At 30.1% G+C, this 288,358-nt stretch overlaps 2 protein-coding genes and 1 non-coding gene across 3 annotated transcripts in view; 1 reads left to right on the top strand and 2 right to left on the bottom strand.

The window, feature by feature from the left end:
- Positions 1 to 76,041, bottom strand: part of mdu (mitotic spindle positioning protein meduse) — a 93,540-nt gene extending 17,499 nt beyond the window's left edge. The window contains exon 1 of the mRNA XM_075299194.1: positions 75,509 to 76,041. Within this exon, the coding sequence (XP_075155309.1) occupies positions 75,509 to 75,532 (24 nt within the window). The 5' untranslated portion in view covers positions 75,533 to 76,041. The remainder of the gene's footprint in view (positions 1 to 75,508) is intronic.
- Positions 76,042 to 79,600: 3,559 nt separating this feature from the next.
- TRNAL-CAG (transfer RNA leucine (anticodon CAG)) lies at positions 79,601 to 79,683 on the top strand. Its single transcript has one exon. It is a non-coding gene; the product is annotated as a tRNA-Leu (tRNA).
- Positions 79,684 to 125,096: 45,413 nt separating this feature from the next.
- On the bottom strand, positions 125,097 to 242,170 carry LOC142228311 (activating transcription factor 3-like). Its single transcript, XM_075298703.1, has 5 exons — positions 240,231 to 242,170; positions 180,565 to 180,585; positions 147,409 to 147,929; positions 147,210 to 147,299; positions 125,097 to 134,858 (listed from the first exon to the last, which is right to left on the bottom strand). Exons 3-5 carry the CDS (start codon positions 147,610 to 147,612, stop codon positions 133,380 to 133,382), a joined length of 1,773 nt encoding a protein of 590 aa, XP_075154818.1. The 5' UTR covers positions 147,613 to 147,929; positions 180,565 to 180,585; positions 240,231 to 242,170; the 3' UTR covers positions 125,097 to 133,379.
- Between the last annotated feature and the right edge of the window lie 46,188 nt (positions 242,171 to 288,358).

The raw sequence follows: 288,358 nt of genomic DNA, 5'->3' as shown, positions 1-288,358 counted from the left end.
ATAAAATGTTGCCAAAATCTTATTTCTATAAAAAACGTTTACTAAAGTTTTATTTCTATATTAAATGTTGCCTAAATTTCAATTCCATAGAAAAGTTTGTCAAAATTTTTTCTATAAAAAATTTTTATCAAAATTTTATTTTTATATAAAGTTTTGACAAAATTTTATTTCTATAGAAAACTTTGTCAAAATTTTATTTCTATATAAAAGTTTGTCAAATTTTTATTCCTATAAAAATATTTGTCAAAATTTTATTTCTATAGAAAATGTTATCAACATTTTATTTTGATAAAAAATAAAATTTTGCCAAAATCTTATTTTTATAAAAATTTTTACCAAAGTTTTATTTCTGTATAGAATTTTGCCAAAAGTTCATTTCTATAGAAAATTTTGTCAAAATTTGTTCTATAGAAAATTTTGTCCAAATTTTTTCTATATAAAATTTTGCCAAAATTTCCTTTCTATAGAAAATTTTGTCAAAATTTTTTCTATATAAACTTTTGCCAAAATTTCATTTTTATATAAAATTTTGCCAAAATTTCATTTCTATAGAAAATTTTGTCAAAATTTTATTTCTATAGAAAATTTTGTCAAAATTTTTTCAATATAAAATTTGTGAAGTACCTCTTAGTTCGAGAGGAATATTTTGCAAAATCTACCAAAACATCAATAATTCTACCAATGTACCAAACAGTAAAAATTCTACCATTTTTTGTAGAATTCTATAGAAAATTTTGTCAAAACTTGTTATATAGAAAATTTTGTCAAAATTTGTTCTATATAAAATTTTACCAAAATTTCATTTCCAATAGAAAATAATTAATCAAGCTTGAGATCGTTTTTTGTATGTATTGGTTTCTTTATTTTTCAATATTTCGCAATTACATTGAATTGCTTCATCAGGAGTCGATCTATAATAAAAGTGGTTTGATAATTTTTAATCATGTAAAATTCTTTCTCAAAATTGTTTTTAAAAACAAATAATTTTAGTGGTAATAACAGCTATTGGTTTTAGTTTACAAATTTTTTATAAATAATTAAAGATTTTAATACTTTTTTTTTAATACTAAAACCAATAGCTGTTATTACCACTAAAATTATTTGTTTTTAAAAACAATTTTGAGAAAGAATTTTACATGATTAAAAATTATCAAACCACTTTTATTATAGATCGACTCCTGATGAAGCAATTCAATGTAATTGCGAAATATTGAAAAATAAAGAAACCAATACATACAAAAAACGATCTCAAGCTTGATTAATTATTTTCTATTGGAAAAAAGAAAGATCGAATAAAATCAAAATTTCTAATTAAAATTTCATTTCTATATAACATTTTGCCAAAATTTCGTTTCTATAGAAAACTTTGTCAAGATTTTTTCTATATAAAATTTTGCCAAAATTTCATTTCTACAGAAAATTTTGTCATAATTTTATTTCTTTAACAATTTGTGAAGTACCTCTTAGTTGGAGAGGAATATTTTGCAAAATCTACCAATACATCAAGAATTCTGCCAATGTACCAAACAGTAAAAATTCTACCATTTTTTGTAGAATTCTATTAACCCCAGCGTACTTCTTCCATTTGGAAATTTTTACTTAAAGTCCTCCCATCTCAAGAAAAAAGAAGAAATATTTTAAAATGTTAATTCACCCTACCTTTGACTCAAAATTTTCCAATTTACCCGAATATTTGTTTTACTCCAATTAGTATCCGATTTCACACAAATTTTAATGATGGAATACCATCCACCATTATAGACTCCAAACTGTCACAATTACATTTTTAAATACGATTTGAGCTAGTTAAATTTTTTCTGCAGTAAAGCCTAAAGGTTGTGTTACATACCATGCATTAAGGCGTCAGTTGATAGAAGAGTTGCATTTTCTCTTTGAAAGCAAAGGTTTTGTTAGAGTGCTTTAAACTGAAAAAAATCAACCCTTCCATCAACGCACGGATTAACGCATGATATGTAACCCAACCTTAATAATTTAAATTCAACCTTAATAATTTAAATCCATTATTTAAGAAAATCCTAGTACAATTAAAGAAATTTTCAAAATATTTTTTTTTCTAATATTCAACAGCAAAGTAGCGGCTACATCTAGTCGCTGTAAACCCTCTCATTACACTTATTTCATTATTCACGTTATTTAGCCATGATTTGCAAATTTCTGGGCTGATGAGAAAAACAAAAAACAAAACAACATGTGCTACAGAAATATGCTAACAAAAGATTTCTTTTCTGTTTTCGGGTCAGTGAGTGCAGGAAAAAAAACGAACATTAGATAGAATATATGGAGCTATAAATTATCAACAGTACACAAAAGAAAAATAAAGAAAATAAATTGAAGACATAATGGTTCACCGCTAAGAACTTAAAAAAAAATAAATTGGAATTAAAAAAGTAATAAAATGAAAAGAATAAAAATAAAAATAGAACGATCTATAAACGAAATCATTAGCCAGTTGCTAATATGAATAGTAACACTTCAAGGTAAAAACAAAAGATAAATTGTAAATAACCACATTGATGGAGAGAAGGAGATATGAATAAAGAATTATTTCAAAGACCATAAATTCTTCGCCGACAATGCTTGATGGCTTCAAAATAAAATCTAAAGCAATTTTCCGGCATTTATCTTAGCCTCAAAACTGTGTCAATCACATGCGGTTAGAGTTTAGTGGTTTCCGATACTTAAAACAAACGACAACTATGATATTAAAGGGGGCCACCACCTAGGTGACATAATAATAAGAGTATTTGTTTCATTGAGATGTCTGCTAATGCAACAATATCGTATTCATCATTATAAATACTCACAATACTGAACTAACGATGTCGTTTGTTGTCCTACTAAACCGTTTTGTGTGGTGCGTAGTAAACCACATGATGGTGAGTGAGTAAATGAATAACAATTTTAAAGCGGCCATGTTTTGTATACAGATCACTTTGTAGTGAAACAATTGTTTTTGTAACAAAACCAGCAAAAAATCTTTATAGTGTGTCTATATTTTTATTGTAAATAATACGTGTTGAAAATTTTTAATTAACACCCCGACAAAATACCTCTTTATCGAATAGAAAAACAACAAAAGATTTTTGCTTTAAATATGCCTATTTGATTTTTTGAAGGTTGCTAAAAGCCAAAAATTTCATAATCTCTACTCTTTTTCCCATCAAAGAGCCATTAAGGATTTTTTTAATACACAAGTTTTAATTCTAAGCAAATCATTCATTTGTGGTAATCCCTACAAAGTGGTCATAGGTGGTGTTTGGGTCTTAAGTCTTTTGTTTTTTTTTTTGGATGCCTAACACTCATTGGTGTTTGGGTCTTAAGTCTTTTGGATTTTCATTTGAAAATTTGTGTTAGATGCTTAACCAATCTAATTAACAAGCCATAATAAATCTCTAATGATCATTAACACTTACTTATGAATTATGGGCTATTTCGGTGAACCATAATAATTCATTTCTCCAAGTTTTGTATGAATATTTGCTTACACATGTGTTGGCTAAGACAAAATAAAATGCGATTTAATATTCGTCCGTCCATATGTCTGCTGTCTGTTCTCCAACTGTAACATTTTTATGGGTCATAATAACCAGCTGGGCTTTTATAAATTTCAAAATACATTTTTTACGCCCACCCATGAAAGATATTTTGTTTCAATTTCCTCTGTTAAAATATAAGAACATATGTACGTATGTATGTGTGTATGTTGATAGCCACCCTTATTAGCTCACAATAAACAGTTCTGCAACATCACGTGCTAAACAACATGAAAGAGGATATTTGGTATTACATTTTTTACGCAAGTTACCGATATATGACATACTTTCCTTGGGTATTTTATATATTTTTGCAAATTCCTTTTTTTTTCTAAATGTTAACCAACCATGGTTGCCACTCGTTCCAAACATCATCTAATTAAATTTGAGGAAAATTTTAACAAACATCTACCAAATTTTGTCAAAATTTTATTTCTACAGAAAAATTTGTCAAAATTTCATTGCTATAGAAAATTTTGTCACAATTTTCTTTCTATAGAAAAATTTGTCAAAATTTTATTTCTATCAAAAGTTTTGTCAAAATTTTATTTCCATTGAAAATTTTGTCAAAATTTTATTTTTATCCAAATTTTTGTCAAAATTTTATTTTTATACAAAATTTTATCAAAATTTTATTGGAATAGAAAATTTTGTCAAAATTTTATTTCTATCGAAAATTTTGTCAAAATTGTATTTCTATCCAAATTTTTGTCAAAATTTTATTTTTATATAAACTTTTATCAAAATTTCATTGCTACAAAAAAATTTTTAACATTTTATTTTTATATAAAATTTTGTCAGAATAATATTATTATTTTTTCAAAATTTTTTTTCTATAGAAAATTTTGTCAAAATTTTATTTCTATAGAAAATTTTGTCAAAATTGTACTTCCATGGAAAATTTTATCAAAATTTTATTTCTATCCAAAATTTTGTCAAAATTTTGTTTCTATAGCAAATTTTGTCAAAATTTTGTTTCTATAGCAAATTTTGTCAAAATTTTATTTCTATAGAAAATTTTGTCAAAATTTTATTTCTATAGAAAATTTTGTCAAAATTTTATTTCTATAGAAAATTTTGTCAAAATTGTATTTCCATGGATATTTTGTGAAATATATTATTTGTATAAAAAAATTTTTGTCAAAATTTTATTTCTATAGAAAATTTTTCCAAATTTTATTTCTGTGGAAAATTTGGCAAAATTTTATTTCTATGGAAAATTTTGTCAAAATTTTATTTCTATATAATGACATTTTTGTCAAAATGTCATTGCTATAGAAAATTTTGTCAAAATTGCATTTCCATAAAATATTTTGTCAAAGTTTTATTTCCATAGAAAATTTGTCAAAATTTATTTCTATGGAAAATTTTGTCAAAATGTTATTTCTATAGAAAATATTTGTCAAAATTTTATTTCCATGGAAAATGTTGTCAAGATTTTATTCCTATAGAAAATAATGTCAAAATTTTATTTTTTATTTAAATTGGAGGAAAAATTTAACAAATATCTACCAAATTTAAAAAGAAATCTGATTTTCAAGTTTTTGTAAAAAATTAAAATTTATTTTTATAGAAAATTTAGTTAAAATTTTATTACTATAGAAAATTTGTCAAAATTTTATTTGTATAAAAAATTTTGTCAAAATTTTATTTCTATAGAAAATTTTGTCAAAATTTTATTTCTATAGAAAAATTTGTCAAAATTTCATTGCTATAGAAAATTTTGTCAAAATTTGTATTTCCATAAAATATTTTGTCAAAGTTTTATTTCATAGAAAATTTTGCCAAAATTTTATTTTTATGGAAAATTTTGTCAAAATTTATTTCTATAGAAAATTTTGTCAAAATTGTATTTTCATGGAAATTTTGTGAAATATACTTTATTTCTATAGAACATTTGTCAGAATTTTATTTCTATAGAAAATTTTGTCCAAATTTTATTTCTATGGAAGATTTTGGTCAAAATTTTATTTCTATAGAAATTTTGTCAAAATTTCATTGCTAGAGAAATTTTGTCAAATTTCATTGCTATAGAAAATTTTGTCAAAATTGTATTTCCATAGAAAATTTTGTCAAATTTTGTTTCTATGGAAAATTGTGTCAAAATTTTATCCTATAGAAAATAATGTCAAAATTTTATTTTTTATTTAATTTTGCCAAAATTTATTTTATAGAAAATTTTGGCAAATTTGATTTCTGTAGAATGTTTTGTCAAAATTTCATTGCTATAGATTTTTTTAGTTTTATTTCTATAAACATTTTGTCAAAATTGTATTTCCATAAAATATTTTGTCAAAATTTTATTTCGATGGAAATTTTGTCAAAATTTTATTTCTAAAGAAATAATGTCAAAATTTAATTTTTTATTTAATTTTGTCAAAATGTTATTTTTTATATAATTTTGTCAAAATTTTATTTTTTATTTAATTTTTGTCAAAATTTTATTTTTTATTTAATTTTGTCAAAAATTTATTTCCATCCAACTGTGGCAACCATGAAACCAACCCGAGAAATTGATCTCTTAAAGGGAAACCCAAACCCGCATTTGTTGGACTACATTAATAACCTAACAAAGTCTTATGTCTTCCTGTTTGCAATTTTTGTTCTCGTTTTTCTTTTTTTTTTTGTTTTGGTAATTTATTACATACAACAGTTCTGTTTAAAGTCTGTCCAAACATTCCGTTCAAAATTGTCTGCTTTGGAGGAGGGGTGAAAGATTAAAATGTCTTGTTATCTCGCCTTACATGTAGGGGGTTTACAATAATGTTTCTTATGTTTATGTATGGCAAATTGTAAACATAATGACACCCAAACAACACAGACAGCACGAGGTAACAAATGACACCAACATGGCATGCTGGAACCTTTTAACCAAAACAGACTACGAAGACAAGGAAATAAGGAAAGAATGAGAAACTTTAAGTTAAGTCTTAGTTGGAAGCATAAGAAACTTTGGTAACCAAGTAAGCGTGTCTTTACGAGGATTCAAAAATCATCCAGAACAACAAATGCATGAAATATGAAATGCTGGAAAAAATTTAAACCACAACGTTTGAAAATTGATCTCTGAAACCGTGGCCTATATAAAAGTAATGGCGCCCGTGATGAACTAAAAATTGATCAGTTAAGAATGATTTCAATAACCAATCAGCCGTAATGATTAATTTATTTTAGGGCAAATAAACACGAATTTATGATAAGTAACTCAACGATTGTCTTTACATTTTATTTGCTTTGAAGATTTTTTGTTTTAAGCGTTAAGGAAAATTTCGCTTTGTCTGAAATTTTATTCCTCAGAAAAGAAAACTCTTCTTTAGTGTAAGGAATTGTATGGCAAACGGGCCTACTCAAAATTTTATCGTGGCGCATCTTTTCTTCAACAAAATGGAAAAGTCCTTTACCAAAATAAAAAATGTGCCTTTGGCTTAAAAAAAAAGTCCTTCTTCGAAGCGAATTCAGTAGAATTCTCAGACACAGATTTCATATTTCAATAATAATTTTTCATAATCTTTTTATCTTAAGGTAGCAAGGTAGCTATTTGAACAAAATCTATGTAATCACCTTATATTAAATTTTGTAATTGAAAGAAATCAAATTTTTATCAATCCATATAATCATTGTTTTCCAAAAACCATGGCCTGGGGGTGTGTAAATATATTCCTCCGAAAAAAAAACCTATCAAAACAATTTTCATATTATGCCAAAAATTATTGACACAATTTTCAATTTTGCAAAATACACAAAACTTGCAATTCACGCTTAATAGCCCAAATGACCCAAAAGAAAGGAAACAAACCCCCTAAAAAATTAGGCAAGTCTATCGCAAGACAAGTTAACGTTCGTTTTGTTTAGCTAAATGATTTTAATGAAAGTTAAAACGTCTATCCACCAATATCGCCAACAAACGAACAATTAACGCCAAATTTTGTAATGGTTTGTTTTGTTTGGTGATTTTTTGTTTTTTTTCACCAATTTTTGCTGACCACTTTGAAGGTAAAATGAAATGAGGAAAATCCATCGTAAATTAGGCGATAAGGCGTTGTCTTTGATTATTTTTTTTCGAATTATTATTATAGCTGACCACAAAAGCTTTGAAGTAGGGAAACATTCTAAATGGTGGGGTCACTGGGTGAATGGTGATTGAAGTTAAGAGGTTCTCTTTTTGTGAAACCTTCATAGATTAAAGTAAAAATGTTTGGGCAAATGTTAACTTGACCTTAATAAATTTAATGGATCCCACCAAACAGAATTATCAAGAAAGTAAACATAAACATTGTGTTGAAATTGAAAGGAAAGTAAACAAAGTAAACTTCTAAGTAATTTGAAGATCAGAGTAAACACCATTAATGGTCTGTATAAAAACTATAAGTTTTAATATTAAAATTGGAATTTTAAATTTTACCTAACATACGAGTATTTAATCATTTGTCATTATCTTATCATTCGGTTTTCATCCATCAATTTTCAATAATCATCTATAGAAATGAGTCATTTAGTAAGCAGACGGTAGCTCTTTCGTTTATCAAGTGAATATTAGAGTGTGAAACAAAATTCGAACATTAATAAAATAGAAATAGCTAAATTCAAGTAGATAAAATGATACCATACATCAAAGCTCCATAAAAAAATGAAATATTTAAGAAATAATACAAAACAGTTGAAGAAGTCTACATGGGTCATAAGATACGATCCTGTTTATCCGATTGTAATGAGAACATTTTAACTATTATGTAGTGGTGGCGCCCGATCATAGATACTGCTATTCTAATTACTCAATAAATCCCTGGGTTCCTGATGAAGATGTCTATTAGGGTAATATTGGTGACAATCATAAGATACGAGCCTGGACACCAGATAAATGCTTAGAATCTTTATACTCCAAATATCTCCTGCCTGGGTTCCTGATGAATACGTATATGAGTATAATATTGGAGAAAATAAAAAATTGTTAACAACTACAAAAAAAACAACAAATAATTGTTAACAATTAAAAATTGTTAACAATTTTTGTCAAAATTTTAATTCTATAGAAAATTTTGTCAAAATTTTATTTCTAAGCTGAGATCAAAAACAACAATAACGATTGAAGAGAAGCCAACAATAACAAACAAAACGAATAGAAAATTTTGTAAAAATTTTATTTCTATAGAAAATTTTGTAAAAATTTTATTTCTATAGAAAATGTTGTCAAAATTTTATTTTTATAGAAAATTTTGTCAAAATTTTATTTCTATAGAAAATTTTGTAAAAATTTTATTTCTATAGAAAATTTTGTCAAAATTTTATTTCTATAGAAAATGTTGTCAAAATTTTATTTTTATAGAAAATTTTGTCAAAATTTTATTTCTACAGAAAATTTTTTCAAAATTTTTGTTTTAGTAGAAAATTTTGTCAAAATTTTATTTCTATAGAAAATTTTGTCAAAATTTTATTTCTATAGAAAATTTTGTCAAAATTTTATTTGTGTAGAAAATTTTGTCAAAATTTTATTTCTATAGAAAATTTTTTCAAAATTTTTGTTTTAGTAGAAAATTTTTGTCAAAATTTTATTTCTATAGAAAATTTTGTCAAAATTTTATTTCTATAGAAAATTTTGTCAAAATTTTATTTCTATAGAAAATTTTGTCAAAATTTTATTTCTATATAAAATTTTGTCAAAATTTTATTTCTTAGAAAATTTTGACAAAATTTTATTTCTTAGAAAATTTTGGCAAAATTTTATTTCTATGAAAAATTTTGTCAAAATTTTATTTCTATAGAAAATGTTGTCAAAATTTTATTTCTATAGAAAATTTTGTCAAAATTTTATTTCTATAGAAAATTTTGTCAAAATTTTATTTCTACAGAAAATGTTGTCAAAATTTTTGTTTTTATAGAAAATTTTGTCAAAATTTTATTTCTATAGAAAATTGTGGCAAAATTTTATTTCTATAGAAAATGTTGTCATAATTTTATTTCTATAGAAAATTTTGTCAAATTTTATTTCTATAGAAAATTTTGTCAAGATTTTATTTCTATAGAAAATTTTGTCAAAATTTTATTTCTATAGAAAATTTTGTCAAAATTTTATTTCTATAGAAAATATTGTCACAATTTTATTTCTACAGAAAATTGTGTCAAAATTTTTGTTTTTATAGAAAATGTTGTCAAAATTTTATTTCTATAGAAAATTTTGTCAAAATTTTATTTCTATAGAAAATTTTATCAACATTTTATTTCTATAGAAAATTTTGTCAAAATTTTATTTCTGTAGAAAATGTTGTCAAAATTTTATTTCTATAGAAAATTTTATCAAAATTTTATTTCTATAGAAAATTTTGTCAAAATTTTATTTCTATAGAAAATTTTATTCCAATAGAAAATTTTGTCAAAATTTTATTTCAGTAAAAAATGTTGTCAAAACTTTATTTCTATAGAAAATGTTGTCAAAATTTTATTTCTCTAGAAAATTTTGTAAAAATTTTATTTCTATAGAAAATTTTGTCAAAATTTTTGTTTTTATAGAAAATTTTGTAAAAATTTTATTTCTATAGATAATTTTGTATTTTGTAAAATCACCCAACACATCAAAAATTCTACCAATCTACCAAAGACTAAAAAATCTACCGTGTTCCTGATGCAGATGTCTATAAGACATCGACTTTGCAAGGCGAACATATTAAGTATTATACAGTGGTGGCGCCCGAGCAAGAATACTCACATTCTAGCTACTGACTGGGTTCCTAACAAAGCATTCACACACCAATATAAAAGAAAGCTGTACATTGAAAGTCTTTCGCAGGAAGGATGACAAAATCAAAGAAGTGGCTTCTTTCTTGTCCAAGGCCGTCGTTTTTAACATGGATTGGCGAAGTTCAAACAGAGATACGTAAGAAACAAAGACTAGGAAAACTTAGAGGTGTAGGTTAGGTTATGTGGCAGCCCGATGATCAGGCTCACTTAGACTATTCAGTCCATTGTGATACCACAGTGGTGAACTTTCCTCTTATCACTGAGTGCTGCCCGATTCCATGTTAAGCTCAATGACAAGGGACCTCCTTTTTATAGCCGAGTCCGAACGGCGTTCCACATTCCAGTGAAACCACTTAGAGAAGCTTTGAAACCCTTAGAAATGTCACCAGCATTACTGAGGTGGGATAATCCACCGCTGAAAAACTTTTTGGTGTTCGGTCGTAGCAGGAATCGAACCCACGACCTTGTGTATGCAAGGCGGGCATGCTAACCATTGCACCACGGTGGCTCCCACCCCACGACCTTACGGTGGCTCCCACCCCACGACCTTACGGTGGCTCCCACCCCACGACCTTATGAGGTGTAGGAGTCAACATAGGAAAAGTCAACATAGGAAAAGTGTTTCAGAAAAAGTGCTTAACATTTTCCAGGAGGCTTATCTGTTGTAGGAGGAAAGTTCGCTGCCAAATAAATAAATCCACAATCTAATTCCCAAAGTCGCAGTCATGGGCGGGATCGTCAGACTGTGGTGTGGAATCTAAAAATGGTTTTCATTCTCCAGTTAAAACTTATATTCATTTATAAAGTTGAGCTTTCACTTCATAATCCATATATAATAGCTATGAATACTTCGAGAGCGAATATTTATGCTGGAGCAGCAATGAAAAAAATGATTTATATTAATAATCTTCAATTTGGGTTTTCTTCGACATGAGTACAGTATGATCTGGTTCCTGATCTGATTGCACTAACAGTCACGATCACCAGATTCTGGTGTGTAATGTCAAAATGGTTGCCTTTCTCAAGTTAAATTTTATTTTCATTTATAAATGTGCATGTTCACTTCAAAATTTATTAAAATCTTGATTTAATAGCTATGAATACTTCAAGTGACAATGTTTATGATCGGGCGCCAACGAAAATAATTATCAATTTAAAGAATTTTTTTTAATTTTGGAATTTTCTTTTGCGATTATTAGGCACATTTTAACTATATCCACATCCCTATTGGGAGAACTTATTTTTCCCTTAAAACATATATTTTTTTATAAGTATAAAAAAAGAGTAAAACTTAATATATTGTGATCAGTGTTCATGACACTTATCCTAAACAAACATACAAAAAACAACCATTCAAATAATGTAGAAAAGTTAGTGCTTACGTACTTTCCGACTTTAGCTGCTTTACGTAGTAGAGGGAAAAACTATAAACAAAAGCTTCTCAAGATAAAGAAAACCCAACAAAAAAAAACTAAACAGATCATTAACTAGACTATGATGAACATAATGTTAAATATTGTCAAGATTAACTAGATGATAATGACGATAGTATACAATAGACTACAAGTTCATAATGAGAATATCCGATCATAATTATCAATATGATGATCACCGAGAAAAGTATTTGCCACTCTAAGTGACATCTGAAAATTCTAGTTGCGTGTTCTATGTACATATTTGTCTGTCAGTCTATCTGTCTATCAGTCCATAGTTTAAACATTTTATGGTGCAGTTCTAGTCTCAGATTTTCTTGTTGTTAGTCAACATATCTGTAAAGTTGTAATTGTATATATCACATATTTAAAGAAAAACGGTCTTCACATTGTTAGTAGATCTACGTGATGCACTGGAAAATATTTAAGATTCTAGTTAAATTGAAAAAAAAAATTGCGTAGTAAATGGACCATTTTTTAAGAGAGGTTTAATCAAGAGGATTTGACAGAGGAAATTCAATAAATATACCTTTACAGAAAGATTATAAATCCTACAATTATTGAAACTTCAATGTCGACTTAAGGTTTCTCACAAACTGTTTATGTGGAACATGGATTACACAAATCCATGTTTACGGCAATCATTGTAAGTATGGTATCGAATGTATTTTAATTAATTTTAACTTTGTTTTCTCGTTTTCTTAAAGCCTCTATATTAACATCACTTTAGTTTTTTTTCGCTTCAACGATTCGAGGTTGCTCCCAAACTAACAACATAGAACTTCATTTTTCCCAAACGAAATTAAAGCATAACTAGTTTATCGTTTGTCTTGAATAAATTTCTATTGGCTTATAGATAGTTTGTATTTACAGTAATCATATTAAATATGGCCTCCAACTAGTTCTAGTCGAACCTTTTTAATAAAGAAGAGAAAAGCAATTAACATAACAAAGGTTTTTGGTTTCGGCAACTTAAGGTCGCTACCAAATAGAAAATAAGAGGATTTATCGTTTACCTCAAACGAGATTAAAGCCTAGTTACTTTCTCGTTTGTCATAAAGAATTTTCTATTGATCTAGAAATATTGTTTATTTACGGCAACCATAGTAACTGATAACTGTGGCATCCAACATGTTTTATTTGCCTTACCCCCATTTTCATAAAGCTCCGTTAGTGTTCCGTTAACTAACCAACTTTTAAACCGTATTATGGACGAAGCTGTCATCTTCCATATATATTCCATTTGCCAGTTAGGAACTTAACTGACGAAAAAATTTCAGTTAAAGTTAACTGGAGAGAAGATATTTGCAATTTACTTTCTGTTAACTGACAGTTAAAGCCTAACGGAACTACATGAAAATGGCCGTTAATAGGTTTTGAGAAAAAACAAACAATTTTTTCCTGAATATTTTCAAAAGAAATTAATGAAAAATATTTTCTGCGGTTATTTACATATGAAATATTTGTCACAAAGAATTTTCTATTGGGCTAAAAATAGTTAGTATGTACGGCGACTATAATAAATGTGGTTTCCAACAAGTTTTATTTGTCTTAATAGGTTTTTTGTTTGGGAGACAAAAAAAAACAAAAATGTTCCTGAATCTATTCCAAACGTATAAATAAACAAGTATAAATGGCCGGACAGGCCGAATCTTATGTACCCTCCACCATGGATTGCGTAGAAACTTCTACGAAAGACTGTCATCCACAATCGAATTACTTAGGTTGTGGTATCTTAAACCGTTTTCTAAATTGTGAGTTAGTCCATACGTGGTATATATTAGACGAAAAAGGTATGTGTAGGTAAGTCTACAAATAATTACAAATCGATATGGACTTTTGCATGGTACGTAGGGAGCCAGAATTGTAGACGAAATTATTCGATTGTATACATTTTTTTAATTTTACCTTTCGCCTGGACGGAGAATCGAACCGCGGACCCTGCAATTTGTAAGCCAGCACACTATCCACTGGGCTACGTAGCTGTTATTGTCATCAATAGATAATTATCCATATAAGTTATATTAATATAGCATAGCTTGCGGCGCCCACGAGCCGATTAAACAAACTTTATTTAACAGAAACATACATTAAGTTTGGGCACCATGGAGCAGTGGTTGCTACGTCCGCCTTGCATGCCGAGGGTCGTGAGTTCGAGCCCTGCTTCGACCGAACTTTTTTTTACATATATTTCAGATATGTTCGGAAAATTACGAAAAGATGTTCAACATTACATTCTACTATATTAAATTTTTACTATGAACTCTAAAATGTGTCTTATTAAAGACTTAAGGTTAGAAAAGAACAGTGATTGACTTAAACGAAATGGACTGTGTTGTTGGTTCAAAAATATTTTTTTTTATTGAATAAATAAAAATTTTGTAACAAACGAATTTTTTTGGTGATAAAAGTTTAAAATTTTCGAAGTACTTCAAAAAACTCTAACAAAAGAAAAACGTTTTCGGTACACGTTTTCCAAGCGTTTTTTTTTTTCTTTGTGTGTATGGACCAATTTTTGTGTGATTGGGGATCGATTTATCTGAGGGCTATATATAACTATAGATCGATATGGATAGTTAGTTAACGGCCATATACTAGCACAATGTACCAAATTTCAACTGCCTCGGATGAAATTTGCTCCTCCAAGAGGCTCCAAAACCAAATCTCGGGATCGGTTTATATGGGGGCTATATATGATTATGGACTAATATGGACCACTTTTGGCATGGTTGTTAAATATCATATACTACCACCACGTATCAAATTTCAACCAGATCGGATGAATTTTGTTTGTTAGAGACCATATACTAACACCATGTACCAAATTTCAATCGGATCGGATGAAATTTTCTGCTCTTAGAGGCTCCGCATGCCAAATCGGGGGATCGGTTTATATGGGGGCTAGATATAATTATGGACCGATGTGGACCAATTTTTGCGTGGTTGTTAAAGACCATATACTAACACCATGTACCAAATTTCAGCCGGATCGGATGAAATTTGCTTCTCTTAGAGGGCGTGCAAGCCAAATTTGGGGGTCCGTTTATATGGGGGCTATACGTAAAAGTGGACCGATATGGACCAATTTTTGCATGGTTGTTAGAGACCATATACTAACACCATGTACCAAATTTCAGTCGGATCGGATGAAATTTGCTTCTCTTAGAGCAATCGCAAGCCAAATTTGGGGGTCCGTTTATATGGGGGCTATACGTAAAAGTGGACCGATATGGACCAATTTTTGCATGGTTGTTAGAGACCATATACTAACACCATGTACTGAATTTCAGCCGGATCGGATGAAATTTTCTTCTCTTAGAGGCCTCACAAACCAAATTTGGGGGACCGTTTATATGAGGGCTATACGTAAAAGTGGACCGATATGGTCCATTTGCAATACCATCCGACCTACATCAATAACAACTACTTGTGCCAAGTTTCAAGTCGATAGCTTGTTTCGTTCGGAAGTTAGCGTGATTTCAACAGACGGACGGACGGACGGACATGCTCAGATCGACTCAGAATTTCACCACGACCCCGAACATATATACTTTATGGGGTCTTAGAGCAATATTTCGATGTGTTACAAACGGAATGACAAAGTTAATATACCCCCCAACCTATGGTGGAGGGTATAAAAACAGTTTCTGCGATATGTGAATCTGTTGTCATAAAGAATTTTCTATGGGACTAACATTAGTTTTTATTTACGGCAACTATAATAACTGTGGTTTTAATAAAACAAATTTCAGTTAGTTTTGATATATGAATCTTTTGTCGTAAAGAATATTTTGTTGGGCTAGGTTAGGTGGCAGCCCAATGTATCAGGCTCACTTAGACTATTCAGTCCATTGTGACACCATATTGGTGTACTTCTCTCTTATCACTGAGTGCTGCGCGGTTCCATGTTAAGCTCATTGACAAGGGACCTCCTTTTTTTATAGCCGAGTCCGAACGGCGTTTCATATTGCAGTGAAACCACTTAGAGAAGCTTTGAAACCCTCAGAAATGTCACCAGCATTACTGAGGTGGGATAATCCACCGCTGAAAAACGTTTTGGTGTTCGGTCGAAGCAGGAATCGAACCCACGACCTTGTGTATGTAAGGCGGGCATGCAAACCATTGCACCACGGGGCTAAAAATAGCTTGTATTTACGGCAACTATAATAACTTTGGCCAAGTTTTACTTGCCTTTATATGCTTTTCGTTTCGGACAAAAAAGATGTTCCTGATTTTTTTTTTTCGAACAAATTAACGAAAAATATTTTATACGATTATTTATATATGAATCGTTTGACATAAAGAATTTTCTATTAGGCTAATATTAGTTTGTATTTACAGCAACTATAATAATTGTGGCCTCCACCAAATTGTATATGCCTTTAATTATGATTTTCGTTTCGGAGAAAAAAATCAAAATGTTCATCAATATTTTCCAAAAAAATAATGAAAAATATTTCCTGCGTTTAATAGCTGATGGCCTTTTCTTTCTTTTCTTTTTTTTATCATATATTTATGTTACTGTATGATTAAATTAAACAATAAATAAATAATATTTCCTACGATTATTTGTATATGAATTTGTTCTATGTTGCTAACAATAGTTTGTATTTACGGTAACCATAAAATACAGCTCCGAACAAGTTTTATTTGTCTTTAACTATGTTTTTCGTTTCAGAGGGAAAAAAAGCAAATAAGTTATTGAATCTTTTGCAAACATATTAAAGAAATATAGTTTTGCTTTTATTTATGTATTTGAATAGTAGGTATGTCAGCCAAGGTAAAGCACCCGAAATAACATCGCAAGCGATTTTTCGTTACTGATAAAAGAATTTTAAATTTTGTTTTAGAAGCAAATAAAGCAAGAACTTAAAGCAAACATATAGCAATAATCCCAACTTAGAGTTATTAGTTCTCTTTTTTTGTTTGTCCAAAATTGGACTAAAAATAGTTTGTATATACGCAACCATAGTATATATGGCCTCCAACAAGTTTTATTTGACATTACTTAATTTTTTCGTTTCGGCAAGAAAAAGGCAAAAATATACCTGTACCTTTTCCAAACACATTCATGAAAAGTATCTTCTGCTATTATTTTTATATGAATAGAAAGTATGTAAGCCTAAATAGAAGCAAATAAAATAACATCACAACCATTTTTCCGAAATGAATTTTTTAACAAACAAAATTTGCACTACGATCAATTGAACCAAGAACTTAAAGCAAACTTAGCAGGCATTATCTACAACTAAACTTATTTGGTTATAACTTTGTTTATGTGAAATTTATTTTGAGAGAAAAAAAAACTATTGTCAACGCAACTATACTCCAACATAATTGCCATGAAAATATTTTAAGCTTTTCATAACTTGTTTTTTATTATTATTTTCTTTCTATCACACTTAGTTACAACGATTAAAATTATTATTATTATTATTATTTTTTTTTTTCGATTTTATATCTTCCTATACCTTCCTCAGAAACCTTATTTATTCTCTATGTGTAAAATCAGTTTCCTTGTCTTATGGAATTAGAAGAAAAACTTAAATGCATTTACTCTAGAGTGAGAGAAGATTGAAAAACTTAGATATATTTAATGCCTGGTACATTACATAAATAGCATTTGCAGTTCATTAACCTTATGGCGAACAAACGCCCCTACAAGCAAACAAACACTTACAGTTGCTCGCTCCAGTCTCATAAAAACAAGCTGAGATTCATTTGTGATGATAATCAGAAACAGAAAAAAAAACAAACAGATTCTCATAAGAACGTTGATGGAATGATGGAACTAGAGTTGGAAGTTCTCACATTTGTCAATTAAAAACAAAGGCTTAATTTAGACTAATTTTATTTAAAATATTTAAATAAAGCTTAGATTTAGATTAAGGCCACCGCCACTAAATGTGCTATTTGCTTGTCATCAGCACAACAAGATCTTGTGAGATTTTCAATTTAGTGCGGATTTGAGTTCAATTTAAACAAAGCATTTGATTCATTGCTTTTGCAACTATGAGAAATGCGGAAAGATTGCCTAGGAAGATTTGAGACCAGATAACCACATGGTGGTATCAATATATTCATTATCATGTACATAAAGCCAGAGCCCGTTTCATCCATTAGGCTACCTTATTGGGAGTTGGCTTTGAAATTCGAAAAAAAAAAACACAGAAAACAACAAAACAATTCCAACCAGATGATGATTACATACTCAATTGCCTGTAATTTATGTAGTAAGGTGCACATGGCCATGTCTGATTACCAGATCGTGAGTACGCAGGTGCTGCCTGCAAGTGCATTATGGTGGTTCGCCCGTGTATGGTTTTGCCTATAACCAAATAAGAGTAGTGAAATAAAATTTTTACATCCGAGAGGAGTTAACCATGGAAGACAGTTACTCTGATTTAGACCTAGTGAAGATAAATGAGCATCCAACATTGGTGGGTGAATGACAATAAAATGTCTTCATTTTTTCGGTTTGGTTTTTTAGGCCTCATTAAATTTTAATGAGCTCTACAGCAATGGCTGTGGAAAAAAATTTAAGTAATTGAGCCAGATTTTTTTTGGATTTTTTGTAAGATAACAGTTAACAAACCCAATTAACAAATTTCAAATACAGTTGAAATGTTGTTGATGATGGAAGAAGAAATTATGTAGCCAAGAGATGATGAAAGATGCAACATTGTTGAAAATAAAAAAAAAAACATTAAAAACAAAAATATGAACTTATGCTCGGGCGTCCAGCTAACCCCATAAATGCTTATAATGACCCAGAGAACCTTTAGCGGATTAGATTAGGTTAGATATAATGGCAGCCTGATATTCTAGGATCACTTGAACTCTTCAGTTCATTGTGATACCAAAAGTGGTGAACTTTTCTCTTATCAAATAATGCTGTCCGTATTTTCGTAAAGAACCAAGGGACCTTCTTCTTATAGGCGAGCCCTACCGGCGTTTCTTATTACGGTAAAACCTCTTGAAGAAATTGTTACCAGTATAACTGAGTGGTGAAACAAGTATATACGGCCGTAATTTCGGCCAGGCCGAAGCTTATGTACCATCCACCATGGATTGGGTAGAAACTTCTACTGAAGACTATCATCCACAATCGAATTACTTGGGTAAATACGTATATATTTAAGTTTGACAAAATTTTCTATAGAAATAAAATTTGGACAACATTTTCTATAGAAGTAAAATTTGGACAAAATTTTCTATAGAAATACGATTTTAACAAAATTTTCTATAGAAATAACATTTTGACAAAATTTTCTATAGAAACAAAATTTTGACAAAAATTTCAAAAGATTTAAAATTTTTACAACATTCTCTATAGAATTAAAATTTTGACAACATTTTCTATAGGAATAAAATTTTGACACAATTTCTATGAAATAAAATTTTGCTAGATTATTTTTGACTCGAATGGCAACCATGATTATGAACCGATATGGACCAATTTTTGTGTGATGGGGGATCGGCTATATATAACTATAGACCGATATGGACCAATTTTGGCATGGTTATTAGCGGCCATATACTAACACCACGTTGCAAATTTGAACCGGATCGGATGAATTTTGCTCCTCCAAGAGGCTCCGGAGTTCAAATCTGGGGATAGGTTTATATGGGGGCTATATATAATTATGGACTGATATGGACAAATTTTTTAATGGTTGTTAGAGACTATATACTAATACCATGTACCAAATTTCAGCCGGATCGGATGAAATTTGCTTCTCTTTGAGGCTCCGCAAGCCAAATCTGGGGATAGGTTTATATGGGGGCTATATATAATTATGGACTGATATGGACAAATTTTTTAATGGTTGTTAGAGACTATATACTAACACCATGTACCAAATTTCAGCCGGATCGGATGAAATTTGCTTCTCTTAGAGGCTCCGCAAGCCAAATCGGGGGATCGGTTTATATTTAAAGTTTATTGGAATAAAACAATCTAGCCCAAACTTGGCACGGGCGCCAAATTTTGAGACTTGTAACTAGTTTTGTGCATAGTACAAATATTTAATTCAATATGATGAAAATGAAAGTAGAAAAATAATTGAACCTAATCAAATAACTTTATTGTCAATTGAAGGTCTGCACAGGTAGTCTTGCACAGAATTTTTCTTTAAGAAAAAATCTAAACAAAGTTCAGCACGGGCGCAAAAAATATACTAGTATGAGATTATAGAACGCGCAATGCAATGATACCAAATTTCAGAAAATGGATACTTAATGCATCGAAGAACAATGATGTGTTGGAAAGGCAAAAATTATTTTATATTAGCAAGGCTATCTTAAGCAAGCTCTGCACGGGCGCCAAATCTGACATACGCCAGTAGATATTAATATTTCAAAAGCCAATAGAATCAAACCAGCTAAAAAATATGAATATAGAAAAGGCATTTAGGAATAGTAGAATGAGATGATAACCAGATGGACATATACCGATTGAAATTCCCAACAAAACTGAGGGAACAACAGAGAGCGAATCGGATAAAGTGAATCAATACCTTGGAACCTTGGAAGTAAGAGAAGAATAATGTAGTATGGCAAAGATCTTGTTGTGTCGACCTAGTAGTTGTACCAAATTTGGTAACATACAGCGTTTTTTTTTTTTTTTTTTTTTTTTGGCACAAGGACGAATGCTTTTGAATTTCGGAAAAATGGATCAAATTTCGGCAAAGCCCCGTATTATGTATCACCCGATTTCAACAAATGTGGCTTATTTACCAATCGTCTTCAAATTTGGCAGGAAGTAATTTTTAAGTATCCTTTAAGTCTGCAAAATATCATAGAAATCTGTTTAGGTTTAGATATAATCCAAATTTGACCATAAACCCTAATTTTTAACCGATCTCGCTCAATCTCAATCTTCTATAGTACCAACTACACCTGCAATAAATCATTAATATCGGATTTTTCAGATTTTAGATACAGGGCTCAATACGGACATAGAATAGAAGTGCGTAGCATCAACTGATTTTACCATACGGCAAATTGGTGCAAATTGCTACTGATGGACCTATCGCAGAACTGGTACCGGAGCTCCAGTTAGTTGCTATAGTTGTATTTATTGATTCTTGTACTCGCTTGATATTAAAATCTTATTGGATCTACACATTTAGTAAAATAAAATTATCAGAAAAACCTATTTTTCAACATATTTCAAGAGTTTTTTTTTTCATTTCGAATGCTATTCGAATGCCCAAAATGAAACAGATTTCTTAGAGTTTATCCGAGCGTGGTTCCTGAGGACCTGTCTATGGAATGATCCTGCTAAATTGTCCCAGGGCATGTCCTTTGGATTGAGTCCAAGACGTGTCCTAAAGTGTAAATTTACCCCGCCAATGCCAAACCCATGTTAAAGTGACCGGTCCCTTTCATACGTTTTGACCAGAACTGGGACTGGTTCATACACACCAGGGATTAGCCCATAATAGTCCCTAAATGCTTAGATTTACTAATTCAGTAGAGGTGTTTTAGAGTATGATATAGTCGTCCCCACCCGTCTTTCAACTTTACTCATTTCTTTTCGTATTAAAGTTCTTGTATTCTTTATTAGGGTCATCTTTGTGCTCGGGCGCCAAAAAACGATTATGCTAAATAAGTAGACTTGTTTTTGCAGTTACTCTCATTTATTGGTCTAAACTGATAATCATATAGTGTTCTCTGATATGAAAGAATAATACCACCTCTTTCTGATTGCATCAAAACGGACTGATAGGTTTACCGTGGTGCAATGGTTAGCATGCCCGCCTTGCATACATAAGGTCGTGGGTTCAATTCCTGCTTCGACCGAACACCAAAAAGTTTTTCAGCGGTCGATTATCCCACCTCAGTAATGCTGGTGACATTTCTGAGGTTTCAAAGTTTCTCTACGTGGTTTCACTGCAATGTGGAACGCCGTTCGGACTCGGCTATAAAAAGTAGATCCCTTGTCATTGAGCTTAACATGGAATCGGGCAGCACTCAGTGATAAGAGAGAAGTTCACTAATGTGGTATCACAATGGACTGAATAGTATAAGTGAGCCTGATACATCGGGCTGCCACCTTACCTACACACAAAAAAATTTCACGAAATTTTTTCCAATTAAAATTTTAATTGAGTTTTAAAAAAATATTCAATTAAAAATTTAATTGATTCAACAAAATTTTTAATTGAAACAAAAATCAATCACAAAACTAATAGTATCAATTATTTTTTAATTGGATCAATTAACTTTTTAATTGACCTTCAATTAATTTTTTAATTGATACTATCATTTCTGTGATTGAAAACATTTCAATTAAAAATTAATTGGATCAATTAATTTCGTGATTGAATCAGAAAAATTTTTTTGGTGTGTAACCTAGGTTCATAGTCTAGCGGTGCGGTCACACTGGGCAAACAAATAAGCCATTACCAGAGTCAAACCAGCATACATTTTTAGCTCATATATGTTATATATCCAATATGAGCTTAAAATGTTTGCTGGAATGTTTTCCAAAAAAATCCTATCCAGATATTCCCAAAATGTTCCTGGAAAAAAGTTTGACGGTCATTTTGGTCAAATATTTGCCTTGTGTGACCATACCCTAATTAAGTGTGTATCAACATTACAACGAAATATTTTTACAAAACAAAAAATTTTAACTTTTTCTAGTCCCGCTAATTTACACTCACTAAAATCTGCCAAAATTTTTGATGAATGGATAGTACTACCGACTTATATTGTAAAATGATAGGTTAGGTTAGGTTAGGTTATGTGGCAGCCCGATGTATCAGGCTCACTTAGACTATTCAGTCCATTGTGATACCACAGTGGTGAACTTTCCTCTTATCACTGAGTGCTGCCCGATTCCATGTTAAGCTCAATGACAAGGGACCTCCTTTTTATAGCCGAGTCCGAACGGCGTTCCACATTCCAGTGAAACCACTTAGAGAAGCTTTGAAACCCTTAGAAATGTCACCAGCATTACTGAGGTGGGATAATCCACCGCTGAAAAACTTTTTGGTGTTCGGTCGTAGCAGGAATCGAACCCACGATCTTGTGTATGCAAGGCGGGCATGCTAACCATTGCACCACGGTGGCTCCCATCCCACGACCTTATGTATGAAAGGCGGGCATGCTAACCATTCCACCACGGTGGCTCCCTGAGGTGTAGGAGTCAACATAGGAAAAGTCAACATAGGAAAAGTGTTTCAGAAAAAGTGCTTAACATTTTCCAGGAGGCTAATCTGTTGTAGGAGGAAAGTTCGCTGCCAAATAAATAAATCCACAATCTAATTCCCAAAGTTGCAGTCATGGGCGGGATCGTCAGACTCTGGTGTGGAATCTAAAAATGGTTTTCATTCTCCAGTTAAAACTTATATTCATTAATAAAGTTGAATTTTCACTCCATAATCCATATATTAGCTATACATACTTCGAGCGGGAATGTTTATGCTGGAGCAGCAATGAAAAAACTGATTTGTATTAATAATCTTCAATTTGGGTTTTGTTCGACATGAGTACAGTATGATCTGGTTCCTGATCTGATTGCAGTAACAGTCACGATCATCAGATTCTGGTGTGTAATGTCAAAATGGTTGCCTTTCTCAAGTTAAATTTTATTTTCATTTATAAATGTGCATGTTCACTTCAAAATTTATTAAAATCTTGATTTAATAGCAATGAATACTTTTGCTCTTAAAACAAGTTTGAGGTTATTATAATGAAATGTTGTCTCTTTCAAAATATGAATATTCGACTTTGCGACTTCTTTCGACTTTGAAGAACTAGATGTTATTTTGATACCCTCCACCATAGGATGGGGGTAGGTTAGGTTAGGTGGCAGCCCGATGTTTCAGGCTCACTTAGACTATTCAGTCCATTGTGATAACACATTGGTGAACTTCTCTCTTATCACTGAGTGCTGCCCGATTCCATGTTAGGCTCAATGACAAGGGACCTCCTTTTTATAGTGGTTGCAGTGAAACCACTTAGAGAAGCTTTGAAACCCTCAGAAATGTCACCAGCATTACTGAGGTGGGATAATCCACCGCTGAAAAACTTTTTGGTGTTCGGTCGTAGCAGGAATCGAACCCACGACCTTGTGTATGCAAGGCGGGCATGCTAACCATTGCACCACGGTGGCTCCCACGGTGTAAAATGATCGGTACCCTTCGGCCAACCAATCATGGAGCATGACATGAACTCCTTATTATTAAAAAACAAGCTTTCAACTTACCACTACTTTTTTGAAAATTGTTCTAAACTAAATATTCTTGAAGTCTTACCTAAAAAGAAAAATTTAAAAAAATAAATTAAAATGAGTAAAAATTAAATTAACTTAAAAAAATTACAATTCAACATTAACCAAATAAGAGATATTCAGGACTATTTAGAGCGATAATACAGTACAGTGCCTGTCGCAAGGGATATATAAGGCCATAATACTTAAAATTTCTACATTATTTTCAGAAAATTATATTACTTCCTTTTAATATCCACATACTAATGATTTATATCCATGCTCGGTCGCCTTAATATTGATTATTACCACAAAACATTTTTTCAGGTATTTTTTTTCCAAATTTTTTAACACATTATGTATTTATGACCATTGGTTACACATTTTTTTATTATTACATTATCTTAGTGTTAATAATTTAAATTAAAAATACCTTACATCTGTGTAAAAAATAAACTCTAAAACGACCTTGTTTCCTTTTAAAAATTTTCTATATGAATCATTTGAGTTGGAAGTGAATAGATCCCAATTGAATTTGGCATATTTACCCAATTGTTTTCAATTTGTTTTGGTTCACATATTCCCCTAGAAGAAATTTAATTTAACGAACTTGTATTTGTTTCGTTTGTTTTTTCATCAAAACTTGGCTTATTGTTTATGTTTTTCTATTTTTTTTTTTCAAGATCATACCAAACGAATGATCGAAGAAACGGTTCTACTCTGGCCGTTTGAAACTCATTAAAATAACAGTTGCAAGATTCCCCCTAAGGCGCATTGAGGTTCTCTGTGGTGTTTTTTTTAACATTTTTTCTTAATTATATTTTTTGTTCATTTGTTTTTTTTTTTTTTCTTCTTCACTTCAACATTTTGCCGGTATCTTTGCTGTTGTTTTGTGTTTTTTTTTCTAGTCTGTGAGTATAGGCTTTGGTGTGTCTCTTCTAAGAATTGTTATCTGCACGTTATTGTTTTTTAGTTGTTTTTGTTTTCTGCTAAATATGAAATTCGAAATAAACTTCAAATGTTAGTTTTCTAGCAAACAATCTTTCTCTGACTGTTGAAAACATTCTAAATGGCATAACATGGAAAATTTACTTGTCTTCATAAATAATAAATGAGAAGAATATTTTAGAGGGGAATTGTTAATAACTGGGAAATTGTGCATAAAAGGTCTTTGAAGCATTACTAGAATTAGCCGAGAGACAACTGGTGAAATGTTTGTATAGTTTGAGGTTTAGGGAAATTTGATAGGCTTTCAAAGTTTGCCGATTTTATATTTAAGGGAAACTTATATGCATAAAAAAATAATCATGCTATAGCCTTCAATAATTGAGCTATCGTACAAAAATTTTGCACAATCTCGTCTATTTTATGCAGGCAGACCAAAATCTAGGATCGACTACATTGCTCCATGTTTCGATATAGCACCCATATAGACAGCTCTCGCAATTTTCATCCGGCTGGAAATCCAGAGAAATTTTAAATTCATAAATACCTCTACCATATCTGTCCATATTTTGATATAGCCCCCATATATAAATATATTCTTTCATAACTTTAGGCTGTGGATCGTGGTTTTCATCGGATTTATATAAAATCTTGTGATCCAAGAAATTCATTTAAACCGACTGTTTTAAGGGTGGAATAAGTTTCATCAAATTGCCTCTAAATTCTAATACAATATTAAATTTATGACCTTAAGTGTCCATAACAAATCCCAAAGTATTTAAAGTCTTCCACAATCCCATTTCTACCACGGTTGCTGCAGTTGGTAGGTTAGGTTAGGTGGCAGCCCGATGTATCAGGCTCACTTAGACTATTCAGTGCATTGTGATACCACATTGGTGAACTTCTCTCTTATCACTGAGTGCTGTCCGATTCCATGTTCCGCTCAATGACAAGGGACCTCCTTTTTTATAGCCGAGTCCGAACGGCGTTCCACATTGCAGTGAAACCACTTAGAGAAGCTTTGAAACCCTCAGAAATGTCACCAGCATTACTGAGGTGGGATAATCCACCGCTGGAAAACTTTTTGGTGTTCGGTCGAAGCAGGAATCGAACCCACGACCTTGTGTATGCAAGGCGGGCATGCTAACCATTGCACCACCGTGGCTCCCGTGGTGCAGTTGGTAGAATTCTATCAAAAATGGTAGATATCTTACAGTTTGCTAGATTGGTAGAATTCTTGATTCATTGAATAAAATGTTGACAACATTTTCTATAGAAATAAAATTTTAACAAAATATTCATTAGAAATAAAATTTTGACGCAAGTTTTATATAGTAACAATATTTTGATAAAATTTTATATAGAAATAAAATTTTGAAAAACTTTATATAGCAATATCATTTTGTCAACATTTTGACAAAATTTTCTATAGAAATAAAATTTTATCAAAATTTTCAACAGAAACAAAATTGTGACAAAATTTTCTATACAAATAAAATTTTTACACGATTTTCATTAGAGATAAAATGTTTACAAAATTTTTTATATAAATAAAATTTTGACAAAATTTTCCACAAAGAAAAAATTAAAAAAATTTTCCATACAACAAAATTTTAACAAAATTTTCTGTACAATAAAATCTTGACAAAGTTTTGTACAGAAATAAAATTTTGATAAAATTTTCTATAGAAATAAAATTTTGACAAAATTTTCTATACAAATAATATTTTGACACAATTTCCATTAGAGATAACATTTTTAAATTTTTTTTATATAAATAAAATTTGACAATATTTTCCACAAAAATAAAAATTTTAGCAAAATTTTCATTCGAAATAAAATTTTGAGAAAATTTTCGTAAGAAATAAAATTTTGCTTTTCTACAGAAACAAAATTGTGACAAAATTTTCTATACAAATAAAATTTGTTCACGATTTTCATTAGTGATAAAATGTTTACAAAATTTTTTATATAAATAAAATTTTGACTAAATTTTCCACAAAGAAAAAATTAACAAAATTTTCCATACAATACAATTTTAACAAAATTTTCTATACAATAAAATCTTGACAAAGTTTTATACAGAAATACAATTTTGATAAAATTTTCTATAGAAATAAAATTTTGACAAAATTTTCTATACAAATAATATTTTGACACAATTTCCATTAGAGATAACATTTTTAAAATTTTTTTATATAAATAAAATTTGAAAATATTTTCCACAAAAATAAAAATTTTAGCAAAATTTTCATTCGAAATAAAATTTTGAGAAAATTTTCATAAGAAATAAAATTTTGAGAAAATTTTCATAAGAAATAAAATTTTGATTTTCTACAGAAACAAAATTGTGACAAAATTTTCTATACAAATAAAATTTGTTCACGATTTTCATTAGTGATAAAATGTTTACAAAATTTTGTATATAAATAAAATTTTGACTAAATTTTCCACAAAAAAAAAATTAACAAAATTTTCCATACAATACAATTTTAACAAAATTTTCTATACAATAAAATCTTGACAAAGTTTTATACAGAAATAAAATTTTGATAAAATTTTCTATAGAAATAAAATTTTGACAAAGTTTTCTATACAAATAATATTTTGACACAATTTCCATTAGAGATAACATTTTTACACTTTTTGTTATATAAATAAAATTTGACAATATTTTCCACAAAAATAAAAATTTTAGCAAAATTTTCATTCGAAATAAAATTTTGATTTTCTACAGAAACAAAATTGTCACAAAATTTTCTATACAAATACAATTTGTTCACGATTTTCATTAGAGATAAAATGTTTACAAAATTTTTTATATAAATAAAATTTTGACAAAATTTTCCACAAAGTAAAAATTAATAAAATTTTCCATACAACAAAATTTTCTATACAATAAAATCTTGACAACGTTTTAAACAGAAATAAAATTTTGATAAAATTTTGTATAGAAATAAAATTTTGACAAAATTTTCATTCGAAATAAAATTTTGACGAAATTTTCATTAGAAATAAAATTTTGACAATATCTTCCACAATAAAAACTCTTAACAAAATTTTCTATAAAAATAAATTTTTGAAAAAGTTTTATATAGAAATCAAATTTTGATAAAAATTTTCTATAGAAATAAAATTTTGACAATATTTTCCACAAAAATAAAAATTTTTACAAAAATTTCTATACAAATAAAATTTTGACTAACTTTTATATAGAAATAAAATATTGATAAAATTTTCTGTAGAAATAAAATTTTAACAAAATTTTCTGTAGAAATAAAATTTTGACACGATTTTCATTAGAGATAAAATTTTGACAACATTTTCTAAAGAACTAAAATTTTCTATACAAATAAAATTTTGATAAAATTTTCTACAGAAATAAAATGTTGTAGAAATTTTCTACAGAAACAAAATTGTTAAAAATTTTTCTGTACAAATAAAATTTTGACACGATTTTCATTAGAGAAAAAATGTTTACAAAATTTGTTTATATAAATAAAATTTTCCACAAAAATAAAACTTTTAACAAAATTTTCATAAGAAATAAAATTTTGGCAAATTTTCCTATAGAAATAAAATTTTGACAAAATTTTCTATACAAATAAAATTTTGACACAATTTTCATTAGGGATAAAATTTTTACAAAATAAATTCAATGTTGACTATATTTTCCACAAAACTAAAAATTTTAACAAAATATGCTATACAAATAAAATGTTGACTAAGTGTAATAAAGTAAAACAAAAATTATAAAATTTTCTGCAGAAATAAATTTTTGACAAAATTTAAATTTTAAATTTAAATAAAATGTTGACAATATTTTCCACAAAAATAAACATTTTAACAAAATTTTCTACACAAATAAAATTTTGACTAAGTTTTATATAGAAAAAAAATTATAAAATGTTCTGTAGAAATAAAATTTTGACAAAATTTTCTATAGAAATAAAATTTGGTCAAAATTTTCTATAGAAACAAAATTGTGACAAAATTTTCTATACAAATAAAATTTTGACACAACTTTCAGTAGGGGTAAATTTTTTACAAAATTTTTTATATAAATAAAATGTTGACAATATTTTCCACAAAAATAAAAATGTTAACAAAATTTTCAGTAGAATTAAAATTTTGACAATATCTTCTACAAAAATAAAAATTTTAATAATTTTACATCTATACAAATAAAATATTGACAAAGTTTTTTATAGAAATACAATTTTGATAAAATTTTCTATAGAAATTAAATTTTGACAAAATTTTCTATACAAATAAAATTTTGACACGATTTTTATTAGTTATAAATTTTTTACTACATTTTCTATAGAAATAAAATTTTGATAAAATTTTCTATACAAATAAAATTTTGATAAAATTTTCTATAGAAAAAAATTTGAAAAAAAATTCCATAGAAATAAAATTTTGTCAAAATTTTCTACAGAAACAATATTGTGACAAAATTTTCTATACAAATAAAATTTTGACACGATTTTCATAAGAAATAAAATGTTTACAAAATTTTTTATATAAATAAAATTTTTCACAAAAACAATAAAATATATTCTATACAATAAAATCTTAACAAAGTTTTATATAGAAATAAAATTTTGACACAATTTTCATTAGAGATAAAATTTTTACAAAATTTTTTATATAAACAATATGTTGACAATATTTTCCACAAAAATAAAAATTTTAACAAAATTTTCATTAGAAATAAAAATTTGACAAAATTTTTATTAGACATAAAATTTTGGCAAAATTTTCATTAAAAATAAAATTTTGACAAAATTTTCTATAGAAATAAAGTTGTGACAATATCTTCCAAAAAAATAAAATTTTTAACAAAATTTTCTATACAAATAAAATTTTACTAAGTTTTATATAGAACAAAAAATATAATATTTTCTGTAAAAATAAAATTTTGACAAAATTTTCTATAGAAATAAAATTTTGTCAAAATAAAATTGTGGCAAAATTTTCTATACAAATAAAATTTTGACACGATTTTCATTACACTGTTAGAAAAATATGTTTTTCATATGTTCCGATATAAACAAAATGTGTTTCGGGCAAAATTTTAAAACACAATATATTTAAGTGCAAACATGTGATGTTCCTAAACTAACACTAAATGTTTGGGACATCTATGTTAATATGTTAGAATAAATTATGTTTGGGGCATGAATGTTCATAAAAATCATATGTGTGAATGCAAACATATATAAATTTACAAATTTCGACTAAACATACATATGTTGTGATATTTTATTCAAAGCGATAGAGAGAGTATAGAGAAAGAAATAGAGATGGAAACCGAGAGAGTTGACGAAAGATATCAACATTACAAAGCGAAAGAATCAAAAGAGAAAAATTTCTGTGAAACCGCTTGTATGTTGTTTCGGAAAACTGTTTTTTGATAAGGCCAAAAATTTGATATGTTTAAGTCTAAATATTATTTAATTTGAATAAAGAGAATAGACATTCGGAACCAAGAGAATAGACATTTGAAAACCAACCAGCATATGTTTTCGCCTGAGAGCAGCATTTTATGTATGTGTGGACACGTGTTTTGTTTATCATTTTGGCATTATGGGCACAATTTTTTTTCTTGGTTCGTTAAAAGAAATCAAGGGTCTTCATAAAAATAACGAAAGGGTACTATACTCTTTTTAGAGTTGGGACAGTAAAACGAAAAAAGGAGGAAATAGCGAAAAATTACACAGTAAAATGTATAAAAACAAAGTTTAGTTCCTCTTTATTAATAAGTAGTCCACGAGGAGTTGACGGACACCTTCAAATATAAAAGCGGGCATTAAGTTCGAGTTTTGCAGCTAAAACAATTGAAAAAGTTTATTTTCTTTAAAATAAATTATTAAAGAAAAATAAGAGGCATTTTAGAGCGATGGTGTTCAATGCTAGTAAAAAACTGTTCACGCCTAAATAAATTTATGTTTATATTATAAAATTATTTATGTATGTTTATACTCGACTCCACGTTCTTCTTTTGTTAGTTTTTGAATTCTTTCCAAATTTTAAAGTTTTGTACCAAAAACAGTTTTTTGTTACAAAATTGTTATTTTTGCAATAAAAAATAATATTTTATCCAAAAATCAGTCAATTACGTTTATATCAAGCACTGTTACTGACTATAAATCTTTAATAACCCACATTTCAAAGTTTCATTATAAAAATTTAATATAGTATAAATATAAATGTGTAAATTAAAAAAAAAAAGTGTTCGGTCGGAGCAGGGATTGAACCCACGACCCTTTGCATGCAAGGCAGACATGCTAACCACTGCTCCACGTGGCAAACAAATGTATGTTTCTGTTAAATAATGTTATGTTTGCATGGGCTTGTGGGCGCTGCAAACTATGCTATATAAATGTAACTTATAACGATAATTATCTACTGGTGACTATAACAGCTACGTAGCCCAGTGGATAGTGTGTGTGTATGGTCCTCGGTTCGATTCTCCGTGCAGGCGAAAGGTAAAATTTAAAAAAATTATAAAAGTGAATAATTTCTTCAACATTATTTGTATTACAGAAAAAGGTGCCAAGAACTAAAATATTTCGTGGAAGTGAAAATTGCGAGTATGTTAGGGTATGCGCACAATCGTCTTTGGGAAAAATTCTTCCAAGCATATAATATTTTTGGGCTCAAAATGCTTCCAAACAAATAATATGTTCACATAAAACAAACATATTAATGTTTCGGCAGTATCCAATAATATATGTGCTTCCTGCAAAATATGTTTGGAACATATGTTAAAGAAGCGATTTTTTTGAGGGTGTAGAGATAAAATTTTTACAAAATCTTCTATAGAAATAAAATTTTGACAATATCTTCCACAAAAATAAAAATTTTAACACAATTTTCTTAGAAATAAAATGTTGACAAAATTTTATATAGAAATTAAATGTTTATAAAATTTTCTATAGAAATAAAATCTTGACAAAACTTTCTACAAAAATAAAAATTTGACAAGATTTTCCAAAAAAATAAAAATTTTAACAAATTTTTCGTTTAAAGAAAAATTGACAAAATTTACTACAAAAATAAAATTTTGACAAAATTTTCTATAAATTTAATTTCTTAAAAAAATTAATTTTCTTGTACGTGTTTGTCAAAGTCCATTGTAAGGAAATTCTCATTTTTTGTAAAAGTTGTTGGTGCAAACAAAAATCGTTAGAACATTTAAAATTGGACACATTTACAATTCAAGGGATATTTATACACCCAAAAAATTTGCGTTAATAGGAGATATCATTCATTCATTCGAAGAAAATAATTTTTTCATACAAACCACAAAAATTTGATCAAAAACTTTAAAATATGTTTTTTTTTATCTGGTAGTTGTGGTAAAATTCTCTTTAAATGGAGATAGATTATTTTTGGCACGAGGGGCAACCGTGGTTTCTGCCCATGTTCTTACTAAAATCATAGGATTTTCTCTGCCAATTTTTTTTGTATTGATCATTGTGTGAAAATAATATATGATTATCGTGAAAATATTTTTTCTGATATGATCACGATAATCATATTTTTTCTACGCATATAAAAAATATACAACCTATATTCCTCATTCGTATTATCTGTCATGTCTAGATCTTACTACCATGTCATTGTTCTTTGTCTATTATGTAGATTATTTTGTCATCATTTCTAATATTTCTTTTCTCCAGCTTCCTTACATCATAGACTAATGATATGATCAAGCCTGGAGCAATATAATTCTCATGTTTTTTTTTTTTTTTTGTTCAAAGAAAAACATAATAAAATAATTTTGCTTAGGTCACATTACCCAAAAGGCCAAAAGCCATATTGACATATGGTTCATTGGCCTTTATTTTTTCCAAGCCAATAAAACCAAAGAAATTGCTAATTAGGAAATTTCAAGAGACATGCAAAAGTTCAGTAACTGGAGGATCTAAAAAAGCCCCTAATAAGAAATTTCATTTATTTTAAAATTACATCATTTACTATAAAATAGAATTGAATATTTATAATTGAAACAAAAAAAATATTACAATAGAAAAAAAAGAAAGTGAAACTTTGGCCATATATGATCATTGAACTAGAAAATCATTTGTTAATATTTCCCATTATTATTTCCTCTAGTTTAACAAAAAAATATATCAAATCAAATTTGCAAACAATATACCATTATTACCAGTTTTCCCTTAATTCGTAGCTGTCACAATAGATGAAAATATTTCGACAAAATAATAACAATCCCACTTGGAGAGTACTTGAAGCGAAAATAATGAAATCATAACTGCATTTATTTTAGAAAACAAATTTAATGAACACCTATGCATTCCAACATCAACATTGTCTGCATATTACCCTGGAAATTTTGTTACCATTAAGGTTCGACGAGTGCTACCCCCAGTCACTCTGAAGTAACAATCACTTGATGACTTAAAAGAAATCGCAAGCACTTCAAAAGTAAGAGTTAGGCATGCGCAATGACTTTTCGTGTGGGGGCTGTATAACGGCGGCTACTGCTGCTGATGATTTTTCTTTCATTTCTTGGGCTAGTGGAGTTTAAAAGACCATCATCCCACCTACCATGATGATTCGCATCAAACTACTGCTATCACTTTTTGATGAAGGTGAGAGCTTGTCTAACATTGATCTGCTATGATGACAAAGAAAAAAAAACACACAAAACTTCATATGCTTACATCTCAGCCCAATGTCTGAATTTCTGTCACATTGTATTGTCATTATCATTTGACGTATGATTGAATTTGAACAATAATTCAAAAAAGTCGTTTTTCTATTATTTTTATATTATGAAAATCTTTTGTCTCCTCTGGGTCTTTTATTTTTATTTAAACAAAATGAAAGCAAAAGTGTCTGTCCCTTTAGTAAGCCGTGATGTTGTCATCACGGACGAGAAAAAAAAAACAAAAAAAAACTTCCAATGACCATGCAAAGATGATTGCTACAAAACAGCTTACAGCAAAAATAAACGTTTAGTGTGAAAACTTTATAAATGAAATTTATATGATCTTTCTTTTATTATTCTGTAAAAAATTTTTTTCAGATAGTGATAATTAAGGCAGCTGATGGGTGACAGAGAAAATTAATTTCTGCAAACATCTTCGCATAAATGACAACGCACATTACACGCTCTTGTAAAAATAAGGCTAAGCATGCAAAAAATTTTGTTGAATTAAAGTTTTAACACAGAAATTTCACTAAAATCTGTCAAATTAAAGTGACAACTGTTTGCTCACAACTCCCGGGCACCTTTGAGTGGAATGTGAGAAAAAGAAAGTAATCTGCTTTGTAAGATTACATGCCACTGCTGGAGGAGATGAATAAACTTTAAATTACCAAAAGAATTTTAATCTCTCAACAAGTTTATATTATTTTATTTTGTATTTAATAAAAATGGAATGTCATGTAAAGTTAATTGATTTTTTAAATATTTTGTTTTATTCAACGAAAGCAAAGTCATTGAACTCAAAGGTAATTTAAATATTTTAATACGTAAAGACGACAAATAAAAAATTGCAAAGAATTCGAATTCGAAAAAAATCAATAAAATTAATCTAACGAAAAAATTTCATAAATACAGTGAAATTATTCATTATCGTTACGAATTTTTCTATTCAATAATGATGAAACAGCTTTTCATGGTCCTAATGAATGTTATGTCAATGCAAAAATTACATTCTCTGAATTTTTCGTAATATTAACAAAATTTTTCATTAAAATTGAATCTACGAAACAATTTTATAAATATAATGAAAATGATCGTTATATTTAAAGAAAAATTTAACATTTAATTTATAGTCTGAAGAAAATTACCACGTTTTTAGAATAACTTTGCCACGTTTATTTCCAGTGACACTTTTGTGTCATTTTTTAGAAAATCTGAACGTTAACGTTGACGGCAAGTGGGACTTCCCCTAAACTATTGGAGATAATCCCTTAAGGATGGGGAAAAAATCTTATTTACAAAAAATATTTATTTCCATAGAAAATTTTATTTCTTGTTGTTGTTTTTGATTTCAGCTTAAAACCATGCATTGACTAAACTACAAGTGTAGCTTAACCAATAGAGGAAAATAATGTTTGTCTAATTTATTTGGGCAAAGCCCTATAGACTGCAAGATGGTTGGTTGGACGCAAGTTTCGGAATTACCACATTCCTCATCAGCATCTTCTACTTGCAGCAAAACTATCAACCAATTATCAGAATAAATTCAGGCAGTTCACTAAACCCAAAAGTGAACCACACATGAACCTTCCGAAAAAAGGGTTTATACGATAAACAAAAAAACGATAAATAAAACGATAAACAAAAACAAATTAAAAACAACAACAATGATTAAAGAAAAAAACAACAATACAAATAACAAAACGAATGAAAAAAATTATTTCCATAGAAAATTTTGTCAAAATTTTATTTCTAAAGAAAAATTTGTAAAAAAATTATTTCTATAGAAAATTGTGTCAAAATTATATATCTATAACAAATTTTGTCAAAATTTTATATCTATAGAAAATTGTGTCAAAATTATATATCTATAAAAAATTTTGTAAAAATTTTATTTTCATAGAAAATTTTGTCAAAATTTTATTTCCATAGAAAATTTTGTCAAAATTTTATTTCCATAGAAAATTTTGTCAAAATTTTATTTCCATAGAAAATTTTGTCAAAATTTTATTTCCATAGAAAATTCTGTCAAAATTTTATTTCCATAGAAAATTTTGTAAAAGTTTTATTTCTATACAAAAAACTATGTGAAAATTTTATTTCTATAGAAAATTGTGTTAAAATTTTATTTCTACAAAAAATTTGTGAAGTACCTCTTATGCGCTTTACTGACTATCAGTTATTTCGGACGGAATTTCGGTGTTTGTAAAGAATCTTACAATGTGTCGGATCGATACGACTTGTCGGCGATGACTAAATAATCGGTAAATGTGTTATCGATCCCATAAACATGCAGCTTATAATTTGCACAATATATGTGATATGTTCGACAAGAGCACTGTCGTCCGGAATAACTGACAGTCTGTCAAGCGCATTAGATGGAGAGGAATGTTTTGCAAAATCTACCAAAAACTCAAGGATTCCACCAATCTACCAAATAGTAAAAAGTCTACCAGTTTTGGTAGAATTCTACGAAATGTGGCAACCGTGATTCCATATCCTCAGTAAATTGGAAATATGCACTGCAAATGTGCACATATGCACTGTGTCGGCTAAACAGAAAAACTCCTTAAAGTAGGCGTAGGGATTTCTTATAGCTGGCAATTAATAACGACCTACCGATGGGACCCCAACCTCTATGAGCTAGCAAAGAGAGGCCATTATATCAGGTAATCCGCGTAGAGTATTGTTCCAACTTCCAAATGTTGTGACACAAAGCATGCAGGCTTGGGCGCCATGTCTCTGACGCTTGAAAGGTTTCCTGGTTCAAAACATTAACATAAAGACGGTGGTTAGTTTTGAAGGCAATTAAAGGAAAATGAGCCCCATAAAATCCCAAGTGGCACAGAGTCCCAAATGAGAGGTGACGTCCTTGAAAATGACACCAAAAACCCAAATGACAATGAGCCCTAAATGTGGAGCGGAGATGTGAAAAAAGTCCCCAGGAAGAGGAGTCCCAAAAAACTCCAAGTGCCACAGAGTCCGAAATGTGGGGCGATGTCCATGAAAATGAGACCAAAAATCCAAATGACAATGGGATCCAACAATATGTAACAAAAGCATTAAAATCGACTCCAAAACTATATTGGTAACCATTTGAAATGTTGATTTAATACCAATGGAATGATTGGATTCATTGGCCAAGCACGAAGGAAACCAATCTGATTTAATACACTGCTATACGGAACAATAAAAGGATATACGACAATGGGTCCCAGGAAAATAAACCCCAAACACATTGGCCACACATGTGGGGCAACGCTTTATAAGTAATATGAGCCCCAACAAAATATAACCGTGGCATAGAAATGGACCCCAAAATAAAATTAACGATCGTTTTCACTTTTGATTTAAAAGACCGTTTGAAAATGAACCTTAACTGATGGAAAAAAATATGAAGTTTTACGAAAAGTTAAATATGTGTTACTCAGTATGAATCTTTTTGGAATCGCGCTAATTAACTGTGGACTCTGTCCATAGGAAAAAATCTTAAACCACGGTCGAAGGCGAAAATAGGCCCACTTGTAAACGAAATACAATTCCAAAGCTAAATGAGGGTTTATTTTCAATATTGGGGTTTATTTTCATAATGCCAAGGGGCTCCAAACAAAAATGTATTTACTTCCCAAAATAATAAAAAAATTGGTGTTGTAGTTTTCCATAAATTTCAAATCCCGGAAAGCCCAAATAGGACCCACTCGAGACTAACAATTGCAATAAGGACATTTGGGTTAATTTTTCTTTGCAATATTGGGGTGCATTTTCATAATTTCAGGTCCCCAAAAATATAATGAAGCTATTCTCCAAAAACACGTCAACAAATGGTTTTGTTGTTAAACATATCATTTTTGGGGACCTACCTCATTTGGGTTTTGGGTCTATTGTTTATGGGGCCCATATTCACACAACCCTTTAATGGTAATCACTGAAGTTTGATCTTCCGGGCGCAAACTAAGAGTCCATGCAAGGTTACCTGTAAACCCATCTCTACCAGAATCTATATTCAGTAGACTGAGAAAATGTAACGGAGAACTTCCATTTCTTGAGTAGAAGATTGATCCGTTGAATGAGATGTCTATGAGTACACCAATATGGAATGCGGTGTTTAGTCTAAGTTCTCAGTAACACCTATTAATTTATATCTTTTATTAAGGTATCATATAGTCGGGTTCACACGACCTTTTCTATCTTGTTTTTATGACCAAATGAGCTATCAGTCCTTAGAAGCGGGTTATTAATAAACCATTTTCCAAATATGAGCTAAACTTTCCAGAATTAGGGAATTTACATGAATTTGAATTTTGTTTCTATTCGAATATCGTCATGAATCATGTGAAAATAATTTTAAACATCCAACCTCTGGTAAGGGGTAAAATTGCCCACATATAGCCTATTTTCTATTGTATTTTGATAGCAGAAAAAAATAAATAATTTATAGTCTGCCACTCTGTTATCGATAGAGATTGCAAAAAGAAAAAAAAAACACATCCAAAAGACTAGATAAGATATTGCTATGCTAGTCCTTTCTATACCCCTGCACTTATATAGATTTTTTTTCTATATATCACCATAAATAAAATTTTAACATATGACTAAAATAAAAACCAACAACAGAAGATAACAAACAATTTATCAAAAAAAAAAAAAAAAACACAACAACAATTAATTGAAAATGTAAATGTTAGGCATTTCCAATAATGCCAAGTAAATCGCTACAGGTGAAAAATAAACCAAGACAACGATCAATTTATGGTTTTAGGGGACAGCATAAAGTTAAAACAAAAAATTATGGTTTGGTCAATGGAAGTGCATTAATTTGAAAACCTTGACTTTGTACTAAGGAACATAGTCTAAATTCCGGTAAATATAAATAATAAAATCACCTGGGGAATACTTGAAGAATTTCAAAAAAAATTTATTATGAAAGGAAAAGTTCATTTCGAAGCAGAGAATTTTTTGAGCTAAAAATTAAGTCCAGCAATATTATTCTGTATGAAAGAAGTTCACCACCGATGTTTTAGTGTTAGAAAAAGCTTCGCAATATTAACGAAATTTGTAATTGAAATTGATCCAATGAAACAATTTCCTATTTTGTTACGATTTTTCTATTAACTAATGAAACATTTCATATTATTAATGAACATTTTCATTGTATCAATGAAAAGGTTTCGTTATGCCTTTAATGGAAAAAGGACATAGCTCAAAGTAAGATTCCTAAACCATTTCTCAGTAACACATATTTAATTTTTTCTTAAAACTTTATATTTTCCCATCACTTAAAGTTCATTTTTACGCTGTTCTTTAATTCAATAGTGAAAATGATCCCGAATTTTATTTTGGGGTCGATTTTCATGCACCAGTTACATTCAGTAATGGGGCTCGTAATCATTATGAAGCGTAGCCCCATATTTGTGGTCGTGCTTGATTTGGGTTTGGGGCTTATTTTCCTGGGCCCATTTTCATACTGCTTCTTCTATATTCCACTTCAGCGCCATCTACTGACAAATGGTTTGTTATCAGTCTTTATAATACCAACAAATTTACACATAATAAAAAAAATCATATCCTCAAAAATAAAATATATTTTTTAGAGACTACACATTTCTTTATAATTTTGATTATTTAATAGACAAAAAAGTAAAAAAATTATTATACGATATAAATTCTATTTTATATATTTTTTTTTCAAAAACCTTTCTTAGTTTTCTTACATATATACCCACACATATTTTTTACAGAAAATTATTATTGGCTATAAAGTAATATTTTCTTATCAATAATGGTTGACAATAAAAATGATGGTGATGTGGCTGACAGCAACACCGCCTCATTAAAAGTTCCATAAATTAAAGTGAAGAGCGTCATCTGTGAATTTCTCAGACAAATATAACAGAAAAATCATTATTAGCTTTGTTTTTTTTTTCTATGTTATCTATCGGTAACTAGGCAAAGAGTCCCACCTACAACAATCGAAATACGAACAAATATACATGCCATTAATTAATAATTTTCGCAATTTGTTTGTTACCATTTTTCCTTACTTGTTGACGTTAGGTGCAGAGGTATATTTGAAAGTCCGGGTTTTTTTTATAATTATCACAAAGAGATAAGAAATTATTGGTATGGAAAAAGAACAACAAGTGCAGAAGCGACAAAAAAATTAAAACACAATATTTTAATTGAAATGATTGTGATGCGAAGGTCTATTATTGATTAAAGTTTTGCATAGGTTTATTTAAAGACTATTTTCTGTTTTGGGGGAAAATGACTCAATTCTAATTTACGTCAATGGGAGAAGCACAAAACTACTTTTAAAGTCCCAGGGAAAAAGGTTAATAAATATTTTATAGACAATTTGTTATAATTTTCTTTGTCGGTATCTAAAAATTTATAAAAATATGTCGCTATCTAAAAATTTTTAAACTTTTTTTGTGGTATTATTATAGGAAAGAAAGAAGATCTTTTATAAAATTCGTTTTAAAAAAATTTTAACGAAATTTTTCTCCCAGAGAAAACTATATAGAATTTTCCGTTAGAGAAAATTTTGTACACATGTTTTCCAAGGACAGAATTTGATAGAATATCTTTTATTTGGGAAAGTCTCATAAAAAAACTTCTCATCATAAAAAAATTTATAGAAATTTTGAATTGGAAATCATAAAAAATTTCATATAACATTTTATAGAAATTTTGTTTTTTAGGAAAAAATTATGGATTTTTTTTCTCCCAGAAAAACCTCTATAAAACTCTTCGTTAGAGAAAATTTTGTACACATTTTTTCCAAGGACAAAATTTGATAGAAAATCTTTCATTAGAGAAAATTTCATAGAAAATTTTATAGAAATTTTGTTTTTTTAGGAAAAACAAGTATATACGGTTGTAAGTTCGGCCAGGCCGAGTCTTATGTATCCTCCACCATGAAGTGCGTAGAAACTTCTACGAAAGACTGTCATCCACAATCGAATTACTTGGGTCGTGGTATCTTAAAACTTCTTAACATCGTTTTCTAAATTGTGAGTTAGTCCATACGTGGTATATATTAGACAAACAAGTTATGTATAGGTAAGTCCATGGCTGAACAAGAAGGTTAAATCATGGGTCCATATGATTACAATTTTTTTATTTCGACAAAATTTTAAGATGTCAAAATCATATGTTTATGGTGATTGCAGCTCTCAAAATGACACTGCATAGCAAATGTATCTCAAACAAACTCGCGCATTCATAGCTGGAGAATTGTTCAAAGATGACTTGAGTATCTTGATAACATATTCCAGACCCAAAATACCACGCACATAAGTTTAAACTGCATGATAAACTGCTTTTGTTAATAGATGGCGAAGATCCATTTGACTGACTTCCATTCTTAACTTTTGTGGGTATAATAGTCTTATTTGTCTCATATCGGCGTTCCTCGGATGAATTATCCACTTTCGATGTGTTGCACTCATAGGTGACACAATTAAATTTGAACCTTTATTTTTCTCTGGATTTTAATTATTTTTTCAGGACAATTGAAAGAATAAATAATTGCCACTTTTACCAATGCCATACGATTCTTTTATCAGCTGATTTTGACTTCTTAAAATTGTAAACAACATATTGAAATTTGTTGTTATTGTTATCGTGATTCAACCTCCTTATTCAGCCATGGGTAAGTCTACAAATAATTACGAATCGACATGGACTTTTGCACGGTACGTAGAGAGCCAGAATTGAAATATGGGAGTCGCTTATATGGGGGCTATTTACAATTATGAACTTGATATGGACCAATTTTTGTGTGATTGGGGATCGATTTATCTGAGGGCTATAGATAACTTTAGACCAATATGGACCTAGTTTGACATTGTTGTTAACGGCCATATACTAGCACAATGTACCAAATTTCAACTGACTCGGATGAAATTTGCTCCTTTAAGAGGCTCCCAAACCAAATCTCGGGATCGGTTTATATGGGGGCTATATATGCACAGAAAAAAATTTCACGAAAAATTTTCCAATTTAAATTTTAATAGAATTTTAAAAAAATATTCAATGAAAACTTTAATTAAATCAACAAATTTTTTAATTGAAACAAAAATCAATCACAAAAATTAATAGTATCAATTAATTTTTTAATTGGATCAATTAATTTTTTAATTGACATTCAATTAATTTTTAATTGATACTATCATTTCTGTGATTGAAGACATTTCAATTAAAAAATTAATTTGATCAATTAATTTCGTGATTGAATCAGAAAAAAAATTTGTTTGTGTGTGATTATGGACTGATATGAACCAATTCCTGCATGGTTGGTGGATACCATATACAAACATCACGTACCAAATTTCAACTGAATCGGATGAATTTTGCTCTTCCAAGGGACTCCGGAGGTCAAATCTGGGGATCGGTTTATATGGGGGCTATATATAATTATGGACTGATATGGACCACTTTTGGCATGGTTGTTAAATATCATATACTACCACCACGTACCAAATTTCAACCAGATCGGATGAATTTTACTCTTCCAAGGGGCTCCGGAGGTCAAATCTGGGGATAGGTTTATATGGGGCTTATATATAATTATTGACCGATTTTGACCAATTTTGCACGGGTGTTTGATGCCTTATATTAACACCACGTACCAAATTTCAATTGAATCAGATCAATTTTGGTCTTCCAAGAGGCTACGGAGGTCAAATCTGGTGATATGGTTTATATGGGAGTTATATATAATTATTGACCGATGTGAAAAAATTTTTTCATGGTTGTTAGAGACCATATACTAACACCATGTACCAAATTTTAGCCGGATCGGATGAAATTTGCTTCTCTTAGAGACTCCGCAAGCCAAATCTGGGGATCGGTTTATATAGGGGCTATATAATTATGGACCGGTGTAGACCACTTTTTGCATGGTTGTTAGAGACCATATAGTAACACCATGTGCCAAATTTTAGCCGGATCGGATGAAATTTGCTTCTCTTAGAGGCATCGTAAGCCAAATTTGGGGGTCCGTTTATATGGGGGCTATACGTAAAAGTGGACCGATATGGCCCATTTGCAATACCGTCCGACCTTGTTTCGTTCGGAAGTTAGCGTGATTTCAACAGACGGACGGTCGGAAGGACGGACATGCTCAGATCGACTCAGAATTTCACCACGACCCAGAATATATATACTTTATGGGGTCTTAGAGCAATATTTCGATGTGTTACAAACGGAATGACAAAGTTAATATGCCCCCCATCCTATGGTGTAGGGTATAAAAATGAAAAAATCATAAAAATTATATAAATATAATATAAAATTTTTCGTTAGAGAAAACTTTGTACACATTTTTTCTAAGGACAGAATTTGATAGAAAATCTTTCATTAGGGAAAATTTCATAAAAAAAAATTGATAGAAAATTTTAAAGAAATGTTGTGTTTTTAGGAAAAAGAATCATAAAAAAATGAAAAAAATCATAAAAATTATATAAATATAATATAAAATTTTTCGTTAGAGAAAACTTTGTACACATTTTTTCTAAGGACAGAATTTGATAGAAAATCTTTCATAGAGAAAATTTCATAAAAAATTTTGATAGAAAATTTTATAGAAATTTTGTTTTTTAGGAAAAAAAAAATCATAGAAAAATGAAAAAAAAAATTATATAAATATAATAGAAAATTTTTCGTTAGAGAAAACTTTGTACACATTTTTTCTAAGGACAGAATTTGATAGAAAATCTTTCATAGAGAAAATTTCATAAAAAATTTTGATAGAAAATTTTATAGAAATTTTGTTTTTTTAGGAAAAAAAAATCATAAAAAAATGAAAAAAATCATAAAAATTATATAAATATAATAGAAAATTTTTCGTTAGAGAAAACTTTGTACACATTTTTTCTAAGGACAGAATTTGATAGAAAATCTTTCATAGAGAAAATTTCATAAAAAATTTTGATAGAAAATTTTATAGAAATTTTGTTTTTTTAGGAAAAAAATCATAAAAAAATTAAGAAAAAAATCATAAAAAATTATATAGAATTTTATTGTTGTTGTATTGCTTTTATTTTACAGTCTTTGTGTATTAAGTGTTCTTTAGAAAAAAATCACGGACATTTTTTCTTTAGAGAAAACTTAATGGAAGTTTCTGCTTTTTTCCTTACAGAAAAAATTTTGGATATGTTTTCATTAGAGAAATTTTTGATGGAAAATTTTTCGTTAGACACAATTTTATAAATTTTTTCCTTTGAAGAAGAATTCATTCACATTTTTCTGTAAGAAATTTTCTATAAGGACATTGTTTAAAGAACATTTTATGGAAATGTGTCCTTTAGAGAACTTTTGAAGGCAAGTTTTTCATGGAAATTTTTTATTTACAGAAAATTTTCATAAAATATGTTTCTTTAAAGAAAATTGTATAGAAACTTAATCGTAAATATTTCCTTAGAGATTAATTTGGGGACATGTGTTTATTATAGAAAATTTCATGGAAATCCTTTTCCTTAAAAAAAAATGTCATGGACATTTTTGCTTTACATAAAAATTAATAGAAATTTGTTCCTTAGAGAAAATAAAAATTTCTTACTAAGTGAAAAATTTATTGAAATTTCTTATGTAGGGAACATTTTACCAAAATTTTCCTTATAATATTTTATATAAAATTTTCTTGGTTTTTTTTTTTTTTTTTTTTTTGAGAAATTATTGTTTTAATAAAACACATTTCTATCAATAAGGAAATTTTTTCAAACAAAAAATATACATATATAGTTTTATAAAATTATTAGGTGAGAAACCCCTATTCCTCCAAATATTTGTGAAGTTATTATTGAATATTTCAATTACACTGCATGTGATTATGAAATAGGCCCTTGAAGCATGTTACTTTAACATCAATAACTGCATTATCTGTTCAATTTTTTTCATTAGACCTTAGATCCCAAAAATAAATAAATTATCAAATATATGAAAGATTTGTAATCATCTCATATTTCTAAAAACAGCCTGGGGAAATACTGGAAGCCATCATGCCTACACACCATGACTCCAAACGTATCTAAGTCGTCATAGTTTAATCCCCAAAAATATGATTGCACTGATAACCATAACTAACTTTTAGTACAAATATGTTCATCTTTCTTTCTCCATATGGTTGGGTTTTATTTTTGTAATTTTCAATATTTTATCTAAAGAAAAAAGGTGTTAATTTTCTTGTATTTCTTTTTCGAATTCATTCGTCTTTTTAGAGAACTTTGACAGGTTTTCCGATTGTTTGTTGGGCAACGGTATATGCCTTGGGTTTTGGTTTTCATTTTTGAAAATTTAACACCTTTAACGAACATTTCTGGTAATTATCACACCTTTAATGATGGTGCGCACGTGCTAAGGCTCATTAGTAACACTGGAGGGATAATGTTAATGGTTGCATTAAAACCCAAAAAAACACTGCAGGGGGTAAACACCCACAAAGTCAAAATTTTTAGTGAAAACATTGGAAAACAAAATTTTAAAAAATTTTAAATGTCTAAAAACAAAAATTCTCATTACGAACGATAAGTTGTGTGATTGTCATTCTTTTAATTTAAGCCGATCGATTTTGTCGGGCATATTTTAAAGAAATATTTGAGTTCGAGGAGGAAAAAAGAGTATGAGAAAATTCAATGCTGTGTTTCGTACACAGAAAAAATTTAAATATTTACTAAAACAACTTTCCATCTATCCATGGTTCAAATGATAAAGATCCCCAGTTTTTATGTATATCGTAGACAGAATAAAATTTAAAAATGTTCTCAAACAACTGTCCGTCCATCTGACTTCATACAAAAACACTATTTCTGGAGATCTTCATTTGCAAGGCATAGAAAAGATTTTCAGTATATGATTTTTTTTTTTTTTAAATGAAAAAAGATCAATTTTATATATGTTATAATTTTCTATATGTTTTTGTTAATAAAGAAAGTATAAATTGTCTATATATTATAACACGAGAAAATCATGTAATTTCCCATCACCCTTCTCTAATCCATGGCATGGAGAAAATTTTTTTTTCTACATTTTCTTTTAATTGTCCAAATTACAGTAAAAAAAAATCCACTTCAAATGCTGGTATTCTCTTTTGGCAATTGTATGAGAAATGTATGACATAAGACCAATTTGCTGAGTTGTAAACAATCTGTAGTGTCCAACAGATTACTGACTCTGCTATATTATGCTTTTCAAAATAAATTCGAACACCATAGTGAGATACAGAAAGAAATATTTCTGTAATTACACATAATTGCTAATTAAAGGAAACACTTGATTAAAATGATTAACATAGCTAAGTAAATTCATATGTTACATTTTTTGCCGTAGTCATAGAGGAAAAATTAAAAACATTGTGTGATTGTTACACTATTATGCTTATAAGCTATATTTTATGAGATTTATTTTCAGCCCCCTCTAATCCCCTTTTTATATAAAACAATAAAAAGGGGATTATAACACTATAGTGACCATATAGACAAACATTATTGTCAAAGCAGATCTATTATGGGCCCAGAAAAAAAATCATATATCAACGTTTCGTCAATTGTCATTTACACATTTACTTTAGCTTATTTTCAAAAGTAAAAAGGGTCGATGAAGCTTCATTGTTAACTTTGATATATTTTTGTGAGTGTCCTCTATATTCCCTTCTCGGATAAGAAACTAAAATTCCTAATTCTACTGCCTCAAATTTGAGAATAATTGTGGTTACCCTTATATTAAAATTAATCATACGTACCCCTGGCCTCATAGGAAAATTAAGTTTTGAAAAGGAAGAAGTCATGCTAGAGCTTAACTATCAATGAGAGATTAACTAATCTAAGTGTCATCTACATTTTATTCTTTGATTGGAAAAGCCAACAGTTACAATTTTTTCTTCAAATCTAGAAATATGTAAAGGTATCTTTAAATTGAAAATACTCATACTCAATTAGAAAGTCTTTTGTATGTATGTTCAGGCCTTAAATAGTATAACTACTTAAGCCCTGGGCAATAGATGCAATACCACATTAAGAACATATGCATGTATGCGGAAATGTTATAAGAACGAAGATTCATTGAAATTTCTTCTATTACTTTATATGGGAATATTTGAAAATCTTTTACTAACTAATAGAAGAAATTTAAATGGGGAACAATTTTTATATAAAACAATAAAAAGGGGATTATAACACTATAGTGACAATATAGACAAACATTATTATCAAAGCAGATCTATTTATGGGACCAGAAAAAAAAATCATGTGTCACCGTTTCGTCAATTGTCATTTACTCATTTACTTTAGCCTATTTTCAAAAGGAAAAAGGGTCGATGGAGCTTTATTGTTAACTTTGATATATTTTTTTGAGTGTCCTCTATATTATCTTCTCAGATGAGAAATTAAAATTCCTAATTCTACTGCCCCAAATTTGAGAATAATTGTTGTTACCCTTATATTAAAATTAATCATACGTACCCCTGGCCTCATAGAAAAATTAAGTTTTGAAAAGGAAGAAGTCATGCTAGAGCTTAACTATCAATGAGAGATGAACTAATCTAAGTGTCATCTACATTTTATTCTTTGATGAGAAAAGTCTACAGTTAAAATTTTTTCTTCAAATCTAGAAATATGTAAAAGTATCTTTAAATTCAAAATACTCATACGCTCCTTTAAACCCCTGTTAAGAGTATGTTTCAAAATTTTAGATTTTCACATTCATAAAGGAATATCTCTGGTGCAAGGGTTAGTATTCCAGCCTTGCTTACAAAGGATCTTGGATTTAATCCCCTATTCGGTCAGATGACCAAAAATCATTACTCCGAAATGTCACCTCCATATCCCTACCATTTCATATCACATTCTAGTCAATACATTTATTACATATCACCCATAGTTAGTCCATTTGTGTTTATCCTCTCTGGTGAATGAAAGGGAAATTTCTTGTCTGAGTTTAGTTTCATTGGATATCTTGCAATCATAGTTTTTTTTTTGCATATACTTGGACTGCATAATAACTACCGGCTATTGATGACCGAAAATTTGCTTGGCAATTTGTTTTTATTTTCTATGAAGTTGGCAAGAAATGTGGACACACAATATTAACCGGTTCTAGTGGTCAATAACTAGCCAAACTAGCCTAGACAATAGAGCGGCATTTAAACCCCCTTGTACAAGAGTGTGCACATGCGCATTTAGCTTTAGTACAAAATTAAATTACATTCCAAGACTCCATACACATCTGGGAAAATGAGACATGTGCTTACTTTACCACTTACATTCGAAGGTGGAGAGGTGGTGTAATGTCTCCTCAATTATAACCAGTTGTTGTAAACAAAAAAAAACGGCTAGAGATTTTTAAACAAAAAAAAAGAAAAAGTCCGGAGAAATTTTTCATTGCTAAGAAATTTTAAAAGCTGTCTCACTGACTGACAACACATGATCTGTCTTTACTGAAGATGCTAATACCAAAAGCTAAGTGCTTTCCATGAGCCATACTGGAAATGGTAAATAGAGAATGCCTATGGTAAATATTTGGAAATAGTAACAATGCTTGCTTGGATTTGAACAAACAAAATAGGGAAATGAATCTTCAATGATTTTAATTAGTAACCTCACGTTACTGAAGTTAATGTTTTGGGAAAACTAAGGCTTACGATTTGGGTGATTTTTTTTTTTTTTTGAGGAAATCGTTTGGGTCACGATTGCTGAAAGAAAATGTTTAAAATTATTTGGAAGTTACAAAAAGGTAAATAAATAAATTTTGCAACCTCAACTATTCACATGTGAAGCTGGAGTTTTGTTAAATTGATTTCTTGGGAGCTTCATTTGGTTCAAGGAAGATGGTCTTCAAGAAAATCTTCCCAAGGGAGAAAGGGTATATATAACATCGGTAACAATGAAAAAGGGTTCATGTTAACAAATTAGTTGAATGGAATTCTTACGTCTATTAGCACCTACTATTTTCGGACATTGGCTCGCAAATAATACCAAAATTTTTAGGCTAAGGTTAAAATCGTTGGATACAACTAAACGTTTTTTAGTGTATATACAATTCCTCAATAGTTGCCTATAGACTCCTCAGCCATTTTCCAATTCAACTTTCTTTAGAAATAGCATTCACTTTCTTCCATCATAATCATGGCCAAGATTCTTTATAAAAAAAATCCATGCATTTTAGTTGACAATCTCCATCACCAATCCATCCATCCATCCATCCATCTATTGACTCAGTAGTTCCCGTTAAAATACCATAATTTATTCTTCTCCAACTCCATAGATCTCATCAATTATTGATGCTACCATGGAAAGTTATGACAGAGCTTGGCAAATTGATGCCTCCTCTCATCGATCAAACAATGGCAACAAAAGATCCAATTATGCCAAAATGCCAAAGATAAAACAAATAAATACTTTATTTTTAAAGATTTTAATAAATACTTGAAAGACATTTAGGGTTTAATAAACGCATAATGAGTTGATTAATAGCCGAACGTTTAAATTCTTATTTGATAGCGGGAAGAGAGAGAGGAGATTAAAATTGAAATAAAAGAATGAAGAAAAAGTATTTATGTTTTGTTTTCAAAGTAGGTTAAATATTCGCTTTTATTTATTGCAAAAAACGAGAGCTTTTATTTGACAAAATAAAAAAATGAAAAATTTTCTTTTTAATCTATAACACAGAGAATTGGGAGTGGTATCTTTTACAAGAAAAAGAAAACGAAATTGCCGACAATTAACCTGCTATTAAAATTTTTGTGACCTTAAGTTTAAGATAAAAGATTTATTGTATTCCTATATATTCGGTAGTTTTTTTTGTCTTTTGTAGTCTTTGTAGTCTATCTACTTAAGCCCTGGACGATAGATGCAATACCACATTAAGAGCATATGCATGTATGCGGAAATGTTATAAGAGCGAAAATTCATTAAAATTTCTTCAACTACTTGATATTGGAATACTTAAAAATCTTTTACAAAATAATAGAAGAAATCGAAATGGGGAGCAATTAGAAAGTCCTGAACAGGATTCAGAAGGATACTATAGCTGAAGTGGTGAGAAGCTAAAAGGTTAATCCTGTTTTCGGAGTTCGACCAACGGCCATAGAACCGGAGGAAAGAGACCTCTCACAACTTTTGGCTCAACTAAGATCAGACAAGTGCACCAGCCTCAATTCCTACCTATCAGTGTGTCCCAACTGCAACCAAGGGTCACATAGGTTAGGTTAGGTGGCAGCCCGATGTATCAGGCTCACTTAGACTATTCCGTCCATTGTGATACCACATTGATGAACTTGTCTCTTATCACTGAGTGCTGCCCGATTCCATGTTAAGCTCAATGACACGGGACCTCCTTTTTATAGCCGAGTCCGAACGGCATTACTGAGGTGGGATAATCCACCGCTGAAAAACTTTTTGGTGTTTGGTCGAAGCAGGAATCGAACCCACGACCTTGTGTATGCAAGGCGGGCATGCTAACCATTGCACCACGGTGGCTCCCTCACATAACACGCGTCACCTTTTTGCTTGACCAGCCAAAATTACCCCACTCATCATCAGATCACTCTAGACATATCCCATTTTAGTCGCGGAGTTCTTCGATCTGGATACAAGCTGATGTACCAGATCGCAACAACACGATAACATAACAAATTGTTAGAAACCACCGACCTCGGTTTTTTACAAAATCTCATTTCCGATGGACCGGTAGAACTTGTGCCTGGGTTTCGGTTTTTTGTTATTTCAATAAAACTGCCAATCTAATGCCAAGTGTAGGCAATTAGAACCGGTTATATCTAATTGCCTACATTTGACATTAAATAGGCAGTTTTACATTGAAATTACAAAAACCGGTTTTCAAGGTACGAGTTCTACCGGTGCACCGGTATTGGAAACATCGGTTCTATGAGTCCACCGCAAATTAGATTTTCTAGAAAACCAACAATCGGTGACAGTGTCGCCAACATTGCCGATTTTTTTCACAAATTGGGGATATATCTTCATAGATGGCGACGAAATTTTTGAGTTGAGGACTTGGAGATTTGGTTTTCAAGGTACGAGTTCTACCGGTGCACCGGCATTGGAAACACCGGTTCTATGAGTCCACCGCAAATTAGATTTTCTAGAAAACCAACAATCGGTGGCAGTGTGACCAGCATTGGGGATTTTTTTCCACAAATTGGGGATATATCTTCGTAGATGGCGACGAAAGTTTTGAGTTGAAGACTTGGAGATTTGGTGGGAAATTTCCATAAATTTAGAGATTTTTGCGAAATCGCTGGCTTACAATAATGATTTACATGAAATTCCCATTATTTCTACATTACTTTCCATGGCGTACAATAGGTTGCTAATAGAGCATTTGAACTAGAAACAGGATTTGATTTTTGGGGCCAAAGCGCTAATTTATAAATTTACTCACAAGATATTTTGCTACAATTATGAAACCATTAAGTGAGGCATCGGGCCTAAATATTGTCACCTCATGATCATCACTAATATGGACAGTACGACAGTATGTTCCATAAATATAAAAAAAAGTGAAAATGGTTTACTTTCATATTCATCTACCACCCAATTACTTTAGTATTTATGAGTAAATTTTGGATCAAATTTTAAATTTTCGGTCACCATGTACCGAAAACTCATTTTAGTCACCGGTCTTCTGCTCCCAAAATATTATGACCAACATTTTTTGAATTTTTAAATTATTACAGATTTTCTACAGTAGAGCCTATTTCTATGTTATTTTTCATAAAAACTTTTCACAAATGTATTGGGGATTTTTGTGGGGAATTTTAATTGAAATTGGGTATTTTTGGGGACGAAGCACGGTTGCCACAGTCGGTAGAATTCTACCAGAAATTGTCGATTTTTTACTGTTTGGTAGATTGGTAGAATTCTTCATATTTTGGTAGATTTCGCAAATTATTCCTCTCCAACATAGAGGTACAAAATTTTCTATATAAATAAAATGTTGACAAAATTTTCCATAGAAATAAAATGTTGGCAAAATTTTCTATACACTGAAAAAACAGTGAACCCACCAGGAAGAAAACTTTTGATTAATTTTAGAAAATTTTGAATATTTTTAGAAATTTTTAACTAAACAGTATTACAAGTGCTGACATCGCGTCGATATCACAAAAATAAGTAAATATTTTTCGACAAATTTTCTTAAAATTTTCTTGAAATTTATTAGACATAAATAATTTTTTTCACTTTTTAAAGAAAATTTTGTAGTTTGAAGGAAAAAATTGGAGTTCAAAATTGCAAGAATGTCTTTAGTGACATACGAAGTTCATGATGGACGCTTTTGTAGTCAAATTTACAAATTTGAAGAAATAATGAACTATTTTATGACAAATACGAATTTAGTAAGTCTCTATCCTTAACTTGTGTATAATTTTTTCCCGTCTTTTAGTTCATTTAACTAACGTACGCAAAAAATTATTAGAGTAAATGAAACTTTCACCAAATATAATAAGTTCATGAACTAAAATATAGTTAAAGTGGCTTTAGGGAAAAAGTGAGCTCACTTTTTTTTGAGTGTAGATATAAAATTTTCACAAAATTTTCTATAGAAATGCTCTTTTGAAAAAATTTTCTACAGAAATACAATTTCGACAAAATTTTCCATAGAAATACAATTTTCTATAGAAATAAAATGTTGACAAAATTTCCTACAGAAATAAAATGTTGACAAAATTTTCTATAGAAATGCAATTTTGAAAAAATTTTCTATAGAAAATTTTATATAAAATAAAATTTTGAAAAAATTTTACATAAAAATAAAATTTTGGAAAAATTTTACATAAAAATAAAATTTTGAAAAAATTGTACATAAAAATAAAATGTTGGCAAAATTTTCTATAAAAACCAAAAATGTTCCATAAAAATAAAATTTTGACAAAATTTTCTATATAAATACAATTTTGACAAAATTTTGTATAGAAATACAATTTCGAAATACAATTTTGACAAAATTTTCTATACAAATAAAGATTTAAAAAAACTTTTATATATAAATAAAATTTTGACAAAAATCTCTTTACAAAATTTTATATAAAATAAAATTTTGGAAAAAGTAAAATTTTGACAAAATCTCTATAAAAACCAACAATTTTCAATAAAAATAAAATTTTGACAAAATTTTCTGCAAAAATAAAATTTTGACAAAATCTTATATAGAAATAAAAGTTTGAGAAAATTTACACTAGAAATAAGATTAGGACTTAAATTTCTATAGAAAAAAAATACTGACAAAATTTTTATAGAAATAAAATTATGCCAAAATAAAAATTTTTTGTTTGGTAGTTCTTTCGTAAAATTTGCTCCAAATTTTGCTAGATTATTTTTGGCTCGAGTGGCCAGAAAATTACTGGCAAAACTGATCGGTGGTGTTGTAATAAACTACAATAAAAACACAAGATTAATTTTTTTATAGTGTTGATTTTTGGTAACTGCCCAGCAAAAAAATTTGGAAGTTATTCTCAGGGCACAACTTTAAAAGAACTTCCAAAAATGCCCCCCCAAAGATGATCTTTATTTTAACTGCTCAGGAAGTTCATTTGAGTAAATTTTTTATAACTCGCTTTTTTCATATTTTTAATGGGAAATTTATTTGATATTTGTTTCAAATAGGTTAAAAACTGGTTAAGAATTAATAAAATGGTACAAATTATTAAAATTTTGCCAAAAAATCTAAATCCTTTTTAGAAAAATTGCGAATTTTTGAAAACATTTGAGAAGCAATCATTTCAGACAAGCGTTAATGCGTTAAAAATCATAAAAAAAAATTAAATTATTTATTTGTCAAAATATCACAAAATTTCTTACTTCATATTTTTGAAAACATTTGATGACAAACGTTTAGACAAGCGCTAATGCGTTAAAAATCATAAAAAAAAATTTAAAAATTATTTATTTGTCAAAATATCACAAAATTTCTTACTTCACATCCTAAACACTCAATTCGCCTCACACTTTAAGTGATGCAAATTCAGTCAGCGGCTGTTGAAATGGTGGACATCCGTCCTATGACAAGCCCATGTTAAATTCATCGCTTCTGCGGGAATCTGGTACCACTTCCGGATCCAAAAAGAACATTTTTATACCCACCACCATAGAATGGTGACGGGGGTATAATAAGTTTGTCATTCCGTTTGTAACGCATCGAAATATCGATTTCCGACTATATAAAGTATATATATTCTTGATCAGGGAGAAATTCTAAGACGATATAACGATGTCCGTCTGTCCGTCTGTCTGTCTGTCTGTCTGTCTGTCTGTCTGTTGTAATCACGCTACAGACTTCAATAATGAAGCAATCGTGCTGAAATTTTGCACAAGCTCGTCTTTTGTCTGCAGGCAGGTCAAGTTCGAAGATGGGCTATATCGGTCCAGGTTTTGATATAGTCCCCATATAAACCGACCTCCCGATTTGGGGTCTTGGGCTTATAGAAGTCGTAGTTTTTATCCAATTTGCCTGAAATTTGAAATCTGAAGGTATTTTATGCCCATAAAGAGATGTGCCAAAAATGGTGAGTATCGGTCCACGTTTTGGTATAGCCCCCATATAGACCGATCTCCCGATTTTACTTCTTGGGCTTATAGAAACCGCAGTTTTTATTCAATTTACCTGAAATTTGAAATCTAGAGGTATTGTAGGACCACAAATACGTGTGCCAAAAATTGTGAGTATCGGTCCATATTTTGGTATAGCCCCCATATAGACCGATCTCCCGATTTTACTTCTTGGGCTTATAGAAAACGCAGTTTTTATTCAATTTACCTGAAATTGGAAATCTAGAGGTATTGTAGGACCACAAATACGTGTGCCAAAAATTGTGAGTATCGGTCCATATTTTGGTATAGCCCCCATATAGACCGATCTCCCGATTTTACTTCTTGGGTTTATAGAAACCGCAGTTTTTATTCAATTTATCTGAAATTGGAAATCTAGAAGTATTGTAGGACCACAAATATGTGTGCCAAAAATTGTGAGTATCGGTCCGTATTTTGGTATAGCCCCCATATAGACCGATCTCCCGATTTTACTTCTTGGGCGTATAGAAACCGCAGTTTTTATTCAATTTACCTGAAATTGGAAATCTAGAGGTATTGTAGGACCACAAATACGTGTGCCAAAAATTGTGAGTATCGGTCCATATTTTGGGAGAGCCCCCATATAGACCGATCTCCCGATTTGGGGTCTTGGGCTTATAGAAACCGTAGTTTTTATCCAATTTGTCTGAAATTGGAAATCTAGAGGTATTTTAGGACCATAAAGAGGTGTGCCGAAAATGGTGAGTATCGATCCATATTTTGGTATAGCCCCCATATAGACCGATTTCCCAATTTTACTTCTTGGGCTTCTAGAATCCGAAGTTTTTATCCTTTTTGCCTGAAATTGGAAATCTAGACGTATTTTCGGGTCACAAAGAGGTGTGCCAAAAATGGTAAGTATCGGTCCATATTTTAGTATAGCCCCCATAAGAACGATCTCCCGATTTAACTCCTTGGGTTTATAGAAACCGTAGTTTTTATCTGATATGCCTGAAATTGTAAATATTCTGGTATTTTAGGCTCACAAAAACGTGTATCGGATTAAGTTTTTATCGGTCCATTTGGTAATGCCTCCATATAGACCGACTTCACTTCTTGAGGGTGTAGAAGGCGCACTGATCATGAAAATTGTTTGAAACTCAATGTAAAATTTCCAGATTTTACTTCTACAGATTTAAGATTTCAAATCAAGACGTTATTTTATAATTTTCTTGCACACTTACAAGAGATGTTAATGATTCCTCTAAACCTCAAACAAAAATGGTTCTTATAAATCCAGAATCTGATATAGTCCTCATAGGTGAAATCTTTAAATTTATCTTCGGGTTGTGTCCTCAAGTCCTCAAGCCCTCCTGAAATTTCAAAGGAAACCCTAATATTTGGTTCATGGTGGTGGGTATTTAAGATTCGGCCCGGCCGAACTTACTGCTGTATATACTTGTTACTACTTTTTTTGCTGGGTGGTTGAACCAGTTATGCCGGTTATTTGTTAGAAAACATACCCTGTTCATCGATTTTAGAAAATAGTTCGGATTTTAAAAACGATGAAAACCGGGATTTTGAAAACCTGCAACGTTATTGTTAGACTGAAAATAATATCACCATAAATATGCCAAACCATCGATGAATACTTGTCAAATTTTGTTTATGTGTCAAATGGGAATGATTTGCAACACTTTTTGCTCCATTATTTCTTAGCGTTTCGTTTTCTATTTTTGGTTTACATTAAACTCGCTTTACGCTAAACTTGAACTTGAGTTGTTGTAGTTGTGATATTTTACTTCACATTCACCTACCAATTAAAGTTCACCGGAAAAAAAAGTTAACATTGAATGTAATCAAGTTTTTTTTGCAATAAATTTTGTTGTAGTTATTGCAGAAGCAATAGCGCATCTGGTTTGTTTACATTGGTGATGGAACATGGGGAATTCATTTTAGCTCTAATACACTGAACAAAAATATTAAACAGATTTAAGTAGAAATATGCCACGGGCAGGGAGGGGTTTTTCCACCAAACTTACTAGCATGTGATACCAAAATTATGCAAATTTTTTATAATATTCTCATAGCCATGTTATCATACTTTCCTGATATTGAAGCTCATAATATTTTCAGTGTATTGTAAAACTATTATTTTCATTCAAAAACCCGGCGGTAAAAACTTAAATTGTTTCATACTTTCTAAAGAAAATCAAAACAATGTGTATCAACAAACAACAATCAAGCCAGAAAATATGGTAACATTTTTGTTGCTAACATAGTGCAGCAAGGCCGCAGCAATAAACCAGGAGATAACAATCACTGAATGTGCAGCAGCAGCGGCAACAGCAACAGCAAATACCATAATCATCGTTCACCATCTTGGTTATAGTTGGCCTAGCCATTTGTCAGTAATGGGGATCAATCAAAAACAGATTTCTTCTTTTAACTTCTCTGCTCTATAAAACGTAAATGATACTGACGAAAAATTTAGAGGAAAAAAATCTGGAGGAGATTTCCATATTCATGGACCATTAAAATTAGGGCTTAAACTGACCTAAACTTCATAGATAATGACCATAAATAATATGGCCACAGCAGTTGGTTATCAAGCCATTACTTTGAAAACTTAATGCCTTGTTAACCGTTAAACTAAGATTCAAATCTTCAAACATCTTTTGACAGATATTTGATTATTGTTGCTGAACCAACATCAATGGGTTGGTGTGAATGTGTGAAATAGAAAAAAGATTGCATGCGCATATCAAAATGCCCTGGGAAGTTTAACAGTTCCATTCAAATGCTAATCAAATAAAACTCAACAATTTGCCCATTGAAGAATTCATCATGGAATCATGGAATCTAACAACATGGATAAGAGGTTGATGTTGAAGCTGCTGTTGGTGATGTTGTTAATTTTTTCAATGCTTAAACCAAGACCGTTAGTTTGATTATTACCTGCCTTCTCTTTTTTTTGGTTTTTGATTGGGCAGGGGGTGATTAATGCAGTTTTAATAACTCCATCCTAAGGCCTTGTGATGCTATCCATTTCTTTTGTTTTATTATTTTCCATCACAATCATCTGAAGATTTATCAGCCTTAAGCTATGACCAGGAAATCTTTTCAAGTGATAAGATTAAAGTCAACACTTGTCTCTTTGATATGAATGTAGACAAAAATAGGTTGGCACAAATTGTATTACTTATGTTTAGTGGTCATTTTTTTCTTTTTTTTGTTAGAGTAGATTTTAACTTTCAAAAACCATGATAATAATATTTTATGCACAAATTTAAAATTGCTTAGTTTTCAATGTCAAGTTAGAAATGAGGAATGGATTTTAGAAGTGCATTAAATAAAAATGAATTTAAGTTGAACTCAAGCCTGGCATCTTAGATAGAAAAATTAAAATAATAGGTTCATATTTCCCTATAATTAGCTAGATACCATGGAAAAAATATTGTTACAAAAAATTGTTTAACTGAATTGGGTTCCACTTATAATTTAAAAATAATCCTGATATTGACGTGTTAATAAAAAATTAAAATAAAAATTAAAATAAAAAATTTATTTCTATAGAAAAATAAATTTTCTATAGAAATAAAATTTTGACAAAATTGTCTATTGAAATAGAATTTTCATATAGAAATTTCATATAGAAATAAAATGTTGTTAAAAAAGTTTAAACCGATTTTCCCCACAAAAATGCCAAAATTTATGGAAATTCGCCACCAAATCCCCAAGTCGCCAACTCAGAAATTTCGTCCCCAATCACGAAAAAATATCCCCAATTTTGGGAAAATCTATACTATATCAATCGACTCTAGGTCGATCACATAACACACACACGCTATAAGGCAACAAATCGTACCAATAATAGGTCTATAGTTTTTGAAAAATAAACTCATCTTAATAATAAATATATCCAGCATAAAATTCAAGACAATTCAATTCAAGACATTTTTTATATATTTCCTGACAACATTAGGTATAAAAAGTAAAAACTCCGATCTGATATTGTTTTTATACCCTCCACCATAGGATGGGGGTATATTAACTTGGTCATTCCGTTTGTAACACATCGAAATATTGCTATAAGACCCCATAAGGTATATATATTCTGAGTCGTGGTTAAATTCTAAGTCGATCTGAGCATGTCCGTCCGTCCGTCTGTTGAAATCACGCTAACTTCCGAACGAAACAAGCTATCGACTTGCAACTTGGCACAAGTAGTTGTTATTGATTTAGGTCGGATGGTATTGCAAATGGGCCATATCGGTCCACTTTTACGTATAGCCCCCATATAAAGGGACCCTCAGATTTGGCTTGTGGAGCCTCGAACAGAAGCATATTTCATCCGATCCGGCTGAAATTTGGTACATGGTGTTGGTATATGGTCTCTAACAACCATGCAAAAATTGGTCCACATCGGTCCATAATTATATATAGCCCCCATATAAACCGATCCCCAGATTTGGCTTGCAGACCCTCTAAGAGAAGCAAATTTCATACGATCTTGCTGAAATTTGGTACATGGTGTTGGTATATGGTCTCTAACAACCATGCAAAAATTGGTCCACATCGGTCCATAATTATATATAGCCACCATATAAACCGATCCCCAGATTTGGCTTGCGGAGCCTCAAAGAGAAGCAAATTTCATCAGATCCGGCTGAAATTTGGTACATGGTGTTGGTATATGGTCTCTAACAACCATGCAAAAATTTGTCCACATCGGTCCATAATTATATATAGCCACCATATAAACCGATCCCCAGATTTGGCTTGTGGAGCCTCTAACAGAAGCATATTTCATCCGATCCGGCTGAAAATTGGTACATGGTGTTGGTATATGGTCTCTAACAACCATGCAAAAATTGGTCCATATCGGTCTATAGTTATATATAGCCGATCTCCAATCACACAAAAATTGGTCCATATCGGTTCATAATCATGATTGCCACTCGAGTCAAAAATAATTTACCAAAATTTTATTTCTATAGAAAATTGGTCAAAATTTTATTTCTACAGAAAATTTTGTCAAAATTTTATTTCAATAGAAAATTTTGTTAAAATTTTATTTGGTTCATAATCAAATTTTCATCATTGTCAAAATTTTATTTCTATAGAAAATTTTGCTAAAATTTTATTCGGTTCATAATCAGGTTGCCACTCGAGCAAAAAATAATCTACCAAAATTTTATTTCTATAGAAAATTTTGTCAAAATTTTATTTCTATAGAAAATTTTTGTTAAAGTTTTATTTCTATAGAAAATTTTGTCAACATTTTATTTCTATACAAAATTCTGTTAAAATTTTATTTCCATAGAAAGGTTTGTTAAAATTTTATTTCTGTAGAAAATTTTGTCAAAATTTTCTTTCTATAGAATATTTCATTTCTATAGAAAATTTTGTTAAAATTTTATTTCTATAGAAAAATTTGTCAAAATTTTATGTCTATAGAAAATTTTGTCAAACTGAATTATATACGCATTTGATCGATCTTTTTTTATTAAATATAACCACGTATGGACCTACATACAATTTAGAAGACGGTGTTAAGAGGTTTTAAGATACCTTGCCATCGGCAAGCGTTACCGCAACTTAAGTAATTCGATTGTGGATGGCAGTGTTTAGAAGAAGTTTCTACGCAATCCATGGTGGAGGGTACATAAGCTTCGGCCTGGCCGAACTTACGGCCGTACATACTTGTTTCCTCTTAAATGCATTCTCCGCCTTTACAACATTTTGGGGCAAATATTTTGTATACGCCTGATTGATTGAAATTTATCCTACTAAATTTTCCCTTGCTCTATTTACTTTTCATCATGATTTTCGTTATCAATCGTCTATCAATATTAATGTCTCAATAACCGATTATTAAATTTTCAAATACAAAAGACCTGGTATAGTTGCGATTTGTAAGTAATATATGATTATCTTGAAAGATATACCCCTAAATGTATAAAGGTATGTTAAAATAATTATTTCAGTAATTATATCATAGTTTCACATACAGCCAGCAATGGTGTTGGTTTTGATTTTCAATTTTTGTTTTTAACAAACCTACTATTACTGCATACATTTTTGGATGGCTAATTTTCATGGATTTATCAATTTTTCTTCAATTCCCGCAGCCATCCCAAAATCTAAAGAAACAAAAAAGAAAAAATATGCGTAACGTACCGTTGGCTTCCGGTTTAATTTCATATAGAAAAAACTTTTCGTCTATTGCGCATGCGTGTTGTCTTTAGAGCAACTGCCCCACACCAAAAGGCCGAGACGTTAGCTACCACATCTTCTGTTGATGATGATTTTCCATTATCAGGCACCCGCTTTTTTCACTTTTCTTTATAACAGGTTAGCTCGGCTAATATTGCTGATGGTTGTTTGTTTCAAGCTTCGAGTCTCTTACTTTTCGGTGCGGAGTGGAAATTGTTATTAAATTTTTGTTGTTGTTAATGTACATGGCTTTTTGTTTATATTTTTCTTGGGATTATTTCGATTTTCGAAAGAGTCTACTCGTGCAGTAATGGCTTACTATTAAACACCATGGCGGCGGGAAAGAGAAAAAAGAAAAAGTTTTTCTTTACTAATGACAGCTCTGACAGCAAAGAAAAAAAAATTTTTTTTGGTTCCCTAATAACTTGGTTTGCACCAAGATTACTCTAGGTCGTAATCATGGTCCAAACCAAGATGAAAAGAATCAGCCATTGTTCGTTTTATTTGTGAGATATAAAAGCTAAGAGCCTCTTGTCCATGGCTTCAAACCCAACCATGACCCATAAAATAGATAAATTTAAACCCTCAATGGAGTTGGTGTTTTTTTCCTTTATTTTAGGAAGTTCTTAAGATGATTAATTGCCAAAATGGGAGGATGGAGTTTATTCACAAACTGGAAGTATTGTAAGATACACGATTATCTCGAATGTTTGGCAATTAAATCTCTTTTTTGGACTAAGTTAAAAACAATGAAATATTTAACCGTTATGGTAATCAAGAAAAAAGGAAGGAAATCTATTAATTGCCAACAATAGTGAATGCTTGAGGAAAATTTAAATTAAAAATTTTAACTTCCGAAAAAAAAAATCAGAAAAATTAAAAATAAATTCAAAGTCATAGAAATTTTAATTCTTAAAAGATGAACATTTTCATTGTTTCTTTGCACATTTATGGGAAATATTAAAATAATATATATATATATATTTTTAATATTGAGTATTCATTGTTGTCAAAATCATTCACAATAAACAGTTATTGTGACCATAGAAATAAAATTTTGACACAATTTTCTATAGAAATAAAATTTCTACATAATTTTCTATAGAAATGAAATTTTGAAAAAATTTCCCAAAGAAATAAAATTTTAATAAAATTTTGCAATATGTTGCAAAATTTTTTACAGAAATAAAATTTTGAAAATATTTTCTATAGAAATTAATTTTTGCAAAATTTTATACAGAAACAAAATTTTCTATAGAAATAAAATGTTTACAAAATTTTCTACAGAAATACAAATTTGAAAATAATTTCTATAGAAAAATTAAATTTTGACAAAATTTTCTATAGAAATAAAATTTTGACAAAATTTTCTATAGAAATAAAATTTTGACAAAATTTTCTATAGAAATAAAATTTTGACAAAATTTTCTATAGAAATAAAATTTTGACAAAATTTTCTATAGAAATAAAATTTTGACAAAATTTTCTATAGAAATAACATTTCTACATAATTTTCTATAGAAATGAAATTTTGAAAAAATTTCCCAAGGAAATAAAATTTTGCAATATGTTGCAAAATTTTTTACAGAAATAAAATTTTGAAAATATTTTCTATAGAAATTAATTTTTGCAAAATTTTATACAGAAACAAAATTTTCTATAGAAATAAAATGTTTACAAAAATTTCTATAGAAAAATTAAATTTTGACAAAATTTTCTATAGAAATAAAATTTTGACAAAATTTTCTATAGAAATAAAATTTTGACAAAATTTTCTATAGAAATAAAATTTTGACAAAATTTTCTATAGAAATAAAATTTTGACAAAATTTTCTATAGAAAGAATATTTTGACAAATTTTTCTATGGAAATAACATTTTTGCAAAATTTTCTATAGAAATAACTTTTTTACAAAATTTGCGGTAGAAATAAAATTTTGACAAAATTTTCTATTGAAATAAAATTTTGACAAAATTTTCTATAGAAATAAAATTTTGATAAAATTTTCTATCGAAGTAAAATGTTGGAAAATTTTTAACTTTTAAATGATATTAATTTTATTTGGAAAATGGTCAGCTGGTACGAATTTAGGTCCAATTTTAGAAAAATCTTTGTCCAAAATAAAAATTCATTGTGGCAACGCTGATTGTGACTATGAAAATTAGTTTTCCCCATTTGCAAATATTTTTGCACTCAAGGCAAACATTTCTTCCTGAACTTAGGAATCATTATAATATTCTTCTTCTATCAGTTTTTCTTATTTGAGAACCTAAATTATCCATCTCTTTGCCATTATAAAGTTCTACTCTAATAACACTTGCAGAAAATTATTATTTAAAAAAAAAAAATAATTTTTCACTTAATAATGCTGATCTTGCATTTTGTTTACTTTAACCATCTTTGACTTAATAATATATTCTTCTACAAAAAAAAATAAAATTATATTTAATGATAGCAAAATAACTATGCCGAGATAGAATATAACAACTTGCCAAATTTAGGCTACAATCAACAAAGAAATCAGCTTAAATAATGACAAGAAAGAGTATAATAAAATTTAAATGCATTGACATAAAAAGAAAACTTCGAGTATGACAATATTTTTATACCCACCACCATAGAATGGTGACGGGGGTATAATAAGTTTGTCATTCCGTTTGTAACGCATCGAAATATCGATTTCCGACTATATAAAGTATATATATTCTTGATCAGGGAGAAATACTAAGACGATATAACGATGTCCGTCTGTCCGTCTGTCTGTCTGTCTGTCTGTCTGTCTGTCTGTTGTAATCACGCTACAGACTTCAATAATGAAGCAATCGTGCTGAAATTTTGCACAAGCTCGTCTTTTGTCTGCAGGCAGGTCAAGTTCGAAGATGGGCTATATCGGTCCAGGTTTTGATATAGTCCCCATATAAACCGACCTCCCGATTTGGGGTCTTGGGCTTATAGAAGTCGTAGTTTTTATCCAATTTGCCTGAAATTTGAAATCTGGAGGTATTTTATGCCCATAAAGAGATGTGCCAAAAATGGTGAGTATCGGTCCACGTTTTGGTATAGCCCCCATATAGACCGATCTCCCGATTTTACTTCTTGGGCTTATAGAAACCGCAGTTTTTATTCAATTTACCTGAAATTTGAAATCTAGAGGTATTGTAGGACCACAAATACGTGTGCCAAAAATTGTGAGTATCGGTCCATATTTTGGTATAGCCCCCATATAGACCGATCTCCCGATTTTACTTCTTGGGCTTATAGAAAACGCAGTTTTTATTCAATTTACCTGAAATTGGAAATCTAGAGGTATTGTAGGACCACAAATACGTGTGCCAAAAATTGTGAGTATCGGTCCATATTTTGGTATAGCCCCCATATAGACCGATCTCCCGATTTTACTTCTTGGGTTTATAGAAACCGCAGTTTTTATTCAATTTATCTGAAATTGGAAATCTAGAAGTATTGTAGGACCACAAATATGTGTGCCAAAAATTGTGAGTATCGGTCCGTATTTTGGTATAGCCCCCATATAGACCGATCTCCCGATTTTACTTCTTGGGCGTATAGAAACCGCAGTTTTTATTCAATTTACCTGAAATTGGAAATCTAGAGGTATTGTAGGACCACAAATACGTGTGCCAAAAATTGTGAGTATCGGTCCATATTTTGGGAGAGCCCCCATATAGACCGATCTCCCGATTTGGGGTCTTGGGCTTATAGAAACCGTAGTTTTTATCCAATTTGTCTGAAATTGGAAATCTAGAGGTATTTTAGGACCATAAAGAGGTGTGCCGAAAATGGTGAGTATCGATCCATATTTTGGTATAGCCCCCATATAGACCGATTTCCCAATTTTACTTCTTGGGCTTCTAGAATCCGAAGTTTTTATCCTTTTTGCCTGAAATTGGAAATCTAGACGTATTTTCGGGTCACAAAGAGGTGTGCCAAAAATGGTAAGTATCGGTCCATATTTTAGTATAGCCCCCATAAGAACGATCTCCCGATTTAACTCCTTGGGTTTATAGAAACCGTAGTTTTTATCTGATATGCCTGAAATTGTAAATATTCTGGTATTTTAGGCTCACAAAAACGTGTATCGGATTAAGTTTTTATCGGTCCATTTGGTAATGCCTCCATATAGACCGACTTCACTTCTTGAGGGTGTAGAAGGCGCACTGATCATGAAAATTGTTTGAAACTCAATGTAAAATTTCCAGATTTTACTTCTACAGATTTAAGATTTCAAATCAAGACGTTATTTTATAATTTTCTTGCACACTTACAAGAGATGTTAATGATTCCTCTAAACCTCAAACAAAAATGGTTCTTATAAATCCAGAATCTGATATAGTCCTCATAGGTGAAATCTTTAAATTTATCTTCGGGTTGTGTCCTCAAGTCCTCAAGCCCTCCTGAAATTTCAAAGGAAACCCTAATATTTGGTTCATGGTGGTGGGTATTTAAGATTCGGCCCGGCCGAACTTACTGCTGTATATACTTGTTTTTTTTTTCAAAAGGCAAATCAAGTCAATAGCTGATATTAAAAAGTGGAGAAAAAAATTTTTACGGGGCTATGAACAGTTAAGAACAAAAGTATGAATATAAGGAAATTGATAATAAAAAATATAAAAATATTTTGCTAGAATATTTAAAGATTACAGCAAAATGATGAAGTAGCATTAGGAAGTTGGAAGTTTGTTTCTTGTTTTATAGTTTTTATCACCTCATACACTACAAGCAATCTAACAAAAAATGCAATCATTTTATAAATAATTACGAAATCTTATACTTTCGTGTGCCAAAACAAATTATGGGGTAAAACTTTATTTATTGTCTCAATTAAAGGCTTTTGTTGATTTTTTTGATTACCGGTAATGCATATAATGTTTATTGTTTTAAAAATCTCAATGAATAGCAGATACATATATTAAATTAATAAATTAAAAATAAATTATATATAGATAATAATTTATTTTTAATTTATATATGCTATTCATTGAGAGTTCTAAAACAATAAACATTATATACATTACCAGTAATCAGAAACATCAACAAAAGCCTATAATTGAGACAATAACTAAAATATTACCCCATATTTTTTTGGCACACAAAACCCTAAGATATTCTTATAATAAATTCATTGCAAACTCAGGCCGAGGCAAGATACAAAGAAAATTGTATACACTCAAAAAAACTGAAACCTCTAGGTCACTAAAGCCAATTTAACTCTATTTTAGTTCATGCAATTATTGTTTTAAGAAAGTTTCCTTCATTTTAACAAATTGTTGGTGTACGTTCGATAAATTTAAGTACAGAAGCAAAAAAATATACACAAATGAAGTATAGGGGTATTAAATTAAATTCTTGCAATTTACGATTCCGAATATCGGAAACTGGGGGATAGAGGTTTACTAAATTCCCACAAAATAGTTCAAAATTTCTTAAAAATTTCACCATACGCAGAGACAAACGAATTTTTGAAAACACTTAAACACGAATTAATGACAAACGATTCAACAATTGTCTCGAAACATTTTTACTTTTTTTTTAGAGTCAAAGGACATTTATGCTTGTCTAAATTTTTTTCCTTGAAAAGGAAACCTTTTCTGGTACACCGAAAAAAAATGAACTGTTTTATGGAAAGAATGAATTAGCTCGCACGAAACTTGAACTAAATTTTGCTCCACATTTTGAAATTTCCACAAAGCGTTGTTAAAACCAGGAAAATTTAATGCCCTGTTGTACTTTTTAACTGCAGTTCACGATAAAATTACATCCTCTCATAGAAGAAAAAATGAACTAAAAATAAAGAAGAAAATCATTGGCGCCAAATCATCACCATTTTAACCATACAGTAGTCCCTTCTTTCTATTTTTGGGAATAATACGAAAATCTTCGTTTCGGTTAGTTCATATTGAACTTATGTGTTCCGGGGGATTGAGCTTTATACCCACCTTTAGTTCATAACATTTTTGAGACATACATAAAAAAAGTAAGATTTCATTAAGCTGTAGAAAATTTCGAAAAAAATAATAAAATTTAACTATTAGCAAATATTTTTTTTTTTTTTCAATAGAAATAAGTTAAATTTAGCGTTAGTTTAACTACGGAAATTTTTTTTCAGTGTAGTGTAAAGAAGACTCACGAATCGATAGTTTCCTAACTGACCACAAATCCCATACACCAGTATTTTTTATTGCTACTTTGGAGATGTATTTCATGTTGAGTGGTTACCCCATACATTACTTGTAATGAAAGAGGTAAATAGAGTATTTCAAAACTTTAAAAATCGTATTGCTTCCACTTATTACATAAAAAAATCTTAAGAAATTTAAGAAACCTAAACTTCTTAATTAAAATTTAACTCTACCCCACTACTTATTGCACTACCTTTCGCCAATAGTTTCTATAGTAGCACAAAATAGTTTTCAGAAACCATGTATCTTATTTCATTAGGAAAACCCAAAACCGTCACAAGAATTGAAGCCAATCATTCATTGAACTCTATACCACCAGAGAAACACCAGAAAACAATTACGAAATGAAAACTTCAATCAACAGGTGCGTGATGAAATACAATTCTCCCATAATACAGCATTTTATCGGTTGCTTTCCTCTTGGATTTCATGTTGACTGACGTATACTTTCGTGATGTTTTATTATCTCAACTCTGGCACTAACTGACTGGTGTTGTTCTTCTCAACCAAATGTATTCCGACATAAGTATGTATATCATTTAAATATGAGCTCAACCTCGATATGGGTTGAAGTTAACAATAACAGAAATAAAACATAAACAACACAAAAAAAGAAACATAACAATACAACAAAACAAAAAAGAGTGTAATAACACCACCTGTGCAATGTATAAAACAAAACTAGCAAACAATTGTGGCGGCAATCTCTCTGCAGCTAAACAAAAGAAATTTTACACTTTTAACATAAAATCAAAATGCTAAACAAACACAAAGTCATTTGGTCTAAAAATCAGTCAGTCGTGGAAAGAGAAGCAACGACCATTGCCGGTGGTTTCTTGGTTGTATGAAATGGCTATGAAAAAAAATATGCCCTTTAAAAGTGGACCATAACTAAAGAAGAATCGCATTAAAAAAGGGGAATAATTAGTGGTCATTGACTTTAATGGAAATAGATCGTCGATGGATGTAATAAATCTTCCTTATTTCAAGAATACAAGGGCATAACATTTTATATGGCACATTAAAAACACATGAAATTATTTTTCAAATATTTATCATATTTCCCATAAATCTCTTTGAATTGCCCAGTGTGTTGGAAAATATTATCTTCAAAACGAACTATTTTAAATATTTTTAATGTACTTAATTGAGTTATGTAGCTTTCTCTACTACATCAATTTTTCGACATACTTGTTTCAAAATAAGCTGGGGAATTAAAGAGATTTTAATATTTTCGGGAAAAGTTACAAGGGGAAGTCATAAAAATGTGTTCTTAATAAAGAATAAAATATTGCCCCTTTTTTCAATGACTTTGATATATACACTTGGGCCAAAGTTCTACACTGGTTGAAAAAGTTTCGTAATATTACCAAAATTTGTCATTAGAATAGAGTCAATGAAACAATCTCAGACATATAATGAAATTTTTCGTTATTATAAAGAATTTTCTATTTAACAACTAAACATTTAATATTATTAATATTACGAAGGTGTTTGTAACCTCAATAAATATTCTTAAATATTCGCCCTGTGTGATCGTACCATAAGATATTTACATCAATAACACTGCTTGCCCTAGGGAGCCACCGTGGTGCAATGGTTAGCATGCCCGCCTTGCATACACAAGGTCGTGGGTTTAATTCCTGCTTCGACCGAACACCAAAAAGTTTTTCAGCGGTGGATTATCCCACCTCAGAAATGATGGTGACATTTCTGAGGGTTTCAAAGCTTATCTAAGTGGTTTCACTGCAATGTGGAACGCCGTTCGGACTCGGCTATAAAAAGGAGGTCCCTTGTCATTGAGCTTAAAATGGAATCGGGCAGCACTCAGTGATAAGAGAGAAGTTCACCAATATGGTATCACAATGGACTGAATAATCTAAGTGAGCCTGATACATCAGGCTGCCACCCAACCTAACCTAACAAGTATATGCGGTCAAATTGCATACAAAAATGTATGGTCCTACGTACACGGACGAAAAAGACTGTTTTTCATATGTTTGGGTGTAAAAATTATATGCTTGGAACTCAAGTTTTTTAACAAAATATCTTTAAGTGCAAGCATATAATGTTCATAAACTAGCATATTTGGGACATATATGTTAATATGTTAAGGCCGGTACTCTGTTCGGTTTTCGCGTTGAAACTCCATACAAAACCAAAAAATGCGAAAAATTTGCGAAATTTTTTCCATTTGTGATACTTTGTTTTTTCGTGTTGAAAAACTGACGTTTATAGCACGGCGCCATTTGCAATGTGAATTAAGAAATAATTTATTTATTAAAAACTATTTGTGCGGGTTTATAAATCAAACACGGACCATATTTTTGTTCCGAAACTATACAAAGGATCAAAGGAATAGCAGATCAATTGCCCAAGGAAAAATAAAATGTTATTTTGTAAAAACAAGCAACAACCACCAACTTAATCCAATATCGCTCCCTGTAAAATAGCGCTCCAAGCTACCTAAAAAAACGCCGCTTTCTATGTGCGAAATAATGGTTCCCATAAATTTTTTTCGCAAGAATGAACATAGTACCGGCCTTTAGAACATATTATGTTTGGGGCATAAAATGTTTGTAAACATAATGTGCTTAGATGCAAACATATATTAATTTGGAAATAGCCTATAAACATATATGTGTTTAGAAAGAGAGACCTAGATAGTATGCTGCAAGTAAAATAATGGAAGTAACCAATTGGCGCCTTAAAAATATATCCACACAAAGAAAATGTCATTAAAATTTTTTACTACCAGTGTATGCCCTAAGGTAAAACATTATATGTTTGAACAATACAAACAATATTTTGTTTGGACCAATCCTGAAAATATATATGCTTGAAGCAAAATGTGTTTGGGGTATATGCTACAGAAGCATTTTTTTTTTTTTTTTGAGGGTGTAGTAAATATCTAAAATGACGACTTTTGTTGCGGATAAACAATAGTGGAAATTCGCTCACGAAGTGATATCAGAAGATCGGTCTTAAGGGAGCTATATCAAAAAATGGACTGATATATACCAAATTTGGCACAGCTCTTTATGAACCTAAAATACCTCTGGATTTCAAATGTCAAGCAAATCTTATGAAAATTTGCAGCTTCCGTGCTCTCAAAAAGTCAAATAGGGAGTTCGGTCTTTATGGGGGCTATATCAAAATATGGACTGAAAATCTAGCGCAGCTAAAATACCTCTGGATTTCCAAAAATTCAAGCCAATCGAATGAAAATTGCAGCTTTCATGCTCTCCAGAAGTCAAATCGGCAGATCGATCTATATAGGGGTTATATCAAAACATGGTCCAATATAGAACAAATTTATACCAAATTTGGCACAGCTCTTTATGAACCTAAAATACCTCTAGATTTCAAATTTCAAGCAAATCTTATGAAAATTTGCAGCTTCCGTGCCTTCAAAAAGTCAGGAGATCGGTCTTTATGGGGGGCCTATATCAAAACATGGACAGAGAATTTAGTGCAGCCTTTTATAAAGCTAAAATACCTCTGGTTTTCCAAAATTCAAGCCAATCGAATGAAAATTGCAGCTTTCATGCTGTCCAGAAGTCAAATCGGGGGATCGGTCTATATAGGGGTCATATCAAAACATGGTCCAATATAGAACAAATTTATAGCGCAGCCTTTTATAAAGCAAAAATACCTCTGGATTTCCAAAATTCAAGCCAATCGAATGAAAATTGCAGCTTTCACGCTCTCCAGAAGTCAAATCGGGGGATCGATCTATATAGGGGTTATATCAAAACATGGTCCAATATAGAACAAATTTATATCAAATTTGGCACAGCTCTTTATGAACCTAAAATACCTCTGGATTTCAAATTTCAAGCGTATCGTAAGAAAATTGCGGCTTCCGTGCCCTTAAAAAGTCAAATAGGGAGATCGGTCTTTATGGGAAGCTAAATCAAAACATGGACAGAGAATTTAGCGCAGCCTTTTATAAAGCTAAGATACCTCTGGATTTCTGAAAATTCAAGCCAATCGGATGAAAATTGCAGATTTCATGCTCTTCAGAAGTCAAATCGGGGGATCCGTCTATATAGGGGTTATATCAAAACATGGTCCAATATAGAACAAATTTATCTAAGCTCTTAGCTGACTTAAAATAAATTTCTAGGGAATCGAATGAACATTATAGTATCCAAGAGATCAACTCGGGAGATCGGTCTTTATGGAAGCTATATAAAAACATGGATCGGTACATACTATATTTATCGCAGCTCTTTATGGACCTAAAATACCTCTAGATTTCAAATTTCAAGCAAACTGGATAAAAATTGCAGCTTCTATCTCTCCACAAGTCAAATCGGGGGATCGGTCTATATAGGGGCTATATCAAAACATGGACCAATATAGACCAAATTTAGCGCAGCTTTTTATATACCGAAAATACCTCTGGAGCTCAAATTTCTAGCAAACCGGATGAAAATGTGTGTTTCTATGCCCTCAAGAGGTCAATATTGGGGCTATATCGAAACATGGGCCTGTATAGCCCATCATCGAACTTAACCTACCTGAATACAAAAGTCAATTTTGTGCAAAAGTTCAGAACGATAACAGACAGGCGGACGGACGGACATCGTTATATCGTCTTAAAATTTCTCCCTGATCAAGAATATATATAGTCGGAAATCTTTCGATGAATGATTGACAGATTTATTATATCCCCTACATACTCCTATGGAGGTGGATATAAAAACTTTACATCTAACCACTAGTGAAGAATTCTTCAAGTAGGCATAATTTGAGGATCCCGGGGCGGACATTTCCAGAAAAAAAATAAGAATTTGGTTTAGTAAATTAACTCAATATTACACTGTTAGAAAAATATGTTTTTCATATGTTCCGATATAAACAAAATGTGTTTCGGGCACAATTTTAAAACACAATATATTTAAGTGCAAACATGTAATGTTCCTAAACTAACACTAAATGTTTGGGACATCTATGTTAATATGTTAGAATATATTATGTTTGGGGCATGAATGTTTCACGAAAATCATACGTGTGAATGCAAACATATATAAATTTACAAATTTCGACTAAACATACATATGTTGTGATATTTTATTCAAAGCGACAGAGAGAGTATAGAGAAAGAAATAAAGATGGAAACCGGGAGAGTTGACGAAAGATATCAACATTACACAGCGAAAGAATCAAAAGAGGACAATTTCTGTGAAACCGCTTTTGTTTCGGAAAACTGATTTATGATAAGGCCAAAAATTTGATATGCTTAAGTCTAAATATTATTTAATTTGAATAAAGAGAATAGACATTCGGAACCAAGAGAATAGACATTCGGAACCAAGAGAATAGACATTTGAAAAACAAACAGCATATGTTTTCGCCTTGAGAGCAGCATTTTAGTGTGGACATGAGTTTCGTTTATTATTTTGGCATTATGGGCACAATTTTTTTCTTGGTTCGTTAAAAGAAATCAGGGGTCTTCATAAAAATAACGAAAGGGCACTATACTCTTTTTAGAGTTGGGACAGTAAAATGAAATAAGGAGGAAATAGTGAAAAATTACATAGTAAAATTTATAAAAACAAGTCCACGAGGAGTTGACGGACACCTTCAAATATAAAAGCGGGCATTAAGTTCGAGTTTTGCAACTAAAACAATTCAAAAAGTTTATTTTCTTTAAAATGAATTATTAAAGAAAAATAAAAGGCATTTTAGAGCGATGGTGTTAAATGCTAGTAAAAAACTGTTCACGCCTAAATAAATTTATGTTTATATTATAAAATTATTTATGTGTGTTTCTACTCGACTCCACGTTTTTCTTTTGTTAGAGTTTTTAAATTCCATCCAAATTTTAAAGTTTTGTGCCAAAAACAGTTTTTTGTTACAAAATTGTTATTTTTGCAATAAAAAAAATAATATTTTATCAAAAAATCAGTCAATTTCGTTTATATCAAGCACTGCTACTGACTATAAATCTTTAATAACCCACATTTCGAAGTTTCATTATAAAAATTTAATATAGTATAAATATAAATGTGTAAATTAAAAAAAAAAGTGTTCGGTCGGAGCAGGGATTGAACCCACGACCCTTTGCATGCAAGGCAGACATGCTAACCACTGCTCCACGTGGCAAACAAATGTATGTTTCTGTTAAATAATGTTATGTTTGCATGGGCTCGTGGGCGCTGTAAACTATGCTATATAAATGTAACTTATAACGATAATTATCTACTGGTGACTATAACAGCTACGTAGCCCAGTGGTAGTGTGTCGGCTTACAAACTGTATGGTCCTCGGTTCGATTCTCCGTGCAGGCGAAAGGTAAAATTTAAAAAATTTATAAAAGTGAATAATTTCTTCAACATTATTTGTATTACAGAAAAAGGTGCCAAGAACTAAAATATTTCGTGGAAGTGAAAATTACGAGTATGTTAGGCAATAAGTACAATCGTCTTTGGGAAAAATTCTTCCAAGCATATATTTTTTGGGCTCAAAATGCTTCCAAACATATAATAGTTCACATAAAACAAACATATTAATATTTCGGTAGTATCCAATAATATATGTGCTTCCTGCAAAATATGTTTGGAACATATGTTAAAGAAGCGATTTTTTTTGAGGGTGTAGATGGAAAATCAAAGACTTTAGCAATATAGTCGAAGAGGTACATGGACAGTGAAACCACCAGTCTTTATTAGTTACATATTTCTGAGGTTATTAAAACATGAACTAGTTAATTCGATTCGCATTTTCGGAAGAAACATCGCATAGGGAAATTAAAGGCCGTTTGCAACTGGTAAATCAAGGAGTTTTACTAGGCCAAAAAATTTAACCTCCTAGCAAAAAAAGCGTTGCATCACTTCTTTAAGTGTGATCCGCATTCAATGTTTTGGATGTAAATTAAAAAATTCTGTGATATTTTGTCAAATAAACAATTTTTATAAATTTTTAATGGATTCTAATGCTTGTCGGAAACGTTTGACCTCAAATATATTCAAAAATTCAAAATTTTTTCAGAGTGGAGTTAGTATCTTTTTCAACAAAATTTAAATGGTTTGTACCATTTTATGTATTCTTACTCTATTTTTAACCAATTTGAAACAAAAAAGTTAAAATTACCCATTAAAAATATGAAAAAAGCAAGTTATAAAAAATTGAATTAAAAGAACTTCCTGGGTAGTTAAAATAAAGAACATCGTTGGGAGTGCATCTTCTGGAAGTGCGTTTAAAGTTGTGCCTTTGGAAGAACTTCCAAATTTTTTTGCTGAGCTATTCCACGCTGCACTGAAGAACAAAGGGCCATTTGGCGAACCCTGGATGATTTACCCGACTCAGTCTCACAATGGCCTATATAGGTAGATGTTTTAATGTAGATACCCCGGATTTTCTTTTTCAATTTGTGGATCCAAAAAAATATATTCCTAAAGTACACTGAAAACAATATTTACCTAATATGAAAGATTATGCATCCTGTATTATAGAACACACTATTTCATCCATTATTCTACTTTTAAGAAGTCAATATCGATTAACACATTTTTAACAATTTTACTGTGTATGCGGAAATATATTCACCACTATAGAAATATTTTCACCATCACTCTCCCTCTCAGCTTAGAGTATTGTTATTGTCTATTTTCATTTTTTTGCAAAATAAATTTAACTATTTCCGTCAAAACTCATTCAAGAGTATGGCATATATGATGCAAACTATGTGAGGGCATGGCATAAAGCCCAGCCACAACTATTTTATGGAAAATACTATGGTATATGTTAGCTTATTGGACCCATAGAATGAGAGCAAATATTTAAAAATTAGTCACTGGAACGAATAAAAAACTGCCAACTCTATAAAGGCCGTATAGAAAAAAATTTATAAGGGATCTCTAACCAACCAACCAAACCAAACAACTTTTAATAATAATGCTATTGCGGCTCTTGTTGACCAAATGAAATGTCTGCGATCCATAAAGGCGACAATGAGGGTGGTAATCGTGATCAGATGATGATGGTGGCAAAGGAAGGTGAATAAGCAACAGCTGGTCATGGTAGTTTGTTAGGGAATAGGAGAAAAAAATGAAAAGGGTTAGTAAACAGAGGATATACGTATATACACAAACCCGTTTATGCTCTCGGCGTTCAGTATACCCGCTTTTGAATTTTTTTATGTAACACCATTAATGGATGCTCCTACCAAACGGAAATTGTTCCAAAAACAGGGAGTGAGAATTTCCTTGCCAAACCGGAAATTAAATGTAATTGTATACCTTTTCCATTAAGGTGAGGGAGGATAGAAGCTTAAAAGATACTAACAACGAGTGTTATGGTGGCAAAGGCGTCATATGAGCTATCCTAACTTCGTTATTCGGTCATCAGTGAGATATTACAGCCCTATATGTTTGCTAAATGTGTATTGTTTTTCTATTAGGTAAAGTTTTTGTTTTTTTCAATGTGTTCGGTATTTTTATTTGTTTTATCAAACACCAACCGATTTTCAAGGTTTTCTTGATAACACCTAAAAAATAATGAATAACACCCAGCCAACCAACCACAAAACACAAACAATTCGAGCATTCTGCTGCCATCATTATAGCTCATATGTCAATTGTAAAGGTATCATTAAAGACAACAGCAACAACAACACCTCCACCATCAACTACACAAACACCAAAAAGAAGAGCACTAATGACAACAACAGGTGGTGTCGGTGCAATAACGGTAACCGAACCAAAGAACAACAATAACATAATAGCAAGTGTTCATTAGTTTGATTTAAGATAGATGATATGTGAGGGAGGTAGAGAGAGAGAAAGAGAGGGATACCTCATATAAGAGAAGAACATCATTAAAACCTCATAACAAGGCATCATTAAAAGCAAAATATCTTCTTCTTTGGCTACTGATGGAGTTCGCCACTTTATCATTTCTAGTTCGATTGATCATTTCCTTTTTGCTTTACATTTTCATTCACCATACCTAATTGAATTTCCTTGAAGAAGAAAATATGTAACTCACCTCGTTAGCTGCAGTTTGTCGCATTGTTGCAATTGTTGTTGTTTGGTTTGCGCCTTAAACGAATGCAGTAGTGCAGATTTTTGCTATTGAAACTGGAATGTAGCCTTGAAAGGTTTTATGTGTAGCTCTGCCTGTAACTTGTTGTAATCCAATTGGAAAGAGTTGGAGTTTAAATGATTATTCTCTCAATATGCTCACTTTAATACCAAAAAAAAAAAACAAATTCACCAGAACAGGATTTTTATATTTTGATGTAATTTTCGTTGTTGTTTGTTTTAATATAAAGGAGTTTTATAAAATCTTTCTATTTTTCCGTATTTTTATCCTTTATCTCTTAACACTTTATTATTTATTTTCCCAATAAATAAATTCACGATCTTTTATTAAACCGCATAAACCACTCTCAAAAGCTTTAAATTCCAAATACACCAAGTATCGTTTGTCGTTATTGAAAACAAAAAAAAGCGCAACTTTAACGTCTGACTGTTTCCCGTCGACTGTTGTTGTTTGAATGACTGTTACTGTTAAACTGTCCAACGAATAAAATGAGCAACGAAACAAACCGAACAACTGTTTGCCTAACATAAAGCATTATGAACCTCAACATGGGATAAGACAAAATGACTCGAGTGATGGAGTTGGAGAGAAGCTAATAACAATACCCTATAGTACTCTGAGATAATTATTGAAGACCTATATGTAATACTCTCACCATACAGTAGTGGCATATATTATTAAGACATCATTAAATAGAGAATGGATTTATAATAAATTTTTAGGGTGTTTTCTTTTGTGAAAAAAAAAAATGGTTTGTGATTACGCAGTACACAATTTTTAAATTTTACCAATAATCGCAAAAAGTACTGTCAGCTTTAATGGGGAAAAAATTATACAAAGATGTAAGCACGTTAGGGTTACCTTTGAGAATTTCTGAAAAGTGGCACAAACAGTGTCACTAGCAATAATAGGTGTTACATAATTTTAAAAAAAGTGCCGCAAAAAGTGTAACATGTTGTTATAAATAAACAAGTATATACAGCACTAAGTTCGGCCGGGCCCAAATATTAGGGTTTCCTTTGAAATTTCAGGAGGGCTTGAGGACTTGAGGACACTTCCCGAAGATAAATTTAAAGATTTCACCTATGAGGACTATATCAGATTCTGGATTTATAAGAACCATTTTTGTTTGAGTTTTAGAGGAATCATTAACATCTCTTGCAAGTGTGCAAGAAAGTTATAAAATAACGTGTTGATTTGAAATCTTAAATCTGTAGAAGTAAAATCTAGAAATTTTACATTGAGCTTCAAGCAATTTTCATAATCAGTGCGCCTTCTACACCCTCAAGAAGTGAAGTCGGTCTATATGGAGGCATTACCAAATGGACCGATAAAAACTTAATCCGATACACGTTTTTGTGAGGCTAAAATACCAGAATATTTACACTTTCAGGCAAATTGGATAAAAACTACGGTTTCTAGAAACCAAAGGAGTTACATCGGGAGATCGTTCTATGGGGGCTATACTAAAATATGGACTGATACTCACCGTTTTCGGCACACCTCTTTATGAACCGAAAATACCTTTAGATTTCCAATTTCAGGCAAATAGGATACAAACTTCGGATTCTAGAAGTCCAAGAAGTAAAATCGGGAAATCGGTCTATATGGGGTCTATACCAAAATATGGACCGATACTCACCATTTTCGTCACACCTCTTTATGGTCCTATGGTACCTCTAGATTTCCAATTTCAGACAAATTGGATAAAAACTACGGTTTCTATAAGCCCAAGACCCCAAATCGGGAGGTCCTTTTTTATGTGGACACTACCAAAACATGGACCGATACTCACAATTTTTGGCACACGTATTTGAGGCCCTACAATACCTCTAGATTTTCAATTTCAGGTAAATTGTATAAAAACTGCGGTTTCTATAAGCCCAAGAAGTAAAATCGGGAGATTGGTCTATATGGGGGCTATACCAAAACATGGACCGATACTCACCATTTTTAGCACACCTCTTTATGGTCATAAAATACCTCTAGATTTCAAATTTCAGACAAATTGGATAAAAACTACGATTTCTATAAGCCCAAGACCCCAAATCGGGAGGTCGGTTTATATGGGGACTATATCAAAACCTGGACCGATATAGCCCATCTTCGAACTTGACCTGCCTGCAGACAAAAGACGAGTTTGTGCAAAATTTCAGCACGATTGCTTCATTATTGAAGACTGTAGCGTGATTACAACAGACAGACAGACAGACGGACATCGTTATATCGTCTTAGAATTTCTCCCTGATCAATAATATATATACTTTATATAGTCGGAAATCGATATTTCGATGTGTTACAAACGGAATGACAAACTTATTATACCCCCGTCACCATTCTATGGTGACGGGGGTATAATAAAAATATACCCCCGTATAAAAATACGAATTAAATGAACTTTATGAAATTATGAAGTCGCATTCCGTTAGTAACACTTCGAAATATTGGTCTCAGGCCCCATAAAGTATATATGTATTTTGGGTCGTAGTCAAATTCGATCTAGCAATGTCCGTCCGTCCGTCTATTAAAATCACCCTAACATCTGAACGAAACAAGTTATCGACTTGAAACTCGGTACAAGTGGTTATCATTGGTATAGGTCGGATGGTATTGCTAATGGGTCATGTTGAACCACTTTTAGGTTTAACCCCCATATAAACCTATCCATAGATTTGATTTCCGGAACCTCTTGGAGGAGCACATTTCATCCGATTCGGTTGAAATTTGGTACGTGACGTTAGTCCTCGCCCTCTAAAAACCATACAAAAATTGGTCGATATCGGTCCATAATTATATATAGCCCTCATATAAACTGATCCTAAGTTTTTATTTCCAGAGCCTCTTGGAGGAGAACATTTTACCCGATCCAATAAAATTTGGTACATGATTTCTAACAAACCTGCATCGACATCGATTCCTTTTTATATATAACACCCATATACACCAATGCCAAGATTTTACTTTTTGAGCCTCGTGGGGAAGCAATTTTCATCTGATCCTGTTGAATTTTAGTAAGAGATGTCAGTACATTCTTTATAAAAATCATGCAAAAATGTATCCATATCGGTCAATAATTGTAGATAACCTCATAAATAAACCGACCTCCAAACTTTGAGCCTTATGGAGAAAAATTTTCATCTGATTCGATGGAAATTTGCTATTTTAACAAAAACTTCAGCTTTATTTATTGTAAATAAGAGGTTTGGTTGACTTCTCTTCTGTTTCTACTACAAACAATTTAATTAAGTGTCAATACTATTAGAGATGAGTAATACTAAAAGGTGTATTGCATTTGATTTAGGTAATAATATTGTTAATGTTATTTGAAGTCAACTAAATATGCATTTAATCAGCGTGTTATACGTCCAAACTGTGCACAACTTTCATGAATGACATCAGAACGTAGTTTCACTACTTTATTTAGATATAAATATATAATATGACAGTTTGTGTAATGGAATCAACAATCTAAATATATAAACTGTAAATTTGATAATATAGTTCTCTTTAATGAGAAATTCAAACAGGACTGAAGTTCGAGAGGACCTCGATTTTGTCCTTACAAAAAAATCTTCAAATTTTCAATTCCGAATATCCGAACATGGGGGTATAGTATATCGAAGTCGCTATTTATATTTATTATAAAAAGAATGCTATACACAGAATCCTATGCTGGAGGGTATGAAAAGATCAAAATGAAAATTTACGATTTATATTCAACTTCAGTTTTTATGTTATTTTGAAAAACAAATTCTGTCAGTGTACAAAAAATTATCTCTATTACTCGCATTTTAATTTAATGTAACGCTTGAAATAATTTCAACAAAAACGATAAGCATATGATTAACATTTAAACCCATAATCATAACATACCACACTCACTTCACTAACTAGAATAAAACCAACAAACGATACTCGTACGTTTCCATAAGGGTTAAATACTTGGCATGTTCTTTGAAATGATATCAGAACCCACCACCAAATAGAATGGCAACAATAAAAACAAAACGAACATTTGACAGCCCGTCAACAAGTGTCAGGATGGCCGAGTGGTCTAAGGCGCTGCGTTCAGGTCGCAGTCTACTCTGTAGGCGTGGGTTCGAATCCCACTTCTGACAAAGAATATTTTTTCATCCTTTTTTATTTTTTTTTAATTCTGCCTATCAATTGATACGTACTTTAAAACAAAGATGTAGCAACGCCAAATCTCATACAAACAACTGATATAGACGACGAATATACGTATTGATGTGTGTGTGTGTGTGCATGGGGAGAACGCTAAACTCAAAGAGCACAAGTGTAGCCAAACAGAGTAAACAATGAGCTGTTTGGCAATGCAAACAACAAAGATAATAGAGGCAACAATGCGACAACAGCAAACTAAAGATAACCAAAAATAACCATGTACTCGGTAGACAATACATCTACAGAGTTGTATTGGACTCGACATATTTATCGTTCAAATTGGAAATATATGCATTGGCGTCAGAGAATGAAGCCGCCGAGTCGCGCCGCTGATTTCAGTCGCCGCCGATCATTTTTTGCCAGTCGACGCCGCCGCCGAATATGTCGACTCATCTCGACTCAATTTAAGCCGCCAATTAATCAAAAATATCGATTTAAATCTGAAAAATATAATAATAATTGTAGTATTTTTGCCAAAATGTTGAACCTTCCACCCACAATCAATCAATTTCAAACTGCTATAACATTTTTGGAAATATTTAGCTCAGAAATTTTTAACTAAATGTAAATTTGATTATAAGATTTGTTGTACAACTAATCTCATTACCATTCGAATAACTTCAGATTGATTTTATAATGGATGATTGTGCGCCGCCGAATGGACAAATTTATATCGGCTTAGCCGTCAAGCCGCCGCCGCCAGAGGTAAAACTTTAGTGTCAGCCGCCGCCGACAAAAATGGGTCGGCTTCATTCTCTGATTGGCGTTATTTTCAAATAAGCAACCCAACAAAAATTACTTTTCCAATTAAAAATCATGTGAGAATTCATTAAAATACAACTGAACAAGATATTTTGATGTCTCTATGAGACATTTAAAAGAAGAAGCGTAAAAGAAGGAAGCACTTAAAGTTGTATAGGTTTGCTTTTGTGACAAAAAATGTTTGTCGCAGCAGTCTCGTTTTTGGACAATGCTGAAAATGCCCTTAATTTGACACTATGACTAACATAATTTCATTATCAAACCGCTGCCTTATTTATTTCACAAGAAAAGAGAACACCATTAAATTACAAGGAATTTTAAGTATCATATGGAACTGGTTATTCGACAATTTTTTCTGCCACCTGTGGTCCAAATATGCTCCGAAAAAATAGTGAACTCATCAGAAAATTTTAGTTAATTTTAGAAAAATTAAATTAATTTTAGAAAATTTTAACTAAACTGTATTAGAAAATTAACGCCGATTTCACAAAAATAAGTAAATTTTCGCCAAATTCAATTTTCATCCGATCCTGTTGAATTTTAGTACGAGATGTCAGAATATTCTTTATGAAATCATGCAAAAATTGATCCATATCGTTCAATAATTATAGATAACCTCATAAATAAACCCACCTCCTAAATTTGAGCCTTATGGAGAAAAATTTTCATCCGATTCGATCGAAATTTGCTATTTTAACAAAAACTTCAGCTTGATTTCTTGTAATACGGTGTTCTCACCAACCATGTTTTGGGGTTTGAAATGTTTTCCCTTTACAAGCACTTCAAAACGAATCAAATTTCGCCATACTAAAAAACAAGTTCAAACACACAAGTTTTCATCCAAAACACGTCAATTTTACAAAGTGAACCCAACTAATTTGGACCAGCCGTATTTTTTCCAAAATGCGGCCGGTCAGGCAGTTACTGTGAATGGTGTTCGCTATCGTAAGATGATAACGAACTTTTTATGGCCCGAATTGGAAGATATGGATGTGGACGATATGTGGTTTCAGCACGACGGTGCCACTTGCCACACAGCTAACGAAACAATGGCTCTTCTGCGCAACAAATTCAATGGCACGTAATGGCGATGTCAATTGGCCGCCAAGACCATGTGATTTGACACCGTTGGACTTTTTTCTTTGGGGTTATTTGAAAGAAACAGTGTACGTCGATAAGCCAGCAACAATTCAAGAGCTAAAGGATGGGATAATTCGGCACATTAACGGCATAGAACCTCCATTATGCCTCAGCGTCATCGAAAAATTGGACCATCTGATGAAGGTGTGCCACCGAGGTCGCGGCGCCCATTTGGCCGATATTTTCTTCCATACATAATTGAGTATTGATATTACTCATAATAAAATAAAATTACAATAATTTCCTAAATAGTTTGTGTTTTTTTTTTTCAAAATCAACATCGGCCCTTGAAATTTTAACCACCCTTTATTTACTGTGAATAAATTGCACAATAAAGTTGCTTTTGCATAATAATTAATTTCAAAGAATAAAAATTCCCACCTTAGTTTTAATGAGTTTTTAGAAAACATATTTTAATTTCTCACCTTCAAATTATAAAGACTGTTTAATAGCGTCTATCTGTTTGACATTTGACATCTCGTTCCTCGTTATCTGCACTTTGAACTAGTGCCACAATTCACGAACCACCTCAACATTCCAATTACACATTAGCGCCATTTATTAACTTACAATGTTTATTTATTTATTTATTAATTACATTTACAATAAAGTTATAAACAATATACAATTTTATTTTCTCATATACTGAGTTTTTATATGGTTTATTATAGGCTTCCAATTTGAATTTAACAATTGTAACAGCCGTGCATTAGTTATGCGGTTTCTACGTTACCTTACTGGTCACGTTGGTTATTCGATGGAAAGAGAACAACTCTGTGAAAAGTTTATGTATAAAGTGCTACCATTTTTTTTGGAAGATTTTACCCACACATTGAGAAAAAAAAAACAAGAACACAAATCTATTCTGCAGATTGCATTGCACGCTTTATGTGCTAGCATTAATGGTATTTCTGGCATTTATTATATATATTTTTTCTTTTTGAAAAGAATGAAAAATTGCTACAATAATTGTATTGATTTATATTGCCGAATATATAATCTATGCCATATTATAGATAGATATTTTCAACGGTTAGCTGGTTGTTATGATATTGTTTCATTTTGTAGCATATTTTTAGGCTCTTATTTTTTAACTCTATTATGGAGTGTGTCTTTGATAAGTGAACCTTTATCCACATAATGGTTGCTGTATTTGGTGGTTACAATACGGTTTATAAAGCCGTGGCTCAAAGATGAAATTTGTAGTTTAAAAATGTAAAAATTGTTATTTAATGAGATTGGTATTATCCTTTATTCCAAAGTAATTATGATATCTTGTCAAGGAAATAGTTAGAAAACTACTGAAGGAGAAAATGACATGGACATTTTGATCGGGCGACATGACAGCACAATGGGACTGTTGAAAGCTGGATGGTGGAGGGGGTATATGAGGCTATTTTAGAGTACTACCTATGTCATTTTTTATATTTCACGGCACGTAGATTTCCCACAGGGATGAAGGGACTATGCAAAAGCCGGGTCCCATAAGAAATGTACGTAAACAAGTGTTCGAATATCGTTATGGTTATATTTACACACTAACGACTATCGATATGATTGTGTTTATACTGTTACTTAAGTTTTTGAGAAATTTGGCTCCTCCTGCAAACCTAACCCAACATTTTTTTTTTGGCGTAATCACTTGTGACTAAGTTTCGAATTTAGCCTGCAGCCATTACCCTACCCTGCCCATGACAATCAGTAGCTATTAACATTTTATTGGATCAGTCTATCCAATCTAATGTCTAATTAGTTTTTGTTGTCTCTCGAACAGTTATCAATGTATTCCGATATCTGTCTATATGCTAATCGACTTACTGTACTCGATATTCTTATGCAAGTTCATGTTTCCTATGAACTAACCGTTCATCTATTATCTTTGGCGTAATTTGTTGTAACACACATTTATGTCCCATTAATGGGACAGCATCTGTGCTTAGAGTGCTAGAGAATGTCTGGTGTGTCTGTGGGGACAACATGAATGTACGAGTATGCATACATCGTGTAGTTATGATTGTTAATCTATTTTTAGATATTACAAGCACTATTCGCGATTGTCATTTGCACTTGGCACAAGAGGGAGAGAATATTAGTTAAGCCGGTGGCTTTGGCTAATGGTTTGGCTGTTTAAGCTTGACTCGATTTGTCTGCCATGGCGAATCAATCAGTATGGGGGTATCGGGCTAAATCAAGTAGCGGACTCCCCTAGCGGGAATGGAAAATAGCAAATGCATGAATGTTTCATTTGCCAGATAACTGCGCGCTTTTATTTAACAGGGATTTCGCACGCCCCCGAACAAGTTTATTGTTATTCTTACAATTTATTTTATGCATTTTTTATATTTTTTTCTAATTGTGGTTGTTGTTGGTGTTTAGAAAGAATGAATTGTTTTGAATGACTCAAAGCTTCAAGAGCACCACATTAATGAATTATAACAACAACAAAAAATTCATAAAGCAAAAAAATAAAATAAATAAAACACAACTAAAAATAAATTAAAACAAATTAATTTTAATATTAATAATAATATTTGTCATGGTTGAGAGTTTAGCAAAATGTTGGGTGCGATGCTGTATGTGTTATGGGTCACTTTCCAGCGAAGGTGTCCATGCTGATGCTGTTGTTGTTGTTGTTGGGGTATCTATGAAAATATGCATTAAATAGCCAAGGGCTATTCCAACAATTACCGATGTATGAGGCCAATGCTGTGTGATTGATTGATGACTATTTCGAATCGGCCGGACCAAACACAAATCAATTTGCATTAATTGCACTGATTCACAGATGATCGCATGCCCCGAAGACTTAATTCTGCTCATAATATTTTTGTAATTACATATTTAAATTATGCACATTGAAGTTAAACATTTATTTGTGGGATAGTTAATTGCGCTTAATGGTAAAAAAAAAAAAAACAAATACATACGTCAGTAACTTCAGCAGGGAACATAGGTCCCTTTCAAACCCCACCGGCATACCAGGTTACTTATATAGACATGACTCTATATTTTCAATTTCGGACAAATCGAAAAAAAAAAAATTAGAAGTAATGGCGAAATGGTTATCATATCCGCCTTCACCCATAGAAAAAATCATGAACGGCGTTCACGTTTCAAAACGATCCGTTTATGAAAGTGAATCAACACACATGTGGTGTTAAACGGAGAACAGAAGGTGTCGATCTAACAACGATAAAATGGCAATATGTGTTGTCAAAATAACTGCCAGAGTTTATGATCTGAAACAACGTAATGGTTACAAATTTATAGAAAAATCGAATCTGGATTGCCTGCTCTATACGCTTTGACGATACATACCATACCATATTCGGAACATTGTACCATCGACGGAACGTCTAACGAAATATTTTAAGACTTTTCATGGCCAAAGAAAAACGAAAGCCTTTCATGAAATCTCTACGAAACGGTGAACATTCCGTTTTGATTTTTTCGTGAATGTTTCCGTTTCATTTTGTTACCGTCCGTTCACGATTTTCAAAAGTAATTTTTTCTATTAGTGTTACCTCCTAAGGGTTATAGGATCAATTGCAGTTTTTATTGAAGACCCAGAGGTACCACAATGGACTAAATCACGGGCTCTCACTGTGATTAACCTAACCTGCATCCGCAAGAAGTCAAATCGATAGATCACCCTACACACAAAAAAGTGTTTTTTTTTGTCTTCAATCACCAAATTAATTGATCCAACTAATTTTTAAGTGAAATGTCTTCAGTCACAGAAATTATAGTATCAATTAAAAAATTAATTGAAAGTCAATTAAAAAATTAATTGATACTATTAATTTTTGTAATTGATTTTTGTTTCAATTAAAAAATTTGTTGAATCAATAAAATTTTTAACTGAATATTTTTTAAAATTCAATTAAGATTTTAATTCATGAAAATTTTCGTGAAATTTTTTTCTGTGTATATAGGTGCTATATCAGAATGTGGATCGATACTCACAACCACACTGAAAAAAAGCATGCCCGGTTCCAAAGATTTTGTCTTTACTTTAAAAATTTTGGTATTGATTCCGAGCCAAAGAAGCGGAGAATACAAGTAAGGATTCTTTTAAGACCCAATTCTCTTTTAAATTTGGGTTTTGTGTACTTGCATCTAGGAAGCAAATTTTAATTTTTCGCTTTTTCAGCTTTTTTTTCTTTATATGCTATCAAAGCCCTTTAAAAACAAGTTAACGACAACTTTTTTTTCAAATTCAGACGCGACTTCCAGTAGAAATTATGGTATGTTTCAAGTAAAAAACGTCTTTAAAATAAAGTGTTGAAAACATGTCCTATTTTTGAACGATTTTTTGCTTAGTATTCAAGATGCAAAAATACAACAAATTTAAAGACAATTTCATTAAATTTAAAGAATTTTTCTGAATTATTAAAGTCAAGTTGACCTTAGCCCAAACATTTTTTCTTTCATGTTAAGATACCCATTTTTAAGTCAATTTACTTAACTATAACGATAATACGACATCATTGAAAAGTTTATCGACTTTTGGACAAGGAAAAAAGCTTTATATTAGAGAAATGCGTCTTCTATGCTAAGCAAATTTTGCATTCGTATTTTAAAGACATGAAATCTTTGACCTCACGACAATATTTTTTTCAGTGCATATACGACACATCAATTTATGGATTTAAGATATCTCAAGATTTCCAATTTCAGAAAAATGGGATAAAAATTGCGATACATACCATATTTAAGGACCTAAAACATCTCAAGATTTCCAATCTCTGAAAAATCAGATAATTGCTGTGTCTGGGTCAGGGAGTCAAAACGGGGAAAATTTTATATACAGAGTGGCTGATATATATTGCAACCGAATTCAGGTTGCTATCATTTCTAAATTGCTCGTCAGATAGCTGACAGCTTTATTCCATTGACTTTTTATTTTATTGTTTAGAAGATTACAAAACCATTTCGATCTATTGCATTCGTCAATCAAGTTGTTCGTGATGGAATTAGAGCGGGCAGTGTGGTTAGAATATGAATAATTTTTTTTGTTTCTCGTCCCATTCCTCCTTACCGTGATACTGGCAGTAGTGCATTGCACTCAAAAAGTCGACGAAAAAAGCGGTAACAACACCAGAAATAAACTGGAATGTGAAAGCCAGATCGAAATCTACGTTGAAGCAATATTGAAGCACTGGCTACTTGACAGATCTGACATTCATTTGAGTACGCTACTGTACCATAGAAAAAAATTTCACGAAAATTTTTCCAATTAAAATCTTAATTGAGTTTTAAAAATATTCAATTAAAAATTTAATTGATTCAACAACTTTTTTAATTGAAACAAAAATCAATCACACAAATTAATAGAATCAATTAATTTTACAATTAGATCAATTAATTTTTTAATTGATACTAACATTTCTGTGATTGAAGACATTTCAATTAAAAAACAAGTATATACGGCCGTAAGTTCGGCCAGGCCGAATCTTATGTACCCTCCACCATGGATTGTGTAGAAATTTCTACGAAAGACTGTCATCCACAATCGAATTACTTGGGTTGTGTTATCTTAAAACTTCTTAACATCGTTTTCTAAATTGTGAGTTAGTCCATACGTGGTATATATTAGACAAAAAAGGTATGTATAAGTAAGTCTACAAATAATTACGAATCGATATGGACTTTTGCACGGTACGTAGAGAATTGAAATATGGGGGTCGCTTATATGGGAGCTATATAAAATTATGAATTTGATTGGGGATCGATTTATCTGAGGGCTAGGTTAGGTTAGGTGGCAGCCCGATGTATCAGATTCACTGAGACTATTCGGTCCATTGTGATACCACATTGGTGAACTTCTCTCTTATCACTGAGTGCTGCCCGATTCCATGTTAAGCTCAATGACAATGGACCTCCTTTTTATAGCCGAGTCCGAACGGTGTTCCACATTGCAGTGAAACCACTTAGAGAAGTTTCGAAACCCTCAGAAATGTCACCAGCACTACTGAGGTGGGATAATCCACCGTTGAAAAACTTTTTGGTGTTCGGTCGAAGCAGGAATCGAACCCACGACCTTGTGTATGCAAGGCGGGCATGCTAACCATTGCACCACGGTGGCTCCATATCTGAGGGCTACATATAACTATAGACCGATATGGACCTAGTTAGGCATGGTTGTTAACGGCCACATACTAGCACAATGTACCAAATTTCAAATGACTCGGATGAAATTTGCTCCTCCAAGTTGCTCCAAAACCAAATATCGGGATCGGTTTATATGGGGGCTATATATGATTATGGCCTGATATGGACCACTTTTGGCATGGTTGTTAAATATCATATACTACCACCACGTACTAAATTTCAACCAGATCGGATGAATTTTGCTTCTCCAAAAGGCACCGGAGGTAAAATCTGGGGACCGGTTTATATGGGGGCTATATATAATTATGGACTGATATGAACCGAATCGGATGAATTTTGATCTTCCAAGGGGCTCCGGAGGTCAAATCTGGGGATCGGTTTATATGGGGGCTCTATATAATTATGGACCGATTTCGACCAATTTTTGCATGAATGTTTGAGGCCATATATTAACACCACGTACCAAATGTCAACTGAATCAGATGTCAACTGAATCAGATGTCTTCCAAGAGGCTCCGGAGGTCAAATCTGGTGATATGGTTTATATGCATAGTCATTAGAGACCATATACTAACACCATGTACCAAATTTCAGCCGGATCGGATGAAATTTGCTTCTCCTAGAGGCTCCGCAAGTCAAAACGGGGGATCGGTTTATATGGGGGTTATATATAATTATTGACCGATGTGGACCAATTTTTGCATAGGTTCTAGAGATCATGTACTTACACCATGTACCAAATTTCAATCGGATCGGATGAAATTTGCTTCTCTTAGAGGATCCGCAAGCCAAATTTTGGTGTCCGTTTATATGGGGGCTATACGTAAAAGTGGACCGATATGGCCCATTTGCAATACCATCCGACCTACATCAATAACAACTACTTGTGCCATGTTTCAAGTCGATAGCTTGTTTCGTTCGGAAGTTAGCGTGATTTCAACAGACGGACGGACAAGCACAGATCGACTCAGAATTTCACCACGACCCAGAATATATATACTTTATGGGGTCTTAGAGCAATATTTCGATGTGTTACAAACGGAATGACAAAGTTAATATACCCCCATCCTATGGTGGAGGGTATAATTAATTGGATCAATTAATTTCGTGATTGAATCAGATAATTTTTTTTTGTGTGATCTTTACTGCAGTTGGTATGATTTCCAAAGATAATATGTTAGATGTAATATGGCATTAAGGACATTTGTGGTAGGCGTTTCATAAATATGAAACATTGATATTCATTAAATTATACCGAATGACAGCTTTTGTGCAACAGATTGCAGCGGCAACGGTGGTTGGCAGATCTCGTATTCGCTGCTGTATAAAACATTTGGTGTGACAAACTGTTTATCCAAAATTTGTAAATGTACTCGTAATATATACAAGGCGTTAAGGATTTATTTAGTAGGTGTTTTATAAATCTGAAGCATTGAAACTCATTAAATTAATGTTTGATGGTAACTATCGAAGAAGAAGGATTATGATACACACCAAGCAAATGCTCTTTGCGGTATTTACCTTGGAAAAATGGAAATTTAATAACCCATCAAAATACAACGAAACCTCTAAGAAGTATACATAGACTGTTGCTTACATTTTGGCCATAGTGGGCAGGCGTCCTTTTAAGACAAGCTTAATTCAATGTGATAAAATATCTCATAGAAACGCCACAGGAAAATTAGCCACATTTCCAAGGTGTGTCCAAGTTAGAGAGGTTCTACTGTCTCCATGTTTCTAAAATCCGCAGACACTCTAGTTTGTACACGAAGTACAAATAAAAATACTAATTATGAAGATTTATTAAACGATACAGAATTGATCTGGCTATACACTTGTGTTAGCCAAAGCGGCTAAGTACTTAACAAACCACCCTCGTATATTTTGACTTTGTGTGCAAAGTTTTCATATATAATTGATATACATTGTTTTGGTCCCCCCCTAGTGAAATGTTCAATAATTTCCACATTCGCAATGTCTTATTCTTTTAAATGTTAACAAAGTCAACGGAGAGAAAAAAGCAAAAAACTAAAACTTTAATTAATAAAGTAATGCGCATGCACTCAATCCATTAACAATTTTCCCCTTCATGGTAGTCTACTAAATGTCTCAGAAAATGACATCCATCTGTTTCGAGGAGATATTCTAGGTAGCCATACTAGCTCTGGTTTAATTATATTTAATCTCTTCACAATTAAACGCTCGAGAGCTGTTGATTGTTATTTATATAATCATATGTTTGTATGTAAAATTATTAACAATTTGATGATGTTTGATCTTAATCACCCGGTTTTTATCATAACAAAAACAAAACTATCATTGTAAAGTGTTATTTATGACTGACCATTAAAAAAAAACACAGAACGTCTAATAATGTCCACATATTGTAAAGCTAAAACAGACAAACGGGTGGGATGGGAGAGGGGACGTCATAATTATTTATTCAAGTACTTAGGGGGAATATATTGAAAATAATGCAAACATTGAGTACCTATCATAGCTGATATCAATAATTTTCTATTTGTCTTGAGATGTCTAATCACAAAAAAAAAAAATCGAAGAGTATTTGAATTTAAACAGCCAATGGGCATTTGAAAGGGATGTTGTTTCACAATCTACAACAGAGATGAGTTCGCATGGAAATGGCATTTCCGTTACAAGGCAAAAGCTTTCGAAAAATTTTACAGCGCAATAAAGTGTTTTACAATGTCTACCGCGGGAGGCCATTTATATAAGGCTGTATTTTATATTCATTTGTTTGGATTTATTTTGTCTTTTTGCTTATTTACATTTTGCTAATGATTATCGGTTTTCTTTACAGAATTCTTTACACAAATAATATTTATGACTTTAATTACATTTGTTAAAGTTTGACCAGAGATAGGTAAGGTAAGTATTTGTAAAACTAGAACTTGTAGACATAAACCTGTCTCTCTATTGAAGCCAGTAGCCAGACAACATTTATACTTTATGCGATAAAGGTCCCAATCAGTTAGTCTGGCTGGGAGAGTAATTGAAGTGCAATGAAGTGGAAGGCCATAGGTTATTGGTACATACCTTGGACCAGCTTTACCTTTGAGAATTTGTCACTTGTACAAAAAAAGCGTGGTTTCAAAATTTCGGGGACAACTGTGATGCCTGAAAATATGCAAAGAAAATTTTCTGTAATAGGTAACCCGGTTTATGCCATGAACTGTTAATTTCAAGGATTGATTTTCGATGAAGATAAAAAAATTGTTACACACAAAAAATTATTTTCTGATTCAATAACAAAATTAATTGATCCAATTAATTTTTAATTGAAATGTCTTCAATCACAGAAATGATAGTCTCAATTAAAAAATTAATTGAAGGTCAATTAAAAAGTTAATTGATCCAATTAAAAAATTAATTGCTACTATTTTTTTTTGTGATTGATTTTTGTTTCAATTAAAAAATTTGTTGAATCAATTAAATTTTTAATTGAATATTTTTTAAAACTCAATCAAAATTTTAATTGGAAAAATTTCCGTGAAATTTTTTTTGTGTGTATGTGGACTTAGATCTAACTTAAAAAATTGACTTGAAAACTTCAACATATTTTACATATTTTCCTTGTAAGTTTGAAACATGTATATACGGTCGTAAGTTCGGCCAGGCCGAATCTTATGTACCCTCCATCATGTATTGCGTAGAAACTTCTACTAAAGACTGTCATCCACAATCGAATTACCTGGGTTGCGGTAACACTTGTCGATGGCAAGGTATCTTAAAACTTCTTAACACTGTCTTCTAAATTGTAAGTTAGTCCATGCGGCTTATATATTAAACAAAAACAAGGCCGATAAACTACGTATATAATCCAGTCTGACAAAATTTACTATAGAAATAAAATTTTGATAAAATTTTCTATAGAAATAAAATTTTGACAAAATTTTCTATAGAAATAAAATGTTGACAAAATTTTCTATAGAAATAAAATTTTGACAAAAATTTCTATAGAAATAAAATTTTGACAAAATTTTCTATAGAAATAAAATTTTGACAAAATTTTCTATAGAAATAAAATTTTGACAAAATTTTCTATGGAAATAAAATTTTGACAAAATTATCTATAGAAATAAAATTTTGACAAAAATTTCTATAGAAATAAAATTCTGGGGATCGGTTTATATGGGGGCTATATATAATTATGGACGATATGGTCCAAGTTTTGCATGGTTGTTAGGTTAGGTTAGGTTAGGATCCGAAAACCAAATCTAGGGGTCGGTTTATATGGGGCTATACGTAAAAGTGGTCCGATATGGTCCATTTGCAATACCATCCGACCTACATCAATAGCAACTACTTATGCCAAGTTTCAAGTCGACATCTTGTTTCGTTCGGAAGTTAGCGTAATTTCAACAGACGGACGGAAGGACATGCTTAGATCGACTCAGAATTCCACCACGACCCAGGATATATACTTTATGGGGTCTTAGAGCAATATTTCGATTTGTTACAAACGGAATAACAAAGTTAATACATCCTATGGTGGAGGGTATAAAAAGTGGCACTCATAGAAAAAAATACAATCCACTTATTTCATATATTTTTTATACCCTTCACCACTATTGTGGTACAGGGTATAATAAGTTTGTGCATTTGTATGTAACGCCAAGAAATAGTGGTCATAGACCCATCTTTTAGTATACCGATCTGCTTAGAATTAAATTCTGAGTCGATTTAGCGATGTCCGTCTGTCTGTCTATCTGTCCGTCCGTCTGAGGCCAAAGTTTACTACCGATCTTCGTGAAATTTTGCATAGAGGGTAGAATTGACATTCTACCAATGCTTGGTAAATTTGATTGAAATCGGTTCAAATTTAGATATAGCTCCCATATATATATTTGGTCCAATTTGAACTAATATGGCCATAAAAGCCAGATTTTTGCCGCGATTTGCTTCAAATTTTGCACAAGGGATACGTTTAATAGTATCGTTAAGTGTGTCAAATTTTGCTAAAATCGGTTCAGATTTAGATATAGCTCACATATATATCTTTCGCCCGATTTTGACTTTTATGTTCTCAAAAGCCAGAGTTTTGCCCTGACTTACTTCAAATTTTGTACAAGCGGTACTTTTAACGATACTATTGTATGTGCCAAATATGGTCAAAATCGATTCAGATTTAGATATAGCTCCTATATATATCTTTCGTCCGATTTGAACTTATATGGCCTCAAAATCCAGGGTTTTGCCGTGATTTGCTTCAAATTTCGCACAAGGAGTACGTTTAGTAGTATCGGTAATTGTGCCAAATTTGGTTGAAATCGATGCAGATTTAGATATGGCTCCCATATATATCTTCAGTCCGATTTGCACTCATTTGACCAGGGGGGCCAAAGTTATACTCCCATTTACGTTAAATTTCGCATAGATAGCAGAATTATTGCTCTAACTATACATGTCAAATTTAGTCAAATTCGGTTCAGATTATATATAGCTCCCATATATACGTACACCAGAGTTGGGGAAATATGGTAGACTGTTACACATTTTAGACCCATTTTCAATGGAAGTTTCCTCGAATTAACTGGATAGCGTTAGCCGATTTAAATTTTAATTCTAGAAATTTTGTAGAAGTAAAAAAATTGTCTCCTTTATATAGCTTCCAGCAAATGTGAAATAGTTGAGATGGTAACCCAAATTTTGGCCTACATAGGGGTGAAGGGTATAATATAGTAGGCCCCGCCCGACTTTAGACTTTACTTTACTTGTTTCTTTAAAAAAAAGTGTTTAAACAAAGTGGCCATCATACGCTGCACGAATGTGGTACTGTAGTATTTTAGCCGATTCTCTACGTCTAGAGATGATCTACAATACTTACTCCTTACAACCTTACTCTCTAATAAAAAAAATGCACCAGACGCAAAAGCCCAACATCCGGATTAAGCCATTTTTGGTCGCTGCATGCTGAGTGCGATGGTGATGAGTCCTATTGAAATATCCATGGACTGTGGCCGAAATATTTGTCTCCTCTTTAGGACATTTTCCTGATAATATTCGGCATTCACGAGTGTTACCTATTACGTCAGTTTTTTTTTTTTTATTTTTTTTTTTAATAAAATATTTTAAACACAATTGTGGTACTGTAGTATTTTGGCCCATTTTTTAGAGATGATCAACACTTTGGTATTTTTTTACTCTCTAATAAAATGCACCAGACGCAAATGCCCAACGTCCGAATTAAGATCCGCAGATTTTGGTGGTCAGGAAGCTCCATTTTAAGCCATTTTTGTTGCTACATGCTGAGTGCGAAGGTGATGAGTCCTATTGAAATATCCATAGGCTGTGGCCGAAATATTTGTCTCGTCTTTAGGACATTTTCCTGATAATATTCGGCATTCACGAGTGTTAGCTATTACGCCAGTTTTTTTTAATAAAATATTTTAAACACAGTTGTTGTACTGTAGTATTTTGGCCCATTTTTTTAGAGATGATCGACACTTTTTACTCTCTAATAAAATGCGCCAGGCGCAAATGCCCAACGCCCGGATTAAGATCCGAAAATTTTGGTGGCCAGGAAGCTCCATTTTAAGCCATTTTTGGTTGCTGCATGCTGAGTGCGATGGTGATGAGTCCTGTTGAAATATCCATGGGCTGTGGCCGAAATATTTGCTTCCTCTTTAAGACATTTTCTTGATAATATTCGCCATTCATTTTGACCCTGCTGTCGATGAGTACGAGTGACAAGCGATTATCGGCCGTTACGGCGGCCCTTGAGTTGTGGTGGCCAATCGAAGATGTAAATTTTCAACTGGCCTCTTTGGCAAGCAAATCCGATTATGTAAAAAATTATCCCATACTGTTCAATTTGGAATAGCTCCTCATCGCAAAAAAAAAAATTAATTCGGTAAGTTGCCGCTTTCGTGCAAGCGAAGCAATTCCTTGATTCTTTCCAGTCTAACTTTTCGGTGAGCTCTTGCCCTCTTTGGAACCTTAATGGATTTAGTCAATGCTGAGTTTTCACTATGTGTTGCATCCGTTCTCGCGATATGTTCAGCTCACGAGCAAGTTTTCTACCACTGTGGCTGGGATTTCTATTAAACCTGGCTTTCACTTTCCTCATCATTTCTGGACAACCGTTTCCAACGTCCACTTTTTGGACGCAACACCACCAGTATCCCGGTAACGAGCAACAAAAAATATTTATTCACTTTTCAATATTGGAGAGCTCTAACCATGGTTAGGTTATGTGGCAACCCGATGTATCAGGCTGACTTAGACTATTCAGTCCATTGTGATACCACTGTGGTGAACTTCTCTCTTATCACTGAGTGCTGCCCGATTCCATGTTAAGCTCAATGACAAGGTACCTCCTTTTCATAGCCGAGTCCGAACGACGTTACACATTGCAGTGAAAACACTTAGACAAGCTTTGAAACCCTCAGAAATGTCACCAGCATTACTGAGGTGGGATAATCCACCGCTGAAAAACTTTTTGGTGTTCGGTCGAAGCAGTAATCGAACCCACGACCTTGTGTATGCAAGTCGGGCATGCTAACCATTGCATCACGGTGGCTCCCAGAACTCTAACCATAGTCATTTGTGGTTTTCTAGCCAAATATAAAGCAATTGCACTATCACGCTTGAATGCCACCACGAGTAACTTTGTAAACAATAAAATAAAATGTCACTGGAATAAATCTATCAGCTGTCAGACAAGTGGTTTAGCATTCAAAATAACTTGAAGCTGGTTGCAATACATATCAGCAATACTAGTGTCATAAGGATCCAAGTTCGACAGCTGGTTTTTATTTCATTAAAATTTTTCTAGGCTTTCTAGAAGAACTCGAACATGACGCAAACCTTTGTCGGATTTTCAGTAACAGTTTCCCAGTTATTTCCTCGCCTTCTACTCGTTCAGAGTTCTTACTACATAGTCCAATGTGCGATAAACTGTAATACCTAGAAAATTAATAATCACCAGGCTACAATATTAAAAATATCTTCCGGTTTTACTATTATTAGAAAAAGGTTGGTATTAACCCTCAAATATCTGCCTTCAAACTGGCTGTTCTTAGCAAATAACCTTGCTGGTCCCATATAGGATACTTTGAAGACATTTTGGTAAACATATCGATTAAGGTATTGCTAGTGGTTGACATTTGTATGAATTATCATTGCTTATTACCATATTTCCCCTAAAGCAGGATCTTGTTACTCAAAATTTGGGTTATTTTAGATTTTTTTTGTCCCCATTACCAAACACCTATGACTTTTACTTTCAACCATTCACAATTTTTTGATATTAGTGAATCATCTAAGATTCACATCGAAATACGTTTTGCATAAAAACTCAATCCTTGATTACAAATTTTGTTATTCTCGACCTAACACAAAAAGTAAAAAAAATCTCTATTGTTTTTTTTTTTGAAAACCACACTTAATTAATTCTTTATATATGAAATTATGAATCATGCAGATTGTGTTGTACTTTTTGGGTTAGAAGTCCCCAACAACTGTCTTTAAATGAATACTGCTAGATTTAGCCAATGAAAAATCATCCATGTTGACAAAGATTGGAATTAACCAACAAATGTATGTCATGTTCCGAAATATTCATTTAAATGGGATTAATAAAATCCCAAGACGCCAGACTATGAATATGCCCATTGGCTGGAATATTAATTAATTCTATAGATAAATAATAAAAAGGGAGATATTACACGTAGAAGAAATGTTGTTAAGAGAATAAGAAAAAATTGTGAAATATATTATATAGAATACTGGATTCCAGGACATCCAATAGAACACATCGACTGGACTTTTTCGAGTTTTGCCAACATTATGAATAATATCCTGATATATTTCCAATCCATTATCGCCGCAAACAACAGTTAAGTAATTGTGGTGAAAATGGGTCATTAGAACGGGACACGTTACAAGAAGTCCGCTAGGGAAGATGGACGAGAATGAAATGCCAAACATCGTGGAAATTTTATTCCGAAGACATGAGATCAGAGAAGACGAGAGCGAAAAAGAAATGCTCACAAACATCCCAGTTTTTACAATAGAGGTACTGCAAAATGTTGCCTAAGCATTTTGTAAACGATCCTGACGGCATACCCGACCCGCCTGCCTAATAGATGACTCTTCCCTAAGGTGTGGAAACGATCAAAGAGTAGTTCTGATCAGCAAGCGACCAAGCGTCGACATACGGACATTTATGCATGCTGCACACAGAGGGAAACCTATACGAATGGCTCATCAGAACAAGATTTGACGAGGATATCAGAACAGTTGGGGATCTCTCCGCCAGACAATATGGATTCAGACCTGGCAAATCAACACTAGGAACCCTCAGGAGGTATTAGATGCTGAAAGAATATCATAAACCAACGACCATATCACGCTGAGTACATCGATTCTCGTACCATCACCGAAATTAAGCAGCGTCAGTCGTCGGTTAGTACTTAGATGGAGGATCGCTTGGAAACGCCGCGTGCTGTTGGCATCGACCAAAATTTTGTCGAAGAAAAATATCTTAAAAACCAAGTTTTTATATAAGACGCTATAAAGGGCCCAAGAAGAATGGAAGTAACCTGAAGAGCCGTACAAGGCTCAATCCTTGGATTAGATTTCTGGAAAACAACATACGACGAAAAATTGAATTGAATATATAGTACGCAACGGGTTCAACATTGAAGGGTCTCCTCTAACCAGAAGAAGGGTATTCATAGAGAGAGTACGAGTATACTCCTCTACGGATGTGGGATGAGGGACTTTACAGAGACTAACTAGATCGAACAAGCTGCTCTCAGTACAAGAACAGTGGCTCTAAGGATCAATTTAGCATACTGAACAGTATCAGGTGAGTCCACATTACTGACAGCAGGATAGAACTTCAGGCAATTGAGCAGTACTCGAACATCCAAAAAGGGACCAGGACATTCAACAAGAAACAAGATAAAGTGTGTGTTTACTCGAAAACCGAACCGAAGTACCGGTACACTACGTTTTCCATGATTGTCCTCCAGCTAAAACTTAAGCTTCCAGGAAATGCTGCCCCTCAGGACCTGGAGAGCCACCGTGGTGCAATGGTTAGCGTACTTGATTTGCAAAAGGGCCATATGGCTCTAACCTTCTCTAAGTGGTTTCACGGCAATGTGAAACGCCTATGGGACTCGACTATATGAGTTACATTTAGAATCGGGCAGCTCTTGATTTAATAGAAGCTCACCACTGTGTATCACAATAAACTGAATAGTCTAAATGAGCCTGAGATATCCGGTTACCACTATACCTAACCTAACCCGTCCTTCTCAACCTTATGGTAACGTCATCTTCTTGGTATTATCATTTCCAGGAATTGCGTTTCTTCATCCTACTCAATGTTTCGCTGCAGCATCTACTTTTGCGTAGAATAAATTCCAGGAGTTGCGTTTCTCCGAGACGATGAGAAGTCTCGGTGACGCTATATACTTGTCCGAAGCTCAACTTCCTGGTATTGGGTTTCGCCTACCTTCTCAACGTTTCGGTAGCGCCATCAATAGTCCACAGAATAAATTCCGGAAACTGTATTTCGAGTCTTTCTCAATATTTCGGATCCAGAAAAACGTTCAGGAACTGTGATTCGCCTTCCTACTCAATAGTACGATAACGCCAGCTATCTGTCTACGCAAGTTCCTGTTTTGCTTCATTCTCGAAAGGTCTTACAAGTGCCACCGTTATCGTTTCTTCTATTTTATTAATTACTATAAAAGCGTTCAGCCGAAGGATACTTAATTTAAGGAAACTTTATTGTTGGAAAGGTTAGTAAAGTACCAGAGGATATGCACATGCAACTCTTTTTTCCTTTTATTTTGTAATGAGAGCACGATGTTTGATCCAGAACCAGATGGCGTTGTGTGGGTTTAATCATCAACATAGCGAAGTTAAGTCAGGTTTGTAGATTCGCTTAAATATATAAAAAAGAGAAAGACGGCTATGATCAATTTTAGTCAGGCAATCTTAGCCAAATAGGAATGAGGCGGAGAAGATCGGACTCGAAATCGTTAGACTCTTTGATCCTTACCTTGCACAGCTTTAACCTCTCAACAAGATGGCTGAGCAGTTCAGGGATCATTGAATTAAATGGCCTAACCAGAGCGAAATAGCCGGGAAATTCAAAGCAGATGTATAAGTAGAACTCTGAACTATCTTAAATCTTCAAATCTGGGAGTGAAATTCATTAGATCGACTTCGAATTTCCGTACAATCAATCTATCTTTGCGATATGCTCAACTATTCAGATTCTATTTCTCCTCAACATATAAGTGCCTGCTCATACTCGATTCCTCATCTCCGAATCATAATCTATGACTCCAATTATCTCCATCTTTCATGTAGACAATCTTCCGCTTGATTCTATCGGCATGACCTCTTTTTGATCATTTTCTTACAGTGCAACATGGCTTAACAAGTATCAAATGTCTAAACTTGGGGAGTTCAGGGTTCTCACTTTGTATGGTTCTATGGTCTTCGATTGCTGCTGCTGGATTCGTCATTTAGCATTGGAACCAATTTGGGGTTGCGTTCGTCTGTGACATGATTAATCCTTAGTTATGGTGTTGTTTTTTTTTTATTTTTTTGCCAGTCTGTGGTCTTGATCACAGTCTTTTGGAGTTTTCGCGTCGTGGTCTCTTGTCAAACGACAAGATCACGATTATTTTCAGAATTATTGACAATTCAAGTGAAATAAAGCGTACAAAAATCAACACCACATAAAAAACCAAAACTTTGCAGACCACGATGTAGACTTCCAAGGAGGAAGAGGGAATAGTAGGAGGATCTATGTAGTAGCCAAAGTCGAGTATATACCCTCCAACAAAATATGGCACTTGGCAATGGTGTCGTATATCCCACAAACACGACAGGCCAAAAAAAAAAAGCAAAACCGTCTTAATTCCCCCTAGCCACTGAGCATGTGGCACATGGTGGCCAGCAGAGTTCGTTAGAGTATTTAGGGGGCAGAAATCAAACTGCCGGCGATCTCTTCAATGATTGCCAGCCACTCTATGTTTTATTGCAAATCTAAGAAAGCCATAAAGCTACATTGATATTTGCCCATAAACAAAACATTATCCATCCATTGAATGGCTCGGTTTGATTGGTCACCAATGGATCTTTTTGTTCATTTGGATGTTATGCCGTATTCTCCATGCTGCTACTTTTGGTGGCTGCTGTTTTACTTGTGATCTTGGAATCACTTGCCTCTTGCATGGGATTTTTGCTGAGAAGCATACAGTTCTTGAAAGTGTTAAGCCAAGTGTGCTTTTTTTAGGTTTCACTTGAAGTATTATGGCGCATGCCAAACATCAATAAAACAACGATCTACGATCAATGATCAAGTGCTGGGATCGTATATTTCTTGTGACATCATATGCCACAGGCTAACAGTTTAACAGTGATTTGTGAAGGTATGCAAACACCAAGAATAGCTGCTGTGTTTGTAGGGACAGTGTACCACGTTGGAAGTGATGGTGAATGAACGAAGGAACCCATTCGCCACCGCTAGAGGGTTCTCGCGTGTGTTTGCAGATTGCTAGGGGCATGTTAACATATCCTTTGGCATATGTAAATAAGGAAGATGATAATCTTTCTAACTGTTCGTGGTAATTTCGTGGAATCTTGGCTAGTTCTGTGATTCCAGCCTTCTCCTAATTTGTCGTCTCGAACTCTGTTTTAAGGTTCTTTCTGTCCTCCAGGTTTGGCATCCTTTCTCCTTCCAAATGACGTCAGCTGTATGTTGTGAAACTGAGCTGTAAGAGAATTCAGGTTTGGCATCCTTTCTCCTCCCAAATGAAGTCAACTGTATGATGTGAAGTAGGGCTGTGAGAGATTAGTCGCTTTAAGGTTTTGTTGTGTTCCGCGTAAGTTAGTCCGTGCCTCCTAGTATCGTCTGTTAGCTAATTTCTGATTGTCGTTCTATTCTCCTTCTGTAGTTCGCTGTTGCAAATCTCGTTGGGGGTCCTTTATAGAGTTCTTAGGTCTCTTGGGCTCTATTGATCATGTGCTCTCTAAATATATCTCATGTAAACCTCTGATCCGTACCGCCACGCTATTGAGATTTTTTCCTTCTGAAGTTGACAGACAGACATCTAGGTCAGAGTTTGGCTTTTTCTCCACTTTCCGTTTTCGCCGAATTTGTCTAATGAACTATGCCTCCTAGACGTTTTCTTTAAGGGCTCTCCAGCCCGCCATGTTCGGCATCCTTTCTCCTCCCAAATAAAGTGAGCTGTATCTTGTGAAGCAGGACAGTGTTCGCAGATTTTATCTTCTTCGCCGGATGACCTCCATAAGCTGACGTCTGTAGGTCGTGCACCCAAAATATTCATCCTATTCTCGTTCTGTAGTTCCCTGGTGCTAATCTCGTTTGGTTTCCTTAATAGTGTTCTCAAGCCGCGTGGGCTATATTGATCTTGTGCTCTCTATATGTCCCTTATATAACACTCTGACTCTTGAGATCTTCTCCATCTCATGTCAGTAGACAAACATATAAGCCAGCATTCGACTTGTTCGGTTCTTTCCGTCTTAAGAACTTTGCCTCCTCGATGACTCCTTTAAGATTTCTTCAATCCTCCAGTTTCGATATCTTTTCTCCTCTGAAGGCGATGAGGTTTTCCCAGACTCGCTCGTTTTTGGGGTTTTGAAATGACAACCACTGCTAAATCCTAAGAATCTTGGCGTGACGTCTGCGGAATTTGTTCCCAGAAACTTTAGAGGGAAATAATCTCGTTGGGGCATGAAGGCATTGACTGGCAGTATAACTTTTTCTGCTAAATATCTTTCTTGTGAAATTGCATTCTCTCTCTCCGTAGCTTCATCCAGACTATGTTAATGGATTGTGTGTGGGGTTCCCGAACATCTTTTTTAGTCTGCGTACAGACTTTCGCATTGATTTCTCAAATTACTTTGACCTTGTTAAACTTTTTCTTGCGAAGAACAGTTTCACTCTCTCTCTCTCTCTGTCTCCTAGAGTATCTTTCGGATTATGTTTGTCATTCCATCGTAGAAAGGAGTTTGCATTACTTCTAGGTTTGCTCCTTTTTGGGTTCCCGAATATCTTGTTTCAGTTTAGTTAGTGACTCTCCCTTTCATGTCTCAGATTGCTTTGGCCATGCAAAGCTGTTTCAGGCGAAGAACATTTTCACTCTCTCTCTCCTGGAATATCTTCTCGAAAATGTAGGGAGCCACCGTGGTGCATTGGTTTGCATGCCCGCCTTGCATACACAAGGTCGTGGGTTCGATTCCTGCTTCGACCGAACACCAAAAAGTTTTTCAGCGGTGGATTATCCCACCTCAGTAATGCTGGTGACATTTCTGAGGGTTTCAAAGCTTCTCTAAGTTGTTTCACTGTAATGTGGAGCGCCGTTCGGACTCGGCTAAAAAAGGGTGGTCCCTTGTCATTGAGCTTAACTTGGAATCGGGCAGTACTCAGTGATAAGAGAGAAGTTCACCAATGTGGTATCACAATGAACTGAATAGTCTAAGTGAGTCTGATACATCGGGTTGCCACCTAACCTAACCTAGCTGGGGTGTGATTCCACCGTGGAACGGAGTTTTCAGTCTGTGTACAGACTCTAGCTTTCATTTCTCAGATTGCTTTGCCCATGTAAATCTCTCTCGTAACTTCTCTCGGAGTTTGCATTACTTCTAGATGGACCCCTTTTGGTGTTCCGGAACATAGCTTTCATTTCTCAAGTCAAGCTTTTTCTTGCGAAGAACAGTTTCTCTATCTCCGAAACATCTTGTGGACTATGTTACTGGTTTGTGATTGCACATCGGAAAAATTTTATATTACACTTGGTTGGACACCAGTTCAGGTTTCCCAACTTCTTTTTTCAGTCTGGAAAGTTTCCATCTCTCTCTGACTGAAGGTGACTTTCCTAATATCCTTCTCAAAGTACCTCCCCCGTTCTGCCAAACGCCCACATCAAAAGAAAGTATGCCAGGAATTATCTGCGGTTTATTCGTATACGTATTTGTAGGTAATTGCTCTACATTTCCCCCAGAGCTAGAGATTATTTTTTATTGACTGTTACTTCCTTCGTTCTTGCCACTTTTCCAAAGCCGTTGGTTGGATTATTACTTCAATGTTTATGTTTGGAGCTTATATTTCTTGTATACTTTTTCCCCCAATATAGAGTAATTGTGATCGAAAAGCAGATTCCTAAAGAGATAATGGATTTCGGGTTTAGGTATCAATCGAATTAAAAAAAAAAAAACAACAACAATTTGTTAAAAAATTTTGAATTGGGGGATCTTATCTCGGATATTTGCGGAGTTTCCTTCTTACAACGCCATCTATTGGAAGTGGCGAAGTTTTTATCCTAAAGGGTGATTTGTTAAGAGCTTGATAACTTTTTTTTAAAAAAAAACGCATAAAATTTGTAAAATCTCATCGGTTCTTTATTTGAAACGTTAGATTGGTCCATGACATTTACTTTTTGAAGATAATTTCATTTAAATGTTGACCGCGGCTGCGTCTTAGGTGGTCCATTCGGAAAGTCCAATTTTGGGCAACTTTTTCGAGCATTTCGGCCGGAATAGCCCGAATTTCTTCGGAAATGTTGTCTTCCAAAGCTGGAATAGTTGCTGGCTTATTTCTGTAGACTTTAGACTTGACGTAGCCCCACAAAAAATAGTCTAAAGGCGTCAAATCGCATGATCTTGGTGGCCAACTTACCGGTCCATTTCTTGAGATGAATTGTTCTCCGAAGTTTTCCCTCAAAATGGCCATAGAATCGCGAGCTGTGTGGCATGTAGCGCCATCTTGTTGAAACCACATGTCAACCAAGTTCAGTTCTTCCATTTTTGGCAACAAAAAGTTTGTTAGCATCGAACGATAGCGATCGCCATTCACCGTAACGTTGCGTCCAACAGCATCTTTGAAAAAATACGGTCCAATGATTCCACCAGCGTACAAACCACACCAAACAGTGCATTTTTCGGGATGCATGGGCAGTTCTTGAACGGCTTCTGGTTGCTCTTCACTCCAAACGCGGCAATTTTGCTTATTTACGTAGCCATTCAACCAGAAATGAGCCTCATCGCTGAACAAAATTTGTCGATAAAAAAGCGGATTTTCTGCCAACTTTTCTAGGGCCCATTCACTGAAAATTCGACGTTGTGGCAGATCGTAAGTCTATTCATGATGAAATGTCAAAGCATACTGAGCATCTTTCTCTTTGACACCATGTCTGAAATCCCACGTGATCTGTCAAATACTAATGCATGAAAATCCTAACCTCAAAAGAATCACCCTTTATATTAGTGTCATAATATATTTTAGTTCAATGTAGGATCTCTTACATATATATGAGTAGCTACGAATAGAAAAATCTATCGGCTTTACGGAGTGATCATTTTTTGTATTCCTTGGAGTTTTGGTTTCAATCCAGAGCCTTTGGCATGTAAGGCATCTTAGTAATCTGACCATAAACTCCAATGTAAACCATTGTTAACTTTTAAATGTATCTTTCCTTTCCTGTTTAATCAAGTATCCATACTTTTCTCCTCAACTGTATAAACCCATAGAATACCAGGTAGCCATGTTATTCGAGGGAAGAGTTATGTCGTATTTACTCCAGGCCATATTACAAATAAAAAGAAACAATGCAATGCAAATTTCAAAAACAAAAAAATAAATCAGAATTTGAAATTTCCTCGGAATCATTGCAATGCTTGGAATGATGCATGGAGGCGTTCTGTTCATGAATGTTGTATTGATTATACCTGGACCTAATTTGTTCAGTAATTAGTCTCGAATGGTGATTTATCACATGAAGTGTATCACACGACATTATTTGATGGCTTCAGCGAGCTTCCAGCGTTTAGTAACAAATACTTGATGGAGGCCAACGAGTCATTAATTCTAGTGGATTTGTCGCCAATCTCCCTCGAGTTTGTTTCTCTGAGGTGATTTTCAGTTTAAGCTTTCACATTCCAGCTATGACATCCTAGCTAAGGTCATTTGGTCAGCCTACCTTGGCTGGGTCTTGGCAATTTTTCATTTGCTAAAATTTAATTAACAATAGCTTAACAAATTTATTGGCTGCTAATTTTTTTTGTTGCCTCTGTGGTGGCGGCGGCCTGTGTTGGTCTATGTCTTTTGCTTACTGGAGAAAAGGGAATGCAAGTAAACACGCGATTATGATTATGTCCGAAACCTAATCGGATTGTTAAAATCTAAGCTAGTAGCCTATTGGAGGTGGTAACTGGAATGGCATAGATGAATGGCGGTTTTTTTCGGATACATTTTGGTTGTCCCCCATCGTGTTTTGCTAGATTCTTGGCCATATTTTCTTGGGCCTTTTGTATTTAAGTCTTTTTCTTTTTTGGATGTGTGGGTCAGGGTAATTGCAATGTTGTTATTAATGATATTCCCCAGAAAATGGATGTGTCATTCGCCCCCAAAAAGTGGGTCCCCCTCGAAAATAAGTCAAACACCCAAAACTAGCACAAAAAAGACGAAGAAAGAGAAAAAACCACAAAATCACTTAATAATTTTATTAATTACATTAAAAAGCCGTTTTCCAGGGTCTCTCACCATCCAATGGTAAAGGCGCGTTTTGATGTGTCCCCTATGATATGGATGATATGTTGTCTTGGTGGCTGGTTTATAGGTGTTAAATATGTACGATAGCATGGCTCATTAAACCGCAACAGGGTTGCCGGTGATAGAGAAGGGACATGAGTAATGTGGACGGGCTATTACAATTGAATGACTTCACTAATAGAAAAAGTTTTGTTATATTAACGAAATGTGTCATTAAGTGAGCCAATGAAACAAATTCGTTAATACAATGAAATTTTTCATTATTATGATGAATTTTCTGTTAATCAAAGTAACGTTTCGTACTAATTACGAATATTTTCATTGGCTCAATTTTAATGAAATTTTCTTTGTGTGTTGGCTCGGAGAAATAGAGTTAAACAAGGAAGTTTTTAGAGGTGATAAACAATCGAATTACAAAGATTTGATGGATCATAGTGTCTCAGATCATCATTTCATTTTGGCGGTATTTGGAAATTTTCATGAAAATTGCGTTAATGACATTTTTTCATTGACATTATGGGAAATATTCATTAATAAAATGAAAATGTTCGTAAATACTATGAAATGTTTCATTATTTATCAGAAAATCTTTACAATAATGAAAAATTTCAAGGAAATTTTTTTGAGCTCATGTACAATCGAATTGGAAAGATTTGAAGGTCATAGTTTCTCAGATTAGAACCACACAATTTTATTTTTGTGGTATTCACACAGAATTAAAATTTCATGAAAGCTGGATCAAATAAATTTTTTCATTGATATTATGAGAACTGTTAATTAAAATGACGAAAATGTTCATTAAAACTATGAAATGTTTCGTTATTTATCAGAAAATATTTACAACAATGAAAAGTTTCATTATATTTACGATGGTTTACGTGGTGAAAATTTTTAGAACTTGCAAATAACCGCATGACAAAGATATGAAGGATCGTCGTTTCTCAGATCATCATTAAAACAATGAAAGGTTTCCTTGTACTTGTGTACTCGAGGAAAATTTTTGAAGCTTACATCAATTTCACTTTTGCAGTTTTTACACAGAAAGAAAATCTCATTAACATTATGCCAACGAAATCTTTCCATTAACATAATGGAAAATGTCTATTAATAGAATGAAAATGTTCATAAATATTATGAAATGTTTCGATATTTGTTATAAAAATCATTAAAACAATGAAAATTTTCCTTGGGTTTATGAAAGTTTACGCAGGTAAAATTTCTGGTTGATTTGAAGGATTGTACACACAAAGAAAATTTCATTAAAATTGAGCCAACGAAAATTTTTCATTGATACAACGACACATTTTCATTAAGAGAATGAAAATGTTCGTTAATAGTACGAAAGGTTTCGTTGACTAACAGAAAATTCGTTATAATAACAAAAAATTTCGTTATATCAATGAAATTGCTTCATTGGCTCAATTTTAATGACACATTTCATTAATATAACGAAACTTTTTCTACCAGTGTAGTTTCGTTGATCATCATCACATCAATTTCAGTTTTGCCATTTTTACACAGAAAGAAAATTTCATGAAAATTGAGTCAACAAAATCTTTTCCTTGATATAATTAAAAATGTCCATTAAGATTATGACAAAGTTAATTAAAATAATGAAAATTTATTTATTATTAATATTCGTGACCATTACGAATATAAATAATGACAGGAATTAGGGTACTAACAATAGTGGAAATGTTCATAAATACTATGAAATGTTTCGTTTTTTATCAGAATCTTGGTTGGCCTTCTAATGCAAATAACACATTTCCTTAATATTACGAAGCTTTTTTAACAGTGTGGTAAGAAAGTTCACCTCTTGGTAAAATATGGGAAAATCTAACAGGAATAGATAGTGGAGTTTATTCATCAAGATATAGTGAACAACCACACCTAATATCAGAATCAATTTTTCATAATTTAGCTCAAAAATTATAATATTATTTTCTGTGTTAACAAAAAAAAAAAAAAACAAGTATATACGGGGGCTACAATTATGAACTTGATATGGACCAATTTTTGTGTGATTGGCGATCGATTTATCTGAGGGCTGTATATAACTATAGACCGATATGGACCTAGTTAGGCAATGTACCAAATTTCAACTGACTCTGATGAAATTTGCTCCTCCAAGAGGCCTCAAAACCAAATCTCGGAATCGGTTTATATCGGGGCTATATATGATTATGGACTGATATGGACCACTTTTGCAATGGTTGTTAAATATCCAAATTTCAACCAGATCGGATGAATTTTGCTTCTCCAAAAGGCACCGGATATTAAATCTGGGGATCGGTTTATATGGGAGCTATATATAATTATGGACTGATAGGAACCAATTCCTGTATTCATGTTGGATACCATATACTAACATCATGTACCAAATTTCAACCGAATGGGAAGAATTTTGCTCTTCCAAGGGGCTCCGGAGGTCAAATCTGGGGATCGGTTTATATGGGGCCTATATATAATTATGGGACTATATCGACCAATTTTTGCATGGGAGTTTGAGGCCATATATTAAGACCACGTACCAAATTTTAAATGAATCAGATGAATTTTGGTCTTCCAAGAGGATCCGGAGGTCAAATCTGGTGAGCGGTTTATATGGGGGCTATATATAATTATGGACCGATGTGAACCAATTTTTGCATGGTTGTTAGAGACCATATACTAACACCATGTACCAAATTTCAGCCGGATCGGATGAAATTTGCTTCTCTTAGAGGCCTCGCAAGCCAAATTTGGGGGTCCGTTTATATGGGGGCTATACGTAAAAGTGGACCGATATGGCCCATTTGCAATACCATCCGACCTACATCAATAACAACTACTTGTGCCAAGATTCAAGTCGATAGGTTGTTTCGTTCGGAAGTTAGCGTGATTTCAACAGACGGACGGACGGACATGCTCAGATCGACTCTGAATTTCACCACGACCCAGAATATATATACTTTATGGGGTCTTAGAGCAACATTACGATGTGTTACAAACGGAATGACAAAGTTAATATACCCCCCATCCCATGGTGGGGGGTATACAAATTTAGCCAATTTTAATTTAATAACATTTGGCAACTCTATGCGATTATTTATGTTTCTGTGTATTCCGCACACGTATGGAAGCCTCTTCACAGGAGTGTCTCCTTGATATAAATGAACGTGGAACATGTTACATAATTACCACAACAATAAAAACAAACACTATTATTACAATAAATGTGACAGCGGGGGAATTTTGGCAAAAAAAAATTGTTGCTCAATTTGGGAAAAAGAGAGACAATAACTTTATTGTGGAGAAATTTCGCCAAAATTTAATTGAAAATAAATAAATGAAGTGAAAAGCAAATTTAATAGTCATGAAATGGCGATTACTGGTCTACTAAGATCAGGAAAAAAGATTACAAAAATCATAAAAAAATAGGAACTTTTCTCAAGCTACCAATTATTTCTGGATTCACTGAAAAAATATTGCCTGAATATGAAAGATTGGATACAAGGTATGGAAAATTTACTCAATATTAAGTATAAATTTCTGAAATATAAAATAATAATAATAATAATATATATATAAATATAAATATAAATATAAATATAAATATAAATATAAATATAAATATAAATATAAATATAAATATAAATATAAATATAAATATAAATATAAATATAAATATAAATATAAATATAAATATAAATATAAATATAAATAAATTTCTTAAAATTAAAAAAAAATAATTGAAGTTCCTAAATATTGTTTTAAAATTGTTTCCCATTATATATAGGATTCGAAACATTAAGAATTACGTCCCTCCATTTAACTCTCATGTCATTGAAGTAAGGAAAATTTGAATAAATGCTAAAATCTTGAATAGTTTGATCATAAATAAAAGCAAATATATACGGTCAAGTATATCCGTCCGTCCGTCCGTCCGTCCGTCAGTCTGTTGAAATCACGCTAACTTCCGAACGAAACAAGCTATCGACTTGAAACTTGGCACAATTAGTTGTTATTGATGTAGGTCGGATGGTATTGCAAATGGGCCATATCGGTCCACTTTTTCGTATAGCCCCCATATAAACGGACCCCCAAATTTGGCTTGCGAGCCCTCTAAGAAAAGCAAATTTCATCCGATCCGGCTGAAATTTGGTACATGGTGTAAGTATATGGTCTCTAACAACCATGAAAAAATGGGTCCATATCGGTCAATAATTATATATAGCCCCCATATAAACCGATTCCCCGATTTGGCTTGCGGAGCCTCTAAGAGAAGCAAATTTCATCCGATCCGGCTGAAATTTGGTACATGGTGTTAGTATAGAGTCTCTAAAAACCATTCAAAAATTGGTTCACATCGGTCCATAATTTTATATAGCCCCCATATAAACCGATCCCCCCGATTTGGCTTGCAGAGCCTCTAAGAGAAGCAAATTTCATCCGGTCCGGCTGAAATTTGGTAAATGGTGTTAGTATAGAGTCTCTAAAAGCCATGCAAAAATTGGTTCACATCGGTCCATAATTATATATAGCCCCATATAAACCTATCACCAGATTTGACATCCGAGGCCTCTTGGAAGACCAAAATTCATCTGATTAAGTTGAAATTTGGTACGTGATGTTAATATATGGCCTCAAATACCCATGCAAAAATTGGTCCATATCGGTCCATAATTATATAGGCCCCATATAAACCGATCCCCAGATTTGACATCCGGAGCACCTTGGAGGAGCAAAATTCTTCCCATTCGGTTGAAATTTGGTACGTGATGTTAGTATAGGGTATCCAACAACCATGCAGGAATTGGTTCCTATAAGTCGATAATAATATATAGCTCCCATAGAAACCGATCCCCAGATTTGACCTCCGGTGCCTTCTGAAGGAGCAAAATTCATCCGATCTGGTTGAAATTTGGTACGTGGTTGTAGTATATGATATTTAAGTCTTTAGTCTTTCGTAGAATTTTCTACGCAATCCATGGTGGAGGGTACATAAGATTCGGCCTGGCCGAACTTACGGCCGTATTTACTTGTTTATATTAAATCTAAAGATGCAATATTTCAGTTAATTTAAGGACGATTTCTTTAAATCAAAAATTTATTTCTTTATTTTAAGGAATTTTTTTTTAGTTCAAAGACATGCGACTTTAAAGGAGGAACACGAATTTATAAAATTTGTGTCTTAAATTTAATGGGGAAATTTTTTGAAGTAAAGATTATAAACTTTGTTTTAATCAAAATGTCATTATTTTAAAGAAATTTGTCCTTAAAATTTTGTAAATTAAGAATCCTAAAAATTTAGGTTGCATAATATTTACTATCATGTAAATATTTTTTTCAGTGCATGTAAGTTTTGATATCCTTAAATAATTAGTAATTCTTCATAATTTTCTTAAATTTATTTTTGAAATTTAAAAAGTGCTAAGCCCAAAAGTTGAAATGTAATATTCGTTAAAAAATTTAAAAAATAATAATTAACCCTTTTATGAGACCTAGCCAACGGTTTTGCATCAATGACTCTCGCATAGAATCTTTTTGAATAATTTCATGCCCAAAATCAATAAATTATGTTTATAAGCCCTTAAGTATCATTCAAAGTTATATCGGGTAACTCTTTGATCTTCAGGCTAAAGCAACAAACTCATCACAATTTAAAGTTAAACCGGCACGTATTTCAATTCCCACAAAAAAAAACCAAAAGCTCAGAATAAAATTTTTGCTCGTAATAAGCTTCTCAATTATTACAATTCCCAAAAAAAAAATAAATTAAACACAAAAAAACCTAACATGATTAATGAATGGATTATCAATAACATTTGGTTGAAGGGTTCCCTGGGAATGAGGGAGAGCCAGGTAAATTAGCTGATATTTGCAAGGGAAGGAAACAAATTACCTATGTCCAAAAACAAGAAAGCGTTGTTGTTTTTTTTAAATCACGTATTTTGTTGTTATGCTAATTAGTTATAATAATTATGTTTTATTTTGAATACTTAATTAATTTGCTAGCTACAAAACAATAATGTCCAGCTGAGAATGAGACGCAATGAGAAACGCCCTTATATGGCTACTATGCTAAATATGCTAAACTGGAGTTTTTAATATTTTTGGTTTAGGAATCTCAATTAGATAGAAGTGTTTAATTTTAAATTTAAGTATGGAAGTTATAAAATAAAAAAGTAAGGAACAAAGATTATCGAATGTGGACATCGGTAGTCAAAGGGTTAATATTATTGGAAACGTCTTAAAATTCTATGACTTTTTGTAGAATACAAAGCTAAGGTCTGTGAGTCTTTAAAAATATATTTGTCATGATAGATTTTCTTATTCAAAGACAATTGCAATGTTATTTTTTTTTTGAATTTCAGTTTTGTGTTGGAAATCTATAAAAAAATCCAAAAATCCTAACATTTGCTCTTTTTTGATCTCTCCCCAAAGACCCCATTTCACCATCTTCACAATATGGTGTTGGAAATGGGCAATAAATATTTTGCTTCTACAATGAATAGACAACCATCTTTACAATTGTTCATTAAATGATTAATAGAAATAAAATTTCTAAATGATTTTTTACCATAGAAGATTGCCAGCCACATATATTATGGGGTAGTTTTATGGCCATAATAACAGAATGATAAGTGTCATTGTTGCTCTATGAAAAGAATCTCATTAAATTTTATGGCAGAGGAAACACTCTTCTAATATTTTTTTGTGTTTTATTTTTTTTTTTTTAATATTTACGAAAGGCAATTTTTTCCCCTGTGGTGTTTTGAAAAGTCAAAATTTGAAAAGTCATTTGAAATAACAACAAAGTAGTGAATGAACGCCATATAGGAATTGTATGCGAAAACAACAACAACAATTATATTCCCCCACTTTTAATAATGGTTTGATGATTTTTAATGAGTGTCATTCCATATGACCTTGACTACTTTCGGCTATTTTTCTTTTTTTTTTGTTTGTTTGTTGCTCCTACACAGACGACTATAGAGCAGAACAATTTGGGGTTATGCACTTAAAGAAATTTGTGAAAAAATGGGAAATAAACAAAGATAAGATAGATTAAGATAATTAGGTTAAATAAGTGACCATTCCTGTAAAACATTAACTGAACATATCCATTACATAAAGACATTTCTAATTTTATTTATTTTGAAAACAAAGCCATAAGTCTCATATACGAGTGACACATATTAGCTGAAAAATCAATCAAAAAACAAAAAAAAACATAAATTTTTATATAATAAAACTTAATTTGTTAATTAATTTAAATTAACTTAAACCTTAATTGTTAAGAAAACCCCAAAACCTCAAAACTTTTATGAAAATCCCTAAAATTCAACATTTTGAAATGAAAAACATCTTTTGAAAATATCTCCCAAATTATGTGACCTAGGACGAAAAGGAGTTTAATTACAAACCATCTGCAAAAAAATCGAAAATTCTATCGCAATTCTGGAACACATCGAAATTCTTATATGGAAAACTTCATTTGTCCATATCCCTTAAACTAAGGATCCTAGATACGGTTGCAACTCGAACCCAAAATAATCTACCATAATTTGGAGAAATTTTTAGCAAATAAAAAAAAATATTTTGCATTAGAAAATTTCAATAGAAAATCTTATCAAAATTGTATCTCTTTTGAAAATTTTGTCAACATTTTATTTTTATAGAAAATTTTGTCAAACTTTTATTTCTATAGAAAATTTTATCAAAATTTTATTTATGTAGAAAATTTTGTCAAATATTTCTATATAACATTTTGTCAAAATGTAATTTCTATAGAAAATTTTGTCAAAATTTTATTTCTAAAAAAATTTTGTCAAAAATTATTTCTATAGAAAATTTTGTAAAAATTTTATTTCTATAGAAATTTTGTCAAAATTTTATTTCTATAAAAAATGTTATTTCTATAGAAAATTTTGCCAACATTTTATTTTTATTTTTCGTCAAAATTTTATTTCTCTAGAAAATTTTGTCAAAATTTTATTTTAATAGAGAATTTAGTTAACATTTTATTTCAATAGAAAATTTTGTCAAAAATTTATTTCTATAGAAAATTTTGTCAAAAATTAATTTATATAGAAAATTTGGTCAAAATTTTATTTATATAGAAAATTTGGTCAAAATTTTATTTCTATCTGAAATTTTGTCAAAATTTTATTTCTATTGAAAATTTTGTCAAAATTTTATTTCTATAGAACATTTTGTCAAAATTTTATTTCTTTCGAAAATTTTGTCTAAATTTTACTTCTATATAAAATTTTATTTCTATTGAAGATTTTGTGAACAATTTTTTTCTATAAAAAATTTTGTCAATATTTTTATTTCTTTAGAAAATTTTGTCAAAATTGTACCTCTATAGAAAATTTTGTCAAAATTTTATTTCTCTAGAAAATTTTGTAAAAATTTTATTTCTAAAGAAAAATTTTATCTTTAGAAATAAAATATGTATTTTATTTCTAAAGAAAATTTGGTCAAAATGTTATTTCTATAGAAAATTTTGTCAAAATTATGTTTCTATAGAAAATTTTGTCAAAATTATGTTTCTATAGAAAATTTTGTCAAAAAATTATTTCTATAGAAAAATTTGTCAAAAATTTATTTCTATAGAAAATTTTGTCAAAATTTTATTTCTGTCTAAAATTTTGTCAAAATTGTATTTCTATCTGAAATTTTGTCAAAATTTTATTTCTATTGACAATTTTCTCAAAATTTTATTTCTATAGAAAATTTTGTCAAAATTTTATTTCCATAGAAAATTTTGTCAAAATTGTACTTCTATAGAATTTTTTTTTTATTTTATTTCTATAGAAATTTTTTCCCAAAATTTTATTTGTGTAGAAAATTTTGTCAAAATTTTATTCCCATAGAAAATTTTGTCAAAACTATATTTCTATAGAAAATTTTGTAAAAATTTTATTTCTATTGAAAATTTTCTCAAAATTTTATTTCTATAGAAAATTTTGTCAAAATTTTATTCCCATAGAAAATTTTGTCAAAAATTTATTTCTATAGAAAATTTTGTCAAAATTTTATTTCTATCTAAAATTTTGGCAAAATTTTATTTCTATTGAAAATTTTCTCAAAATTTTATTTCTATAGAAAATTTGGCAAAATTTTATTTCTATAGAAAATTTTGTCAAATTTTTTTTCTATAGAAAATTATGTCAAAATTTTGTTTCTATAGAAAATTTTGTCAAAATTGTTTTCTATAGAAAATTATGTCAAAATTTTACTTCTATAGAAATTTTTGTCAAAATTTTACTTCTATAGAAAATTTTTTTAAAATTTTATTTCTATAGATTTTTTTTTCAAAATTTTATTTATGTAGAAAATTTTGTCAAATTTTTATTTCTATAGAAAATTTTGTCAAAACTATATTTCTATAGAAAATATTGTCAAAATTTTATTTCTATCTAAAATTTTGTCAAAATTTTATTTTTATCTAAAATTTTGTCAAAATTTTATTTCTATTTAAAATTTTGTCAAAATTTTATTTCTATAGAAAATTTTGTCAAAATTTTATTTCTATACAAAATTTTGTCAAAACTATATTTCTATAGAAAATTTTGTAAAAATTTTATTCCCATAGAAAATTTTGTCAAAAATTTATTTCTATCTAAAATTTTGCCAAAATTTTATTTCGTTAGAAAATTTGGTCAAAATTTTATTTCTATAGAACATTTTGTCAAAATTTTATTCCCATAGAAAATTTTGTCAAAAATTTATTTCTATAGAAAATTTTGTCAGAATTTTATTTTTATCTAAAATTTTGTTAAAATTTTATTTCTATTGAAAATTTTCTCAAAATTTTATATCTATAGAAAATTTTGTCAAAATTTTATTTCTATAGAAAATTTTGTCTAAATTTTATAGATTTTTTTTCAAAATTTTATTTATGTAGAAAATTTTGTCAAATACTTATTTCTATAGAAAATTTTGTCAAAACTATATTTCTATAGAAAATTTTGTAAAATTTTATTTCTATAGAAAAAATTGAAAAATTTTTATATCTATAGAAAAATTTGAAAAAAATTTTATTTCTATAGAAAATTTTGTCATAATTTTATTTCTATAGAAAATTTTTCCAAAACTTTATTTCTATAGAAAATTTTGTAAAAATTTTATTTCTACAGAAAATTTTGTCAAAAATTATTTTATATAGAAAATTTGGTCAAAATTTTATTTCTATCTGAAATTTTGTCAAAATTTTATTTCTATTGAAAATTTTGTCTAAATTTTACTTCTATAAAAATTTTGTAAAAATTTTATTTCTATTGAAGATTTTGTGAACAATTTTTTTCTATAGAAAATTTTGTCAATATTTTTATTTCTTTAGAAAATTTTGTCAAAATTGTACCTCTATAGAAAATTTTGTAAAAAATTTTATTTCTAAAGAAAAATATATATAAATACATATTTTATTTCTAAAGAAAACTTGGTCAAAATATTATTTCTATAGAAAATTTTGTCACAATTATGTTTCTATAGAAAATTTTGTCAAAATTATGTTTCTATAGAAAATTTTGTCAAAAAATTATTTCTATAGAAAAATTTGTCAAAAATTTATTTCTATAGAAAATTTTGTCAAAATTTTATTTCTGTCTAAAATTTTGTAAAAATTTTATTTCTATCTGAAATTTTGTCAAAATTTTATTTCTATTGACAATTCTCTCAAAATTTTTTTTCTATAGAAAATTTTGTCTAAATTTTTTTCGATAGAAAATTATGTCAAAATTTTACTTCTATAGAAATTTTTGTCAAAATTTTACTTCTATAGAAATTTTTTTTAAAATTTTATAGATTTTTTTTCAAAATTTTATTTATGTAGAACATTTTGTCAAATACTTATTTCTATAGAAAATTTTGTCAAAACTATATTTCTATAGAAAATTTTGTAAAATTTTATTTCTATAGAAAAAATTGAAAAATTTTTATTTCTATAGAAAAATATGAAAAAAATTTTATTTCTATAGAAAATTTTGTCATAATTTTATTTCTATAGAAAATTTTTCCAAAACTTTATTTCTATAGAAAATTTTGTCAAAATTTTATTTCAATAGAAAATTTTGGTCAAAATTTTATTTCTATAGAAAATTTTGTCAAAATTTAATTTCTATAGAAAAGTTTGTTAACATTTTATTGCTGTAGAAAATTTTGTCAAAAAGTTCTTTTTATTTATCTATAGAAAATGTATCCCATAACTTCTAAAAATCTACAAAACAGCAAAAAATACCATTTTTGGTGGAAACTTACAAATATTTAAATATTGACAAACAAAATTTTATTTTCTTTAAAATTCATTCTGAGATAATCTTTTGTTCTTGACAATAATCTTTTGTTAAAATGTAGTGAAAAGATCCTTTTCGCTCAAAAAAATACCTTTTAGTACTTCCATAAAAATTGTCTTTTGCATTACTGATTGAGAGTAAATTCTGGGCTACATCCTCTCAGAGTCCCCATGTAGTTTTCACACTATACTCTAGAAATAGCTTCCTAAAATAGTGGTTTCGATATCAAAGAGAGAGAGAGAGAGAGAGAATAAACAAAGATAACTCTCATGCATTGACCTTATTTCACTAAAGGTTTCAGTCGGGCCCAGCAAAAAGAATTTTATTTAAGATAATATCCTCACGAGCTTAGATAATCCGACAGACATACCAAGTAGCATACAATGGCAGCTTAAATTCTTATTCCCATCAGAAATTCACATAAACAAGTGTTTGCCAATCACTATGGTTGTGATTACACACTGTAGCAGAATAGTCGATGGTTCTCAACTCTTGCCTATGTCCACTCAGATTGGTTTCGTAGTTGTCACACCGAAGGAAGGGTTTCAATATCAAAGAGAGAGAGAGAGAATGAGAGACATAAACAAAGATGGGTCTTAGCTTCCCAGAGAAAATTCATAGTTAAGCCAATTATCACATAACGTCAGTTTTAATTCCTTTTACTATCAGAAATACACGTCTATCGCCTATCGCTATGGCACCATGACGAAATTCTCATTCTAGAGTTGCTTGCGATTTTTAAGCTTACGAACATTTTCGTGCCTCATGCATAAGTCTATGGACATCGAGAGTATATGTTCACTCTTTTCTAATATCCTATTGCATTGTTCAGTATTCCTCTAGCACCACAGAAAGTAGCTTCCAAAAACGATGTTTACATCTCAAACTTATGATATAGAAATATAAAATATAAGAAAGAAGTGAGAGTGAGAGAGAGAATAAACAAAGATGAGTCTCATGTATTGACATCAATTTAGGTCCCACTAAAATTTTCAACCTCCCCACAAAACATTTTTAGTTAAGCCTCGAATGCATTGGGCTCATTTTAAACCACCTTCCCCTACAAGCTCCCTAGAAAACAATGTCCTCAGGATCTCCGAGAATCCGAGAGACTTGCCAACCATCATAAAATCACAGCTTAAATTTTGCTTCTGTTAAAGAATATTTTTTGGGGTGTAGTTGTTGATTGGGATATTTCAGTTTCTAAGTCATTCTGTGAAATTTGGACTAGGAAGGGTAATAGAATGGGTGTGAGAGAGAGAGAGAGAGAGAGAGAGAGCGAGAAAATTGGCATTTGTGCATAACTATAGAAGTAAACTCTACGAAAAATAGAGAGAACAAAAATTAATATTAATTACGACAATTTGTCTTGAGTTTCTTTGTTTTTTTATTTTCGTTGGCGTTTTCCGTGTTTTTTTGTTTGAGATTCGTTTGGCGGTCGATTAAAAGCAGTTGATTGCTACGCAGCATTTTCAAAAGACTGTTATGGAGGGATGGCTGGTTGATTTCTAAAGACTTCAATTTTTCTAGTTAACTAAACAGATTTATAAGGCTGCTTAGAGGCGCCGCCACAGCAGTAATTATTTTGTTGCTGCGTATTAAATTTCCATCTACTATGTGAGGAAATTATAAACCCCCCAAGAAAACCAAAAAAAAAAAACGCACACAAGTCAAACGTAATAGTCAAAATTTGAAATAAATACTCCAAAAAAATAATACATTAAATATAATGCTAATTATGTGCATGCAATAAATTACTAACCAACTCTCGCATGTCTAAAAGTCCCCTTGTTTCCTCTTGAATAGGCGTCCGTCCGTCTATCTTGTCTATTTTACGTTGTTGTCGTGATTTAGATTTTTTCGGATATTTTTTTTGGTAATATTTGAGTATTCACACTACAAGGTCGAAGGGGGGATTAACATCTGCTTTAGAAATTATCAGCCAACCAAAATACCCGAAAAAAAAAAACAAAGAATAAAACACAGCAAAAGCAATAGAGTAAAACGCAACAACGAATTTCGGAATTTAAATTAGTTTCATTTTGAATCATTCTTGAAACAATAAATAACACTCGAATGAATTAAAAAAAAATATCTACAACGTCAAATACAATAAAATATACGACTTGACTACGGTGTCAATAGAAGTGATTAAGAATTGTAGTACATGGAATGGGAAATTATTCTCGTTTAGATCAAAGAAATAACAAAAACATAAATTGTATGTATTTTTTGAAATATTTATGTGTTTTTATATAATGTGTATATTTTGAAATTTGTTTCGCCCAAAATGGGAGGAAAAAAAGGATTTATGGTAGAAAGTCCATGAAATCTCTGATCTAGGAGACTTAGTATCTACACTGAGAAATAACTAGACAGGTTTCAAAGATTTTGGCATTTATTCCGAGCCAAAGCAGCAGAAAACTATACAAGGATGCCGTAAAAATGCAATCCTCTTTTAAAATTGGGTTTATAGTACTTGGTACTGGGAAATAAATTTGAATTTAGCCTTTTTTCTGCTTTTCCTATTATGTGGTAGCTGCAACGCAAAATATAAAAAAATATTTAAAATTGATTTAATTCGAGTGGTTATACCCTCCACCACAGGATGTCATTCCGTTTGTAAAACATCGAAATATTGCTCTAAGACCCCATAAAGTATATATATTCTGGGTCGTGGTGAAATTCTGAGTCGATCTGAGCATGTCCGTCCGTCTGTTGAAATCACGCTAACTTCCGAACGAAACAAGCTATCGACTTAAAACTTGGCACAAGTAGTTGTTATTGATATAGGTCGGATGGTATTGCAAATGGGCCATACAGGTCCACTTTTACTTATAGCCCCAATATAAATGGACCCCCAAATTTGGCTTGCAGAGCCTATAAGAGAAGCATATTCCATCCGATCCGGCTGAAATTTGGTCCTTAACATCCAAGCAAAAATTGGTCCACATCGGTCCATAATTAGATATAGCCCCCATATAAACCGATCCCCGGATGTGAACTCCGGAGCCTCTTAGAGGAGCAAAATTCATCCGATCCGGTTGAAATTTGGTACGTGGTGTTAGCATATGGTCTCTAACAACAATGTAAAAATCAGTCCATAATTATATAGCCCCCATATAAACCGATTCCCAGATTTGGTTTGCGGATCCTCTAAGAGAAGCAAATTTCATCCGATACGGCTGAAATTTGGTACATGGTATTAGGATATAGTCTCTAACAACCATTCAAAAATTTGTCCATATCAGTCCATAATTATATATAGCCCCCATATAAATCGATCCCCTGATTTGAACTCCGGAGCCTCTTGGAGGAGCAAAATTCATCCGATCCGGTTCAAATTTGCAACGTGGTGTTAGTATATGGCCGCTAATAACCATGCCAAAATTGGTCCATATCGGTCTATAGTTATATATAGCCGATCCCCAATCACACAAAAATTGGTCCATATCGGTTCATAATCATGGTTGCCATTCGAGTCAAAAATAATCTAGCAAAATTTTATTTCTATAGAAAATTTTGTCAAAATTTTATTCCTATAGAAGATTTTGTCAAATTTTATTCCTATAGAAAATTTTGGCAAAATTTTATTTGTATAGAAAATATTGTCAAAATTTTAAATCTTTTGAAAATTTTGTCAAAATTTTATTTCTATAGAAAATTTTGTCAAAATTTTATTTCTATAGAAAATTTTGTCAAAATGTTATTTCTATAGAAAATTTTGTTAAAATCGTATTTCTATAGATTTTTTTTTCCAAATTTTGCTTCTATAGAAAATGTTGTCAAAATTTTATTTCTATAGAAAATTTTGTCAAACTTTATTATATACGTATTTACCCAAGTAATTCGATTGCGGATGACAGTCTTCAGTAGAAGTTTCTACGCAATCCATGGTGGAGGGTACATAAGCTTCGGACTGGCCGAACTTACTGCCGTATATACTTGTTTTTTTTTTTTATTTATAAAAAATGTGCCAAATTTCTAAAATGAGTGTGTCACCTTTTATTGTGAATGACACTTTTTGTGCCATATTTTGGAAATTCTTAACGGTAACGTTCTATCTCATTTACCATACTTTTAAATTATATGAGAGGGTGTACATTTAAAATCAATACAGTAATTGTCCAAAATGTGGACAATTATCAGTGGACGTTTGCTATATTAACACATTAACATTAACCTCTTATAACTAGACACCTCCCAAATGTGGACAAAATTTAGGCGACTGTGGGTGTCCACCTTTCAGAGGTTTCACTGTATATGGAGGATTTTATAAAATCTCTATCATTCATCAAAGGGTTAATTTGCTATATTTTGAATTCCTCTCAATCTTCAACCTCTAGAATAGATTTTCAACTCCACCACAACAAAGCTTCCACCCACACTATGTTCTACTCTGAGAGCAAGCTATTCAATTCAATGGTTCCGCTTATTTCCCAAAGCCATTTCCTCCCATCAACATTGGCATGCCGCAACACACCTTTTTATAAAAAAAACCTACGCATTAATGCATTTTCGAGGTTTTTTCGTTGCTTGTTTTTTTTTCTTTTTTTTTTAACAAATTGTTATTTGCGGCATTCGTCAAAAACAAAAAATGGTTTTAATTGTTTCAATTGTGGCATTATTTACACTTAGTTAAACTAAATAATTACGGTTTTAGATTAGCAAAGCAGCGCCATATTAATCTAAGTGAGAGACAGAGAGAAAGAGAGGGAGGCAAAAATAATACAACAACAATAAAATTCGGGAAGTACTAATGCATTTGGCTGAGAGTTTACAAAAACAAACACATTCGCACAACAAGGTTTGCTAAACACAACAATGGAGGATAATCACAGCATAAAAAAAATTGTATATGCATGTACTTAAATTGTCCATTAGAATAGATCCATTAAATAATTTGACAAAATAAATAAAATGCAATAGAGGAAGTCCATGAAGTTGATATTTGTATGGTATTGAAATATTTGCAAGGTTGTTTAGAAATTATTATAAAATTTTGTTTAATTTGTCGTAATTAAAAATCGGTTATAAAGTTTCTATGGAAAGTATAACCATATAATTTTGTTGATGCAGTTGACATTTGATAAGAATAATTCGTTAAATGAGAGAAAACGTTTCGGTCAAACCGAAGCTCAAGTTATGGTCTTGCCATATGGTCTTCCTGTATAAAATTTTCAATAATTAATGCAAATAATAATAAAAGGTTCAAAATAATTAAATCAATAAAAATAATTAAACCAATAAGTTCCAGAGTTATAGAGTAGAAACTGAAACCTTTCTCGCCATCTTATTTGCGAGTATTTTCAAACTTGAAAGAAAAACTTTCTTTTCTGAGGAACAAATTTTTAGACAAGCGAAATAATTTAAAAAAACGAACAACATGACCAAAAAATTGGCACAAAAGTATAGCATTTAGTGGCACATTAAAACAATTGAGTAAAGCAGAAAGTCGGGCGGGCCAACTATATCATACCCTAAACCACCCCTACTGAATTAGTAAACATTGTTTGTGGGGTATCAATGGTATAGGTTTGGGGAAAACCGCATTTCCACATTTGAGAACATTAAGGGGTACATGGGAGTTTTATCACAATTCGAACAGAAATGTCTGATATTAGGAGCGATAGTTGATTCTGGACCTACAGAGTTACTATGCCACTAATATTGAGTCCATTATTAAAAAAAAAGATGAAATCGCTCAATTAGTGTGGGTAATAAAGCCAAATTTCTGAAAACAGAATAATAGATTTATGTAAGAGCTACATGTAAGTCTAAATACGATCAGTTCATACATGTACACACAACAAAATTTTTTTCTGATTCAATCACGAAATTAATTGATCCAATTAATTGTTTAATTGAAATGTCTTCAATCACAGAAATGATAGTATCAATTAAAAAATTAATTGACAGTCAATTAAATAATTAATTGATCCAATTAAAAAATTAATTGATACTACTAATTTGTGTGATTGATTTTTATTTCAATTAAAAAATTTTTTGAATCAATTAAATTTTTAATTGAATATTTGTTTAAAACTCAATTAAGATTTTAATTGGAGAAATTTTCGTGAATTTTTTTTCTGTGTACATTTGAAATTTGAGCAACATTGGTTTATAAATAAGAGTATTATGGCCAAATTTGGGAAAATCGATCGATGCATATATATTGGAGCTATATCTAAATCTGAACCGATTTCGATGATATTTACCAGATTTCGTTAATACCACAGAAGGTTACCTTGTGCTAAATTAGAGTAAGATCGGGTACTAAATAAGGCTATTATGGTCAGAAATAAATTTGTAAGGGGTAATTTTTTTCAAAAACGGGCGATACATATATATGGGAGCTATATCTAAATCTGGACCGATTTGGATGATATTTTGCACATATAGTCAATACTATATAACATTATAGTAAGCCAAATTTGAGTATGATCGGTTGATAAATAAGGGTTTTATGGCCAAATTTCTCAAAATCGGGCCATACATATATATGGGAGCTATAACTAAATCTGAACCGATTTCGATGATTTTTTGCTAATATAGTAAGTGTTATAGAAAATTAGATGTGGCCAACTTTGAGTCAAATCGGTTGATAAATAAGGGACTTATGGCCAAATTTGGGAAAATCGGGCGATACATATATATATATGGGAGCTATATCTAATTCTGAACCGATTTCGATGAAATTTGGCACACTTAAAGGTCGGTCTATTGGATTACTTTGTGGCAAATTTGATGACGATCACTTAGTAAATGAACGCAGTCTGATCCCATTTATCGAAATCGGGCGCACCGTGCCACAAGTCATTGAGAACGATGGCAAAAATTGGGCATGAATTGGGCTTCGAATTCCCCACCCACCGTATTCTCCAGATCTGACCCCAGCGACTTTTTCTTGTTCTCAGACCTCAAAAGGATGCTCGCAGGGAAAAAATTTGGCTACAATTAAGAGGTGATCGCCGAAACTGAGGTCTATTTTGAGGCAAAACCGAAGGAGTACTACCAAAATGGTATCAAAAAATTGGAAGGTTGTTATAATCGTTGTATCGCTCTTGAAGGGAACTATGTTGAATAATAAAAACGAATTTTGACAAAAAAATGTGTTTTTCTTTGTTAGACCGCGGACTTATCAGCCAAACTGTTATGGGAGCTATATCTAAATTTGATCCGATTTTTTCCAAATTCAAATACAAAATTTTATCAAAATCGGTTAATAACTGCGACCGGAATCCTGCGAACAGTAAATACATGGACGGACGGACACCAAGCGCTAGATCGACTCAGGAGGTGATGCTGAGTCAATATTTCTGGTAGGCACATTTTTTTGGCAGATCACTATTTGGCCCTGACCACTATTTGGTTTAGGGTACAAAAAGTGGCGTAAAACGTAACGGCTTGAAAAACGTGGCAAATGTACCACTAAAATGGCACAATGGTATCATTGCTTCTTAGGCTTAAAGTTTCTGGGAGCCACACGTTTTATTTACTACAAAAAATGTCTCTGCATATTTTCAGGCAGTTCATGTATTCGCCTCAAATTTCTATGGTATGAGAAAAGAAAAGTGTTCGATTACTGGAATGGCTACGATCACATCAATTATTTCAACGGAAATTGAGATCGAAATTTAGATTGAGATCCGCAGAATTTGGTGGCCGTTGTTCAATGGAAATGATGCGGGGAACCTCCATTATTGGTTGTCGCCTGCTGAATGCGATGGTGCTGAGATCTGTTGCAATGTCCAAAGTCTGCGGCTGAGATATTTGTTCAATACTGTCTTTAGAAAAATTTCCCGATAATATTCGGTATTTATTTTGACCCCACAGTCGATGAATACACTGCAAAAAAGCATGAGCGGTTCCAAAGATTTCGTTTTTGCATAAATGATTTTGATATTGATTTTGAGCTAAAGAAGCGGCAAATTCAAAACCTTTAAGACACAATTTTCTTTTAATTTTGAATTATGCGTAGGAAACAAATTTAATTTATTAGCTTTACCAACTTTTTTCTTCATGTGCTATCAAAGTCCTTTAAAAGCGACCATCGAATGTCCACTCGATTACCACGAAATAAATCTGTCAGCTGTCAGAAGAAAGCTTTAGAAATGACAACAACCTAAAGTAGGGTGTAATACATATCAGCTACCCTGTATATGGGACCACCATGTGATAAATTTCCAAAGTAAGTAGTTTTTCGTCATTTTTATTTCCAAAATCAATCTGACCTCCTAAGCTTCCATATCAAATGTTTTCCGAAGCTATTATCTTCAGCAAAGTTTCTAATATCTCGTCCATAGTTGAGAGGGGTTAAGGGGTTCAACTCAAACGTATTTTTGGTTTTTGTTGGGTCATACAATTTTATTTCGTCAAAACTCATCAAAAAATTTCCATTTCGAAATTAATCACTGTGATTGATCTGTAGCCATGGCTACCTATTTATGAATTGGGGGGGAAAAATAAAAACAACCAATTTGCATTTCTGTTTTTAATAATTGTTAATTTGTTTTTTTATTTTTTGTTTCATACATGTAATAATTAATTTGTGTTTTTTTTGTTGGTTTTCTTGATTTATTTTAAATTTCTTCTTATGTATTTGAAACGCTCATACATCTTAAGGCAAACAATAGGATTTTGTTTGATTTGTTTTTTTTTTTTTTTTTTTTGTAAGGGATTTTTAGATTATTTGATTCGTTTTTTGCGGTTCCTCCAACTCTTAATGAATTTGAGAATTTGAATTTATTTATTTTTTTTTAATATGCACAAATCTACACATCAATTTTTGTAATTCGATTCCAGCTTTATACTTTTGACATAATTCTAATTTTATTCAATTGTAAATTTAATTTTAGACAAAAAAGAAAGGCTTGTAGGATTTGTTTTTTATCTTATTTATTTATATTTCTTTTTGTTATTAGAAATTGTTTTCGTTTCCTGGAGTTTTTAATTTTTTACAAATGTATTGCTTAAATATCTAAATAAAGATTATACAGAATATTTATTTGTATTTGTTTTTTGTGTGATTTTTTTTTTTATATTTATAAAAAACATAGATAATAGCATTATACAAAAATTAATTTAAAAAAAAATTTAAAACATAATAATAATAAAAAAAAATAAATAATATACAGTTAGTAACTAATTTAATAATTAGTTTATCTTATTTTTTTGTTTCATTTTCATTACCATTTACAGTAAATTGAAATCATGAATAGTAAGTCGGTGTTTAGGTGTGTGTGTATGTGTATGTAGGTAGAGGTGTTTTGAGTGTTTGTATATATAAAGTATTTGTAAACATGTGTATGTTTGGGGATATATGTAGGTGTGTTTTTGTTACTCAACCAAAGGTGTCTTAAAGAGATATTTTATTTGGGGAGAAAATTAATTTTTGTTAAACAAAAAATTTTAAATTTATTTTTTAAGTAAAGAAAAAATTTTAAATATATTTCTTCAGAATGGGGTTTGGGAATTTAAAGTTTTAAAACAAAGAGAAAACATTGAAAACAAATTTTATTGGCAAACAAAAATATTAACAATTTTTTTTAATTAAAAACGAAAATATTATTAAAATCATTTCGCAACAGTTTAAGTTAGACAAAATAAAATAAAAAAAAAAAACAATATTAAAAATATATTATTCTTTGTTTTTTTGCGACATTTTAATTTAATAATAAACGTAAAAAATCATAATAACAAATAATTTATAATAAAACAAAAAATATTAAAATTATATTTTTGCTCTTGTCAAAAATATCTTAATACTTAAAAAGATCTTTTTCTTTTGCTATTACACAAAAAAATATTTTAAGGGAAACCTTTTTTCATAGAAGCACTTGATGACAATGCTAAACAATAAAAATTGAGACACAAAATCTTCGAGACAAGTTAAAAGGGGTATTGTTTAGATAAGAAAATAATTTTTATAAAATATTAAATTAAAGAAATTGAAATTTAAGAGAAAAAATATAACGAATAATGACATTTATTCCATACAGGTACAATTGTAGCGCCAGAAGGCTAAAAGATCTACCATAGCCCTCAGTATTACATATATAAAAGCTTAAATTGAGTCTTAAGATCTATTGAGAAATTATGTGAAGTGTGAACCATTAACATAAGATTATAGACTTTTTTGGAAAAAAATACAATGAATTTGATTTTGAGAAAAAATTGTCTTTAAATATATTGCAGACTGGAGTTTTTTTAATGTGTTTAAAATACTTTCATAATGAAAAACGAATAATTTTAACCATCGTAACATGAAAATTTAAAAACAAAATAAGTAACTGTTTTTTGTTTTGAAAATTGTTAAATATATTAAAAAAAGGTAATTCAATGCTTAAATTGGATAGTTAAATTTGAAAAAAAATATCCCAGATTTAATAAGGCTGTATTATTAATATAAAAATCCAAAATAAACTTTTTATTAAAGACTTTTTTACCAAAAGCTACCGTGTATTAACAAGTTAGCTTTTAGTTAACTTGTTGTTAATACACACATATACAAGTATCACTAACCAAGCCTTCTACTGTTATAGCAACTGTTATAGGTGCGATGTTATTCATTATCTCTGTTAATACATAATCGCATGTATGACACACATATAGAAGTATCACTATCCTGGTCTACTACTGTTAATGCAACAGTTTGGGTTGCCTATGATGTACGTTATGTATATGTGTGATTTACTCTCTTCTTTTACATTTGTCGATCTCTATATCTCACACAATGATATAGACGAAATAGAGGATAGATTTATAAACACTATACTGTTATGTTACTACACTGGTCCATAACACCTACTCTCTATAAGTGTATATATTTCTATATCAACATAGTTTCCTCGCGTTGTTACTGCAGAAGTGAGCAATGTTATCTTTTCTCTAATTTATGGTCTCTTTTAATGCATTATTGAAAAGTAACACACATGTCCTAGTGTAGCATCACTATTCGGATAATTATATTATTGCCTTCTTCAATGGAGGATGTCTTTCGAAAAATTAGGCTTGCTGATAATATATATGTGTGTGTGTGTGTGTAATATCCTTACACGGTGTGTTAAAATAAATTAAAAAAAAAAAAGAATTTAAATTAATAAATAAAAATTAAACCGATGAAAATTTTAAAAATTCATATTCAGTTATTTTTTAACAATATTGAAATATTTTGTTTTCTGTTAATATTTTTTGATTTACTGAATTATCTTAGAAAATCTGGGATATAATAATATTTTTATTAAAAAAAAAAATATAAAACTCAATTAGATTTTAAAATTAATAAGAAATTATGTTTGCCAAATTATAGAGAAGATTTTGTGTCGTTCTTTTATTGCTTTGCTGTTTTGAGGTTGGGATAAAGGCAAAAGAGGTTTTTCTGGTTTAATAAATTCTTTAATATTTAATTAGTTAACAACAAATAGTTTTTATTTTTATTTTTCTATTTCTGTTTAGTTTTTTGTTTTATTTAAATAGATGATGTTTTTCATTTCAACATGTGATCATTTTTTTTTGTTATGCATAACTATAGATTTCTTTCAATATTTGTTTTCTTGTTTTTGGATTTGTTTATAATGAGGTATTTTTGATGCTTTGATTTGATTTCAGTTGATTTGTTTAATTACATTTTGCATTAGGTATTTTATTCATTATTTTAACATTTACATATACAATTAATTTAATTTATGCAGAGTAAACCTATTCTTTGACAAATAGGAAGGCATCTTTTTGTTCAGTTTTCTTTTTTTTTAATTGTATTTTGTTTTTAATATTTTTCTTTAAATATATTTATGTAAGTGTATAGAATTTTGGATAAATGTTTGGGTCTTATTTTGTATATTCTAATGGGTGAAGGAGAATGAAAAGCTTTAAGAGAGTATTTAATGTTCAAGACTTTTATGTTATAAATTTTGATATTAGTAATAAAAGAAATCCAATCCAAAAAACAATATTTGCTTAAGTAATGAAGTTTTACGGAATATTTACCTGCAAAAAAAAATTTGCTCTATTTCCAACAGTTGATAGACATATTTACTTTTATATTAACCCAGATATGCCGACCGTACTACATGTAGTACACCTGTTATATTCAGGTTTCTGCGTTTACATTGCTTTACATTTTCTAATCAACTTGTTGGTGTACTATATATTATAACGGCCCGTCGGCATATCTGGGTTAAAAGTACTTGTCTCTCTTTTCTGGTCTTAGCTCAATGAGAAGACATTTGTTTTTTATAACAGAACCCAAATTAATAGTCATAGTGTGGAATATTATTAAGAGAATTGTAATTACGTCTCTTTCAAAGCGTTTAAAATCAATGTTCTCTTCTCTTTGAGTCTCTAGGTTCTTTCTATAACCAAAAAATACTTTGCTCTCTTTTCTGAACTTATCATAGATGTACTTTTTTAATAAAATCACTTTGCTCTCCCTTCTAGACTGAACTCAATGAGAAGGCATTTTCTTTTTATAACAGTACATCTACAAGAATTATCATTGAGCCTCTTTCAAAGCGCTTTAAATTAAAATACTCTTCTTTTTGGATCTCTGAGTTCATTCTATAATAAAATTAATTTGCAATCTTTTCTTGACTTAGCTAAATGAGAAGGCATTTTCTTCTTATAACAGTACCAATATTAATAGTCATAATGTGAGATACCTTTAAGATAATTGTCATTGAGTCTCTTTCAAAATCTAATACTCTTCTATTTTGAATGTGAATACCTCTGATCTGCCTAAACTGGAGTATTGATGTGGGTAATTCTTAATACCATAAATACTACATTAAAGTCCATTAAATATGGTCACAAATAAATTAATAGGACAAATTGTATAAAATTTGTAAAAATAAAAATTTGTAAATCTAGCCTATCATATTTCAAAAAAAGGTAAAGTTGCCATTTAAAAAATTTGAATAAAAAATACGAAATTTTTTTTCTTTATTAATTTTCAAATAAATAAGATTTCCCTCTTTCTTTTTTAGAATATACAAAATAAGCTTTGCCATTTTAACCTTTACAATTTTAATTTATTTCACAAAATTTCTTGATCTACACATAAACTGTTTGCAAAATAAAATTTGATTTTTATAAAAGAAAAACTGCTGTAATACAAAATGTCTTCTAAATTATTTCTATATGTGTAATTGTTAATAAAGCACTTGAATTCGTTTATATATTGTTACTGTCTTATTTGTATGTCAATATTTATGTTTTATTGAACTATTGTAAATGAAATATAAAATTTTTAATAAAAATATAATTTAAAGCACTTGTTGTGGTTTTTGTTGTTCTGTTAAAGGCCAAATTATTTAATTAAGCTTTTGTTTTTGATTGTTTCTTATTTTGTTTAGTTAAGGCTTCGTATGTTTTCAATTTGTTTTCTATATATAAAAGACACTGTAACACCAAAAAATTTTCAAAAAAGAAAAAAAATTGTTTTACACACAACTAACATTTAGAATATTTAGATTTGTTTCCTTTAAAAATTTGGAAAATTAAAAAAAATATTTAATTTAATTCAGAAATTGATTTCTTTTCCTAAATTTATAAGACACCTAAAGAAAAAAAACGTTGCACATAATATCTTGTCACATTTTTTTTTTGGTTTTCGTATTTTACTTGTGCCAAAAAGTAGCAGTTTTTTAGATCATTTTAAAAATAAGAGCACATTTAGTTTTATTTAATGAGTTTGTTTTGTAGTTTTTGTTTTTAAATATAAATTTTAACATTTAAGGCATAAGTTTTGTTGTTGTTTAATATTATAGCTTTGTGTTAGTTATATATAATTAATAATAATTTTGGGATACTTAATTTTTGTTGTTTTGTTACCTTTATCACTAAGTAATGAAATATCATTAATGTTTTTATTTAGGCCTGAACTTAATAAAAAAAAATACCCCTAAGGTTTACATAGAGAAGAGGGAGAAGAATAAATGTAGGGATTTTTTTTGTTTGTTACAATTAATCTCGTTTTTGTTTCTTTTTGCTTAAACTTATTTGGTTATTTTTTTTTTTGCACAAACTAAAAATAATAATTACTGTTGTAGGTTTTTCAATTCGTGATGGGTTCTTGTTTTTTAATTTATATATATTTTTTGAATATTTTCTTTATTTTTTCTTTTTACAAATAAATTAAAACTTTTAATGGAATGCTTGAAATTGTTTAAGACAATTTTCTTGTTTTTTCTTCTTCTTGTTTTAGAAAAAAAATCTTTTAAACAAATTGAGGTAGTTGGGCCTTTGATGAAAAATACCAAAATCGTTGCAAAAGGCTTTTAATTAATGACATTGATTTCATTTCCATATATGAAGGAGAATAAAAATTATAAAAGTAACAGAAAACAATATTTTCGAGGCAGAAAAGGGATAATCAAACCACGCCAAAAATTAGTATAAAAAAAAAAACAAAATAGGAAAATATTTAGAGGAATTTTAATATTTGAGAAAAAAAAATTGAAAAGTATGATCCTAGACAGAAACTCACACCAAACAAAATCTTTCCTTCCGAAACGAAATTTTAGACTTACTAAGTTTTCTGGTATTGACGAAGTTGGCAACGCTTTGCCAGGCTTTCCCAACGGACTTTATTTAGCCTGAAAACTACAACATTAACAACAAAAGAAAACATTTTGCGTCTAAAATTACATTTCCCATAAAAGAAATTAACTTTTTGCAGTGAAATCACGAAAAAATCCAAGGGACGTATATACAAACTCTTTTACAGTTTGAGAATCACTTAATTTTTACGCCTAAAGGTGGGTATTAAGTTCGAGTTTAGCCGCTAAAATCGTCATTTTTTCACGATTACTTTTCTTTAATAATCCATTTTAATGAATACAAACTTTGTGCAAATTTACTTTGGAATATTCCCCATCAAGTTATAATGATATCTGCAACAAATATGTATAATTTTATGACTGATTTAGTTTTCACTTTAGTGAAAATTAGCGGCTAAACTCGAACTTAATACTCACCTTAAAATATAGATATTGCCCCTTTTATAAAGGAATTTAATGACTGTTGAAAAAATGTGATTGTCATCACAGATTACAGTGCATAAGCATATAATTAGAAGTAGGTTTAACCGCCGGCTGGAATTTTTTCTATCAAATCAAGCCAAACATATAATAATACACCAAAAACGGGAATATCTATATAAATTTTAAAAAATGAACCGCATTTCGGCAATTAATTCCACGACCCACAGTATGTAATGAAGAAAACTCCAAAAGAGATAAAGGCAAACATCGTTATAGTTTGAGAAGCACTTATGGAGATCCATTTTAAGTCTGAAATAGAGATATTGATTCTGTATCAAGGAATCTAATTGCTGCTTAAAAATGTTAGGGTCTTCACAGGCTATAGTGTATCAACATATCATTAGAGAGGTTGCTCAGTGGTTTAAATACCGTCTGGATTTGTTTTTCTATCAAAATTAAGCATAATGCCGACAAGAGAAAGCCACGAACCTCCCTCCGTATGCAATACGTAACATCTCAAAGTAGAGATAGGCAAACTTCTTTACAGTTTGAAAAATACTTACGAAGAACAATTTTACATTTGAAATAGGCTGTTACTGCTATATATCTATTATCGATTGTTATCTGTTAATTCACTGCTGAAAAAATGTTAGGGTCTTCACAGGCTGCAATGTATTAACATATCAAGAGAGAGATTGCTGAGAGGCTTGACATTTTTTTTTTTTGTCTATTTAAAGAGAAACTATTGCTCAGAGAGTGAAATTTTCTTATATTCGTATGTAATCTAAAATGTCCCGATTTTTGGCTACTTATCATTCAATATTGTAACAAATTGCGTATTTATTTTGGAAGAGAGACACACACTTTCATTTATCTAAACATATATCAGAAAACAAAACGCAGTATGGTTATTAAACGGAAGTAGATAATTTGTGGATATTTGTAGAATATACCAAATTGTAATTAACACCTACATACACAAGATGGGAAATAAACTATTAAGGTGGGTTGGTTGAATTTCAAAATTCTTAAAACAAAAACAAAATCTAATAAAACTTATGTGACGATTAAAAAATGGAAGACTAATACCGCATGTATACGGGTAATTAAATATCTACGAAAAGAAGGAGTAACCGAATCAACGACAATGGATGGAAAGGGAAATTACACTCACAAAAATCACACAATGAAATTTTAAACCAGCTATAATAATAATAATAATAATTTTAAACCAGCTATAATAAGATAAAAAATAAGCTTTTGTCATGAATTTGATTTCTTTTATAGCTAGAGCTTTTGTTGGTCTAAACTTTCATTTGAGAAGAAATACATTTTTATAGTGTACTTTAATATTTTTAACAAGTAAACATATCTGAATAAAGCTGGTATTCTTTGACTTTGTGAGTACAATAAAAATATTTCGGTTAAGGGGAAAAACAAAATTTTTGTATATACTTGTTTTTTTATTGGAATTTAAAGAAAGATTATGAGCCCAACTCCAACACCTGCAAAACGAAATCAATGTGGTTTTCTAGCCTTGGCATTTTTTCTTGGTAATGTTTCATTTTCTTTTTAGGCCTAGTAGTTTTTCGCCAACTGATCTTTAATATCTCTCTCATTCTTTTTTTTTTACTTACATACAAACATTTTTCGTTTTCTTTTCCACATTATTTTTTGACCAGCAAAATTACACAGAAAAAAAAATCAATAAAACAAAACAACACAAAATATTTTTGTTTTTTCCTGACACCTTTAAGCGCCAAACCGGCCATGAGACCAACTTAGGCCAAACAACCTCCATTTGCCATAAACGCTGCCGCAACTCCGGTATCCAAATCAACAAAATCTGCTGCCTCACCTGTCAATTGGGCCAATAATTCCACCTCATGCAAGTAATCATTCTTAATGGAAATTGGATCGTGGAAAGATACAATACTCGAACCATTACCTCCCATTAGGGTATTGGAAAAGTCCAAGAGATTGCTGCCCCCATTGGTATTCTGCAAAAGGGTGGGACCCCCATGATTTTGATTCACCGGCTGATGGACATTCACTGCATGCTTGATGTCAACAAAGCTATCACAATTATTTTCAAAGAGGAATCTTTCGGCCGATTGAGCTGTGGTATAGGGACTCTGTGAGTCGACCAATTCGTTCTTAACAAATTCGGTGGCTGTGGTGGGTGTGGAAACACAGGACATGGGGCTAGCCACGCTGGCCACACTGGCCAAGAGAGCGCTGCTATCGCCGCCATTACTGCTGATTGGTGTGCGGCAGGTGGTTGGTGTATGCGCCAAGGATAAACCCAGACTGGAGTCACAACTTGGAATGTAGTCGGCCAGGCTATGGCCAGTGACAAGGCTGGAAGTGGCTGAGCTGCTAAGGGCATTATGGAGGGCGGTGGGTGTGCTGGTGTTGCTGAGATGTGCTGGAGTTTGTAGGCCCGGTATACACAGATTGCTATCCTGAGACGGGGAGTTCAAATAGCCCAGTTCCTGATGTGTGGGCGAGGGTTTACAGTAGCCATTGGGTAATTGTGTCGCCTGATGATGCAGTGGGGAATTCTGCGCTAGACTTGGAAGTTGAGATACTATTGAAATGGGACTGGTAAGAGCTGCGGATGCGGCAGCAGCCGCCTTGAAACCATTGCTACGTGAGAATTTGATAGTAGACATCGGTGGGATAACTGTACGTTGTGGTGTGGGTTGGGAGCTATTGCTGGACGCTATTGAAATGCTGGAGCTAGATGTACTATTTGCGCTAGTCACCGTTACACATTCGTCCAGATTAAGATCGGCCAGATACTTAAAGGCCGGCGATTGTAATAATTTCGAGGGTAAACTTAGGCCATTCGCTCGCACACAGGAAGGTTCATGTGCCTGCAACATATCCAAGAGTTTGCGTCGTTCAATCTCCAGAATGCGAACTTGATTTTTCAAATCGACATTTTGATTGTCCAATTGTTCGGCTTCCTTAATTAGGTTTTGGGTACGTTCACGTTTCTTCATGCGACATTTGGTGGCAGCGATCTTATTGCGTTCACGGCGACGACGTCGCCGGTCCTCATCCTCGGGTGTAAGACCTTTGGTGGTGGTCGTTTTAAGTTCGCTATCATCATCGGTGGTGTCTTCGTAGTCATCGTTGGGACGTGAACACTTGGAGAGCGGCTGTTCGGAACCGGAACTGGAATCACAGGTGGATAATTTGCGTTTGCTTTGTATGGACAATTTGAGACCGGCCTTGATAAGTTGTGAACAGGTCTGCAAGAAGAAGAAGAAGGACGAAAAAAATGAATTAGAAGAGGGAAAACTGAGGGATTAGCAATAAACTGTGTTTGTATGGAAATTGAGTACCTCTGATGAGCCTAATTGCGAAGATGATAGTGTCAGAAACCGCGGGTTATATTATTGAGTGTTTCAAAATTCTCCACATGGTTTTACGAATGGTATGATGCACCATTCGGACTCAACTTAAGTTAAATTAATTTAGTTTAGTTTAAATTTAATTACTATTAAAATTTAATTTTGCATTTTTATTTTAAATTTTATTTAGTTTAATTTATTAATTTTAACATTGATTTTAACTTCAGTTTTAATTATACTTACTTTTAGTTTTAATTATATTTATAATTTAAATTTATATTTTAATAAATGTTTAATAAATTTTGATAATATTTTTGTAACTATAATTTTATTTTAATTTTATTAAATTTTGAATTTAACTTTGATTTTAGTTTTTATTATTTTCATTTGAATTTAGGTTTTAATTTTAATATATATTTTTTATTTTATATTAATTTAAATTTTAAAGTAAATTTAAATTTTTATAAAAAATAAAATTTTTAATAAATTTTTAAGTTAACTTTAATTATAATTTTAATTTAGGTTTTAATTTTAATAAATTTGGATTTAAGTTTTTTAATTAAATTTAAATTTTAATTAAAAAATATATTTTAATTAATTGTGAATTTAATATTGATTGATAATATTGATTGATTTCGATTTTAGTTTAGGTTTTAATTTTAATAAATTTTGATTTTATTATTTTTTTTACTCTAATTTTATTTTAATTTAAATTTTAATATAAATTTTAATTTTAATAGAATTTTAAAACTTTAATAAATTGTAAATTTAGCTTTGATATCAATTTTAATTATAATTTTTTTATTTTAATTTTAATTGAAAAAAATAATTTAAATTTAAAATTTTGAATTTGATTTTTAGACGGATTTGAATTTAATTTGTATTTCAATTTAATTTTTTTATTTTTGTATTATTTAATTAAATTGTTTATTAATTTTTTATTTAATTCCTTTATTTTTACATCAATTTTAATTTCATTTTAGTCATCTTAATTATATATTTTTTCAGTTCCAGTGTAAAATCCATTAACGGGTTGAAGGTAAATTGTATAGCGGTTGTAATTAATAGGGGCTCAAAGTTAAACGATCATTCATCACAAATTTATCTTAAACAAAACAACGTTTAAATTCTAATTCTAATTAAATTATTAACATGCTAATGTTCGTTATTCACTATTGGAAACCATTAATCATTGATTGGCGACAAATGCAAAAAAAGTGGCAAAACAAATTCGTTTATCTTGCCATGCTTTGATGTTTGAGCAGGAATATCGCTTGTCCACGGTTTATGGATTGCGCTTTGGAGCAAAGAAAGAAAGATTTTTTTGGTTTATTTAACGACCCTGAGAGATGTATAACTACCTAGACGCCTGTTAGCCGGTTGCCAGTGCAGTATTTTGTTAAAAGTTTCAGAAAAAATTGTTATAAGCTTAACTACGTCTTAAATCTGACATGTCTCCGAAACGTAAAACCCGTCTGTCACCAATAACCAAATCCGTAGAAAACGCAAGATTTTTATTTCGAGTGCTACTTTTTTGTAGAGTTTTTATTTTATTTTTTATTTGGTTTTTTCATACGTTTGTCTGTGGTGGCTTTAAAAGAATTGAAATGAATTAAACAGGCAAACAAATGGACAGACATAAAGGCAAACGGACGAATTGCCTGGCAATCAGACACATTTTTTGACTTGATGTTTTATTTTTTGATTTTCCATTATTTTGTATCGATAATTTGTGGTGTGCCTGTGATTGCTGGATACCTGTGCATTGAGCTTGAATAACCAAAATTGGTAACTTGTCCAAGATGTTTTTGGGATCACACATTGGGTTTGCATGATATTTTTTATATATGAAAAAATCACAATTACCCTGTCTCTTACTCTTGCAATGGTCGATGGTGGCCAAAAAGCCCAAAATGCGATTCTTTAAATGTCAAAACGCAAAACTTACTATAAAATTGTCTTGATTTAAAAACAAAATGCCATGATAATCTGTATAATTCACACGATAACATAAATTGGTTAATAACTAGAGTCTTATGTTACACCACCAATGCCTATATAACTCTATCATCAGACACTTCTGTTATGAGTTTAGTTCAAGTGGAAAATTTATAAGCAATGCGATTGATTTGATCATATCAGATCATGCACAGTATGTTCAGAAATATAGCTTTTCTGTTGGAAATATTTTTCAAAAATTATTAAAATTATAATATTTATAGTGTCACAGAAGGTAGAGATTAATCTTCAGTTGATAACAAAGGCCACCAAATATAAAGGTGTCTCTAATAAAATTAATAGTGCTGTTGTTTATCTACAGTGCGTAAACATTACACAGTTAACATTACAGTTAATCGCTTGTTTCAGTATCAGACTACCATGAAATATAACATTACACTCAATTGCGTACAAATAACTTTATCTCTCTTCGAAGAAAGAGAGGGAGGGAGAATAACTGATTTTACCGAACTATAGATTATGTTAGAAAACTTCATGTTGTACAAAAGAAAAAAAAGGAAACAACTTAAAGATTATTATTTTACAGAAGAAAATAGAAACATAAATGGTGATCAGATTATTATTAATATTTATTTACAAATCTAAATCACTGCCTACAAAGACTGTCGGCTTTGTTAATTCACTTGAGTCATCCTGATACTAACGAAAATTATATTACTTCTCAGAGAATCCAATTTTATTTGAATACAAATATTATCCTAGAAAAAGAACTGTATGTTATCTCCGTATTCTACCAGCACCTGCACTTACAATATAATAAATTTACTTTATAATTGGCTTCACGACTAATTCAATTTGGTTTTATTTTAGTTTAATTAATTTAATATAATTATTATTTAAATTGCTTGATTTTATTTATTAATATTTATATTTATGTAATACATTTTAATGTAATTAACATTAAACAAAATTTTATAAAATTTCAGTGAGGGGCAATTTTTTTTACGACAATTGAAATGTTGTTACATTAAAATTATAGGAAATAGGATTAATCACTTATTTATTTTAATTGAATTTTCTTTTATTTAAGTTTAATTAATTTAATATAATTATTTATTATTATATTTTGATAAAATTTAAACAAAATTTTATTAAAATTAAGTAACGTCCAGTTGTGGACTAACTATATATGAGGTATCTTTTTCTACGAGGCTTCACTAATTTAGTTCAGGAATATTAAAGAGAACGAAAGAGATTGGTTCTAACGGAGTCTCTTCATCCGTGGGAATGGTGCTAGATGAATATAATATTCATTTAAATTATAACTTCAAGGTTAATTGTAATACAAAATTTAATGTAGGTGTATTTAAAATAAAATATAAATATATAAATAAATGTAATATGTAATAGGTTTTTTCCATTTTGGCCTTTCTTATTTATTACTTCCATGAAACTACAGTCCTTCATTGAGATAAATACTCTATTTAGTTTGTTCATAGCTTCAACACCCCAACAATGCAATGATTTAATATCACCGTGAAGAGACACTCCCTAAATATGACATTAATACTTAAAAGGTAATGTGTGCGTGAGAGAGAGCAAAAAAAATAAACAATAAAAGATGAGAAGACCCTTTTCGGCATAACTGTATGTCACCTGACATACTAAAATGAAATAAATTCGCCATAAAAAGAGATGCCATGGCATGGACAGACAGATCTTATAGCAAATGAATACGATATTGTGGCAGGAAGGTGGAACCCATGATTTCCACTGGGTATAAAGCGCGTGTGCATTATCAATTCAAAATCTGGAGAGGCCAAACAAGATAGCCAATTTGGTGGCCTATAAATAAACATTTCAACCGCAAACTCCTAAAAAGCCTTAAAAAATATCTGAAAACATCATAAAAACAAAAACAAGACGCAAATCACAGCACCGAAAAATGAAAAATGTTGTTAAATCATTTTCAAAAAATCTTGATCACGCATTCGATTCATTGGAAATGTAAACAATTCCAAAAGCGATGAACAACAATATGTCGTAGCCATCACAGCTTCGACCATAGCAGCCGCATATTGTCAAGTGTGACCTACATTTAAGGCAGTCAGTCACTTGCGATTCCATTGATTTACTCACTATTAGTACTTGCTCTAGGTAAACTGTTGCTGCTACATGAATGACTGACTGACTGGCTGGCTGGTTGGGCAAACTTCAGCCAAACTACTGGTGGGTGGAAGTTGTTGTTTATGTGGCTACCAAGTGAGAGTGAGTGCAATGTGCTTGCACCTTATACGGAAATGTCTTGTCTTGTCTGGTGCATGTCTTCTCAGCGACAGGAGGGAAACCAAATAACAACAAAAGCAGCAGTCACCATTCAAACTCCATTGTTTTTGTTTTATTGGTGGACTCTCCATGGTTGTTGGCAGCCAGGCGTTTTGAAGATTTATGCATTTTATTGAGAAAATTGAAAGTTTTATCTATAGTGAGAAAAATAATCGATGGAACTAGTTTGTGAAAGAGGGAAACAAATATTCAATGGGGTTCAATCCTGGACTTAAGTTAATTTAATCAAGATTAAATTGAATTAATTTCAGATAAAATTAAATTAATTTTAGTTCTTCCAATTTCTCTTAAAATAAACGAGGTTTTCTTTGCAAAACTACTATTTTTAATTGCTTTGGGAAAAATATGCGCTTATTGCATCATTTTTATACCTAAATAGCACTCTTCCTTCTACTCTCAATCAATTATTATGACTGTTGTTCATGCAAACAAAATACATGCAAGCCAAAGTCTATCATTGCTTTCATTTACTCTCTCGATACCATTGTTCGCCCAATGACTCTCAAGCTGTTTCGCATTGTGAGTATAACAAAATCAAATACCAAAACAATCAACTTATACTCAAATAAGGCGACAACCACAGAAAACCAATAAGTCATAATGCCTTTGAAACTGTAAATTTTTCCTGTATTCCTGTATTTAAATAGATTTTATTAAATTAAATTAATTAATTAAGGATGAGTTTATCGGTTTACATTGTCAACGATTGTTTTTTGTTTGGAATATTAAATAAATGTTACTACATATTGCATTTTGTTATTTCAGAAAATTTTTATGGTTTTGTAGCTAATCATTTTTATTTCTTTACAGTGTATGCCCCATGACTTGCGCCATATGGTTGCAAGGAACGAAAATTGATTATTATTGGTATTTCTCAGATTTTTAGTGTTTTCGTTCCACTCCACCTTCACCATTTCTAGGCATTGTGATTCCCAGTTGCATAAATATTCCATTTTAAATCGATCGTTTATATGCGTAACCGGTAAGTTGCATTTGTATAAGCACAGAATAAAAAAATTAAAAACTTCCAAAGAAGACAAAACGTTCATCTCCACAAATAATTCAAAGGTACATAAATAAAGTTAATTGTCTTAACGAAAATGCAACAAATCATCCATGCATAACCAGGGAATTTTCTCGACGGTCAACAAGTAGGTCTTTGCACACCTCCACTCTTTTGTATGTTGTATATTGCCCCTATACACGTCGATGATAAGTGGTTTATTGATATGACCTTTTTGGTTATAGAAATCAAGACCTATTTGTTTTGTTGTGTTGTGGTACCCTTTTCACATAGCTACCGCATTGAAAATGATGGAAATAATGATCAATCGATCGTTTATTTCATTTTCAAGTGAGGAGGAGTATTGTCAATGCACACCATATGGTCAGGCTGTTGTGCCACCGTTTGCACTGTTGTGTAATGCCGCATTTGTCTTTAAAATTGTTCATGGATGTGATAATTTAACAGAAAACGATGTGTCTGTCCCTTTGGGGGTTTGTCACAATTTTTCGAATTTATTGTACAAGCTGCAAAATTTATAACAATGCTGGTTTAGTTTATTAAGGGGAATTTCACTTTTAAGTTTCACTTACGATAAATGGCAGTTATAGAGAAATTCTCTAAGGGAAACCAAGGAGAGAATGATAACACAATGCCATACATTTTTATACACATATTCCTCGATCTTCTCATAAAAAAATTATAAAAATATGGAACTTATCTTTTATCAAAAAGTGATATTTTATTCTATTTTAATCTCAATTATATCAGAGTTCTTAGGACGAGTACTGAAGTGTACTTGTAGATCAGGAAACATATTGGGCCATTGGATCATTTTAGCACCCAAACCCTCATTTCATTCCCCTGTACCATCTATTATGATCCGGCGTACAAAATAGATACAATCCTATTTTTGTCAATGCTTTCATTTACTCTCTTAACACCGATGTTCTCTCAATGACTCTCTCATTGTTTGCCCCTTGGCAGCATAATAAAGCCAAATAAAAAACAACCAACTGCTACTGAAACTACGAGAAAAATTACAGCAAAGCCATAGTGCCGTTGAAACTGTAACTTTCTCAAATTCTCTCTTAATATCAATATTCTCCCAATGACTCTTTCACTGTTTTCTCCTTGGCAGCATAGCAAAGCCAAACAAAAAACAACCAACTGATACTGAAACTACGGGAAAAACTACAACATAATGCCGTTGAAACTGTAACTTTCTCATTGTATATGCTTCCCAGGAGATCTTTGTAGCATTCATACTTAATTTGGTCCATGTGATCCATTAACAATTTTCAAATGCTCTTATTTGATCCACAGGTGGTCCCCACTTTATGATATAACAAATTTATATGTGCATTTGATTATGACTGAATTAGTTTTCTTTACAAAAAAAAATCTTATTTTGCTACCGACAGTTAATATTTTGCTAACACAAATTTCTTCACGCTTATGGGGAACAATATTTCCAATATTTGCTCAACAATCTACCAGCAGGCAAAAATACAAAATAAGCATTTCATACAAAGTTAATAATTTGTAGCGGTTTCCGCACGAAGAAAAATCAATATTTGGACACTTAATTAACACTAAGATGTTGAAGAGGAAAAAGAAAAATTATAAAAATACAATTGCTGCTGTTTTGTATGCAAATTTCAAACACGAATTTCTTACAGTAATATGGAGAAAAAAATTACCAAAAAAACAAAAACACCCTGTTGGAAACACGTAACATATCACACTTAAATATCTTCAACTGTCAAGTCAATTTTAGCACTCTTATGGTAAAAAAAAAGAAAAAATCGAATGAGGCTCCCAAAATAACAAGAAATTGCATGAAATGCAGAAAGCATATAACCGTCAAAAAACAATAATAAAGTAAATAAATAAAGGCAACTTTACCACAAAAAAAACCAACAACTCCCCTGAGATATAAAATCCACAATGAAAATTCATCTACCAGAGCCCGAAAATTTTTGCCGGCTACTAAAAACTGATGAATAATTGACAGTGTCTCTGATGATTAAGTGAATTTTAAGGCGCTAATTATGGTGCATTCTGTGGCAGTTTATTTAAACTACACTGAACTTGCAACCAAGTGAATCAGCCAGCCATCGTTATTTAAACAATTCGCAAATTTTATTGATATTTCGAAGAAATAAGGATGAACTCTTGTTATTTTCGTTATAGTTATGGCTTTAATAAATAAAAATTAAATTACAAAAAGTTTCGAGGAAATTTATTTGATATTAAATGCTTCATTCGCTATGACTATGGAAATATAAATTTTGCAAAATTTATTTTTAATGAAGATGTAAGGAAAGATATTAAAAATTGAGAATGGATTGGAGATGTTGTAAAGGACATTACAAAAAAAAAAAAAAAACAAGTAATTAGGCATCCGCACGGTTACCACACATGATAGAATTCTACCACAAATTATGAAAAAAATCTATAGAAATAAAATTTACAAAAATTTTTTGAAATAAAATAAAAAAATTTGCAAAAAATTATCTATAGAAATTATATTTTGCAAAATTTTCTATGGACATAAAATTTTGACAAAATTGTCTATACAAAATAAAATTTTGAGATAAAACTTTCTATAGAAATAAAATTTTCACAAAATTTACTAGAGAAATAAAATTTTGATAAAATTTTCTATAGAAATAAAATGTAGACAAAATTTTCAATAGAAAAAAAATGTGACAATATTTTCAATAAAAATAAAATTTTGACAAATTTTTCTATAGAAATATAATTTTGACAAAATTGTCTATAGAAATAAAATTGAGACAAAATTGTCTATAGAAATAAAATTTTGACAAAATTTTCTAGAGAAATAAAATTTTGACAAAATGTTCTATACAAAATAAAATTTTGAGATAAAACTTTCTATAGAAATAATTTTCAGAAAATTTACTAGAGAAATAAAATTTTGATAAAATTTTCTATAGAAATAAAATTTCGACAAAATTTTCTATAGAAATAAAATTTTGACAAAATTTTCAAAGAAAAAAAATTTACAAATTTTTCTATAAAAAAAATATTGGCAAAATTTTCTATAGAAGTAAAATTTTGACAAATTTTTTTTAGAAATAAAATTTTGACATAATTGTCTATAGAAATAAAATTGAGACAACATTTTCTAGAGAAATAAAATTTTGACAAAATTTTCTATACAAAATAAAATTTTGTGATAAAACTTTCTATAGAAATAAAATTTTCACAAAATTTACTAGAGAAATAAAATTTTGATAAAATTTTCTATTAAAATAAAATGTAAAATTTCCAATAGAAAAAAATGTGACAACATTTTCAATAAAAATCAAAGTTTGACAAAATTTTCTATAGAAATAAAATTTTGACAAAATTTTATGTAGAAATAAAATTTTGACAAAATTTTCAAAGAAAAAAAATTTACAAAATAAAATAAAATTTTGATAACATTTTCTATATGAATAAAATTATTGCAAAATTTTCTATAGAAATAAAATTTTGACAAAATTTTCTATAGAAATAAAATATTGGCAAAATTTTCTATAGAAGTAAAATTTTGACAATTTTTTTTAGAAATAAAATTTTGACAAAATTTTCAATTGAAACAATATTTTGAAAAAATTATCTATAATAATAAAATTTTTGACAAAATTTTCTATAGAAATAAAATTTTGACAAAATTTCCTATAGAAAATTTTTCTATGGCAAAATTTTCTATAGAAGTAAAACTTTGACAAATTTTTTTTAGAAATAAAATTTCGACAAAATATTCTATAGAAATAACATTTTGACAAAATTTTCTATAGAAATAAAATTGAGACAAAATTTTCTACAGAAATAAAATTTTGACAAAATTTTCTATAGAAATAAAATGTTGGCACATTTTTCTATACATATAAATTTTTGGGAAAACTTTCTATAGAAGTAAAACTTTCACAAATTTTTTTATAGAAATAAAATTTTTACAATACTTCCTATAAAAATAAAATTTTGACATAGTTTTCTATAAAAATAAAAGTTTGACAAATTTTTCTATAGAAATAAAATTGAGACAAAATTTTCTACAGAAATAAAATTTTGATAAAATTTTCTATATGAATAAAATTTTTGCAAAATTTTCTATAGAAATAAAATTTTGACAAAATTTTCAATTGAAACAAGATTTTGAAAAAATTATCTATAATAATAAAATTTTTGACAAAATTTTCTATAGAAATAAAATTTGACAAAATTTTCTATAGAAATAAAATTTTGACAAAATTTTTTATAAAAATAAAAGTTTGACAAATTTTTCTATAGAAATAAAATTGAGACAAAATTTTCTACAGAAATAAAAGTTTGACAAAACTTTCTATAGAAATAAAATTTTGACAAAATTTTCTATAAAACTAAAATTTTGACAAAATTTTCCATTGAAATAAGATTTTGACAAAGTATCTATAGAAATAAAATATTGACAAAATATTTTATAGAAATAAAATTTTACAAAATTTTCTACGGAAATAAAATTTTGATAAAATTTTCTACAGAAATAAAATTTGAACAAAATTATCTATAGAAATAAAATGTTTGCAAAATCTTTTATAGACATAACATTGTGACAAAATTATCTAAAGAAATAAAATGTTTGCAACATTTTTTATAGACATAAGATTTTGACAACATTTCCTATAAAAATAAAATTTTGAGAAAATTCTCTACAATAAAAAAATTTTGACAAAATTTTCTATAGGAATAAAATTTTGACAAGATTTTCTATATATATAAAATTTTGACAAAATTTTCAATTGAAACAATATTTTGAAAAAAATTATCTATAATAATAAAATTTTTGAAAAAATTGTCTATAGTAATAAAATTTTCACAAAATTTACTACAGAAATAAAATTTTGATAAAATTTTCTATAGAAATAAAATTTTGACAAAATTTTCTATAGAAATAAAATATTGGCAAAATTTTCTATAGAAGTAAAATTTTGACAAAATTTTCTATAGAAATAAAATTTTGACAAAATTTTCTATAGGAATAAAATTTTGGCAAAATTTTCTAAAGAAATAAAATTTTGACAAAATTTTCTATAGAAATAACATTTTGACAAAATTTTCTATAGAAATAAAATTTTGACAAAATTTTCTATAGATATAAAATGTTGATCAAATTTTCTATAGAAGTAAAATTTTGACAATATTTGACAATATTTGACAATGTCTATACAAATAAAATTTTGACAAAATTTTCCATAGACATAAAATTTTGAAGAGTTTAAGTATGAGCTTTTATTGGTTTGTGTTATTGATTATTATCGATATATATATTTTTAATTTATGAGATATAAAGTTTTTCCTATATTTGCTTTGTAATTCTAAACAGTTTTTCGATTTTTTTATTGATTTTTTTAATTCAAGAATTTTAAATATTTCAATAAAAAATGCCTACCATGCAATTTGCCTATCAACTGAGAAAACGTGTAAAAAACCGCAACATCAATAATGGCAAAATTTGCATTTTACTTTGTAAATCAATAATAATTAAAATCATTTATTTATGACATTTAGCAATTTATCTATCAAAAACTATGTGTGATTATGAACGGATATCTCGTGCGAGACTTTAAAATGGAATATAGGCAGAAGCAAGGAACGTAAAATATGGTGGTTAATGGACAGACCGATACTTCATGGGGTTGGCTAGCTAATAGGCATTATGACGCACATTTGTTGAAACATCGCCAAAGCTGCAAGTGAATCTGTTGCGATGAGTTTGTCTTGTCCTCATCTTCGCTCTTCTAATCCATTCAAACTTGTGAGAATTATGAAAATTATTAAAAGTGTGATGTGCCACGCCAGAATAGAAACTGGCAGGCAACAGCATCATTAAGGCCAATGTCGATGTATTTAAATGTTGATATTGCTATAATTTTTATTTTTCGTCCGCTTATTCTATTCATGCATATATTCCTATATTTCTTTTGTATAGTATTTGATGTTTTTGCGGTTTTTGTTGGCGACTGCGACTTAGTAATCATCAACGACGACGAATTGTTTGTTGCTGCGCTGCTGTTTTGCATGATGCACGCATTTAACTGTCACTTTTATGACATTTTACAATTTCAATTTGTTCTTTCTTTGTTGATGAAATTGTGTGTGAGCGTAATAGTAAAATGAGTGAGTGAGTTAAGCTATACAAAAGGAGGCAAACAAAAGCAATATTAATTATAAAAAATACAGTAAAGACATAAAATAAAAATTCGAAGAAAAAATGTCATTCGTTTGCTAATTGGTAAAAAATTTCCTATAGTGCGAATAAGTATTATTAATACAATACCTACAATCATATGCGAATGATTGATATCTTGTCGTTATATTAATTGAAGTACATCATACGCCCATATGGCCAATAGTTATCAATCTCAAGGATCACTTGCCTTTAATTACTTTTTTTATAATTTTTTTATTGAATACATCATGCGCCAATATTACCAATGACTATCAATCTCAAGGATCCATTGCATTTAATTACCTTTTTTAATAAATTCTTGGGTTTATTTCGCTTTGTAAAAATTAAAAAAAAAATTTCTTTGCTAATTTTCTCCTACATCCTACTACTTTTGGAACCACTGTATTAACGAAATGCAAAATTTTGCCTTCACGCCTTCTATAAACGAAGCAACTAAGTCGGATGCTCGTAAAAAGAAACAGAACGCCAAAACGTTGGCCACCCGTTGAAGCGTGGGCGCTTTTGGCAAACGTCTCCAATTAAATGGCACCATTTCGGGCATTTTTTTGTGAATGAAAAAAACACACAACTTGTGATGTGTGTTAGTGGCTAATATCAATGAAATTATGAGTAATACTACGTTGCTTTCCATAGTATAAAAAAATTACTGCCAGCGAGTAGATAATAGGAAAATGGAAATTATGTTAAAAATGCTTACCTGTTGTACACTGGGTGTAAAATTTGTGGCAGCAGGTGAATCTAAGGGAGTTGATGAACTGCTGGAATGGCAGCTATCCTGGGAGATATTCTAAAAAATTAACACAACAAAAAATAATGTTATTATTAAAAATTCCTTGAAAAGGGAAAGTGGTTAATGCTGAGTTGTTTTTTTTTTTCTTTCAGCCTAGAATACTCACCTGTGTGTTGGTTATAAAATTACGCACCGTCACTGAAGCTGGTGTTGAGGCTGAGGAATTGTTGCCGTTAAAATTATAATTATCCAGAGGATTTGTCATGGCAATTAGAGAATTGAGAATTTCTGGGGTATTTGGCTTGGAGCATAGGCCACCAGAGCCTTCCACACCCAATAGCGATGAGGGAGGTATATTTACATTAAACATTTTGGACACTTGGGCTTTTCTATTTCTTTAAATAAATTATATGTGTTTTGTTGGGGGGAAAAAAGGAAATGACCTTTTTTGCCTCCTCCCTTAGGGTTGTTGAATTTTTTTCTTTTATACAAGCTAATTTTGTTTGAAACACTTAATAATTAAAATCACAGTTTAAGGCCTTCGTTACGAATATTTTTTTTTTGTTGTTAAGCTTTCTATTTTATTTTTTTGGGAGTTTGTTTGTATTCTAAAGAAAATTTTGTGATCTAAGGATTTTTGTAGTTTTGTTGCATTGACAATCCATTAATAGCAGAAGCCCAGAGAAACTGTAAAGAGAAGAATTTAGATAATGTATTAATAAATGGAATTTCTCTAAAAATAAAAATAAAATAAAAAATAAATAAGAAAAATGTAATTTGATAAGAAACCTACAAAAAAACTATCAAAGAAATTTAGCCAGTGTAAACCATAGTTTCAAGGGACTTTGTTACAAATTTTTTAACCTTCAACTAAATAAAGTTCACTTCATAAAATGGAGCTAAAAGGATCTTGGGTGAATTGATCCTATATGAGTGAAAGATATAGGAATGGTGGGATTTCAATGGCCTGATAACCACCGCATGGAATTGTAAATCCATTATTATTTTGTAATATAATGACTATTGCTAATATTCCTGATAGTCTATTTCCAATGCATCTCAAACTTTATATACCCAGACCACATAGAGCTATGGCTAGAATACATAGGATGGTCGGCCTTCAAATTCTAGATCGAATCAGGATGGCATCGTAAAACCCTCACAAATTTTTCTGATGACCGTTTTCCAATGCTCCTCAAACTTTATATACCCTTGTTATATAGAGCTATGGCTGACGTATGTAGGGTTGGTCGGCCTTCAAATGCTAGATAATCTCAGCATGGTTTTGTAAATCCATCATTATACTATAATGTGATGACTCTTGTCAATATTTCCGGTGGTCATTTTCTAATGCATCTCAAACTTTATATACCCTGGCCACATAGAGCTATGGCTGACGTATGTAGGGAAGGTCGGCCTTCAAATTCTAGATCGACTCAGGTTGTTATTGAAAGTCTTTCAGTATTCTATAATGTGATGACTCTTATTAATATATTTAATAGGCGTTTTCCAATGCTCCTCAAATTTTATATACTTCTGCCATATATGGTTGACGTCTGTAGTGTTGGTCGGCATTCAGATTCTAGATATTGTAAATCCATCACTATTCGATAATATGACTACTGTTGGAAATATTTATGATAAGGCATTTTCCAGTGCATCTCAGACTTTATATATCATGGATACATAGAGCTAAAGGTGTCGTATGTAGGGAAGGTCGGCCTTCAATTTTTTTTATAGACTCAGGATAGTATTGTAAGTTCCACACTATGCTGTAATATGATGACACTGGCTAATATTTCTGAGAGCCATTTTCCAGTGCATCTCAGACTTTATACACCCTGGCCACATAGCTCTGACTGACGTATGTAGAGATGGTTGGCCTTCAAATTTTTGATAGACTCAGCTAGTGTTGTAAATGCTTTACTATGCTCAAATATAATGACTCTGGCTAATATTTCTGGTAGCCAGTGCATCTCAGACTTTATATAATCTGGCCACATAGCTATGACTGACGTATGTAGAGATGATTGGCCTTTAAATTTTTGATAGACTCAGCTAGTGTTGTAAGTGCTTCACTATGCTCAAATATAATGACTCTGGCTAATATTTCTGGTAGCCATTTTCCAGTGTATCTCAGACTTTATAGGAATGGTCAGACCTCAAATTCTATAAAGACTTAAGATGGCATTGTAAATCGAAGAAACTACTACAATTTGAAAACTCTTGCTAATATTTCTTATAGCAATTTTCCAATGCATTTAAAACTTTATATACCATACTATTATTTTCGAAGTTTATTAAGCATTGCTTGTTCTTGAAAAATAATTGATATTTATGTGATAAAATGTTACTTAATTATACAGAATATTTAATCAAATCAATTAAACAATTAATGCCAAGCATTTGTAGCTAACATTAAAGTGAACGCTTTAGTTTTTGCTTGGGTCTTCGTCTGGTAGACACAGTCCACCCGCCTGTTTGTCCGTCCATTGGTTTTATATGTCTATCTAGTTTTCTTTGCCTGTATGTTCAGCGATTGTTTGTCATAAGGTGTGGTGCTGTTTTTTTGATGATATTTTCGTTCGCATTTAACCCCCATAATGGTTTTTTATACATATCATAATAACATTTCCTATCCCAACTTATATACAAAAGACCCCACTACATTGGGTATTTAGAATGCCATGGCATTCTTCCATTTTTCGTCGATTTGTTTTTTTTTTTTTGGTTGGTCTCAAGCAAACATTCCACCAACCAATTCTAAATATTCCATAGCAAAAGTTGAACATGTTCAAGTAGTTTCATACGGGAACAATAATAAAAAGTCATAAATCATAATTCTTTTTCGGTTTCGTGTGTCTTTTCGTTTTTCTTTTGTAATACTTTTTGGGGGTTTGCTGCTTCAAATTCCCATTTATTACACTGTAAATTAAAATAGTAATAAATTTTCAAAATTTATTTAAATGCATTCGATTTCCAAATCCAAAGAAATGTTTATTTCGAAATATTTTCATAAATTTATATTTTTTTCTAAAATTAAAATTTTATATATATATTTTTTAGTTTTCTCGTATTTTTTTCAGTGTCTGAAAAAAGAAACCCATATACCTAAAGTATCTTTAAGTTTAAATGGAACATTGCTAAGGCTCAAGCATGCTTAAGTAACAATAAAGATGGAATGGCAAAAAAACTAAAATTTAATAGAATTAGATAGAAGACCAAAAAAAAATCAGCCATTACTTCTAGAGAAGAGAAAAACGAAGAAAAAGATCTAAGAAAACCACATGTTATGGGAAGCATGGAACGCATTATAATTGCCACAATATGTGCTTAAAAATTTCCTACAATTCCAGCTATTGTTTTTTCCCCAAAAGAAAACTAACCAGAGGGTATTCTCATCTCTTAACTAAGTAATCGCCTTGAATAATTCCCTCAAGAGTTATGGTTTATTTTCAATGAATGTTTTTGTTTCGTACAAAAAACAAAAAAAAAACGCAAAAGAAGAATATGTCAAAATTTTATATAGACTAAGATCCATTCTATAAGAGGGTCAGAACGGAGGCCATAGGGGTAGACAAAATTTATATTGCAGAGACCATCTGTTGTGAGATTGATTCAATGACATGACTGTTGTCTATTTCCAGACAGATGGAATTATCTCTACAGAGTTTCGTATAAATGACAAGTAGCTGTAGAAAGATTGATGCCTTGTGGATATTTCATAAATTTACTTAAAATAGTTTTTTTTCAATAAGTAAATCCAAACAGATAGTTTGAAGAGGGTCCATTCTATTCATAAATATGGATTTCTTATCAAATTGTACGTCATTTTTAGGTGAAGGAAAAAACTAATAATAAAAATTATTAAAAAAAGATATCTTTTATTTAATATTATTTTATTTTAAAATTAAATAAAAAATTATAAAAATCAAAAAAAAAAAAAAATTAAAAAAAAAATTTTTGCCCTAGCTCCTCTCAATGAAGAATATAAACACCAAATAAAAAGAGAACATAACATCGAATAATTTCGTCATATTTATTGGCTTATACTTGTAGATTAAAATTCCTGAAAAATAATTTTATAAAATATTGGGTATAAATTTAATATCAATTACTACTAACTTTTTTTTATACCGTCCACCATAGGATGGGGGAATATTAATTTTGTCATTCTGTTTGTAACACATCGAAATATTGCTCTAAGACCCCATAAAGTATATATATTGTGGTTCGTGGTGAAATTCTGAGTCGATATGAGCATGTCCGTCCGTCCGTCCGTCTGTTGAAATCACGCTAACTTCCGAACGAAACAACCTATAAACTTGAAACATGGCACAAGTAGTTGTTATTGATGTAGGTCGGATGGTATTGCAAATAGCCCCCATATAAATGGACCCCCAAATATGGCTTGAGGATCCTGTAAGAGAAGCAAATTTCATCCGATGTGGCTGAAATTTGGTACATGGTGTTAGTATATGGTCTCTAACAACTATGCAAAAATTGCTCCATATAGGTTCATAATTATATATAGCCCCCATATAAACCGATCCCCAGATTCGGCTTGCGGAGCCTCTAAGAGAAGCATATTTCATCCGATCCGGCTGAAAATTGGTACATGGTGTTGGTATATGGTCTCTAACAACCGTGCAGAAATTGGTCCACATCGGTGAATAATTATATATATCGCCCATATAAACCGATCCCCAGATTTGGGTTGTGGAGCCTCTAAGAGAAGCATATTTCATCCGATCCGGCTGAAATTTGGTACATGATGTTGGTATATGGTCCCTAACAACCATGCAAAAATTGGTCCACATCGGCCCATAATTATATATAGCCCCCATATAAACCGATCTCCAGATTTGGCTTGCGAAGCCTCAAAGAGAAGCAAATTGCATCCGATCCGGCTGAAATTTGGTACATGGTATTGGTATATGGTCTCTAACAACCATGCAAAACTTGGTCCACATCGGTCCATAATTATATATAGCGCCCATATAAACCGATCCCCAGATTTGGCTTGCGGAGCCTCAAAGAGAAGCAAATTTCATCCGATCCGGTTGAAATTTGGTACATGGTGTTAGTATATGGTCTCTAACAACCGTGCTAAAATTGGTCCACATCGGTCCATAATTATACATAGCCCCCATATAAACCGATCACCAGATTTGGCTTGCGGAGCCTCAAAGAGAAGCAAATTTCATCCGATCCGGTTGAAATTTGGTACATGGTGTTAGTATATGGTCTCTAACAACCGTGCTAAAATTGGTCCACATCGGTCCATAATTATACATAGCCCCCATATAAACCGATCACCAGATTTGACCTCCGCAGCCTCTTGGAAGACCAAAATTCATCTGATTCAGTTGACATTTGGTACGTGGTGTTAATATATGGCCTCAAACATCCATGCACAAATTGGTAGAAATTGGTCCATAATTATATATAGCCCCCATATAAACCGATCCCCAGATTTGACCTCCGGAGCCCCTTGGAAGATCAAAATACATCCGATTCGGTTGAAATTTGGTACGTGATATTAGTATATGGTATCCAATAACCATGCAGGAAATGGTTCATATCAGTCCATAATTATATATAGCCCCTATATAAACCGGTCCCCAGATTTGACCTCCGGAGCCCCTTGGAAGATCAAAACTCATCCGATTCGGTTGAAATTTGGTACGTGGTGTTAATATATGGCCTCAACCACCCATGTAAAAATTGATAGATATCGGTCTATAATTATATATAGCCCCCATATAAACCGATCCCCAGATTTGACTTCCGGAGCCCCTTGGAAGATCAAAATACATCCGATTCGTTTGAAATTTGGTACGTGATATTAGTATATGGTATCCAATAACCATGCAGGAAATGGTTCATATCAGTCCATAATTATATATAGCCCCCATATAAACCGGTCGCTAGATTTGACCTCCGGTGCCTTTTGGAGAAGCAAGTGGTGGTTTAGAATTGAAGTGGTGGTTTAGAATTGAATATATCCAAACAGAGAATTAAAAAAAAAATAAAATAAAAAATCTCTTTTTTATCTACACCCAGAGGAGGAATATGATCACCTCAAAAATGTTTTAAGAGCAAAATGTTGTTTTTGGGTGGTGACCATGTAACATTGTTTTCGCAACCATGTTATTTTCTCGGAAATCATGTATCTGATTTCCGCAAGCAGGTTATATTTGACGAGAAAATAACATTTTAGTGATAAATATGTTACATGGTCACAATAGAAAAATAAAATTTTGCTCTTGAAACATGTTTGAGGTGATCATATTCCTTCTCTGCGTGTACGTGATTGTGATGAATTGACATATATGAGAATATTCAATGAGTATATTCAGTGAAAAACAAATTTCTTTAAATCTCTCATAGTTAATATTTTTTTATTTTCAATATATTTATTTTTACTGTGACAAATCTTTCATTTATTCACTTTTTCCCTAAGCCTTTTACTCTTAAAGAAAATATTTAACTTACATCAAATTAAATTACCATTATTTTAATGCGTCCCATTTACTAGAAGAATTTATTGAGTATATCTGTTTTAATCAGCCCTTAGTTTATTTTTATTAAGCATAGAGAATTTAATTAAAATCTATTATCAAGCAATCTGGGAAAAATCCCCATACACATACACCCTTCCCCACTTGCATCCAATAAATTCTCATCTCTTTGTTTTGTTATTAAGTTTCTTACGATTTTTCTAATTAATGTCATTGATATCGCATTTGGGATGGATGAAATAACGTTTATTTGGATTTCCACAATATCATCTGAACAGCAACAAGAAAGCAAGCAGCGAACCACCCCTTTATGGGGTTACAATAGAAGAGTATGCCTGCCTGCCTGTTCTTCGCTGGAAGTTCAACTATGCCAGACAAATAACAACAGATGACTTTATGAGTTACCCGCCGGTATGGTATTCGAATCCAATTCGATTTGGAGGCAAACCAGAGGGGTTTAGAGAATTACTCATGGTAACAATGTTTGTTTTTGTTTCGCTTAGATCCAATTTTTTTTTCGAACACTTTAATTAAAGTTTTCTGATCATATGGAGAACGAAAAAAGACAACACAAGAAGAAAACATAAAAGCCCAGAGATAATGGCATAGATGATGGTTTTTTCTGGTGAGGGTCTTCTATGATGGTGGTAATGTTATGCTCTGCTAAAGTCTTGGATGTTTATTATGTTCCTGCTGCTTATTTTTTTTATTTGTTTGTTAGTTACTACGATTCATCAATAAAGAATTTCGAAAAGTTTCATTTTCATCGTTTTTGCTTCAACTTTTTCGATAAATGGCAAAGCATTTAGAATGAAAAAAAAAAAAGAATTTTTATCACCTATTTTGTTACTCCCTTAATGATGGGTAATTGGTTCTTTTTTTTCTTGGCCGGCCTTTAGTTTTTAGATTTTGTGTTACAGCCATTCCACTATATCTTGGATATAAGGGATAAAATAAAATAAGCTCATGGTAGGTAGGTAGGTTTGGAAGTAGGGTCAGTGAAATAAATAAACGATTTCATATGTATGCGTATTTTCCCTGGGAAAACCATGCTATTTATAAGTTCTCCCATATTATTTTTTCATGTGGTATATTCAGTATGTAAATGATATGAAAGACTCTATAATATATACTTGGCAAAGTATTTCGAAAAAGTTTTTTTGTAATAGCCTTTTATTATTATTTTAAATTATTAGGGTATACAAAACGTCAATCCAAAACAATTTCGAATTGGTATGTTCAGTGTGTGGTATATTCCATAATTTCTAGGTTAGCTTATGTTATGTATAGTGGCAGCCCGATATTTCAGCTTCACTTAGACTATTCAGTCCATTGTGATACCACAGTGGTGAACTTCCCTCTTATCACTGAGTGCTGCCCGATTCTATGTTAAGCTCAATGACAAGGGACCTCACTTTTTATAGCCGAGTCCGAACGGCGTTCCACATTGCAGTGAAACCACTTGGAGAAGCTTTGAAATACTCAAAAATGTCACCAGCATTACTGAGGCGGGATAATCCACCGCTGAAAAAAGTTTTTAGTGTTTGGTCGAAACTGGCCTACGATCCTGTGTATACAAGGCGGACATGCCTACCACTGCACTATGGTGGCTTCATCATTTCTACATTATTTCCATTTCTTTTGTGTAAAAAATCCCAAAGAAATTTCAAAATATATTAAAAAATCTATAAATATAAAGATCAGTAGGCATGTGGTATGTTCAGTGCCCTAAGTAAAGAACTTTAAATATTGTCTTTATTATTTTGTGTATATATTTTTAGATTCCGGTATGTTCAATTAGATAATATATTTAAACCAATTGAATATTTATTGTGTGAAGCTATTTCAGGCTATTTGATATTAGGGCTGTTTTCTTTTAGCACTGGATACCCTAAGCCGTGAAGGACTAAAAAAAACAGAGTACTCGTTTATCCAGGACATCTCCAAAAATATGCAACACTGTCATCAGCTGTTTAAAAACAATCACAGAAAAGAAGTGAAATCTTGTATTTTTAATGTATGAAATGCTCCAATTAGTAATAAATATTTACTGCTGCGATTTCTTATGACACTATACCACTTTGAATTACAAGTTTTTCGATAAATTAGTCACAATAAAGTGCTATTGTGAATCGATGAAGCTTCACTTTATCAAAACACAATCTGGCAAGATCGGCGCGACATGCACTGATGAGATGTTCTGGATGGAACACCAGTGCAACGATGTTCTGGATAGCCCATACAAATGCTGTATCCAGTGCAAAAAGAAAACAGCCCTATTGACTCACGAGTATATTCTGTTCATAGGGTACTTTTTGCAATTGGGTGGACCCAAAAAATGTGAAAGCAATTTCTACATGAACAAGTCGTTGCATGTCATTAAATCTCTAGTATATCGATTATTAACGGTACTATGTAATGGAGTTGTGCACTTGGAAAATGAAAATATCTGCATTCATATTTTGGCAGATAGGGGTTTTCTAAAACTCTTTCTCTCTCTCTCTCTCTAATGGAAGAACGATTTTAGGAATATTATGTATGAGTAGATCTTAAAATAAAGAGAAAGGATGTGGAAATCTGAAAAAGCACCAACTTTCCCAGCAGTTTTGACAAAATTTTTATCTTTTATCAAGAACATCATAAAAATTTTGTGTAGAGAGTTGTATGTTCAGTGAGTCAAGTAAAGGTCATCAAATATTTTTTATTTTTATTATTTGTTTTTATTCAGTCCAATACTATAGAAAATATTTTTATTTATAATTCTGTAATTGTCGCCATTCCCGGCAATTTAATTTTGGACTTATGGGTATGTTCAGTACATTACTATGGAAAATGTTTGTCTCTGTAATGAGTTAGATTAAACAAAGGTTTGTCCATGTAATGCCTTAAGATAGAAAAAATCATCCTGTGTAGCCATTTCATGCTATTTCATTTTAACCATGGGTATGTTCAGTGCTTTACTATGGAAAATGTTTGTCCCTTTAATAACTCAGAATAAAAAAAAATGTTTGTCCATACAATGTCTTAGGATGCAAAAATGTCATCCTGTATAGGCGTTCCAGGCTATTTCATTATGACAATAGGTATGTTCAGTGCACTATCATTTTTTTATGTTAAGTTCTTGTTTCCCAATTCCTCTCTGGTAATCTATCTAGTTTTTTTTCTAATTTTATTTCTATTAGCCCAATCCATGGGCAAATATTCCAATGCCTTAGGATAGAAAAAATCATCCTGCTTAGCCATTTCAGGCTATTTCATTTTAACCATGGGTATGTTCAGTGCTTTACCATAGAAAATGTTTGTCTCTTTAATGACTCAGAATAAAAAAATTAATGTTTGTCCATACAATGTCTTAGGATGAAAAAATATCATCCTGTATAGCCGTTCCAGGCTATTTCATTGTGACAATAGGTATGTTCAGTGCACTATCATTTTTTTATGTTAAGTTCTTGTTTTCCCATTCCTCTCTGGTAATCTATCTAGTTTTTTTTCTAATTTTATTTCTATTAGTCCAATCCATGGGCCAATATTCCAATGGCTTAGGATAGAAAAAATCATCCTGCTTAGCCATTTCAGGCTATTTCATTTTAACCATGGGTATGTTCAGTGCTTTAGCATAGAAAATGTTTGTCTCTTTAATGACTCAGAATAAAAAAAATTAATGTTTGTACATACAATGTCTTAGGATGCAAAAATATCATCCTGTATAGGCGTTCCAGGCTATTTCATTATGACAATAGGTATGTTCAGTGCACTATCATTATTTTTTTTTTTGTTTGTCCGTGTAAAATTGACTTTTTTCAAGTTCTTGTTTTCCCAATTCCTCTCTGGTAATCTATATAGTTTGTTTTTTCTAATTCTATTTCTATTAGCCCAATCCATGGGCAAATATTCCAACTTATATGCTAAATTCTCATTCATTTATATATTCATTAGTATTCATTGTGGCATTGGTCGAAGCCATAAATTTTGCTGTTAATAGCATTAAAATTTTTATGTTGTTAACATAAAAAGCCTCCAAGCTCAAAGTTAAAAACTTTCTTTATTAAATTGCAAATTTTGTGTTTGCCAAAAATGTCCTGCATATATATGTATAGGCCGCGGTGGCGGCGGCCCATTTTGATGCCCATAGACGGACTCTTAGTCATATTTTCTCTAGCTTGGTAATGGTGACTTGTATGCTGCGTTTTTTTCAATTTTATCGGTATTTGTACTTCATTTCAACGTTTATAACTTTATGCGTGAACATTTTATAAAATTCGATCACGTTCGAGGGAAGTTGTAAACACCAGTAACACATTGTGGGGTTTATGTTTTTTATGTCTTTCGGTTTTTTTTTTTGTTTTGTTTTGCGAGTTTATTACATGCTCTTAAGAAAATTGTGTGAAAATCATGTCAATTGGACTGGAATGGAAGGTTTTCTGGTAATACCATGGAAATAATAAATTCGAAATGTGTCCTTGGAGAAAGTTCCAGAGAGAATATTTTTTTTAAATGAGTGATAATATCCAGACTATATTAATTTTGGGGGAAGTATGTTCCGTTCCGGAGGATTAAAATAAAATTATATTTAATATTATGTGTGCATTCCATTAAATTAAGACAGAATATTTTTTGAATGAGCTTCTTCAAATATTGGTTATATATTACTGAGTATGTTCAGTCTATTCTTAATTAACTAAGGGATTTATGGCCTTGAATTTGTTATGCTTGTTTTATTTATACTTGATAGGGCCCTCATATACATATTAATTCTTTTTCTGTTAATATTATTTTACTCCATAAGTTAAGGGGTATGTTCAGTATGAAGATTTTATTAGTTTATTATGAACAACATAAAAACTGGAAACCTCTATATACCAGTTTCAACATTTACTTCTTAATTCTCAAAACATTTTGATATCAGATAAGTTTCATTTTCATTTCTATTTAATATCACAAGCATGACATGATACTCACAAGGTTCACATATGCAAGGACGTTTATGTCAGTGATCGATGATAATCTTTGGGTAAACAATGTGGCATTATTGTTTGTAGAGCTGTACAGGCGATCGTATCGAATTAAGCCAACGCGAACGAAAATAAAATTAACTTTTGCTTATCGTTATCATTGCTCATTACAAACTACAATAAATATTTGAGCCCTAGGGAAAATGGAACGAAAGATACCTCAAACACGTAGCTACACTAAATGTAGAATCATTACTATGGAGAGTCATTACAACTGCAGGCCATACAAATTGACTTTGCCCTATATGTTCACAGAGTTTGACAAAAGTTTAGTACACACAAAAAAATTTATTAAGATTGGAAAAATAGAGATTTTCATAAATTTTATAAAACAAAAACAAAATATCAAAAACATTTTCATTAATCCAATGAAATTCTTCATTAAATGTGCGAATATTTGTTTTAATACAATTTATATAATTTATATCCAAAAATTTAAATGGCAAATTTAGAAGTGTTTAGTACCACAAAAAATATTAATTCTCATGTCCAATTAGCTCGTATTGAAAATTGTAATTAATGTAAAGTAATTGATTTGGACGAAAAACCAGCCTGCGTTGATATCAGGCTAAAATAAAAATATTAATAATTGATTGAAAATTAATTTCAATTCATTTTATGAAACATTTTCATTACAAAAATAAACATTTTCATTAATCCCAAGAACATTTTCATTAAATATAGAAATATTTCTTTATCTCAAGGTATTTAAGAAAACAGACAGATTTTGAAAGTGTTTAGTACACATAGAATGAAATTATTAACATTCTGAAAACAATCAGAAAAATATTTAAATCGCCGAGTTTAGAAGGGTTTAGTATTCAGAAGAACAAATATTAACATTCAAAAAAAAGTTTCTTCATTTTATGGAACACCGTCACTAATATAACGAATGTTTTCATTACTAAAAAAAATTGAATATAAAAATTTTTTTTTCTTCAATTTTGTCAGGCAATCATGGTTGCCACATGTGGTAGAATTTTAACAAAAATTGTAGATGTTTTACTATTTGGTAGATTGGTAGAATTCTTGACGTTTTGGTGGATTTTGCAAAATATTCTTCTTCACAAATTTTCTATAAAAAATAAAAATTTTAAAATTTTTTTCTATAGAAATAAAATTTTGACAAAAAAAAAATTCTATAGAATTTTAACATAATTTTCTATAGAAATACTATTTTGACATATTTTCTATAAAAATAAAATTTTGAAAAATTTTCAATAAAAATTAAATTTTGGCAAAATTTTCAATAGAAATAAAATTTGGACAAAATTTTTTATAAAAATAAAATCTTTGCAAAATTTTCTACTGCTTGGTAGATTGGTAGAATTCTTGATGTTTTGGTGGAGTTTGCAAAATATTCTTCTTCACAAATTTTCTATAAACAATAAAATTTTGGAAAAATTTTCTATAATAATTACATTTTGAAAAAATTTTCTATAAAAATAAAATTTTGACATAATTTTCTATAAAAATAAAATTTTGAAAAAATTTCAATAAAAATTAAATTTTGGCAAAATTTTCAATAGAAATAAAATTTGCAGAAAATTTTTTATAAAAATAAAATTTTCGCTAAATTTTCTACTGTTTGGTAGATTGGTAGAATTCTTGATGTTTTGGTAGATTTTGCAAAATATTCCTCTTCACAATTTTCTATAAACAATAAAATTTTGAAAAAAAAATCTATAAACAATAAAATTTTGAAAAAAAAATTTTATAATAATTACATTTTGAAAAAATTTTCTATAGGTTAGGTTAGGTGGCAGCCCGATGTATCAGGCTCACTTAGACTATTCAGTCCATTGTGATACCACATTGGTGAACCTTCTCTCTTATCACTGAGTGCTGCCCGATTCCATGTTAAGCTCAATGACAAGGGACCTCCTTCTTATAGCCGAGTCCGAACGGCGTTCCACAGCTCAAAGCTTCTCTTCTCTTCTCGACCCTCAGAAATGTCACCAGCATTACTGAGGTGGGATAATCCACCGCTGAAAATCTTTTTGGTGTTCGGTCGAAGCAGGAATCGAACCCACGACCTTGTGTATGCAAGGCGGGCATGCTAACTATTACATCACAGTGGCTCCACACAAACAAAAAATTCTATAGAAATCAAATTTTGACATAATTTTCTATAGAAATGCAATTTTGAAAAAAATTTCTATAGAAATTAAATTTCGACAAAATTTTCTATACAAATAAAATTTTTACAAAATATTCTATAGAAATAAATTTTGACAAAATGTTCTATGAAAATAAAATTTTGACACAATTTTCTATAGGAATACAATTTTGACAAAATTTTCAATAGAAATAAAATTTCGACAAAATTTCTATAGAAATAAAATTTTAACAAAATTTTCTGTAGAAATGAAATTTTGACAAAATTTTCTATGGAAATAAAATATTGAAAAAATTTTCTATAAAAATAAAATTTTGACAAATTTTCTGTAGGAATAAAATTATGATAAAATATTCTATAAAAATAAAATTTTGACAATATTTTCTATAGAAATAAAATGTTGACAAAATTTTAAATAGAATTAAAATTTTGACAAAATTTAAACAAAATTTTCTGTGGAAATGAAATTTTGACAAAATTTTCTATGGAAATAAAATTTTGAAAAAAAATTCTATAAAAATGAAATTTTGACAAATTTTCCATAGCAGTACAATTATGATAAAATTTTCTATAAAAATCAAATTTTGACAAAATTTTCTATAGAAATTAAATTTTGACAAAATTTTCTATAGAGATTAAATTTTGGCAAAATTTTCTATAGAAATAAAATTTTCGCAAAATTTTTTATAGAAATAAAATTTTGCAAAGTAAGATATTTTTATTTGGTAAAATTTTCTCTAAATTTTGGTAGATTTTTTTTGACTCGAATTGCAACCGTGAAGGCAATTCAAAATTTGAATGACGGATTGGGCAAGTGTTTAAAAAACAACAAAAGAAATGTTTAACACTAACATAATAAATGTTTTCATTAATCCAGTGAATATTTTCATTAAATGCACGAATATTTGTTTTTTTTTTAAGAAAATCCAAAATGTCGTACCAAATTCAGCATATTGCAATGAAATTCTCAATTGGATTGAATATAACATTATTTTTGTTTTATGAAAATGTTCATTAACAGTCTGAAACTATGTGTACCACACGATAATCTGTGGAAGTAAGGAAAATTAAAGATTTCATAGAAGAAATCAAAATTTTCCTATAAAATATCAATTAATTATTTTTCTACGAAAAAAATCATTGTAATAAGGAAATTTTACTTTATATTTATGAAATTATTTATTTTTTGGTATAAATGTTATGAAGAGAAAGTACAATTTTCCTATAAAATATCAATTATTTGTTTTTTTTTTTTTACGAAAAGATCATTGCAATAAGGAAATTTTACCTTATATTTATGGAATTGTTTATTTTTTTTTTTGGAAAAATGTTATGAAAAAAATGTTTTTTATTAAGAAAAAAAATTCTTTCGGTGTAGAAAAACTAATTAATTTCAACATTAATTCATTTGTGACACTCGAAATCAAAAGTTTCCTATAAAATATCAATTAATTGTTTTTCTACGACAAAAGCATTGCAATAAGGAAATTTTACTTTATATTTATGAAATTATTTATTTTTTTGCATACATTTTATGAAAAGAAAGTACAATTTTCCTATAAAATATCAATTATTAGTTTTTTTTTTTAATGAAAAAATCATTGCAATAAGGAAATTTTACCTTATATTTATGGAATAGTTTTTTTTTTGGAAAAATGTTATGAAATTTTTTTTTATTATTAAGAAAAAATTTCTTTCGGTGTAGAAAAACTAATTAATTTCAACATTAATTCATTTGTGACACTCGATGAGATTACAAAACTCAATACAACATGGAAGGAAGAAATAATGTACGGTTGGACGGACTTATAAACCGAGTAATGTCCAAGCAAACATTTATGGCAAATTGTTAAGTAATCTGGGGAATTTCATATCTTTTCCATTCCTCGTGTATTACAACAAAAGACAATGCAATAATTTATTGTGGAAGAATTTTTTTCGAATACTACATATAATTGCATGATAAAAACCAGGGAGGAGTTCCACTGAATGGAAGTGGTTGCTCTAGCAAATTTTCTTTTCCTTTTGGTTTTATGACCTACTGACAATCACTTGACTAAATGTCTGGCTGTCTTCGCCTAGTTAAGACTTTAAAAGATTTTCATAAAATGGAAAATGAAGGGTGAAACAGGGACCATTCATAATGGCTTAAGCATTAATGCATTTGTATGAAGAACGCGTGTCATGCCACAGCTCGTTGGAAACTCATAAAAATATCCAACATACCCTCCCTCCACACTTTGAACAACTGTTTGGATGGATGGATGCCTTACCCCTAAGACAGCTATAGCCTTGTTTTTATAGAGAATGTGAGAATTTTATTTAGTTTTTTTTTTTTTTTGTTTTACCCAAACGGATTATAGTGATGAATGAAAGCCCTTCCGTTTAATGCATTTTAATGTCATCCCCGCCCCCCATTCCGTCATATATGTGGGGGTTTTGCTGTCGCTTTGTTTTGACCCCCTCTATCAGTTTTGTTTTCACACCCTTTCCAAGTATGTTGGAAGAGTGTTGTACGTTTTGTGTCAGCTTTCCTTGTAAAACTCTATTGCATGTAGCAGACGTGCTGTCTGTGACCCATATTTTTACTCCATATACTATAAAATAGCTGCATGACTTGGATTATGGATCAACTACAACTGTGAATGGCAAAAAATGAATAATTTCCATTTAAGTTGATTGTGTGGGCAAAGGGAGGGGGAGGTTACTACAATTTATTGCAAAAATTTGCTTTTACTAAATATGTATTTCAAACTTGTGACAGTTTAACATTCCTTTTTGTGTATTAAAATTGTTAGAACGATGGAAGGGTAAGGGTAGGGAGGGAGTAGATAAGAGTTTTAATTCCATAATAAATTTAATTTAAATTCAAGGTTATTTTATTTTCAATTTTTTTGACTCTATGTCTGAGTCTTAAAAAAATTTTAAACACAAAAAAATTCACCAAGGAAGGAATTTTAAAGCCATAATGATTTTAATTCATTAGTCTAATGAAAATGTTCATTAGATATAGGAAATAAAATAAAAAATTCAATACAGGAAAGAAAAATTTCTTTGTATTTATGAACCTGTATCTTTGGCTCTAAATTACACATAAAAAATCATTAGAATTGAGACAACGACACAATTTCGTAGATATAATGAACATTTTCGTTATTTTAATGAATTTTTTTTTTATTTAAAAATGAAACACTTCATATGACTGATGAACATTTTCTTTATCTTAATACAATATTGTTGTTATGGCAACATAAAAATTTAGGTAACCATATTTCAGTGTAGGACAATGAAAAATGTCCATTGAATAATGAAAAGATTCATTGTATTTACGAATTTAATTCTTTGGATCGATTTTAATGAATATTTTCGTTAAAATTATAATGCTTTCTCTACTGGAGTAATTTGTTTTGTTTTATGTATATCGCCTTTATTCAGATCCCCAATTTTATTACACAAAACTATCCAGGTTCTTTTCCTGCCTCCGTTATCTCTTTTATTTCTCCATAGTATAAGAAATCACAAATCTTTGTTGAAGTTTACAAAATTGTTACTTTCAGTTCAATCTCTTATCTGATCTTAACGATTTTGTATGGCCAACTGTTGAAGAAAAAACAATCCTTAAACAATTGTCGGCAAATTCTTTGTAAAATTCTTGACAAGTTTTAAAATTAAACAGGAAAAAATTCATCTTAACAGCATTTTGTAATTAACAGCAATTACATACGATTATTTTTATGAATGGACTAGCTTTCATAGATGGATTCCATGTAGCCGTAGTCGCCAAAAGAACAGTGGTTCGAATGGAATAAACATCAGAGCTAGGGAATTAAATCCAGATTGGTAGGGAATTTAATATCCCCTAAGAAAGTTTGAAAGTATTTCTTTTTTAAATTTATTTAGAATAAGTGACAAGAGGCCCACATATGTGGGTGGTCTGGTAACATAAATATTAAAAATATCGAGTTTTTGGATAAATAACTAAAGAAACCTAATAACCATTTTTATCTATTCATAGAAAACTCCGATTTTCGTGCTACAGAAAAATTTCGTTGCATATTTTCAGGCGTCACAATTGTTCGCTGTATGATTTTATAGTTTGAGAAGGAGTGGTAAATGCTCAAAATTACAGTAGTGGACGCATTAGTTCGATTTTATGTCAATGTCCACTATATCCAGGATCAACACTTACGAACATGTTTTCTATTATTTACAAAAATAATTTCTCTGAGTACGCAGAGATGGTATATGATAACCCCAAACATGTTTCAAGAGCAAAATGTTATTTTTTAACGGTGAACATGGAACATTTTTATTGGAAAATATTTTTTCTAGGCAACCATATGGTTGCCGAAATCGTATACATTATTTTCAAGAAAATAACATAGTTGCGACAAATATTTTACATGTTCGCCGTCCAAAAATCACAATTTGCTCTTGAAACATGTTTCAGGTGATTATATTCCTTCTCTGGGAGTATCGGAGATGTTTCGAAATATTGGAGATATTTGAATAAAATTACAACTCACAAAAAAAAAACAACAAAATCTGTTTTTATTCCCTTGAGCCGAACTAAACAAAAATAATTTACGAAAACTATTGAAAACTAAAACAGAAATAGTTTTAAAACGGAACATACGGCAAAGTGGTGTCACAAAAATGTAAAAATTATGGCAAAACAAACAAGTGGCCCTAATGTGTCAATATATAAAAAAGAGACAATTTGCTACCAGACTTAAGTGTTACAATGGTAACACTGATAACATTCTTAGTTATAGAATTTTAGCCTCTGAACTTCCATATGTTACCACTGTACTGCGGTGAGTATAAAAACTAATGTTGCCTGGCATAAATTAAGTATTTAATTAAAGGTTCTATTAATGGCACAGCAATTAAGTTATTTAATAATTAATTAAACACATTGTAGCTGGTAAAGCGGTTAAACTAACATCTAGAAGTCTATAATAGGTGCTCTCCCTCTCTCTCTCTCCACTCTAGCTATCTGTAGCCAGTCAATTTTTTTAGAGCTTAGGTAAACAAAAAATTGAAACCCCACTCTCCCTTTCTATCTCGCTCTCTCTAGCTATGTGTAGCTAATGAAATAGCCAGTGAATTTTCCAAAGCATAGGTAAATATAAAATTAAAAACCCGACTAAACCCTATATTTAAAAATAATTAATTTCCAAATAGATTGAAATTAAAGAGAGCATATGTAAATAATGATTTTTACATAAATATATACCCCAAAATAATTGGTAGAAAATTTTCTAACCCCATGGAAGAAAACGAAATGGGTATTTTCTAGTTATATTGGATTTTTTGTTTCTTGTAACGGAAATGATTTTCAATTATTTATATAATAATGGCAATTAATGACTTAAAATTCATTGTAATGAATGGTAATAAATCACCTCGGAGATTTTGAGATTAAGGTTAAGGTTTCTTTGTCGGTTCAGTGGCTGGCGTTAGCTTTTTACAACCTCCTCGAAAATCTTGAACAAATTTTTATGTGGCGTCTAAGCGTAAGTAATGCGTAGTAGAGTAGGCTGGCTGTCTATAACTACACACAAATTAAAAGTGCGTAGAATGTCTATTCAATAAAAGCAAAACCACATATTTGAGGTCACGGCAATTGTAGACCTAGCTAGAAACTATAGAAAAAAACAAACAACGCTGAGAAAATCGTAACAAAATGTATAGAAAAATGCTCCCCCAGATGACAGTTAATGTCAGGCAAGAAATTTAGTCACAAAAAAAAAAATCAATGGAAATAAGAAAAAATCAGAAAAAAACTTTTACACAGCCACCATCTCAGTTAAGCGAAGTACACATTTCAAGATAAAGTCTTGCAATGTGTTTATATGAGATACCATCTCAATATCTCTCTCTCGTACTTCGATTGTTGCAAATATTTACAATGAATTGAACAATTCACACAAGCCGTAGCCATATTGCCACTGACAGCAGCAGTTCAGCTAGCTCACGTTCACGCGTTTTCTATAATGACACTCTTTCCGATAATGTTTGCTCCCAAGCGCGTTTAAGCAATTTATTTACTAATTCAATAGGAAAGTCATGAGATAGAGGTTTGTTGATCCCCTGGCGATAGATCAAGCTGGGCAGGACGGACAGACGGACGTATAGACGGTCCAGAGTAACGTTTTTTTATCTGGTTGTCAATATGGTATCTTTTAATCAACTCGTTTTCACATAGATTTTTTTTCTGCGGATTCGTATTTGGATAGGTTTGACAGGCAGTCAATCGATGGCGAGTTAGTTGTAAAGTCAGTTGCTTGCTTGTAAGATATTTAGCTAGACAAACTTGCCAGTTATGGTTTTGTGTTCTCTATCTCTCCCTCTCTCGCTCTCTCTCTCTCTCTCTGAGGGGCATTGCAATCACAGACATTTGTGGGATTTCTTTGAAAATGCAATAAATGCCTAGAATTTATATGTTGTTGTTGTTATTTTACTTTTGTTATTGTTGTTGGGGGGTTTTCTTAGTTTTAAATATAAACAAAATTGATTGATTAATAAGTTTTTAAGGTCAAGATCATATTAAAAATTAAAAATGTATTGCATTAATTAAGATCAAATTGAGTTAACCAATTTAAAGGTGTTCTTAATTGCAATTATTAGGTTGGTTAAATATAGAAAAGATCAATGAGAAAACATGAAAATTAAAAAAAATGAAAAATTAAAATAATAAAAAAAATAAAATTAAAATTATAATAAAATTAAAATAAAAATGAAATAAAAAAATTAGATTAAAAAATTTAAATATAATTCCAAGTGTCGAGAAGACTGCAGTTTCCAAATTTCACATACTCGTCATTGCGATGCAAATGCCCTAAGCTACATTAGATAATTGAAATTGAAAAAATATTGAAAATATTTTTTTATTATATATATTTGAAAAAAAAAATTTCACATACTCATTATTGCGAGGCAAATGCCCAAAGCTACATTAGATAATTGAAATTGAAAAAGTATTGAAAATATTTTTTTATTATATATATTTGAAACAAAAAAAAATTAAGTTCTATAAAAAATTTAAACGTAATTATTTTTTTATTGCAAATAAATGCTTTCGATTGCAAATATACTATAATACTATGAAATATATCGAAAATGTTTATTTTATCTACGAAATTTTTTGGTTGGCTCAATTTTACTGCCAGTCTAAGAATTTTTCAAAAATTGGTTCGCAGTTAAAAACTTTTATTGAACTTAGTATGTGATGAAATTTCAACAAAATTCATTAAAAACAAACACAATGCAAATTAAAAACAAACACCTAAACCTTGCCAATTTTTCTTTCATTGTTGCACCTTGTATTGCAAATTTTAATGAGGGCAAATACTCAAGAGTTTAATTTCCAAAGAAATCTTTCGCGGGTATTTGAAGAAATGTAGATGCTAAAATTTACATGCTTGATTAATTTCGTTAAAACGTCATAGCAAAAATTATTATTGAAGGTCTTTGAGATTAAAAAAAAAACAATGGTACATTTACAATACAATGAAAAAAATTATAAATAAGAAAAAAAAAAACATTCCAAAAAAGAGAAATATAATGTAATATAAAATTATTTTTTTATTTCAATCCCAAAACTAAATGAACCAAATAATTTTGAATTAAAATTCTGTTAATCAAGGTATTTCTAATAAAAATTAAAAAAAAAAACATTAAAAAAATATTAATTGCTTCTCTTTTTAAATTTTATTTTTTTTTTAATTTTTGTCTTTATTTATTTAAGAAAAAAATCTTAATCATCTTTCTTAGATTTTTCCTCTGTGTAACACCACATTGCATTTTCTTGTTTCGTTTTTTTCCTTATGGTATTCCTCAATATTATTATTATTATTTTTTGTTTATTTATTATTTAAACATGCACCAAAAGCACATATGATTCATTAAACAGATCTTGCGAAAATAAAAATGGATGAATGGAGAATATAAGCAAATACATTCATATTCTAGAGATTTGAGTTGTTTTGGCTCAGTAAAATGAAACAGGCGTGAAACGAAAATCATAATACACTTGAAATTTTCAAAAAACAAAAAAAAAAAAAAACAACGAAATTACATATACCCAAGAAAGAAATATTAAAATCAACAAATGCCAAAAAACAACACCATAACCCAGGGAGAAAAACGTGCTTATTTTTTGGCAATTAAAAGTAATGATTTGTACAAACCACCCATGCTACAAACAAAAACCTCACATAATTTTTTTAGCAAACACGTTTTTTTGGTTAAAGCCGGTATATAGAAAAAAAAAACTCTCAATATTCATAATGAAATGCTATACAAGAACCAAGTATTAAATTCTCAGTTTTTTTTTAGTTTCTTATATAACAAACAATAAAAACGTGAAATAAAATAAAAATTCCTGAAAACAAATAATTCTCACCTTACAATGGGAATCGAGTAATATTTCAGAGAGCCAATATACAAAAAAAAAATAATTTTGCATGCTCGTATATTAAAACATGGCATGTTTTGACATATCTCCCAAAGCAGTGTTATTTTTTAACAATTATGACCAGTCAAAAATAAATCGTGTTAAACCATTTTTTCTCTACCAAGATTGATTACATCCTTTGCTCAATAAATAGCAAAATTCCACTACACCTTTGGAAATATTTCATTCCGAATGAATTATAATGTTATTTTAACATGACACTTTACACGCCCCATGTTAACATTATCCAAATTAAATAACATAGCCGAAAGCTATATTTGAAAATTTGAAATTGAAAAAATAATTGAAAATATGATTTTTTTTATTTTTTGTATTTTTTATTATATAAATTTTCAAACCAAAAAAAATAAAATTAAATTATATAAAATTTTTTTTAAACAATTAGTTTTTATTATTTTTTTTTTATTATTTTTATTAAGAAATAATTTAAAAAATATAATAACAAATTTCCAGTCCCTAGGAAATCCATTCAAAAAATTTTCATTTTATATGCTTCTAAATTTCTTGATGTCACCTACACTTTGGAGAAAAGCATCGGTGCTATAACAATCTCTTGATGACATGGTCACTAGGGAAAAATGTCAACGCTATGGAAAAAATATTTCTACTTTAGCAATTGAAAACGGTCATTACTATTGCATGTCTCTGTTCAAATAAGGCTATCGTCTACTATATTCCTTGAAGTGTGGCTGTGTATCATCCTTTACGCAAGGCCACTACATTTACTTGCTTTCGCAAATCGACCTACCCCTAATTTATTTTAGTTACTAAGATTTCTCCCTTTACATTCATTATTTTTGTTTTTGTTGGTTTTTTTTTATCATTTCCTGAAATGTGGTCTCTAATTAAACAGAGATTTGCATTGTATGCGATTTCACTTGTAAAATAAATGTTGGGAATGTTCAACGGAATTACAATGGAATGAAATGGAAATGTCAAAATTAATAGCTGGGAAAATATTTTCATGTCATTAGTGTTGTGGCAGCGAGGAACGGTCAGGGTATACTAACATTCTTAATTTCCTTGGAAAGTAAATCCATGGCACGTCAGCAGTGGTGGCGCTATATCATACCAACAAAACCAACGAAAGCTGTTAAATAAATAGCATTAGTGTCAGGTTACTATAACTTACAAAAGGAAGCCAACAACAATGACATGAGAAAGCCAAATCAACAAAGTCATCACAAAGGCCAAGCAACGACGTTGCAACAGCTACAACAACAACAGCAAGGACATGAAAGGAATAACGAAAAAAAAAACTACAAGAAGTTCATATATACGAAAGCAAGGCGCTGAGTGAGAGCATGAATGCAAAATGAAGCCAAAAAATTCCTTGGAGCGATTCAAACAAACAGTTGAAGAGAAGCCAACCAATGTTATTGTTAGGAGGTTATTTTATGGCACAAACACTCACACATACACACAGAGAGTAGTATTTAACACACATTCATCTATTTTAAAACTGGGTTATTTAGAATAAAACTGAAACGAGAGAAAAAAGCCAGAGAAATGAAAGGAAACCTCCAGTTCTTCAAAAAAGAAGCTCAAACACAGCCGGTCGAATAAGAAAATAAAATATTCGGCCGGTTTTCTTGTTTTATAGTGAATTTTTATTTTTGGTAAATTCTCTTACTTCGTTCTGATTTTTTAACTGTAGACAAATATTCGGCTGTCCTCGCATAATTTATTTAAAACATGGCCTGATTTGTATTTTGTACCCAATTTTGATTTTTTTGTGTGTGTTTGGTGAACTAAAAAAATTTTTACGAAATTTCCTTTTACCGACATACCCTAGATGATTGATTAAGAAAATATAACTGCGACCGCATCTGTATTTTTTACCCAATTTTGTATTTTTCGGAGTTTTTAAGGAACTATATTATTTGGTTTTGACTTTGTAAACGTAGACAAATATTCGGCCGTCCCCAATTGAAAGATTCAAAACAAAACAACTACAACATACACCACAGTTTTATTTTATACCAAATTTTGTATTTATGGTGTTTTTGGTGTACTGTATTATTCGGTTTTGCATTTTTAACCATAGCCAAAATATTCGGCTATCCCCAGATGATTGACTTAAACTAAAACAACTACAAAAAGGAAGCAATGAAGACCAGAAGCCAAGAACATTCTTTTATCCATATAGAATTTCCTTACAAAGCCTGAAGGCAATCGCCCGAGCATGAACATCAAGATATGTGTCAAGGTTGCTTTAAATTATTTACCAAATTCTGTGTATGTGGGGACATGGGCAAAATGTTGGTCAATGTTGAAACTAAAACCGTGGCCATATTGAGTAAACGCATATATTTCCATGGCCTGCTAAATGAATATCACAATGGATAATCTCTAAGGACTCTAACGCACGACAAGCTAGGCCATAGGGTAAAGCCATAGAGCAACACACCCTTGTGTCAGGATTTGGGCTACTTAGCGTAAAGACGACCCTCTAAGGCTTAACTCTACACACCCTGACCATTTGTTAGTGGTAGTGGCGGTGGTGATAATGGGCCGGCACTTGGAATTGGCAATAATTTATTTGCTGTGCTCTCTCCAAATTTTATTTTTGTGTCGTTGGTTGGTGGATAAATGTCTTTTTGTTGCCGGTTCACTGGGCTATTTCGTTTTTTTTTTTTTTGTCTTATGTGGGGCCTTTATATATTTTTCTTCTAATTATAATTTCGGGTGTGTTGCCTTTTGTGAACTACTACAACCCCTGATTATGCCATTGCTCTTCCTTCTTTTGCTGGAGTTTATCTTGATAACCATTTAAATTATGGGCTCTCTTTACTCTTCCCCATATGGGTTGGCTATCAACGGTTTCGCATTAATAGATGTGGTGGCTGTAGTCTTACATTTTTCGGGCTACAAAAGCATCGTTGCCTAATTTCAATTTGCAAAAAAAAATTTTTAATTTTGCCAATATTTGAAACCATGCATCCCATTTCATGAACAAATGGTTATGTTTGAATTTTTAATTATTTTTTTTTTCGCCAACATTTTATGGGGAACACTCATTTACCATATGTTAGATTTTTCATTTGGATTTGATGTCTTTTGGAACCATATTTCTTTGGAGAGAGAGTCAAAATTTATTGCACCATATATGCAGTATATGGGGGTTGGGGCAAAACGCTTAGCCAACTATGAGAAATTCTCATGTGAATTTTTGGTTTTTAGAAAAAGGAACTTTCACCCAAGTTCAAAAGATAACGAAAAATTGAAATAAATTACAGAAGATCAACCATGAGAAAAGGGTTTCTTTGATCATTCGGAGAGATTATAAAAAAAAAAATAAAATTAATAATAAAAGTTCGCTATAAAAATAATATCCTAATCTTCGAAAATGTGGTCTCGAAAAATATATATATTTTTTGAAGGAATAAACTTTAATATACTTTATTTTTTTTTTTAATATTAACTTCCATTTTATTATTTATTAAAATTTTTACATTTTTACAATTTTAATTTTAACTTTAATTTTATTTTAATTTTTATTGTAATTCTTTTTTATTTTAATTTTAATTTTGATTTAATTTTCAATTTTCAAATTTCAAATATTTAAATTTTGATTTTATATATATCATAACTTAATCTCTCTATTTAATTTAATTAATTTAATTTAATTTATTTAATTTAAATTGTTATTTTAATTTAAATGTTGTTGTGTTCTTTCCGGTTTGTACCAGTTTTGGTGTGCATTGAAGACCTTGTACGAAGTAAAATTATAGAAAATTTAATTTACTTTTATATTTAATTTTTTTATTTTATTTTATTTTTAATTTAAATTAAATTTTTTAAATTTAATTATCTAATAATTATATGGTATAATTATATAATAATTATATGGTATAATTATATATTATGATATTTAAATTATTTATTTTTTTTTTAATTTATTTTTTTTTTTAACTTTAATGTTATTTTTATTTTTATTGTAATTTTTTATTTTAATTTTGATTTAGTTTTCAAATATTTAAATTTTGATTTTTAGAGGCTTTCTCACTAAAAAAAAATAATATATATCATCACTTAATCTCTCTATTTAATTTAATTTATATATTGTAATTTTAAATTATTTAATTTTAATGTAAATTTTTATTTTAATTTAAATGTTGTTGTGTTCTTTTCGGTTAACAGCAGGTTTGGTGTGCATTGAAGACCAGGTACGAAGTAAAATCATAGAAAATTTAATTTACTTTTATATTTAATTTTTTTATTTTATTTTTAATTTAAATTAAATATTTAAATTCTGATTTTAAGAGGCTTTCTCAGCAAAAAAGAAATAAATAATATATATCATCACTTAATCTCTTCATTTAATTTAATTTATTTATTTTAATTTTTATTTTAATTTAAATGTTGTTTTGTTCTTTCCGGTTTGTAGCAGTTTTGGTGTGCATTGAAGACCTTGTACGAAGTAAAATTATAGAAAATTTAATTAACTTTTACATTTAATTTTTTTATTTTATTTTTAATTTAAATTAAATTTATTTAAATTTAATTATACAACAATTATATGATATAATTATGTATTAAAATATATAAATATTTAATTTTTTGTTTTTAAAGTGTATTAATCAGAATTTATTTATTTATATAATTTCTTATATTTGTAGCAAATCTCCTATATCCAATTTTCCTATATCCTTTTGTTTGTTGTTTGAAATATTTTACTTCGAATCTAACGTTTCATAAAATGTCCCATAATTATAGCCATAAAACATTTTGGCCATATATCTCTTAGTTAGTGTTATAATTTGCTAATATCTTCCAACATTTGTATAATGAATTTGTCTTCCTTATGCCTATGGGTAAAACCACTTAATTTTCCCAAAACTTCCCTACCATTACCATTCACATACAAATCTCCATCAGTTGCCTAACCTTATTGCTTGAGTGATTAACATTTGTTAGGGAAAACTCTTAACCAGAACGGATAACAGAAAAAACAACAACATGACCTCTGCTTATATTTCCCTAGGTGTGTTCCTTGGTTTAACCCTGGTAAAAGGATTAATTTCAATAACATATATCAACAATGTCCGTCCATCCGTCGGTCTGTCCGTGATATGGAAATGGTGATAAACTTAAAAACTGACGGAGTAAAAACCAAATCGCATAGGTAACGAAAACGCAAACTGGGGTTTCAAATGAAACGGAAATAATGGCGCCAACATTATCATTTCAAAATTAGACTTTTGCGGTTTAGTAGGCACTGAGAACAAACACAAACTTGAGCCCACAATGCATGTTTGCCACACATTTTCCCCAGCTTTAGACGTTAACATGACGTTTATGATAATTACCATTTTACTTCATAGAAAAATTACTGAAGTTACAAGCTACTAGGGGCCTATGTTTCCACAATACTAAGCTTGAGAAAAATAACAAATGCATACATTAAAAAATTGGGATTTACTTGCTACAGGGAAAATCTCTATAAGTGACTTAAAGAAACCATAAGTATAAAAAAATTAAAACTATTAAAAAAACTGCTCAAGTAATAAGGCAAAGTTTTATTTCTCCTACAAGAATCTCTATAATTTCAGCACTAAACAAAAATTCAATAAAAACTATGATAAAGTATCTGCAACAAACACCCACATTGAAAGGACGTATTGCGTATTATCCTTGTCTATGGTGTTTTTTGTTCGAAAGGACATTTTTGCGTTAAACATGGAAGTCATTTCCTTTTTAACTACACATTTACCGCGGCGCCCAATTGTCTGAACTACCCCCTCTACGGATATCAATAAAAATTCACTCACACACACACACTTCCATCCCTTGTCATTTGTGTGGTTGAAGGGGAAAATATCATTATTTGCGTATGCGAGAAGCAAAAGAATATTACAGTGAAGTGGAAAAACTTTCACAAGAAATGATAAAACGAAATATGAAAATGTATAAAAAGAGATAAAACCAACAAGTGGTGGTTGAATAGAAACAAATTTTAATAATACATTTTTTGGAAGAAGTGATCAAATACGATTGCTCTGAGTCCAGCGTTGCGTATGATTATTTTCAATATAAGGACACCTATATTTTTTAGATTTGAAGGGAAAAATTGAGGAATTGACTTTTCTCAATTGAGAAGAATACATAGATAAGACATCGGTTAGTACATCTCTCATTGATAGCTAAGGTCTAGCATATATTATTACTTTGGAAAATTTATTTTTGCTATACGTCCATTCGTGCGTATGATTATTTTTAATAGAATGGTACATTTATTTATATCTAGATTTGTATGGGAAATATTTGGAACACCTTTTGGCCATCTGAGAACAATCTATAGAGAACACTTCAGAAATTATATTTAACTTTTCTAGCTAAGCTCTAGCATGCTTATTTACTTTTGGAAACCTAGTGTTAGTGAAAGGTATATATGTAAAAACCCAACATATAGTTTTTTTTTTAGCTTAGCTTATTTAATTTTTTTTTTTTTTTGGTGGAAGAATGGATAACATACGATTACTCTGAGTCCAGGGGTGCGTATGATTTCAATATAAGGATATTTATATATTTTTTGTTAATTTGAAGGAGAAAATAAGGAATTAGCATTTCTCAACTGAGAACAAAACCTAGATGGCATTGAGGTTAATACATCTCGGAGTAACAGCTAAGGTCTAGCATGACTTCTTACTTTGCAAAATTTAATTTTACTATGGTCCATTGGTGCGTATGATTATTTTTAATAGAACCATATCTTTAATTACATCTAGATTTGTATGATAACTATTTGGAATTCACTTTTGTCAACTGAGAACAATCTGCAGAGAATACTTCGAAAAGTATATCTGTCTTTGCTAGCAAAGATCTAACCTGCTTCGTTATTTTTGAAAACTTAGTGTTGGTGAAAGATCTATAAGAAACCTCACCATATACATTTTATTTAATATTCTAATATAATCATTGTCAATATTAGTACATAGAATTATTTTATATTTGAAGGAAGATTGAGAAGTTGACTTCTCCTAGCTGAGAAGAAAATTAAGGATTTCTCATTGACAGGAAAGATCTAGCTAGCATGGCCTCTTACATTTGAAAATTTATTTTTATTATGAGTTCCAGGGTGCGTATGCTTATTTTTAATATAAAGGTAAACTTAATTATTGGTTGATTTATCTAGAAAAAATCAGGAATTCCAATTTGTCAACTGAGAACAAACTATAGACAACATTTCGCAAATTATATCTGTCTTTGCTAGCAAAGCTCTAACATGCTTCTTTACTTTTGAAAACGTGGAGTTAGTGAGTGGTTCAGAATAAACATTTTTATTTAATATCTTGTGATATATATGTTACAAAATTAAGACATAAAACAATATTTTGTAAATATATATTGGCAATTGTTTTTCGGAAATACATGATTCTTGCTAGTCCTTTTCCCCACTACCATAAAATCTTCAATTCTTTGTTCAAATATTTGCCATACTGTATGTATTTCATTTTATCCTTGTATTGGGGGAGTTTTTGGGGCGTTTGAATATAAATGTTAACATATACAAATGAATATAAAAATACGCACTAAAACTTTTTTCCTACTATACCAAAGAGAAAATATTTACACAAGTGATATTAAGACAAGGACTTGTTTTTTGTAGAAGGCATGCATACTACGTTTTCTATACACATAAATGAATGAATGAATAGAAAAACTTCCAATCCATGTGTTTGTATATACATATTTATAAATAGTTTCATTGAAGGTCATTTTATTTTGGTTTTATGTTAAAGATTTACTACAAAACGAAGAAGACGCCAAAGAGGAGGAAACTCTGGAATTTTTATTACGTTCTTCCTTAATTTCCACTTTCACTACTTCCTCTGCGAGCGTGTGTTTTGTTTTTGTGGGCCGACGACGACAACGACAATAAATGATTTCTCCAAGTGAATTGGTGGAGTGCCATTGAGTCATCATCCATCACCATCTTCATACTCTTGGATGAGGCCTTTCCTGCCATGCTCACTGCTCTACTCTACTCGGGCCACTGATTTATTTGTATTTTGGCTTTACATTCTTAGTTTTATTTTTCCATCATTTGTCTGTCTTAAGTAAAACTTTTTTGCATGGGTTTCTCTTTGCAGATTTTTTCTTGGGAAGAGGGTTAGTTTGTTCTGTTTTTTTTTTTTTATTAATTGATGGCGTGTTGTAAATTGAATTTGATTGATTGACTGCATGGTTACAACTTTGGGTCAATAGGCAAAATGATTTAATACGATTATATTTAATGAAAGAATTTAGTGGGGGAAAGTTCTACATACAAATCACTTTGGAAGATAGAAAAGAAAAAAATACGCGTGCATTTTTGTGATTCATAAATCTTTTGTCATTGTTTTGTGGTGATAGAAAGGGGCGTATGATTATTATTATTATTATTGTAGGTATACGGGTGCGTATAAGTATTTTTAATAGAAAAATATATTCAAATTTTAATGCGACTAAATTCAATTTGTAGCTGTAGAAGGAAACATTTTGGAATTGATAAGAAAAGAAATTTTGTCAAATTTTTTTAAACATTGATCTTTAAATTTTTTGTGTAGATAGGAGGATTATTATTATTAATATTATTATTGTGGGTAAATGGGTACGTATAAGTATTTTTAATAGAAGAATGAGAAAATCTTCTGAAGTTTCAATGGGATTAAATTCAATGTGCAATTCCTGAAGTTGAGTTGGAAATTTGGAAACGCGGAGATAGGAGGAGCGTATGATTATTATTATTGTAGGTAAATGGGTGTGTATAAGTGTTTTTAATAGGAGAATAAAAATTTCTTATAAAGTTCCAGTAGGAATTTTATAAGAATTTAAATTTAACATTTTTACATTTAATTTTCAATTCCTAGAGCTGAAGAAAAATTTTGGAATTGTAAAGAAACGAAAGATGAATATGCATTTTTGTGAATCAAAAATCTTTTTATGTTTTGTGGTGATAGAAGCAGCGTATGATTATTATTATTATTGTAGGTAAATAAATGCGTATGAGTATTTTTAATAGAAGAATTATTGTAGTTTCGGATGTTTTTTTATGTATTGTTCCAGGACTATAAAAAAAATTTGAAATTATAAGCCACATGGTTATTTTTATTGTAGATAAATGGATGCACATTTTATTGTAGTTTCACTATGTACTGGAGTAGAAAAAAAAACACTGTTTTCTCTTTTAATAAAGGAGAGCGCATTTTTATTGAAATTTTATTAAAGCTATTTGCAGTTCCTTGGTAGGAGGACAAAAATGGATATAGTCATTGTCATTTGGAGAAAAATGGACGTACGAAAATAATAAAATCAATTAATCAATAAATATTTTTAATGGAAATATCAATATTGCACTTGATACGAATTTGTTCATTTCTGGTATAAGGGGAGCGTATGCTTATTATTATTATTATTATAGGTATAAGGGTGCGTATAATTATTATTAATAGGGTAGCGCGAATGATTTGTCGTGATTGCAATTTTAGTATAACTAAAAAGAAAAAGTTTCATAATCTTATTTATTTATTCATAAATAAATAATAAAATTTGTTTATTATAATTTTAAATTTCACTATAATGAAAATATTAATCATTCTACAAAAAATTAACAAATAATTATTTTAAATGATTATTAATTTTTTAATTTTTATTAAAACTTTTTTAAAGTGGCTTTGAAAATATCGATAAAACATTTGATTCGAATTGAATTATTTATTTTTTTTTTTTTTTGTATAAGGAGAACGTATGATTATTATTATTTGGGTGCGTATAAATATTCTAATGGGGGGAGTGAATATAATTTACCTTAATTACAATTTGAATATAACTAATTTTAATTTATAGTTAGAATTCTAAATTGTAAAAAACAGCCACACAGACAGAAAAAGCTTCCTATTATTTTTTTATTATAATTTGAAATGCCACTATCGGGAAAAGAAATTTTGTTATTCTGCGAAAAATCGTCTTATGAAAACAAAAATAAATTAATAATTGAAGTAAATATACATTTTTTATATTTATTCAAATTGTATGAAGTACATGTTTATGAAAATATCGATAAAACACTTAATACAAGTTTAATTATTTTTTGTATAAGGGGAGCGTATGATTACTATCATTGAGGGTAGGTTAGGTTAGGTTAGGTGGCAGCCCGATGTATCAGGCTCACTTAGACTATTCAGTCCATTGTGATACCACATTGGTGAACTTCTCTCTTCTCACTGAGTGCTGCCCGATTCCATGTTAAGCTCAATGACAAGGGACCTCCTTTTTTATAGCCGAGTCCGAACGGCGTTCCACATTGCAGTGAAACCACTTAGAGAAGTTTCGAAACCCTCAGAAATGTCACCAGCATTTCTGAGGTGGGATAATCCACCGCTGAAAAACTTTTTGGTGTTCGGTCGCAGCAGGAATCGAACCCACGACCGTGTGTATGCAAGACGGGCATGGTTAGGTTAGGTTAGGTTATGTGGCAGCCCGATGTATCAGGCTCACTTAGACTATTCAGTCCATTGTGATACCACAGTGGTGAACTTCTCTCTTATCACTGAGTGCTGCCCGATTCCATGTTAAGCTCAATGACAAGGGACCTCCTTTTTATAGCCGAGTCCGAACGGCGTTCCACATTCCAGTGAAACCACTTAGAGAAGCTTTGAAACCCTCAGAAATGTCACCAGCATTACTGAGGTGGGATAATCCACCGCTGAAAAACTTTTTGGTGTTCGGTCGTAGCAGGAATCGAACCCACGACCTTGTGTATGCAAGGCGGGCATGCTAACCATTGCACCACGGTGGCTCCGCATTGAGGGTATATGGGTGCGTATAATTATTACTAATAGAAGAGTGTGAATGATTTATCTTGATTGCAATTAAATTATAACTAACATTAATATATTATGAATTCTAAAATGCAAAAATACCTACACTGGCCGAAAAAAATATAAGCGATATTTGTCGTTAGAATAGAACTAATTAGGCATTTTCGTAAATTTATTCGTTCTTAAGTATTCTTTTATGCAGTAATTATTTCGTGATATTAACTAAGTCTCAATATGGATCCATTTTAAGCCTCTGGATTGGATTTTTATTTTTTGGATTCAAGTGTTTTTACAAATTTATGGGATTTTTCTCAACTCATTAAAAATTCTTAAATATTTACTTTTTTTATACATTATTAAAAATTTAACACAACACTCACCATCATAAAATATATTCAGGGCTATAAAGAGAAATACAGAAGAAGAAAAAAACTGTTAATTCATTTCACAGTAAAATCAGTAAAAAAAATCAACAACAAAGTAAAAACTATTGCTAAAATTGTACAATAATCAATTTCCGTTTTAAAATTACGAACCTTAGAGAAAACATTAAAATCTCATTATGGACTACTTACTAATGCATTGAATGAATGCCTGAACAAACCCTCCCTGCCAACACCAACAACCTAAGCAATTTGGGAAGTTGTACGATCAACAACCTGTTGAGTACTTGTGTTAAGACCAAAATAATTTTCCTCGCTTAACTAAATATGGGAAAGACCCCTGCAAGCTCAGTATACGATTAATTTAAATTGTGTCTTTCGGTTTGAAACCTCGCCTAGAATATTAATAACTATCAGTTAAGCTTACGATAAATGAAAAACAAAAAACAAAAACTAAACCTCACTATGATTTTTCTAAGCAATATACAGTAAAATATGGACGGACATATGGCATAGGACGGACATTAAGATGGGCGTCTTTATAAGGCTTTTAAAACAACAAGCAATTAATAAATTTTTAAATGAATATTTGTCTAAAACGTTTATTTGTAGTTTTGTTGTTGTTGTTGCTGCTGCTTTTTTTAGAATTATTAACAATTATTTGGTTATCATTTGCATATATGCCATGAATCATAAACGAATATCCATCAATGAAGCATAAAAAAAAAACAACAAATTGAAAATAATTTAAATTAAACACTTGACTATTATTAATTATTAAGACATGATTAGTCATTGTATTAGAGAATAAAAAAAAAACTCACAATATATTGATTTTGAAAATCATCAAGTTTTTTTGTTTAGAAAATATTTAAATTGAATATTTGAAACCACATTCCTTAGAGGAGATGCTTGTTTATTTACCTTATCTTCTCAACCACCTTGCCCAAACCAAAAAAATAACGATTAAATCTAAAAAAAAAAATGAGAATAATTTTTAATGCGATTTTTTTTTTCATTCTAATGCATATTGTACTTTGATTAAATTAATAAATTAAGATTTCTAGATTGCCGCCCGTTTGAAAGATAGACCGGATGATGAATACCCTGGTGTTTGATAATTCGATTTTAATTAGCTTCTACGAACCATACCAACAACCAGAAAAAAAGCTTTTAGATTTGATGAAATGTGAGATAATTTGCTAATTGTCCCCTGACCATATGGAAACAATTAACGCTTCAAAATACTCAAGGTGAAAATGAGACAAAATACAATACAACTATAGTAGAAAATGAAAAATGTCCTTATCTTTTAAATTAATTGCCTTAGAAGATACAGAAAAGACTTCCTGAATTAAAAAAGACAATTAGGACTTGTTATTAAAACGAAAATATTAATATTGCAATTTCACATCATTCACTTTATTGCAATCATAGAAACACTTAATAGCTGTTGGAAAAATGATATACACACAAAGAGTAATAAAGCGAAACATTAAGAGAATAATTACAGGCGATCAAACTTTCCATGGGGAAAAAGTTTTTTTTGTAACTATAATGTGAAAAATTAAAAAAAAAAAAACAATTTACAGCAAATCGTAAATTCAAAGTTGTTGGGAAAATTTTTCAATTTATTTCTCAACATATACTATCAGAAAAATTAGGTGTTTTAATTGAATTTAGGTTAGGTTAGTTTAAAGAGTATTCAGATATTGTGATACCACATTAACTAAAAGTACCTACTACATATGGGAACTTTTTGTGTTTTTCCGTTGAACACATTCGATTATTTCCTTCTGTTGAACCAACCTGGTTGTTCCAAAAGTATTAGCAGAAAATTAAAATTTGGACTACTTTATCTTACAGGAAAAATTTGGCTATGGCCATTTTGAATAAAATCTGTTTTATGTTCATTCACATCAATACCATGAAAAATTTAGTTTTTCTGTAAAACATGGTCTTAAGAAAGAATAAGTTAATAAATAAATTTTATAAAATACAAATTTTTTTATTTACTCAAATTTTGCGAAATAATTGGCTTTGATCGAAAAAAACCCTTGATTCGAATGGAATTATTTTTCATATAAGGGGAGCGTATGATTATTATGATTGTAGGTATATGGGTGCGTATAAGTATTAATAATAGGGTAAATCGAATGAAATGTCTATTTTAGGCCTCGTTTTTAAACTAATTGTGCCACTTTTTAAAGCAAATAACACTTTTGTAGGGATCATCACCTTAATTTTACTGGGATTCAAAAGTTACACAAAACTCAAAGTAACACAAAACTATTGCCGAAAATATTAAGAAACCCTTTTTTATATATAATATAGAATTATATACCAAATTTAAGAGAATAATTATAAACGATCTAACTTTTAATGGGGAATAAGTTTTTTTTGTAACTATAATGTGAAAAATTAAAAAAAAAAACAATTTACAGCAAATCGTAAATTCAAAGTAGTTGGGAAAAATTTTCAATTTATTTCTCAAGATATACTATTAGAAAAATTAGGTGTTTTAATTGAATTTAAGTTGGGACTACTTCGTCTCACAGTTCCTTGGTAGAAGGAACATTTGGATATAGTCATTTTGATAAAATCTATTTTATGTTTATTCATGTCAATTATGTGAAAAAAATATTTTCCTGCAATAAATAACTAAATATATTTAATAAAATACGACGTCTGTAAGTCAATTAGTTCGTGAGACAGAGCGTCTTTTGTGAAGAAACTTTTGTTATTGTGAAAAAAATGGAAAAAAAGGAAATACTGTTTCTGAAGGGGAAAAAATACGGTGGAAGCAAAAACTTGACTTGATAATGAGTTTCGGGACTCTGCCCCAGGGAAATCAACAATAATTGATTGGTATGCAAAATCCAAGCGTGGTGAAATGAGCACGGAGGACGGTGAACGCATTGGACGCCCGAAAGAGGTGGTTACCGACGAAAACATCAAAAAAATCCACAAAATGATTTTGAATGACCGCAAAATGAAGTTGATCGAGATAGCAGAGGCCTTAAAGATATCAAAGGAACGTGTTGGTCATATCATTCATCAATATTTGGATATGCGGAAGCTCTGTGCAAAATGGGTGCCGCGCGAGCTCACATTTGACCAAAAACAACAACGTGTTGATGATTCTGAGCGGTGTTTGCAGCTGTTAACTCGTAATACACCCGAGTTTTTCCGTCGATATGTGACAATGGATGAAACATGGCTCCATCACTACACTCCTGAGTCCAATCGACAGTCGGCTGAGTGGACAGCGACCGGTGAACCGTCTCCAAAGCGTGGAAAGACTCAAAAGTCCGCTGGCAAAGTAATGGCCTCTGTTTTTTGGGATGCGCATGGAATAATTTTTATCGATTATCTTGAGAAGGGAAAAGCCATCAACAGTGACTATTATATGGCGTTATTGGAGCGTTTGAAGGTCGAAATCGCGGCAAAACGGCCCCATATGAAGAAGAAAAAAGTGTTGTTCCACCAAGACAACGCACCGTGCCACAAGTCATTGAAAAATTCATGAATTTGGCTTCGAATTGCTTCCCCACCCACCGTATTCTGCAGATCTGGCCCCCAGTGACTTTTTCTTGTTCTCAGACCTCAAAAGGATGCTCGCAGGGAAAAAATTGCGCTGCAATGAAGAGGTGATAGCCGAAACTGAGGCCTATTTTGAGGCAAAACCGAAGGAGTACTACCAAAATGGTATAAAAAAATTGGAAGGTCGTTATAATAGTTGTATCGCTCTTGAAGGGAGATATGTTGAATAATAAAAACGAATTTTGACAAAAAAAAATGTGTTTTTCTTTGTTAGACCGGGGACTTATCAGCCAATCTGTTAAGGGGAGCGTATGATTATTATGATTGTAGGTATATGGGTGCGTATAAGTACTACTAATAGAGTAAATTGAATGATTTGTCTATTTTGGGCCTCGTTTGTAAAATAATTGTACCTCTTTTTATTGCGAATAACACATTTTGCATCTCCAGGGACCATCACCGCAATTTTACTGGGGCCCTAAAGTAACAAAAACTTATGCTAAAATTAAGAAACCTTTTTCTTATATATAAAAAATATTATATAAAAAAAAATTTGTTTTATTCTATATGAAACAAGATAATTCAAAAAAGTTAATTAAAGTCTTTAAAGTTTCCTCATTGATTTTCGATGGTTTAGTATCTTCTTAGTTCTTCCACTATACAACAATGTGACGAATTTTTTTCTTATTTGTTTTTGTCGCCCAGAAATTTTACCCAACCTTGAGTAATTGTCACTTTTGCCACAATGTTGCCTTAATGACCAATATTGTTCATTTGAAACTTGCACAGCCATAATGAATTGCAGTTTTTATTCATCCTGTGGCCTTGAAAATGCGCTTAAGTAATCACAACGACAAATGTTTATGGCACAAATGTTGAACAAATGTATGGTCATAAAAAAAAAGTTTATAATTAGCTAAAATATATAGAGAGAAAAAAAACAACACTAATAATAAAACTGCCATCGACAAGCATATCATCATCAATGCGGTTGATGTTGTGGTATTACAAAATGCAACTATGAGTACATATAACTCAGCCAGGAGCTATAAAATATTCATCATAGATATCTACAGGGATAGTGGGACAGGTCATATAAAAGAAAAATATCAAAAAAACAAACAAACAAACAAACTAACGATCATAAAATTGTTGCATCTCAAATGACAATGTTGCAATGGGGAATTATTTATGACAGGGGAGATTTTTTTCTGTCACAAAACTATACAGTTTGTTAACTTTGTCTATATGAACGTTAAAGTTACTAGAATATGTGCCCCTTGAAATAGGGTAGATAAATGAAATGGTTTCTGCATTCAAACATATACATTTTGCATATAAATATGTAGTTTTTTGAATATAAATATAAAATGTAAATCTAAACTTTAAGCTTGTACTTTTTTTCTAAACAATATTCGTATCCAATTATACTTATATTTGTATGCAAATATATGTGTCCTTTAAAATAAGGTAAACTAATGAAATAAGTTTGCATTCAAAAATATAAAAATAGCATGTAAATATTTTCATGTAAACAATTTTTTAAATCGAAAATTTAAGCATTCAGTTAAAAAATATTTGCATATTTCCATACAAATAAATAAATATTTGAATTTAAATATTTACCATTTATAAAGCAATAGGAAAAACTCAGAAAAATTGGGCAGAGACACTTTAAGGTACATGAGGTGTCATATCAAAATGTCTGTCCATCTGTTGAACGTTTAAAAACTTTGGGACAAGTAGAGATAAAAGAAGCTTTGAAACATTCAGAAATTTCACCAGCGTTACTGAGAGGAGATAATAAATCGCTGAAAAACTGTTTGGTATTCGGTCGAAGCATTGATTGAACCCACGGTGGGCATGCTAACTTATGCACCATGGTGGCTCCCAATCCGCTCATCACTTGCCTGTTGAAAGTATTTTAAATTTCATACAAATTGAAATATTGTATACAAACATATATATATTTCCACACAAATATTTTTTAATTTTACATCCAAATATTTACAGTTTCTAAACTTCTAACAACGTTATGAGATATCGTTGTGATATTTGGTAATATATTTTTGGGCGTCAGAATAATATGTCTATACGCATATTGAAAGTACCTTAAATTTCATTAGAATAGAAATGTGGTATCCAAACCAGAGATGGTCTGTATCAAACTTGTTTAGGTTTGCGACTGTCGCAAAATTGTAAACGTCGTAAACCTAACATAGGCGTCGTAAATGTAGAAAAAGTAACAAAAGTCGCAAAACTCAAAATACTTCAGTCACGTCAACTAGGCAGCGAATTCGATGATATGCAAGACGATGGTATGTGTGAAGAAGTTTCAATTCTTAGGAATGTTCACAATTTTCGGTTTTAGTCCCCACATTTTCCCTATTGCCTTTTGCACGAGTACAGGACAGTGGCTTTTCTCGTCCTTTCTTAGCTTTAAGTTCAGTCTCCTGTCCAATATAACCCCAAGATATTTTGCACACACACCAACGGGAATTTCGATACCACCTAAGAAAATAGGCTTGACCGTGGAAAAACTTTCACAAATTTCTGCAGAAACTCACAGCGAATGCTGTCAAACTAAATTAAAAAATGTTCAGAATTTCTTCTATTCAAAATTAGGGTTTCTACAGTAGGTTTACGACCTTTGCGATATACGTATTATACCGTCGCAAATGTATGTTGCAAAAGTCGCAGTTTGTGCCGGACCAACCCTGATCCAAACATACATATATTTCGAAACAAATATATATATAAAATTGATATCTAAAATTTTATTATTTATAAACTACTAACAACGCTATGAAATATGGTTATTAGATTCTGAAATATATTTTGGGTTGTAAATTTGAAACGAATAAAAATCTTGTATCCAAGTATATACAGTAACGGACATAAGTATTGGCACACCAAACAATTTTTTTTAAATTCTTATTTTAAAAGTGATATGAAGCTATTTTAAATTAAAAATATTTTAAGTTGGGTTGTAACTGCATTAAGAATCTAGATAATTTTTTGATTTTAGATTTTTTTTTTAATTTTTGTTCTTTCAATATTTAAATTATAAAAAAATTAAAACAAGGCAAATTTTTTGAGTAACAAAAGTATTGGCACAGGTAGTTGTAAATTTTTTGAACACTTATCACTTTTTTGGCATTCCCTTTTGTTTTATAACAGCTTTAAGCAGTCAGGACAATGAATGAACTAATTTTTTGTTTTATTTGTAACTATATTGCCCCATTTTTCTATCGAAACTGTACTAAATTGCATCAAAATAGGTTCCTAATAGTAGCCTAAATACTGCGAACAACAAATACAAGGTCTGGCGGATGGACACAAAGGGCTAAACCAACTCAGGAGGTGGTTCTGAGTTGGTCGGTATGTATTTATGGAGCTTTAAATCAATATTTCCGGTAGGCACATTTTTTCGCAGATACCCTGACCACTATGAGATTTAGGGTTCTGTGCCAATACTTACGTGTGGCACTGTAATTATTTTCACACAAATATATTCAAAACAAGTAAGTAAAGTCTAAAGTTGGGCGGGCCCGACAATCAAATTCAGCACAATTAACAATACTATTAAACGTACTCCTTGTGAAAAAATTTAAAGCAAATCAGGATAAAACTCTGGCTTTTATTGCCATATAGGCAAAAATCAGACAAAAAATATATATGGGAGCTATATCTAAATCTGAACCGATTTCAACGAAATTTGGTATACTTAGTGATGCTATTAAACGTACTTCTTGTGCAAAATTTGAAGCAAATCAGGGCAAAACTCTGGCTTTTGAGGCCATATAAGTTCAAATCGGACGAAAGATATATATGGGAGCTATATCTAAATCTGAACCGATTTCAACCAAATTCAGCACAATTAACAATACTATTAAACGTACTCCTTGTACAAAATTTGAAGCAAATCAGGGCAAAACTCTGGCTTTTGAGGCCATATAAGTTCAAATCGGACGAAAGATATATATGGGAGCTATATCTAAATCTGAACCGATTTCAACCAAATTCAGCACAATTAACAATACTATTAAACGTACTCCTTGTACAAAATTTGAAGCAAATCAGGACAAAACTCTGGCTTTTGAGGCCATATAAGTTTAAATCGGACGAAAGATATATATGGGAGCTATATCTAAATCTGAACCGATTTGGCTGATATTTTGCATATCTTTCGAAAGCCCCAAAATATTTGTCTGCCCGAAATTTATAAATACGTCAATTATGACCAGATCGTTGATAAATATATATGGCAGCTATATCTAAATCTGAACCAATTTTTTTCAAAATCAATAGCGATTGTCTTTGAGCCAATGTAAACCTCTGTGCCAAATTTGAGGACGATCAGACTTAAACTGCGAGCTGTACTTTGCACACAAAATTACATATACAGACAGACAGACAGACAGACGCACATCGCTAAATCGACTCAGAATTTAATTGTAAGACGATCGGTATACTGAACAATGGGTCTCAGACTTTTCCTTCTTGGCGATACATACAAATGCACAAACTTATTATACCCTGTACCACAGTAGTGGTGAAGGGTATAAATATAGTTGTGGTGTCAGAATAATATGTCCATCTGCCTATTGTAATTATTTTAAATTAATAATAAATCCAATTAAAATCCAATATCTCCAACTTCAAATGTAGAACAAATATTATTTTATTTACATTTGAATTATTTTTTAATTCAAATGTTGCATTTTAATGTACCCATTTTCTTTCTAAATGTATCATTGAAATAATATCATCAAAACAATTCAAGAAAAAAAATGTGTTTGCAGGTAAAAACAACACTAAAGTATTTAATTTATTTCCGCCAATATCTCTCTACATACAATAACAGCCAAGATAAAATAAATTGGACTTTGTTCCACAAATACCAATTTGATTGAAAATATTTTAGAAATCTAAGAAAAGGAATTCTATTTTGTTTCCGCCCCTTTGGGCTAAGCCAAATAGAAATGAAAAATCAAATGCTACTATATAGACACAATACAACAACAAAAAACAACAACTTTACAAGAATCTATGACAACTATTTGACCCATTAACTAACCTCTTTCGGTTGAATGTGTGCCAAATGAAAGCTATTCCAAGCCTTTAGCGTCCACTACGACGCTATGACACTAAAGCTATGTCCGTCCGGTAAAACGATGAAATTGATATTGGCTTTGCGTTCAGTGTCAGTGTTGTCACATAAAAAAAAAATAAAACCATTGCTTGTTGTTGCATTCGTTGTTGCATGTATATGTGGCACATGTAGCATAGTAATAAGTAGACAAATTCATCCAAGAGACATTCATTGTGTCTCACTCACACGATCACTGCAACACATGAGACAATATCAGTAAACTGATGGGGGTGGGGGAAGGGCCTTAAAAATTTGTGTGTTATTGAGTCAATGCTCGAGAAGGAATAAGACAAGAGAGTTTGTCATATGAATGAGCATAGGGGCTTGAGGTCCCAAGGGGCTAGTCATTTGCAGCTACTTGGAATGGTGTTGTTGGTGTGGCACACTTGTGTGATGACAACAAATTTGTACTGAAAAGTGTCATTGTGGCGCTTAAGAGTTACATTTAATTCATTCAATGGATGATGAATGGGATTTAAATGAAAACTACTCAACGTTATGATAAAAAAAAAACAAACGAGTGTCTGTCCATACGGCCGCTTGTCGGTCGCCTGTCTTTCTTTCTTTCTCTCTTTATCTATGTCTCGTTGGCAAATAGTAACTAATGATGCTTGAGGCTGATGTAGAGGATATTGTTGTTATAGATGATGAATGAATTTTTGAAAAACTTTTTTTTCTTTTTTGAAAAACAAACTAAAAAATGCCTTTTGTAAAAAAAAACTTAGTCAATTAACTAATTGGCATTGTCAACTATGGGAATTATATTATATTTTACTCTATGTGGCTGGCAATAAAACAAAAATTTAGATGTATCCTACGTTTTTGGCTCCATTAGAAGACAACAAAATTCCTCAATGAACCGCAAAGGGTATTTTAATTAATATATTATATAGTAAAATAAAATCAAAATATATGAAAATCTTTAGTATACATTTCATTCATAGTTTTCTCTTTCTCTAGAAATATATAAGAAATCTGAATAAAGACCATTCAATAATTCACAAGGTTATTTCAAGGATATCTAGAAAATTTCTCAATAATGTATAGACAATTAAACGGTAATGACATTGAAAACAAGCGGCAATATCAAATTTACATATTATTTGAAATAAATAATAAATAAACCTAAAGCTAAAGTATTTATTATTTGTGTTGATAATTAATTTTCTTAAATTAAATTGAATTTATTTTATATTAATTCACATCAATACTTTAAATTAATGTCATTAATTTAATTATATTGTTTCGAGCAAAATTGCTTGCCCTTTGGGATGTTTTATAATGTTAGAAATTTTTATTTTTTTTTTGTATTTTCGGTATATTTTATTCAATATTATTTATTATTTGTCTTTTAAAATATTTGACCAAATATTGTTGTAATATATTGGGAAAGCTAAAGACCCAACTATCCATCCAGGTTGCCAAATCAACCAAATCTTAACCGTTATTTTGTTGTTGTTCTTTGCTGTCATTATAAAATCGTATCATAGGCAATTGTCATCACATGTCTTTTTATGTGCCTTGAAAGATTTTGGCCAGAAAATTTAGTTAACTGGTATTTATTCAATAATCAATAATAATAAATATTAAAATATTCTTCGTTTTTTTTTTAATATCTTTTGAATTATGTATGAGCGTTATAGATGATAATATACAAGCTGTCTATGGCCGTTTATCGTTGGCCAGACTGGCTGACAAAAAGTCTAGGCAAAATTTTGGAGAATGAATAACTTTCAACAATAGATTGAGATAAGGGGAATATGATGATGGTGTTTGTTTAATTTATGTCCATCTTGTTAATATTTTTGCTACGGTAACAGTGGGCTTGGTATCAATAATCTCATTTTACAGATTATGCTTCTTATAGAATCAAAAAGTTGTATTTGGCGCCCGATCAGGGACCTTGAGCATTTAGGAATTCGGGAATAATTAAAGTGAATGTCTCTCATATTAAGGAGGGCAAGAAAATTATATTTACAGTTCTATATAATAATTATATTATTTTGGATGAATCAGAACGGGCTGTGGGGTAAACAGATACAGATAATTTAATGTGCTGTACAAACTGATCGGAACTGAAGAAAAATTTAATAAAAGCTAGATGTATCCAATATTAATTAGACCACAAAATGCATGGGAGAATTTGAACCAATTTATTATTCATAAGAAAGAAATAAAAAATTACTATTTCTGGCGCTCGATCTTCACACTGTATAATATTGAAAATTTTTTATCACAATGGACTGAATAGTCTAAGTGAGACTGAAACTTAACCTTGAAAATTTATTATTATTTCGTTATGGGATTAGCGAAACAAGATCAATATATTTGAAAATTTAAAAAGTAAGGGATACATTAGTAGTCATATTATCTGGCGCCCGATCTTAAGTCAATTTTATATGGAAAACTTCTACTGTTTCTCAGTGATATTACCGAAACAACATCAATGGGTATAAACATAAAACATAGAAAGTAAAGAAACGGGGTTTCTGGCTGCCGATCTTCGAACATTTTTTTTTATGTGGAAAATTCACCTGGTTTCTTAGTGGGTTAAGGAAATACAATCAATGGGTATAAAAACTTAAAGGTATGTACTATAATATACATAGAAATGGAATAATCATATTTTGGCACCCGATCTACAATCAATTTAATATAGAAAACTTATCCTGTTTCTCAGTTACATTACATTTCTATATGGAAAATTCACCTGGTTTCTTAGTAGCCCAGCAAAAAAATTTGGAAGTTCTTCTAAAGGCACTTCCAAAAATGTTAAAAGCACTTCCAAAAATGTTCTTCCAGAGATGTTGTTTTCTTTTAATTAAAGGAAGTTCTTTTAATTAAATTTTTTATAACTCGCTTTTTTCATATTTTTAATGGGTAATATTAACCGTTTTTGTTTCAAATGGATTAAAAAAAGAGTAAAAATTCATAAAATGGGACAAATTATTAAAATTTTGTCGATAAAAATTCTAAATCCATTCTAGAAAAATTGTGAATTTTTGAAACTATTTGAGGTCAAACGTTTCAAACAATACATTAAAAATCACAAAAATTTATAAAAATATTTTTTTTGGCAAAATATAACAAAATATTTTTATTAACATCCAAAACACTGAATTCAGACCACATCCTAAAAAGTGATTCAAATTCAGTGCAACGATGGTTGAAAAGTTGAATTCATCCCTTCTGCGCCAAATTTGCACCACTTCCGGATCCAAAAAGAACATTTTCACTACTTTTTTGGCGACGCTTTTTTTGCTGGGAGGTTAAGGAAACACAATAAATGTGTACACACAAAAAATATTTTTTTCTTCAATCACGAAATTAATTAGTTCAATTAATTTTTAATTAAAATGACTACAATCACAGAAATGATAGTACCAATCACCAAAGTCAAATAAAAATCAATTGATCCAAATAAAAAAAAATAATTGATACAACTACAACTGCGATCGATTTTTGTTTTAATAAAAAAATTTGTTGAATAAATTTATTCATTCAATTTTTAATTAAATGTTTTTTTAAAACTCACTTAAAATTTTAATTGGAAAAATTTGTTGTGTTATTTTTTTTTTGTGTATGAAAATTCAAACGTATGTACTATTAAATACATAGAAATGAAAGAATACTATCTTTGGCGTCCGATCATTGGACAGTTTACTATGGAAATTTTATTCTGTGTCTTTTGCGGGATTAGCTACACAAGATGGGTATAAAAATTTAATTATAAAATATAGAAAGTAAAGAAAAATATTTTCTGGCGCCCGATCCCGATTCCAATATTTTGATGTGGAAAATTCATCTGGTTTCTTTGTGGGGTTAAGGAAACACCATTTATTGATACCAAAATTTAAACGTATGTATTTTTAATTACACGGACGAAAAATACTGTTTTTCATATATTTGGGTGTAAAAATTATATGTTTGGAACTCATATTTTTTAACACAATATTTTTAAGTGCAAGCATATAATGTTCATAACCTAGCATAACATGTTTGGAACATATATGTTAATATGTTAGAAGATATTATGTTTGGGACATAAAATGTTTTTAAATATAATATGCTTAGATGCAAACATATAATAATTTGGAAATAGCCTATAAACATATATGTGTTTAGAAAGAGAGACCTAGAGAGTATGCTGCAAGTAAAATAATGGAAGTAACCAATTGGCGCCTTAAAAATATATCCACACAAAGAAAATGTCATTAAAATTTTTTACTACCAGTGTATGCCCTAAGATGAAACATAATATGTTTGATTAATACAAACAATATTTATTTTGGACCAATCCTGAAAATATATATGCTTGAAGCAAAATGTGTTTGGGATATATGTTACAGAAGCGATTTTTTTGAGGGTGTAGATGTATAGAAATGATAGAAACATATTAAATGGCGCCCGATCTTCAGATAGGTTTAGTATGGAAAACTTCCCGTATTCTTTGTGGTATTTAAGATATAAGATCAATGGATATAAAAATGTCAACATTAAATATGGAAAGTGAAGAAAAATATTTTCTGGCACCCGATCTTCGAATATCTTGATAAAAATTTCAATCTGATTTCTTTGTGAGGTTACACGAAGCCGTTTAATTTATTAAACAATTTTATCTGTTGAACACTTTCTTGGATGTATTTTTTGTTTGCTCATCTTTTACCACAATCACTAACGAAGACTACAATACAAGCCATTGAACTGATGAGGACGTTTAAGATGGCCATATTTGAATGGCATTAGTTATAGCTCTCAGATATATTTTTTGCTTTCGTTTCGCCTAAATACACAAATATGGTCACAAACATTTTTTTGATTTTGTCTAATGAAAATTGACTATGAATATTTGAGAAATTTGACGTGGGATGTGAATAAATCGAAGACACATTTTATTAGGTATATCAACTCTGAGCCAGATCTCTTTAATAGGAGACATTTGCATTTTTATGATGATTTTTTTTTTGTATATGCTAAGAAAAGATTCACAAAGAAATTTAAATTTTTGTGAATGAAAGTTCTGGAAATTAACATAAATTTAGCATTTCTAATAAGACAAACAGGAATAACAAGTACATGGGATCCATTTCTTGATGAATATACAATTTTTAACAAATTAACACCACAATTTAGTTAGATTTAATGACTTTCAATGGCTTTTAGATGGCAAAAAAAATTATCCATTAAAAAAAATAAGATTGGTACTTTCATATAATAAAAGCTTAAAAAACTTGATATTTTTTTAGCTAGGTCAAGAATATTTTCCTTTGAATTTTTGATTAAAAAAAATAAATTTTATTTTATTTAAATATATTTTGGATTTTTTGCATACCAATATAAACCACTTAGCCATAGCGGGTTGGTAACACCTTAGCACACTCATTTATTAAAAAAAAAATTAAATTTCAAAACTTGGTTTAACATAACACCGACAAGTAGATGGATCACTATAAAATAAGACAACAATAAAACAAACCCCCTTCAAAAAAAAAAAAAAAAAAATCAAAAGTGTTTTCATAATGAGTTGATTGTTTCGGTATTAGCAGCACACAAAAAAAAGAAGCTAAAGTTACCACAATATTAAAAAAAACTAATAAGTTAAATATGCATATCTAAATACTTTTTTTTTGCCCCCATAAAAAACTTCCTGTGTTTTTTAAATAAAATCTATTAATAAAAAAATTCCATTGTTCTTGTCAACAGAGACAACTTTATTAAAATTGGCAAAATTCCTTTGGCCAATATACGAAACGAAACACTACAAAATACGATAAATAATTAGGCTTCCGAAGGCAGATCATTTAATTAATTATTATTTAACCAAAAAAAAAATCAACAACTCAAACAGTTCAGTAGCATCACTAACTGAAAAATGTTGTCAAAATGCCTTGAAGTGTGGAAAAAAATTTACCTACCATTATTATCTCTTTGCCAAATTAATCTACACTGAGAGAAGTATTTGGCGGAAAATTAAAAAAAAACAAAGATTTTGTTATTGCAAATATGCTATTTATGACATTGTCATGATATTTATGATATTTGTCATATTTGTCATATATGTCATTTGTCACAGCATGTCTGCTATTTGTCACAGAATATATGAGACTGACTACAGCATATATGACACTTGTCATGGCATACATGACACTTATCATAATATATATAACACTTGTCATAGAATATATGAAATCAGCTCACTAGCATAATCAAATCTAAAATGTGGAAGTTTTATGAGACATTTTATATAAAAAAAACGTATTTGTTTTATATTAAAATCATTTTTTGTCATTTTTTTATTCGACTAAAAATAAATAAAATTAATTTAAATGAAATATTTAAATTAATTTTACATTCAGTTGTATTAGTGAAATTACAATTACATTAAATTCAAATAAATTAAATTAATTATTTATTTAACATTAATTAAATGTTTATTAATTTAATTTATTTTTTTTTTGAAATAAAATCAATAAAGGTATTTTAATTTTGTTAAATACAATTTCAAAATATATGACTCAATTTGTATAATATATAAAAAATTAAATTTTTTTATATTTTCTGGCACCCGATCTGAAAAAAGCCTTATACAAAAATATTAGTTCGTTTCTTGAAACAAAAATTAAATTGATATAAATGTCATTAAAATTATTTTTAATTATTAATTTAATTTTAATTAATTTTGTGTTAATGTAATTTAATTTTTGTTTGGAATAAAATGAATAAACGTATTTTAATTTTGTTAAATTCAATTTCAAAATATAAGACTCGATTTGCATAATATATAAAAAATTATAATTTTTTGTATTACATATTTTCTGGCGCCCGACCTATAAAAGGCCTTATATAAAAATATTAGTTCGTTTCTTGAAACAAAAATTAAATTGTTATAAACGTCATTAAATTGATTTTTAATTATTAATTTAACTTTAATTAAATGTTTATTAACTTAATTTAATTTTTTTGTTGAAATAAAATGAATAAAAGTTTTTTTTTAATTTTGTTAAATACAATTTCAAAATATATGACTCGATTTGTATAATAAATAATAAAATAAAAATTTTTATATATTTTATTGTTTGGCGCCCGATCTGTAAAAATCTTTATACAAAACAAAAATTAAATTGATATGAATGTCACTAATTATTTTTTAAATTGAATAAACGTATTTTAATTTTGTTAAATCCAATTTCAAAATATATGACTGGATTTGCATAAATTATAATTTATTATATTTTATATTTTCTGGCGTCCGATCTGTAAAAATCTTAATATAAAATTTTTTTTATTTTTGGAGACAAGATAAAAAATATTTGTACGAATTTAAAAATATTTATTTTTGTTAATTTAATTTAAAAATGTTTCGTCAGATTTGCATAAAATTTAAAAGAAATCAAGGTCACTAAAAGTGTTGTCACTCTTGGCATAGGATTTATGACAAGTTCATAAAGATCATGAGTTATTTATTCATCAAATAAAATTTTTAACATTTCTATTAAATTTTCTTTCTAATTAATTTTTTTTAAATATTTATTTTTTTTTCTAAATTTAATTTAAAAAAATTTCGCCAGTTATGCATAACATTTAAAAAAAAAATTCTAGGTCACTAAAAGCGATGTCACACTTGACATAGGATTTATGACAAGTTCATAAAGATCATAATTTATTTATACGTTTAATAAATTTTTTAATATTTCTATTAAATTTTCTTTCTATTAAATTTTTTTTAAACTATAAGAAAATTTTTTGAAAAAAAAAAACAAAACAAATTATCTCTGTGTAGTAATTTTTTATGCTTACGTATCATTAATCTTAAAACATAAATGTCAAGTTGTTTTTATGATATTTTAACCTATTAGCAGTAATGATATCCACTCCGGTGGGCCTCTTAATTTAATGGAAGTGTGAACGAGGCCAAAAAGATTCAAACGGAATATATTTTATTTTATTTTCTTGGGTTTCAGTTTGTTTCTGTTTTTTCTCTTTTCAAAAGAAATTAAGCCTATAAAATATTAAAACAAAAACACTATTTTATTATTTGAAAGAGCTGTTTTCTTGTTTTGACTTTCTGGTTGCTGAGTGCTTTGTATTAAAAAGCCAAAAAAAATTTTAGTTTTTTTATGTACTTTAAATTGATCATAAATCATAGTTTTATTAAAGCTATTTAGTATATATTGTTGGTGTTTTTCTCTCTTTCGTTTTCCATATTTTGGTGACAATTAACACAAACTTAAAAAACAAATCATCGAAAATTAGCATATAGCAAAACCAGCAACCTTACTTAGCAGCAACGGGTTATCAACTTTTTTTTCTGTTTCTTCTTATAAAAAATTTTGTATAAATTAACAATAAATTAGTGTTTGAGCACAATACCATAGCAAAATGTAGCATTAATAAAGTTTTACAGAATTTGTCACACAAAACGAAAATTTTTGAAGATTACAAAAAAAAACAAAAATGTTTGAAGATTACAAAAAATACCTAATTTACAACTTTCCTTCTTCATATTTGGATGTCGAATATTCGCCCGCAGTATCCGTTAATTTACATTGATGCTGAATGTCTAATTTGTTAACAATGGTTAGTTTCTTGATAAAGGGCAAAAGACCTTGATAGGTGCTCAGAAGCTATCTTGGGGTAGATAGCCAAAGGTGTAAATTATGGAAAGATTTTTTTTTAAATTTTGGAAATAAAAAAATTCTAAATTACTTCCGCAATTTAGAAGTTTTTCAAAGAACATGATATACAGATTTACAGACTTGAAGACAATGGACCAATTAAAATATATTTTATCAAATGTTGATGTAAATATGTAATTAAAAAAAATTAATATAAACAATAAATCTTAGGGAATAAATTACAAAATAATTTAAAAGGTGTGGATTTTTGAAGATTTATGGCGTAAAAGGCCTGAGATTATTCTAGAAATAAATGTGAATAAATAAGGCTTAAAGAAGATACGTTTTTTACAAGGAAGTAATTAAAGATACATTTTGAAGAGAATTTAAAATTTAATTTTAAAAAATCTGCACACAATTATAAAATTTTTTAAAAAATTTGTTGTTAAATGTGAAATGAAAAATTAAATGTAATTTAATAATACCAGTTAAAGTAAATTATTTTCCAAAAAGATATTGATTAAAATGAAAGGCTGAAAACCATTGATTTTATCGAATATTGTAATTTAACCTGCATTAGTATTTTCCACGTAATGGTTATTGTTTTTTAATGAATTTAATATTCATTAATGGCTTTTACTATAATTATTTTAAGAAACATATTTTCCAATTATAAATTTCGTTTCATAAAAATTGCTTAAATTATTTATTAAATACAAAATTTTATGTAAATTTCAATGCCAAGTGTGATTTCTCGTTTTGTAAAAAACTTTACGTGACATTTTTAAACGAAAGACCTCAAAGAATGTAAAAAAGTTACACCCGCACCTTTTACCAATGCCTTACATTTACAAAGTCTTGCGTCCGATCAATTACTTTAGCAAACACTATTTGCTTAAGGTACAACATTTACGCTGTTATTTACAAAAATTAACAACAAATAAAACGTAAATATAACCGGCAATTTGGTAAATACAATATCTGAATACCATTTAACAACGTATTGACGTTGAAAAATCGAAAAATACCAAAAGGAAAAAAATCTTCAAAGCATTTTTTGACCGCCTTTTTGGTCAAGTAAAACCGCTTGGGTGATGTACGACAATGTGATAGCCATAAAAAAATATTATTATGGGTTGCTATTTTCTGTAAAAAAAACAAGCCATGAAGAGAAGCGTAAAAGAATCATTTGATATTACATTAGAATGGGAGGAAGTATAAAGCTCGTAGAAGAAATGAGAAAAATCTAAGGAATTTAATAAAAAATATTTTTTTTTTTGGGAAGGATTTTAAGTGTTCCAATAGGCACTCGTACTGATTTAAGAAATTTAAAAAATGGCGCCCGATCATAAATTAGTGCTTAGAAATAAATTATTTTCAATTTAATGAAAATATTTTGGTCGATTTTGCAAAACATTCCTCTCCAACTACAAGATACTTCATATTTTATAGAAAATAAAATTTAGCAAAATTTTTTTATAGAAATAACATTTTGGCAAAAAAAATTTTATAGAAATAAAATGTTGACCAAATTTTCCAAAAAAATTGACAAAATTTTCTATAGATATAAAATATAGACAAAATTTTCTATATAAATAAAATTTTGTCAAATTTTTCTATAGAACAAAAAAAAAAATTGACACAATTTTCCATAGAAAAAAGTTGACAAAATTTTCTATAGAAAAAAAGTTGACAAAATTTTCTATAGAAATAACATTTTGGCAAAATGTCCTGTAGAAATACAAATTTGGCAATATGTTCTGTAGAAATAAAATTTTGGCAAAATTTTCTTTAGAAATAAAATTATTAAAAAATTCTTTATAGGAATAAAATTTTAACAAAAAGTTTTATAGCAAAAAATGACAAGACTTTTTATAAAAAAAAAATTACAAAAATTTCTATAGATATAAAATTGTATAAAATTTTAGTATAAAAATACAATTTTGACAAAATGTTCTATACAAATAAAATTATGACAAAATTTTCTATAGCAATAAAAAAAAAAATAAGGAAATTTTCTATAAAGATAAACTTTGACAAAATTTTCTATAGAAATAAAAGTTTGACAAAATTTTCTATAGAAATAAAAGTTTGACAAAATTTTAAACAGAAATAAAATTTTGACAAAATTTTCTACAGAAATAAAATTTTGACAAAATTTTCTATAGAAATAAAATTTTGGTAAAATTTTTTATAGAAATAAAATTTTGGCAAAATTTACTATAGAAATAAAATTTAGATAACATTTTTTATAGAAATAAAATTATTACAAAATTTTCAATACAAATAAAATGTTGACAAAATTTTCTTTAGAAATAAAATGTCAACAAAATTTTGTATAGAAATAAAATTTTGACAAAATTGCCTATAGCAAAAAAAAATATAACGAAATTTTCGATAGAGCTAAACTTTGGCAAAGTTTCCTATAGAAATAAAATTTTGACAAAATTTTCTATAGAAATAAAATTTTGAAAAAATTTTCTACAGAAATAAAATTTTGACAACATTTTCTATAGAAATACAATTTTGATAAATTTTTTTATATAAATAAAATTTTAGCAAGATTTTTTATTGAAATTTTGGCAAAATTTGCTACAAAAATAAAGTTTCGACAAAATTTTTTATAGAAATAAAATTTTCTATACAAATAAAATTTTTACAAAATTTTCTTTAGAAATAAAATGTTAACAAACTTTTGTATAGAAATAAAATTTTGACAAAATTGCCTATAGCAAAAAAAAAAATAACGAAATTTTCTATAGAGATAAATTTTGGCAAAGTTTTCTATAGAAATACAATTTTGACAAAATTTTCTATAGAAATAAAATTTTGGTAAAATTTTTTATAGAAATAAAATTTTTGGCTAAATTTGCTATAGAAATGAAATTTAGACAAAAATTTTTATAGAAATAAAATTATTACAACATTTTCTATACAAATAAAATTTTGACAAAATTTTCTTTAGAAATAAAATGTTAACAAAATTTTGTATAGAAATAAAATTTTGACAAAATTGCCTATAGCAAAAAAAAAACGAAATTTTCTATAGAAATAAAATTTTGACAACATTTTCTATAGAAATAAAATTTTGGTAAATTTTTTTATATAAATAAAATTTTAGCAAAATTTTTTATAGAAATAAAATTTTGGCAAAATTTGCTATAGAAATAAAATTTAGACAAATTTTTTTATAGAAATAAAATTATTACAAAATTTTCTATACAAATAAAATTTTGACAAAATTTTGTATAGAAATAAAATTTTGACAAAATTGCCTATGGCAAAAACAAACAAAAAATAACGAAATTTTCTATAGAGATAAACTTTGACAAAAATTTTCTATCGAAATAAAATTTTGACAAAATTTTCTATAGAAATAAAATTTTGAGAAAATTGCCTATAGCAAAAAAAAAAAAAAATAACGAAATTTTCTATAAAGATAAACTTTGACAAAATTTTCTATAGAAATAAAATTTTTACAAAATTTTCTATAGACATAGAATTTTGAGAAAATTTTCTACAGAAATAAAATTTTGACAAAATTTTCTAAATAAAAATTTGGCAAAATATTATTTAGAAATAAAATGTTAACAACATTTTGTATAGAAATAAAATTATTGTCGTTTTTATGACAAAATTATGACAAAATTTTATATAGAAATAAAATTTTGACAAAATTTTCTATGAAAAAAATATTTAACAAAATTTTCTATAGAAATAAAATTTTGACAAAATTTCCTATACAGATAAAATTTTGACAAAATTTTCTTTAGAAATAAAAATTTAACAAAATTTTGTATAGAAATAAAATTTTGGCAAAATTTTCTATAGAAATAAAATGTTAACAAAATTTTGTATAATAATAAAATTTTGACAAAATTGTATATAGCAAAAAAAAGTAACGAATTTTTCTATAGAGATAAACTTTGACAAAATTTTCTATAGAGATAAACTTTGACAAAATTTTCTATAGAAATAAAATTGTGACAAAATTTTCTACAGAAATAAAATGTTGACAAAATTTTCTAAATTTTTCTTAATAAAATGTTGGCAAAATTTTCTATAGAAATAAAATTTTGACAAAATTTTCTATTGAAAAAATATTTAACAAAATTTGCTATAGAAATAAAATTTTGACAAAATTTCCTATACAAATAAAATTTTGACAAAATTTTCTTTAGAAATAAAATGTTAACAACATTTTTTATAGAAATAACATTTTGTCAAAATTTTCTATAGAAATAAAATTTTGACAAAATTTTTCATAAAAAAATATTATTATAAATTAATATTTTTTATTAAACAGGATCACGAGAGGGATAAGAAGTGTCTACTGATTTTCTATTACAATGATAGTGTACAGTACAGTATAGTGGCAGCCCCCTATTTTAGGCTCACTGGGACTATTCAGTCCATCCAAATGGACCGCCAGTGGTGAACTTCTCTCTTATCCATGAGTGCTGCCCTATTCTACGGTTAGCTCATTGACAATGGACCTCCTTTTTATAGTCGAGTCCGAACGGCGTTTCACTTTAAGGTGTAAACAGTTAGGAAAGCTTTGAAAGCGAAGAAATTTCACCAAAATTACTGAGAGGAGATAATCCACTGGTGATAAACTTTTTTGGTGTTTGCACAAAACTGGGATTGAAACTAATTAAGGCTGTCATTCTTTCCTTTGCTTCACGGTGACACACAGAAAAAATTACTTTAATTTTTTTTATGAAAATCAAAATTCATGGAATTTTTCGGGAAATCTGTCAATATGCATATGGCGCCCGATCATACACTGATTCTTTCAAATAACGGTAAAAGAAAAACATTGGAATTGCATTTCTTTTTGCCGTTTCTAGTTCCTCTTAACTCTTTATCGTCTTGTTTAATCTACTCTAGAATTTAGATCCTTAATAGCTTAGGTATTTAATAACTTTAAGAAAACGTGATTTTGTTCTTAACGTTTTAATGTCACAATGCCATATATGGCCCATAAGAAAAAATCACAACTGTTTGTGTATGCAAATTCCCATGAAATTATTTATGAAAAATGCATTTTAAACTAAAATCGTGTAGAAAAAAAATGTAAAAAGCCTTCCAATGTTCTGCGTGTTATTTTGTTTTTTTTTATTATGATTTCAAAATTTCTTAAATATTGAAATGTAAATATTTTCCAAAGGGGGAAATAAGGAGGGACATATGGATGCCATAGTTAAATGCATGCAATGGAACTTAAATGTATTACAAATGGAAATGCAAAATCCACAAACATTTGTGGGGTATCTAAACAAATAAACAAAACCGACATCCAGCCTTCATATGTTTCGATTTGGGTCATTTTGTATGTCATGTTTCAAATTCTAAATGGTTGGCAGGAGTGGGGTGAACATCCACTATTCTGTAATCCAAGATAGAAATTTAAAATTTTCCCACAAACCATCAGTAATAATTTTCTTGGGAAAATCAAAATGTATACACTTGCTTTATGTTCATGTGGTTTTTCTATTTTTGTAAAGAGGCTACCTTCCTACTGGTCTTCCTCATCAAATCTTGCCGTTTGCCCGTATTCCAGTGACTACTTGTAGCTGTTAACATATGAGCTCCCTGCCCCTTTTGAGCTGTAGTGACAGCTGTCAGAGTAGTTTTTTTTTTTTTTTTTGTTAAATTCAATTTTAACTTGTCTTTCAACTGCCATTAGCAATTTAGTGTTGACTTGATTGTGGAAATGTGTAAAAAAAAAGGTTTGAAAATTGTATAGTTGTATAGTAATCGTATCAAATATCAAATAGGAGGCTTGCGTGAAGACCTATAATAGTTGTGCTTTAACCATAGATTTTGTTTTTTATTTTTTTTTTATTTATTTATGAATGCTAACAATTATTTCAAGAAATATCTGTGTAATTCTGCTTTGGCGATTATTGTTGTAACATTTCAATTCACACTGTATTTGGAATTTTTTAATAACAATTTTCTGCTAGCAATAACATACAAACTGTTATTGAATCTAGCCACTATGATTTGATGAAGCAATTATAATTAGACAAGTGCTTATTAGACGATTAGACAAACAATTCATTTGTTGTTGCTGTTTAGATTTAATGCTGACTTGATAGATTCTCTAAGCAGCTCAGATTGTATTAATTGTTACAAAATAATATTAAACACCTACAACATTTTGTTTTTGAATTTTTAGAAGTAGGTTATCTAAATAGTAATAAAATTGAAATAATCTTTTTGTATCAAATTGGAAATTTGATAGGTTTTAATTTGTATTGAGTTAGCAAAAAAAAAAAACTAATCAATGAAAATGTCATAAAAATATTATTCATTGTAGTGTGCCCACTACATTGGCTAGATTAAAATGTTTATGGAAATACTTTTGGGCGTTTTAAGTTTGGCAAGAAGTTCTATTAAATTTGATGTTAATTATTTTTTATAAGTTATTCGTTTCTTATACAATTCGACACATGATTTAAGCCAATGTTTAAAATATACCAACAAAAATTGTTTTTCTGATTCAATCACGAAATTAATTTAATTAATTAATTAATTTTTTAAAATGAAATGTCTTCAATCACAGAAATTATAGAATCAATTACAAAATGAATTAATCCAATTAAAAAAATTAATTGATCCAATTAAAAAATTAATTGATCCAATTAAAAAATTAATTGATACTATTAATTTTTTGATTGATTTCTGCTCAATTAAACTCAATTAAAATTTTAATTGGGAAAATTTTCGTGAATTTTTTCCTTGTGTAAACACCCATCGAAAAAAATCATGAACGGCATGCACACACAAAAAATTTTTTTCTGATTCAATCACGAAATTAATTGATCCAATTAATTTTTTAATTGAAATGTCTTCAATCACAGAAATGATAGTATCAATTAAAAAATTAATTGAAGGTCAATTAAAAATTAATTGATCCAATTAAAAAATTTTTGTGATTGATTTTTGTTTCAATTAAAAAATTTGTTGATTCAATTAAATTTTTAATTGAATATTTTTTAAAACTCAATTAAAATTTTAATTGGAAAATTTTTCGTGAAATTTTTTGCTGTGCACGTTTCAAACCGATCCGTTCATGAAAGTGAATCAACACATATGTGGTGTCAAAGGGAGAACAATCTGACAACGATAAAATGACAACATGCGTTGTCAAAACAATAAACAGCGTTCATGATCTGAAAATGTTATGGTTACGAATTTATCAAAAAAATCCACTGACGTGACTCGAACCTGGTTTGTCTGCTCCACACGCGTTAACAGCTGCCTTAGTGTATATTTTAAGGCTTTTCAGGACCAAAGAAAAAAGAAAGCCGTTCATGAAATCATGAACGCCCGTGGACAAAACCATGAACGTTCCGTTTTGATTTTTCGTGAACGTTTCCGTTTCATTTTGTTACCGCTCGTTCACGATTTTGAAACATAATTTTTATATAATTTTTTTTCATAGAATGGTGTCGGGGGTATAATAAGTTTGTCATTCCGTTTGTAACACATCAAAATATCGATTTCCGACTATACAAAGTATATATATTCTTGATCAGGGAGAAATTCTAAGACGATATAACGATGTCCGTCTGTCCGTCTGTCTGGCTGTCTGTTGTAATCACGCTACAGTCTTCTGCAGGCAGGTCAAGTTCGAAGATGGGCTATATCGGTCCTGGTTTTGATATAGTCCCCATATAAACCGACCTCCCGATTTGGGGTCTTGGGCTTATAGAAATCGTAGTTTTTATCCAATTTGCCTGAAATTTGAAATCTGGAGGTATTTTATGACCATAAAATGGTGAGTATCGGTCCACGTTTTGGTATAGCCCCCATATAGACCGATCTCCCGATTTTACTTCTTGGGCTTATAGAAATCGCAGTTTTTATTCAATTTACCTGAAATTGGAAATCTAGAGGTATTGTAGGACCACAAATACGTGTGCCAAAAATTGTGAGTATCGGTCCATATTTTGGTATAGCCCCCGTATAGACCGATCTCCCGATTTTACTTCTTGGGCTTATAGAAACCGCAGTTTTTATTCAATTTACGTGAAATTGGAAATCTAGAGGTATTGTAGGGCCACAAATACGTCTGCCAAAAATTGTGAGTATCGGTCCATGTTTTGGTATGGTCCCCATATAAAACGACCTCCCGATTTGGGCTTATAGGAGCCGTAGTTTTTATCCAATTTGTCTGAAATTGGAAATCTAGAGGTATTTTAGGACCATAAAGAGGTGTGCCGAAAATGGTGAGTATCGGTCCATATTTTGGTATAGCCCCATATAGACCGATTTCCCGATTTTACTTCGTGGGCTTCTAGAATCCGAAGTTTTTATCCTCTTTGCCTGAAATTGGACATCTAGAGGTATTTTAGGGTCATAAAGAGGTGTACCGAAAGCGGTGAGTATCGGTCCATATTTTATTAGTATAGCCCCCATAAGAACGAACTCCCGATTTAAGTCCTTGGGTTTCTAGAAACCGTAGTATTTATCTGATTTGCCTGAAATTTGGTATTTTAGGTATTTTAGACTCACAAAAACGTGTATCGGATTAAGTTTTTATCGGTCCATTTGGTAATGCCTCCATATAGACCGACTTCACTTCTTGAGGGTGTTGAAGGCGCACTGATCATGAAAATTGCTTGAAACTCAATGTAAAATTTCCAGATTTTACTTCTACAGATTATTTTATAATTTTCTTGCACACTTACAAGAGATGTTAATGATTCCTCTAAAACTCAAAAAAAAATTGTTCTTATAAATCCAGAATCTGATATAGTCCTCATAGGTGAAATCTTTAAATTTATCTTCGGGAAGTGTCCTCAAGTCCTCAAGCCCTTTCATTTCAAAGGAAACCCTAATATTTGGTTCATGGTGGTGGGTATTTAAACTTAAACTTAGTGCTGTATATATTTGTTTATTTCTTATTTTGACTTGAAAAAAAAATATAAAATAAAATTTATTTCTTCCAATATTTGGACTAACATCGGTAGTCTTCGACGGACATCTATAAATTATTATTCAAATTTTTATTTTAATTTTTAAAATCACAGATACTCGTAGAAATACCATAGAAAACTTTGCATCATATTCCCCTTCCAATATAATGTTGACTTTCTCCTTTTCCTTAGATGCCGATTTTCGCCAACATCGATTAGTTGATTTGAGACGACTTTGAAAAATATCAGAAGTCGATTAGTCAAGTTTTAAGTCTACAAAAAGTCATTCCACTTCTCGCCTTTTTTTTTGACGAAAATTCGATTAGTCGAAGAATAGATTTTAGACTTTTGTATCCATATCACTTTATAAAAAATGTTGTATCGTTTGCATGAAACTAGTGATATTGCCAAAGACTGACATAGAAATACCCAACCTCTATATAGATAGCAAATCTTTATATCGAAAAAAAAACAGTTTCTGTTTATTTGCCAAAGTGATCAGGAACCTATATTTAATTAAATTAATGGTTTCGGTGCTATGTCTATGTTATTAATTAAATTAATGTGTGAAATGTAAATCAATCATTGATTAAATTACAGTAAGCTTTAAAAACATTAAAAAAAAACAAAGACCAGCCATTACTCAATCCAATCACGTAAATTTTGTAAAGATCGATTTATTTTCTATAGTCATACGTTACAATAAAATTATTTGTAGGCCCAGGGACACAAATGTCGGTTATTCTTCAAAACGTTTCGGTTTTTTTTCTATTATAGAAAATTATTGCGCTTTTTTCAATTTAGTTGTTTTTTGTTATATTTCTCTCTTGCTCGGATAATCGAAACAAAATAAAATTAACCATAAAATCTATATGAGCATTGAACAAAATATGCTATCTTTAGATCTAAATTGTTCAATTAATAGTCTCGTATTTAATAGAATTTATTGCAAATGCATTCAAGGAATCTAAAGAGGTTTCACTTGTGGGGGGCTGGGGAAGGAGAATTTGTAGCGAATTGCTTTGAACTTGTGTAACAAATGTTATCGTCGTTTGGTTGTTAACAAATTTGCTGATTGAATGTTAACAAGAGCACAAGATCACCCCCCAAAGTCAAGTCGACTTTAATTTAAGCCACATGCCCAGAGCCTGGAGGTTGAGAAAGATGGTTATTAGGATATGCAATTTTGAGGTGATCTTTAAAAACCAATCAGCCGCCTTTTGAACAGAACAGGCTTTTGTTCAAAGATATAATTGAGAGTGGGCGTTTTACTGACTAGCTAACCCATATCGTTTTATACAATCTTATAGCAATAATGTATTGAAACGTGGAATATTAAATAATCAATGGTCAATTATTGACTTTCGGGATTTTTTTTTTAGAAATTCTATATGCTGGTTGAAGGCCATAGCTATAGCATGATGCAGAATTATTCTTCTTTCTATTAACTTGATTGGCATTTTAATTTAGTTATTATTTTGCTATTCACCACTAGTCATCATATCAATCTCAATTTTTCTTAGTTTTTCCAAGGCCAATTGGTTGAAGATGAAAAATGATCTGACTCTAAAAGCATCAGCAATTATGTTAAGTCATATCTCTATAGAGTTATACACACCTATTTTGCGATGCGCTCTGACACCTATGAACAGCGGGTTGACGTTTTAAGTATCTGCCTCAACGTTGTTGTGCATTTAAACGCTTAATTAGTTATGCAAAAACGCTTTATGTTCAAGTGCCGTTTTATTAACAGTTTTTTTTTCGTTTTTAAATACATCGCAAAAAAAATTGCTATGCTATTGACGACCATAGAAAAATGGGTGAGAGACACGAATATCTTTTTGAAATTATTTCCTTATTAGAGATTTATAAAAAAAGGTCTTTGACCCTCTAAGCCATTGAGTAGAAATAATAGAAAAAAATCAATAGCAATTATTATATTCCGATAATTATTAATAAATATCAAATTGCCAAAAGGTGGAGGAGGAAGAAGCCAGCTAATGACAAAGGAAAGACCATGCATATTATATGGCTGTCATCAGAGTTGCATGTGGGTCGTTGCTACACAAACATATAAACCCAAGATTATTATCTACCTTAAGCAATAATAATAGCAGGTTGTTGTCTGTCTACTACTGCTGTTGTCTTATTAAGTTGTTGACATTTCATAGATAATGTAAAAGTAATGTTGCAGTTTTCTTGGCGACCACGTTGTTATTCATTTTTGACAATATTAGCTTTTTTAATTCATAACAACAGCTAGCAAAGCTTATGACTTTTTTTTTGAAACAAGGCAAACCGGTTGATTTGTAGGCGTTTTTACACATTGTAAATTTTCTTATATTTCAATGGGGGCTTAGGTGTTTTAATTTTTGTTGTTTCGTTTTGTTTTTTTTACTATATTTACTATTATTACCATGTGGCTGGTTTAGCACACAAATTTTAATTCATTCATTGAAAATTACAAATCAAAATGTTGTTGGTGTTTCATTCATAAATCGAATGAACGATGATGCATCAAACTACCAAGTAAATCGAAACACACACACACACATCGTTACATTAATCTACCACGCCATGTCTCTCTTGTTTTTTTTTTTCTTTTTGCCACAATGGTGAGGTCTTGAACCATATGATCATGTGGGAAGAAGGCTATATGGTGTAATGTCGTGGTGAATATTTATATATGTAGGCGTTGTTAGTGTGTTTGCCAACTCAGTGTAGTAAAAAAAACATTTTCATTAACATTTTTCTTTTGAAAATGGAAATGTCATAAATTGGCCAGGCCACCCACAAAGGCAATTGTAGAAAATCTTTTAAGACATAGGTGACACTTACCACACAAGGTAATAATTAACAATAAAAAAATTTAAATGGAGCTTCCTTATTGCCGATAGAATTGATTCAGTAGACAAGGTTTAACATATTTTCCAATGAACATACACAGACAAATTTCATTTAATTAAAGTTTAGAAAAGGAAACTCCCCAAAACCTTATTTTACAAAAAAATTAACAAAATTTGGTTTCTATTTAATTTTAATAATGGATTTTTCTCGGTTCTTGAAGAAAATTTTATATTTTAAACCGAATAAAAGTTTCATCTCAATATACTCTCCTCTCCCTCATTGCAAATGAAGAGATTTAATTTAATTACAACTAAACAGTGAAACCACCAAGAAACTAGGTTTATTTTATAAAAAAAAATTAAATGTTTATATTTAATTGCAACAAGATACAAATAAGTTAATACAATTGAAGATATCTTTTAATAAAAAAATATTTCGGTTCTTTAATAAATTTGTATATTTTAAGTCGAATGAAAATGCCATCTCAATATACTCTCGGAGTAAAACTCTCTCCTACCTCATTGCAAGGGGAGAGATTTAATTTAATTACACCAACAAAAAATGAACCTACCAAGAAAGGAAAATTAGGTTTACCCCCATTTTCATGAAGCTCCGTTAAACCGTATTATGGACATAGCTGTCATCTTGCCTATATATTCCATATGCCAGTTCTCAACTTAACTGCCTAAAATTTTTCAGTTAAAGTTGACCGGAGAGAAGATATTTGTAATGTACTTTCTTTTAACTGGGAGTTAAAGGAGTTACATGAAAATGGCCGTTATTTTATACAAAATTAACTAAAATATTTTCTATTTAATTGCCACAAGATACAAATAAGATTATTAGATTTTTTTTTTAACAAATTTTTTAGGTTCTCTATGAAATTTTTAATCGAATAAAAATATCATCTCAATATACTCTCTGTGTAAAACTATTCTCCCTCATTGCAAATAGAGAAAAACTCACTTTATACAGCAAAGTCGATTTGCCATTGTTACGGCGTTAACACTTGATTGAATTTGCTAATCGTGGTGATCGAGTGGGCGATGCCTGTCTGTCCGAACTAATCCATTTTATAGACAAGAAATTTTTAGAATTATTTTGATAAAAATGCGACCAATATTTGCAAATATTCGGCAAATGAATTTGCAAATAAAGAAGAGAATCTAAATACATTCTCTGAGTAAAACTCCCTTCTCCGTCAATATAAATAGAGAAGATCTCATTTTATACTTGTAAGCCGATGTTTAAGTGTTACTGTGGTAAAAAAATCTTTTGGGGTGACACATGTCACCCCATTGTGAATAATTCTCTTACCATATGGTAAATACAAATACAAATGTGATCTTAATATACTCTCGGAGTAAATCTCTCCTCTCCCCCAATTGAAATAGAGAAAATCTCATTTTATACTTCTAAGTTGACATTCAATTGTTGCGATATTTAAAGACGGAAAAGATTTGCCATCATTATGGGTCGGATTTAGCTAAAACAAAAAATAAAATAAAAAGAAAAGAAAAGAAAACCCTTTGGCACAATAAAGCCATTGAACACGATGGAAGTATTGGGTTTCGAAATTGTTTTCTTGACTTTAATCATTTTTGGCGTACGTTAGTTAAATTTACTAAAAAGTGGAAAATTTATACATTCAAAAGTTCAGAATTTCTTAGAATTTAACTTCGTATGGCGCTAAAGATATTCTTGCAATTTTGAACTCCAAGTTTTCCCATTAAACTACAAAATTTTCTTTATCAAATAAAAAAAAGTAATTATGTCTAATAATGTTTGTTGAATTTCTTGAAAAATATTTACTTATTTATATTATATCATTTCCTAAAATTAAACTAAATTTTCTAAAACTAAACAATATTTTCCTTCCTGATGGGTTCACCGTTTTTTTGAGTGTAATTGATTTTTTCCAAACTTCATAAGGTGATTAACACATTTGTAAAAATATTATACACTATATTGCAGAATTGAATTTTAAATGCAAAGCCGATTTTCAACTTTCGTATATTTTGCCTAAATAATAATGAGGTATTTCTGAAGATTAATCTCTTTAGAGTATAACGAACTCCCTCATCTCAGTTAATATTTTTTTCCGAATGAATTTTCTGGGTATATATATTTTTTTTAAGTTTTTTTTTAAAGAAATATTTCTCACAATACAAACTAGCCCTCAGACGAAGATTCACTCGATTTACTCTTAATTTCTGTTAATTACAACCCACGCTAGAAGAAAAACTCTAACATAACTCCTTGGTTAGATAGATGCCCAATTGTATGTATCTCTCCTTTTTTTGGGTCTCTACATTGTAAGAGAATGAAATATTTCTGGTTACTCTTGGGACTCTGTCGCTTTTATGGGTCAACTAATGCCCTAACTACATATTTGCGCTCTTGTGTATTGCTCCAATAACAAAAACCTAGTGACCCTACCCTTTTACTATCTATTATACGGAGTATTTGGTGCGTTCTTCATTTCATTTGTTTATAGAAGTTCGTTGCTGTGTTTTTTTTTTTTTTTCTTTTAATTCATTTTCTTTAGTTTACTTCCATTTACCAACATTTTTATGGGTCATTTATAGTTGCCAACAAACTAAAAGTGCTGGCCATACTAAGCTTAAACTTAAATGTCGTAAAACCAACAAAAAGAAATTAAAGAAGCACAGCTAGCTATAGCCAACATATAGCGGCTAAAAAAGCCATAATACCAAAACAGCGAAATGATATTAGAAATACGATAATAAAACCAACAACAACAACAACAAGAACAAAACTGTTAGTCGTATAAAATAAAACACACAAGCAAGACGAACACCGACCGCTCCCTTGTTAGCATTGCTATTTTTATGTACGTATGTAGTGAACTGTTTTGCTGTGGATAGGGGGGGGGGGGGAGAACTAATGCAAGGAGTTTAATTTAGCCCTAACCATATTTGCAGGTTACTCGTGCGCCCAGAATATCTACTGATGATGGCTTGGGAGAATACACGCAGGGTTTGCATGCACTAAAGAAATGATATGCAATACAAACTTTATGTTAGAGTCTTTTAACATGATGAAGAAACCGAAGTAACAACAAACATTACTACCACCAGCAACAACAGCGAACAGTTGATTCTTTTGTTTTTACGGAAATCCGGTGGGTTTTTGTTACAAAGTTTAGTTTTTTTTCACTGGTTTTGTTTTTTTTCCGTTTTTTGTTAGACTATGGCATAATGGTCAGTGGATCTGTGTGTTGGTGGGCCATATAAAATTACTTGAGGGTATAACTATAGTGCATAAAATTTGCATAAGTACATACACTATATTCCAAATGCTTTAGTAATTGTTTTTGTTTTATTTCATGTTTGCTGTAAAAAATGATCCTAGTTGAAGTTGGCGAAAAACAACATGGATATATTTGCATTTAAAGTTATGTAATACTGGGCACATAATAAAAATTAATTTTGGGTTCCACTACAATTAAAGGTAAGTACTATGTTCGATTTCCATTAGAGTCTTGTCAGACCTGCCTCAATAGGATCTTCCCGGTCTATCTAGCCCAGTCTTAGGTTAGGTGGCAGCCCGATGTATCAAGCCTCACTTAGACTATTCAGTCCATTGTGATACCACATTGGTGAACTTCTCTCTTATCACAGAGTGCTGCCCGATTCCATGTTAAGCTCAATGACAAGCCCAGGCTTTGTTACACAATCTTTGTAAATTCCCTTGGGGTCCCTTTCTGCATCAAAGATTCTCCACTACAATTCTCGAGTATATGCTAATTTCTCCCACTGTATCACTCAATAGATATGTCTGCTTGACTGGCTCTTAGTTTCTAACTCTGAGTGTGTTTAAGTGTTAATTTCTATTATAAATTTTGTATACTCCAATGCTTTGCACTCAGAGTACAACGCGAGTGTGTGTCTCTCCCTGCCTCCCTCTCTTCTATACACCAACACCAACAAATGGTTTACCTCTAAGACCACACTTCCTTTGCTTGTTTACCATTTTCTGGACTAGTCTCAATACTCGCTCAACCACCCACGTACCATCATTAGCAGGCGTTTCTAATTAATTGAGTTGGTTGGTTGTTTGTTTGACTACTACCATTGTTATTGTTGTTGTTGTTTTAATATATCTCATGTTTTTCATATCACTTCTTCTTTGTGTTATAATTCGTATTCTATCTTATTGTTGTTGTTGTTGTTACATATTTAATTATGTATTTTTTTTCATTTGCTCTGCTCATCCTCTGAGTGAGTTTTTGTTTTGTTCATTTAATTACAATTTATTTCAATTTCTTTTATTTCAGTTTTAATTTTTTATTGTTTTATTTTTTTTTCATAATTTTTTTTATTGTTGTATTGAATTTGTTATAGTTGTTGGTGTATTCTTTTGTTTTTGTTATTTTAATGCTAATGATGACCTTCGTTGTCAGCCTGATAACTTAATGGCTGGCTCTAAAATACACAACGCCAGCCAGAATAGTGGACAGACATTTAAGCAGTAGACATGGAAATATACAGAAGTAGGGACGTTTTACTATGGATGTGTTTTTGTAAAAGGGGAGAAGGTGGGGTATAAATATATACTAAATTCTAAAATTTTTTGTATATTAAAGTAGACCTTTTCTATGACTCTAGTTTTGATGTTTGGCTACTGTTTTTTTGGAGTATGCTCCAAAGAAAAGTTGAATAGGATCCAAAGATTTTTTGGATTGATTTCAACTATGGCAATCATAAGAAAACTTTGTAGGAAAGTTTTACGACTTAAAAACTTTTTGGTATACTTAAACAGAAAAATATTTCATCAATATTTTTTTTAATTAATGTGCTTATTGAGTTTGAAAAAAAAAAAAAACAATAGCTATTAATTTTTGAATCAAAATATAAATAAAACACAGCAAATAATTTAATCAATAACATTTTTATTGTTTGTGACTGACATCAGTGACTGATTTTATCATTTCTGTGATTATAGAAATTTCAAATAAAATATTTATGGAATTATTTTCGTGATAAAATTGAAAAATCTGTGTAAAAAAAATATTTGAAAAATTAAAAAAATAATAATAAATGATTTTATTTTATTTACATATTTATTATAATTAAAATTTGAAAAGAATAATACAGTAAACACTAGTAAATAGAGCTATCTTAATTTTTGTCTACTAACCTCAAAACGGCAATACCTAAATCTATGTTGCTAGTTAATATGCATAGTCTTTGTTTTTTCCCAAATTTAACCTATAAATTGTTTTTAAGTTAAACAATTAAATCAAAAGGAAATAACCAACAATTTTATGAGTCTTTTAATTAAAACATCACCTTTTGTTTATAATGTCTTGTTTTTTTTTGTATTTTATTCAAGCAATCATTAATGGTTATTGTTTTGGGTATTTGTTTGTTTTTCCCATTCTCAAAAAACAAAAAAAAAAATAAAGTATATATATGTCATTTTGTATATTTTTCCTGTCACTTGCTTAAATTTATGACTATTCTTTGCTATTTCTTTTCCTAACACTCCCTTTTACCATCACCCCACAAATTGTGATTTTATGAAGCTTATAAAAAAAACAACAACAAAAATAAAAAATGGAAAAATATAAGGCGTGCAATTTGTTAGATTTCTAGTATTGTTGTTGTTTTTTTTTTTTTACAGTAAATTTAAATTTAATTAAGCTTGCTGTTTGAGTTTGTACCTTTAATCTACATGCTGTTCTATACTTTGTCTCCATTCCTATGTTCATGGGCAACCTCAACTGTTTTGTGTTTTTTTTTTATTTTGTTGTGAATTTGCTGATAAATTTGCATATTGTATGTGAATTAGAGCAAATTTTTTCGTTACGTTTCGTTAACTTTCGTTAAAAGCTCTGATTCCCTTTCATTCTCCAGTGGTATGGGGGTTCTTTGTGGGTTTGAACAAACAGTTTATCACCTCTGATTAAAAAATCAAAACTGTGAAGTTTCTTGTTGAACAAAATCTTATCAATTTTCTTTTATCACTGTAACTCCCGTAAGCTTATCATTTTGAATTCATAGGACGGTAAAAAAAACTGTGAGTCGGCCTTGTCGCTGCAAAGTCTTTATCATGAAATATTGACAAAAATGCATTTCGTGATTTAAAAATTTAACCTATATTGTTCCATAATATATCTGTTGATTGTATTTGCAGTAATCTAAATTCCACAAGTTTTCTAAAGGAGAAAAAACTTATCTTTCAGCAGTTAAAAAAAATATAAAAATTAAAAAAAAAAAAAAAAACAAAATTTTCTTTTTTAATCGCTTTCGCAAAAGGACTCTATGGGATTTTACATGCTAGTGTTTCTCTTCAAAATTTAGATTTCATTTAAATTCATGATTTTAAAATAAATTCAAATTTGGTTAATAAATAATTTAAAGATTTTTAAAAACGATACAATTAAGTCTCGATCTATGATCCCTAAATTTCCCATAATATTGGCATCACACATTTTTATCTGAAGAATTTTTTCTTAATTTCTATTCTCTTATCTTATATGTGAATCGATTACAGCTTAATGTCACCCACCCCAAGCAAACATTGTTGCTGGTGAATTTTGCTGTTGTTGTTGTTGTTTTTTTTTTCTTTCTCCTAAGATATACTCGGTGATTTTCAACAAATCACTTGCATAAGTCAAAGAAAATAAATTTTAATTTGAAACACTTGAAAGAGCTCAACTTGTGGTCTTTCCTCTCAGGCCTCTTGTCAGACGATTTGTGTTGTTGTTATCTAAATTAGCAATCAGTTGGAAAGACAGTTCTCGATTCACATTGCCTGAGAATCATGAGAGGCTATAGCCAGTCAGCCAGAAGACACAAAAAATAACGTTAAGGCGAATACACACACACACCCATGCACGCACACAAACTAAAGGCAATAGTAAAAAATCTTCTACAAAACCTAGAATAGTAAATAAATTTCACATTCAACTGTCAATTAGAAAATATATTAGAAAAACACCACAATCGTGATGGTCACAGACAAACTCATATTCTAAAGAGGAGACTCACTCATTCTATACTCAGGCGAATGCCAGCCATCCACCCCAAATGCCCTCTCGCCAGAGATTGCATTTGGTTTTGAACCATTTAAACATTGCCATAGGCCTGTTAATACAATTTTGATTGAGTAGCAAAATAGTAAACAATTATAAAGGGTTATGAAATTTTGCAAGGGCAATATGTCCAGCCCCCCCTTCTTAATCTCTCTTTCACTCTCACAAATAGTTTTCTTTAGGAGAAAAATTTAGATAAAATTCTACTGGCTTACTTTGTTTTGAAGGAAAATAGCGTGAATAGAGGCCATAATGAAATTTTGAAACAGTGTTGCAACCATTAATTGCGCGTGCTTTTAATATAAAAACACAAGCAAAACACATGCTCGTGCTGCTCTAAAAAAGGTGTGGGCGATATTGCAAATAGCCAAGGTAAGGGTCGAGTTGGGGGTGTTACTGACTGACTGGCTGGCTGGCTAGGAAAAAAGGTGGCGTCTTGACTGGCCAGCTGCTGCCGCCGGCGTTTATAATGTATCAACCATATCATTAGATCCACTAAGGTTTTATTTGGAGCTCACAATTCATCAGACGAGAAAACACTATGCCTCACACAATTTACTGTGGCTGCGGCCTGTCAGTCTATCTAGCTTTGAGGTATTATTGTTATTAAGTTTTAGCTATTTGCAATTGTTATTGCTAAAGCTATTGATTTTTCCATTTTTTTGTTACTCCATTGGCAATATTTTTGTTGTTGATTGCCTGTTTGGCTGTCAAGAGGTGCTAAGATTTTGTTATGTATTTCTGTGATAAACGCTCCCGGCTTCATTAATGGAAACATGCAAAGCCAGCCAGCCAGCCAGCCATACGGTCATCTATAATCTTTTCAAACAAATTTGTATGCATACACTTTTGTTTAATTTACTAAGTGATGGCGGTGGCGGTACCATAAATGCCTCTGTTTTCCATATTTCGTTAAGCTTTGAACCAAATGGTAATCACTAATCGCTATGATTAATTATTTTAACATTGATTTTTCCTCGATTTCATGCCATGTTTGCTACAGGTGTGAGAAATATTTTTCATGTTATAAATTTTTTCGATTATTTGTGGGATTGTTAACGTAGAGCTGTAATATGGAATTTCAATATTGTAATTTCAATAACGGTGCAAGGAGTTTTTTTTTGAGTTGGGGGGGGGGGGGGTGTGATTCGGAATTTTAGACCTGGTATACCTTAACAAAAGTAAAATTAAAAGCCCGCTTAAGAATAACACGATTTTAGAAAAATCAATAAACTTACAAATAATTTTCTCATATGACAAGTACTTCGCATACATACCTAGAAAGAAAAAGAAAGAAAATATATTAATATAAGGAATTAGGAATTGGATTTTAAATAAGCTAATAAAGATTTATTAATTTTTCTTTAGGAAAATACCACACGACGGGCTATTGATATCCAAAGTATTTAAAGAAGGGCCAGACTAGAACCATTTGGATTTCTAGATAAAATATATATAATGTCCAATTATTCTAATTTTTCTCTTCTGATAAAAATGTCTATCCTAATCAAACCACATCGTATTACACCTATTTTAGGCTTTACGCAAATATAACATTTCTTCATTTTTCTCTATACCAAACAATTTTTATTTTTGCCTTCAGTGTCATTGACAATTCATTTCTTATTGTTTAATATTAATGTTATTTTCATCAATTATTTATCATTCAATATTAAATGTTCATTGTTTATGTCTGTCGGGACGTGGCTCATGGTAGGCCCATGAATGAATCTTTTCATGGAATGGGTATTCTATGGCAGTTCGTTTACGTTCAATCTTGCCTTTTTCTTACCACAATGGGTTTTATTACGAATTCTTCAAATATGGTGGCTGATTTGTCCGTCCGTCCCTCAGTATTGGGCAAAAGCATTGCCTGCTTAATGAACTTAACTTTGAACTTCAGAAGGGAAAAAGAATTATAAAAAAACTGTGGTTTTGTTGTTGTTGTTGTTGTTTACATATTCAACCATCTTAGACTTTTAGAATTTCAACAACTGGTTTATATATTTAAGCATTTGAAAACAAACGGAAATACTACTTCCCTATTTAGTTACATTCAGGTACTTACAAGAGCTAAAGCTCTTGTCATTATACGCTATAAATCTATGTTTAGTTACACAACATTTGTTGTATTATTATTAAGCAATTTTCTTTGGCGGCAAAGGTTATTAGTTTTTGGGGGTATATGAATAAGAAGCGAAACGAAACAAACGAAGGAAGGAACGACAAAATTGAAATTTAATTTGGGAACTGCTCGAATTTTAATGAACTTTGATATGTAGGGGACAAACCTTAAAAATTGGATGTGGTTATTTTTGTCTTAGGTTTTATTTGCAATACAAAAAACAACCGGGGATAATAAAAATTTATGATTTTGTGATTATCCAAAAATCAAGGCATTCAAATTAGCAAACCATAAAAAATTATGGATTTTAGGATTGTGGTTGTATACGCCTTCTTCTAAATTTCTATTCTATGGGAATTGGGTAAGATTTCAATGTTTCCAACTTTTCAGTAGGCAATGGTTTAATATTCCGTAAAACGCATTATTATTTTATATATTATTTCATTTATTATAATTAAAAATTATGTATGTCCTATGTACAAAGGCTTTAGCAATCAGAGGCTATCGGTTAAAACCACGGTTGCCACTCGAGTCAAAAATAATCTACCAAAATTTGAAGAAAAAAACTACGCAGAAAAAAATATTTTTTGTCTTCAATAACGAAATTAATTAATCACGAATTATTTTTTAATTGAAATTTGTTCAATCACAGAAATTATATTATCAATCACCAACGCCAATTAAAAAAATTAATTGATCCAATTAAATATTTAATTGATACTAGTAATTTCTGTAATTGATTTTAGTTTAAATTAAAAATTTTGTTGGAAAATTAAACTTTTAATTGAATATTGTTTAGAATTCAATTAAAATTTTAATTGACAAAATTTTGGTGATATTTTTTTGACTGTACCTAATAAACAAAATATTATTTTGCAGAGTTTGGTAAAAGTTTTTGTGGTTATTATGAAAAAATGTTTCTTCAAAAGAAATGTTTTTTTTTTTATTTTTTACTTATAAGTTTATTTATTATTGTTTGATCATTTCTTCATTTGTAAATGTATCGAAATTTTAAATATCCTTAGTTGGCATCAATAAGAGCAACTTACTACTACAGACAAATGGAGACAAAAATTAAAATTTTTAATTCTTTAGAAAATTTAATCAAAATTTTATTTCTATAGAAAATTTTGTCAAAATATTATTTCTGTGTAAAATTTTGTCAAAATTTTATTTCTGTGTAAAATTTTGTCAACATTTTATTTCTATCGAAAAATTGGTCAACATTTTATTTATATAGAAAATTTTGTCAAATTTTTATTTCTATCTAACAATTTGTCAAAATTTTATTTCTATCGAAAACTTTGTCAAAATTTTATTTCTATCGAAAATTTTGTCAAAATTTTATTTCAATAGAAAATTTTGTCAAAATTTGACAAGCATACTTTTCCTCTGTTGGTTAAGCGACACTTGTTGTTTAGTCAATGCATGGCTTTAAGCTGAGATCAAAAAAAAAAACAACAATAAAAATTTTATTTCTATAGAAAGTTTTGTCAAAATTTTATTACTGTAGAAAATTTTTTCAAAATATTTCTATAGAAAATTTTGTCAAACTTTTATTTCTATAGACAATTTTGTCATAATTTTATTTCTATAGAAAATTTTGTCAAAATTGTATTGCTATAAAAAATGTTTAAAATTTTATTTCAATAAAAAATTTTATTAGAAGTTTATTTATAGAAATAAAATAAAATGTTGTTAAAAATTTTATTTTATAGAAAATTTTGTATTAAATATCTTTAGTTTGCATCAACAATAGAAAATTACTACTACAGACAAAAGGAGACAAAGTCTTCTTTAGTAGCCTCAAACAAAAATTAAAATTTTTAACTTTTTAGAAATTTTAATCAAAATTTTTTTCCATAGAAAATTTTGTCAACATTTTATTTCTGTAAAAAATTTTGTCAGAATTTTATTATAGAAAATTTTGTCAAAATTTTATTTCTTTAAAAAAATTTGTCAAAATTTTATATATTTTTAAAATTTTGTTAAAATTTTATTTCTATAGAAAATTTTGTAAATTTTTTTTCCAATAGAAAATTTTGTTAAAATTTTATTTCTATAAAGAATTTTGTCAAAATTTTATGTCTATAGAAAATTTTGTCAAAATTTTATTTCTATAGAAAGTTTTGTCAAAATTTTATTTCTATAGAAAATTTTGTCAAAATTTTATTTCTATAGAAAGTTTTGTCAAAATTTTATTTCAATAGAAAATTTTGTCAAAATTTAATTTCAATAGAAAATTTTGTCAAAATTTAATTTCAATGGAAAATTTTGTCAAAATTTTATTTCTTTAGAAAAATTTGTCAAAATTTTATTTTTATATAAAATTTTGTCAAAATTTTATTTCTTTAGAAAAATTTGTCAAAATTTTATTTATATTTAAAATTTTGTCAAAATTTTATTTCTATAGAAAATTTTGTTAAAATTTTATTTCAATATAAAATTTTGTTAAAATTTTATTTCTATAGAAAATTTTGTCAAAATTTTATTTCTATAGAAAATTTTGTCAAAATTTTATTTCTATAGAAAAATTTGTTAGAATTTTATTTCTATAAAAAATTTTATTTCAATAAAAATTTTGTTAAAATTTTTATTTTATAGAAAATTTTATTGCTATAGAAAATTTTGTTAAAATTTTATTTCTATAGAAAATTTTTTCAAAATTTTATTTCTTTAGAAAATTTTGTCAAAATTTTATTTCTATAGAAAAATTTGTCAAAATTTTATTTCTATCGAAAAATTTGTTAGAATTTTATTTCTATAAAAAATTTTATTTCTATAAAAATTTTGTTAAAATTTTTATTTTATAGAAAATTTTATTGCTATAGAAAATTTTATTTCTATAGAAAGTTTTGTCAAAATTTTATTATTATAGAAAATTTTGTCAAAATTTTATTTCTATAGAAAAATTTGTTAGAATTTTATTTCTATAAAAAATTTTATTTCTATAAAAATTTTGTTAAAATTTTTATTTTATAGAAAATTTTATTGCTATAGAAAATTTTGTTAAAATTTGATTTCTATAGAACATTTTGACAAAATTGTATTTCTATAGAAAGTTTTGTCAAAATTTTATATCTATAGAAAATTTTGTCAAAATTTTATTGCTATAAAATTTTATTAGAATTTTATTTCTATAAAAATTGTGTTAACATTTTTATTTTATAGAAAATTTTGTTAACATTTTATATTTAAAATTTGTCAACATTTTATTTCTAAAGGCAGTTTGTGAAGTACCTCTAAGGTGGGGAGGAACATTCTACCAATGTACCAAACGGTAAAAAATCTACCATTCAATCTACCAACTGCGTCAACTGTGGTTACAACCCATATTTTCTATAACCTAATTAATTTAAATTTAAATTTATTTATTAAAAAACCATTTAACTCTATTTAGTTCATATCATTTATTATGTATAAAGGTCGTTAGTTTAAAAGAACTGCATCTTTGGCTCGGTATTAATACGAAAATCCTTAAGACAAGGTCCAAATCTATGGATCCGAGTTAACTTGTTTTTAGACCTTTTTTATAATTTTTATCAATAATTAGAGAACTCATAGCTGAAACTACAATTAAGTTCATCTTACTTGTGTTTAATTTTTTTTATATTTTTGTGTTTTGTGAACTATAAAACAATAAAAATATTTCAAGTTCATATCCATTATTTTATTGTGACCTGAAGGCCCAACACTGCAATTCTCATAGCTATAGCCCCTCTATGGCTTTCTATCGAAACCATTTGATGTATATAGATGAACAAATGAAAGAAAAAGTAAATAAATTATTCAAATTACAATAAACTAAAGCCAAGTCTCACTCTATTTAGGGTTTTTTCTGCAATTCTATGGATATGTCAGATATTCGAAATATATATATATATTTCTGGTTATTGTTGCAATGTTGTCATATCACTTTTACTCTATTGTTCTCCGTTTCATTTATTTTGTTTTTGTTTTGTGGTATTCTAAACCCTAAACCCAAATACAATGTCTATATTGTGATATGCTAGCAAAGCGTGTCGAAACGTGATTAACCAAAACCGAAAAAAATTCCAAAAATTCGAAACGATATATCCTCCCCTAACTAACCGACGCAGAAAACGTAAGGGGTAAGATTTGTAGTATTTTCGTGCGTATTTTCTTTTTTTTTCGACCATAAAAATGCCACCCTGAAAACACAACAATCTGGCCGTCCGTCAGTCAGTCGCTTATAGATATACGTAGTTTCGACGTTATACAGTAAATCAACGTCAACTAGAGAATTTTTGATTTGATCACAAAATATTAATTAAAACATGGAAACACACAACAAATACCATGTGACCCTAGACAAAATAAAACAATAGAACATATAGACAGCAACAAAGTTGGCTAAAATATCTAAACATTCCCCAGTTGATGTAGAAAATTGAACTACATTTGTTTAGTTGTTTTTTTTTTTTTTTAGATTCACACAATTTGCAATGAAAATGAATGAACGTTGTAAGGTTAAAAATGTTAATAAGCTAGGGGATGGCTATTAATACAGTAGGTTAATGATTAATGGGGGCTAAAACCAAAATAATATTAAGAGATCAAATGTTGGACTTAATTATAAATGTAGTTGGCTCCAATGTTATTCCTTAGTTAAGAAGCATTTATAATTATACAATTTAATTTCATTATTTTTTAAAATTTATTTGAAGTACTAAAACGTGCATATGAATTAATTTTATTTATTATTATAACTGAAACAATCAAATTTTCTTAAGGTTTTCATTAATCTAACTTCCGAAAGTAGTGTTTATTTTGGATGTCATGAAACACTAAAAAACATGATTATAGTAATTCATAATAGTTGGCTATTGTGATTGGTACAACCGACAATTTGAAAGTACTACCAAGCATTAATTTCAAAGGCTGTTTTCTTAATCCAAAATAAAATTTCCTGGAAAAATAATGTTATAGTAATTCACAATAATTTGTTATTGTGATTAAAGTTAATTTGTATTTGAAAAAGTCCTGTCAAGTTTTGCAGAGAAGATTTTCGAGTTCTACCTTATTGTTAAAATGAACAGCAAATATTTGTCCACAAACTAATTTATAGTTAATTTGATAATTAAGGTTTATTGGGTGTAATCGAAAACTAAAAATTTAATTATGCTAATGTCCACTAATTAATGTGCTTAACGGAAAGATAGATTTAAAAGTACAGCCAAGTTTTACACTAAAAAAATTATATTCTTGGTGATTTCCTTACTTCACCTAATTATAAAAAATAAAAAACAAAACAACAAAACGCAAAATGGAAAAATGCAGTTATGGTAATTCACAATAATACTTTATTGTGATTAAAGCAAGTATTTAAAAGTGTTGCCAAATTTCGTCAAAACTTTATTTCCATAGGAAATGTTGTCAAAACTTTACTTCTATAGAAAATTTTGTCAACAATTTATTTCTATAGGAAATGTTGCCAAAATTTTATTTTCATAGAAAATGTTGTCCAATGTTTATTTTCATATAAATTTTTGTTAAATTTTTATTATATAGGAAATTTTGTAAAAATTTTATTTTTATAGGAAAATTTTTATTATAGAAAATTTAGTAAAAACTTTACTTCTATAGAAAAATTTGTCAAAATTTTATTTCTATAGCAAATTTTGTCAACATTTTATTTCTATAGAAAATTTTGTCAAAAATTTATTTCTATAGAAAATATTTTCAAAATTTTATTTCTATAGAATATTTTGTCTGCGAAATTTTTGTCAAAACTTCATTTCTACAGAAAATGTTACAATTTTATTTCTACCGAAAATTTTGTCAAAAATTTATTTCCATAGAAAATGTTGTTAAAATGTTATTTCTATAGAAAATTTTGTCAACAATTTATTTCCATAGGAAATTTTGTGAAAAAAAAAATATATCCATAGAAAATGTTGTCAAAATTTTATTATCATAGAAAATTTTGTCCAATTTTAATTTTCATAGAAATTTTTATTCAATTTTTATTATATAGCAAATTTTGTCAACATTTTATTTCTATAGAAAATTTTGTCAAAAATTTATTTCTATAGAAAATATTTCCAAAATTTTATTTCTATCGAATATTTTGTCTGCGAAAATTTTGTCAAAAATTTATTTCCATAGAAAATGTTGTTAAAATTTTATTTCTATAGAACATTTTGTCAACAATTTATTTCTATAGGAAATGTCAACTTTTTATTTTCATAGAAAATGTTGTCCAATGTTTATTTTCATATAAATTTTTGTTAAATTTTGTCAAAATTTTATTTCAATAGGAAAAATTTTATTCTTGTAGAAAATTTTGTCAACAATTTTTTTTATAACATAGAAAATTTTGCCAAAATTTTATTCTATAGAAAATTTTGTCAAACAAAAAAAAAAATAAAAAACGAATGAAAAAAAATTATTTTCATAGAAAATGTCAAAATTTTATTTTCATAGACAATTTTGTCCAATTTTTATTTTCATATTTTTGTTCAGTTTTTATTATATAGCAAATTTTGTCAACATTTTATTTCTATAGAAAAATTGGTCGAAATTTTATTTCTATAGAAAGTTTTGTTAAAATTTTATATTTATAGAAAATTTTGTCAAAAATCTATTTCTAGAGAAAATTTTTTCAAAATTTTATTTCTATAGAAAATTTTGTTAAAATTTTATTTCTATAAAAAATATTGTCAAAATTTTATTTCTATAAAAAATTTTGTCAAATATTTATTTATATAGCAGATTTTATCAAATATTTATTTCTATAAAAAATTTTGTCAAAATTTGTTTTCTGTAGAAAATTTTGTCAAAATTTTATTTCTATAGATAACTTTGTCAAATTTTTATTTCTATAGATAATTTTGTTAAATTTTTTTTTCTATAGAAAATTTTGTCAAAATTTTATTTCTATAGAAAATTTTGTCAAAATTTTATTTCTATAGAAAATTATGTCAAAATTTTATTTCTATAGAAAATTTTGTCTAAATTTTATTTCTATAGAAAATGTTGTCAAAATTTTATTTCTATAGAAAATTTTGTAAAAATTTTATTTCTATACAAAATTTTGTCAAAATGTTATTTCTATAGAAAATGTTTTCAACAATTTATTTCTATAGAAAATGTCAAAATTTTATTTCCATAGAAAATTTTGTCAACAATTTATTTCTATAGGAAATTTTGTCAAACTTTTATTTCCATAGCAAATGTTGTCAAAATTTTATTCATATAGAAAATTTTGTCAACAATTTATTTCTATAGAAAATTTTGTCAAAATTTTATTTCTGAAGAAAATTTTGTAAAAATTTTATTTTTATAGAAAATTTTTTCAAACTTTTATTTCTATAGAAAATTTTGTCAAAATATTATTTTTATGAAAAATGTTAATTTGCCATGTTACACAAAATTATTTAAAATTATTATCTATAGCCAATTTTTTTTTTTTTTTAATTTTGTCAAAATTTTATTTCTATAGACAATTTGGTCAAAATGTTATTTTTATGAAAAATGTCAATTTGAGAGTACTGCCATGTTACACAATATTATTTAAAATTATTATCTATAGCCAAAATTTTTCCTGAAAAATAAAAAAAAATATTTATAATAATTTTATACAAAAGCACTTATATCAGGGGTGATCTCCTTATACTATCTAAAAAACAAAACAATTAATCGATCTAACCAAACGTCTTTGGATTTTTTTTCTCAAAGCCTTGCAAGGACATTCATTTCTTCTTAATTTGATCTTATGATTTCTAGAGAACATTAGTTTTTTTGTTTTATTTCCAATCCCATGGGAGATTCGTTTTTGACTTTACTCTAACAATTTACGACAAACATTAAGTTTTGGTTTTTAAAACTTCTTCTTATTTTTGTTTTTGCCTTTTCAGCTTTTGTTTTTTTTTTGTTTTTAACAACGCATTTTATGTGATTGTGTTCTCTGCCATAGTGGTCTGGCCAAAAAATAAACCCTCATTAACAATTTTGGACTTTTGTGTGTAGTTGAAATAAATTTTAGAACATTTTTGGTTGTGCGTGTTTTTATTTCTCAGGTTTTTAGCCAAAACTGGTTTGGACTTCCCAACTTGAATGCATGATCATTTGTCTAACTTGGTGTTAGTTGGCCATATTTCTTTAAATTTTATTGTTATAACCTTTTTTTGGGGGGGAACAAAAAAAATTTTAGCACGTTTTTGGAGATTTTGTATAGCAAGCTCTTAAAGATTCTAAAACATAATTTATAATATTTTAAGAAAAAAAAAACCAAAAATATATTAGAATCTTTAAGAGTTAAAATTCTGATCTTTGTTGTTTTTATATTATTATCTTGCTTAGGGCAGATTTATGGTTAGCGTCGTTTGTTAGTCGAAAACCCTTAGAGTATTTTCTCGGGGAGTTAAATCAATGTTTTGTACTTATGCTAATATCTTTTTTTTCTTTTATCCTAAAATTTTTTTGTGTTGTTTTTGTTCTCTTCCTAACCTTGAGTTTGATATTAGAAACAAATGTTTTTTTAGTTTCGTTTGTTTTTCACCATTTTTGTTTTTGAAAGCCCTCACCACCCGCTGATGTTCTTAAATATTGCGTGTGTGCTACGTGATTGTAGTAATATGAAATATTTCCTTAGCTTTGTGAATGGAATGTTAGAAATTTTATAAATATATTTTATGATATTTTAAATGCCAGCTAAATTATTTCCCAATATTTATATAGCCCCCAAAAATGTTTGTTTAAATTTGAAATCTATAAAGCAAAGGCATTGAATATTTTTAAACAATTATATGCTAGGGAAATGCACTTAAATTTTACCTTGACTGTAGAGGTTCAGGGATAAATAAATTAGAATAAATAAAAATAATTTGTTTGTTTTTATAACCTAGTATAGAAAATGAAAACCATTTTATTTTGCTGCAATTATAATCATTTTATTGTTAATTCACAATAAGAGATTAATTCACAATAATTTTTTATTGCTTAATGCTGCCAAAGTATGTTGTAATCTGTTGTATTAAATAAAGACAAGTAGAACAATGATCTGGTTAGCCTTTATAAACATAGTTTTCTGCCAAAAATGAGAACTACAGCATATTTCAGTTAAATTTAGTTAAACGCCCCATTGACTGTTCAAAGTTAAATGTTCAACTTCTTTTTGTTTCTAAGCTACTCTAAAAGAAATCAACTATTTAATTTTATAAGATTTTTCCTCATTTTATTGTGCTATTAATTCACAATAATATACCATTGTGAATGAGGAAACTGTCAATTTTACACAAGTGATATGGGAATACCATCTCAATAAGTTCTTATCGGTTATTGCTGGCAAAATATGTTGTATTAATTTGTATTAAACAAGGCAAATGCATCGATGATCTGGTTAGGTCTTATGAACATTGTTCTCTTCAAAAAAACATGAGAGCGTAATTTATTTAAATTTAATTAATTTTATTAATTAGCGGCAACTGCTCAATGTTAATTCTTTGTCCTCTTTGTGTAATAATAACAATAATTAAACGATTTTATTTTGTTAGATTTATTCTCATTTGTTTGCGCTTATAATTCACAATAAGCTGTCATTGTGAATGAAGAAAATGTAAAATTTACACAATTGATATGGAAATACTATCTCAATAACTTTTTATCGCTTAATGCTGGCAAAATATGTTGTGATAAGCTGCATTAAATAAGAAAAATGCATCGATGATTTGGTTGGCCCATAAAAACATTGTTGACTTCCAAATTAAGAAGTTAAGCATATTTTGGTCAAATTTTATTAAACAGCACTATGACCGTTCAAACTTAGTTGTTCAACTTCTTTGTGTTTCTAAGCTACTTTAAAAGAAATAGAAGATTTAATTTTGTTAGACTTATTCTCACTTTATTGTACTATTAATTCACAATATGCTCTCATTGTGAATGAGGAAACTGTCAAATTTACACAAGTGATATGGAAATACCATCTCAATAATTTGTTAAAATATCTCGTGATAAGCTGTATTAAATAAGACAAGTGCATTGATGATCTGCTTAGCCTTTATAAACATGGTTTCGTGCCCAAAATGAGAACTTAAAGACACTTTATTTTAGTTTGAATTAAAGGGCCTACTGACTGTACAAATTGAAATCTTCAACTTCCGAGTATTTCTAAGCTTCTCCAAATGAAATAAAAGATTTAAAGTTGATAGTTTTTTATTTCTTCAGCTTTTAATTCACTTGTTGTGAATTAACCATTGTGAATTAAGAAAATGCTAAAATTCAAGAAAATTTATCAAACATAATATTTTTTTTTCGCGTGTTAAAGAAAATTTAGAATTTTGAAGAAAAAAATGGATACAATCGCCAAACGACAAGAAAAAGGCACAGGGTTACCTTAAATCAAATGGAGACAGTTGACTTTAGAAATCTCTGTGAAAAATATTAGCGTTGGCTTTATTATGATCAACTAGATTTAAACTGGTGAATCTGCTGTTTCGAGAAAAGAAAATTTTCTGTGACTCATTTTTGAAATTCCAAAAAAAAGGTGAAGTGACATATGGTCGCCTTTGATTAATTTGAGAACTATGAATGCAGAAAAATTATACCATTGGATAGTATTGGCTTCACTGTATTTAACTGGATTTAAAATATGGAAGCTACGTCTTTGAGAATAAAAATTTAATTTTTGTGATTTTTTTTTTCAAAACAAATGTGCCACTTTTTCTAAAAAAAGTGACTCATGTATAACATTGATTTCATTATGACCAAGTTTAAACTGGGGAATCTAAACTCATGAGAAGAAAATTTTTATTTTTGTGACACTTTTTTAAAATAAATGTGTAATTTTTTTAAAATTCGAAAACTAAGCTGAAGTGACACACGATCACATTTGATCCAATGGAGACTTATGACTCCCGAAAACTCAGTGAAAAATGATACCATTGGATAATACGGCTTCACTATGGTTAATTGTGAATTTAAACTATGGAATTTAATTTTTATTTAATAAAGAATAAAAATTTAATTTTTATTTAATTTAAAATAAATGTGACACTTTTTACAAAAAATATGAAACCTTTTGTGACATTTTTTTTTAACTTTCCAAAAACTAAGCTAAAGTGGCAGCTTTATTTTTTCTCTTTACCTAAACTTTTTAAGCGGTTTATTTTTACTAATGTGTGCCAAAATTTTATTTTTTTTTAATTTTTATTTTGTTTTATTTTTTATTTTTATTTAATTTAAAATAAATATGACACTTTTTACAAAAAAATATGAAACCTTTTGTGACATTTTTTTAACTTTCCAAAAACTAAGCTAAAGTGGCAGCTTTATTTTTTCTCTTTACCTAATCTTTTTAAGCGGTTTATTTTTACTAATGTGTGCCAAAATTTTATTTTTTTTTTTATTTTTATTTTGTTTTATTTTTTATTTTTATTTAATTTAAAATAAATATGACACTTTTTACAAAAAAATATGAAACCTTTTGTGACATTTTTTTAACTTTCCAAAAACTAAGCTAAAGTGGCAGCTTTATTTTTTCTCTTTACCTAATCTTTTTAAGCGGTTTATTTTTACTAATGTGTGCCAAAATTTTATTTTTTTTTATTTTTATTTTGTTTTATTTTTTATTTTTATTTAATTTAAAAAAAATATGACACTTTTTACCAAAAAATATGAAACCTTTTGTGACATTTTTTTAACTTTCCAAAAACTAAGCTAAAGTGGCAGCTTTATTTTTTCTCTTTACCTAATCTTTTTAAGCGGTTTATTTTTACTAATGTGTGCCAAAATTTTATTGACATATCCAATATAAGAGTGCTAAATTTTTTTTTAAGCATTAAATTCAATATTATCGTTTCTCCGACTCATACAATTAAATTGTCCAGCAGCATCATCAGCATCACTTGCGGGTATTTTTAATTAAAATGCTATTGGTTTTAAATTTCAAGCTGGCAGAAAAGAATAAAAAAATGTAAGGAGAAATTTAATATTTTTATCACTATTTTTCTTTGAGTGTAACCCCTTTTGCCCTTCACTCGAATACTCGAATGTATGTTAAAATGTCAGCAGCATATTATGTAGAGGGGACATTTTTTGTGATAAATCGGGGAAGAGAAATTCTACAGCCAGACAGACAAGCCTGTAGATCAATCAACAACAAAATAAAAACCATTTGTTGTATGTGGCAAAAATATTATATCGATTATTGTTTCAAGTTTTTGTTATTTTATTTATGTTTTTTTTGTTTTTTTTTTGTTTCCATAACCAGACAAATTATTTATTATTGTGTGTCTTTCATTGCTTAATAAAAACCATAAAAATAACCCCACAAAAATAATAAACAAATGAGTCGACAAAAAAAAAACCTACATATAAAACAATACAAAACCTCATAAAATAAAATCAAAAAAAAAAAAATCGTAAATAAATTTTATAAAAAAAAAAACAGCATTCATATAATACGCCAAGCCCTTTTGTAAATTCTTTACAATCTTTTTGAGAAATTCTTAAAGTTCTTAACAAGACATTATTCTAGACTGCTCCCCTTGAAGTATTTTATGTCAATCATCATTAAATTTGGACAAACAAATAAACCCTACATGAATTGTAACACATTTCGATTGCATTTCCTGCCATATCTTCTTCCTCTGATGCCGGATGATCAGACTTGAACAAAAAGTCTCAAATATTAATTTAAAATGATTATATGTTTATGGGGTTTTTTCAGTTTCTCTTTTCATTCGCATTTTCGTTAAATTAAATTTTGCAAAAAAACAAAAAAATTAAAGCATCACGTGAAACCCCTATCATCATAGGGTTTCAATTAAACTCACGTGTGTTTTTGCGTTTTTTTTTTTGCTATTAAAATTATTAAATAAATATTTTTTTGTTTATATTTAAATGTAAACAAACATTTTTAAAACGTTTAAGTGTACCCTAAATATGTGGAAAGCTCAAATATGTGATCAGCTGAATTTAGTTTAAAGTGACAAAATGGACAAATAACAAAACAGAAGATTTTTGTAGACAAAATTAAGGCCAGCTTCAAAGTGAAGAGAAAGAGCTATAGCATAATGAAACTACACACAAAGAAAAAAAAATACTTTCCTCAGAAACGAAATTGCAGACAAACAAAGTTTAATAAACTTTCGTTAAAAGCAGCTAAAACAAATTAAATCAAATCGTCAAATCGCTTTTTATAAATTGGGGATATTTTGTCCTTAAAGACTTTTTTTTTTAAGAAAGAAGAAAAAATACTTTCCTCCGGAGATATTTTGTCCTTAATTTTTTTTTTTTTTTTTTTGTAAAGCTGAGTACTGTGTTCAGTTTTCAAGCTGAAAACCAGCTTGTTTTAACGGTTACTTTTTTAAATTAATTATTTTAGACATATAAAATGAATTGCAATCAATTCCTTGGATCTTTTCCATCCTTTATTTGACGAGACTTCATAAAAATATAATCGTCTTCATATATATTTTTGTATTTTTAATTTAGGGTTTTGGTGAAAAAACCGAACATAGTACTCACCTTAAGAAAGAAAAAAAAATACTTTCCTCCGGAACGAAATTTCACACAAAGTTTAAAAAACATTCTTTAAAAGCTACTAATCAAATAAAAGTCAAACGTCAAATCCCTTGTTATAAATTCGATGTATTTTGCCCTTGAAGATTTTTTTTTTAAGATAGAGAGATTTCGTTTGCCTAAATTTTCGTTCCGGAGCAAAGTATTTTTTCTTTGTGTTTACGGACCCCTTTCTTACCCCGTTGCTTGTCTTTTAGCGCCCGACTGAAGTGTCCATTTTTTGTGTAGAACTAAATCTAACCCAAACACTTCCGCTGACAAGTTTTCTATTAAATAACCAAGTTAATAATTTCCCCCGGATGCTGCCTATGCCATAACACAACATCTATCAACAATTATCTTAAATATCAATATTTGAAATACGTATTTTTTTTTTTCACTACAAAAAAAAATAGAAACAAAAGAAGTTTCTGTTATTGATAACGTAGAGCAATCCTCTAGTTGGCCATATACAATCTAGCATTTCCCTTCCCATGCCATTTTTCATCTAATGAAAGACTTACTTTGTTTTGACTTGCCATAAAAGCTTGGAATTCATTTCAAAGATAAAACGAAACCCCACAAAAAGTCAATTCAGTTCTATTTTGCGTCTTGTTTCGTTATACATTTTTACATTTTTTTTCTGGGTTTATTTTTGGAAAATATCATAAATCTAAATCAATCATACAAGGCAAGGCCGACATATATCCCAAAAACAAAACCAAAAAACCATGTAGCAAAGTTAGAATGGTGGTTTGCTTAAAGTCTTACGGGATATATATGAAAGATTCTAGAAACCATGTGGTGGAGTGTAAAACCTCTTGGGGTTTTTCGTATATGGTTTATGAGATTCTCGGTTCGTTTACATAAATCTAAGAACATACGCCCTGTTTTCTGCTTCATTTCTTAGGAAGTTTTGTATATGTAGATTCCCCCATAAAATCTTAACGTACCATTAAGTTTTTATGTTTCTAAATCGTGAACATTATTATACTATGGCCAAAAAATATCCCTTATTCCATACTGGGCTTTTCTAATGCATTATCCCCACTTGTCTTCATAATCTTTGGCAGGACCACCATCACTAAAACCTTTCAAATTCATCCCTCTGATTTGATATTCATGATGATTTTCCCAGCCGGCATTTTAGCAAACAATTTTTGTCAAATGTTTGCAATTCGTTATGCATTCCATGGATACACTTATTCAGTTCGTTCCAAACTCAATTCTCTTTCACATCAAATTCCACATCAAAGTTCTCTATCAAAGTATGTCGAAAAAAAATCTCACCCTAATTTTTTTCAGAAAAACATCAACTTGTGTCTACATTTTATGAGTCTTGGATATTCGCTGTGAAATAGTTCTAACATGTGTTAAAACTAAAATCAATTGACTGCAGAATCATTACCATCAACTGTTGAAACAGCAAAAGTGCTAGCAATTTAAAATTTTTCCCCCGCTTTTCTAGTTTTAATTTCATTGCGGAAATTTCAAGTTGCGACATCAATGTGATATAGTGCATTAGAATTCATATACATTCGTATAATATTAACAGTGGATGAAGAAAATATGATATCCAATTTTGAAGACTATACATAATGGAAACATTTATGAGGTATGAACAAAAAAAATGATGAGAAAAATTGCATAATTGTTTTTTTTTTGTGATCTATTACAATTTCACTTTAAATGAAACCTTTTCTGATTTCAAATGGAACCCTTTTCATATCAAATGGAACCTTTCCCAAATCAAATGGAACCTTTTTCATATCTAGTGGAACCTTTTGCAAATAAAATGAAACATTTTTCAAATCAAATGGAAATATTTTTCAATCACATCAATTGGAACCTTTTACAAATAAAAGAAAACATTTTTTCAAAACAAATGAAACCTTTTTAGAAAACATTAAACGTTTTTTAAAACAAATCAAAAATGTTTCAAATAAACTGAAATGGAATGAAACCAAATGATACTTTTTTCATATCAAATGGAAATATTTTCATAACATAAAAACAAATGAAACCTTTTACAAATAAAATGAAACTTTTCGAAATCAACTGAAACCTTTTTCAAATAAAATAAAACATTTTTTTAAAACAAATGAAACCTTTTAACAAAAAAAAAATTAAAAAAATTTTTAAAACAAATGAAGCCTGCTTCAAATAAACTGCTACTGAAATAACATGAAACAAAATGAAACCTTTTTCATATCAAATGGAACCATTTTCATATCAGAAGAAATCTTTTTAAAAACAAATGAGACCTTTTGTAAACTAAATGAAACTTTTTACAAATAAAATAAAACATTTGCCAAAACAAACGAAACCTTTTTAGTAAAAAAGTATGAAGCATTTTATTTTAACAAATGAAACTTGGTTTAAATAAACTGAAATACAATGAAAACAAATGAAACCTTTTTTATATCAAATGGAACCATTTTCATATCAAAACAAACCTTTTTAAAAACAAATGAGACATTTTGCAAACTAAATGAAAACTTTTACAAATAAAATAAAACTTTTCCAAATCAACTGAAACCTTTTTCAAATAAAATAAAACATTTTTTAAAACAAATGAAACCTTTTTAAAAAAAATGAAATCTTTTTTTAAACAAATGAAACCTGCTTCAAATAAACTGTTACTGAAATAATATGAAACAAAATGAAACCGTTTTCATATCAAATGGAAGCATTATCATATCAAAAGAAACCTTTTTAAAAACAGATGAGACCTTTTGCAAACTAAATGAAAACTTTTACAAATAAAATGCAACTTTTCAAAATCAACTGAAACCTTTTTCAAATAATCTTGAAAAGATTTGTATTGACCTAGGCTAGTTGATTGCCGTCGGCAATCGAGTCTTTGTAACTAGCACTTTAATGCGTATTATTCCAGCAAAAAATACTTAAGCAGTAAGAGTTTAGTTGCGCTTTTTGGTATACAATAAAGTAGGCAGTGCATCCACACTGCATGAATTGGTGGCAATAACGTAAACGAGTAACCAAACTTGTTTATGATTATTCGTTTACGTTATTCCAACCAATTCATGCAGTATAGATGCATGAAAGGTAGTGCTGTTTTCTTTCACACCAACAATGCTACTCTAGATTATATATCACTTCTGAGAAATATTTCTATTAAATTGAGCAATTATATCAGAGATATGTAGAAGTTCCTCTAAATCGGGACACAAAAATCAGCACTGATTCGGTTGTTTTGTAAACGGTTGGTACTTCCTCTCTCCCTTACAATCCTGCTGAAATAGTGCTCCATTTTGTGCTGGGATACTTTTTGAAATTGTAATAAATAAATAAATAAAAAATAAATTTATTTAATATTATTTATTTATTTAATATTATTTATTTATTTTATTTAAATACTTTTACAAAACAAAAATATAAAAAATACAATTGCCAGGATCTTCGCCTATTCTTTTGTTTACAAAAATTTCGCAGAAAGCCAAACTTGGTGGACAAAATTGGATGCCTTAGTAAATCCACGGGTTGGGACATTGATATATAAATTATTCCAGTTTTACTATCTCCATATTTGAATTTCATATGTATGATTGTTTTGCGATTTTGGCCAAATGAAATGGAAAATTTCGAAATTTCCTTTACTTATACATGAAAATCCCAAGGGGGATTTTCAGAATTGAGGCAATGTTTACATATTATTATTTTTTTTTTGTGAACAAAAAAACAAATTATAATAAATATTTAAAATAAAAACAAAACTCGAAGTGAACCATTGGACTCGAAGACAAATATGACATATATTTTATTATACTATAGGATCGGCGACCATTTTATATATGGGATTCCTTCTCTATAGTATATAGGCGAAAAATATTTAAAATCAACAAAACATTTTCATATTCATAAAATACGCACATATATTTTTTTATTATTATTAAGAACATGCATGCATATTAACAGGATTATAAAAAAAACAGATCCGTTGAACACATATATTATTGAAAATAATGTTAAATTATTTTAAAATTTTCTTTGCTTTTCTGATTTTTTTATTTTTATTATTATTATTTTGAGTAGAAAAATAACAACAATTTGTTAAAAGTCATGTAGACATAAAAAAATTATAAATATAAAATGCAAGAAGAGATAATATTGAACTGTTTGGATAATAAAAATAATGTACAAACTATGTTAACAGTCTTTACAGATTAAGGGTAAAAACTGCTAATGTGTGATGAGTACATGATTTAGGGATGCTGTAAAAATAACATGAGTACACTCTTAATCTAATTACTTGCAGACTCACTCACATACCCCCTGAATAACAACAACAATATAACATCACAAGAAGTCAAATGAGCAGTGTGGTGTAGTTAACATAAGGAATAAATATGACCTTAATTTTTAAACGGAATTGTAAATAGGAGTTAGTTGATTTTAGCATGGTTTGAGTAATAGCAAAAATAAGAGAGAGTGAGAGAGAGAATTGGGAGTGTTTAATATTTCATAGTAATAATTACAATTAATATGTAATTGTTTTAATGTAAATTAATTTGGAATCATAAATAACGAAAATTTTAATATTTCAAATTAATAAATTTATTTTTAATCATAAATCACGGAATATCAGTCATCAGTATTCAATGTTCAGTACTCAATGCTAAGAGAAAATCTTATCAAATGTGGTATTAATTGAAATTCTTTCTCTTACCAAAATAATTATATCAGTCCCTAGTCCGAATTAACAAAAAAGTAATTGATCTAATTAAATATTGAAATGACTTAAATAATTTCGTACTTGCATATTGATTCAATTAACTTTATAAACGAATGTTTTTAAATTTTTTTTTTATTTTAATAAGTTTAAAATGATTTTATTTTGGGTACTAAATGATATCTTATTGACATGAAATTTATAACTAAAGTATAAATAATAAGTATAAAGATATTACGTTTGAGTTAATCCACAAACAACAAGGTAACCAATTGGAAAAAAATTAACAAAAAAGTAATTAATTTAACTTTTCAGGATTATGGTTAAATATTTATGCGATTTATTTCTATTTGCCATTTTTTATTTATTTTATGGGTCATTTCGATGATTTTTCCTATAATGATTCACAAAAGTCCTTGTATGTCAACATTTTTGGTTTCTACAGCAAACTGTCAACATCACCAAAAAACAATATGACAGCTTCTAAGATCAAAGTGAAATTGCAATATTTCATAGGTACTCTAATAAAAGGAAATCTTTAGAATATATGAATTCAGGGTCAAATAGTTTTAGTCATACCAGCGATGGGTTTACTAAAACTTGGTTCTTTTAATAAAACCTATTAAAAAGAGTATTCATTAAAAAAAATATCTAAACAGCTGCAGTTTTCTCTAATTAAACAAAAAAACTTAACATCAAAGGAAATGAAACAATCGCACAAACTTTTAAAAATTTTGTGATAAGTAAAATATTGAAAGGGGATGAGTTGTTTAAAAATTATTGGTTAAATTCTGCGTCATTGTTGGGGTTAGTCATTTTTGCCAGAAACATTTCTAATAAAATTTATAGGAATTTAAAATAAAAAATTTATTGATTTAAGATTCTAACTAGGAGAATTTCTAGCAAAATGTTTTGTTATCTAAAAGTAGAATATACTGCAATATTGTGTAAATAAATAAAAGGTCCTTATGTTCTATCTAATTTTTGATTTGAGAAAAAAAGTAAGTTTCAATAACCTTTTTAATAATTAATTTAATGTTTTAGAATCATATAAATATACTCTCATCTATAACAATTACATCTTTGATTTTACTTGTATCAATTTTACTCCAAAAAATTTTTTTTTTCACATTTTTTGTTTTCAAATTTCCATTTGGTTGCCATTATTAATCACATAACCAATTGAATCTTGTATACAAATAAATATTAAATTTTCTTCATAGAAATTCGTGCTTTATCGTCTGTTAGTGTTCTCGAAAATGGCACCAGGCGTAATAAAATCTTTATGAAAAGAAAATAAACAGAGACAGAAAAAAAACAAATGTTCTAAATTTCAATATTTTTCGCAATTTCTCCAAATTTAGTTTTCCATGCAAATGTTTTTCCATTGAAATGTTGTTGCAAAATTTTTTCAGCATACGCAAAACTTTACTACACTAAGTTTAGTTATGGGAATGCCAAAGGATGGGCATTATTTTCTTAAAGATTTAAACAAAAATTTAAAATCATTGAAAATTCCATAAAACGCGTGTGTTGCAAATAAATTATGGGCATTTTGGACTTTGTGTGTTTGAAAACAGAAACAACAAAAAATTAAATATACATATATATTGGACGTTTGGCCAAAGCAAAAAGTGCTATATTTTATGCTGGTTTTTGTTTTAATTTAAAATTTCAATATTGTATGGTGATGACTGACATACAAATCTACATAATTCAGAAATCTAAACAACGTGAGGCCCACGTTTTCCTCATTGGTGGCCACTATAATACTGTTAAACCCCCCCGCTCTATGATGTTCTCTCACTCTCTCTTTCACATCGAAGAGGGAAACTCTTATTTCCTTTAGCTGTCTCTCACCCACACAATTTTAATTTTTCATATAATAATAATAGCAACAACAACAGCAGCAACTACGTATATCATTATGAAAATGTTAAGGAAAACAAAACACCTGTTAACATTTTCTAACCATAACACAGCTGCTTTTTCTTTCGTTTACTGGCTCTTTTAAAGTCTAAAATACCAACAAAGCCTTCGTGTAGATTTCCCCCTTTTCCGGAATGTTGCACATTTTCCATTAGAAGCGTAAAGAGATAGAGCACACGTTCTGGTGGTAGCCATCAGCGGGTTTGAAAAATTATATTTTTATTTAATAAAATTTTTCAGAAAATCAAAATACATAAATTAGTCTTAATTACTTCCTTAAGAAAATCAGCTAAATTTTGTTTAAACTTAAAGCGTACGTAACATGTATGGGTGCCAAAGACAATTTCGTTGGCAATTTTACAGTGGGGCATATAATTGTACCTTTGTACTAAGGAAGGAAATTAAAGTGGCAGTGAAAAGGAAATTTCAAGAATTAAAAATAGGAAATAAAACGGAGAAACAAATATAAATAAATTGACTATAAAGTTTCCCAGAATTCGAATTTCCCACAAAGTTTTTGTTTTTAAATTTTCAACTCTGCAATTCTACTTCTCAAATGACAACTGCTGAACAGTTGAACTCAAAAACATACGAACCGAATTTATAATAAATTTAAATTTATTTTCAATTTAAATTCATTTTAAATCATTTTTCAAATCCAAAGAACAACTTTTTCAAACTGATTATTATTTTTTTTTGAGGATGCGGAAAAATCGGCATTGACAAAAGTCAAATTTTAATTTTCCCAAAAATGGACAAAGCCTTACCTAAGCTACAATATAGACATGGTTTCGGTTAATTGAGTTTTTGATGTCGCCTATGTCTAGGGTATAATATAAACACCCGATTTTACTAATTCTTACAGGTTAAATGAGGATTACAATTCCTAAATGCCATATCACCCATACACAGAAAGAAGAGTTTTCTTTTCTGAGGAACGAAATTCTTTCGACGCTAAAAAAATATTCTTTCACAATAAATACAAAAATATCAGAGCCGATAGTTTATTCGCTTATCACAAATTCGGGTTTATTTGCCGTAAAAGAAAGAATTTTATAAGAAAGGGGAATTTCGGTTTGTCTAAAATTTCGTTCCGGAGGAAAGTACTTTTTCTTTGGGTGTACATTTTTAATTTTTCTATTTGGTTTTTCTAATTATGTTAAAAAAATTTTATATCACCTCCATTAAATTACTTCACCCCTTTTTCAAATGACTGTATTTATGTACATACTCACTTACCTTTGCATAATATCCATATGGTAAACAGCTGATTGATTTGTCAATTAACAGCTGTTTTTCGTAAGGGAAGTGTGGGGTGAACTTCCACTGCGTAATACAGAAGTCTCTGCAGAAGCAGATTTTATTATTATCCAAAAAGATATATTCTAATGATTTTTGTGTTTTTCTTTTTTTTCAATATATATGCATACACAATAATCCAAGATTTAAACAATTATATAAAATAAGGCAAAATTGTATATAATTGTATGAGTAAATTATATAAGTTCAGGCTGTTGAATAATAATTTGTTTATTTTAATAAGTCCAGAGATTGTTGAAGGGGTGGTTGGGCCGGTATATATGTGTATATAATAATAATTATGGTGGTGGTTGTTGTTGTTGTTGCCGTTAAACAATTATTCCCACAACAATACTGGATGATGAATGACAATCGTTGTTGTTGTTGCTGTATATTTATTACTCTCTTTTGTTGTTGCTGTTTCTAAATTATATTTTTTTTTAAATAAGGGCACTGTGGTTAACGTTTTTTTTTTTCAATTTTACATTTATTTGAATTGTTGGTTTTTAGGTTTTTTTTATATAATATTTAAATTTTCTTATATAAAATTGCACTTGGTGATTTTTTTCAAAAAAAAAAAATATTTAAGCCCCTTTTTCATTTATTTATTTTAGGTTTTTTAATAGGCACTGGTTTAAATTTTGTTTTAGCTCTTTTTTTTAATACTTTTTCTTATAAGTGTATTTTTTTAGATTTTAATTCCTTCTTAAAGTCAATATTTCAGCACTTTAAGAAGGCCTTTTCACTTTTAGAACTACAGCATGACCATTTTTTTTTTATTGCACAGATTTTAGGAAAGAGGAATTTGGTTTAAGCTCGTCGCTACGATCTCTATGGCAACACTGTTAAAAGGTTTTGGGAGGTTTGCTTTACTATTTTTGTTTTCAGAAACAGGCCATTGGTCAAGAGGTCACTTTGAGAATATTTTATTTATGATTTTTTCAAAAATTTTCATAAAACAAATCCATAACTTTTATTTTCTATATGGATTTTATGGGTTAAACATTGTTTGCTATAGGTCAAATTGTTATTTGCTTCATATATATTTTTCAATAATATTTTTTTTTATTTGTTTAAATCAAATTCAATTTTAGCGTTTAGCGCTAACACGAGTGTTGCTTACGCGACGATTTCAGCTTTTTAAATAAACGCTTAAAATCAAACTGAGCACTCACGTTAACATTTGCGAAAAAATAATGTTGTGAAGTGTAGACACACACATGTCTGCTCTTTTTGCTTCTCGTTATTCTATTCTATGGTCGGCGGCCACAGATTCTAACATATAGAGTGGACTAACGAAATGTACAACGAAAAGGCAACTATGGGGTATAGTGGGGGTTTTGTGCTTGCGAACCGTACCGAATTGTATTCTGCCGACTACGATAAACTCTGTGTGTGTGGCTGTATGTTGTTATTCTTATTCGTGGCTGTGCTCTATCTACTACAAAACGTTTGCTCACTTGGGCTATAGAAAATCTAATGAGAATTAGCAGAATATGAATTTTAGCCGAACGTACGAACGAACCATATAACTTAACCGCACTCATTCACGACTTGGAAGGAGCACATCCAATGTCAGAGAGTAATATTAGAACTCACAATAAGAAAACTTTGAGCAAAACTCTAAAAGTCAAACAAACAAATGATATATCATTAGTAGCTTTAGTGGTTCGTGGAGGTGGTGGGGTGGTTTATTCTATACCCCCACACAAAAACAATTGGGATAAACACACGCACTCACACATATACTCGCACTTCTTAGTTCTCATTAGAATTTCCGAGAGTGGTATTTTTTTTTCTTAAATTTTGTATTCCTCTCGTCTCTAGAATTTTGTCTTTTGACAATGTTGCTGTTTTTTTACGATTTTCGCTGTGTTTTTTTTTTCATTTACTCTCTCTCTACTTCTAGCACACATGTGTCGCCGTCTTTTCCATATGTCTTTTGACTCTATGTACGACCATGGCTACAACTTAAAAAGAACTGACTGGTGGTGAACAGCAGCAGCAAGCATAAACATTGTTGTGGCGATATCTTCGAAAAAGCAAAACTTCCAACAACCGACCGACCGACCGACCGACAGACGAAGACACTCGACCGCTATAAAGTCTCTAAGCTGTGGTATTGCTCGTATCAAAACAAAACATCCCAATAAGAAACACACAACGTTGGCGTTGGCGGTGCACACTCTTCTCAAAAAGAGCAACCAAAGCCAAAGAGAGAATAGAGTTAGTCTTCCACCACCAACTGTCCTCAGTAATGTGGGCATATACTAAATATTTTGTTACACACAAGACTCAACGCTAAGGGGAGGAAGTGTCTGGCCAGAGTCTGGTTGTGCGCGGTAATAGCTGTAGTGCTTCATAACACCACCAAAAAAATGTGTGTTTGTGTTTTTTTTTTTTTTTGGCTATCAACGACAATGTTCTTTTTTATTTCGGTCTTATTTGAATGAGTTTAGGGTTAGTCAATCTCTCCCTAGTGGTGTTTTAGTCTTCCAATTTAAGCGAGTGAGAACAAGTAATTGAAAAATGTAGCCGAAAACCACCACCAAAATAATTCAAGAGATACCAATAAAGTAACAACGACACCAGAAGGCATAACTACACGCACAGTAGCCTTTCTATGGCGCAAACGCACAAGTTAACTTTTGACACCCTACCAAATTGGTAATGGCATAAATGACGTTTTAGAAAGAATTTGACAAAAGATTGGAGATAATTGAGAAATTTGTGCTGAAATAACATTTGGTAAACCTTGTGTTGAAATAAATTTTGACAAAATTTTCTATAGAAGTAAAATGTTGACAAAATTTTTAATAGAAATACAATTTTTACGAAAATTTCTAAAGAAATAAAATTTTGACAATATTTTCTGTAGAAATAAAATTTTGAGAAAATTTTCTATAGATATAAAATTTTAACAAAATTTTCTATGGAATTAAATTTTGACAAAATTTTCTATAGGAATAAAAGTTGACAAAATTTTTAATAGAAATACAATTTTTACGAAAATTTCTAAAGAAATAAAATTTTGACAATATTTTCTGTAGAAATAAAATTTTGAGAAAATTTTCTATAGATATAAAATTTTAACAAAATTTTCTATAGGAATAAAATTTTGACAACATTTTCTATAGGAATACAATTTTGACAAAATTTTTTATAGAGATAAAATTTTGACAAAATTTTCTATAGAAATAAAATTTTGAGAAAATTTTCTATAGATATAAAATTTTAACAAAATTTTCTATAGGAATAAAATGTTGACAACATTTTCTATAGGAATACAATTTTGACAAAATTTTCAATGGCTCTATTAACCATGTTCCTTAATCTATATCTGTCCATAAAGCTCGAAAAATAATTGTATAATTAGATACAATGCATTTGGACGTCAATTGCCTGTTTCGGTATCAGGCTAACATGATATATAATATAGAGAAAAAATTTTGACAAAATTTTCTATAGAGATAAAATTTTGACAAAATTTTCTATAGAGATAACATTTTGACAAAATTTTTTATAGAGATAAAATTTTGACAAAATTTTCTATAGAGATAAAATTTTGACAAAATTTTCTATAGTGATAAAATTTTGACAAAATTTTCTATAGAGATAAAATTTTCTATAGAGATAAAATTTTGACAAAATTTTCTATAGAGATAAAATTTTGACAAAATTTTCTATAGAGATAAAATTTTGACAAAATTTTCTATAGAGATAAAATTTTGACAAAATTTTCTATAGAGATAAAATTTTGACAAAATTTTCTATAGAGATAAAATTTTGACAAAATTTTCTATAGAGATAAAATTTTGACAAAATTTTTCTATAGAAATAAAATTTTGACAAAATTTTCTATAGAAATAAAATTTTGACAAAATTTTTCTATAGAAATAAAATTTTGACAAAATACTTCCACAGAAAAAAAAATTTTGACAAAATTTTTTATAGTAATAAAAGTTTTTACAAAATTTTGTATAGAAATAAAATTTTGACAAAATTTGGTAGTTTTTTTGGAAAAAATTTCTCCAAATTTTGGTAGATTATTTTCGGCACGAATGTGTAAGGGCCCCTATAAGCTTGTATTTTTTCAAGCTTATAGGGGCCCTTACACATTCACCAAATGCCAAATCTAATACTCCAACTTATACAACAACAATAATAACAATGACTTTGTCGAATGTTATTGTTTCCGTCCTATAACCGAACATTTAAACGAGAGAGAGAGAGCTTGATGTTCCAAATATTTGTAATGTTATTGTTTATCGAAAATTCTTTGCAAAGATACAAACTCTTCAATAAATGTGCCAGTATGGGAGCAATGGATTAGTAGTAGTGAGAGAATGCGTTGTGATAAAAATTTCTCTTCAAAATTTCATATCGAAAAAAGAATACACACTCGCACATACAACACACATGTATTATGATGAGTGGGTTATTAGCTGTCTTCGTAAAATGCTTCGGTTAGACATGTTTGTAAATAAAAATTGTTGTTATTTTTCGATGAGTGGAGAAGGCCGGAAGGGGTTGCCACATAGAAAGCTTTGCCGTTGAGGGCTCTCCCAAGTAAACACTCTTTGGCAATACATACAAATACAAACACAATCATTGAATGTTTAGTTTTTTTGTTTTATCAAAGAGGGGGCTATTGGGGAGGGGGATTTTTGGAGAGCAAAGATTAAAACGACTAATGCCGGCATTGTGTTGTGTGTACATTATTGACTGACATTAAAACAACAAAAATGCTTTGCAAATTCTGCTGTTTGTAGCGTTTGAATGCATTACAAACACCAACATAGGATATTTAACAAACTGTAGAAGATAAATGCATTTTTTTTTGTTAATGTATGAGTTTGATTTTTGGGCAATTTTTCTTTTTGTTTTTGAAGTTGAAGGTCACCATTTTTCGTGTATTCCTTTAGCAAAGAACAAACCATAAGTATGAGAAAAAAGACACATGAGTTGGAAACAATGAAGCTTTCTTGGGATCTCTCTCGGGATTCTAACAGGGCTTTTGTTTTGTGTTGCGCCTGCGCTTTTATGCATTTACAGATGTTAGTCACCAATATCAACACAATCATCCAACGTTTGCCAAATGCATAGGCAGACGTTAACTGTATGTATGGGTGTCTTCATCACGACGCTGAGCGGCAAGTGCCAGTGAGTGAATAAGTGAGCAAGTAATTCTAGTGTGATGTGCGCAGGAGGTGACCTTGAATTTCTTTAGTGTATTTGTTTGGTTTTTTTTAGTTTGTTTTTCTTTTCGTTTTTGGCAGCCAGCAAATGAAATACAACAAACATTGGTACATTCATTTTTTGTTTTTATCTTCTTATTCTTTAGACTACATTTTGTGACTGTTCAGTGTTCAGTGCTTGTTATTTTTGGGGGAATATGAAGGCTGGCCATATGAGTAAAGTAAATTTCAATAAACTCGAAATGTTTTGCAGTGTGAAAAGGGTTCCTTGATAGGTTTTGGTGGAAAGAATTGTGTCCCAATTGTTTTTGTTTTGTTTGCCTGTTAAAATAAATGTTTGAATATTTTTTGACTTTTGACTGATAAGTTTCGTCAACATTCTTGCAAGTCATAATCCATCGAGAGAATTAATCATATTTTTGAGTAATTTTTTGAAATATTGCTAATTAGAAACATAATGAGGTTTAAAAATTTTATTAAAAATGGTTATTGTTCAAATGAGATACTGGAAAATCTAATACAATTAGAAGATCAATTAAACAATATTATATACATAATATACACTCAAAAAAAAGTGAACTCTCTATTTCACTAAAACCAATTTAACTTTATTTTAGTTCATGGAATTATTATGTTTGGAGAAAGTTTCCTTTACTCTAATAATTTTTTGTGTACGTTAGTTAAATTAACTAAAGCCGAGGCAAAAAATATACTACAACACGTATTTTGACAAAATTGACACAATAAACTGTTACAACAACAACAACAACAAAAAATATACTCAAATGAAGCATAAAGACTAACTAAATTCGTGTCTTCCACAAAATAGTTCAGAATTTCTTTAAATTGGTAAATTTTACCAAAAATGCGTACATCATGAACTTCGTATGTCACTAAAGACATTCTTGCAATTTTGAACTCTAAATTTTTCCTTCAAACTACAAAATTTTCTTTAACAAGTGAAAAAACTTAGTTATGTCTAATAAATTTTCTTGAATTTGTCGAAAATAATTTACTTATTTTTATGACATCGGTGTGATGCTAACGTTTGTAATACTGTTTAGTTAAAATTTTCTACAAATATTAAAAATTTTCTAAAATTAACCGAAAGTTTTCTCCCTGGTGGGTTCACTGTTTTTTCAGTGTACAAATATAAAATAAATATCACATACAATTACAAATATTAAATATAATAATTTAAATTTAACAAATAATGATTAAATATTAAGCCGATATTTAATATTTTTCACTTTTAGAGGGATCGCCTTTTTTGTTCAATAATTATAAACAACTTATTATGTGGTTGAAAATTTATACTAACGAGTTTTTGAGATCTAGAGATTTTTATTATTCAAAGAAGATACTGGAAATAATTCTAATACAATAAAAATTTATTTAATTGATATTTTCTTATACACAAATATAAAATAAAAACAAGTATATACAGCACTAAGTTCGGCCGGGCCGAATCTTAAATACCCACCACCATGAACCAAATATTAGGGTTTCCTTTGAAATTTCAGGAGGGCTTGAGGACTTGAGGACACTTCCCGAAGATAAATTTAAAGATTTCACCTATGAGGACTATATCAGATTCTGGATTTATAAGAACCATTTTTGTTTGAGTTTTAGAGGAATCATTAACATCTCTTGTAAGTGTGCAAGAAAATTATAAAATAACGTCTTAATTTGAAATCTTAAATCTGTGGAAGTAAAATCTGGAAATTTTACATTGAGTTTCAAGCAATTTTCATGATCAGTGCGCCTTCTACACCGTCAAGAAGTGAAGTCGGTCTATATGGAGGCATTATCAAATGAACCGATAAAAACTTAATCCGATACACGTTTTTGTGAGCCTAAAATATCAGAATATTTACAAATTCAAGCAAATCAGATAAAAACTACGGTTTCTAGAAACCCAAGGAGTTAAATCGGGAAATCATTCTTATGGGGGCTATACTAAAATATGGACCGATACTCACCGTTTTCGGCACACCTCTTTATGACCCGAAAATACCTCTAGATTTCCAATTTCATGCCAATAGGATAAAAACTTCGGATTCTAGAAGCCCAAGAAGTAAAATCGGGAAATCGGTCTATATGGGGGCTATACCAAAATATGGACCGATATTCACCATGTTCGGCACACTTCTTTATGGGCCTAAAATACCTCTAGATATCCAATTTCAGACAAATTGGATAGAAACTACGGTTTCTATAAGCCCAAGACCCAAAATCGGGAGGTCGTTTTATATGGGGGCTATACCAAAACATGGACCGATACTCACAATTTTTGGCACACGTATTTGTGGTCCTACAATACCTCTAGATTTCCAATTTCAGGTAAATTGAATAAAAACTGCGGTTTCTATAAGCCAAAGAAGTAAAATCGGGAAATCGGTCTATATGGGGGCTATACCAAAATATGGACCGATACTCACAATTTTTGGCACACGTATTTGTGGTCCTACAATACCTCTAGATTTCAAATTTCAGGCAAATTGGATAAAAACTACGATTTCTATAAACCCAAGACCCCAAATCGGGAGGTCGTTTTATATGGGGACCATACCAAAACATGGACCGATACTCACAATTTTTGGCACACGTATTTGTGGTCCTTTATACCTCTAGATTTCCAATTTCAGGTAAATTGAATAAAAACTGCGGTTTCTATAAGCCCAAGAAGTAAAATCGGGAGATCTAAATGGGGGCTATACCAAAACATGGACCGATACTCACCATTTTTGGCACACCTCTTTATGGTCATAAAATACCTCTAGATTTCAAATTTCAGGCAAATTGGATAAAAACTACAATTTCTATAAGCCCAAGACCCCAAATCGGGAGGTCGGTTTATATGGGGACTATATAAAAACCTGGACCGATATAGCCCATCTTCGAACTTGACCTGCCTGCAGACAAAAGACGAGTTTGTGCACAATTTCAGCACGATTGCTTCATTATTGAAGACTGTAGCGTGATTACAACAGACAGACAGACAGACGGACAGACGGACATCGTTATATCGTCTTAGAATTTCTCCCTGATCAAGAATATATATACTTTATATAGTCGGAAATCGATATTTCGATGTGTTACAAACGGAATGACAAACTTATTATACCCCCATCACCATTCTATGGTGGTGGGTATAATAAAAAAACATTTGAAAATATTGAATTTAATAATGTTAATTGAATAAATATTGATTAAATATTAAACCAATATTTCATATTTTGCACGTTTAAAAAAATTGTCTTGCTTGTTCAATAATTATAAATAACAAAAATATGTCATTCAAAATTGTTGTAACGTGTTTTTCGAAGGCTGAAAATATTTATTTGTCACAGAACATGGAGAAAAAATCTATTACAATTACAAGATCAATTGATATGAACATTAATTTTATGTAAAAAAATATACTTTTTATGTAAAAAAATATAAATTAAAAACATAGAAAATATTAAATTTTATCGTTTTAATTAAATAAATAATGATTAAATGTATGATTAACAATTAAATAAATAATGTTGTTGATTTGGAATAAAGAGAATTAAATTATATATTTGCACTTTTAAAGGGAATGTTTTTACCAAATTAAAAGAGTTTCCAATTAAAATAGAGAAAAGATTTTATGGCAAATTTTTATTGTTTTTAATCGGTTGATACTCGTTTATGTAAGCTATGCATATTTATAACATCTTATATTTTGTATATTTAATTGAAGTCAAAGAAAATTACCATGTGTCAATTTTTGCCAATATTTTCCTGGCTCGTGTCCCCAAATTAGGATGCCCTCGTCCCCAAAAATCCACGATTTAAATTAAAATTTCTCTTAAATTAAATAATTGTCTTAAAAAAGAAAGAAAGGCTTTCCTATAGAAAATCAATATTAATTTTAAAATAGAAAAATATACATATATAATTTTTGTCGTACCAGGTTGCGAGCTGCAATAAGATCAAGACACAACACAAATAAAAATTTACTTCAAAATTCTCAAGTAATAAAATTGGCTGGTAGATCAATTCGAAATGGAACAATGTTCATAATTTCTATATTTACGAGTATGGTTATATATTGTCCAAATCAATGTTGAGCACTGATGAAGGGGCAAGATTTAGAGTTCTCACGAAAGGATTTCACAGTTTGAAGGAAAATGTCTGAGTTAAATTAGAAATGGGCGCTTGGATCTAAAAAAATACTTTGTCGGTTTCTAGTCCAAATGCTCAATTTCCACGCTTTTGTATCCCAGCAAAACAATTTGGAAGTTCGAACTAAAGGCACAACAACAAAAAAATTTCCTTCGAAAGATGTTCTTTATTTTAACTTTACAGGAAGTTATTTTTATACCTCGATTTTCTCATATTTTTAATGGGTAATAATAACTTCTTTTGTTTCAAAACAGAGTAAGAATTAATAAAAGTCTAGAGATTTTTTAAATTTTGTCGAGAAAATGCTAAATCCATTCTAGAAAAATTGCGAATTTTGGAAAATATTTGATGTCAAACGTCAGACAAACGTTAGAATGCGTTATAAATATTTAAAAAAAGTAAAAATTATTTATTTGACAAAATATCACCATTTTTTTAATTCACATCCAAAACACTGAATTCGAATCACACCTTAAGAAGTGATGCAAATTCAGTTCAGAGACTGTTGAAATGGTGGACATCCTTCCTAAGATATGCCCATGTTAAATTCATCGCATCTGCGCCAACGTAAAATTGGATCCACTTCCGGATTCAAAAAGATTTTTTCACTACTTTTTTGGCGACGCTTTTTTGCTGGGATGCTTTGGAATAATGTAGAAATAATAAGAATTTCTAAACCTGATTACACTGAACCGATTTCGAAAAAATCCCCACAAAAACCTGTGTTAAAACTCCCCACCAAACCAAACTCAAAAATATCGTTGAATGTATATCCCCAATTAGTGGAAAAATCCCAAATACTGGCACTGCGTTGGTGTTTAAAAATCGCTATATCATCAATTTTTTTCTTCAAATTATTTTGTAAACTATTCTTCAATTTATTTTCCCTTAAATTTTAATTACAAACTTTATAATGATGTATAAATCTCTCAATTGCAAAATACCCCAAAGACCATTGCTTCTATTTACCACCACACTTATCTTCTGATATTCCGAAACAACATTTTCACTGATAACATTGACATCGAAGTTAAGCAAAATTATTGGAAATCATAAATTCACAATAACACCGTTCCCATGTCCATCAAGTGGACAAAACATTTTATAAATCATTGCCCCATAATTATTAAGCGATTTTATAGATAAGCCAATGTCCGACGAATGCTTGCCATTCCACGTAGACCCAATGCAATCTAGAAAACAAATTTTATTGGGTTACAGAAACCATAATGTCTGCCAAGTGATTAGAAATTCTTCATTGTAACCATAATAAACTCAAGTAGATAGATTTGTTGTCTTAGGGTGTTGATATTAATTGTTGTTTTTGTTTTTTGCCTACGTTGTCATCGATATCGTAAGATAAGAGTTTGATGAAAAAGGGGTGATATATAGTGAGAGGGTATGATGATAACCAAGTGACTTTTCTTATCTGAGATTCTTTGTTAGTAATTACTATTGTTTTAGCATGAAGGTATTCCAATAGCAATAGCAAAAACCAAAAACTGATAACATAGGTATTCAGGTTTTATGGACTTAGTCACCAGAGATGTTGTGCATCTGTCAATCTGGATAGGGGAATATTCCAAAAAAAAAAAAGCTTTTTCAAAATGAAATGGAAGAATGTTGAAGAAAAAATTGGAATTTTTAAATCATTTCAAACGTTTAGAATTCCTTCTTCTGATATTTATAAATTTTTAAGAATATTCAAACATTTGGTCTAACCATATTAAATGATTTTTTTTTTTATTTTATGAATACTGCTAAACCAATAAAAAAAAATAATATTATACAATATTCGACCATCTGTTTTCATTTCTATTTATCTCCCTTTTATTTAGTAGAGATAATGTAGTAATACAAAGAATTTTATTCAACACCATGTCCCTTTTATGAAGTTCGTATATAAATGGAATTTAAACCATCATTAGTGGTTGGTTTTTAATATGGTTTTTAGGACAAGATTAACATTAAGTTTCCACCACCAAATTTAGCATATAATAAAATTCTAAATAGACAAAATAGTTGAAGAAAAAATTTAAACTACAAGGATGAGTTTTTATAAGACAAAAATTGATCTCCTTAATCAAATGCCTTCGTATCTAGGACATCATGTTTTAGCGGAAGGGAATATAAGGAAATTCGGAAGGAACATTACCCTTTTTTATACCCTCCACCATAGCATGGGGGTATATTAACTTTGTCATTCCGTTTGTAACACATCGAAATATTGCTCTAAGACCCCATAAAGTATATATATTCTGGGTCGTGGTGAAATTCTGAGTCGATCTAAGCATGTCCGTCCGTCCGTCCGTCCGTCCGTCTGTTGAAATCACGCTAACTTCCGAACGAAACAAGCTATCGACTTGAAACTTGGCACAAGTAGTTGTTATCGATGTAGGTCGGATGGTATTGAAAATGGGCCACATCGGTCCATAATTATATATAGCCCCCATATAAACGGACCCCCAAATTTGGCTTGCGAGTCCTCTAATAGAAGCAAATTTCATCTGATCCGGCTGAAATTTGGTACATGGTGTTAGTATGTGGTCCCTAACAACCATGCAAAAATTGGTCCACATCGGTCCATAATTATATATAGCCACCATATAAACCGATACCCCCATTTGGCTTGCAGAGCCTCTGAGAGAAACAAATTTCATCCGATCCGGCTGAAATTTGGTACATGATGTTAGTATATGGTCTCTAATGACCATGTAAAAATTGGTCCATATCGGTCCAGAATTATATATAGCCCCCATATAAACCGATCACCAGATTTGGCCTCCGGAGCACCTTGGAAGAGCTAAATTCTTCCCATTCGGTTGAAATTTGGTACATGATGTTAGTATATGGTCTCTAATGACCATGCAAAAATTGGTCCATATCGGTCCATAATTATATATAGCCCCCATATAAACCGATCTCCAGATTTGACCTCTGGAGCCTCTTGGAAGACCAAAATTCATCTGATTCAGTTGAAATTTGGTACGTGACGTTAATATATGGCCGCAAACACCCATGCAAAAATTGGTCGATATCGGTCCATAATTATATATAGGCTCCATATAAACCGATCCCCAGATTTTACCTCCGGACCACCTTGGAAGAGCAAAATTCTTCCCATTCGGTTGAAATTTGGTACGTGATGTTAGTATATGGTATCCAACAACCATGCAGGAATTGGTTCCTATCAGTCCATAATTATATATAGCTCCCATATAAACCGATCGCCAGATTTGACCTCCGGTGCCTTTTGGAGAAGCAAAAGTCATCCGATCTGGTTGAAATTTGGTACGTGGTGGTAGTATATGATATTTAACTACCATGCCAAAAGTGGTCCATATCAGTCCATAATCATTTATAGCCCCCATATAAACCGATCCCGAGATTTGGTTTTTGAGCCTCTTGGAGGAGTAAATTTCATCCGAGTGAGTTGAAATTTGTGGATGACAGTCTTTCGTAGAAGTTTCTACGCAATCCATGGTGGAGGGTACATAAGATTCGGCCTGGCCGAACTTACGGCCGTATATACTTGTTATTTATTAGATTTTGTGTAAAAATCCAAAATCTACATGCCGAGCTGATATATTTGTTTATTATATAAAAATCTGTAAAATTTGTGAATGGCCAGTCGCTTAAAATCATATATGGGTTATGACAATTATATTCATTTCTCCAGCGATTATCTTTTTCTTCCAATATTTCTAGAATTTACCAAAGAGACATTCCCATTTCAATTAACGCCATAAAAATTAAAAGTTTTTTCTCCTTTTATTCTCACTTCATAAACTTTTATTATAACTTTGGAGTGATAACTTATCGCTGCGAAATATAAATATCTTAGGGGGCTGCTCCTAAACCTTGAACCTTGTTTTTTTTTTAGTGATTTGTTGCGGCTGGTATATCCCCAAAAAAAATATGAGTCTCCCCCAAAAGCCCCCACAGTAGTACAATCATCTAATCTTCAGTGAAACGGAAAGTTCAGCATACCAAAAAGCAAAATCCAAATCCAAAACGATGTTCTACGTCCGTTGAACAATGAACAGCTGCTGTTGGTGTCGTCTACAAAGGCTAATGCGATGACTTCCATATGTATATGGGCTGGTTTGATTTTAATTTGCGATGACAAGTCGACTGCATTAACCTAATTTCCGACATTGGAAGTGTTTGTTTCTCTACATTCATTGTGTGCATTCCTCACATGCCTTGCTGCCTGGTTCCATGTCTGTCTGTCTACCCGATCATAAATTTATGTACCCTCCTTCACAGTCCTTTGATTATTATGATTTCTTATGGTGTTTATGGTGTCTGGAAACAACAGAGAGTATTTTTCTGTTTTTTTTTTTTTTTTTTTTTTTTTTTGCAGCATAGAAGAGTACCGAACACTAAAGTCACTAACAAAATTGACTGCCAGTTAGAAATATGCGGACAACCACATCGTTTATCTTCTCCACTCCAATTCAAAATGGAATTTGAATAGCAAATCATTGGAGCATAGAATGAACGTAACTTTGAGCCTTATGATGAAAAAGAGCCAAAGGCATCTTGACTTATCAATCAAAAAAATGATAAAGCATCATCGGATATTATGAGAAATTAAGTTTTTGAAAATGGTTTTTGGGTTTTTGGATCATTTTTGAAATATTTAGAAGATTAGATTGAGAAATATTTTGCTGGTTTAAATCCATTTAAGTGATCCCACAAGTGACTCAGGTCCCATGTAAGATGATAGGAAAAGAAAATTGAACAAATACATATTTAGTAGTGGATATACATCTAGTAGAAGAAATATGATCATCTCAAACATTTTTCATGAGCAAAATGTTATTTTTGGTCAGAGAACATGTACCATGTTTGTCGCAACCATGTTATTTTCTCAGAAATTATGTATCTGATGTATAGCTGGTCAGAGAATCCACAAACTTCGGTAATCCTATCGTTTGTATGTACCCAAATCCGTCAATGATTTCCAACAATAAATTTTCCAGAAGACGCCAGCTCATACTAGCTAGCATATGATCCTCTGGTCTTAGGTAACCGATGGATTTTATGGACCTTATGAGTTTTTGAAATTGCAGTCCTATTAGTTTCCTAACGTGCCAAATTTCGAGTGTGCACGGGGACTCTTCAAAATGGCTACATACAAAATTTGATTTAGTGAGACGCACGTTAGGTTTTGAGGAGAAAGTGATAATACTTAACGATCTTTTATGGATAAACCACCCCAAGGAGTTGTTCGAAATATCTGAAACACTAGGAATTTCATCACGTAGATCATATCGAGCACTATATTTTGAAAATGAGAAATTTGGCTGAGCAAAAGGTGCCACATCTGCTACCAGCGGATAACCAGTGCAACTGTGTAACAATTTCAGATTTTTGTGAATAGCTATTAAGGCGAATCCTGAAGGAACTTCCGCATGATTTCGTAACATTCAACCAGACATGGGTCCAATGATACACACCGGAGTCCAAGGAACAGTCGAAACAGTAGACTTTACCCATCCGAAGTCTATCCCATCGACCAGAAAGATGATGGCGTCCTTGTTTTTGGGATTTTTAGGTATCATCCGCATATGGTCTAACCGGAGAAAGGCAAATCGTCCTGGTCCCACTTGGAGAAGATTTTGAGCTGTTTCATCATGATAACGCACTTGCTTACATCTCCACACAAGCATTGTCAAATTGGACTATGAACTGCTACACCAACCACTGTTCTCTTCCGAAGGCTGTCTCATTGGGCGAAAGGATGATCACCTTCTTTTTCGATTTTTTGTAAAGTATGATTCCTATCGACTTACTGGAGAACACCAAAGCGAATACAGGGAGAATTATTGGGTATACTCGACGCTCAAATTGAAGACAACTGGCCAACGTTTCGAAGATCAGGAGCTCTTTCGGCAAGATAACGTAACAGGTTGGCTGATAAGTCCCCGGTCTAACAAAGAAAAACACATTCTTTTTGTCAAAATTCGTTTTTATTATTCAACATAGTTCCCTTCCAGAGCGATACAACGATTATAACGACCTTCCAATTTTTTGATACCATTTTGGTAGTACTCCTTCGGTTTTGCCTCAAAATAGGTCTCAGTTTCGGCGATCACCTCTTCATTGCAGCCAAATTTTTTCCCTGCGAGCATCCTTTTGAGGTCTGAGAACAAGAAAAAGTCGCTGGGGGCCAGATCTGGAGAATACGGTGGGTGGGGAAGCAATTCGAAGCCCAATTCATGAATTTTTGCCGTCGTTCTCAATGACTTGTGGCACGGTGCGTTGTCTTGGTGGAACAACACTTTTATCTTCTTCATATGGGGCCGTTTTGCCGCGATTTCGACCTTCAAACGCTCCAATAACGCCATATAATAGTCACTGTTGATGGTTTTTCTCTTCTCAAGATAATCGATAAAAATTATTCCATGCGAATCCCAAAAAATAGAGGCCATTACTTTGCCAGCGGACTTTTGAGTCTTTCCACGCTTCGGAGACGGTTCACCGTCCTCCGTGCTCATTTCACCACGCTTGAATTTTGTATACCAATCAATTATTGTTGATTTCCCTGGGGCAGAGTCCGGAAACTCATTATCAAGCCAAGTTTTTGCTTCCACAGTATTTTATCAAAACACGAAATTCCTTTTTTTCCATTTTTTTTCACAATAACAAAAGTTGATTCACAAAAGACGCTCTATCTCACAAACTTATTGACTTACAGACGTCAAATTTTGACACGAATCCTTTGAAGATTGGTACTATATAAGTCAGACCGGGGACTTATCAGCCAACCTGTTACGTTCTCACACCAAGATAACGTAGTCTCACCACAGTCAAATTAAGCTATGGACTGCTGCTTCATCCACCGTTTTCTACTAATTTTCGCGAGTCCAACTTCTTTTTTTTCGAACCTAAACAAAATCACTGGCCGGATATCAATCCAATGAGCATGTCATCTTCGCAAACGATGGGAAGGAAGTTTTTACTGATACATACCAGAGTCCAAGGAACAGTCGAAACTGTACCCATCCGAAGTCTGTCCAATTGGTGATGGTCACCTTGTTTTTTGGGATCTATAAGGTGTGATCCCCATCGACTAATTGGAGAAGATCAAAGCGATGCTGAATTGGAAAAAAATAACCTGGCTTGACGAAGGAGGTCTTCCTCCATGATAACAAATTTTCTAATAGTCAAATTGGGTTTCGTACTGATGCTCCATACACAGTTTGTTTTTATTTGTTTAACTTGCCCGCGTCCAACTTCTTTTTGTTTCTGAACTTAAACCAACTCACTCGCTGAGCACAAATATCAGTCAGCAGAACATCTTCGTAGTAGACCATGCAGGTCTACTGTGTACGCCTGATGGCAATGTATTATTCAATTGGGTTACTGTGTAGTGTTGAAAAGCTTAAATGGAGACCGATTCCATTTTTCCACCCTCTTGCAACCACCCATGTACGGAGTGATTGCTAGATGGAAAATAAAATCTATTATCAGATTTCGAGTAAATTGGATAGACAATATACCTACGCCATCCTGGAGGAGCTACATGCGCGAATGGCATAAAAACGGAGCTTGGGGTGGATCCCAATTTCGACCGAACACCAAAAAGTTTTGACATTTCTGGTGGTGTTTCAAAACTTCTCTTAGTGCTTTCGCTGCAATGAGAAACAATGCTCGGGCATAGAATCAGATAGCACTCATTGATATGACAAAAGTTCACTACTTCTGGTATTACAATGTAATGAATAGTAAAACTAACTGCCACCATATCTAACCTAACCGAAAGGACCCTCAAGAGTTAGGTTAGGTTAGGTGGCAGCCCGATGTATCAGGCTCATTTAGACTATTCAGTCCATTGTGTTACCACATTGGTGAACTTCTCTCTTATCACTGAGTGCTGCCCGATTCCATGTTAAGCTCAATGACAAGGGACGTCCTTTTTATAGCCGAGTCCGAACGGCGTTCCACATTGCAGTGAAACCACTTAGAGAAGCTTTGAAACCCTCAGAAATGTCACCAGCATTACTGAGGTGGGATAATCCACCGCTGAAAAACTTTTTGGTGTTCGGTCGAAGCAGGAATCGAACCCACGACCTTGTGTATGCAAGGCGGGCATGCTAACCATTGCACCACGGTGGCTCCCACCCTCAAGAGTTCAACCCCAGAAATCGATTTTATTGATATTTTATACGCTATTATGTGACACCTCTTGTATGGCTGTTAATCGGTCATATCAACTACTATTGATATGACCTGAGATTATAACAAAATCCCAAAATCAGGCCCTTCATTTGTTGAAGCCAATAAGTAATACAACAACCCCTCACAATTGTATCAATATAAGAGAACAGTAAACCATCAAAAAAACCAAATACCTCTCCCCTCGGCGTACCTCCTCCCCCTAACAATTCATGGGAAGAACAATTTTCGCAGCTACCAAAACAGAGGAAACCAGAAAGGAGTGTCGACAGCAATGAACGACGATTCGACTTCTGTTCAATGGTTGGCGTTTTCAATATACGCAGTGTGTAGAAGATACTTACACAGATTCGAGCGACGGATGAGCAGAACCTCATAAACCAATGGGCCAGCAAACGTTAAACACATGCGAACTTGTCATCTGCCTGCTGCCTACCACCACAGGCCACCATAAAGAGTAGAAACATATTTGGTAGCTTGAATATTCTTCCAAATAGGTATAACATTTGTTTTTCATTTCATATATCAACCACGATGAGGGCAAAGCACAACAACTACGGGAGAAAAGAACAACAATCAAATCACAACAAAAAAGTCAAGAAGAATGGTATGGAAATTGCAAATAACCTCAACCGGTTGGTATAATATTCAAAAATTGTAAATTAATAAAAATATAAAGGCAAGCGAAGCAACAACAAACGCAACATCGAACATATAGCCAATACCCCCACCCGCACTATGGAACAAACACATCTTCATACACATGCATATGTTCACATATCAGCAATAGACAGCATAAAAACAAAACAAATAAATACGGACGACAAGCGAAAGCCCCCGCCTAAGCGAATGCACGCGAATTCAATCCCCCAACACACAGCCATCGCCACCACTCGCATCCAATCGAACCCACAACAAACTATTTGAGACACAACTAACACATATTCTCGTCCATCTCACCGCCAAAACGCCGAAACAAACGGCAACGCGTCGAACTGAACAAACGACTAAGCCAACCTACGAACCGATGGGCATGCCAACATGCACTACGACGGACAGGTTCCTAAAGATCCCCCACCGCACGAAAAGAAATCCATAAACGCCCGCCGTTATTGCCTACAATGGGGAATGTCGTCTATTGTGACTGTCGCCACAACTGCCGTAAGACAAAAAGTGGGTCTAACGTTCGTTCGTTCTTTCGTTCACTGAGACTCGTCAAAAACATTTTTGTTTGCTGTGAACGTGAATGCCGCCAAGACTCAGCAGCAACTACAATATATAGCACTGGCACCGCGCAGTTAGGCTATTTTTAGCACATTCTCTCATCATCAAATGTTTGCGATTTGCCAGCGATCACGTTATACTCGTCGTTGATTGGCCAAACAACCATCGTTCAGTGCAGTAGACCGAGGTATTTAAACGACATTCATTATGGTCAGAGGGGCACGCTAGGAGATGTCTATGGGGCTGGTAGTCAAATAATCGCATACATATAACAAACGGCAACAGTAGCAACAACACTACGGACGCGAAATGTGCAAAAATGAAATTATTGCAACAACAATAATAACAACAACAAGAGCAACGAGTACGGTTAGAATGCCAAAACCCGAAAGCGAAATTTTTAACGAAGTTCACATTTGAAATAAAAACCGAATGAACGATGAAGCACAAGCTGGCAAGCAATCATCTACCTCTACGAGATATTGATGAAGACGAGGCGACGACGACGACAACAACTATGGCGGGCAACAAAATACTCTATGGGATATGATTAAACGTACGACAACAACAGCAATAAATACAACAACAGCCATTAAGTAAATAAAGTTCTTAACGCTTTTCTGTGCAGAATGTTAAGTGAGAGCGAGAGAGTGTAAGAGAAAGGGGGCAGCGTTGTTGTTTTTATTTTGCTTGGAACCAGCAAAAATTGCAAAGAAAACAAAAAACGAATACACGACCACTAGGCGACCAAATTACGAATGATGCTTGATGAAACAAAGCACAGTGCTTTGATTCTGCTAATATATAAATGGATGAAGTGTCTCTATTCAGTCTCAAAACTCAAAGAAAACGTGAACCCTATATGCCACAAAAGCCAATTTAATTCTATTTTAGTTCATGGAATTATTATGGGTTGAAAAAATTTTCTTGGCTTGAATTTTTGTGTACGTTTGTTAAATGAACTAAAAAATGGGCAAAAATTATACACAAATGAAGCATTAAATCTACCAACTTTGTGTCTCCTACAAAATAACTTAATTTTTTTTAATTTTACCATATTCTATATGCCCATCTAAAGACATTTTTGCAATTTTTAACTCCAATTTTGTCTTTCAAACTTCGAAATTTTCTTTAGGAACCAAGCAAAAAAGTCGAAGTTGTTAAAGGCACACTTTTAAAAGCACTTCCAAAGATGTTTTCCGAAATATGTTGAATTCTTTGAATTCAATTTTATATAATTCGCTTTCTTTTCTTATTTTTAATAGGTAATTTTAACATTTTTTGTTCTAAATAGGTTAAAAACAGAGTAAGAATTAATAAAATTGTACACTTTATTTAAAGTTTCTCGAAAAAAAATGCTAAATCCATTCTGGAAAAATTGAGAATTTTTGAAAATGTTTGAAAATTTTAGACAATCGTTAGAATGCATTAAAATCGTAAAGAAATTATAAAAATTATTTGTATGGCAAAATATCAGATTTTTTTAAATTCACATCAGAAAAACTGAATTCCGATCACACCAAAAGAAGCGATGCAAATTTAGTGCAACGGCTGTTGAAATTGTGGACATCCATCCTACGACAAGCTCATGTTAAATTCATCGCTTCTGCGCCAATTTTGCACAACTTCCGGATCCCAAAAGAACATATTAACTAATTTTTGGCAATGCTTTTTGAAAGGGGTTGAAAACATCCATGTCGCTGCGATCACGAGAAATTCGGTGGTCTATGCGCCCCTGCTTGATAACAAAAGTCTTTCCGTTAAGAAGGCAATTGCCGTGGTGCAATGGTTAGCATGCTCGCCTTGCATACGAAGGGTCGGGGGTTCAATCCACCAACATCAAAATGTTTTTCAGTGTTGGAATATCTTCTCTCACCAATGCCGTTGACATTTCTGAGTGTTTGAAGGCTTCTTCAAGTTGTGTCACCGCGATGTGAAATGCTATTAGGGCTCTGCTCTAAAAAGGAGGCCCCTTGTCCTTAATGTAAAACATCGATATGAGGGAAGTGCACCACTTCCGATATCACAATGAATTATGGAGGCTAACCTAACCGGATGCCACTACACCTTACTGAACTAATATTGTATTTATTATTGCAAAATTGTGCAATAAAGGAAATTTTTAGTTAAGAAAAAATCTTCTCTGTATTATTTTCTGATTTTATCATTAAATAGAATATAATGTGTATATCAGTCGGTTTTAATACTCTTATAAAGAAAAAATATAATATTATATAAAATTTTAAATAACATTAGCCTCAACAATTAATTTGAAAAGCCATTGCTTTTATTGTTGCAAATAAACATTTAATACAATACGCATGTACCTATTTTCACCTCGCCGTAACACTGTGTCAAGAGTCATACATTTATACAGGCATTACTAAATTCACAATCCAAAGCGACCATTAAAATCAAAAACAGTAACAGTGGCAAATGCAGAGAGACATTATCAATAAATGAAACAAACACGTCGCTTTTTGCATACATACTCAGCCTCCACCCCACCTCCACAACGTCCCACGAAAGACCAACATTAATATTTGCAATTACTTACTTACACTCTGAGAACTAGCTACTCTCATAGTAAATCTCTCATCACAATGCATTTCCTCACAAACACATGCATACACATTCAACCTGTTTCCCTTAGATCACTCAGCTGTGGAGGTGTAAAATGTATGCAAAGTACTCAGACCACAAACATACATACATACCACAATACTGGCAAATTGCCCTCTGTGCCAAATTGCTCATACGTACAATGGGACATTAAAGCATGATGTGAGTGTCAGTGAGTACACCACAATCATGTGAAATACAATGTATTGCACTCTACGATGAAAACGACGATGAAAATGTCTATTAGTTTGTATGAAAGTGTATGTATTCTTTCTCTTTTCTCAATGTTTAAGTACATTCGACCATTTGTAGGCTCCATATATGATTGTTGCACAATGATGTGCGCCTAATACCAAGTGAATATACTATCCCTCGATTTATACATTACTTTGAAGTTGGTTGGTTGGTATTCTCAATTCTACTAGTTACCCTGATATACCCACCTACTCACAAGTAATCTAAACACATTCACCACTTCTCACTACGGCTGTGCAAGGGAATTGGTGTTGCTTTAGAGCTCTTTTAAAGAAATTGGAAATAAGCTACCTAGTTTGCGGGAAAAAGAGGCAAAAAATACTAAAACTTTTTTGAGTTGCTTAAGAAGGATTTGGTGAAGTTCAAATGCACACACATATATATATGTATAAATATTCTCCCGAATAGGGATATATGTATTGACCTAGTTTCGTATCCTTTCGTCTGTATGAATGGCCTCTTGTGAGTTTTTTATTTGTTTTTGTTTCTTTTATGGAGCTCTAGAAGAGTGTTTTCGTTGCATGAATCACCCAACAAAGCTTACGAAAAAGATGGACTTAAATGAAGTATACGACGTGAATTTTTTTTATTTATTTTTTTTTTTGAATATGTCAAATGTTAAGAAATATATTTGTCAGATACTTCTGAGGAAATATGACTAATAATCTGGTGGGAAATTATATAATTTTGCATTTTACTTATTCTGTTTAAAAGTAGTACATTATTTAATTTCTTAGATATATGACTGGCACATTAAAAAATGTATTTAAAAATAATGAATAGGAAGCAATAAATGAAATTTACTTTAAGAAAGCAAAATAGAGACACCGTCAATAGGAAGTTCGAATTTTATTTAATATTAAATTTATCTTGTAATACAATTTTGACAAAATTTCCTATAGAAATAAAATTTTGAGAAAATTTTCTAGAAAACTAAAATTTTGATAAAATTTCCTATAGAAATAAAATTTTGACAAAATTTTCTCGAAAACTAACATTTTAACAAAATTTTTCTAGAAAACTAAAATTTTGCCAAAATTTTCTAGAAAACTAAAATTTTGATAAAATATCCATAGAACTAAAATTTTGATAAAATTTTCTATAGAAATAAAATGTTGACAAAATTTTTGATAGAAATAAGATGTTGGAAAAAAATTTTGGCAAATTTTATTGAAAACTAAATTTTTGATAAGATTTATTATAAACTAAAGTTTTTATAAAATTTTCCATAGAACTAAAATTTTCTATAGAAATAAAATTAAAAAAAATTTATAGAAATACATTTTTGACAAAATTTTCAATACAAATAAAATGTTGACAAAATTTTCTATAGAAATAAAATGTTGACAAAATTTTCTATAGAAATAAAATTTTGAAAAAATTTTCTATAGTAATAAAATTTTGCAAAATTTTCTATAGAAATAAAATTTTGACAAAATTTTCTATAGTAATAAAATTTTGCAAAATTTTCTATAGAAATAATATTTTGACAAAATTTTCTATAGAAATAAAATTTTGACAAAATTTTCTATAGAAATAAAATTTTGACAAAATTTTCTATAGAAATAAAATTTTGACAAAATTTTCTATAGAAATAAAATTTTGAAAAAATTTTCTATAGAAATAAAATTTTTAGAAAATTTTCTATAGAAATAAAATTTTTAGAAAATTTTCTATAGAAATAAAATTTTTAGAAAATTTTCTATAGAAATAAAATTTTTAGAAAATTTTCAATAAAAATAAAATTTTGACAAAATTTTTTATAGAAATAAAATTTTTAGAAAATTTTCTATAGAAATAAAATTTTGACAAAATTTTCTAGAAATACAATTTTTAGAAAATTTTCTATAGAAATAAAATTTTGACAAAATTTTCTAGAAATAAAATTTTTGATAGAAATAAAATTTTGACAAAATTTTCTATAGAAATAAAATTTTAACAAAATTTTCTATAGAAATAAAATTTTAACAAAATTTTCTATAGAAATAAAATTTTTAGAAAATTTTCTATAGAAACAAAATTTTTAGAAAATTTTCAATAGAAATAAAATTTTTAGAAAATTTTCAATAAAAATAAAATTTTTACAAAATTTTTTATAGAAATAAAATTTTTAGAAAATTTTCTATAGAAATAAAATTTTGAAAAAATTTTCTATAGAAATAAAATTTTTAGAAAATTTTCTATAGAAATAAAATTTTTAGAAAATTTACTATAGAAATAAAATTTTTAGAAAATTTTCTATAGAAATAAAATTTTTAGAAAATTTTCAATAAAAATAAAATTTTGACAAAATTTTTTCTCTGTTGGTTAAGCTACTCTTGTAGTTTAGTCAATGTATGGTTTTAAGCTGAAATAAAAAAAATAACAACAATGCTTAAAGAACAAAACCAACAATAACAAAACAAAACAAATGGAAAAAGAAGAGGAGGCACGCTCAAAATAAACCCAGCCATGTGAATTCAAATCGATGATTTGACAGTGGCATAGGAAAAGAGATATGTTTGTTTCGAATTTATTTCGGCATAAGCCGGCTATCAATGTAAAACCTTTTTTCGGAGGGTTCAAGTGTGGTTTTGTTGGGTTTAATAAACTGCCTGAATTTATTCTGATAATTGGTTGATAGTTTTGCTGCAAGTAGAGGATGCTGATGAGGAATGTGGTAATTCCGAAACGTGCGTCCATCCAACCATCTTGCAGTCTATAGGGCTTTGCCCAAATAAATTTGACAAACATTCTTTTCCTCTGTTGGTTAAGCTACTCTTGTAGTTTAGTCAATGTATGGTTTTAAGCTGAAATAAAAAAAATAACAACAATGCTTAAAGAACAAAACCAACAATAACAAAACAAAACAAATGGAAAAAGAAGAGGAGGCACGCTCAAAATAAACCCAGCCATGTGAATTCAAATCGATGATTTGACAGTGGCATAGGAAAAGAGATATGTTTGTTTCGAATTTATTTCGGCATAAGCCGGCTATCAATGTAAAACCTTTTTTCGGAGGGTTCAAGTGTGGTTTTGTTGGGTTTAATAAACTGCCTGAATTTATTCTGATAATTGGTTGATAGTTTTGCTGCAAGTAGAGGATGCTGATGAGGAATGTGGTAATTCCGAAACGTGCGTCCATCCAACCACCTTGCAGTCTATAGGGCTTTGCCCAAATAAATTTGACAAACATTCTTTTCCTCTGTTGGTTAAGCTACTCTTGTAGTTTAGTCAATGTATGGTTTTAAGCTGAAATAAAAAAAATAACAACAATGCTTAAAGAACAAAACCAACAATAACAAAACAAAACAAATGAAAATTTTTTCTAGAAATAAAATTTTTAGAAAATTTTCTATAGAAATAAAATTTTGACAAAATTTTCTAGAAATAAAATTTTTAGAAAATTTTCTATAGAAATAAAATTTTTGATAGAAATAAAATTTTAACAAAATTTTCTATAGAAATAAAATTTTTAGAAAATTTTCTATAGAAACAAAATTTTTAGAAAATTTTCAATAGAAATAAAATTTTTAGAAAATCTTCAATAGAAATAAAATTTTGACAAAATTTTCTATAGAAATAAAATTTTGCCAAATTTTCTATAGAAATAAAGTTTTGGTAAAATTTTCTATAAAAATAAAGTTTTGGTAAAATTTTCTATAGAAATAAAATTTTGACAAAATTTCTATAGAAATAAAATTTTGACAAAATTTTCTATAGAAATAAAATTTTGACAAAATTTTTTATAGAAATAAAATTTTGACAAAATTTTTTTATAGAAATAAAATTTTGACAAAATTTTCTATAGAAATAAAATTTTAATAAAATTTTCTATAGGAATAAAATTTTGACAAAATCTTCTATAGAAATAAAATTTTGACAAAATTTTCTATAGAAATAAAATTTTGACAAAATTTTCTATAGAAATAAAATTTTGACAAAATTTTCTATAAAAATAAAATTTTGACAAAATTTTCTATAGAAATAAAATTTTGACAAAATTCTTTATAGAAATACAATTCTGACAAAAATTTTCTTTAGAAATAAAATTTTGGTAAAATTTCTATAGAAATAAAATTTTGACAAAATTTTCTATAGAAATACAATTTTGAAAAAAAAAATTTCTATAGTAATACAATTTTGAAAAAAATTTCTATAGGAATTCTATAGGAAGTTTTGACAAAATTTTCTATAGAAATAAAATTTTGAAAAAGAATTATAGAAATAAAATATTGACAAAATTTTCTATAGAAATAAAATTTTGACAAAAATTTTCTATAGAAATAAAATTTTGACAAAAATTCTGCTTCGGTCGAACACCAAAAAGTGGATTGTCCCACCTCAGTAATGTTGTTGACATTTGCGAGTGTTTCAAATCTTCTCTAAGTGGTTTAACTGCAATGTGGAACGCCGTTCGGACTCGGCTATCAAAAGGAGATCCCTTGTCATTGAGCTCAACATGGAATCGGGCAACACTCAGTGATAAGAGATAAGTTCACCACTGTGGTATCACAGTGGATTGAATGGTCTAAGTGAACCTGATACATCGGGCTGCCTCCCCAGCAAAAAATACTTTAGCAGTAAGAGTTTAGTTGCGCTTTTTGGTATACAATAAAGTAGGCAGTGCATCCACACTGCATGAATCGGTGGCAATAACGTAAAAGAGTAATCACCTAGTTTATGATCATTCGTTTACGTTATTGCAATCAACTCAAGCAGTATAGATGCATGAAAGGTTGTGCGGTTTTCCTTCACGCCAAAAATGATATACTCAAGATTATAAATCACTTCTGAGCAATATTCCTATTAAAATGAGCAATTAAATCAGCGCTATGTAGAAGCTGCTCTATATCGGGACATCGCCCACAAAAATCCGCGATGATTCGGTTCTTTTGTAAGCAGTTGGTACTCCCTTACAATCTCGCTGAAATAGTGCTCCAGTTTTTGCTGGGACCTAACCTAAAATTTTGACAAAATTCAATTTATTTGAAAATTTTAATTTTCGTGTTATTTCAGAAATAAATTGTGATTAAGCAAGTTAAAACGTTTAAAATTCGACTCATTTACAATTAAAAGGATATTTATAACCCAAAAATATTGTCGCTATTAGGAAGGATCATTCATTTATTCATTGGAAAAAAAATTAACTGACCACAAAAATTTGATTCAAAAAAAAGTGAACTCTCTATTTCACTAAAGCCAATTTAACTTTATTTTAGTTCATGGAATTATTATGTTTGGAGAAAGTTTCCTTTACTCTAATAATTTTTTGTGTACGTTAGTTAAATTAACTAAAACCGAGGAAACAAAAATATACTCAAATGAAGCATAAAGATTAACAAAATTCGTGTCTTCCCCAAAATAGTTCAGAATTTCTTTAAATTTGTAAATTTTACCAAAAATGCGTCCATCATGAACTTCGTATGTCACTAAAGACATTCTTGCAATTTTGAACTCAAAGTTTTTCCTTCCAACTATGTCTAATAAATTTTCTTGAATTTGTCGAAAAATATTTACTTATTTTTATGACATCGGCGTGATGCCAACGTTTGTAATACTGTTTAGTTAAAATTTTCTACTAATATTCAAAAGTTTCTAAAATTAACCGAAAGTTTTCTTCCTGGTGGGTTCACTGTTTTTTCAATGTAGATTTGTGGTAACATTTTCTTCGAATTTTGGATTATTTTTTCAAATTTTGGATTATTTTTAGCACGAGTGGCAACCGTGTTTGTGGGACGTGCGAAGGCCATAATTCGTGCCAAAGGCAGCCAATTTGAAGAAAATTTAACTGATTCTAAAATTTATTGTTATTTTGATTTTAAACAAAACACACAAAAATTAAAAAAAAAAAAATTACTTACTGTAATACATATCAGTATGATTACTAAAAATTTTCTGCTTAGAACGTAACTTAACATGGTTCTCACTTATTTCCATATGAATCTGTTATAAATGAAAACAAATGATAAATTTATTTAAATTTTGAAGTTTTTGTGTTTTTTCTCAAACAAAGTAATTATTGTAATGTAATGGATATTCCCAATATGTCAGTCAATCAAGAAATCTGTCATCTAATCATAAACTTTACAAAAACGAGGATTAAGATTAATTATTATAGACTTTCGAAGTGTTTTAAATATGGTACTGGTTTTGAGAAAAATCAGAAACCTGTTCTCCCCCTCCCCACCCCGCTCTTAAATAAATGATCACCAAACAATTTAATAATATTTGTTCGTTGCCATGACAGGGATATGTGATTATTGATTATTTGTTTAAATGTAAATTTACAATTAACGCCACTGAAGGTAATATGCGGTGGACAGTCTATTGTCTTCTATCTGTGGTTATATCTTCCAAGAATTCCATTTGTCTAACCAATTCCAACCAGTATATTTTGTTTTGATAAAATTAAGATTTTTGCTTATAATTTATACTTCCGCTTTTTTTTTCAAACAAATCTATCTTTGTCTATACAAAATTAAATCCAAATATTATTCCCCTCTTGGCTCTATTGTTTGATCCATACAAAAAAAAGAAAATTAAAAAAAAATCTTCAAAAAACTTGTAGGCAAGTTGTTTGTGTGCCCATAAATGGGCGAACTCATTCTAAACACAACAACAAAATCTAAGGAAGACAACAACAAAACCATTGATTTGGTCGTTTACTGCGCAGTCGTAGCCTAATGGTATTCATAAATAAAGGTGTGAATAGATGCTACAAAATTATTCAATTAAAAGATTAATAAAAAAAACCAGATATAAACAGAAAAATGCGACGACAACCTATCAATATTTAGATATCGCCACCAAATGTGACAGTTGCCACCGATCGCATGGCAAAAGCAAACTCGTAAACCTTATCATGTGAGGTCTTAGAAGTAGTAAAATTAATGTAGAGAAAAAAATCGTAGATAATGATGTGCTAAAAAATATTCAAAATATCCAAAAATTTCAATGTGGATATGAGTAAAGCAAAAATTCAATGATATAACATCGAGAGGAAAGGAAAAACAATTTCATAATCAAATAATACCAAACTTGTGCTAAATCGTCTTAGGAAGCTTCTGATTTTCCAGCAATCCATCACGAATAACTTTATTTGCAATAGATCAAAGTGTTTTTATAATATTGTAAATAATAAAATGGACTGTTACCGGAAATATTCGCTCAACGGTTTGGAAATGGTAACCACCCTGCAGATTAAACCAAATTGGGTCTCTGTGTTCCTCAACTCGAAAATGCCCATAGCTTGGCGCAAATATCTCAATAAGTTAGCTAAATAGCAGGGTTGCCATTTTGGTCCGATCGGACCAAGATTGGTCCAAATAATTATTAATTTTTAAATTTGGTGATGGTCGGACCAAATGGAATTTGGTTGATTTTGGTCCATTTTCGTCAAATCGGTAATTTTTTTCAAAATTGTTTATAGAAATAAAATTTTGACACAATTTTCTAAAGAAACTTTGACAAAATTTTCTATAGAAATCAAATTTTGACAAAATCCTCTATAGAAATAAAATTATGACCAAATTTCCAATAGAAATAATATTTTGACAAAATTTTCTATAGAAACAAAATCGAAAATGTCCATAGAATGGCGCAAATATCTCAACGAGATGGCTGAACTGCAGGGTTGCCATTTTGGTCCGATCGGACCAAAATTGGTCCAAAAAAATTATTAATTTTTAAATTTCATCGTGGTCGGACCAAATAGAATTTGGTTGATTTTGGTCCATTTTCGTCCAAATAGAAATCAAATTTTGACAAAACCCTCTATAGAAATAAAATTATGACCAAATTTCCAATTAAATAAAATTTTGACATTTTCTATAGAAATAAAATAGAAAATGTCCATAGGATGGCGCAAATATCTCAACGAGATCGCTGAACTGCAGGGTTGCCATTTTGGTCCGATCGGACAAATATTGGTCCAAAAAATTATTTATTTTTAAATTTCGTCATGGTCGGACCAAATGGAATTAGGTTGATTTCGGTCCATTTCCTTCAAATTGGTAATTTTTTCAAAATTTTCTATAGAAATAAAATTTTGACACAATTTTCTAAAGAAATAAAATATTGAAAAATTTTTCTATAGAAATAAAATTTTGTACAGAAAAAAACTTTAAAAAAATTTGGTATAGACACAAAATTTTGTAAACATTGTATATAGAAATAAAATTTTGACAACATTTTCTCTGGAAATAAAATTCTGACAACATTTTCTATAGAAATAAAATTTTGGCAAATTTTTAATAGGAATAAAAATTCGCTACAGAAATAAAATTTTGACAAAAATTTCTAAAGGAATAAAATTTTGAAAAAATAAAAATTTGACAAAATTTTTTATAGAAATAAAATTTTGACAAAGTTTTCAATAGAAATAACATTTTGACAAAATTTTCTATAGAAATAAAATTTTGACCAAATTTTCTATAGAAATAAAATTTTGACAAAATTTGCTATAGAAATAAAATTTTGACAACATTTTCTATAGAAATAAAATTTTGATAAAATTGTCTATAGAAATAAAATTTTGACAAAATTTTCTATAGAAATAAATAGTAATAAAAATTGTGACAAAAATTTCTATAAAAATAAAATTTTGACAACAATTTCTATAGAAATAAAATTTTGACAACAATTTCTATAGAAATAAAATTTTGACAAAATTTTCTATAGAAATAAAATTTTGACAAAATTTTCTACAGAAATAAAATTTTGACAAAATTTTCTATAGAAATAAAGTTTTGACAAAATTTTCTACAGAAATAAAATGTTGACAAAATTTTCTATAGAAATAAAATTTTGACAACATTTTCTATAGAAATAAAATATTGAAAAAATTTTCTATAGAAATAAAATTTTGTACAGATGTAAATTTTAAAAAAAATTTGTATAGACACAAAATTTGGTAAAAATTATATATAGAAATAAAATTTTGAGATACCTTTCTTAAAAATAAAAGTTTGTCAAGTTTTTTATAGAAATAAAAGTTTGACAATTTTTCTATAGATATAATAGTTTGAAAAGATTTTCTATAGTAATAAATTGAAATAAAAAGTTTGAATAGAAATAAAATTTTGACAACATTTTCTCTAGAAATAAAATTCTGACAACATTTTCTATAGAAATAAAATTTTGGTCTAATTTTTAATAGAAATAAAATTTTGGTAAAATTTATTATAGGAATAAAATTTTGGCAAAATTTGCTATTTGCTATAGAAATACAATTTTGATAAAATTTTCTATAGAAATAAAATTTTGGTATACTTTTTAATAGGAATGCAATTTTGGAAAAATTTGCTATAGAAATATAATTTTTGACAAAATTTGCTATAGACGCAAAATTTTGACAAAATTGTCTATAGAAATAAAATTTTGAGAAAATTTTCTATAGAAATAAATAGTAATAAAAATTGTGACAAAAATTTCAATAGAAATAAAACTTTTCTATAGAAATAAAATTTAGACAAAATTTTCTATAGAAATAAAATTTTGACAAACTATTCTATAGAAATAAAATTTTGGCAAAATTTTCTATAGAAATAAAATTTTGGCAAAATTTTCTATAGAAATAAAATTTTGAAAAAATTTTCTATAGAAATAAAATTTTGAAAAAATTTTCTATAGAAATAAAATTTTGACAAAATTTTCTATAGAAATAAATTTTCTAGAAAATTTTCTAGAGATATAAAATTTTGATAAAATTTTCTAGAGATATAAAATTTTGATAAAATTTTCTATAGATATAAAATTTTGACAAAATTTTATATAGAAGTAAATTTTAACAAAATTTTCTATAAAAATAAATAGAAATAAAAATTTTGAATAGAAATAAAAATTTGATAACATTTTCTATCGACGTAAAAGTTTGGAAAAATTTTAACTTTTAAATGATACTAATTTAATTTGGAAAAATGTTCCGCTGGTACGAATTTTGGAAAAATGTTGGTCCAAAATAACAATTCATTATGGCAACCCTGCTGAGTAGATCAATTTTAACATAATATGGGTGCTTAGCCCTATGAACATACTAGGGAACTGTAGGAGCTAACAGCTAAATAGACTAACCAGGCTTGTTGGCCCTACATTCCAGATTATATACTGATAACCTTGAAATGATCTTCTCAGCACTGGTCTCAGACCTTCCTTCTTTATTTTTTTTTTGTTCTATATTTTCTGTGATCACATGCAAAATAATCTAACCAGTCTTTTGCCACTTGGCGTTCAAAACAAAATGGGTCTCTAAATCATCGATTGTTTGTCAAGCACCTTTCCTATCTGATTGAATATCTCTAGAAAAATTCCTTTCAATTATCAAACACTTTTATTGGTTTTTATCATTTTGCAACAACAAAATATACCAAAAATCCACGTAAATAATGGGCAAATCGTATTATTGGCCCATGGAGTGAATCTTATCGGATACTTTAAAACACCATGTGTGTGATTTAAAGCCCACCCCCTTTTGGGAAAATGATTCGTTGCTATTTTTAAAACATGATAATTTTAATTATTTTGCAAAAATTATCATATATACAAATAAACAACAAACATTAGTTAATACCAGATAGTAAAATTGATTAATGCGAATTGTGATTGATAAGAAAAAAGTGACGTTGCCACAACGCGACAACCTTCACAGAAAGCTCCCGTCGTGATAACTCTAGGTCGTTTTAGCTCATATTCATTACTAATGAGATAGATTAGAATTTTCAGGAACTAAAATTCAAAATATGTGTGGGTGGGTATGTCTTAATGGTATCGTTTATTATTTCATGGAGACGAAAAGTCTAATGTGTGTTTGAAAAAGATACCTGTAATGAGTTTACGGGAAATTAAAACATGAAAAAAATATTTTTTTGGCTTCAATAACTAACTGAATTGATCTAATTAATGTTTAATTGAAATATCTTCAATCACATAAACGATAGCATCAATCACCAAAAATCAATTAAAAAATTTGTTCAAAAATTAATTGATACAATTAATTTTTGTGATTGATTTTTGTTTCAATTAAAAATTTATTTGAACCATTTGAATTTTTAGTTGCATATTTTTTTAAAAACCATTTAAAATTTTAATTTGAAAATTTTTGGTAATATATTTTTCTGTGTGAAGGTACCTAGAAATGTTTTTTTTTAATATTTTTTTAAAAATAGAGTAAAATTTTAATTTGAAAATTTTTGGTAATATTTTTTCCTGTGTAAGTGGGGTCCTTAGAAAATTTTAGAAAATTTTAAAATTAACTTACGGCAGTAAGTTCGGCCAGGCCGAAGCTTATGTACCCTCCACCATGGATTGCGTAGAAACGTCTACTGAAGCCGATGGCAAGGTATCATAAAACTTCCTAACAACGTAATATATACCACATAGTCCATACGGGGTATATATTAAACTACAAAAGGGCCGATTAAATACGTATATAATTAAGTTTAAAGTTTCTATAGAAATAAAATTTTGACAAAATAAAATTTTGACAACATTTTCTATAGAAGTAAAATTTTGACAAAATTTTCTATAGAAATAAAATTTGGAAAAAATTTTCTATAGAAATAAGATGTTGACAAAATTTTCTATAGAAAAAAAATTTTGTCAAAATATTCGATAGAAATAAAATTTTGACAAAATTTTCTATAGAAATAACATTTTGACAATGTTTTCTATAAAAATAAAATTTTTGTAGATTATTTTTGGCTCGAGTGGCAACCATGATTATGAACCGATATGGACCAATTTTTGTGTGATTGGGGATCGGCTATATATAACTATAGACCGATATGGACCAATTTTGGCATGGTTATTAGCGGCCTTATACTAACACCACGTTGCAAATTTCAACCGGATCGGATGAATTTTGCTCCTCCAGGAGGCTCCGGAGATCAAATCTGGGGAACGGTTTATATGGGGGCTATATATAATTATGGACCGATATGGACCAATTCTTGCGTGTTTGTTAGAGACCACATTCTAACACCATGTTCCAAAATTCAACCGGATCGGATGAATTTTACTCCTCCAAGAGGCTCCGGAGGACAAATCTGGGGATCGATTTATATGGGGGCTATATATAATTAAGGACCGATATGGACCAATTCTTGCATGGTTGTTAGAGACCCTATACCAACACCATGTACCAAATTTCAACCGGATCGGATGAATTTTGCACCTCTAAAAGGCTCCGGAGTTCAAATCTAGGGATCGGCTTATATGTGGGCCATATATAATTATGGGTCGATGTGGACCAATTTTTGCATGGTCATTAGAGAAGATATACCAACACCATGTGCCAAATTTCAGCCGGATCGGATGAAATTTGCATCTCTTAGAGGCTCCGCAAGCCAAATCGGGGGATCGGTTTATATGGGGGCTATATATAATTATAGACCAATGTGAACCAATTTTTGCATGGTTGTTAGAGACCATATTATAACACCATGTACCAAATTTCAGCCTGATCGGATGAAATTTGCTTGTCTTAGAGCAATCACAAGCCAAATCTGGGGGTCCGTTTATATGGGGGCTATACGTAAAAGTGGACCGATATGGCCCATTTGCAATACCATCCGACCTACATCAATAACAACTACTTGTGCCAAGTTTCAAGTCGATAGCTTGTTTCGTTCGGAAGTTAGCGTGATTTCAACAGACGGACGGACGGACATGCTCAGATCGACTCAGAATTTCACCACGACCCAGAATATATATACTTTATGGGGTCTTAGAGCAATATTTCGATGTGTTACAAACGGAATGACAAAGTTAATATACCCCCATCCTATGGTGGAGGGTATAATAATTTAATACAATTAAAACAAACTATTTTATTTAATAAAAAAAAATATTTTTTCCTGTGTGAGTGGGGTCCTTAGAAAATTTTACCAATTAAAATTAAAAAAACAAAATAATTTAATCCAATTAAAACAAACTATTTTATTTAATAAAAAAATAGTCTATTTTATATTTTATTTATTACAATTTTAAAAACTATAATATGAATAGCTACAGTGGCTTAATAATAATTTATTTTAATTTACACCTTTATTAACAAAATTTTTTTACTATTTAATTGTAGCAAATTTTAGTTATTTTTTGTTATAAATTAGTTGTGATATTTCATCCTTCTGAAGGTCATTCCAAGTTTGTCAATTCATCAAAATGCTAATGTTAAATGGAAATTCGCTAGTACGTTTAAACCTCCATAATTTCTTAGAAAAAACAAACACACACATCCATAAACGAAATTAAATAAACGATGGTATCTAACTCACGCCCACATTTATAATAATCCTAACATAACGATTTCCTATTCTCTTGTGAGTGCGAATGTGTGTGTGAATATGAGTTTGTCCACCCAAGACATTGGGGTTGTATGAGTGTTATATGATTAATGATACTCATACGCCCCACTGCCTCAATGACATGCTCCACTGCACAAGTGGGACTTTGACGATGTATATCTCCGAACTTTCATTTTTCTCTTTATTTCTTGGCAAGGTTCTTTCGCCAAAAAGTATAAGAGCTGAGAGTGAATTTTATGGACTCGTACAATTGCAGTAATTGCATTTAGTTTTACATTTAAGCTTAGACATTTCTCACTTCCTTTTGTTATTTTGAATGTGTTGCACAATAATTTTTGTTGACTAAAACTTTAAGCATATTTCTTTAAGCACCGATGTTACTCGTATATAGATGACATGCACTAGTACAAAGTCTTTGGAAGTAAATAAAAATTACTCAATAAAAATCATTTTTGTTTTATTTTATCAAAATTTTTCTAACATTAAAAAAAAAAACAAAACGAAACAAAAACAACGTTACCAAAGTGAGGTTTAAATTTGGAAAATTTTAACATAACTGCATTATAAAACATCATAATATTTAATAAATATTTTTTCGACAAATTCAAGAAAATTTATTAGACATAATTTATTTTTTCATTTGTTAAAGGAAATTTTTTAGTTTGAAGGAACAGATTGCAGTTTGTCTTTAGCGCCATACGAGGTTCAAGTTGGGTGCACTTGTGGCAAAATTGTAAAATTAAAAAAAATCTGAACTATTTGTAGAAAATAGGAATTTTGTAAAACTTAAAGTTTCATTTGATTATAACTTTCCTCTTTTTTTAGCTCATTTAAGTATAGTTTATAAAAAATTATTAAAGCGAAATAACTTATTTTTTACTAGGGGACACTGTTACTAAACCAAAATAATTTCCATGAAATTAATAAAAATAAATAAAATTGCAAACTAAAAATATAACCCTAAAATAACTTCTACACACAAAAAAATTTTTTTCTGATTCAATCACCAAATTAATTGATCCAATTAACTTTTTAATTGAAATGTCTTCAATCACGAAAATGATAGTATCAATCACAGTTTTAATTGGGCATAGAAAAAATTCTTGATTAAAAAATTAATTGATTTTTTTCAGCAAATTTCAATTAATTTTTTAATTGATTCAATTAAAAATTTAATTGATGTTGATTGCAAAACTCAAATAATTTATTAATTAAAAAAGGTAACTATTTTTAATTACTTTCTGAATTGGCTTAAAGTTTTTATTTGGATTAACAAATGATTGGTTGAAATACATTTTTCATTAAAAATTAAAAAAAATCAGCACTTTTTTTAACTGAATTAGTCTTCCGAATTTGATTAAAAAGTTAATTGTATCAATTATTTTTTTAATTAAAAATTTTAAAATGTTCAATCATTGACTTAATTAACTTAATTTTCTATCATGATTAAAAAGTTAATTGTATCAATTAATTTATTAATTGAAAAAATTTTCAACTTCAATTAACTTTTTAATTGGAAATATTTTGGTGATATTTTTTTCTGTGTAGCTGTAGATATGCTAATAGCCTACACTCAAAAAAAAAAGTGAACTCTCTATTTCACTAAAGCCAATTTAAATTTATTTTAGTTCATGGAATTTGTCGAAAAATATTTACTTATTTTAATGACATCGGCGTGATGCCAGCGTTTGTAATACTGTTTAGTTAAAATTTTCTAAAAATATTCAAAGTTTTCTAAAATTAACCGAAATTTTTCTTCCTAGTGGGTTCATTGTTTTTTCAGTGTATATGTTTATATTTTATATAGTATTCCTATGTTGAGGTCAAATAGCCAAGTATTATAATGGTCAAAATTGCAATTTGATTTTTTTTTCTTCTTAAAAATGAAAACTATATTTTTTTTATTCCAAGATTGCCGATTTCACCTGTATGCAGGCAGCTGGCAAATATACAAACTTATAACGATTTAAAGCATTTTCACTGAAGGCCAAAGAACAAATTATAGACGCAAAAAATTATTCTGAACTTTTCTTTGCAGCCGTTTTATAACATGCACACAAATGCGACGGGGGGTCGCCAGCAAGACTTTTCTCGCTGTTGGTACATTGTTTAAGGTTTAGTAGCCCTATGGAGACACTGTGGGGGAAAATACGTTTATCTTAGATACAAAACAATTGCATTTTAATCTTTTATTATATACAAATTTAAAATTTATTTGAACTTGGAACATTAACACAAAAAAAAAATATTAATCTGATTCAATCACAAAACTAATTGATCCAATTAACTTTTTTAATTAAAAAAGCTTCCGTCAGGAAAATGATAGTATAAATCATAGAATCAATTTAAATAAAAAGAGTATGTAATTAAATTAAAAATAAGTGTTAGTATGATTTTAATAAATATGACTTTTGCAAGTAAAAAATTAATTAGATCAATTACTTTCGTGATTGAATCAGAATTTTTAATTAAAAATGCTCCAATCTCGAGTATGATAATATAAATCATAGAATTAATTTAAATAAAAAGATTATTTAATTAAATAGAAAAAAGTGTTACTAAAATTTTAATAAATTCAACTTTTTCAATTAAAAAATTAATTAGATCAATTAATTTCGTAATTGGATCCGAATTTTGACTTAAATTAAATTTAAAAATGTTTCCTTTCAATTAAAAATCGAGTTGATTTTGGTCGTCTAACTCTATTATTTTTTTTTTTGTTAGGCCTATTAATTATTTATTGTATTATGATTTATTTATCTATAATTATTTTAGCTTTAAATGAAATAATTTTCTTGCAATTTTATAAGAGTTTATACCTTCTTATGAATTTTCCAATTATAATGATAGACGAAGTTTTCTAGAAATTTGATTAAAATTTTAAAGAATATTAATAAAATGTTAATTGTTTTTAATCTTTTTTTAATTGACTTTATTTACAAAATTGATAAAAAAATTAATTGTATTAATTTTGATTGATTACTTTTTTATTGGAAATATATTGGAGATATTTTGTTCTGTGTAAAATATTCAAATAACATTTTTATACCCTTCACCACTACTGTGGTACAGGGTATAATAAGTTTGTAACGTAAGTAAGAAGGAAAAGTCTGAGACCCATCGTTTAGTATACCGATCGTCTTAGAATTAAATTCTGAGTCGATTTAGCGATGTCCGTCTGTCTGTCCGTCTGTCTGTCTGTCCGTCCGTCCGTCTGTCTGTCTGTTCATGTATTTTTGTGCGCAAAGTACAGGTCGCAGTTTAACTCCGATCGTCCTCAAATTTGGCATAGAGTCGTTTTGGGGAACAAAGACGATCGCTATTGATTTTGGAAAAAATCGGTCCAGATTTAGATATAGCTATTATATATATTTATCCCCGATCTGGTTATAATTGGCGTATTTATCAACCGATGTTCTTCGAATTCCGTATATCTGAATATTTTATGAGTCTCGAAAAACTTACAAAATATTATCCAAATCGGTTCAGATTTAGATATAGCTCCCATATATATCTTTCGTCCGATTTAGACTCATATGGCAACAGAGGCCAAAGTTTACTACCGATTTTCTTGAAATTTTGCACAAAGAGTAGAGTTGGCAATCTACCAATGCTTGGTAAATTTGATCGAAATCGGTTCATATTTAGATATAGCTCCCATATATATCTTTCGTCCGATTTGCACTAATATGACCTCAAAAGCCAGAGTTTTGCCCTGACTTGCTTAAAATTTTACACGAGAGGTAGGTTTAACGGTTTCGTTATGTGTGCCAAATTTGGTTAAAATCGGTTCAGATTTAGATATAGCTCCCATATATATCTTTCGTCCGATTTGGACTTATATGGCCTCAAAAGCCAGAGTTTTGCCCTGACTTTTGCACAAGGAGTACGTTTAATAGTATCGGTAAGTGTGCCAAATTTGGTTGAAATCGGTTCAGATTTAGATATAGCTCCCATATATATCTTTCGCCCGATTTACACTCATATGACCACGGGAGCCAAAGTTATACTCCCATTTACGTGAAATTTTGCAGAGATTGCAGAATTATTATTCTAACTATGCATGTCATATTTAGTCAAAATCGGTTCAGATTATATATAGCTCTCATATATACGTACACCAGAAATGGGGAAATATGGTAGACTTTTTCATATTTTAGACCCATTTTCAATGGGATTTTCCTCCAATTGACTGGATAGTTTCAACGGAGAATATATTTAGCATGATATTTAAGTGTGTCAAGTTTGATCTAATTTGGTTCAGGTTTAGATAAAGCCTCCATATATTCGTTTTTCCGGTTTATACAAATATGACCAAAATTCCCTGACTTTATACAAAATTCTGTGATAAGTTCCCCATATCTTAGTCATATCCTATACACTGTAATGTCAGAATTTCCACAGAACGGTTGAGTTTTAAATAAGGCTCCAAGTCGCCCGACTTGACCAAATAATATATCACAACCCACACTTGACCACATATCTTGGCGAGATCTAACCAATATCCTTGTAAAAGCACCACTGATGAGTAGCAAAAATTGTAAATATTACTAAAATTCTCCCATATCTCGAATACATATGTATCGCCTGATAAATCATAAATGCTCTTTTGTACAATTGCATTAAAATTTCTCTCGCTTCATATGTCCCATATTTTTTTACTAACATTATGTTTCATCCCAGGGCGTTATCCGATTTAAATTTTAATTCTACAGATTTTGTAGAAATACAAAAAATTGTCTCCATTAAAAGTATTTGTGTCTAGAAACGCAAACCTTTATACAGCTCCCAGCAAATTTGAAGTAGTTGAGATGGTAACACAAATTTTTGTGTATATAGTGGTGAAGGGTATAATATAGTCAGCCCCGCCCGACTTTAGACTTTATTTACTTGTTTACAATTGTTTTTATTTTTATCGAAATATAGTCTTCCAAAAAAAAGTACATGATTTTTAACTTTTTATATCAAAATAATTTTCATATATGTCCATGTTCCCAAATCCACTTCCAGGTGAATGTGAATCAATTCCACGATTTTCGTGTCCCACAATCCACTTTCACCGGAATTTTCGGGAAATCAATTCACTTGCAAAAGTCTTGGTGAAAGTTGAATTATGTCCAAGATGGGTGTATTTCCGGTTAAAAAAAGTACTCTCGTAAACAATTTGAAATGTTTTATATTTAATACATGAGTTTTATTAAAACTGCGTCATTTTTAATTAGAAAAAAATAATAAATTATAATAACACTATTTATTCTACTTATTTTGATTTCCGCCTTAGTGAATTTTTGGGTGATTTGTGCAGCCCAGCTGGTTACAGAAAAGTTAAAAAAAGAACGTGGAATTAAGAACACCAAATTTTCACGTTCGTGGATTTGACGTGAATAGTGGAAGTGGATATCGAAACATGGGTGATAGCCTCTTTTATATAGAACTTTTACTTCTTAAGTATTAACAAAAAATTGGGTTTATATATTTGCAAAAGTTTATACTCTCTTATGAATTTGAGCCAAAAAATATAGGTTCCAATTACTTCCCTAAAAAATTTTTCATTAATAGTTTTAATTTGAAATATATTTTCGTTTAATTATAATATTAATTTAAGTTAATAATATTTTATTTAAAAATGTAAAAATGTTCAATTATTTTCTTAACTACCTTTATTTTTTAAAATTAACTAAAAATTTAATTTTATCAGGCAATTTTTTAATTGATTAAGTAAGAAATAGATTGATTGAGATTGAGATTTTCTTCTGTGCCAAGTGTTCAAAATATTTTTGTACTAAAATAGTTTTCATATAGCCTTTCAATAAAATTATTATTATTTTTTCTTTTTCTATCTAATGAAAAAAAATTTTAAGTGTTTGGTTTATCCAAATAATTTTCATATAATATTAATAGAGCCCGATAATTAGAAAATATTTTGTTATTTTTTGTTAATGTATGTAATGTTCAATGTATTTTAGTGTAATTTTTTGGTTTATTAATATAAATTTCATTTAAACTCCGAATAAATAAATATATTATTTTTAAGCTTTTTTATCAAAGTAAATTTCATATAACTTTCCCAATAACAATTATATATTTTAAGTTTTTTTCTTTTTACTATAGACCGATTTCTAAGATGCTTAAGAATCTAGAACTTGCAAAGAGAACCATTTGTTTTAATTTTAAAAATATTATTTCAATTTGACAAATTATAATTACAACGTATAACATTATATTTTGAGGTCCTTTGGAGTCCACAAATTAAAATTTGAAAGAGCCTTTATCCATTAATATATCACTATTGTACAGTAAATTGTCCTTTTATAAAAAGTTAATTTTATATAATATATTTAATTAATTGTGTTTTATTTATTTTTAAATAAATAAATAAATTTTAAATAAAATTTAAAATTCTCTTAGTCCTACCCATCTACCCAATGTGCTCACACGTTTATCCACAAATTATCCACCATCCTAAAATGGTCTTTTGAATTTATGCTACACCCCAGCCAAGAACCCCCTCACTGCACATTCGTGGGGGGGATTCAAGACTATTTTACTCGTTTATAGCTTAAAGTAAAGAAAATCACATTTAAGTTCGTGTTAAACTATAGCACCATTGTAAGTTCAGGGCAGAATCATTATAAAGCACCACAAGGAATAACAAAACAAAAGGAAAAACACTAAAGCACAAACAGCAACAACAACAACACCAACTATAGACATTGAAAAAAGCAACAATTTTTCCTTAATGATTCCTATGAACATGGAACAGCCAAGAGCCAACACAAATGCCATATTGCCATGCTGGCACTATAAAACTGGCGGCGCCACTTTGACGTGGCACAATGGCGGCTGGTTTAATTTTCATTTTCATTTCTAGTCATGTTTTTCCAAAGGCAACTGTGTGAAAATGCGCTTGCAAAGAGTAGAACGACTTTATTGCGAGTGTATATGTGTGTGTGAGTGTGTATAAAAACAATATAGTTGCGTGCTAAAATGAGAGTTTATATTTATTTCAGGGTATGTGTGTAATATTTCTATTCATTGGCGGGGTTGTCATAAATGGGAAAAACTAGCTGAAATATTCTAGGATAATTTTTTTTTTATGTACAAAAATAAGAAAACCCTGACAAAAACAACTCATATTTAAAATTTTTTTTAATTACCAACGAAAATGTAAAATAAACAAGTATATACGGCCGTAAGTTCGGCCAGGCCGAAGCTTATGTACCCTCCATCATGGATTGCGTAGAAACTTCTTCTAAACACTGCCATCCAGAATCGAATTACTTAAGTTGCGGTAACGCTTGCCGATGGCAAGGAATCTTAAACCTCCTAACACCATCTTCTAAATTGTATGTGAGTCCATACGTGGTATATATTAAATCAAAAAAGATCGATCCAATACGTATATAATTCAGTTTGACAAAGTAGACATACAATTTTGACAAAATTTTCTACAGAAATACAATTTTAACAAAATTTTCTATAGAAATAAAATTTTCACAAAATTTTCTATAGAAAGAAAATTTTGACAAATATTTCTACAGAAATAAAATTTGAACAAAATTTTCTATAGAAATAAAATTTTGACAATGATGAAAATTTTATTATGAACCGAATAAAATTTTAACAAAATTTTCTCTAGAAATAAAATTTTGACAAAATTTCTATAGAAATAAAATTTTGGTAGATTATTTTTGGCTCTAGTGGCAACCATGATTATGAACCGATATGGACCAATTTTTGTGTGATTGGACCAATTTTGGTATGGTTGTTAGCGACCATATACTAACACCACGTTCCTAATTTGAACCGGTTCGGATGAATTTTGCTCCTCCAAGAGGCTCCGGAGGTCAAATCTGGAGAACGTTTTATATGGGGGCTATATATAATTATGGACCGATATGGACCAATTCTGGCACGGTTGTTAAAGATCATATACTAACACCATGTTCCAAATTACAACCGGATTGGATGAAATTTGCTTCTCTTGGAGACTTCGCAAGCCAAATCTGGGGATCGGTTTATATGGGGGCTATACATAATTATAAACCGATGAGGACCAATTTGTGTATGGTTGTTAGAGACCATATACCAATATCATGTACCAAATTTCAGCCGGATCGGATGCAATTTGCTTCTCTTGGGGCTCCGCAAGCCAAATCTGGGGATCGGTTTATATGGGGGCTATATATAATTATGGACCGATGTGGACCAATTTTTGCATGATTGTTAGAGACCCTATACCAACACCATGTACCAAATTTCAGCCGGATCGGATGAAATATGCTTCTCTTAGAGGCTCCACAAGCCAAATCTGGGGATCGGTTTATATGGGGGCTATTTATAATTATGGACCGATATGGACCAATTTTTGCATGGTTGTTAGAGACCATATACCAACATCATGTACCAAATTTCAGCCGGAGCGGATGAAATTTTCTTCTCTTTGAGGCTCCGCAAGCCAAATCTGGGGATCGGTTTATATGGGGGCTATATATAATTATGGACCGATGTGGACCAATTTGTGCATGGTTGTTAGAGACCATATACCAATACCATATACCAAATTTCAGCCGGATCGGATGAAATATGCTTCCGTTAGAGGCTCCACAAGCCAAATCTGAGGGTCCCTTTATATGGGGGCTATACGTCAAAGTGGACCGATATGGCCCATTTTCAATACCGTCCGACCTACATCAATAACAACTACTTGTGCCAAGTTTCAAGTCGATAGCTTGTTTCGTTCGGAAGTTAGCGTGATTTCAACAGACGGACGGACGGACGGACATGCTTAGATCGACTCAGAATTTCACCACGACCCAGAATATATATACTTTATGGGGTCTTAGAGCAATATTTCGATGTGTTACAAACGGAATGACAAAGTTAATATACCCCCATCCTATGATGGAGGGTATAAAAATAAAATCCTTACATTAAAACAATATTTAAATTAGAATTTTTCTCTAAATTAATTTAAATTAATTTTATTGGATTATCTCCTATCCCCAAATAAATCTACTTCACGAGCTTTTTCCTTTCATTTATAAAATGTTGCTTGTAATATCAAACTCAAGATGTAAAGTCGCTAAGACTAATCTCTTTAAATATGTAAAAATCTTTGTATTCTTTTGTACACAAGCTTATATTAATTATCAATAAACAAATAAATAAAATAAAATTTCTTAAATTTAAAAATATTAAAAATTAAATATAATATGCTGAAATTTTCAAATTATAAAATAAAAAAATAAAATACAATTCTTAAATTGGAAATTTTCTATTTGACTATCTTCTATTCCCCAAAAATCTTCCTCACGTGGCATCTCTTTCTCGTATACAAGAGGTGTGCACGTGACACGAAATTGTCGTGACACGCGTGAATCACGTGAGTCGTGAATAAAATCTGAAGCAACTCTCGTGAATGTGCCTGAATGGGACTGAAACAAATATGTCGTGTGTGAAAAATAAAATCGGTTCGTGAATGTGCGTGAGTAAAATTTCTGAAAAATCACGCTCACGGAAAAAAAATCAAGATTTAATTCTTACTCATATGTTAACTGAAATTAATTTAGCTGTCGGACTATAGTCTATTCATGAACTTTGTTACCTTTGCTCATTCCCGGTTGGAAAATGTCGTGAGTCGCGTGAATTGTCGTGAATCGTGCGTGAGCGTGAGTCTTTAAAAGTAGTTCGTGCGTGAGCGTCCGTGAGTACGGGTTTTCATTTCGTGAATGTGCTCAAGTGTGAATGACTACCACACATATCGTGCGTAAGCGTGCGTGAATAAACATTTTGGTTCGTGAATGTGCATTAATGTGAGTGAAATTTCATTCACGCGCACACCTGTATTTTATGCATAGCCATCATAAAAAGTTTTGTTTCGGGTAGTACTAGGAAATTAAAAATTGTTATACAAATTTCCTAAATTAGAAATGTTCAACATTTTCAAATAAAAGAATAAAATCTTTACAATAAAAAAAATTTTAAATTAAAAAATTTCCTCTAAACCAATTTCAGGTTTTTCTATTTAGTTATCCAAAAATATCTGTCTCACATGGCATCTCTATTTGCTATACATAACAATCGTAAAAACGTCTATGGCTGTATGGGTAATAGTAGAAAAATTCAAAGCTATTGCTCGGAGAGAAAAGGCCACAAAAGAAAAATTAGATATAAAAACGAAACATGTTTTGCGTGCGTGCAGGACTTGCGAATGCTTGTAAAATTACACACACACACACACGCACGTATAAATAGACATTCCAACATGTAATTATAAACCCCTCTTATATCTTCTCACAACCATCTGGGCAAATTACTCTCTCATGTCCTTATAGTAATTTTCGATTCTCTTTTGCCCAGTTTTTATGACACTTTTTTCAAAAATCAACAAAAAGGAAATGAATAGTAAAAAAAATAGAGTTTTGTTGCAAGTCATACGAGTATTTCCTGGCTACACGGAGAAAGAGAAAATTATATTTAAGAGAATTCCTAATAATATAATATGAAAGTTAGTGGGAGATGTTGTCACATGAATAACGGAAATTTAATTTATTCAATATTAATTTGTCCAATATGTTATCTTGGTATAACTGATTACATCGTATCATATTTTGATATTTCTCTTATATTTACCTGCCAGTCTATTCTCTCTCTCTACACAATGGCTCTCATTCCGCAAGTTCGCGTATTGAAGTTTTAACTTTAAAATTATTAAAGATTTTCTCTTTTATAGTTTCTTTTGTTAAATATAAGATCAATGAATATTTGTTTTTGGCTATATTAGCTGTAGATTAAATGCAAAAAGAGTAAAAGAAAGTTTTCATATAAAAACATCGATTTTTTCAGGGTTTGGATAGAATTTTGAATTTTCTGGGGGTGAACACGAATTAAGCTCATTTTCGCCCTCTAATCCAAAGTGAAGACATCTGAGATATGCCTCTGTGAACATCTGACTTATTTTTGGATTGTTTTGTCAACTTTTTTTTCTATGTGTAACATAAACTCCCAGCAATCAATAGTGAACTTTACTCTTTTTGCAAAACCATTTGTCCGCCGAATACTCGCCCACATTCATTTACTATTGTTGCCGCAAAAAATAAAAACAAAAAATAAACAATGCATTAAATTGCTGCACTTACTTTAATGACATGCAACTTTTCATCAGCCGTTATGAAAAGAAAATGCGCTAAAGTCCTAAAAAGGAAAAACAATCAATGTTTACTGAAAGTGAAAATACCAAGGATTTTGTAATGATTTTATTAATGATGGGGTTTTTGTTGATGACTATGACTTTCGCCATTTGTAAGAAGGTTTTACGAGTCATTAGAAAGAGTTGTTAAAATGTTTTTAATACATGGAAGGATAAGAGAAAATGCTATTGGCATAGATATATAGTAGAGTAATGGGAGAATAGTAAAGAAAAAAACTTGAGAGGCTTACGATAATGAACGAGGATCTTGGGCTTTAAAAAGGTGATCCCTTCTCATAAAAATTAGGGCAGCACTCATTGATAAGAGAGAAGTTCACCGGTTGTGGTATCGCAATGGAGTGAATAGTCTAAAGGCGATTTCGATTGGGAAAAAAGAGGCAACATCTTCGAAATTTATGGCAAAATATGAAGGAAGCTATCATAGATTTGGGACCCTGCATCCCTCACAATATTATGAATTAACAATAACTTTGGAATGACACTATCATTTGGGCGAAAATACAATGAGGAAAGAAACGTCATAAGAGAGCCAAAAATTATGGGATGTCACTATACCTAGTAATATTGTTTACTCCCAGGATGGAAATCTGCCTCTACAAAACACCAAATGATCAGAAATATTCGTAACATTGTGAGGGATATCCGAGGGTTTTATAACAGGCCACACACTAAAAAAGATTTTTTCCTTTAAAATTAATACCCATTCCTATACAATCCTAGACGATATTAAAAACTGAAAGACATTCCCAAAAGCCAGGATAAGACCCTCGATGGATACCCATTTCCTTCAAAATTGATGTTGCAGCTGATGTTGCAGAAGAGCAGCTCACTTAGGAATTGTCACTCTTCAGACGAAATGAAATATATTCTGGCTCCCCGAATATATTTCATCAGCTGAAAATATACGGTAATTCCATATCAATGGGAAGCTAAGCGAATTGACAGTTTCTGCTTATGTTTCCACAGAGCAGATGCTTCGAACTCGACTCTGTGCACGAAATTGACTCATTTAGGAATTATCATTCTTCAGAAGAAATTTTCAGCGGATGGAATATATTCGGGGAGCCACCGTGGTGCAATGGTTAGCATGCCCGCCTTGTATACACAGGATGGTGGGTGCAAACCCAGTTTCGGCTATAAAAAAGTGGCCCCTTGTCGTTGAGCTCAACATAGAATCGGGCAGCACTAAGTGATAAGAGTGCACGCAGAGAAGGAATATGATCACCTCAAACATGTTTCAAGAGCAAAATGTTATTTTTGTATGGTGACCATGTAACATGTTTGTCACTAAAATGTTATTTTCTCGTCAAATAAAGCCTGCTTGCCGAAATCAGATACATGATTTCCGAGAAAATAACATGGCTGCGAAAACCATGTTACATGGTCACCACCCAAAAATAACATTTTGCTCTTAAAACATGTTTGAGGTGATCATATTCCTTCTCTGGGTGTGAAGTTCACCACTGTGGTATCACAATGGACTGAATAGTGTAAGTGAGCCTGAAATATCGGGCTATTACTATACCAACCTATGCTATCAAACGGAAACCTAAGAAAATTTACTTATTCTGGTTATGTTTCAGAAGAGCAGTAGCTTCTAAACGAAGTTCAACTCCGAAATTCAACCACTTGATATACAGTGAAGGCTCTCAAATGGTCATCCATGGTCGCCAAAATTATATTCACATTTTGGAGGTGTCTACTTATGAGAGATTAATTTGAATGTGACTATATAGGAAACGTTCTACTACCAATGGAGTAGCACGGAGAAGCTATATACATTGACAACTGCTGGTTATATTTCAGTTGCCTTGAATTGGAGTCTAAGGCCGCAGTTGACTCATTTGTTTTAACTTTTCAGAAGAAATTTTCACAGGCTGAAATGTATTCGGGGAGCCACTACCAATGGAGGTGACCTACATGGAAGTCGGG

Source organism: Haematobia irritans, chromosome 3 (genome assembly GCF_050003625.1).
Source record: "Haematobia irritans isolate KBUSLIRL chromosome 3, ASM5000362v1, whole genome shotgun sequence".
Classification (NCBI taxonomy): domain Eukaryota; kingdom Metazoa; phylum Arthropoda; class Insecta; order Diptera; family Muscidae; genus Haematobia; species Haematobia irritans.
The sequence above is the reverse complement of the archived record's forward strand: the minus strand, read 5'-3'. Positions and strand labels throughout refer to the sequence as shown.

Coding starts and splice junctions, on each gene's coding strand:
- LOC142228311 (XM_075298703.1), bottom strand. CDS start 147,612: ATGTTTAATGTAAATATACCTCCCTCATCGCTATTGGGTGTGGAAGGC. Junction 147,300..147,408: donor ATTTTATAACCAACACACAG/GTGAGTATTCTA, acceptor TTAATTTTTTAG/AATATCTCCCAGGATAGCTG. Junction 134,859..147,209: donor TTACACCCAGTGTACAACAG/GTAAGCATTTTT, acceptor TTCTTCTTGCAG/ACCTGTTCACAACTTATCAA.